Raw genomic sequence first — 288,358 nt, 5'->3', positions numbered from 1 at the left:
CTAATGCAAGTAGAGACAGAGAGTGGGGAAAGAAACCCAAACCGAGTAAGGATTCCCCCCAGCCAAAGGAGAGCTACAGGGGACTAGGACCAGGGTATGTGAGCACACTCATGCATGACTCCCCTAGTGACTCCAGCATTCAAGGACACCAGAGTAAGATTGTAGTTCCAATATTGGTTCGTGGAGTGAGGTGCAATGCATTGCTGGACACAGGGGCTACATACACCCTGCTGCAAGAGTCTCTCTGGACACACATAAAGAAACCTCAGGAATCCTTGACATCAAGTCCAGAGCAATCATTCCTCCTGGCAGACGGAAAAGTTCATCCTGCTTGGGGGCGGGCTAAACTTTGTTTTGAGTTGCATGAGGACTTATGGCTGATGGATGCCTACGTTATGAGCAAAGAACACTTGGCCTTCCCAGTTGTGTTAGGCCTTGACTTCCTGTTTAAGACGGGAATCCAACTTGACTTTAAGTCGGGGACATATGGGATTAGGCATGGAGGGAAACTCCAGTTCCATCGCTTTCTTCAAGAGGAGGTAGGATGGGAGGGTCACTGGGATGAAAAGAGGAAGCCCTTGGTGGGGCTGTACTTAGCAGCAACCCCTGTAGCCCAGCAAGAAGTCAATCTCCAAGTACTTGTCAGCAAGGCTGACGTGGATCAGTCCACCAAGGAAGCCCTACATCACCTTCTACTCCAGTGGCCAAAGGTCTGTTCAGAGCAGCTTGGGCAAACAGAGGTGGTGACACACACCATCCAAACGACAGATGAGCAGCCAGTTCGAAAAAAGGCATATCGGGTCTCACCGAAGATAAAGGCTGTGGTGGATAGGGAAGTGAAGTCCATGCTGGAAAAAGGCATTATCCAACCTTCCAAGTCTCCTTGGGCTGCGCCTATGGTAATCGTTAAGAAAAAGGATGGAGGCGATCGCCCCTGTGTGGACTATAGGGGTCTCAACTCCAAGACCCCTCTTGATGCCTACCCTATGCCAAACATTCATGAAATCTTGGAATCGCTGAATGGTGCAAAGGTGTTCAGCACCTTAGACCTCAAAAGTGGCTACTGGCAGGTGAGGATGGATCCAGCCAGTAGGCAGAAAACTGCCTTTGTGACCCATGCCGGACTCTTTGAATTTAGAGTCATGCCTTTTGGCTTGAAGAATGCTGCTGCTACGTTTCAGCGCTTAATGGAAGTGGTGCTAGCCGATCTTAAGGGAGTCACGTGCTTTGTTTACATAGATGACATTATAGTCTATTCAAAATCTGAAGCACAGCACCTTCAGGATCTGGCTGATGTTTTTCTCCACCTGCAGAAGGCAAACCTCATCTTGAACCTCAAGAAGTGCAACTTAATGCAACACCGCTTGCAGTTCCTTGGACACATTGTGACTACCGAGGGAATTGTCACCGACAACCAAAAGGTTGAGGCAGTCCAGGCCTTTCCTACTCCCAGGACACTACCGGAGGTCGCACGTTTTCTGGGAATGGTGGGCTGGTACCATAGGTTCATTCCTAGGTTTGCAGAACGGTCTGCAGCCCTTAATGCCCTGAAAAAGAAAGATGTAAAATGGCAATGGACACCAGAGTGCCAAGGCGCATTCGAGGACCTCAAGGCAGCACTCCAGTCAGCTCCTATCTTGCAACAGCCAGACTACAGCCTGCCATTCACACTGCAGACCGATGCTAGTGGGATTGGCTTGGGAGCCGTACTGACCCAGCAGAGAGACGGACAGGACCATGTTCTTGCTTTTGCCTCAAGATTGTTGAAGCCAGCTGAAATCAACTATTCTGTCGCAGAGCGAGAATGTCTTGCTGTTGTATGGGCCGTGGAGAAGTGGCGGGCCTTGATCGAGGGTCAACGGTTTGAAGTAATTACCGACCACGCTGCCCTTGTTTGGGCTTTCAACAACCCCAAACCCACATCAAGGCTCATCAGGTGGACCATTCGGCTTCAGGATTTCCAATTCCAGGTGGTATACCGGAAGGGCAAATTGAACGTGGTACCTGATGCTTTGTCACGGGCATTCACAACCCCAGACTCCATCGCTGCGGCCTGTGTGACCAAGCAGAACAAAAGTGATCCTTCGGGATGCGATCTACCAACGGATTGGGCAGAGATTGCTGACGCCCAAGCTGCTGACGCAGAATCCCAAGCGTTGATGGAGGAGATAGGAAAAGGAAATCCTAAAGCAAGTCGGATAGTCTATGTTCTTGAAAATGGAATCCTGTTCAGACAAATACCTGGTCAAACTCTAGGCCACAAGTTACAGCTTTTCGTGCCTAGATCACTAAGGGAGTCCTTTCTGAAGTATTATCATGACAACCCGCTTAGTGGTCACATGGGAAGGCTGAAGACACTGTTGCGACTGCTGGAGGTAGCCTACTGGCCTCAAGTCAGGAATGATGTGTGGGCCTATACAAAGAACTGTCTCATATGCCAGCAGTACAAACCTGGGTGTCAGAAACCGGCGGGTTTCCTTCAGTCCACCACGGTCAGCGAACCAGGGGAGATGTTGGGGATTGACTTGATGGGTCCTTTCCCCAGAAGTAAGAAGGGGAATCAGTATCTTCTGGTTATAGTAGACTACTGTTCTAAGTGGGTGGAACACTTCCCTTTACGAGACTCCAAAACACCAAAGATAATACATATCCTCAGACAGGAGATCTTCCTTCGTTGGGGAACCCCAAAGTACCTCTTATCTGACAGGGGTCCACAGTTCACCAGCCATCTCTTAAAAGAACTCTGTCGCCAGTGGGGTGTAGTAAAAAAACTGACCACAAGCTACCACCCCCAAACTAACTTGACCGAGAGAGTCAACAGAAACCTGAAGACCATGGTGGCCTCTTACGTCAAAGATCAGCATCAGGATTGGGATCTGTGGTTGGGCGAGTTCCGCTTTGCCATCAACACCGCCTACCATGAGAGTACTAGGTTCACTCCTGCAGAGATTGCGCTGGGAAGAAAATTGAAAGGACCTCTGGAGCGACTTCTATATCAGCCTCCCAAGCCGGACCAAAAGGCCTACTCCATGTTAGAAAGGCAACAGCAAATCCTGCAACAAGTTCAGCAAAATGTGGCTCAGGCCCAGGAGCATCAAGCTCGAAGCTACAATAGAAGGAGGTCTCCTGTCACATACCAAGTAGGAGAGAAGGTATGGGTTAAGCTGCACCCACAGTCTGATGCCAAGGTCATGTTTATGGCAAAACTTGCTCCAAAGTGGAGAGGGCCAGCCACAGTTCTCAGACATTTAGGGTCAGTGAACTACAGAGTAGCCATGGATAGCAGTCCCACCACCCATGAAACCTTGCATGTTGAGAACATGAAGATGTTTTATGGCGGTGGTACTACGCTTGGTGGGGGGGATGTGTAACATGCGTTACTTTATGAAGAAGATGTCAATGTGTTGATAAGTAGATCACCAATATTTCCCATATAGACTTCCTTTACAAACTGTAGTCTGATGGCTTGATGTATTTTGTTATTGTATTTTCGTTTTATTATATATTCTTACTGTCATTGATTGTTTTCTCTATACCAGAAATCGTATGGCATGGGGTGCCTACTTCGGTGTCTGTGTAGGCCTGCTTGTGTGTGTTTGTTTGTTCAGAGGGGGGGGGGGGGGGGGGGGGGATTTTATTTTATATTTTATATCTTGATATAATGTAATTTTGCTTCCTGGTGAATGCCACATGCAAGCCCCTTGAGGGTTTTTAGGCAATTCTCCTACACATCCCTTGTGGACTATATTGTATTATATATGTAACTGTTTTTATATGTGTAAATAAACAAACAAACAAACAAACAAACAATGTGTTGATAAGTGAAGTGTGGGCCCAATATGTTAGGATGTGCCAATGTCAGCATATTTGGGTCACTTGACCTTTAAGATTCCAGGTATGGGTGTGGTTAGGGGCGGTCCCAACCATCAGGGGGGCCATCTTGGATTGGAATCATGGCCTCATGGAGTTTTGTTTGCTACTGCTATTGTGAGAGGAAGGAGGAATTTTGCCAGGCCTCCTAAAAGATTCTTCAGTAACCAAGGACAGGTCAGCTGCAGTGGTGCTTCCCAGTGGATTACTATTTTTGCCTTTCCTTTTTCTAAGATGTGGATCAACCCAGGACTTATCACCTTTTGGACACTCAAAGGTTTGAGTGTTGCTGGACAATACTAGCTCTACCATGCAGGCTGCATGGTCGGGTAGGCCTGAACATTATAACATGGTTGCATTAGACATGGTAACATTAACATGGTTACATTAGACATGGTAACATTAACATGGTTACATTAGACATGGTAACATTATAACATGGTTGCATTAGACATGGTAACATTAACATGGTTACATTAGACTAACATGGTTGCATTAGACATGGTAACATTAACATGGTTACATTAGACATGGTAACATTATAACATGGTTGCATTAGACATGGTAACATTATAACATGGTTGCATTAGACATGGTAACATTAACATGGTTACATTAGACATGGTAACATTATAACATGGTTGCATTAGACATGGTAACATTAACATGGTTACATTAGACATGGTAACATAATAACATGGTTGCATTAGACATGGTAACATTAACATGGTTACATTAGACATGGTAACATTATAACATGGTTGCATTAGACATGGTAACATTAACATGGTTACATTAGACATGGTAACATTATAACATGGTTGCATTAGACATGGTAACATTAACATGGTTACATTAGACATGGTAACATTATAACATGGTTGCATTAGACATGGTAACATTAACATGGTTACATTAGACATGGTAACATACGGTACATTAGACATGGTAAACATTTATGTTGGGTCTAATGGACTGTAAAGCTGACGGGACCGTTCTTATTGGTTTGAGATGATTTTTGTTGTACCATACGTTGCTATGGGGTGCCCCATTTATTTTGATCTTCTTTTTGGTTAATACAACACTTTGAATTTAACACTGTTCCAGTACTCTCATTCTTTATAGCTGAACAGGTTTGTTTATTATTATCAAGCTTGTTACAGTAAGTGTTCCTAGTGTTTATTTTGTTTGTTCCTCCCTTCGTTGTTTTTCGTGGAATGTTCATTTTGTTTGTTAGGGTTTTAATTTGTAGTCAGTTGTTCATGTTTTTCCTAGCCTGCCTTGCAGTGTTTTGTTGGTGCCTTTTGGACTTGCTCTCTTTATGAGATTATTATTTGTTTTTCGTATTTAGCCCTCTGCCAGTTCTTCAGCTGTGCTATTCTTTGTTTTTGTATTTTTGCTGCTGCCTTTGGACGTATTTTTGTAAATATCTTTGTTGCTGCCCTCTGTTTAAATTGGATTATTTTGTCACACTTCACCCCTGGCTCGAAGTGTTCAAGATTAAAGGAGCAGTGCTCACTTTTTGACAATCCATATCTACCTCTCCCTCGTATCTGTTTGCGCCTGGGCCCTCTGCTAACACATCCGTAACAATAATAATATAAATAACACGTACTAGACAAAACTGTAGACTCTAACACACATGACGCACAACTAAGACGACGGGGAATATGGGGAAAAACATTCAGAGACCTGACCGGGAGCTCTGGAACTGTACTATCATATGAAAGATAAAAATTCAAAGAAAATGTTGGACAATAATAGGGACATTGGAGAATCCCCATTGGGGAATCTCCGTCGTTATAGGAGGGGCCCTCTCCAGGAGAGCCTTACCCCTCCAGCCCGCCAACGGGGGTTAAACAGGGTTAAAAAATTATTACCTGGGAAGTGCCAATTGTCTTTAGTTTTTGAGTTATGTTAGAATAGCAGTTGCTTTGAATGTGCACATGGACAATTGTGAAGGACAAGAATTCAAAATGTTGGACATGAAGAGAGGCTTGGAGAATCTCCTTTGGGAGATATCTCCGTCTCTAGGGGGGGGGCTTCTTCAACAGGAGAGCTGATTCCCCTCCAAACCGCCAACGGGGGAAAGAGTACGGGGAGACCATTGTTTTGACCCGGAGAGTGGGGTCTTGTGTGTTGTGGAGTCATGGTGCGGAGGGTGGGGTTCTTTGGGACATGGGAGGTAATGGACTTGGCTCGGTGGGGGGGAGCCCCCTGCACTCTCCTCTACTGGGCCAGGCCCAATCAATTCAAGGGACCCGTGTCGCTGGGGCCCGGCTCCGTGTATAGAGGTCCTGGGATATGGGGGAGCCCTATCTCTCGGGGTGGACGGCGGTGCAGGGGTAAGGCTAAGAGAATCATCAAGGACTCCAGCCACCCGAACAACTGCCTCTTTGAACTGCTGCGGTCAGGCAAGCGATACCGGAGTCTCAAGGCGAGCACAGAGACTCAGAAGAAGCTTCTATCCCCAGGCCATCAGGCTGCTCAACGAACAATAAACACTATGCAACAACCATCAAATGCACACAGCACACACATCCACACGCACACACTCACTTTAAACAAACAACACACTGCAGCACCCACTCTCCACACTTTAGATCACCTAAACACACTTTATATTTATTGGTAAAGGATTTGCACTACAACTCGTACACCTTACTGTAAATTGTACCTAAATTGTACCTCATCCCATTTCTGCTTTGCACTATATAGTATTGTATATTAGTACATTGCATAGTATATTGTATATTGTATGGTAACTCAGATACTTCTATTCTGCATCGAACATTGTACATATGTCTATACTGAACACTGTGACCTCTATTTTTACTTCTATTTTACATGCTATACTATTTTATTTCATACTTATCTTGTCTAGCACAGTCTCTGGAGCGTAACAGTAAGAAGCATTTTGTATAAAAGTATTCTGTACTTCTGTATGACAACTATTAAAGAAACTTGAAACTTGAAACTTGAGGGGGGGATATTTCTTTATTATTTCTGTTATTTGAATGTATTGTCTGATATATGTTTGTAAACTCAAATTAAAACTGCAAATACAAATTTAAGTTTAAAAAAAATGAAATAAGACATACAATCTGTGTAAAACAAGCAGCAAGAGCAAAGCATAAAGTGGGATAAAATAATGCAGATATATTAATCAAATCATATCAGAACCTCATGTTCCAATAGGCTTGCTCCTGACTCATGGAGCATCCTTCAATTCACTTTAAAGATCAATACTCTTCCAACTATATGCACAGTTCAAAACCACAATCACCAACCACTGTGTGTATCAGTCTGTAAAATATTTTAGCTGATTCTCTTAGTTTTTATCTTAATTTGTATCTTGTATTTGAGGTGGTTTCCCCTGTTTTTATTTTATTTTTTATTTTGTTGTGTTACTACTTTAATTCTGTCTTATTTATTTGACCCACAACAAAAAGAACAATTCACTGTTTAAGAAGCCCGTCTGATTTGCCCCAAACTTGGGGGTCATTTGAGTCCATCCAAAAATAACTCTGGCACCAGTGTTTGTATTTTAAATAGAAGTTCTTAGCATTTGTTAGCAATGCTAGTGGCTTCCTTAGTTTCCTTTTTGTAAATTGTGTAATCTACTTGTTATTACTAGTAACATAACGTAAGGTTATCCTATAACCCTAGTTATGTGAATACTGGCTGAGCGTCTCGCTCTGCCTACTGAGATACATCACTATTTCCAGCACCTAGTGTGCTCTGGGAAACAAAACAAATGCACCCACTTGCACGTGACCACGCCACTCCCATGCATCCTCTATATTACGCCGGAAGTGGTCACGCCTCACCCTTCCCAGTTCGATTTCCATAAGCGGAAAACATCCAAGGGACCTCAGGGCGCTAAAGAGTGAGACGCAGTATTCATATAACTAGGGTTATAGGATAACCTTACGTTATATATCATCTGGCTTTGCATCTCGCTCTGTCTACTGAGATAAAGGGCAGAGCGGACGCGTGGCCCCGACAAATGCACCCCCTGAGGGCCCGTAAGCCCCAGCCAGGGAGGAGGGGAGTCCCGTCCACCCTCCCGTCCTAACGAAAGGGGGGGAGGCAGTCAACTCCACCAAAGTGCGAAAAAAAGGGGAAGCAGGCACGAGTGGAGTGCGCCCTGATGACCCCGGGGGAACCTGTCCAGCCAACGTGTAGCAAAGGGCAATGCCCTCGCACAACCAATGTTGCTTGGACAGCGCCTTACCCGTGCGAGGGCCACCGTAACAAACAAACAGTTGATCGGAAGCCCTGAGATCCTGCGTGCGACTAAGGTAAACCCTCAGTGCACGGACAGGACACGACAGGTGAAGGCTTGCCTCCAACCCACTAGCGTGAGGAGGATGATGAAACGCCTGAATCACAATATCCCTGGAGCGAAAAGAGCTCCAGATATCTCAGAAGGCAGAGCGAGACGCGATGCCAGTAATGAAATATAACTTACGTTATCCTATAACCCTAGTTATATGAATACTGGCTGAGCGTCTCGCTCTTCAGCGCCCTGAGGTCCCTTGGATGTTTTCCGCGTTTGGAATTCGAACTTGGAAGGGTGAGGGCGTGACCACTTCCTGCTTGTTGTAGGGGCACGCAGGGGAGTGGCGTGGTCACGTGTAAGTGGGTGCATGTGTTTTGGTTTCCGTGGCACAGTAGGTGCTGGAGATAATGATATCACAGAAGGCAGAGCGAGACGCTCAGCCAGTATTCATATAACTAGGGTTATAGGATAACCTTAAGTTATGATGAATTGAAAATGGGGGACCCTGATGTAAACAAGACGAAAGTCTTTCTCTGGTCTGCATCCCCTTAACAATTGTGTGTATTGAGCTGTAGGCTACTGTATTGTACCCATTCTGCAATCTGTTAATTCAAGTTTTCAATCAATCAATCAATCATGTAAGGGGCCGTCCCCATAACGAATACCCTTGAGACAAAGAAAGGACACAAGTCTGTTTTGACATCAGTCCAAATTACTTGGAACGTGAGTGTGATGCGTCATTTGAAAGTACTCAACCTCTCCCAGCTTTAATAAGAATGTACCCAGCACTCCAACTCACCTTCTTTAGATGATTCGTTTTGTCTGGTAGCAAGGCATACATTAGTTTAAAAAAAAATAAACAAAAAATAAAGGAGAGAGAGAAGCGACAGCATGAGCTAGTACTCACTCCTCCACACAGTCACAGGGCAATTGACAATTTGGCAGACTGAGCCACTAGGATATACATACATGTTCCTAATCAGATGTTCATTTTTAATTTTTAATTTTTGTCACGAATCGCACAATAAGATGTTGGAGGAGAAGGTATTTGCAGGAATGTTTAAGCTTTTCCTATTAATATAGGAACAGTACACCTTGAGCAATGGCAAATATATACTGACGCCGGGCGTCTAGTAGATAGCATACAGAGAGAGAATAATAGAGACGATCAGGAACAGGAACGTCCAAGTCCAGAGGTACCGCCGTGTACCGCGCTGGAGGTAAAGTGAAGAACCGACGACTAGAACACAGGAAGACAGGGGTTACATAGGTTCACATTCCAAGCATACCACACGCACCACAGTGACAACGAATCAGGAAACCCAGACAATTAGTAACAGGGGAGACAAGTGACAAGTGTCAGAATCAGGGGCGGAGCTAGGGGGTGGCTACCTGGGCTCAAGCCCCGGATGTATTCTGAAAAGCCCCGAATCTATTTAAAAAAAAAATAAAAATAAAAATAAAATAAAAAGATTTTTTTTTTTTTTTTTTTTTACAATTCATCATTGTTACATGAAAATATGTTTGCACCAGATTTAGCAGAAGCTAATTTCCATCTGTGGTCTATCCAGCTGCTAACTGTATTTGAGTGAGTTAAGTCTTGGTGTTATGGTAGACTCAGACCTAAGCTTTAAATCACAATCAACAAGTTGACAAAAACTTAATTCTTCCACCTTAGAAACATAGCTAAAGTACGGCCATTTATAAATCAAAAGGACGCTGAAAACCAGATCCATGCCTTTATCTCAAGCCAACTCGACTACTGTAATGCACTCCTTACCGGCCTCCCGAAAAAATACGATGATAACTATTTTATTGCAATGCACTATTGCATTATTTTATTCTATTTGACTAACTATTTTATTGCACTGCACTATTTTACTTTGTATCAGTGAATCATAGACGCCTGGCCATAAGAGCATTCGGAGCATCTCTGCTCTCCCACTATTGAACTTGGGGGAGCAAAGGTATGATCTTGCTCCACCACTTTTTGATTATATGAAAAATATGATATATCCCCCCCCAATATATAAATCTAACCATAACTACGTTATGGTTAACTGAGTTTTACAGTGAAAAGAGCAGCTTTATTGGTCAAGATTGAAGGCTCTATATTGCAGGAAATTGCACGTACAGGTTCATTAAATTCAAAAAAAATCTGTCGTGGAGGGGGTTGTGCCGGACCTCCTCCAAACCACCCATTGCCTGCCCAATAAAATAAAAAAAATAAAAAATAAAAGAAAATAAATAAAAAAAAAAAAAAAGGAAGGGGGGCCCATCTGGGCTAAGCCCCGGATCTCCTACAATCCTAAATCCGCCCCTGGTCAGAATGGTGAGCGGTTCTCAGGCAGCCGCCGGAGAACCCAGAGTGTTACACCTCCCATTTAGGACTAGGGATTTCTTTCGTCCCAATGTTGCATATTTTACATTGTATATGAAACGACAATATAAAACAAAAGGAAAAAAATAAATAATAACACACACAAAAAGGGGAGGGGGAATTTAGCATTACTCTTAATTGTCACTCATCTCATCAGCTGACACAATACACATGTGGAATGTGTATTATGTGGAAGCATAATCTTGCATTCTCATAAAAAAAAAATATATATATATATATATTGTGGCTGTCTGATGGCAACTTCTATGGATGTAGGATATATCAGCGACCATAACAATATCAATGTCCAATATTTGTGATAATTTAATTCATGGCGATGAGTAAAACTAGACAGATGCAAATAACCGATAACTACCTCCGGGCCATTGGATACATCCTTAGCCACGATGCTCTCTCTGATCTCCTGAGTCCTAAGCATTTAAACTTAGCATCTCTCCTGCGTCTGCAAATCCATGTCTGCCAAGATTTGCTGGCTCATACTTTTTTATTCAGTTTGATTTTCAAAGCAGAACAGTTGTCAGATTTGGAGCTCAGTTGCCTTCTCTTTAGAAATCCCTTGACTGCATTTTTGTGGCCGGGGAGTATTTTGGATCACTTTATACTGTACATCCTGTTAGATCCTGATCAAACTGGCCAGTATCACGTCTGTTTGGCTCTCCATCCAATTCCTCTGCGTTGTGTCATTTTAATGGTCCTGACGTCTCCGATACCGGTTGATAAGATCCTTATCTCTCCCCGTTAGTACAATCCGCAAACCATAATAATTCTCCACCTCCGTAAGAATTCGACACTTCGACAGCGTGAAATACCTTACAAGGAAAAGCGTGGTTTTATTTGATAAACAGAAACCTCAGCTCAGATGTTAACAGATTGTATTGTCCTTGAAGAGTCTATTCTAATGATCTTTCGGTGTGTTCTATTGTCCCTTTGCTGTTATGTCCAATAGTGGTCAGGCCTGGTCGTTAGCCTGAACCCTCCTCGTGTTAGCCGAAGCTAATGATGATGTGGCATTCTTCCTCCCCCCCCCCCCCCCCCCCCCCCCTCTCTATGAGAGGAGAGTCTCTCAGTCCTAGTCAGATTGTAGTCTGCCCTTAGCCGCTCTTGGTCTGCCTTACATCCGGAACCACTGTTCGACTTATAGATCTTCGTCGTAGCAACGACGGCCCCGCCTTCTGGTTGTCATGCGACGTGCTGATAACCTTTCACACATTAAAATGCAGTTTTCTACTGTTTAATTAAGATGAACCCCTCTCCCTCGCTCTCGCTATCAGTTTGTTCTTACAAGGAATTCAAAACATTCTCTCGCTGGCAGTGTGCCTCACAACAATCACCCTGCTCTACTGAACCACCGTCTCCTGCTTCCATGCACATTTCGATCTCCCCGTTTTAGCTGTGGTCCTCTCCCCCCCAATCTATACATCACATACATTGAAAAAGCACCCCAAATCCTGAAGCACTCTGTTATGAATGGGGCTTTTAAGCCCTGTGCTAATTATGTCGTTTCACTTTGTCAGCTCCCTCTTAGTTGACACATGGGTTGTTAGGGTCTTGTTTTTAGCTGCAACTCCGTTGGTGTGTTCCCAAAAATGTCCTCACCCTATGGCGGCCACAATTTTCACCATAGGAAGCTGAAATGTGCTCAAGTGTGAAGGTGTGTGTGTGTTCATGGCAATGGCAGAGTTCCACAAAATCACAAAAAGGCATTTTAATTTCATTTAACCATTATTTAGATTCTGGGAAACTATTGAGGGCAGGTTTTCTATGATGCCGAGATTACAATAGGCAGAAAGAAAATAAAAAGAACAAACAAAGATAAGTCAAGAAATAACACAAAACACAACATGTTAACATCGGTTAAAACAATTCCTAACAATTCAAAAATATTATTTAAAAAATCCATATTTTCCAGAACACAAAATCCAAAAGCAGTCTTTCCAAGTTTGGAATTGAAACTTCCAAATGGATTCATAGACTTTACCAACCTTTCCACAAGTTCTTGTGCATGACCCAAAGGAGAGCTATATGCCAATTGGCCAAAAAGGGGTGTGGGAGTTTTTAGCTGCGACCAGCAGCTCTAGCTCGCTCTGCTAGTTGGTTGGTTGGTCCACAAAAGTGTCTCCACCCTCTAGAGGCCACAGTTTTTTAATTTGGTTAAAGGAGTGTGTGAATGAATGCCTAAATGAATGACTGGATGCATGGATGCGTGCACGTACATGGCCCCAGTTATTGTGGACTCACGCTTGTTTTGTCTATTAGCTTGGAGAGTGGATGTGTCACTTCGGTGTAGGGACTTATAATGTTGAGCCATCGGATATTTCCTTATAATTCATTTTGAATTGTCTCATATTTGGACATTGCTTTAGCACCACATTCAGACTGTTCCACAGACCACAGTTTCACTCCACATATTGAAATGCAGTGTCTTCTCCTGGTAGTGCGTACACTAAGAACTTTTAAATTTAGTTATATATCGTATTTGCTTATCGCGTCCCGCTCTGAGCCTTATGAGATACCCCTTATCTCCTATGATACCTACTGTATCCCCAACGAACAACTACATGCACCCACACCTGTATGGGGCCCCGCCCCTATGGAGGCGTAGCCCATATAACCATGACTCTGGTCACCAAACACCCTTCCTCTATTTTCATTCCAGCGTACTGGCTGCGTGCACCATACGTAACTAGCAGGATGAAAAAGATCAGAGTCATAATGTTGAAAGCTTACCGGAGGTTGCTGGCCCCTGGCATCTTCGACGCATGTTTTCGGCGACACGACGGGCCTATGTTGATGTTGCTCGTCTGATGACAGCAGATCGAGGTTCAGCTGTACAAGCTTGGCTGTCGGGCCAGCTTGTACCCAGGTAGGCCCTGTGTCTTCAGGCATGGGTATTAGTGTTAGTAATGCTGGTTTGTTTTGTTACACAACCATGTTGTGTGTTGGCGCCGGGGGCAGGATGGTTTGGTGAACGTTCACTGCAGGGAACGGTTTCCAAGCTGTCTTGGGCGTGCTACTAAACATCTAATGCTATGCTACATGCTATCGCTAATGCCACATGCTACCACTACTGCTAACTGCTACGCTGTTCTAATGTCTCCGCCGTGAGATGTTGTCACTTCTCCCTCCTCTTGCCCGGTTCATCAATGAAGGTCAGTCGGTAGCTGTTGTGGGTTTTTTTGCTGAGTCCTATTTACCTTTTTTCGGGTAAATGGGTTGACAACAGGGTAGGCCGTGGCTAGGTTGCCTAGCCAGGTATGTTACCTTGTGTTCCGGCGGGGTCTATGGAACGGTGTCCCCATCTGGGGCGATGCGTGAGCTCGGCGGTGTAGCAGTAGAGCTATATTACTGCAGGATGGGACTTAACGGTGGGTTATGGCTCAGCTGGCTAGTTCCTATCCACATTGGCGTCGGGTAGTGGGGCTATGGGTCCAGCCGACATGGTAAACATGTTGCGTGTCTGTGCGCAGGCGGTTGTTGATCTGGGTCCCACATCGCCTCACGCTAGGCTGTATTAGTATAGGGGCAGGGCCGCCTGGGAGAAATGTGAGGCCCTGTGCGAATTTAAACGCGAGGCCCCCCACCCCCTGAGGCGGCCCTGTGTAGTGGGCTATTGTTTCGTTCGTCACTCTGCTATGAGAAGGTCTGTCTTGCTACAGTTTTCTCTCCTCTCAACCATTTATACTGGGGGAGTAGTGCGGGGGGGGGCTTTGTTTACCTTTTTTGGTAAATGGGCTAAGCTAGGGCTGGTGTGCTGTTGTGAATATTTTGAATGAAGGCGGGACTAGTTCGCTCTGGTCCGCCTCCCCTTAACGTTGTGTGTATGGGTTTGCTCATTCTACAGTATTTTGTGGTTTAGTTCTTTTATTCATTTAACCCTTTCATGGTGCACACCACAGTGGAGGTTGCTGTTTGCAACCACCACTGGTGCTCCGTGTTAACATCAGTCCTTTGTTTTTGACATATTGAAACAGTGCCCCGCCCGGCCGACGCCATAGGTGGGTCGGCCTGGCGAGTGGCTGGTGGGCTGTTAAAGCTTGTACCGCCACGGTATGGAATTGGCAACGATTAGAACTGTGTTCGAATTGCTGTTTTTTTCTATTAAAAAAATGGTGTCTGGTGGCGGGGCCTTGAGGGCCAGCCGACGTCGACACATCGCGCAAGGTTGTTGACGTTATTAGCTTTGACCCAGCCGCAAGCTATAACCGCTCAGGGTTCCCCTCTCCGCAGGGGATTTTGGTCTTCTGCTGGAGCGCAGGCGGTATTGTCCTAGGCCCTACACCGCCTCACACCGCCCAGCCAGAAGAAGAGAGAGCACGTTCGGCCATGTAGGATGGGTTCGGCTTGAACAAACAAGCCGTCACCGTCCTGCCGCGAGCAGCCCGCTCTCCGATCACTCCCTTCCCCAACACCAGCGGAAAAAGTGGGCTCTGATTGTTTCCTTTGGCTGCGGGCCGCGCGCCTTCGTTGATGCGCGGGCGGCCCCCCTTTCGCTTCTCATGGGGACAGGGGCTGACACCCAGTTGATGGCTGAGCCTGGGTCTGTCCGTGAGAATGTTGTGCTGTCAAGCGGCTCCCACACCTTGAGCTGTGTTGGTTGAGCCTGGTGTTACGTCTGTCAACTTAAGTGTTGTCAGCAGGGGGGCTCGAAACCTTTTGAGGCACACAGTGCGGGCTTCCCCGGCCTCGCCTTCGCCAGGCCAGGTATCATGTTGGTGCCTCCCACTCCTGAAATATTGGCAAGTGGTCGCAGGCACACGTGATTTGGGGTGGTAGTAATATCACTGCAGGGCTACGGTGTGTAGGAACCCATGGGGGCCTTACACCTTGCATGTCCGGCTGCAGAACAACTCCTCAGCATGTTCTGGAGGGGTGTTCAGTGGGGGGGCTTTTTTCATCGGAAGCCCCCCGTATCAGACCGGCCCTTTCTGTCGGGGTTCCCCCTTGGGTGCGATTGCCTCGTGGGTGGTGTCAGGGTCAGATGTTTCGACACGGAACACGCTGCTCGCACGGTTCCAGGGTTGGCTACGCACAGCGGGGGGACCGGGCCAACTATCTACAGTTCCTGGCGGACCTGCGCCACGTGACGGCGGGTGCATTGGGAGTGTCGTCACATATGACTACGGCAGTACCATATGTCGAGGTGGATGGAGAGAACGCTGAGGCGGGGACTTGTGTTTACACAACCCCACCCGTTTTCAGGTTTGGTACAGACCCTATTGTCAGGGTCTCCAGCAGTGACGGCTCTGGTCAACGAGATCCAATCTCTGTGGACGAAGCAAGCCATCGTCGTGGCGTTCTCCTCCCGGTGTTCTCTGCCTGAGAAGTCGGGAGGGAGGGGTGTAAGACCCAGGCTGGACCTGTCCCATGGGAAGGTTCAGCATTTTTTGGATCGTCTCCTACCTGTTGAACACTGTCAGGTGGGGGTCTGGTTCTCCTCCATAGACCTGTAGGATGCGTATGCGCATCTCCGATCTTCCATCCTAGGGCTTACCTACGCTTCCTTTGCAGGGTTAGCATATGAGTACCAGAGGCTGCCGTTCGGTTTTCTCTGGCTCCCTGCATCTTCACCAAGTGCGTGGAGGCCACACTGGGGCCTCTGCGTCGTCAGGGGTTACGGAGTGTTCTGCCCTGATGACGTTCTGGTCCTTCGCGGTCAAGGTGGATCGTCAGGTCTCGTACCAGGCAGGTCTCTACCAGCCTGGGGTTGCTGTAGACTGGATGTAGAGTACTCCTCTTCCCAGTCAACGGTTGGAGGGCTATGGGCATCCATCTCAGAGCGTGTTGTCAACATGCTCGGGAGGTTCCGTCCTAGGACGGTTACGGCGCTGTCTCACGTCGCGTTTTCACCGACGCCTCCCTCGCTGGTGACGCGTCGGGCCAACGCAGTAGGGGGCAGCTGGCAAACCATGCTGCCCGGTCTGCGCTACGTAAATGGTGTTGATCAGGACGGACGATACGACGTCAGTGTCGTGTATCGACAGACAGGGAGGAGTACGCTCCCCCTGTCTGCACCAGGCGGCGGGCGGCTGGCTATGGGCGTCCTCCATCTGCGCGGCCTGAGGGCTCCCCACATCCCCGGCAGGGAGAATGTGGGTGCAGGTGTACTGTCGCGGGGCGGTCCTCATCCTGACGGGTGAGGATTACGTCTGGACATGGCCAGGCAGGTCTGGGACCGATGCCGTGCCGCCAGGGATTCTTCCCCATACATCTGTTAGGTCAGTTGTTGGGACGGGTACGTTGAGGGGCGCAGGTTCTTGATCCTGATGGTGTTACCATCTGGAATGCGCATGCTCCCTCCACTGTCGCGCTTACGTGGGCAGATGACATATGTTCCAAGTGTGGTGTAAGGCGGGGGGCCGGGACTCAGTCTCCTGCCCCCTGGATGCTGTCCTTAGTTACCTCCAGTCTCTCCTTGATAGACTGTCGGCTTCGACGGTGAGGGTATATGCAGCAGCTATATCCTCCTATCATGAGGGGTTTGAGGGGATGTCTTGTTCAGCCACCCTCTTGTGAAGCGTTTCCTGCTTGGCGCTCGACGCGTTAAGCCGGTGCAACGCTCCTTGGCTCCGACTTGGGATCTTCAATTGGTCCTCGGTCGGTTGTCCTTGGCCCCGTTTGAGCCGCTCGAGCAGGCGCCGTTGGGACAGCTGTCCTTCAAGACCGCGTTCCTACTGGCTGTCACTTCCGCTAAACGCGTAGGTGAGCTCTGTGCTCTCTCGGTACGTCCAGAGTGCCTGTCTTTTCGGACCGATTGCGGTGCCACTCTGCGACCTAATCCTGCTTTCGTGCCTAAGAATATCCGGAGTTCCTTCCGCTCCCGGGATATTGTGGTTCGTCCTCCTCCTCACACTAGTGAGTTAGATGCGGGCCTTCACCTGTCATGTCCAGTCCGTGCTTTGGGGATTTACCTCAGCCGTACTCAGGACTTCAGGGTTACCGACCAGCTTTTTGTCTGTTACGGTGGGGCTCGTGCTGGTAAGGCACTGTCGAAGCAGCGCCTGTCCCATTGGTTGTGCGAGGGCATTACCCTCTGCTACACGTTGGCTGGGCAGGATCCCCCTGGGGGCATCAGGGCGCACTCCACTCGTGGGGTGGCTGCTTCTGCCGCTCTCCTGGGTGGGGCCTCGGTGGAGGACATCTGTGCTGCAGCTTCATGGTCCTCCCCGGGTCCCTTTGTAAGGTTTTACCTCATGGACATGACCGGGGGTTCTGTCTCCCAGGCGGTTCTGGGGTCTGTGGCCTTTCCTGCTTCCCGTCCTTGGTCGGGTAGCAGGAGTGTATGGGTATGGGCCACAGTGTGTTGAGTCACACGTGGTTCCGCCTGTACGGTGTGTTCAAGGGGTTCTGGTTCCCTCTTGTTCGCATTCAGGTGGAGTTGACTGCGCCCCCCCTTCATTAGGAAGGATGGGGTGACAGGGCTCCCCGCACCCCTTGATGTGGGCTTACGGGTCCTCAGGGGGTACATCTGTCGGGTCTCGCGTCCGCTCTTCCCCATATCTCATAAGGCTCAGAGCGGGACGTTCTCCCCTCAGATTATAACCCCCCTCTCTATCAAAGAACAGTTCTTGAATGTTTCCTGGAAGTACATTACCTTTTGCTTTATACATTAATTGTGCTGTTTTAAATTCCACAAGATCATTTAACTTGAATGTTTTTGAAATAATATGTTTGTGTGATCACGATAACCTGCAATGTGAACTATCCTTATGGCTCTCACTCCTCCTCACTCCTCCTCATCACTCCTCCTCAGCATGCTGGCAGACAAGCTCAACATGACTCCCGAGGAGGCCGAGAGGTGGATCGTCAATCTGATTCGTAACGCCAGATTATATGACAAGATCGTAGGCCTGCCGCGATAAGCAATAAATCGATTAATTGCCGCGATAATTAAAATGAATGCAATGATTTTGACGGGCGCGATTAATTGCTATTTGCGCGTTTGTTTTAATGAGGCGGACCCAGTGCCCCTTGTCAGTCACTGTCCGTGTTGGGAGGCGGGCCGCTGGCTTTACTACAGAGCACAGCACAGGAGTAATCAATCAATAACAACATTAACGAGGCCCTCGTTGTGTCTATTCTGCTAACGCTAACGTTACCTCTCATTGTGTCTATTCTACAAGCGTTAACGTTAGCTAGGCTGTCTATGCTAACGTTAACGAGCATTAGGCTAACAAGCTGTAACGTTACCAGTCGCGTCTATTTGCTAACGTTAGCATTAGGTAATAACCGGTTTAAAATGGATGGTGATTACCTCACGTTGTGTCTATTCTACTAGCATTAACGTTACTCATACAAACAATCAATAGCGAGTTATATTGATCACGATATGTACGATAGCCATGCTAAAACGCTAGCACAACATTAGCACCTAACCTAACAACAAGCCTTAACAAGTCAGCGATCTTTTTGCGAGACTAAACTCTCCGCTCGGTGGCAAATTGTGTTGATGTCGGTTTTGTTTAATCAATAAATGAGGCAGAATACACAGTGACTGTATCCTTTGTTTATTGCACTTGTGCCTGCTGCAAACATAATGATTATGAAATCCTAGAGACGCGTCTCTATTCAGTGGTCTGCAGTGTTTCACGTGACTTTTCTGGTACCCAAAAAGTACCTGATATTATCACAACAATACTTCCGGTCCGGTCGGTGGGCTTCAAAATAAAAGTCTTAAACACCGGAAAAGACGGAGCGGTGGGCTTCAAAATAAAAGTTTTGGGAAATAAATTTCTCCAAAAAAAAAAAATTCTCTAACCGGTCGCAATAATATCGCTTATCGCGATATTTTCGGGGGCAATTAATCGCCCAGCAAAATGTGTTATCGTGGCAGGCCTACAAGATCGACTCGAAACTGGTGAGGGACTCCGTCCACGCACGCACGCGCACACACACACACACACACACACACACACACACACACACACACACACACACACACACACACACACACACACACCTACACACCTACACACCTACACACCTACACACACCTACACACACCTACACACACACACACTCACACACACACACACACACACACACACACACGCACACACACACACACGCACACGCACGCACACACACACACACACACACATTGATGTTGACCCTCCACAGATCATTCAGATTCGAATGGCTCAGCCCAGCGTACCCCGGGGTCTAGCCACAGCAGTTTGGGACCAACACAAAGATTTTGATAATAAGGTTTCGGCGCTGGATAATTATTTTCACAATTTCTCTAGCTCAACATTGCAAATATATGGTAATCACTTCCCAAACATTCCACGCAAGGCAAAGACATAGCACACTCAAACTTACAAGAAGTTTGCAGTATAGGCGGCTGGGTAGCGCAGCGGACATTGCACTCGTCACCAACGCAAGAGACACCGGTCTCGAATCCGGCTGTCAGCGTTGCCTCCGGCTTGGGCCGGCCGTCATACTGACTCAATTGGCAGAGTTAGCGGGAGGGGAGTCGAAGGGTGGTAGTCTGGTCGTTGTAAACAGCGACTCCTACAGGTCGGTCAGGGCGCCTGCACAGCAAAGACAGGAAAATGGCGGGGGCAGTGTGAGCCTCCTACACGTTACTCCTCGCCAATGAGAGTCCGCGCTGGCAGATGAAAAGATGTGACTGGCTGCCTCCACATGTATCGGAGGGGACTTGTGATGGGCTTCTATCCTCCCTACGACCGGCCAGTGGGGGGCACATGCGAGCAACGATCAGGACAGGGGAGGGAGAATTGGCACGAGAGGAAAATTGGGATGGGAGAAAAATCTCAGAAAAAGGGGGAGCAAAAGTAGATAAAAAAAAAAGTTTGCAGTATCTGCTTGTATTCTTCAAAGTGAATACTGTGTAAAGACACATCAAATGCCAAAACAAACATGTACCTTTGACTCTTGACACCAGGGAGGAATGGTGGTGTTGACAGCAGACAACAGGGAGTGCAGTGGTTGCTAGCTTACTAATAGATGACTTTCCATAGATGTAAGACTGCTGAAACGTCACTAAACGTCACTAAACTAAACTTTACTACAGTGTAAGATCCCTTTTATAGCACACTCAGCAGGAAGCAGGGAGAACAACACTTTCCAAAGGCAGACCCCCCTCCACAGTGCAACTGGTAATTGGGCTATTGCAAACCTGTTCCAAAACAACAAGCTGAGTGGGAACAAAAGTTCCTCTAAGTTAAGGTGTTCTCTCACTGTGATGTGATATTAGTGGATGAAGAATATCAAACTTAAAGGATTGATTGATTGATTGATTGAACATTTTATTAACAAATTGCAGAATGGGTACAATACAGTACAGCTCAATACACAATTGTTAAGGGGATGCAGACCAGAGAAAGACTTTCGTCTTGTTTACATCAGGGTCCCCCATTTTCAATTAATCATAAATAAACAGGAACACGCCAACGTTTTGGGAAATTAGCTTACCGTCTTCTCCAGAGAGAGACAAGAAGATAGATACCAGTTTCCTCTCAGTAGAAAGCTATCTGGCTGCATGTTAGCCTAGCTTAGCACAATGAATGGAAGCGGACATGGCCGGTTAGCCTAGGCATTGTCCAACTAACACCTCTCCCGAAGGCTAACCGTGCATGTCCGCTTCCATTCATTGTGCTAAGATAGGCTAATATGCAGCCAGATAGCTTTCTACTGAACGCACATCTTCTTGTCTCTCTCTGGAGAAGACAATAAGCTAATTTCACAAAATGGTGGCATGTTCTTTTAAATTTAGTTAGTTGGAAAGTATCGATTTGCTGGTGTGTCTCTCTGCATGCAGGCATGAATGATCCCCAGAGACAGCGAACAGATTACACAGCAGGGAGTCTCTCTGTTGTGCTGGTGTGACAGAAATAGAAAAAGAGGGAGAGAGATAGACTGAATATAAATAAAGTGAACAAAAATCAAGCTTGATCTTCCTTGTGTCACACTACATACATCAGTTACATTTTGGCAATGAATGCCATTATTCTGATATGGAAAAGCCAAACGAGGTCACTGCACTTAAATGGAGGGAGGACACCGCTTACATACTCCTCTATGCAGTGGCGGACTGGGACACAAATTCAGCCCGGGACATTCAGACGCACCAGCCCACACACCGGCCCACGCACCGGCCCCGAAACCGGCCCACACAACGGGCGCTATGAAACACTTGTCCAGTATTAAACAACCCAAGGCTGTGGCTAAGGAGTCAACATCAGGGAGACCAAATCTACACACCGCCCCTAGATGTGCACTCATGCACAGTGCACACACACACACACACAGACACACACATACATATACCGTTACTTCCTGTCATTGGCATATGTTTTTTTTTACTAACATCTTAGTGCCTCATTAGCCTAGGGATTAAGGATACATGAAGTATTAACTACACCATAATAATATTGAGGTTTTGATCCATAGAAAGTAGGGATGTCCGATAATATCGGCCTACCGATATTATCGGCCGATATCGGCATTAAAATGTGATATCGAAAAATATCGGTATCGGTTTTAAAGAAATAATATTTTATTTACATTTCTATAACCTTTATTTACCCAGGCAAGCAAGTAAGAACCAATTCTGATTTTATTTATTGTCAAAAGTATGCATAATGTTGTGTTAATTCCACAACAAGAGATATGTAATGTTAATTACCTGAAATTATTCCATTTCTTGGGGCGGGAAACCCTGCATATATCGGTATCGGTTGATATCGGTTGATATCGGTATCGGAAATTAAGAGTTGGACAATATCGGTATCGGTAAAAAAGCCAATATCGAGCATCCCTAATAGAAAGGTCTGTGCTACACAATTTCAGTTAGATTGGATTTATTGTCCTTTAATTTGGCACTCATGACATTAGTTGCTTGCCGTTTAATCAACATTGAAAGACCCCCCACTTCGTCCCAGACACCCATTCCAAGAGCCTGTTTTCTCTCTCTCTCTCTCTCTCTCTCTCTCTCTCTCTCTCTCTCTCTCTCTCTCTCTCTCTCTCTCTCTCTCTCTCTCTCTCTCTCTCTCTCTCTCTCTCTCTCTCTCTCTCTCTCTCTCTCTCTCTCTCTCTCTCTCTCTCTCTCTCTCTCTCTCTCTCTCTCTCTATGTATGTGTCTCTCTGTGTGTGTGTCTCTCTCTCTCTCTGTGTCTCTCTCTCTGTGTGTCTGTCTGTCTGTCTGTCTGTCTGTCTGTCTGTCTGTCTGTCTGGACTGGGCTCTCTCTCTCCCCTCAGGGTCAGCTGTGCTGGACTGGGCGCTCTCTCTCCCCTCAGGGTCAGCTGTGCTGGATTGGGCGCTCTCTCTTTCCTCAGAGTCAACTGCATAAGAAGAACATCAGCAATCAATAATAATGGCTTGAATTCATACAGCGTTTTTCAGCCTTTTGAAAACACCCAAAGTAGTAGTAGTAGTAGTAGTAGTAGTTTATTCAGTCATCATCTCACACAATACAATATACCCCATCATTTAACAATATTTGATTTTACAGTGACTGAAAAGGTACAGACTGAAGCATAATGCTTATATATGCCTGTCCTATATTCTTAACAAATATTTAAAAAATTGGCGGCTACGTGGCGTAGTGGGCAAGGCGCTCACCACAAATACTGGAGACGCTGGGCTCGCCTGTTCGAGCCCAGCGCTCCACATTGCTTTCAGTTTAGCTGGTCGTTCATACTAATACACATTGGCCGTATTAGGGGGTGGGAAACTGATGGGTGGGGATTGGGCGTTGTGGACAGCGACTCCTACAGGTCGGTTGGTGTGCCTGCGCAGTAGAATCAGGAAGTGTCGGGGGCAGCGTGAGCCTCCCACGCGTTACTCCTCGCCACTGAGAGATCGAGCTGCGCAGGTGAAAAGATGCGACTGCTGTTACCTCAAGTACCGGAGGGGACTTGTGCTATGTATGACTTAGTCCACATTGCAGCCGGCTTGTGGGAGGCAAGAAACAGCGTTCGTGACAGGGGAGGGTTGAATTGGATGATACGAAATTGGGATGGGAGAAAATGTCGAAAATGGGAGAAAAAGTGGATAAAAAAAAACAAAAATAAAAAAAATTAAGACTCCAAAACAGTATTCTAAAAGAAAATAGCAAAAGAAAACAGTATTATTCACCCCTGTAGTTTTCAAAAATAGCTTTACAAATTTTTCTTAAAAACCAAAAGCGAATTACTCATTCTTAACTGTATATCAGCATTGTTCCACAAAGCGCTTCACAGAAACCATCAAGCATTCACACTCACACAGTCATACACTACTGGTGGTTGTGAGCAGCATCAGCAAACACAGCTGCCCTGTGGCAGACTGAAGGAATCATGTCTGCTAATCAGCGCCAACCACCATCAACAACCTTCATAAATACATTCAACATTAATGGAATAGGCTAACTACCAACTTAGCTGTAGCAGTTAGCTGTTATATGCAATCACATATGTTTAACTACGGGGTAGTAGTTGACCTAGTTGTTAGCTTAAGCTAGTTAGCTGTGGTTATTTACAAACATGTAGATGAGACTAATCATATACAGATCGAGAACATGGCTAACAGTTGGGAATTCTAAGGTACATCTTATTTAAGCATGTAAAATGGCAACTAATCAATTCAATCAATTAGATTACCAATATTATATCAACATGAAAATTTGGAAGGGAACATAATAGTATTTTATTTTAGTATTTACTATTATAATATTAGTAGCCGATTAATTTGCAGCCCGTCCTAGGTTCTGATTGGCTCTCTAGGTTAGCACTTTAGCTTCTGATGCTGTGGTGGGCACTAGTCCTAACATTGCTAACTAAACTTTTAGTCAGAGAAAAAACGTCACGAGTCACAACTATTTACGTCCACGTGCTGTAAGGAATCAGGAATACGGAAAGCACATTGTCTTGTAATAGAATGACTGAAATCACTGCAAGAGCTAGTATAGGCTAGCTAGCCCTCATGAACCGGCAGACACCAACAGTAGAATATGCACTAGGCTACTGCATGCATCTGTCATGTTACTGTTGGTTCCTTCCACTTGAACTTCATCATCATTAGCAGCAGCAGCGGGTAAACATGTCTGTAATTTTAGAACATTGTTCTGCGTCTTTTACTAGCAATTTTTGTTTTTTAATTCTAGCTTTTTCAGCTCCACCCTTTCTTTTTTTGCATTCTCCATTTCTGCGCTTCTAGGCCTACTCGCGGTTGGGAGGAAACGTGAATCTCATTCACTGATGTCTCATGTCTCATTCAAGACTGGCTAACAAAAGCATGTCTTTCACTTAACACCAAGAAAACAGTGTGTATGATGTTCACAAAGTCACCAGTAGAGGTCACTCACTCTAATGTGTTTCTGGGAGAGGCGGAGCTGGACATTGTACATTAATTCAAGTATCTTGGGGTCACATTGGACTCTACATTGACCTTCAAAAAGTCATGTGAAGAAAGTGACAAACAGTCAAGTTTAACATCGAAAACTTCAGGCAGATCAGGCCCTGCCTGCCAGTTAATGCTGCAAGGATGTTTCTGCATTCAATGATTTTATCACACATCGAGTAGGCCTACTGTTTTATCAACTGGTCTCTTTTATATGTCACTACTCTTACACCAATATAATTACTCTACAAAAAAGCCATAAAAGTATTTGATAGGAAACCAATTTCATTTCATCACTGTAATGTTTTAGAAAAACATAACATGCTAATTTTCGAGAATTTCCAAGTTTTCAAATATACTTGCTTCATGTACAAGGTTCTGCATGGACTTGCCCCTCCCCCATTGAATGAGTTCATCCAACAGAAAGCAGACACTGGCATTACCACCAGGGCCATCAGTAGAGGGGACTGTAAGGTGCCTTTTCGTTACATATTCCATGTTCAAGACCCATCTTAAACTGCATCTTAAGGCAAAACAGAACTGTGATAATTTTTAATCTGATTTAGTTTATGCAACTTGTTTATTGTTTTATTGCCGGCCCACACACTGGCCCACACACCGGCCCACATAATGGCCCACACACCGGCCCACATATGGCCCACACACTGGCCCACACACTACACCGGCCCACACACTACACCGGCCCACACACCGGCCCACATTAGTGGCCCACACACTGGCCCACACACTGGCCCACACACCGGCCCACACACTGGCCCACATACTGGCCCACACACCGGCCCACACACCGGCCCACATACTGGCCCACACACTGGCCCACATTAGTGGCCCACACACCGACTCACACACTGGCCCACACACCGGCCCACACACCGGCCCACATACTGGCCCACACACCGGCCCACACACTGGCCCACACACTGGCCCACATTAGTGGCCCACACACCGACTCACACACTGGCCCACACACCGGCCCACACACTGGCCCACATTAGTGGCCCACACACCGACTCATACACTGGCCCACACACTGGCCCACACACTGGCCCACACATCGGCCCACATTAGTGGCCCACACACTGGCCCACACACTGGCCCAAAAAAAAAAGTTAAAAAGTTAAAAAAAAAAAAAGTAAAAAAAAAAAAAAAAAAAAAAATCTTTTTTTTTTTTTTTTTTTTTTTGGACCAGCCCACTTTGGTCCCGGCCCATCGGGATTCGTCCCGAACGTCCCGATGGCCAGTCCGCCACTGCCTCTATGTACTGTTATCAATCATATGGACTTTGCCCTCACATATGTGCAGTTTAAAGCCTAACGTTTAGTTTAGTTTAGTTTATTAGGATCCCCAATTAGCTACAGCATTGCAGTAGCTATTCTTCCTGGGGTCCACAAAAAAACTTACATTGTGCAATATAATACTTACATCATAACATGACATTACAAGTAAACAGGACAAAGGACTAATACACACACACACACACACACACACACACACACACACACACACACACACACACACACACACACACACACACACAAGACGAGCTCCAATATACAATAATCCAATATACAATAATCAACTATTTGAGATAACTAAGAATTACTTAACTGTACACACTATATGCTCACACATTTGTTCATACACGGCTAATTTAACATCAAACTAAATTGATGTTGATACATAATGATGTTGCAATGAATAGTCCCAATACAGAGTATTTTATCTCCTCCCACCTCTTGCAGAGACAAGTTGCATTTCTTTCCTCTCTCCCTAGGCCTTCAAGGCCGTTCCTACCGCCGCCTCTACTGCTCCATGGAGCCCGACGCTGCTATGCTCTGCTTCGTGCCGGTGGCCGGACTATACTCAAATCAACTCTAAATGGATCTAATCAGTGGATTGCATATTTTCTTCAAGAAGCAGAATAAGGCTAACCCTCTCTGCCTATTGGGACATCATAATCGGGCTACCAACTTGAAGACGTGGTCATTTTTGGATTATCGAAGCTTTTGGACTGCAATAAGAAGATTTTGGATCTGTTTACCGCGCACAGGATCTACCAAAATGAACTGATAAGACACTTGGACACTTGGACTAATAATGCATTCAGTCATTTGGACGGAGTTGTTAAAACTCACTCCACTCAAATCAATAGAGTTATATTTCACTCTATTCAAATTAAATTTAAAGTGACGTGGCTGGGATAAATGGGCCAGTCAGTCAGCCAAAACAAATTCCTGGACCAAGGTCGAAACAGGGAGATGCTGGAGTCGAAGGCCCTCTGGGAGATAAGAGTGGCGAGCGGCTTCCCCACCCGCAATCCCTACCTCCCCCACCCAGGACTTGGCTTGTGCACTCCCCCCCACCTCCCCCCCCCCCCCCCCCTTCCTCTGCATTGGCGCTGCACTGTCGGCTGCCTCGTGTGAGGGATCACTCCCCCCCCCCCCCTACAGCCCTGTAACAACCCCAACCCACTCCCCCCTCCTTCCGTAAATGGCGCTGCCTATGACGGCTGCCAGTCTGTTTGCGGTGGTGAATATGCATATGTTTGTCTCAAGGCTCTGTACCATTATTACTATCTAAAATGTAATAATTGTGGAATATTACTGTAATGAGCTGTATGTGTATGACCCAAGCGTCCTATGATCCTCATAGGAGCATAACAGAAAAAAGCATTCCATGTGAAGATATTCTGTATCTTTGCATGTCAACTAATAAAGAAACTTGAAACTTGAAACTTGATCTCATAATTGAAACTCACTTTTACAATCACATTTGAAAAGCATAAAAAACTACTTTCATACATGTCAATTGTTTCTACATCTGCAAATATCCCTTGTCAAAAGATACTGTTTTAATACAAATTGAAATTGTATTTTACTGTTTTCTTGTGTGATATGTCTATGGAGTGAATTCTTGTGAATTCGTAGGTTAGGAAAGCTGGCTCAGTGGGACCAGAAGGTCGCCTATTCAAATATTTTAGATACTTTCGGTGTCTTCCAACGTTGCAATGTCTCTTTCTCTATCGCTTACAGGGCAGAATGCCATTAAAAATGCAATGGTGTGATGAGTATTTTTTGTCTCTATCTGAATAAGGCCCTGGAGAATAAGGAAAAGGTTATGGTAGAGCTTGTTGACATTTCTTCAAAAATAAATAAATAAACAAGCTAATTATTCCAATAAGCTTGACGTAAATCAGACGACTTGGATCCACATGTTTATTATGTGCAGGAGAGAAAGACATTGAGTGGGTGGATTTATTTTAGTATAACTCTAGATACCTATAGTTTGCAATAACTGTGCTAGATAAGACATATGGAAGGGGGCGGAGTGAGATGTGATCATTTGCATTACAATGGATTTAAAGGCAGAAACCTGGGAATAGATAAGGTCTGTGGGGGAAACAAAAGTATTTTTAGCATGTTTTTTTTTACATCATGGTCTCAGGCACCATGTCGAAGCCTGCATGTTTAGACTGTTCGAGATGATGGCTTGTGAGCTGTCTAGCTTTGATCTCATTTGTATGACAGGTGGTGTCATAATTCACCAAAATAACTATGTTACATGCATAAAAATGAGGAACATCTAAAAAAATAAATAAAAATAATAATAATAATAATAATAATAATAATAATAATAATAATAATAATAATAATAATAATAATAATAATAATAATAATAATAATAATAATAATAATAATAATAATAATAATAATAATAATAATAATAATAATAATAATAATAATAATAATAATAATAAACACACTTATCCAGCCCTCTTCATGAAATGAGCCCCACGATTCTGCCTCTCGGATTAGCTATATACTATGAAACTGTAATGAATGGAACACCAATCACTATAATTCCTTGCGGGCACTGTGTACCACACTATCATTAATTATAGATGCTGTTTGGTATTTACTTTTTCCCACCTTTCTTGGTTGGAGCCACCAAGGAGTGCATGAAAATAAAATAATAAATCATGACTTTCTTCTAATATTTAATCGTTGAGGGCTATACTAGAACATAGGCAATCAATGATTATGGAAGAACGCTAAGTGCCTGATGCTGAATCAGAGTGCGGTTGATCGATTCAGTAAAAATAAAGTCTGTGACAGTTGTACGCCCTCCTAAGGTTTGTTTCAGCTCCCACCAAGCAGCTAGTATAAGTCGCTTGTCCGTCCCAAAAATGTAAAAAAATGTAATAAAATTGTTTGCCACAACAAAGACATTTTGGGAAAACATGTTACTTGTGAAGTGTTACTTGTGAATGCTTTGTCTGACTTGCACCAAACTTCACACGTGTTTCCTCCATGAGGTGTTGCAAAGTGTCATTCAGCCATGTGGTGGCACTATTTTACAGAAATCACATAAGATAGAGACATGGACAGATATTGGTGGGCCAATGCCTCACACCAAATTTCACACCGGTTGGCCAAATAGTGGCACTACAATCAAAGGTTGAAATATACAGCTTTGAAAAGCCATTACGTGTACTCTGTATGTCAACAACACTTTGTACACATATCCAGCTATCCTTAGTCTACAACTCTGGTCTTTGTCACTAGATAATTGCATAGAGATAATGGATACAGTGCTCAGATCAAAGCACATATCCAGGCAGCAAGACGCAGTACAAATGAGGGATTTCCTTTTTTTCCAGGTCTGTTATGTACCAGAATACTCTTAGTAAAGTCACAGGCAGTGAGCTGCTGGAGGAACCCTGCATGTTCAGTTTTAGTCTTTTGGGAAACATTAACATAATTAATATTCAGTGGAAACTTACTTTCTTTCTTTCTTTTTTTTATGTTCCTGTATAGGTATCAGCTCAGCAGTGAGCTGGCATGAGAAACAATTGCAGCATAAATCAACAGGTAAGCAAAGCTGTCCTGTTGTGAGATTCATTCTACCTACCCCTGCCAACCCCTACCCCTGCCACACCCCACCCCTGCCACACCCAACCCCCCACCCACCAACTAAAATGATCCATTTCCCAGACTTATAAAGTGAGCGAGTACATGATTATTTTCTCTGATGCATTTTGCTTGCACCCCCTTTGTTGGGAGTCTCATCTCGATGGCTCTGCAGTTTTTCAATGACACTGAAAGGAGCAATCCATGCGACAAAAGCTTAACCCTTTCAGGTGTACGTTAGAAGCTTAGAATGTTACCACTCAATACCTTTTTAATGGCCAGTAGCCATAGTAATATCATCATTAGAATGTTCAAGTCCCCAAATTCGCAAAAATCCTATAAGTCCACCATTACACATGTTGTCTCTCCTCCTTGTATTCAGAGCAACCCTATCAAGAACCAAACGTGTGCTTTAATCAATTATTTAAAGTGATAGTTTGGTATCTTGGTTGAACATTTACAGTTTTCTTCACATGCGGTAATGTTCATTAATATGAATTCATGAATAGTCCATCACTGACAGCAGTAGTCCTGGGGGCTCACTCTCTATTCACTTGTATTCATTTTGAAAAACCTAATCTTTAAACAATTATTTGTGTGCAGGGTCATAGGTGGCTGTAATAACATCAGCACAATATCTGTAGCTGGTGGACACGGCCTGTTTGCAAACTATGAAGTGCCAATATGGTCACTTATTCATATAGCGCAAGATTACAGGAGTGGGTGCTCTACAACCTGCCATTGGGGTGTACCACAATCATTTCTATTCATCCACTATGTTACGATTAGGCATGACAGTGGTGGACAGAGAAGAACCCAAGCGCAGACCAGCAGAGGATAGACAGGAGGCAGGTGTCGAGTCTTGAAATATGAGCACTGCTCCTTTAATGTTGGTATGAGTAGCTCAAAAAACAAAGAGAGAGGGCAAGTCTCCAAACGTGCTACTTGCCCTACAAAACAAACACTTATAAATAATACTATCCTCCGTGACAATGAGCGATAGATACTTCGACAAGAACAGTTATGCTAATTACAAACAGTGTTCAGCGAATGGCTGACAAACAAACGAGCACAACACACGACAGGAACCAGGGAACACAGAGTAATGACGCGACAGGGAAGACAGGAAGTAACAGGCATATATACAGACACTGATTGACACAGGAGGGTAATTAGGTGATTAGACTCAGCTGGGGAAACAGAGTGACACATAACATTACCAAGTTGAAATATAAATACACACAAACACAACACTGACCAGATCACAAAACCAACACAGATAGGGAAGACATTTAGACCAGGGAGTGTAATAACATCACAGATAAGACAGACATCAAATGTACAGACAACAGATTGATAAGGACCACATGAAACACATTAATAAATAAACACAAGAGCTGCGCCACCTGAATTAGTCCACAGGATGGCGCAGCAACCTGTGGGGTGTTACACACATATATCGGTAGTTTATATATATGAGAAGCGTGTTTTGTTTGTAAATGTAAGCAAATGAAGGGACAGCGGGAATAAAAGGAATACTATGAAATGATGATAATCCCCATGAGCAGCTGACGTCTGCTCTGCTCACTGAAGGTTCATGAACATGAAGGTTCACACAAAAGGGATTTTTCCTTTACTTTTTATAGTATTCCATGGAGGCGAGCCATAGTCGTTACGTTTTAACGGAGTGGAGGTCTGCATAGAGAGACCATCCCCTGCATCTCATAGGCACATAGGCACTCTTTCTTGTCCTCACTGTTCCTATAGTTTTGTTTTTAATTAGTGACTGATGATTTTATCTAAATTCTTTTATTCTACTTTTTTTATCTGGTTTCACTGTTTTTTTTTAAACTGCTGTCTGTTGTTGTTGTAATTTATTTCTGTTTTTGTTTTTGTTTTTATATACTAAGCTGTAGTGTAAAGCACCCTGTGCATGCGTGCTGTGAAGGGTGCTATATAAATAAAAGTCATTCATTCATTCATCTCGTTCTCTGAGGCTGCATAAAGGACAATGTCACACAGCAGGCACATATTCCACCAGTGGATCACTGTGTGCAGTGCCAAGCTGCTTGATCACTGTGTGCAGTGCCAAGCTGCTTGATCACTGTGTGCAGTGCCAAGCTGCTTGATCACTGTGTGCAGTGCCAAGCTGCTTGATCACTGTGTGCAGTGCCAAGCTGCTTGATCACTGTGTGCAGTGCCAAGCTGCTTGATCACTGTGTGCAGTGCCAAGCTGCTTGATCACTGTGTGCAGTGCCAAGCTGCTTGATCACTGTGTGCAGTGCAAAGGCCTTCACATACACACCGTGGCTACCATTGCAAGGGGGAAAACAAGTCATATCTTCCTTCCATGTTCAGAGACCCTTCGCCGTGGTGCACAGAGTGCTCCTTAGCAACAATGTGACCCTGTTTCTATGGTTATGGCGACCTCTCTATACTTCTCCCTGGACAGACATGGCATGAAGGGACCAGGTTATGTGGGCGCCGCCATTCAGCCAACAACAGCTGGTTCTCTTAATCACTACAGACTGAGTGATACCCGGCCACAGCAGAACGTGGAGGAAGGGAAAGGATCAGTGATATTGGCTATTCTCCTCCTGAGGCTACTGACTGAGGATGCACAGCCCGTCAACTTTATCAGAGATGATGCAGACTCAGACTTTATTCTGACAGAGAAGATAACAGAGGGGTTTTTAGATGAGACCAAGATGATTTGCAATGGCCGTGGTCTAAAACGTCACCCGCTGATTGGACGAAGCGCATTCATACGATGTGGATGATTATGCCTCTTTTGTCTTAGCCTAAGATCTCTTTTGTCACTTCTTTCTTGGCCTGCAGCGGCGTGTGCCTGCCGTTGCTATGCAACAAACTCTGAGTAACGAGAATCATTATCGAATAAGCCATTAACTTAAGGCAATGACTCCAGAGATGTATTTTTTAAAACTGCAACACAACCTTACCTCAGACTCATCATGCCAACATAACTAAGTATTCAAGACTTTTATATTAGCATTATTGTTACATGTCTATTACTTGAGCACTTGATACTATTGGCTAAGATCCCAGGCTTTCTCCTGCTCTGTGCCGTGCTGTGCTTCCCAGGTTAAGGCTACTTACTGTATGGTGTGGAGTCTGTCATTGATGTGTGATGATGACAGCTGGTGATTACTGGTTGCCAGACAGTGGCATAACGCATCTTCACCATGCGTCTCTCCACTTCCTGGTCCCCAGTGTCCACCAGCCACACCCCAGCTCTTAACCCTATGTGACCCCTGCAGCAATCCAATTCCATTTCCTGCTGCCATCTGCCCTGACTGATTACTCTGAGTGACTCCATTCACGTTGGGTGGGGAGTGGGGGGGGAATGGGTGTGTGTATGTATGTGCGTGCGTACATATGAGAGAGTGGGGTGAGTGACTGTGTGTTTGTGTGTGTGTGTGTGTGTGTGTGTGTGTGTGTGTGTGTGTGTGTGTGTGTGTGTGTGTCTGTCTGTCTGTCTGTCTGTCTGTCTGTCTGTCTGTCTGTCTGTCTGTCTGTCTGTCTGTCTGTCTGTCTGTCTGTCTGTCTGTCTGTCTGTCTGTCTGTCTGTCTGTCTGTCTGTCTGTCTGTCTGTCTGTCTGTCTGTCTGTCTGTCTGTCTGTCTGTCTGTCTGTCTGTCTGTCTGTCTGTCTGTCTGTCTGTCTGTCTGTCTGTCTGTCTGTCTGTCTGTCTGTCTGTCTGTCTGTCTGTCTGTCTGTCTGTCTGTCTGTCTGTCTGTCTGTCTGTCTGTCTGTCTGTCTGTCTGTCTGTCTGTCTGTCTGTCTGTCTGTCTGTCTGTCTGTCTGTCTGTCTGTCTGTCTGTCTGTCTGTCTGTCTGTCTGTCTGTCTGTCTGTCTGTCTGTCTGTCTGTCTGTCTGTCTGTCTGTCTGTCTGTCTGTCTGTCTGTCTGTCTGTCTGTCTGTCTGTCTGTCTGTCTGTCTGTCTGTCTGTCTGTCTGTCTGTCTGTCTGTCTGTCTGTCTGTCTGTCTGTCTGTCTGTCTGTCTGTCTGTCTGTCTGTCTGTCTGTCTGTCTGTCTGTCTGTCTGTCTGTCTGTCTGTCTGTCTGTCTGTCTGTCTGTCTGTCTGTCTGTCTGTCTGTCTGTCTGTCTGTCTGTCTGTCTGTCTGTCTGTCTGTCTGTCTGTCTGTCTGTCTGTCTGTCTGTCTGTCTGTCTGTCTGTCTGTCTGTCTGTCTGTCTGTCTGTCTGTCTGTCTGTCTCTCTCTTTTCTGTCTGTGTGTCTGTCTGTCTGTGTGTCTGTCTGTCTGCGTGCGTGCATTTGTGCATGTTTCATGTTTTATTACAATTTAGATTTTATATTTGAGCAAGCCCCCTGGCAAAACAAACATATAGACACCAATTAAGTTGCTGCTGTTTCCCAGCCTCTATGACTAATAATCTCCTTTAGGGGAGAGGGGGGAAATGGCCCCCTGATGTTAGTAAAAAAAGTGTCAAATGAGCAGACTATAAGTAGAAGGCAGATTGATACGTGAGAAGAGCCACATATTTAGTGAATTTAATGGGTAAGAGTGAGCAGAGGTAATGTAGAGGTCCTGCAGGCCGTATAAGCACTTCCAGTCACAAAAGCCACACTGCACAGTAGCAGGGGATACGATTATTCACTCAGCCCTTTCACTGCAAAGTGGCAGATCACTACATTGACTCTCGCTCCAAACCGTATTTCAAATACAACCGGTTCGTGTTTGAAACTAACTATAAATGTGCTCATGAAACAGTCTAGAAAATGCATGGCCTTTTTATTGATGAGTGTGCTTCGCAGGTCTCCTATGAGCAATTAACTAACAGCAATGTCTACAGGGCCGTTCCCAGGGGCTTTTGTTGATTTGTTTGCGTACTCTCTCTGTGTGTGTGTGTGTGTGTGTGCGTGTGCATGTTTGTGTGAGCTATTGAACATCTGCTGTTAAACCTCAAGAGAATATGCATGTCGTAAGCCGAGCTTCCCAGAAGTCATGCTCGAAACCACAAAATATGATTACCTTTCATATGCTGCCTATTACTAGATGTATTTTGCACACACAGACACAGGCCTACATGTTTCAACACATTAAATACAAGTCTTTCATGTCACAATTCAATTAAACATAATTTCTTTGGAGTTCAACGGTGATCATGCAACATTTGTTTTAAACTTGATCATTACACCATACATATTTACACTTCATGACAAAGCCTGTGTTGGTTTGACAAGATTGTAAATGTCTGCGAAATGCACTGCCACGACAAAGATGTTTAGAACGATGCCACACCCATGTTCCATTTAGCTTTTCCACCACAGGCCACAGCTATACATAATATACAGCCTGCTGGGTTGAATTAGAATGTTTAGCAGGTTAATTCGCACAAGTAGCAGCAGTATTTACCATCATTATAAAGACACTGTTGGCAGGATTTAAAGAGGAGCCTCTGAGTCTCTTCACAGTTGCCTTGTACATAAATGTCAACCGAGCACTTCTAAATCCTCGTCACCAATCTGCATGTGTGATGAGGGTGCTCGGCTTGGGCTTGAGCCAGCTCTTAAATTGATGGAGCCATATAACTTTGTTGAGTGTTTGGAATAGGCAAAGGCTCTTCTCCGGACCATCTCCCCTTTCCACATGGAGACCATCAGCATGGTGGAGAGTAACACACCTCCCAGGGTGAGAAGACATAGCCCCGCTATTACGCACTGGTCCAAATGGGAACCCACCCTTGCTTTCTCCCTCTCCAGTCTTTCCATCTCCCGGGCTGACACGGTGTCGGGGTCCACTTTGACGTCCCTCGGGACCGTGTAGGATATGGCGACTAACGAAATGCCAGTCACCAGGCAAGAGACGGCAATTATGAAACCGTAATCCACCGACTTTCCCGAGGCTTCGGACGTGAACTCGTCGTCGGACAACATAGGGAGTTCCGGGTGGTCCTCGTGGAGTTCGCTCGAGGAGCTCTGACTCAAGCTTCCACTCTCAGTTCTAACAGAATGTTGAGGGCTTGTCTGTGCCAGATGGACATGGCCGTGTTCGTGATTACAAGTGAACGAAGTTTCTAATTCGTCCTCCCAGAGCGCCCCTGATCCGTCCTCCAGTCTCCGGGCATTTGCTGCACTTAGCTGCAAGGCGCGCCGAGTCGCTGTCCATGGTGCTGAATCCTCGCACGCCGAGTCCTCACTATCGTACCGCGGCTCGTTGGAAAATGAGTTTTCGCTGGAATAACTCTTCTCACTGATGCTTCGGTAATTTGAAGCCAGGCTGTTATTTGGATGTGGCTCGTTGCCGAGTTGATCAAAGTACATTAGTTCAAGATCAGCCATTAGAACATGTGTGCTCAGAGCCTCAGACAGTGCTGGGTACTCGTCCCATAGACCCGTCCCTTAATCAAGCCGCTATAAAATGAAAGAAAATAAATCAGGGTAACTCATGCTCAAATCAATTCAACTTTTCTCATTGCCCTACATTAGACTATGCAATGTTAACGTTGAGTCCCTTTTTTATACTGAAAGAAAGGTCGTTTTGCCTACAGCATAATTGCTCAAGGCAGACTTATCATATTGCTCTCAACATGTTGAGTGCGATGCAAGCATTTTTTAAAAGAGCTCAACTACCCTTACTTTAATTGCATTTGCATACAATTGAGGCTACAGATTCAAGATTATTTATTCGTATACACTGCTATTCGGTTGACTAAGACATTTTCTTTGGCTGCTGCAACCTTTCAACATGCTTTTACAAAACAATTTAATGTTATTCGTTTCAGAAGTTCTCTCTAAAATAATACGTGTAAGACAGCGAATACATGTTAAGTTATCCTTATTATCGGTGGTCAAATAAGAAAACATTTGGTTTACCATGTCCACGGTCTGTCTGTGTGGCTGCTGCTGCATTCCCGGCTTCTGCTGCTCCTTGGATAATTAGCGGGAAAGCTTCAGTAAACCCCTCCCACGCGCTGCGCTCAGAGGCAGGCCGCCTCGCTCTTATTACTCAATCAAGTTATGTATTCCATCCTCAGCACATTTACAACAATCTGATAAGAAACCAGTGTTCTCTAAAATTGTAAGCTACCAAACTACTAACTACTTCACAATGAACATAAGTTCAGCTACTAGTTAAAGGGGCACCTCACCAAAAAAAAAAAAAAAAACAATGCTGATACATTTTGCACATAATCTTAATTAAACACATCCAAAACCTCTAAACAATTGTGCACACATTCATTTAGATATTTTGCTTACACTGTTTATCTGTCATACTGTACATGGGTTACATCATATGCTATAACCATTTGGAGCAATAGCAATAGAAAAGTAAGTGAAAGTAATCAGAATTCATCAATTGTGTTTGATTGATCCACCATTGCGTTATTCATTACAATTTTAAGAAGGCAATCCGTAATCAATTTATAATAATAACCGTTCTAATCATAAAGGGCCACATCATCACAAAAAAAACTATTTATTTAGCATAATCTCAAACACATCCAAATACTCTGAACAGTTTTTCACACATTAATTATTGAGAGTAAATTAGTTTGAATCTGACCACCAGTGATGTCTTTGGGGACATTTAATCATTGTGATGTGTTATTGAACTACATGTTGTTAACAACACTTTAGGAGACACAGCATTGTGGGAAACTGACAGGAGACACAGCATTGTGGGAAACTGACATTTACATTTAATAATTTAATAATTTAGCTGATGCTTTTATCCAAAGCAACTTACACATTATGTACAACAAGTCAGCACCTCTGGCGGCTGAGGGTAAGTGGTATTGTTCATCTAAATTTAGTAGTGCCAAACTTGAGTGTTACACTCTGAGTGCATTGTAGTATAGACATATTTGCATAGTAGATAGTAGAATAAGCATAGTCGCATAGCACATGGTGTGTTGTCCATGATCTTTTACAACTATTACGCTGTTGTTTGGTGAGATAAAGAGGCCCAGATAAGCCATAGGCATATCAGAGCATGTTTAACGTAGTTCCTCCTACTAACATTTACATTTAGTCATTTAGCTGACGCTTTTATCCAAAGCGACTTACATATTCTGTATGACAAGCCATCAGGAAGGGCACAACTCTATCAGCTGAGTAACAATGTACTAAGAGCTTGTAAAATGCATAGCCTAATGATATTTAGCCTAATATATTATATAGCTATAGACTATCTCTGATACTACAATAAGTCAGAAACTGAGTTAGTTGATGAAGAAGCCATAGCATTTATTAGAGTGGAGTGAAAACTGTTTCCTAAATGGCCCAACGCACCAAACCTGGTGGAAGAAAACTAACATTATTTTAATATTCAATACCATCCATGATAAGCCCTATATAGTCTATCTATGGTGTAGGGGGTGGCCGTATTGCAAAAGTCCCTTATAGAAATCCCTCCAGTCAAATTGTCTACACTGCATATCTCAGAGCACTCAAGCATGCATGTAGGCTATAGGTAGCCAAAGGTCATAATTACAAAACGCTTCAATGCTCTCAACCACCACTCAAGTTCAAGTTAAGTGTTTTTTTTATATCCCAAGTCCCCTGAAGCTCATGGGTAATATGTGCGCTCTGCCAGCTGTACATTTGGTGGCCAAGACCTTTGGAGATGGAAATGAAAAAGTGAAGGCAACATGCCGGAGGCTGTTTTCAACATTTGTGACACAGAGGATGTGGAAAGAGACATATGGCTGCGTGATGAGGCGATATGGTGGGTTCATGCAATGCAACAGATAACACAGCTACAACAAGTGTGTGAAGCTCTCTTGCAATGCACACCTATATCACAGTCAGAATTTGACATCCAGATGTGGGTGTACAGGCCTAACTCTGGTCCATATTGGTCTAATGAGAACAACGCTGTCACATGAAACCTTCCACAGCTTTTGGCTGGCCTCTCCATTGCACCCTATTATGCACAAATGCCAATGCCATGTCAGGAGGACTCTAGCGTGTTGATAACACACATATGCTCGCAAAATAGAGCATGGGGGCCTCTGGCATCATGTGTAGAGAATGGCGCATGGCATCTTCCACTTGCCCAAATGGGTTTTCAAAAACAATAGAGGCCTCTCACAGAATGTTAAGAATCCCATTTTTCCTCCATGTTGGAAGAGACAATGGTTGCTATGTGCAAAGGAATGGTTGCTATGTGTTTATATATATGTGAAATATATATTTTATTATATAATTTATATGAAATGTACTTCTTATTGGATATTGTAAACAAGTCACAGTGGAACAGTAATATCCAGTGTTTTACCTACTCTACCACTGCACAGAAATTAGGGATTTTCTTTTGAAAGTGGTTACCAATGATTACAGGCAGCCATGTTGGAAGAGAGAGAACTACACAAACATTCCATACAAGGCCTCTATTCTGAAAGATGATATCTGAGTGACAATATAACTGCTGTGATAGTTATAACAAATGTAGAACACCTGGGCCATTTCAAGCACCGTCATTTGTCCCAATACTTCCGCTGTCTTGAGATTTTGAGACATGACACATTACATTTTATATATAGCCTATTCATAAAAGCAACCTGAAATAAACATTATGAACTTTTACCTGATAATCATAATTCGATTTGAAACACAATTTGAGCAGAATAAAAGTAACCAACCCTCAAATGTCCTGTTGCTTAAATGTCAGTTTCTTTTTTTTATCCACTTTTTCTCCTCTTTTTCTATTTTTCTCCCATCCCAATTCCACTGTGCCAATTCTACCCTCCCCTGTCTTGAACGTTGCTCGCATATGCCCCCCACTGGCCGGTTGTAGGGAGAATAGAAGCCTTGCATCACGTGTCCCCTCCGATACACGAGGAGGCAGCCTGTCACATCTTTTCACCTGCCAGCGCGGACTCTCATTGGCGAGGTGTAACGTGTGGGAGGCTCACACTACCCGCACCATTTCCTGTCTCTGCTGTGCAGGCGTCCCCAACCGACCTGTAGGAGTCGCTGTCCACAACGTCCAGATTACCACCCATCGACTTCCACCCGCTAACTCTGCCAATTGAGTTAGTATGACGGCTGGCCCAAGCCGGAGGCAACGCAGACAGCCGGAGTCGAACCTGGTGTCTCTTGCGTTGGTGACGAGTGCAATGTCCGCTGTGCCACCCAGCCGCCCTTAAATGTCAGTTTCTCAAATGTTTTGTCACTCTCAACGGTCTGTCACTCTAATGTCTTATCACTCAAATGTCCATTTCTCAAATGTCAGATTGTACAATATCCTTTTTTTTAATAACTTTCTTTATTGGAAGAGTTTTCAAAATTATGCAGACAGTTATACATATTATACATCTTCCATTTTTTTCTTCCCCCCCCCCCCCATTCCCTTTCCTATCCCCTAACCCCACCCCACCCCCCCCCCACGAAGAGCGACAACAAACATACATATAATACACGAAAATACAAAATAAAAATATGTGACAGAAAAATAAAAATAAGTGAAAAAACAGGGGGGGGGGGACAACCAGGCAGGGATGTCAAGGCTTCTATGTGCTTTAAAAGGGGTCTCCAAGTCTTCTCAAAGTATTCAGGGAGCCAGTAGGGCCTTTGAGGGAGAATCTGAGCTTTTCAAGATTAATAGATAATAGTAGTTCCTCCACCTATTGTGAGATGGAGGTTGAGTATGTTTCCACTTAAAAAGAACAAGTCGCCTGGCCAATAAAGTGGAGAAGGCAAGAACAGGATGTGATATTTTGGAGGGTAGAGGCTGCAGAGGAACACCGAACAAGGCCACGAGAGGATCAGGGGTGATAGTAAGGTTGTAGGCTGTGCTGATAGTTTCAAAAATGTCAGACCAGAATGTGGCAAGGCTGGGGCAGGACCAGAACATGTGGGTGTGATCGGCAGGGGATTGTTTGCATCTATTACATGTGTCAGAGATGTTGGGGTACATTCGAGAGAGTCTCGAGTTTGTATAGTGGACTTTGTGTATAACCTTGCACTGTGTGAGGCTGTGTCTCGCACAGATGGAAGATGAGTGGACAGAGTCCAATGCCCAACTCCAATACTCATCAGACAATTAAATTCCCAGCTCCCGCTCCCACGAGTTCTTAGGGCCGGTTCCTGGGGTATCTGTAGCGGAGCTAATCAGGTTGTAGATGTTGGAGATTAGCCGTTTTATTTTCCGGGTTGAGAACCATTAGTGAATCTATAAGGGTTTCAGGGGGCCGACTAGGGAATTTGGGGTTCTGGTTCTGTGTGAAGTGCCTAATTTGGAAGAAACTAAACAGGTGGGATTTGGGAAGGTCGAATTTCTTTACGAGGACTGGAAAAGATCATTAAAAGTGGTTATCCCTTTGTCAAACTTGAAAGGAAGAATCAGTGCAAGAGGGCAGGAATAAACGATTGTTAAAAGTGGGGGAGAGGTCAGAGTCGACCACCATTGGGTTTGCAGAGACCGACATAGGGAGTTGGGAGCACAGCAGAGAGCGAAGAGAGTATCTTAAATTTTTTACATTTACATTTAGTCATTTAGCTGACGCTTTTATCCAAAGCGACTTACATGTTCTGTACGACAAGCCATCAGGAAGGGCACAACTCTATCAGCTGAGCAACAATGTTCATCAAAGTGTTGAGTGCTTCAGATAATGGTTGAAGAAGTGCGTCTTTAGTTGACGGCGAAAGATTGGACGTGTTTCGGCTGTCCTAACTGGGGTGGGTAGTTCATTCCACCATTGTGGGGCAAGGACTGAAAATAGGCGACTTCTCTTTGATGACCCTCCCGGAGCTTGGATAGGTCTGAGGCGGCCAGAAGATGCAGAGCGTAGGGGTCTTGAGGGTGTGTAGTTAGAGACCATTGACCGGAGGTAGGCGGGAGCGGTTCCCTTTGCCGCACGGTATGCTAGGTCGAGGGCCTTGAAGCGGATTCGTGCAGCAATGGGGAGCCAGTGCAGGTCCCTAAGAAGTGGGGTGACATGGGCCGACTTCGGTAGGTTTGAGATCAGTATCTAGAGGAAGAGAGTTCCTGTCGACCCACACCGGGCCTAAGTTGTGTGTCGTGCCCCTCATCCAATATAAAAATGTGTGTATGTTACACGCCCAGTAGTAGTGCTGGAAGTTAGGCAGTGCCAGTCCCCCTAGCTCTTTGGGGAGTTGTAGTATTGATCTCCTCATCCGTGGGATCTTATTGCCCCAGAGGAAGGAGCTTATTAAACGATCGAGTGTCTTAAATAACGACTTCTTAATGAGGACTGGGATATGGGTGAAGAGATATAAAAACTTTGGTAGTACTACCATTTTAATTAAATTGACTCTGCCCACTAGAGACAGTGGAAGACATGTCCACCTGTTGAACAATATCTTCTAGCTCAAATGGCCTGTTGCTCACATTTCTTTCACTCAAATGTCCACCTTTAAAATGTCCCATGGCTCCATTATTCAAATGTTTGGTGCTCAAATGTCCCATCAGTCAAATGTCCGGTTGCTCAAACCTCGATCTGTTGCTCAAATATCCCATTGCTATAATGGGATATCCCGTAGCTATAATTTCTGGAACCTTAGTTTATTGATTTTAATGGGAATTTACAGACAATAGTAAACATCTGGACACAAAAGTGGTGGTATCCGTCAAATTCCGTGCACACCTAGTGGGAAGAACCCACTTTCAATGATTCAATGTGCACCTCCCCCTACACATATATATATTTGGGTCCACTGGACCTGAAATTGTGGAAATTGTAGGTGAAAACATGTAGATATTAAACAAAAAGTTTCACTGTGTACCTTTGCTATCTGCCTCTTGTTTCATTCATATTTTTCAAGATAAACATGATTTATTCCATTACATTTTACCACAAGAAACAAATAGCACTTGTATTGATAAATGTGATCTACTGGTAGCAGAGGTCAATTACAAATATTAACCATATATACTGTCTATATTGTTTGCAATTGAGATAAAAACATCTGTTAAAGGAACACGCCAACATTTGGGGAAATTAGCTTATCGTCTTCTCCAGGGAGAAGATAGATAGCTTTCTACTGAACGCACAGAGAGGAAACTGGTATCTAACTTCTTGTCTTTCTCTGGAGAAGACGGTAAGCTAATTTCCTGAAATGTCGGTGTGTTCCTAAGTATTTGACCTGAATTGTTATGGCTTTATTGTCCACCAGACCCGTGGACGATGGGTGAGTAACAACAATGAAAAACATTGTTTTATTGGAGAGGGAAGTTAAACACACAAAGGAATGAAAGTATGTGTATAATTCTCCCATAAAAGGAGTTGCTATCTGAAGTAACTGACACTTTGCCCCTCTCCTTTAATGCCAAACTCTCCCATTCCATCAAGGAAATGTGTTCTGCAGAGTATTTCCGCAACGCATGTGTCTAGCACTACTGCTTTAACATTATGAAATAAAGTGATTAATCATGTTTCCCAGTGAGGCTCCAAACTGGCAAGCCGTGTATTTTATATACACCACTCTTTGAAGTATGGCATTTTGCACCGATGGATCTGCTGTGAAATACGAGCACCACTGAAGCTAAGAATAGCTAATAGGAACCCAGCAGCAGCAAAGATGCCAGGGCAAGTTTAGCCTATAGGACAGAAGAATTGTGCTCCAACCATGGCTAAACACAGAGGACAGACACTACTGAGTCAGATGGTCTTTTAGTACATGTACTGTAGGACGTCTCTGGCACGCTCAGCAATGGATGCACTCATCCGATGGGTGGCATGTCACTACTTCTGCCTGGTCAGCCCACAGTTCCCAGCCTGCTATTGCCAGAGGCACGCTGCAATGAAAACGAACTCAAAGATAGATGATAACCTGGCCTGAGTTGTGCTCTCTCTCTGTCTCTATTTCTCTCTCTATCTCTCCCACTCTCTCTCTCCTCTCTCACTTTGTCTCTCTCTCTATCTCTCTCACTCACTATGTCTCTCTCTCTCTCTTTCTCTCTCCTCTATCACTCTCTCTCTCCCTCTCTCTCTCTCTCTCTCTCTCCTCTATCACTCTCTCTCTCCCTCTCTCTCTCTCTCTCTCTCTCTCTCTCTCTCTCTCTCTCTATCTCTCCCACTCTCTCTCTCCTCTCTCACTTTGTCTCTCTCTCTATCTCTCTCACTCACTCTGTCTCTCTCTCTTTTTCTCTCTCCTCTATCACTCTCTCTCTCCCTCTCTCTCTCTCTCTCTCTCTCTCTCTCTCTCTCTCTCTCTCTCTCTCTCTCTCTCTCTCTCTCTCTCTCTCTCTCTCTCTCTCTCTCTCTCTCTCTCTCTCTCTCTCTCTCTCTCTCTCTCTCTCTCTCTCTCTCTCTCTCCCTCTCCCCCCTCGGTCCTCCCATGATAACAGACTTAGAAGCCAGCCATGCAGGGAAATTAAATAGTACATTTAGCCACAGATGCTGCTTTGCTGAGTGGCATGGATGTGTCCTGACAAGAGGTGGTACCACTGTGCCTTGCAGTAACACAAACAGCCCAGGCTGAGCAGGCCAGCAGGCAGCGGGTGACAGTGATAGAGTAGTGAGTTAGAACCAGGAGTGATGCTCTCTGTCACTGGGGTTATGGACTCCGGCCCACAGTGTGTGAAGGGTCAGGGTGAGAACACAGGCGAGGTTCTTTATTGCTGACCTTGAGTCATGGGCCTGCAGGTGTTGAGGTAGTGTGTGTGTGTGTGTGTGTGTGTGTGTGTGTGTGTGTGTGTGTGTGTGTGTGTGTGTGTGTGTGTGTGTGTGTGTGTGTGTGTGTGTGTGTGTGTGTGTGTGTGTGTGTGTGTAGGTGTGTGTGTGTGTAGGTGTGTGTGTGTGTGTGTGTGTGTGTGTGTGTGTGTGTGTGTGTGTAGGTGTAGGTGTGTGTGTGTGTGTGTGTGTGTGTGTGTGTGTGTGTGTGTGTGTGTGTGTGTGTGTGTGTGTGTGTGTGTGTGTGTGTGTGTGTGTGTGTGTGTGTGTGTGTGTGTGTGTGTGTGTGTGTGTGTGTGTGTGTGTGTGTGTGTGTGTGTGTGTGTGTGTGTGTGTGTGTGTGTGTGTGTGTGTGTGTGTGTGTGTGTGTGTGTGTGTGTGTGTGTGTGTGTGTGTGTGTGTGTGTGTGTGCGTGCGTGCGTGCGTGCGTGCGTATTGGTTGTCCTGGACTAATTCGTTCTGAAATGACCTGCCACAGTGTCTATAAATCAGAATAGCCAAGGGTTATTTTACATGATAAACTTCTGATGTGACATACTTGAGTTATTATAGGCACACAGCTGGCCAAATGTTATTGGTAAAGACAAAGCAAAAATAATTATTTTGACCTGCCATACAATTATAGCTTTTGAAAGGAATTATAGTAGAGACTTTATAATGGTAGTAATAACTCACAGGAATGGCCATATTGTATGGTTTATCATGGTTCTTTAGGAATGGATACAAACACGATACATCAAAAGCATACATGCAGTAACACACCATTAAGCCTATAGTCTATCCATATTCATGAGGCATATAATAGCATAGAATGTTACACACTGTATCCCCAGTCTACCAGGTGTCACATACTATTTCATTATATTATGCTATGCTATGCACTCTTAAAGGTGACATGTACTATAAATGTCATTTTTCAGTCTCTAGCATTGTATTATAGTAATAGGAGTTCGTATCAATGTGTTTTAGTGTCTAAATACCATATTGGCGGATTGCTCTGATTCAGCTCAGCCCCTTTCCTCCTCCAGTAAATCAGGCCATTTTGATTTGAACGCCTGAGTCACGTCATTCGGACGCTGGGTAGCGCACAGTGATGCGATTGGCTCTGTGGTTGGAGCTAATGCCCGCCCCCATTCTACCTAGACTAGACGCGTCTCTACATTTCGTAGCTCCATTTCTGCAGACCCCTCTCTGATTGGTTGAACTCCATTTCTGCAGACCCCTCTCTGATTGGTTGAGCGAAGCCCCTCTCTGATTGGTTGAGCGAAGCCCCTCTCTAAGGTATGCGAGGGAGGTGCGTGTAAGGTTATCGAGGTCGACGACTAGCTCAACTGGTTCGCCGCCTTGCTGTGGATCCTGCGGTGCGTTGGTGACAAGTTCGATTCCCTTAATTTTTTCTCTTTTTTTTTTTTTAAACGTGCATTCTTTCGCCGGTTAAGTTTAGGCATGTTAAGTTTAGGCATTGTTTCGGAGTTGGTTAAGGTTAGGGTTAAGGTTAGGCATTGTTTCGGAGTTGGTTAAGGTTAGAAGGGTTAAGTTTAGGCGCTGTTTCAGAGTTGGTTAAGGTTAGAGTTTGTCTTAGAGCATGGCAATATTCTTTCGGAGTTGGTTAAGGTTATGGTTAAGTTTAGGCATTGTTTCGGAGTTGGTTAAGGTTAGGGTTAAGGTTAGGCATTGTTTCGGAGTTGGTTAAGGTTAGAAGGGTTAAGTTTAGGCGCTGTTTCGGAGTTGGTTAAGGTTAGAGTTTGTCTTAGAGCATGGCAATATTCTTTCGGAGTTGGTTAAGGTTATGGTTAAGTTTAGGCATTGTTTCGGAGTTGGTTAAGGTTAGAAGGGTTAAGTTTAGGCGCTGTTTCGGAGTTGGTTAAGGTTAGAGTTTGTCGCAGAGAATGGCAATAGAATGCAGCCTATTTCCGCACTGCAGCTCTCTCGCGCTGCCGCGGTCACATGGGTGTAGTGGCCAATCAGAGAGGGGTCTGCAGAAATGGAGTTCAACCAATCAGAGAGGGGTCTGCAGAAATGGAGCTACTAAATGTAGAGACGCAGACTAGACAGCGAGTGGAAGCCACTTCCTCATGCTGCGAGGCGGAGTGGGGCCCGACGCCTCTGCGTGCGCTCTGGAGGGAGAGAGGGAGAGAGAGATGAGAGAGAGGCAGCACTTGGGGGGGGGGGGGGACCTGCTGCGCGGCACACGGGAGAGGGGAGGAAGGGAGGCCCACAAGCTGCCGCGTGGCGGGTCCCCCCCCCTCCCTCTCTCTCTGTCTCTCTCTCTCTCTCTCTCCCTCCGGAGTGTGTGCAGAGGTGTCGGGTTTCGCTCTGGAAGAAGCTCTCTCTCTCTCTCTCTCTCTCTCTCTCTCTCTCTCTCTCTCTCCACCCCCCCCTCTCTCTCTCTCTCTCTCTCTCTCTCTCTCTCTCTCTCTCTCTCTCTCTCTCCCACCCCCCCTCGCTCTCTCTCTCTCTCTCTCTCTCTTTCTATCTCTCTTTGTCTACCAGTCGCAGACTGTGTGGGCTGACTGTCACTCAAAGTGTTTATGGGCGGAGCCAGGCCATAACAGCCTGAAATCTTGAAGCTGGAAAATGATGGTTTTGAGTACTTGATTAGAAATATAAAACAATGCATTTTTTTTTTTTTAAACGTACAGATGTCTTCAATAGACTAACAGGAATTGTGTAAAGTTGCCCAAATAGTGCTAGGAATAGCAGTACATGTCCCCTTTAAGTAATCCACTTTAAAGGGACAGTTCACCAAAAATGAAAATAAACAAACATGTTTTTCCTCTTACCCAGAGTGCTATCTATCCATCCAGTTTTGGATAATCCATAGACTTGGTTTTGATTTGATTTGTGTCTGTGTCTGATATGGATATATTATTAGAATATTGTATAATTGGTTGATATGAACATAGATAATGTATGTAAAAGCTAAATAGTATATTATGCTGTATTGTATTATGAATTAATTATGAGTAGGTATTGTTGTATTGTATTATGAATTGATTAGGAGTATGTATTGTATTATGAATTTGATAAGGAGTATTTATTGTTGTTTTAATTGTCTGTATGCCATGTGAATGGTGTGAGTGTATAAAGTCTGTAACTGTATTTTACGTGTTATGGACCCCAGGAAGAATAGCCACAGCACTGCTGTGACTAATGGGGATCCAAATAAACTTAAACTTAAACTTAAACTCACAATCATTCACACACCGGCGGCGGAGGCGACCATGCAAGGTTGCTGACCTGCTCATCGGGAACAGTTAGGGGTTAAGTGCCTTGCTCAAGGACACTTCGACACGCTGCCCGGGAGGAGCGGGAATTGAACCGGGAACCTTCCGATTACAGATTGCTCTACCTCCTGAGCCACAGTCGGGGTAAGAGGACAAATATGTCTTTTTATTTAGGGTGAACTGCCCCTTTAAGACCTAATGCACATATTCCTAACCTTTGATAGTTGACTCTGTATTTGTGTGCATGACCCAGCCTCTCCCAAAGCCAGAGCAATACTCTACTGTCTGTGATAGCATCATCAACCCACACCATTCAGCTTCTGCTTCATTGGAAATCAATAGGAGGCTGACATTGTGCCCAAGGTGATTTCCCAGGGATATGGGTTTTATGGTTTAGAGCGGTTTGCAATACAACATAATAAAACATGTTCATGAGTTCAACAAAAAAAAGCGGACCACTGAATTTAGCCAATCACCCGTCAGTGAGAGTGAATAGCAAATAACGTCCCCACTGACATAAATCAGTTGTCCTGTCTGAAGTGAACGCTCCCTTTCAAACCAAGAGGCTCTCAACATAGGAAAATAATACCTTGATGGAAATGTATGTAAAAAATATATATATATATAAATAAAATAATTATTAAAACAAATCTTTTTTTTTATTAGAAAATGCATGAAGAGTATTCTAAATCTTCTTTTGACTAGACTTGTAAGAATCTCTAGACAGAGCTTCTGTAGTGGTAAGGTTTGTCCACAGGGTGACAGTGAAACTCTTTCAGTGATTTATACATCTTTATCTCTTCCCTTTCATCTGCCGGTTGCTATGGCCGTTGTGGAGTCAGAATAGTGGTTTTCAAACTATGGGTCGTGACCCACTGGGGAGTCTCGGCAGGGAGACAAGTGGGCCTGGGGGTGAAGGCATAAGAGGGGGGTTGAAGGTTACATGAGCTGAGTTACTTTCTTTATTTGTCAATGAACTATACAATGCATTGTTTTCAATTGCCATATAGGAGTTTAGAGCTAAGACACTGATCTCTCTCTCTCTCTCAAATCAAATCAAATTTATTTGTAAGGCCCAACAACACACGTTAATGTCGCCATGGGCCGTACATGTCTTCTTTAAACAAGTCAAGAAGAAACATAACAATAAGTCAAGAACAGAACAAGAACACCATAAAGTCCAACAAATTTAAAATAAATGCAAATAAATGAAAGAGTGCAAGCACTCCCAGACATACCCCACGCGAAGGTAAGGAAAAACTCACTAAAACCTAACAATAGGGAAAAAATGCTCCACAGGCAGTGTGGAGGAGAGAAACCTTAGAAGGGCCATTCAAGGGGGGATCTCCCTTCTTAGATGTCTAGTAGTGTTGCAGACTAACAGTTGGTAAGCATGCACTCAAGTGTGTAGTGAAACACAGATGAGTGCATGCAATAGCAACTGAACATTTTGAAAGATTAAAGATAGAGCTGATAGCAACTGAACATTTTGAAAGATTAAAGATAGAGCTGATAGCGAATCTATTTGAGGCACAGGGGCGTCTCTCTCTCTCTCTCTCTCTCTCTCTCTCTCTCTCTCACACATGACACATAACCTTCACTCATATATCTCTCCCGCTCTCTCATTCTATCACATGCACACACACACATCTCAAAGTTGAGTTTAAGAGCATCAGCTAACCCTCTACCATGCCAACAGTAAGAAAGTGCAAACTGACTGATCTTCTCTGTCAATGTATGACTTCAATGTATTTCAGTCTCAGAAAGCTTTCTTTATTTCCAACAGTAATTTCCCATAGTAGTCATACAAGTCAATAGGTAAATTAATATTAGAGATGGTGAAAGGAAAGTTTGGAAAAGCTTGGTCTGCAGAATGGTGGATAATAGCCAAAGATTATCATCAGACTCAAGTAATTTACACCTGAATATTGAATAGCCTATTATTAATAGTAATAATAACATTCACACATGCACAATAATCAACATTTATAACAACATATATAATTTATAACTCAACTTTGTAACATTATTTAAAAATAAAAGATAACCCATGTTCAATTATCGAATGCAGTTTTGGGATACGTGTAACACCACATGCATAATAAATCAGCATTGTTTTTAGAATAGAATATCTAAACACGGGAAGAACATGCAAACTCCACACCTTCTTGCTGTGAGGCAACAGAGATAATCATTGCGGCACCGTGCCGCAGAGAAATGCGGTGATGTGCTTCTATAGCAATTACATAGTACCACTGTACCTCCATATCCTATAGAGCCATTAATGTGTGAACGAGCAAGCAGTCTATTATTTCCTGTGGACTATGACAAACGTTCCCATAGATATCAGCCAACAGAAAAACAAGTTCCCGAGTACTATTATGTAATATTCAATGTGTTTCCACTTCCCAGCTGATTTGATTCCTCCAGTTATTAAATATACAATAGGCCTGTATAGCCTATTGGTCTGTCTGTATGCATTTAATTATATATAATGAGTTTGTGTGCGGTGTATAGGGTTGTGTTTGTATGTGTCATTTTAGTATGAATCTTGCTAGAAAGAAATCTGGACTTCACTCATTTCTAAACCCTGGGTAACGGCCATGGCCTAGACCTCAGCTCCTCTACTTGAAGTATGCAATTCAGTGTAGTAAATAGGACTTTTCAAAGAGGAAATCGTGGGGGGGGGGTTTCAAGGCGAATTTGAAGCATCTTTATTGTTAGGGTTTGAAACCGACCTCAAACGCACGGCACAGACAGGTAGTTCAGAGTTAGCCAAATACTAGGGCATATTTATTTACAGAGTCAAAAAAGGAGTCAAGTAACAATTTCGAAACAAAAAGGGAGACTGCCTTCGGCAGAGTTATCTGCGGCTCTGCAGATCCTCTTGGTGTTGGAGGTGGGGAATTGGTGTTGACGCCGTAGCGGCTCTGCAGATACTCCCCGCTTCAACTCGAGGTGGAAAAGGAGAGAGAGAGAGAGAGAGAGAGATCAATAACAGTCCCACATAACACAGAGGCAGTGCGGTTTCCTCCTCCCTTAGCTGAGTCCAGAACAAACAAAACGATATCTTCAGTGTTCTCCACAACACACAATTTAGCTGAGGGTCAGTGCAAAACAAAAACGATAATCTTCAGTGTCTCTTCTAAACACACACTTCAGCTGAGTCCAGTGCAAGCAAAAATGATAATCTTCAGTGTCTCCTTTAACACACAATTTAGCTGAGTCTAGTGCAAGCAAAAATGGAACTCTTCAGTGTTCTTTAAAACACACAAAACAGAATAGTCCAAAAAAAAAGGGGTTTGGTTCCAACTCACCAAAGCGCAAAGCGTAAAGCGGGTAAACGAGGCGCAGCTCCAAACGGGGGGACAAGGTTTTCACCAGCGGCAATCCACAGATGTCCTGGAGGGAAAGTAGACGAGGCACAGCAACGGGGGGACACAGGCAGAAGCAGAAGTATTCAAAGCAGTAGTACTCAAAACGACCCGACATCGAATGACAGAAGGTCCGAGTATATGAAGCCTCTGGAGCGCTGATTAGAACACACATCAGGTGCGTGATGGTAATTGATACTTGACCTAGAAGTGTGCGTTCGGCAACGGGCCAATCCTCACATTTATCCCCAGAGTGAGTGGAGATGACAGACATTTTATAACATGTTTCCAGTCATTCTGCAAGCAAATTGAGTTGAAAATGGCATTCGTGTGAGGACATTTTTAAAGAAATATCCTATACTCCTGTTGTGTACCGGTAATTAATCTAATTCCAAAAAGCTATACATGTTGGATAGAGAATCGTTTGGCCTACTTCCTGTTCGTTGCTCAATCTTTCCAAACTACACACGATTGTTCCGTCTAAAAATATTTAATAACAATAACTTACTGTACGCTATAAACAATGGTCCTTAGATGACAAATACGATTTATAACAGTGTATTTTAGCTACTGTTTGATGTCTTGACATCATTGTGTAACAGTAGGCCTATGTCACATATTTGTAAATTACCCAATTACGTTACATCTCGAAATTAAACTCTTTAAATGTCGATTGTTCAGTCAAGATTTCGTGAACCTGAGGCGTTCATGAATAATATGGTGTAAACTTCAGTCCAGATGGTGGAGGTAAACGGTACACTACCCCCCCCCCCCCCCATACCTGGGGTCCATCCTAGAGGCAAATCTTTCCTGTGACAAAATGGCAACCAATGTAATAAAAAAAAGTCAACCAACAAACAAGATTCTTGTACCGGATCTCCTCTCTGGTAAACAAGAATACCCTGAAGTGAAGACTCTAGCAGGAGCACTCATTCAAAGGTACTACGAGTCTACGACTATGCTTGCACCTCATGGTACCAAAGCACCTCAAAGGCACTAAAAACAAGATTACAAACATCACAAAACAAACTGGTCAGACTACTGCTTGACCTTACTCCTAAAACCCACCTCACCCCTGCCCATTTTAACAACCTAGGATGGCTTAGAGTAGACGACCGACAGAGTACAGCAAATTGCAATGGGCCTGGTCTACAAGATACACTACACCACTAAGGTACCCATGTACATGTCGAGGTACTTCCCAAAGGTCAGTGAATACCACGACCACAACACCAGAGGGAGTTCCACAAATCATGTGCAACCCAGATTCAGCTCAAACAAGGGACTAAACACGTTTCACAATTATGCCACATCAATGTGGAACGCCCTACCCACAGCCGTAAACAAATGTGAATCCCTACCCACCTTCAAAACCGCTCTCAAAGAGCACCTACGGGAGGCTGCAATTCGAAACTGGCCCCCGTAAATGTCCAAACCCCCCCCCACCCCCTCCTAATGTACAGTTTCCTCCCCCTCGTATGTATATATTTTCTGTTAGGATCTCTGTTTAACAGTACTGTGTATTTGCATATCGTGTATGTCACAAATGTATCAGTACTCCCTGGAAGAAGATATCTTGTATCTCAATGGGACATTCCTGGATAAATAAAGGATAAATAAAATAAAATACTGTATATCTGTATGTCATGTATGTCATAAATGTCATTATGAATTGAAAATGGGGGACCCCGATGTAAACAAGACGAAAGTCTTTCTCTGGTCTGCATCCCCTGACCTGTACTGTATTGTACCCATTCTGCAATCTGTTAATAAAGTTTTCAATCAAATTCAATCAATCAATCAATCAATCCATTACAAACCATGGTAAACCATGGTGTTATCATATTCCACAGGAAGGATAGTAGGATAAAACTAACTGTGTCTTAACACATGATTTGTCATTGTTTAAAGGGGGGCATGGTGGGAGAGGGAGAGAGAAAGGGGGCGTCGTTGTTACATAATTCCCTGTCGTCCTGGTCCACCTGTTACTCGGAATGGGCGGCTGACAACTTCCACAACGCCTTTCAGAACAAAGGCATTTAGTGAGGGGGAGGAGAGGAGTGTTCACCGCATCCTCCGCAGTGTTGCTGTGTGTGAAGAACGAGTAGCCTATACTGTCAAGTCCCCGATGCACCAAGCAATGCCTGAAGCTAAGGAAAGAGACACTCCACTCGTTTTAATAGGTCTTTCTGATTTCGTGCAAATTGGGAGTTATTTCAGTTCGTCCACAAAGCACTTACACCAGGTTGTTTTCGTTTTACATGTAGCACCTTCCCAATAGCTTTACAACAGAGTGAACAATATAGATGATGACTTACATGGGACTTTTCAGATAAATGGTTAAACACCTCATTGACTTTGACTTACTTGACTTAGGCTATGGTTAGACTAGTGTATTCCTGGCGTTTTTTTATACGTTTTTGACGACGTTTGATGTCCTATCTACACAGAAATGCGTTTTTTGGCGTTTTTTTGTGGATACGGCTGAAACGCAAAATTGTGTTTGCGTTTGGAGATACGCAAAAAAAACGAGTCGACAACAGCGTGTAGTCAGCACGGAGCAGTTGTTGCGAAAACGCCCATGCGCAGTAGATACCATCTGCGTGCCCTTCCGGTGACAACAGTGTGTGTGTTTGGGACAGAGCTCCGTGTCCCAAATAGCTTCAGCTACCATGTGTTGTCAAGTTATTGTTATAAGGACCCCAGTCCAAGCTACAACAGTCTGCATTCCCTTAACAATTGTTTGTATTGAGCCGTATTGTATTGTACCCATATGCAATATGTTAAATAAAGTTTACATCCATTCATTCTGCTAGCATTACCGATTGCATGAGCAGCTGGCTAACGTGAGCTATCAGGATTCAGACCCTGTTAGCTCAGAGTTCCTCTTTCAACTTAACAAGCATTAAACAAAATGGCCCAGTCATCTATTCACCTTTGTTTAATACACACAGCGTTGTCTCTAATGTTATCTAACTACTGATAGCTCGCGATATCAGTTTTGGTGCTGGCTAAGTAGCGTGAGCTAACGTTAGCTTCTAGCCACAATGCTATATTGTTATAATGGCATACTCCATTGACGTTAGCATGCAGCTAACAATGCTACCGATCGTTTTTTAGACTAAACTATCCGCTCTTGGTGGTCACTTGTGTTGATGTTAGTTTTGTTTCATCAACAAATGACAGGCAGAACACACAGTGAATGTATCCGTTTTGTTTATTGCACTTTTATTAGGCTTTGCTGAAAAAAGAATTGCTGCATTGAGTAAATAGCCGCAAGATGGTGGCGCGGCATAGGCGCCTGCCTTATTGACATTTTCTTTGCTGGAGCTTCCAGGAAGTGTATTGGCACATTCGTTCTGATTGGTTGAAATTGCCTTCATGTTTGCCACCTACTGCCACCTACTGCTTTGGCAGTGTACTACATCAGTGTGCTCTGGTGACAAAAACGAAAAAAAAACGAAAGTGTGACTCGAGGCGCATGACGTCGCGGCGATACGCGGCGATACGTATAAGAAAACAATACGAAGATGATACAAAGGTGTAACCGCAGCCTTAAACCCTTTTGCTCTTTGGGGAGCATAGGTTGTTCTGAAGGTCCAGATTAACACTGAAAGTCTGCGTTTATTATTTTGTATAACTTGTATATTGTTTATATATATAAGATATATATCTTTACGCCATCCGTTTGCATAATAGTATTCTTCGCTCGCCTCATTGGGTCCCGCCCTTGACATTGGAGGCGCCAGTGACGAGCCCCCCAGACATGGTTCTAAGACATGTTCAGACAAGTTCAGACTTGCCCATAGCAGGCGTATTGATTCCGGACAGGTAAATCGGCTGAGCCCTATAGGGATCGGTTGAGTATATATATTGTAGATGTGCAAGCAGCCGCGAGTCGGCAGTATCAGAACAGGAGAAGCAGCAGAGCGAGAGCGTGATACGTCCGGTACAGTTGTACACAGACCTACAAGCGGTGTATCGTTACAGATAGCTAGTAGCTACTTAGATACGACTATAATATTGTAGAGCCATTATTGGCGCAGTATAGTGACTTGTGTAAGCGAAGTAACGTGGAGAAACGTATAGTTAAACCCAGCGGCGTTTGGATCTAACTACTCATTGAAGACCGTCTGTGGGTTAGCTTCCAGTACAAACGAAGCTAGCTAGCTACCATCTATGCCAACGGGCTTTTGGATTAATAGCTATTAACCCTGCCATCGGGTGCTAGTATTACAAGGACCGGTTCCGTACGAGACCCCTTTTCTTCCAGCGACGACAGGATTATCCGACCAGTCTACCATTCCTCCGGAGCTTGGAGCTCCAGAGGGAAACCATTGTCTCCAGCTACCCTTGCTTTTCCCCGTATCGCCTTGTTTCTTCTCACTCCCTGCAGAGCTCCGGTCGAGTATCCATAACCTAGGAACTATTCATTACCGCTGACTTTGATACTCTGACATTCTATTATTAAAGGAGAACCGTGATAATTCAGATGTATGTTGCTATGACGATTAAAATGCTTATAAACCAGGTATCCTTGTCCCCGTGCCGTCAATTGAGTGTCCGCCATTTTGTCTAACTATACTGTCTGGCTATTAATATTCTTTAGTAGTGGTTTAATCTAAACAATCTTTAATACAGTCCGGGTTGTGTAGCCCCTTAGCTACATAGGTCATTCATGAAATCTCTCCAGCTGGTTCGGTGTTGGGCGATTTTCTCTGCTTCCTTCCATGATGTTCTTTCTTCCTTGAGATCCGCCTCGACAGACCTTCTCCAGCTGTTTCTGGGTCTTCCTGGCTTTCTCTTCCCCTGTGGGTTCCAGGTTAAGGCCTGCCTGGTTGTGTTGGAGGATGGTTTTCTCAGGGTGTGTCCAATCCAACCCCATTTCCTGCGTTTGATTAGGGTTTCAAGTGGTTCTTGTTGAGTGGTTTGCCAGAGCTGTTCGTTTGTGATGGTGTTTGGCCAGTAGATACCCAGGATGTGTCGTAAACATCTGTTTATGAAGGTTTGCAGTTTGTTTGAGGTTGCTTTTGTGGTTATCCATGTTTCTGCTCCGTATAATAGAACGAAAGGTTATGTATATAACCTAGTTATATGAGTACTGGCTGAGCGTCTCGCTCTTCGCCATATTGAGATATACCTCATCTCCAGTACCTACTGTACTTCATTAACGAAAACAATGCACCCATGCACTTGACCAGGCCCCGCCCCAGTGTCCCCCTATAAGACACCGGGCATTGGTCACACTCGCCCTTCCTCGGGAAAAAGTTTTCCACCAAGAAAAACTCCACCAAGGGACCTCAGGGCGCACTAAGAGCCAGTAGTCATATAACTAGGTTATATACATAACCTTTCGTTATATATTCGTACTGGCAATCGCGTCTCGCTCTTCGCCATATTGAGATATGGGGCAGAGCAGACGCGTGGCGCGACAAATGTACCCCCTGAGGACACGCAAGCCCTACCACCAGGGGGGAGGGGAGTCCCATCACCCCCCCTTCCTAGTAAAGAGGCTGCGGCAGTCAACTCCACCAAAGTGCGAAAAAGAGGGAACTAGAGACCCCTAAAAACGCACAGCACAGGCGGGACCACGTGTGACACATCACCTCGTGGCACACACCCCTGCTAACCCACCGAAAGGCGGGACGCAGGGGAGGTCCCAGATCCCAGAATTGCCTGGGAGACAGAACCCCCAGTCATGTCCATGAGGTAAAACCTAACGAAGGGACCCGGGGAGGACCAGGAGGCCGCAGCACAGATGTCCTCCACCGAGGCCCCCCCTAACAAGGCGGCAGAGGCCGCCACCCCACGAGTGGAGTGCGCCCTGACACCCCCAGGGGGGGGGCAGCCCAGCCAACGTGTAGCAAAGGGCAATGCCCTCGCACAACCAATGTGACAGGCGCTGTTTTGACAGTGCCTTACCAGCGCGAGAGCCACCGTAACAAACAAAGAGCTGATCGGTAGCCCTGAGGTCCTGAGTCTGGCTGAGGTAAACCCCAAAAGCCCGGACTGGACACGACAGGTGAAGGCTCGCCTCTAACTCACCAGCGTGAGGAGGCGGATGAAACGCCTGAACCACAATATCCCTGGAGTGAAAAGAGCTCCGGATATTTCTTGGCACGAAGACTGGATTAGGCCTCAGAGTCGCACCGCTATTGACACGAATAGACAAGCACTCAGGCCGCACAGAGAGAGCACAAAGCTCACCCACGCGCTTAGCGGAGGTGATGGCCAGCAGGAATGCAGTCTTGAAGACAGCTGTTCCAAAGACGCCTGCTCAAGAGGCTCAAACGGGGCCTCAGACAACCGGCCGAGGACCAGTTGGAGGTCCCAACTCGGAGACAGAGAACGTTTCACCGGCTTAAGGCGCCGAGCGCCAAGCAGGAAACGCTTCACAAGAGGGTGGCTGAACAGCGTAACGCCCTCAAACCCCACATGACAAGAGGATATAGCCGCGGCATATACCCTCACCGTCGAAGCCGACAGTCTATCCAAAATAGACTGAAGGAAGGAAAGGACAGCGTCCAGGGGGCAGGACACCGGGTCCAAGCCCCCCATTCTACACCACTCTTGGAAAATACGCCACCTACCCGCGTAACCCGCGATAGTGGAGGGAGCATGCACGTTCCGGTTGGTGTCGACCACAGAAGGGTCTATCCCCTCCAGACTCACCCTCTCAACAGCCAAACCATCAGCGGCTGGCCCAGCACAGGGAACTGCCACAGAGATCCGTGCGCCTGAGAGAGGGCCCGCGACGACCAAGGAACAGGCCACGGCGGGGCTATCAAGAGTTGGATCATTCAGGACCGGGAACCACACAGCTGTGCCCCGGTCTGGCGCGATCAGGACCAAGGTCCTGCTCTCCCGACGTATCCACACCAACAACTGACCTATCAGATGTATGGGGGGAAAAACGTACAGAATCCCGGGCGGCCACGGAATCGGTCCCAGACCTGCCCGACTATGTCCGGACGTAATCCCCACTTGTCAGGGTGAGGACCGCCCCACGACATCACACCTGCACCCACATTCACCCTGCCGGGGATGTGGAGAGCCCTCAGGCTGCGCAGATGGAGAACGCCCATAGCCAGCCGACCGCCGCCCGGTGCAGACGGGGGGAGCGTACTCCTCCCTGTCTGTCGATATACGACGCTGACGTCGTATTGTCCGTCCTGATCAAAACACTGTTTGAGGACCAGAAGGACTGCCTTCAATTCCAACACATTGAATGTAGCGCAGACCGGGCAGCATGGTCTTGCCAGCTGCCCCCTACTGCGTTGGCCCGACGTGTCCCCCCCCCAGTGAGGGAGGCGTCACTAGAATAAGCCCAAGTACTCCACCCATTGACTGGGAAGAGGAGTACTCTACTTCCAGTCTACAGCAAACCCCAGGCTGGTGAGGAATTCCACCACCTGCTTGGTATGAGACCTGACGATCTACCTTGACCGCTAAGGACCAGAACGTCGTCAGGGCAGAATACACTTCGTAACCCCTGACGACGCAGAGGCCCCAGTGCGGCCTCCACGCACTTGGTGAAGATGTGGGGAGCCAGAGAATAGCCGAACGGCAGCTTCTGGTACTCATACGCTAAACCCTGCAAAGGAAGCGTAGGTAAGCCCTAGGATGGAAGATCGGGGATGCGAAACGCATCCTACAGGTCTATGGAGGAGAACCAGGCCCCCACCTGACAGTGTTCAACAGGTGGGAGACGGTCCAAAATGCTGAACCTTCCATGGGACAGGTCCAGCATGGGTCTGACACCCCCCCCTCCCGATTTCTCGGGCACCAGAGAATACCGGGAGGAAACGCCACGACGATGGCTTGCTTCGCCCACAGAGATTGGATCTCGTTGACCAGAGCTGTCACTGCTGGTGACCCTGACAATAGGATCTGTACCAAACCTGAAAACGGGTGGGGTTGTGTAATCACAAATCCCCGCCTCAGCGTTCTCTCCATCCACCTCGACATATGGTACTGCTGTAGCCATATGTGATGATACTCCCAAAACGCACCCGCCGCCATTTGGCGCTGGTCCGCTAGGAACTGTAGATAGGCGGCCCGGTCCCATCCGCTGTGCGTAGCCAACCCTGGACCCGCTAACCGTGCGAGCAGAGCGTTCCGTGGAGTCGGGACATCGGACCCTGACACTACCCACGAGGCAATCGCACCCAAGAGGGGACCCCGACAGAAAGGGCCGGTTTGATACGGGGGAAGCTGACATCATACTAGGTGACAAAAGCTCCCCCACTGAACACCCCTCCAGCATGGACAGCTGAGGAGTTGTTCTACAGCTGGACATGCAAGGTGTGAGGCCCCCATGGGTTCCTACACACCGTAGCCCTGCAGTGATATTACTACCACCCAAATCACGCGTGCCTGCCAGACCACTGCCAGGCTCTCCGGAGTGGGAGGCATCAACGTAATATCTGGCCTGGCGAAGGCGAGGTCGGGGGAACCCGCACTGTTTGCCTCAAGAGGTCTTGAGCCCCCCTGCTGACAACCTTTGTAGTTGACAGACGTAACACCAGGCTCAACCAAACACAGACGCAGAACGTGTGGCGTGGGAGCCGCTTGACAGCACAACATTCTCACGGACAGACCCAGTCTCAGCCATCAACTGGGTGTCAGCCCCTGTCCCCATGAGAAGCGAAACGTGGGGCCGCTTGCGCTTCATTGAAGACACGCGGGCTGCAGCCAAAGGAAACAAATCAGAGCCCTTATCCCGCTGGTGTTGGGGGGGGGGGAGTGACCGGAGAGCGAGCTGCACACAGCTAGACGGCGATGGTTTTTTAGGGCGTGCTCATCTAATGTAGCCGATCCCTCGACCGCCAAGGCTGTCGGCCTTGCGGTCACCTGTTGACGTTGTGATCCAACCAAGATGTCTGTAAACAAGCGGTGACAGCATCCTAGCCCTCCCTGCGGTTATAGCTTGCAGCTAGGTCAAAGCTAATAACGTCAAAACCTCGCGCGATGTTTCGACGTCGGCTGGCCTTCATGGCCCCGCCACCCAACACCATTTTTGACAGAAAAAACAGCAATTCAAACAAAGTTACTAATCGCTGCTAATTCTATACCGTGGCGGTATAGGCTTAACAGCCCACCAGCCACCCGCCGGGCCGACTCACCTCATGGCGTCGGCCGGGCGGGGCACTGTTCCAACATGCCAGAGGCAAAGGACTGATGCCACCTGCTTCACAAGCACGGAGCACCAGTGGTGGTTGCAACCAGCAACCTCCACTGTGGTATGCACCCATGAAGGGGTTAATGAATAAATGAACTAAAACACCACCAACACACTGCAGAATGGGCTAGCCCATACACACAACGTTAAGGGGATGCAGACCAGAGAACACCAGTCCCGCATACCATTCATAATATTCACAAAAAGCACACCAGCCCTAGGCCTCAGCCCATTCACCCATGAAAAAGGTAAACAAGCCCCTGTCAATACTCCCAACAATAGACACCGATTGACCGTCAGCATGAATGGTTAAGAGGAGGGAAGACCTTTTTTAAAAAGACAGCCCTCAGCGGGGAATCAAACAGAACAGTAACCCAGCATCATAGCATAGCGTTAGCCGCGCGCTCCAGGATAACCGGGAAAACGACAACATTTACCCAGATATCCTGCCCCTTGCGCCAATACACAACACGTCCATGATGGAAAACGAAAAAGAGGAAGGGCGAGTGTGACCAATGCCCGGTGTCGTATAGGGGGACACTGGGGCGGGGCCTGGTCAAGTGCATGGGTGCATTGTTTTCGTTAATGAAGTACAGTAGGTACTGGAGATGAGGTATATCTCAATATGGCGAAGAGCGAGACGCGATTGCCAGTACGAATATATAACTGATTTGACATTGGTGTTGAAGATGCAGAGTTTGGTCTTTGTGGAGATGTGGTTTGAATTCCATGTTTGCTTCAGTATTAAAAATGCTGTTCTTGCCTTCCCTATTCTTGCTTTGATGTCTTTGTCGCTGCCTCCGTCCTTCCCCACGATGCTTCCCAGGTATGTGAAGGTGTCCACCTCGTCCAGTGCTTCTCCGTCCAGTTGTACGACCTCTTCTAAATTGTGGATCATCTTCATCTCCTTTGTTTTTGCTTTATTGATGTGTAGTCCTGTGGTAGCTGCAATTGTGGCAAGTTTTGTGAGTTTGGTCTGCATTTGGTCATTGACTTTGACAATTGACAATCATTTCTAGTTCCAATATATCAAAACAACAAAGAATATCTAAAAAAATAAAAACAAGAAGAAGAAAATAACAGTAGTGCAAGTGATTCGGACAACTCTCAGTTTGTGTATCAGGAAATGTGTGTTGAGTAAAAATCAAGCTGCTCAGATCTGTCAAGAAAACCTTCATGGAGGTAAACCATGCTGAATGGTGGTTTGGCTAGAAGACATAGCCATAATGTAAGCTACTAAATAGTTATTACCACAAAAAAATCTAAATAAATCTGTGACAACTAATATTAACCTCTTAATTATTTTCATTGTCTTGATTACTGCTCATGATGCAAATAATATCTTATCCCCTCATATAATATTCCATAATTATGACCCAAAGCCCAGTCCCAACCTGACCTCCCTCCCTAACCTCAGTTTTCTTCTTTTATCCATCAGTGATTAGCTGATAACTGAATAATAATAATAATAATAATAATAATAATAATAATAATAATAATAATAATAATAATAATAATAATAATAATAATAATAATAATAATAATAATAATAATAATAATAATAATAATAATAATAATAATAATAATAATGATGTTATTGAACTGAACAGAACACACAGGCCTACAAACAGTGTAGTACCCTCTAATAGGCAAAAATAATTTAATAGATATCACTATGAAACTTTCCCAGTTTGTTATATAAACTAAGAAAAAATATATTGCAAGTTTTCTGAATTTTATGTTTATATGCAAATTAGGCACTTCTCCATTAAAATGTGCACATTTATGGATGCAATCAGGCAAAATGAAGTCAAATAAACAACTAAATGTGTGTTATTGACATTGTATTGCCACTAGTTTCATAGAAGACATGTTTAGGAAGCAAAATATAACAAAATCTCAATATCGTCGAAAAAAAGCAAAAGGGCAATTTTGGGGGTGCTGTCTGGCCTTAGAGGTATAAAGTGCCAGACAGCACAGCAAAAAGTCCCCATAAAGGCATACATTATTTATGTTATAACTCGTTTATTTACAGGTTTCATTTAAATAACTGTACTGTAGATGACTATGTTAACATACTGTAGAACTAACATTAATTCACCGTAACCGGTTATGATTAATACATTGATAAATATAAAGTTGTATTTACAATCATTTGAGTTGGACAAAACAATTATCCCTGACCCTCGTCGAAATAAAGAATGAAAACGAGCATCTTCCACGATCATTTCCTGTTCTTTCTCTCTCTCTATCTCTTTCTCTCTCTCTCTCTCTCTCTCTCTCTCTCTCTCTCTCTCTCTCTCTCTCTCTCTCTCTCTCTCTCTCTCTCTCTCTCTCTCTCTCTCTCTCTCTCTCTCTCTCTCTCTCTCTCTCTCTCGCTCTCCTCTGTGCGCTCTCTGATCCACTCTGGATGAAAAGGAGGACCAAACCCGGCGACACTTTCACTTTTACGCACCGTATGACAAGGAATTATTAGGGTATCGCATTGGCGCGCGAGGAGCTCGTTGTCATTTTGTTCAAGTTTAATTCTGCTAAACGTCTGGATGCAATTGTTAAGGCGTTTGGCAGCCACACTGAAACTTCAAGACCTGTAGAGTTGATTCAGCCACCGCTGATGTTAAGCGCTTAATTAAAACCTTGTTGAAATGCCGGGGCGCTAAGTAGACAGTAGACCATCACTCGTTGTTCTGCACGGACACCTTTCGAATAAACCGAAATGGAAAACTTGACTGAAGACCAAGAACTGAATAAGACCTTAGGGATTTGGATGGACCACAGCATCGGATACAAAGTGATAAGTAGTTTACTGGTTTTCGTAATATGCGTCCTGGGGGTCGTTGGTAACATCATGGTGATCTTGGTGGTGCTTACCACTAAACACATGAGGACACCCACCAACTGCTATCTTGTGAGTTTGGCCATGGCAGACCTGATGGTGCTGACAGCGGCAGGGTTACCGAGTATAACAGACAGCATATTTGGATCTTGGGTATTTGGGCGCTATGGTTGCCTTTGCATCACTTACTTTCAATACCTTGGAATCAATGCCTCGTCTTGCTCCATAACCGCTTTCACCATAGAAAGATACATTGCCATTTGTCATCCTATAAAAGCTCAGTTTATGTGTACCCTCTCAAGAGCGAAGAAGATCATATTGTTCGTGTGGGTTTTCACTTCGCTGTACTGCTTAATGTGGTTCTACCTGTCAGATATTCAAGAGTTGGTTTATGAAAACATCACCGTCGTCACCTGCGGCTATAAAGTCTCGCGACACTTCTATCTGCCCGTTTACTTTTTTGATTTTGGAATCTTTTTTGTTGTGCCACTTCTGGTCTCCGCGATCCTATACGGACTAATTGCGAGAATCCTCTTCTTGAACCCCTTGCCGTCTGACCCCAAAGAGAAAAGTAAGAACGGAGACGGCAACGCGGTTAAGACGACGAGCTGTAAAAACTCCCGCCACTCCAACTCCACAGCAACCTCGCGCAGACAGGTGAGTTGAAGATACACTGACTTGGCGCGTCATCATTCGTGGGCATTATTTCTGATCCTATACGTTTTATGATTTTTGTTTGTGTTACACTCATGGCCTACAGATGTGTTACATATGTTTTTATTCCTCAACCATCATGACTTCTATTCAATTTTTTTTAAATGTAAACTACTATAATCTTGAGATGGATGACACCTGAGATAGCAAATTTCAAACCCCCCTTATCATAACAACCAGACCCATTCTGGATTCCTATATGAATTCAAAATAATGGACAGTAATAACTGTAATGCATGTATGTTGGAACGCCTTTATATTACAAGCCCCCATAAACCGCACATAAGCCTATGTATTTATTCATGAGATCCATTGTTGACGTATTGCCACGAGAGCCCCTGTCGGCTACAGTAGTTCACATATCTCCCTCCCCTGGGGTCTTCTGTATATAGGTGACCAAGATGCTGGCCGTGGTGGTGATCCTGTTTGCGGTGCTGTGGATGCCGTACCGCACCTTAGTGGTGGTCAACTCCTTCCTGGACACGGCCTACCTGGACACTTGGTTCCTCTTGTTCTGCCGCAGCTGCGTCTACCTCAACAGCGCCATCAACCCCGTCATCTACAACGCCATGTCGCAGAAGTTCCGAGCCGCGTTCCGCAAGCTGTGCCGCTGCGGGCGGAAGGGCTCGGAGAAGCCTGCAACCGCCTACAGCGTGGCTCTCACCTACAGCGCCGGCAAGGACACATCTATGGTGGAAACCACGGAGCGCTTCACCACGGAGATGGAGGAGCTCACTGTCACGGACGAGTTGCTGCCTGATAAGAAAATAGTGTACCAAGATAACTGTGTGTATGGCAAGGTGACCTTCAGCAATGCCTGAGTGCTACTTCACAGGGTGCAGGTGCTAATGAAATGGACCTTAACAATTGTTCTGGTGTGAACTAATGGGAGTTTGCAGCTGTTGCTTTCTGGAGTGGGTGAAGTGGAAGAATGCTGCTTCTTATTGGACCTTTCCTGGTCAAGCTGCTGCCCTTGAGAGATGTGAACACAGTGCTTGAGAGATGTGAACACAGTGCTTGAGAGACGTGAACACAGTGCTTAAGAGACGTGAACACAGTGCTTGAGAGATGTGAACACAGTGCTTGAGAGACGTGAACACAGTGCTTAAGAGACGTGAACACAGTGCTTAAGAGACGTGAACACAGTGACGTGAACACAGTGCTTGAGAGACGTGAACACAGTGCTTGAGAGATGAACACAGTGCTTGAGAGATGAACACAGTGCTTGAGAGATGAACACAGTGCTTGAGAGACATGAACACAGTGCTTGAGAGATGTGAACACAGTGATTGCTTGCTTGAGTCATGATGTTTGCCAATTGTAATGATCCAGGACATTGAATAAAATATACAAACAACGACGACGGCAAAGGGGCCGGATGGAGCCTCAACAAAATCAGCCTGAATCAGTCTCATAAACGGTCTATGTCCTCTCTGAGGGAGATGTAAGATCTGGAGTACAATGTGAAGGCTGTGGGTAGAGACACAGACACCTCACACAGTGTGTGTTTTCCAGAGACAGGGACTATACTTTATACAGTGTTTTGATTATGTAGAGATTATTATTCACTCTTGCTGAAAGCTATACTGACAGACTGTGCATGCGTCCAACAATCGTCTGTGTGAGTGACCACAGTTTACCATGCATGCACCATGGGGGAAAATTAAGAATGAACACTTCATAGTTGGCAACGTGAACTTTGGGAGAAAAAGACAGGTGTGTTAAGTGTTGATTATAGGTAGGACTGTCTGGTCTATAGCCATCTAGCACTGTGGGTGTCTGCACGGTTTTGTGCTTGTTTTAATCTATGGGCATTTTGGCAAACCTCATTATTTCACAATATGAAAGACTGAATCTCTTAAGTCTTACACGTAATCGTGAATGTAACCTATTAACCATCTTTATGAAACAGGGTAGGACATTTGTGAACAGTTAATCTGGGCTTGTTTTTGGCCATAGCAATTGATTTTGTGAATTTTGTGTTTTTGGGGCAATTCCATCAAAACCTGTGTTTAATAAATAGTTAAAATCCTAATTATTGTGAGAATTATGACACTCTGTTGGTGTGCAAGCTATACTTATATTTTCCTTTTTTCCTTCCTCAATCAAGGGTATTTTATCAGCTCTGTAATCCTAATTTCAGGGGTATCTTCTGAACTTTGAGAATTATTTTGAGTCCCCATAGACCACCAGGTGCCATAACAACACAAACTCAATTCAAGCACTTTGGTGTTTAATTCTCATGATGTGAGCAGTCATACAGTTGTTATATAAATATACAGTGTGTGCTGTTGTGCATTTATCAACACATTGTTTGCTTGTCTGCTTTAGTTGTGCACAATTTAGTGAAATGTGAATGAGGCCAACAAATGTGGCTGAACAGCGCTTCTGTGTTTAGATATTATGCTGATTTCTTTACTGCTCATGAATCTCAGAGCGTTGATGACCACACGACCAAACACCACTGGGAAGGATCCATAACCAGGGAGAATAAATCGTTTTCTTTGTCATAATAAGCAAACTGTACTTTGCCAGAGGCTTTTGTTTGACTGTTTGAATGTGGAATTATATTTACATTTTCTGTTTGCATTTCTGTGATTGTACACCAATGTATACCTTTGACCATTGATTTGTGAATTGCTAGATGTGAGTACACTGCAGGTACGGTACATACAAGTATTGGTAATGTAATTGTTTTGTGTCTGATTTTAAATAGAGAGGCTAATTTATATATTTCTTTTTCTGCAAAATATCAACAATCTAGTAGTTTTGTATGATTGCCTGTGAGAACAATATAAAGACTATAGCCTACTTGTGTCCTGCTATCTTGCAAATGTCACTTTAGTCTTGCGTTTTCAATGAATGTGGTGATGTGAACTCATTTGATGAAAAAAAAAAAAGGTGTACATTTACCATTATGATCCAAATAAAGTTTATTCTGAAATTACAGTAACCTATGACATTTAGTAATTTTGAGGATGGTGCAAGCATGCACATTTAGAGAGTGTCAGGACATCTTATGGTTTGGCTGAAACCAAAAAGGGAGTTTTTTCTATCGTATTTTACATAATGCATTACAAACCCAGATCGACTTGAATCAGATGTTCAGCTGATCCGTTGCACTTACTCTCCATTCTGCTTCCCTACCACAACCCCCAACCCTCTCCATTCTGCTTCCCTACCACAATCCCAAACCCTCTCCATTCTGCTTCCCTACCACAACCCACCATCCCCCAACCCGCTCCATTCAGCTTCCCTACCACAACCCCCCACCCCTCTCCATTCTGCTTCCCTACAACAACTGCCACATCCCCCAACCAGGCTGCTGTGCAATCAATGTAATAATGTCAAATCAAACTGACAAATCCTGTATTCCTGAAATAAAATATCTTTCTGTGACATTCTGAGGATGAAAAAAACCCATGATGAAAAGTTATCAATAATTTGAAATACACATAATGTAAGGCCTAGAGAGGGGAGGGGGAGGGGGAAGTGGAGGAATGAGGTATCCTTGACCTTGGGAAGGCCAGAATCAAGTGTTGTTTTAAAGTGTTGGTAGGGGTCCTTATCCACAGCTTGACTCTTGACCAATGGCAGCCCATTTCTGGCAGCCCACAATGAGTGGTTAAGGTGTAAATGCTTGTGTTGTATTTGGTCCGGTTCCAATATAGTTTTAAACCAACCTACAACATCACACAGTACTTGGCTTTTAAGAAGGGTACAACTGCACCCCTGGGCTAAGCTTTCAAGATAAAAGCTTGCTAGGTTACTGGTTGCATGGCAACTAGGCATCTTGCGAGTCGCGTATGACGCACAATATTAAATTAAAACACAGTGTTAAATTTGTTCTTGGACAGCCCTCAATCCAATGTTGGGTCCCTAAATTGGCCCCTCAGTCATTAAAACCTTGAGAACCCCTGCATTAGATCATCATCTAAACCAGACAGTCAAAATGCATTCAGGGTCTCTTATGTTAATTGGAGCCTTCATCATGCCAGGAGATTACTGTAAATTTGATCATCATAATAAGATAAGGACTATGAAGCAAGCACAGTGGAACTGAAGCCACCTGATTTTGTGAAGATTCCCAACCGTTTCTAGGGATCTCAAATAATATTAGCATCCATATCTTTACGATTGTGTCCTTTTGGATACACTTGGGAATATATTTTCCTGGTCATAGCACATGCATCATTTACATTTACATTTATGATGTATAAACTATGATACTGGTGATTCTGAATATGATTCACTGGTGCAGAATATTGGTTCTGGCAATGGCACTGCAGTTTGTTGAAAACGTTTTCAGACATGTAAACTGTGTAGGATGACAGAATTTATGTAAAGTAAACCTGTAAACCCTGTAAATGAACTCATTTATATACCATAGCCAGTAGCCATCACAGCTGTGGTTAACATTTACATACTAAATGCCATATATTTGCATACAAGGAAAGTGGTCGGTGAGCTGGCCAGTTGTTCAATTCAACTCATTTTAATAAGAATTATATTGATTTAACCAGATTGTGAAAGCCACCGCATGTGAATGTCAACTACCACATTACCACGTTCCTAGATCATATAGTGTGGTAGCTGACACTCACATGCGGTGGATTTCACAATGTGGTTAAATCAATATAATTCGTACTAAAATAAATAAATGTGTTAACCACAGCTGTCATCGGTAGACATTAAACGGTGGTGGCTATGGCATACTGTATATACATGAGTTAATTACAGGTTTTACAGGTTTGCATACATACATTCTGTCATCATACACCGCTTACATAACCTGTCTGAAAAAAACCTTTTCATCTAAACGCAGTGTCATTGCCAGAACCAAGATTCTGTGACTGCAATCAGAAATGCATCCGTAGAATCTCTCTGGAGTGTGAATAATGCTTTTGATGTTAGCCTTTCCTCCTGCACTGCACCCACACCTCAATCAACAGGTAGTGATCTGCCATGGGCTCAAGGCTCAGAGGTGAGGATGGATGAGAACATCTTTGGGAGACAGACAGGAGAAGCATTAAAGGAACACTGCGACATTTTGAAACATTAGCTTATTTGCCGCCTTCCCCAGAGTCAGATTAGAAGATAGATACCCTTCTCATCTCTGCGTGTGCAGTAGAGAGAGAGAGACCCACAGCGCACTAGCTAGTTTACACAAAGACTGGAAGTGGATACGGACCATTAGGGAGGTTTGCCCTGAGTGGGAGGTTCGAAGGGTCAAAGTGGGTATAAAACAGGAGGGAAGACCAAACAGAGAAGGTAAAGACGACTTTGAACTGTTGAACAGTAATCCAGAACTATTTTATAAACAAGGTGGCCTGTTGGGATGTTAGATCCTAATGTGAAAAACTGTGATTTTATATGTCTGCACTTTATGTGCTCATTTTATGCCTGTCTTTTTTCTGTTGTGAAGCACTTTGAGCTGCAGTTTCTGTAAAGGTGCTATACAAATAAAGTGTATTATTATTATTATTAGCCTACTGTCAAAAGTAACAAAATACACTTTCCAACAACTCCAAAACTGTCTTATTTACATGTTGTGACTTGTAACGTGTATACACGTGACATGTATTTACCACGTGTAGAAATAACAATGTAAAATGAGACATTGTAATTTCCGAAGCAGATAGACAATAGTCTGAACTATTTTCTTGACGAACAACTGCCAGCTGGGCGCAGTGATTGCCGCAGCACACCCTGTTGTGACTAGCTAACCTACAGAAGAACCACTGCTAATCATGGACAACTTTGAAAGAAATGAAGGTGATGATGTATTCTGGACAAACCAAGATCCAGGCCCCCCATCTATTTGAACTACAGGTTCTGGAAGCGAAGCAGGGAGGCTGAGGCGGTGGAACAGGCTGAGGCTGTTATTTCTATGCATGGTAAATATGCAAGTCACAACATGTAAATTTATGAGACCATTTTGTAGTTGTTGGTAGGCTAATGGTCCATATACACTTCCAGTCCTTGTGTAAGCTAGCTCACAGAGATGAAAAGGGTATCTATCTTCTTGTCTGACTCTGGGGAAGACGGCAAAAGTTTCCCAAAAAGTTGGCGTGTTCCTTTAACCTCAAGGCTTCATCTGCTTTCCTACCACAACCCCACCATACCCCAACCCTCTCCATTCTGCTTCCATACCACAACCCCCCCCCAACCAGGCTGTTGTGCATAACTGTAATCAATGATAATTTGGTAGCCATTTTGTGGTGATTCATCACTTCCATTGATTTCCAGTGTATCTCTGAAAATGTGTATGAAATGGAACACCCATGTCAAAAGTAGAGGGGAGTCATTCTTCAAAAACAAGAGCTGAAATATTATGGATGCTGGGCACGACCCAAAGATATAGCCTATATATTTTCATTCAGCTCTCACATAATGACTCACAACCCTACAAATGTGTGCCCATGATGACATCAATCAAAGCCACTGTGTTTTTCCAAGGGACTTGAAATGATCTGATACTTGCACGTCCAGACTGTGATATTGATCTCGGTCCTGTTGTGCGTCTTGACAGCAAAGGCCATTGAGGTACCAGAGGAGACACCACCAACAGCATCGCACTGCATGTTGGTATCATGGGACCTTTTCTATATTCATCAATGACCTTTCTTCCATTTGCTCTATATGCTGATGACACAGTCATATATACATCCTACTCACAGGTATTGCATATCACATCAGCTTGATTTCAACATAGTAATTCAACATAAAATTGTCTGTTTGCTAATAAATTATTACTTAACAGAAATAAATCTTATGTTTTGCTTTTGGGGACAAGGCAATGTCTTATTCGGACAGTCTGTCCATTATTTGTGATGATGGTTCTCCACTTGTTAATGTTATTGTGGATAGATTCTGAACTGTCGTTTAAACCTCACATTGAATATGTCATCAAGAAAATAGATTTCAGCCTTGGTGTGCTGTATCATTCTAAAAACGTTTACTTTTGATGTTAAGAAAAAATCTTTATGCACAATTATGAATGCCTATTTTGGACTATGTTGATATCTATCAGAACACCACAATGTTCTACAATAGCCTGTGTAGATCTACTCTAGGATGTCCTTATCTTACTCACTGTGTTACGTTATGCACTCGACTGGTCTTCCCTATATACTAGGAGACACTTCCATTGGCTTCAATTAATATTTAGGTGTATTTACTGTACTTCAATTACCCCTGTTATATGAACCATATCAGTCAACATACACTCTCAGACATTCTGACCATCTTTTATTTTCTGTTCCAAAAGTTTCCTCAGAAATGGGTAAAAGGGCATTTATTTGTAGGGCTCCTTCCGATTGGAATAATTTACCAAATAATTTAATAACTAACTTAATTTGGTATATTTAAACCTACTTCCCATCTTAAAACTAGCTGTTCATGCTTATACATTTTCTTCATTTCTTTTAGTATTTTTTTGGGTGATCCATTGTTTTTTATTTCGTTTTTGTCAGCAGTCATGTTGTGTTAAGTGTTCTTGTGGTGGTGGTGCTTAGGGTTAGAGTTTATTGTTGTCTTGTTTGATAATGAGATGCTACAGAACATCTCAAGGGATTCATCCTGCTAAGCAAATAAATCATTTCCACATGTTAAACTGCCATCATGGTAATTTCCGACCAACTTAACTCATATAAGGAGTGACAGGGGTTCATCTTTCTAGCTAATAGCTGGGTTCTGGTTGCAGCCCAGATGGAGGTGCAATGAAGGGTCAACTGTTCTCAAATTAACATACAGCAATTAACTATACAGGCAAGATGATGCAACAAGCCAGCAGAGGAGCCCCATGTGAGACACATCAACCATGTTCACATCAATAGAAAACATCCCAAGCTATTAGTTACACTGACAAATAGACCATATTCACACGGTGGTGTCATGCTCAGGTTGGGATTCCTTTACACCCTTTCTTCTGTGAAATAGTGTATCCATCTCTACAAAGTGATATACATTCATAATGATTGAAATTCATAGTATTGATTGTAGTAAGTAGTATCAGATGGATGCAATATACCGGTCGTTTTTTTTTTTTTTTTTTGGAAATAATTTATTGGCATTGCTGTCTGTGATCATTGACTGGTCTTTATATTTTCATTGACTTCACCTTTTATTCGACCACTGCATCACTGGTATAAGTGTTATCCACGCCAAAGGTGTGTAGCTTAATCCCAGCGGAAGAGTCGCAGAACGCTTCCGCATTCTTCGCCGCACGCCAGTACGGTAATGCGCATTTCCTTTTCCTTCGCAGGCGAATGAGATCCCCGCTTGGTTCGCCGCTTTGGTTCATATTAATCACATATTAACACGCTTTGGTTCATATTAATCACATATTAACACGCTTTGGTTCATACTAACGCGCCATATTAGCACACATATATACACGCAATAGACGCAGCAGGCGATCATATTAATCACATATTAACACGCTTTGGTTCATATTAATCACATATTAACGCTAACGCGCCATATTAGCACACATATATACACGCGATGGACGCAGGCGATCACTGCTACTGTTATTCAGCCGCGCCGAGGTACATGATTGATTGATATGTACTTTACATATTATCCAAACGAGGACACTTTACATATTATGGAATACATGTATATTATCGCGACGCGATTCACTCGCTGTCAACTGTACTTTACATATTATCCAAACGAGGACAACGCAGCTGTCAACTGTACTTTACATATTATGGAATACATGTATATTATCGCGACGCGATTCACTCGCAATGCCATAATGTTATTTCCCTGTACATTGTAACGATAACACAACGCAGCTGTCAACTTTACTTTGTAACATTGTTTTTTCGGTCATTCATAAAATTGATTGAATGAAATTGATTGAATGAAAATAACAGATTGCAGAATGGGTACAATACAGTACGGCTCAATACACACAATTGTTAAGGGGATGCAGACCAGAGAAGTGAATTTCCTGTGAAAAAACATTTATTTTTTACAGTACGTTACACATACAAATGCTACATTATGACAAATTTTACAAAGAAAGTATATTTAGATTCAAAGACTATTTTAATAGCTTTCTTTGAATACACGGTTTCTCTCCTGTGATGTACAAATGCATGTACCTCGGCGCGGCTGAATAACAGTAGCAGTGATCGCCTGCTGCGTCCATCGCGTGTATGTGATTAATATGATTAATATGAACCAAAGAATATGAACCAAAGCGTGATTAATATGAACCAAAGCGTGTGTAATATGTGTCGAACCAAGCGGGGATCTCATGCGCATGCGCGCGCGAGCACCTCGCGGGCACCTCGCGAGCACCTGGGCGAAGGAAAAGGAAATGCGCATTACCGTACTGGCGTGCGGCGAAGAATGCGGAAGCGTTCTGCGACTCTTCCGCTGGGATTAAGCTACACGCATCCCAAAGTGAACACATGGGCACAGCTAGAAGCTGGAGCAACAGAAGCAAAGACAATACAAAGAAAATAAAAAGAAGTTTCTGGCTCATTAACTCATTAACTTCAGATTTAATGTGTTTTTCAAACCCCTCTTTTTGTTCCGTCATAATGGAAATGTAACGCTCATTATGGCGGAGATGGTTAGAGGTGGCAACAAAGATCAACAGACTGTAATTACAGCTTGCCTACTACAAGGGAACATCATCAGCGTTTTCTATTTACAAGAGTAATTATGCGTTGGAGGAATATGTACAATGTCAGGTGGCTGTCAACAGAGAAATGACATTGTCATTATGAGTGGAGTTCGAGGTCGGAGTTTGAAATCTGGCAATCTGTGTTTCTCTCCAGCTTCACAGCGATTGGCTCTTTTCTCCGACATCTGGATATGAACACGGTTTCTACAATGACACTGTGTGCTTTGAGATGATCTCTGATTGCAGACTAGTCTTTTTCTTTGCTTTAAAGTGGTATTTTACTTTGATCTACAGAACATTTTCACGTTTCAGTGTACATACCGTATATATGTAACAGAGGCAACTCGCCCCTGCCACGAATTCGACCATGCCTTGAGTGGGAGTCGAACCCCAGGCGTCCGCACTGCGGGCGACATAACAAACCGCTGCGCCAAGAAAGGAATTCCCTTCTAAGCGCTCAGTTTGTATGCCTCTGGGGAGTGAGTTTTACACCCGTTACATTCACCCCCCCTAAACTCACACCACCCAAGGCATCCGGGTCACGGCACCAGTGTAACAGAGGCAACTCGCCCCTGCCACGAATTCGACCATGCCTTGAGTGGGAGTCGAACCCCAGGCGTCCGCACTGCGGGCGACATAACAAACCGCTGCGCCAAGAAAGGAATTCCCTTCTAAGCGCTCAGTTTGTATGCCTCTGGGGAGTGAGTTTTACACCCGTTACATATAGACGGTTTCAACTCAACACCATACACATTCTAAATGGACCAGAGTTTACTTCCTGTTGCAGTTTTTCTGATATAAATAACTGACAGGAAATAGACATGGGTCCAAGCGGTTCCCTGGCAACACAATTCCAATGAAACCATCAATAGGAGGTGATGTGAATAACCAACTGCCAACACTGGTGGTTCTGGCAGAGAAATTGTCATTAATCTCTGACTTTGGTTTGAAATATATAAAATAAAGTCTAAAAATCATGCTTCCAACACATAACAATATGTCAAATTAGACCCAGGTAGTATGTTTCCATTAGGCCTCAAGGGTCCAGGGTCCCACATTTCAAGATTTTATTTTGCAGTGAGATATTGAGAGCCTGCATGTGTGTAGTGAGAGCAGATGGTCAGGGCAGCTAATGTTGGAGCTTGACTCATCCTGAGCTCCTATATAGACTTCTTCAGATGTATTCTGTTGCTATTCTGTTGCTAGGGGAACAGCTTTGGCCCCTATTTCTTTCCTCTCAGCAACCAAGGAAACTATAAAGGAAGAAAGAGTCATCACGTCAGAATACCAGCGCTCTATGATCTGTTTGGTGCCAGTTCTATTGAAGTAAAATACAAGTCTTTGGTGTGTTTTCCTTCCCAGTCCTTAGTTTATCAAGTTTATAAGTCAACTGTGCTTGAAGAGCTTTACTCTTTAATGTTACTATGGTTACAGGTTGGGTAGCGGATGAATTTAGAATGGTGATTAAACTTGACTACATGTGCATTAAAGGTTTTCAGAAAAGAGTATTCACCCAGACCACGGTATAATTGAGAAATAATTACTGTTGCTTACAGCAGTGGTTCCCAATTGGTGTGCTTTGTGATTTAGCTCAAATGTACAGAAAGTTAATGTCAAACAGAACTGTTACATTTTCCTCATTAACATATAACTAAAGGGGCACAAAAAACAATGCTGTTTTATTTTGCACATAATCTCACACATCCCAAAACTCTGCACACATTAATTTAGTTATTGTGAGTAAATTAGTTTGAATATGACCACCAGTGATGTCATTAGGGACACTGAATCCTTGTGTTGCGTTAATTACAGCTCCATGAAATTATGTAAATGAAAAATAGCAATACCCTGTTTTATAGGGACTGCTACCTTATAATTTCATGGAGCTGCAATTAACACAACACAAGGATTAAATGTCAAGACATCACTGGTGGCAATATCCAAACTAATTTACTCTCAATAACCCTCAATAGTTTTTGGATATGTGTGAGATTATGTGCAAAATAAATATGCAGTTTTCTTTTGGTGAAGTGCCCCTTTAAGTAAGCCTATGAAAATTATTTCCCCAATCAGATCGATGTGAATACATTTAGCTCATTCTTGGTGGCCACCAGCTGCTCATATTTTGCAATCTCCTCATGTTTTACATGATATTCCCCAGAAATCCACCTTGGAATTTCCATTCTTGTATAAGTGTGTCGCAGCAACAGATGGGGTGAGAGCCACTGGCTTACAGTAAGTATCTTGATGGCACATGTTTTACCTTGCCATGCATGCCTTATCTTAACAATCCCCAATTAAAGTTTGGGTTAGAGTTCATGTATGGTAGGCCTACACTTACCGCCAATTCTCATCCCAGTTAAGAGTATACAAGTGGCCAATAGCAAAGCCCCAACCAGCCACATAAGAAGGCTTGAGAAATACAAAACCCATTAAGCAATAACAATTCTCCTTGATACAAATGTCTGCACTGTGACAGTGTTGTGTGTGGTGTGTGTTTGAGGAAACAGGAGAGCTAGTCCTTGGAGACATTAAGGGGATCCGACAGAACCCCTGCCAACTGATGTAGAGATTCTGGCAGCTAATAAAAACAAGCTGCAGGCTAATTCAATTGCGCACCAATAATTAAATAAGAACTGAGTGCAAAACTAGATTTTCCGTTGCAAAACAATGAACAGTGATTACCACAAGAAAGCAAATTACCCCTGAGATGCTCAGAGGGAAAGCTGGGGTCCGCTGAGAACATGAATTGAAGACAAAATTGGACCACTTAGGAGAACATGGAAAAGACAAATTCATCAAACTCCCAAATGACTTCAGCAATTTTCCTGTTTATGACTTATCTAGGTTTTAAATTATATACCATATGGTACACCAATAATGTACCATAACACAGTACGGTGCTGATAATAATATTGGACATTTAACACATTGGGTGCCACGCGCCTTTGCCCAGTTAAAGATGAAATTGACAAAGAGTTTAGAGAATATATTTTGGACTGACCAATAGGGCTGGGTAAAAAAAAAAGATCCCAGAGAAAATACATACATACAAACTGCTGTAGTGTGTTGGTCATGTTAAATAAAAAGTACATTACTATAACTGCTTTGTGGTCAATTGTTAATGTAAAAATGAATATTTTTAATAACGCACCAGGTTAAAACTGGTATTGTAACTGAAATATTCCTAACCGAATCCATATTGAATCGGAAATCAAATCAAGAGCTTGTGAATGGGAATCGAATCCATTAATGTGATACCCAGCCCTACTGCCCAACACGACAGAAATGCATTATGTCTGAGAGAGAGACCATCTTAAGAAGTCCTTCAGTACATCTATAGGACCTTTTAAACCCTTTTCCACTCTGGGTGAGTTGGAAAGAGACATGACGCAAACATCATTGTTGAATAAGCAAGGTAGCACTGTCAACAACAAATGGATATTATATAACTGAGACCTGTGATTCTCACATTTGATGCTATAACAAACAAGGAGGTTTACAACTTCAACGCTTTAACATACTTTGACAGACTATTAAAGATATAATCCATTCATAGTACCATATAGTACAAGCACTGGTACTTTGCTCTGCCATTTCATTTTAAACTTCATTCATTCCATTATGCCAAACATGCAAGTATAAAGTAAATTAAGCTACGCACGACTTATATTTTAATCAGCCTAGGTCTTAAATTAAACACCTGTGTGTCTGCATGGTCTGGAATGTCCTTGTTTAATTACATGGAAATTCATTCATTTTCATGCTACAATCATGATTATAAAAATGTGTTGGGGGGGGGGGGGGGGTTCTCTCTCCCCACTGACCATCTGATGCGAGCCCCGTCCGACCAATCAGCAACGAGCATGAGCTTATAATATATTACATCCAGGTTGATAATATTATGGGGGTTTAGTCGATTTGCTTAAGTAAACAACTCACAGACTGTCATGGGACCGGTTTTCTACGATGGGACCAGTAGAACTGCTTGGTCTAAAATTCTAGAATAGAATTCCGGTCCCAAGATTACTAAACTTCAGCACTGTCGTCAAGGAACCGTAATGAGTTTGTCATCATGTCTAGGCCTGATTTCCTAAGGACCTTGCTGTAAAATAATAGTGTCTATAAAAGCTATTTGAAGTGTTGAATTAAGTGATTTATGCAAATATCTTCTGCAAAACTGGTTTTATTTGAGACTTCATATTTTTATTAGTCAGATTTCCTGAGAAAAGTTTGCACAAATGAACAATGATCATCAGTCGGTCAAATACAGTTTCTTACTTGGTGTCCCCAAAAATAGCAATGTAAGAGTAGAGTAATGTAACAATACTTGTATACCAAAGTGCAGAAAAACAAAGTCTCTGCTTTGATTTCTGACATGATACACAAGGCTCTTGGTATAGGATTGTAGTATTGGGAGTAATTCTCCTGATACCGATACCCTGATTTAGGATGGTGTCGGCCCAATATCTAATACCAGTATGGGTGCATCCCCAATATGTACTTTACCTGTACATATTAATCACGAGACAGAAGTGAGAACACGAGGCAAATGCAAATACACGCAATTCAACTGCTAACACTGCATTAATCATTACAACAAGGGGAAGTCCTATTCAGTTGTTCCAGACAGTATATCCTCATTTTGGAATGGTTCAAACTCTTTGGCAGGGGTAGAGAAGAGATAGAAATCTCAAACCCCAAACAAATCTAATTATTATTGACTTTTAGAACAAAGAGCTTGCTGGAGGTCAGGACGAACAGTCTCTCGTTGGAGGCTCGGAAGCCCAGGATTGGCTCGTTGGACTCCAGGCTGGCTACCTGTTGCTTAGCGACCTGGCCCACCTGGCGACCCTGCTTCCTGTTGAAGAGGACGGTGTCGACCGGAGCCGGCTGTCTGTAGATGAACACTCTGCGAAGACACTCCCCCAAGGTCGCATAGGAGAAGTTTGGGGCGCAGGTGGCAAACTTCTTTTCGCGTTTCGATGCCTGGACATAGCCTGAAAAGTGAAGGGAGGTGGGTTTGAGGGAAAGGGGAAAATAAAGATGAAATTAGACTTTGCCGTTTCCGACAATACTCGGGTAAATAAGCGTTTGAAACATGGTTGTGCCGGAATTAGTTCCTTTGTTGTTATCAGGTTTTCCATCAACACTCACTAAATCATGTGCAAATGGGTTACTGGCTGCAATCATATGACACTGTATTCAATTGTATTGCACCTAGACAAGGTTGACATGAATGTTATTATTTGTGCATGTTTTGAGCTTAATCTTGGGGCCACAGTGGCACGGGCACACAGACACCCAGGAATATCCCTTGAGAGCTATATCACTCGAGAGCTATCTATATCTCAAACCTGCATAATGTATTGCACATGTAATAGGATTGAAGGGTAGAAACTCTGTCAAGTAACAAGAGCAAGTCAATTGCTGTCAGAAGGGAGAATTTAACTTGGGGAATTATGTCAGTCTTCTCCTGCTGCTCAATTTACCCAGTATAACTACCTCATGGTAACCTTGCCTAATGCACTCCACGGACAGTTCCCTCTACACCTGCCACTAGTGGTGGGGGAAAATATCGATACGTCGCTAGTATTTTTCTAAATGTCTTTTTTTTTGTATAAGGAAATTGCATTGTTCATTTCAATACCTGTAATAGTACAATAGTCCACACACACGCACACGTGGGCATTCAGTTAAGTTGGAATATGACTGTAATACAAACAGTTCAGTTTGTCAGGTACATGCAACACAGATTACAGTGTTTACATCTGTCTGCTTGAGAAAATACCATGTTCTGCAATAAAAATTATTGAAGTGAGATGAACAGACTGAACTTTATTTTATTAGATAAAACATGTTGACAGTTTTACTTTGAAGTTGAAAAAAGGTAATAAATCGCAATATATCGCAATATTAATATCGCAATACTCAGCATATCGCAATATATTTAGTATCACAATACTATCGTATCGTGACTCAAGTAACGTGATAGTATCGTATCGTGAGGCCTCTGGTGATTCCCACCCCTACCTGCCACCATACTGTATGCCGTGGATTTGGTGAATAAACTCTTTCCCATTCCAAAATTGGACTCCCCACTGGCACACGGTGTCCAGATGGAGAGTTCTTGATGGAGATAACCGTTCAGCAGAGACATGACCTTTAGGTGTTAGATTAACACCACTGACGTCAGCCTCACAAAGCACCCGGCACGTTCTTACCCAGGGCGTTGAAAGTGGCGATGTGCTCCCACATATTGCCAGGTTGGTCGGGCCGGGGCTGCCACACCAGGGCGTCGACATCGTGCCGGAGGCAGAGGCAGGGCATTTCTGACGGGCTCGCGTCCACCGTGAACAGGTACTGGTGGCTCCCCAGATTCACCTGGAGGGGAGACGCAGTTTAGAAAGACCAAACCGCTTTCTCCATCAAATCAGTTGGAAACTGGAATACAAAAGCTCTGGCTTAAAGGAACACGCCAACTTTATGGGAAATGCGCTTACCCTCTTCTCCAAAGTGAGACAAGAAGATAGATAATATATCTGTGTGTTCAGTAGAAAGCTATCCGTCTGCAAGGGTTAGGGTTAGGGCATTATCTTTTATCGTGCTCTTAAATGTTCACGGAATTGCCATTTGTCACCTATAGGTTGTATTCTTGTACTGTTTTGTAGTGTACTGTATTGATTGCATGTTAACTGTACCCCCATGTCCAAGAAATATATCAAGTCCCCAGGAACTATAGATGCAAATGAGCCTGGTGCATTTAAAAAGTCATGTCGGATCCCAGTCCTATTATATAGACAATAAACAAAAATAAACCAACCATCAATGTAATTTCCTCTGAGCCCTCCACCATTATGAGAGCCCAAGTAAACTGTAATGCTTGAGTGAGTGCTGCTATGGGAGGCCGACTGTGCATAATTCTTAGACTATATTAAGTTGATTGAGTAGCAAACGGCATACATAAAACACCCAGAAAACCCACTCCGAATCAATGATCTATTAAGAGTAGGAGAAGAACAACATCCATCAGCTGAGACAGAAAATCAAGCGCGTCTAATTAGCAGTTGAGCCTTGAACCAGGAAGTGAGCGCAATATCCCAGAATGCAACCGTATCACAATTTTCCCCTCCCACTGGTTATCGTTAAGAGAAACCCCAGAGAGATTTACATTTCAGTGTGGCAGGTCTTTATCCTAAAGCTCAATGCGACATGACAAGTAATTGGTGGAACACCTTTATCGAATAATGATTACTAGTAAGAGCTGTGAAAGTCCCCCCCCATATTTCTTTAGTGGTACATCTCGTTCTGACGACTGACGCAGCCATATTTCTTGGCAGCCCTGTACTATTCCAACCTGCCTGAAAGCGGAAGAATGCCCACAGTAATGACACATTCACACTCCAGCAAGCACCAAACGTACTTGGCGTCAACACAGCCTGTGCGAATCCGCTGCAAACACTTTACATGGGCCGACAGATAGGCAGGCACGTTAGCAAGTCGTCACTCCTCCTCTTCAAAACTCATTTTCTTGCCATCTTTTCATTCACCGGCGATACATGACATCATCCACTGATCCTTATATGGAGCCTGCATGTGTGAATGGACTGACACAACACTACAGCCAAATACCCAACGCACTGAAGACAGGCAGCAATGATTATTCTTGGAAAGATCAATGACATAGAAGGCTTGAACAAAAATAAAGAGTTGACGTGTGAACCCCCCCTAAAGTGCTCTGGTGGTACGAAACAGAAATTGGGGCTGTACGGTTTCTCTGGCCGACGATGGGGATTTGACATTCAATTCAAACATTTATTCATTCTCGAAAAGGACAATTGAGGTCACCCTCATTTTCAATGTCAAGACTTAGACATTTCAATGCATACATTTTTTACAATATAATAATAAAAAATAATAATACCTCTATCTATATAGCACCTTTCACACATGGACCGCAGGCCAAAGTGCCCCACAGCAAATACCATAAAAGTAACAGGCATAAAATTAGCATACAGACACAAAAGTAGCTAACCTCCCACCTAACCAATGCTGCTGATAACAGTAATCCAACACCTCTGACCCTGGCCCGCTAAATCAATGCACCAACGTCTCTAGACCACAGCTTCTGCCTGAAAAGCAAATGGGACCAGAGAGAGAGAATGACATATCAAAACATATATCTTACAAGAACATAGACGTTCTTGTAAAGTAAATCATTATGTAAATCAGTACGTCTCATACCAATTTCTGTCAGACATGGTGATTGCCCATGACACTATGGGTTATTAACTAATTAACTCATTAACTAATAACTAATTAACTCATTTCAGATTCATGACAAAGCTAGTATTGAAGCAGATTCTGCATTGAGCTTGTTATACCCCTACGCAGAATACTTTCATGAATGAATGAAGAGTGCAGAAGCAGGAACCACAAACGGATATGTAGTATTGATCAATTACGGTATTCATTTTGACAGTATATGAACAATATCAGTATAGAACTGATAAGGCGAGATGTTTTTAACCTCAACTGTTTGACCTTGAAGGTGGTGTTTTACTGGTTCTATTATATGTTGTGATTATTAACGTGACCTTTATAGAACCAAGAAGTCCCATTGAGATGCAATATCTCTGGAAAAGGAGTATATTCAAAACAACATACATTAGGGCTGCTGGGTGGCGCAGCGGACATTGCGCTCGTCACCAACGCAAGAGACACAGGGTTGGACTCCGGCTGTCGGCGTTGCCTCCGGCTTGGGCCGGCCGTCATACTAACTCAATTGGCAGAGTTAGCGGGTGGAAATCAATGGGTGGTAAACTGGACGTTGTGGACAGCGACTCCTACAGGTCGGTTGGGGGACGCAGAGCACAGCAGAGACAGGAAAATGGCGGGGGTAGTGTGAGCCTCCCATACGTTACACCTCGCCAATGAGAGTCCGCGCTGGCAGGTGAAAAGATGCGACAGGCTGCCTCCACATGTATCGGAGGGGACATGTGATGCAAGGCTTCTAACCTCCCTACAACGGGCCAGTGGGGGGCATATGCAAGCAACATTCAAGACAGGGGAGGGGAGAATTGGCACAGCGAAATTGAGATGGGAGAAAAATAGAAAAAGGAGAAAGTGGATAAAAAAAAACATACCGGTACATTAATACATACAGTGGAGATTACTTATCTACCTGCGGTCCCAAATTCTACACAGGGAGGTAACATTTATTAATTAATCAATTAGTGCTCTACACACTGAAATAGGATCTGCATAAAAAGGATTATATCTTTTTTATTTATTAAAAATAAATATAATTCTATTATTCTTTATTTCAATCAGGAAAACTTCACACAAGTTTCAAATAAAAACGACAACACAACATTAATTAACAGCCATGAATAAAAGCAATGCATGTAATAACTGAAATCAAAACTAAAAATGTCAATAGAGTCCCCCACACATGTCCCTCAGGCTGTCACAATGAGGGGGGTAGGAGGACTTTTAAACAAACACTCACCTTATTAACACTCACTTTAGACACACTAACACTACATTATATTTATCTATTTAGAGATTTGCACTACATTCCTACCTCATTTGCACCTTACCTTAAAGTTTTGTACCTCATTGTCTGCATTTTTACTCACTGTACTCAGATTGTACTTAGGCTATACTTTAGATTGTATTGTATATTCCTGTATAAAGCACACTCTCAGGGGCTCATACAGAATCAAGCATTTCACCGTAAAGTACATGTATTTTATTGTGACAAATAATAAACAAACTTGAAACTTGACTTTCAATGTGACGACTGCTCTACTTCCTGAGCCACGGTCGCCCCCGTAACCCAAACTCCCCCTACAATAAGTAGTGTTTTGGAATGACACCGTTAAATATTCTGCAGTGTACATTTTCTCTTCCTACTTTATGGCTCTCCCAGTAATGCTCCAGATCTTATGATACAGGCTTGATAATGAAACACCTCAGAGAGAGTCTCTCTCTCTCTCTCTGAAAATAATGTTTCCATGTAGGCCATGTCTATGGCATAAAGGATATAATGACATCACATCCTGTGCATTGGCAAATAATGTTGTGCCTGTGCGCCCCCCCCCCCCTTCTCATGACTAGGCATGAATAAATTAACTATGCTCATTCAGATTCATCACATAGCTAGTATTGAATGGTAGGATAAAATGTAAATGCCATAATCTGTGGCAAGATAATCTAGATTCCACTCACGATTTTTCCTGGGTTTTTATTTCTTTTATAAAATGTATTCATTTCCCCCATAATGTGGGAACAGTTGGACAATACAACAAGTATGGTTACTTCAATTCTTCCTGCATTCAGATTTTAATTTCAGTGATGAAAAAGAACTAAACACCCACCCTTATCACATGTTGCCTCCCCCGACTCCAGCTCTAAATTCAGCACCTAAAGTGCCTGCTGGTTCTTATCAGCTGGTGTGAAGACCCACGGCTTGAGGCAAAAGGAAGGAGGGAAGGGAAGAAAGGAGGGAGGAGGTGGAGGAGTAAACACAAAAGCAGTGGTACATGGCGACCAGATGTCAATACAGACAAACTGAAACAGAAGCTCTCCACCTGCCTTCGTGTCGTCACTCCTCCTCGTTTACCTCTGTAGGCCTTTTCATTTCATTCTGCCAAGTGGCCGCCTGGTGTCCAGAGACCACGCTTGGTTTTATTTTATTCTTGAAAGAACCATTGGAGGTTTTCCGATACTGAGATTACAAGCAAGTTAGAACACAGAACAAATTAAAACAAGGGGGAATCCGTTTAGACAGTCAGACATTGAATAGATTGAGTATTTTAGATAAAAACACAGATTGAGATAGATTTTTTGCGTGACTTGAAGATCATTCCAAGAAGCTGGGGCATTAAAACAAAAGGCTCACTTTCCAAACTCAGTCTGTACTTGGGGAATCTTAATCATAAGTCATTTGAGCGTGTCAGATGGGGTTCATAATCACAATCTAGCATTTTTGTGATACAAAGGTGGTACATTTCCCAGCAATGGCCTTAAAGATAAACAGATATGAATACCAATGTTTATTTCGCCTCTCTGCCAGAGAAGACCAAGCCATTTGATCATAGAGGACACGTAGAGGCAAGTACTATATCTATCAGCAGTAATACATCTGAGGGCAGAATGATATAATGTGTCTAGGGGTTTAAGAGTGGAAGGAGCAGCATTTGTATTACATCGACATAATCCAACACTGATAGGAAAACTGCTTCAACAGTCATTTTCCTGCTAAACATAGGGAAGCAGGTTCTGTAAAAATAACCCAATTTGTGTTGCAGTTTGCTGGCAGGATTGTCTATGGTATTTAAATGTAAATGTATCATTCATTCAATCTTTATTTCAACTTGAGAAATTCATCGAGGGCAAGCCATCATTTTTTATCACGTTGAGCATACATACATAATACATAAATATTATAATAAATATACAATAAATGCAAAACATAATAGAGTATGTACAGTCAATTAAAACAACTGCAGATTATGGTGGTATGGCTGATAATTAAGGATTTAAACTGACCAAAGGATACCAAAATATTGAGTTTTAGAGTTTGTATGATGTTCCACATGTCAGGAGCAGAGATGCTAAAAGTAGATTTCCCAAGTACAAACTCTAGGTGCTTTAAGTGTGAGCCAATCATTGGATCATGTACCATAGTTTCCAATAGTGAAGTGAGATAATTTTAGATGAAATAGAAACAACTAAGTCTACTATAAAGGTCACAATGGTGAGTATCATAACCAGAACCTGTGATAAATCGAATGGCTGAATGATATATGGAATATAAGGGCAAGAGTGGAAGCCGCTGCATGTCTGTAAATTACATCTCCAACACAGACATTAAAACAGCTTCAACGGCTCTCTTTCGGCTAATCATCAGGAAGCTGGCTCTATTCCGATATAAGAAACCAATCTTTTGCTGCAATTTACTGGCAGGAAGGCCCACATTATATTTGAATGTATTCTCTCTCAATATCAGACCCATTCACAGTAGATATATGCAAATCATTGTAAACAATATATTTAGTCTTATTAGCATTAAGCACCAGTTTGTGACTAATAAGTGCATCTTGCAAACCATAAAAAGGGTCAATGGCCAGTTTCACAGAATCTGTGATACAATACACAATAGTGTCATCTGCATAAAGATGAACTTGGCAATCACTCTTAGATGAGACAATATTATCAATATAGATGTTAAATAAGACAGGGCCCAGGATTGATCCATGCAGGACACCTTTCGTAATAGGTAGAAACTCTGACAGTGCAATTAGATTTTACACATTGAAGTGTCTCACATAAGTAGCTTTTGAACCAACTCAAATAATATGTGATCTTTGCAAAATAAGTGAATGGTCAACTGTGTCGAATGCCTTTGACAGATCTACAAACAGGGCAGCACAGTGTTTTCTTTTATCAAGGGCGATTACTATAAAATGTATAACTAAAGTAGTGGCTGGAATTGTGCTAAGCTTTTCTCTAAAACCCGACTAACAGAATATTTTGAGATAAATGCTTTAAGTTCGTTATTTACCAATGATTCCAGGATTTTTGCTATGTACGATAACTTGAAAATTGGTCGATAGTTATTTAGGTCACTTCTATCTCCACCTTAGGCAATAGGGAATATACTTGTTAACAAAGAGAATAAATATGTGTGTTTCTAGTTAATCTGAGGAAAAAGGGATCAAATTCATCATCTCCAGTTGATTTCCTGGTATCAATGGATTGTAGTGCTTCCAGTAAAACACCATTAGGGAAGGGCGGAAGATGGAATTGAGGATCATGTTAATTTCCACCATAATTGTTTTCGAATAAAGACCAGCGTTTGAAAAATTTATATTAAAGGCTTGGTGTATCTCCTTCTGTTCAGATATTAAGCAATCATTACATTTAAAGGGGAACTATCTTATAAATGGTATTTTCCAGTGTTTAGCATTGTTTTCTAGCAATGTGGGGTTGTACCAACACTGTCTATGTCTCAAATCTCATTTTGGCGCATTCTTCCAGTTCAGAGACGACAAGATCCTCCCCCACTGAACCAAGCCATTCTGAATTTTGGTCCCGTGACGGAAGCAGAATTATTTGCATAATGATATGCGTACCTCCGCCCCTTCTGTGGTTTAGTTCCACCACTCACAATCAACAATTCGCTCAACAACAGAGCGAGTGGGAATAATGCAGAAGTGGTTTCCCTGTCACTGACACTTCCTCAAAAGAGAGCAAAAGAGAGAGAGACAGACAGACAGATAGATAGAGAGAGAGAGAGAGAGAGAGAGAGAGAGGGGCTCTCATACGGTGTGACTCGTCTCGGAGCGATCTCTCCTCCGTCTCTCCCCCTGCATTTACACAGTCGCGAGTCTCTCCTTCGTCTCTCCCCCTGCATTTACTCTCTCTCTCTCTCTCTCTCTCTCTCCCCAAAGTTATCTGCCAGTGCAGGTGGGTGAGTGACCGTCACTCAAAGCGCATTGAGAGTATGGGCAAAGCCCAGCCAAAAACAGCTTGGAATCTGGAAGTGCAGAAACTGCTGCTCTACAGTACTCTATTAGAAATACAAAACAATGCATTTTTTTTAAAGAAACCTTACAGATGTGTTCCATAGACTCACAGGAACTGTGTAAAATTGCCCAAATAGTGAAAGAAATAGTAAGATAGTTCCCCTTTAAGATGTGTGGGAAAAGAGATTGTGGTCTTGCTTTTATCAGTATTTACTGATTTCCAGAACTTTGATGGATCCGAGTAGGAGCTGGTGACCAAATCTAATAAATAATTTGTTTTGGCAACTTTCACTGCAGATGTACATTTATCTCTAATTTGTTTGAATAAAGCCCAATAGGAGGGATCACCCGAGCGTCTAGCATGGAGTGTGTTTATTTGCAAGACATTTTCTTTCCGAAGAAATCTAAAGCTAGGGATTTCTGAAGTAAAATAAACGTCACTATGATCAGCTAGAAAGGCTTGGCCAAGTCTTTGTTACATTTCTTTTGATGATAGCATTGGATTATGTTTTCTTTAGATGGGTATTTCTGATGCAGACTGTAAGACAATGGTCACTAATTCCTAGGTAAAAAACACTGCAGGTGAGAATTCTATCACTCTTATTAGAAAGAAAAGAAGTAGATCAAGGTGGACTTTTTGAGCTATTTTTTAGATTCAGCAGAGTGGGTTCCATGACCAACTGCGACAGGTTGAGGTTACCACGAACCTCCGGAGAGGTGTTAGTTGGACAATGCCTAGGCTAACCGGCACTGTCCACTTCCATTCATTGTGCTAAGCTAGGCTAACGTGCAGCCAGATAGCTTTCTACTGAACGCACAGAGAGGAAACTGGTATCTACGGTATCTTATTGTCTCTCTCTGGAGAAGACGGTAAGCTAATTTCGCAAAATGTTGGCGTGTTCCTTTAAGATAATTACAGTTAGTATTCAGCCAATCAAAATTGAAGTCCCCATCACACTCATCTCGGTATTAGAACACTGAGAAGGTAATTTGCTTTTAGCAATTGAGCTACAATCAACAGATGGGGGTCTGTAAATCCCAATCAGATGGAAAGAATTATTTGGCCCCAAAATAACCTTTAATTTAAGAAATTCAAAACATTTTGGAATCGTAACAGATTTCAGTAACAGAGAGAGAAGATTAGAAGAATATTTATATAATTATACAGTAGTAGATAGCAACTCCACCACCCCTTCCAACTCCATCTGTTCTAATTACATTATACTGGTCCAAGGCTATGGATGAATCACTATGACTAGACTTTTTCAACCAAAATTCAGACAGCACCAAGATATCAGGGTCTGCCTGAGATTTTTTAAACGATCCAATTTCTGGTGTTGAAGCAGACTTCTTATGATAAACTGGATCAGACCAAGACCCTTTCTTTCTTTAAAGGTATATGGTTATTGAAGTGAATTGGGGTGGGTTTGAACTCAGATGGCAGAGAAATAGAGTGTGTAGGAGGTTGTAAGGTGATGTGAATAAAACTGCGTTTAAGGCAGGTGGGCTGAACATGGACTGATGACAGCGATATTATATGAAAATGACAAATACTATGTGAAGACAAATCATTTCATGACTATAAATGTAAAACGTAATTTTTAATGATACAAATAGTGTCGTATTTATTATTATTTATTAGAATCAATGTGAACACAATCACTAATGATTTATCCTAAATGAAGCCTTAAGAACACAGGCGCACAACAGTCTGTCCTTTTTTTCATTTTTGCATTTTAGTTTTGTATATTGTTTGGTCCTTTTATGAAAAACAAGGAGTTAGTAATTAGGTCTGAATAATTATTTAATTTGGCCTTTCTCACAGCTGAAGTACATTATTTCTAAGTTGTCTAAATTATAGCCAGCATAAAGGAGTGTCTTGCACAAGATCAGGTACTGTTCTTTTCATTAAGAAAAGCTGTGTGAGAATCATGTTTATGTAATGACCTGATGAACTTTAGCTCATCAAAAAATAAATAAATAACTAAAGCAGCCAAATGTTTTGTTTTGAGGGTAAAGAAACCTCTTGCAGCCAGACGACATTCTGTGGTCGGGAATGACGTCCGCTTGGCAGTCAGTGTACTCTGCACAATGTACTCTGCAGTGTACTCTGCATAATGACAGAATGTATGAATAAACATTGTGATTAACACTTTCTCTGCCAAGAGGGCGGCTACGTGGCGTAGTGGGCAAGGCGCTCTCCACGAAATCTGGAGACGCTGGGCTTGCCTGTTCGAGCCCAGCGCTCCACATTTGCTTTCAGTTTAGCTGGTCGTCCGTACTAATACACATTGGCCGTATTAGGGGGTGGGAAACTGATGGGTGGGGATCGGGCGTTGTGGACAGCGACTCCTACAGGTCGGTTGGTGCGCCTGCGCAGTAGAATCAGGAAGTGTCGGGGGCAGCGTGAGCCTCCCACGCGTTACTCCTCGCCACTGAGAGATCGAGCTGCGCAGGTGAAAAGATGCGACTGCTGTTACCTCAAGTACCGGAGGGGACTTGTGCTATGTATGACTTAGTCCACATTGCAGCCGGCTTGTGGGAGGCAAGAAACAGCGTTCGTGACAGGGAAGGGTTGAATTGGATGATACGAAATTGGGATGGGAGAAAATATAGAAAAATGGGAGAAAAAGTGGATAAAAAAAAAAAAAAACGTTCTCTGCCAAGGACGCCTAAACTCGTCATTCCCCGCCATGCTCATTCTACCAATGACGCCGTAACACGTCATTGAGATCAATATTTCAAAAATCTGTGATCGCAATCATATTTCTCCCCCGGAGACTTGAGATCTACTGTTGATCCCCTCTCAACTCTCCAACGGTTCAAGAGCGCCATCTGGTGGCCGATCGGCGGATCGCCCAAACCGGAAACGGAAACTGGTGCTCATCCAAATTCGGTCCCATCACTCGCTATAGGTCCCGGGACTCGAGCACGACACAATGGATAGTGATCCGTTACCAATAACTCGATAAGCAACATGATTTGGACGTATATACTATTATACAACCTGGAGATGGATCGCATATTTCAACATCCCATAATAGTGTTCGATACAAACTGCTCTAATGATCATATCACCCACACTAGATGAATCATCTAACGTTGGCCACGGAATTATAAACGACCCCCCCCCCCCCCCATCCGGTCAACATCAGATGATAAGTAGTAACTTCTAGAAGCACGTCCATTTGAAATGTTTTAACTCGCGCAGATCGCTATCAAACTGTATTTGATCATCAATATAATGCATTTAGGGCTATAAATCACGTTCTGGAGAATGCTGCAGAAAACGATAAAAACATATTTATACTTTAGACCGTATTTGAGTATGAATATGTGAATGAAAAAGTATAACGTTCCTATGTCCTGAACGATAGATAATTGACGTTGAATGGGCCATAGTAATGTCAATTTATCAATACAATTTAAAAAGTTATAGCCCTGCAAAGAAGGGGAACTTCTCCATAGACAAATAGAGCTGGCAGAGGATGGTATAATGATGTACATAAGCCTGGCGAAGAAAGTGTTAAATTATTTGCTCTCTCTGTATTTACAATTAGATTGAGCAAAGGGGACCGGCCTGTTGTACAGAGTACCACACACATCTAGAATGGAATCAAATAATGTGTACATCTAAAAAAGAAATATGGACCCAGTCAGTCTTGCTTTTGTGGAAGAACATAGAAGCCTACAATGACTAATGTACAGACTCAATTTCTAAAGGAACATCAGGAGAGGATTCTAAAGGATTCTTAATTTTTTTTTTTATTAACTACATTATTGTTATTGTGTTCTACTCTAACATTTTTATTATTATACCTGGATTTCCCCAAGGGGATTAATAAAGGAACACTTGACTTGACTTGAGGCCAGCCTATATAGATGGTGATCTACCTGCAGCCTCCACACGACGGTCCAAGGAGCAGATCAACTCAAGTGCCAGAGTGACCAGGTCAAAACAAAGGTCAGAAATAGCCCTGCAGGCAGGCAGGCAGGCAGGTAACTGATGCACAGGGATGGAGAGAATAGAGGTGGGAGGTATAGAGCAGGAGGATCAGACTGGATGAGGTACAAACAAACACAGTGGACACGCACACATGCAAACAAGACAAGATCCAGGGTGCCATTCTGGTTAATGCCACTTGAAGAGTGGCTAGTTAGCCCGACTGTACTAGGAAGGAAAGGGACACACACACACACACACACCCAGCAGGCCTTTCATTCAGGACTGGTCAGATACACAGTATTTCTCCTTGCTACTGTATAAGGTTGTGTGTGAATAGGATTTCTCTCTTAGCATGCACATTAGTAAACATTTTTGTCAATGAATCTTTGACACTGAATGGAGATGATCAATTATGGGGGGGAGGTCAAGTGGGGGTTGCCGCCGCAAAGTGCATTATTTTGCACTAACCACACACCTGAGAGTGTATTATTCCACTTATACCATGGCCACTTGCCAAAGACAAAAGACATGTGCCATTTATTAATATTTTCAACATTAGATAATAAAGAAATATGTTGTTTTTGCTTTGCTCACCGCTGACTCTCATTATAGTCCCTCTGCAGTACCTTAGCAACTGCTTGATAGCCACCTGTCACTTGAATGATGTCAGTGATAATGACCCAGAAAGCTAACTTTATTCTAGCATTAGCAAGCCTTTCTGTCACAGTCTTCTCGTTAACCATCAAACAGAAATGCTCTAAAATATTAGAAAAATTGCAAAAATGGAACACAGTTGGAGAAAGGCCTAAAACGAGTGTGAAAAGCAGGTTACGTTATGTCCTTTACCGTTAACATAATGGGTCCTCCTCCCGACTCCAAATTCACCAAGTTTCAAGGACCCTCTCAAAACTCTTCGCTAAATTCACCAGGTTTCAAGGACCCTCTCAAAACTCTTCGCTAAATTCACCAGGTTTCAAGGAGCCTCTGACAACTCTTAGCTAAATTCACCAGGTTTCAAGGACCCTCTGACAACTCTTAGCTAAATTCACCAGGTTTCAAGGACCCTCTCAAAACTCGTCGCTAAATTCACCATGTTTCAAGGACCCTCTGACAACTCTTCGCTAAATTCACCAGGTTTCAAGGAGCCTCTGACAACGCTTAGCTAAATTCACCAGGTTTCAAGGACCCTCTGACAACTCTTAGCTAAATTCACCAGGTTTCAAGGACCCTCTGACAACTCTTAGCTAAATTCACCAGGTTTCAAGGAGCCTCTGACAACACTTAGCTAAATTCACCAGGTTTCAAGGAGCCTCTGACAACTCTCCGCTTGCTTTGAGACATTCTTGAGTGTCTGTGTTTTCACATCGGGTTCATATCAGCTACTTGCCGCTTTCACATAAGACCAACAAGTAATGCAATGTGCTAGACAAGATTTTCTGATTACTATAAAGAGTTGTGTAGTAGTGGCAATATCATAGCTATTATTTAGTGGGCATACAGACAATTCTAGTGGGCATATGGCGTATACCTGTGTATCACATATTACACCATTGCTTGAGACAATCATGCATCATTCCAGTGTCCCTGCTGGGAGCGTTGATATATTTACCTTCTCTTCAAATCACATCTGAACTTATTGTTTTCTCAGCTTATGAAACAAATCCCTGTTTCAAAGAAAGACTGGGAAAGGATTGAAGGCCACAATTCACTTTCATAGACCACTTTCATATTTCAGAATCACATATCCCCAACTGGGTTCATGAACAGTTGACTGCCCAGGCATTGTTGCATATATTGTTGGAGGTTTACAATCCATGGATTCGAGGTATGACAGTCAAATAATGAAGGAAAATGTAACCTTGCAGAAGACCCTTTGTTACCGGCAAAAACTCAGACTGGGCATTTCCTGACTTCACATGACCCCTCTCTCAAACAAATACTTCTGAAACCAATCAAAAGGATCTTTGCTAAGCAGGGTAGTTTGGAGATTGGGGCGGTAATTATTATTTAAATCATCTCTATCACCACCTTTATTGCCAATTTCCAAACACTAGCAAATCTGCCCATTGGGATAGAAATACTAAATATTATGTGTTAATTGCTCAGTGATAATTGGAGCAGACAGCTTTTGAAAATAATGAGAAAATCTATCTTCTCCAGTGGAATCAATGGCTTGCAATGCTTCAAGTACATCATTATGGGAGAAGGGATGAAAGGTAAACTGAGAAGTATGGTGCACACACAATCATCATCAATAAGATGCCCTTTTCAAATAGATGCCCAGCTTCAGTAATTGAAGGCTAAGCAAATCTCATTATGTTCAGAAATCAAACAATCACCATATGTACTATGTGTAGGTAGGGAATTAGTGTTTTTGTTTTTGTTTGATTTGACTGCTTTCCAAAATGTTGACGGGTTTGAGTAGGAGCTAGTTAATTAGGTGTAAATAATAATTCAATTATTATTAAAGCTGAAGTAGATTTCGTAAATTATACAAAATTATAGCCAGTGTAAAGGATCTCATGAGTGTCTGGCACGAGATCAGGTACTGTTCTTTAAGCAAAGCTGACAACTTGTGTGAGAATTGTGTTTATGTAATGACTTGATGAACTTTAAAAATATATAAATAAATAACTAACTAAAAAAAACAGCAAAATGTTTTGTTTTGAGGGTAAAGAAACCTATTGCAGCCAGACATTCTGTGGTCTGGAATGTTGTTCGTTTGGCAGTCAGTGTAGTACTCTGCATAATGACAATGTATGAATAATGATTGTGATTTACAAATGTGCTCTCTCTCTCTTTGTATTTGGAATTAGATTGAGCAAAGGGGACCGGCCTGTTGTACAGAGTACCACACACATCTAGAGTGGTATCAAATAATGTGTAAATCTAAAAGAATATGGCCCAAGGAGCAGATCAACATTATAATTCTGCTGTATATATTTAGCATGATGTGTTTTTAACCTGTTCTTAATTAACTGTATGCCATATATGTTATGCTTTCTTTTTTAGCAGCTTTTTAAACACCAGGCCCAGGGACAACAGTCAAAGATTTGCTTTGGCTAACACTGTCTTACACATTTACATTTATGTTCATTAATGTGTGCTGTCCCTGTTCAAATAAAGTTTAAACTAAACAAAATTAACAGAGTGCCTGAGTGACAATAGGTGCCCCAATTTTAAGCCGCATGGTTTTAGAAACAAAGGTCAGAAATAGCCCCGCAGGCAGGTAACTGATGCACAGGGATGGAGATAATAGAGGTGTGAGGTATAGAGCAGGAGGATCAGACTGGATGAGGTACAAACAAACACAGCGTACACGTGCATCGACAAAGGCTTCCAGTAAAAAGACCCGGGGTGCCATTCTGGTTAATGTCACTTACAGACTGTACTATTTACAGAGTAAAGGGAAGGAAAGGGGGGAAAACAGTCCAGGTGCTTTTACACCCAGCAGGCCTTTCATTCAGGCCTGGTTGGATACACGGTACATCATCATTAAGATGTCATCATGCGACGGGAAGAAAATACATTTCTCCTTGCTAAGAGGTTTTGTGTGAATAGGATTTCTCTCTTAGAATGCACACAGAAACATTTTGTAGTAAACATTCTCGTCAATGAATCTTGGAATCTTTTGACAGAATGGAGAGCATCAACAGCGGTTATTGCGAGAGGAAATTAAATCAGGAATAGTTTATAGAGCCAATCAAGACATGCACACTGTGAAGGGGCAAACCAAATAAGAATAAATATAACTCTTATAAAAATAATTGCATTTTTATATATATCCAAAGCGCTTTACAATTTGTTCCTCACATTTTACCCACTCACTCACACATTCACACACCGATGGCAGAGGCAACCATGAAAGGTGCCAACCTGCACATCGGGAGTAATTAGGGGTTAAGTGTCTTGCTCAAGGACACTTCGACACGCTGCCCGGGAGGAGAGGGAATCAAACTGGGAACCTCCGGATTACCAGACGACTGCTCTACCTCCTGAGCCACTGTCGCCCCAAAGTGGGTAAAGTCAGCAAACCTGTCGTAGAAAATGTGCTCCCATAGAAAATGTGCTCACATAACGCAACCGAGCATCATCAACCAACAGGGCACCTGAGCGGACTGAAAGATGAAAAGGGCGATGCACTGAATATCTCATAACTTCTAAGGGCTTCAGATCGGATAATTGAGAAAAACAAATGGAGAGGGGGGGGGGAGAGAGAGAGAGAGAGAGAGAGAGAGAGAGAGAGAGAGAGAGAGATTTATCTGTCTCACCACATGAGTGGGCTTCAGTGAGTCTCCATCGAAGTGTGTGAGGCTGGAGCCGTCCTCCGGGAAGCCGTCACAATCCTCCAGCTCTTGAGAGTTGCAGGGAGGCTTGTCCGGGTCGGTGTTGGCATTCTGGATGATAAGAGGGGAGAGAGTGAGAGGGAGAGAAGAGTCGAGACGCTGAGAAGAATTCATGGACTATAACCGCCTTGATTTGGAAAGAGACTCCTCTCCTTGTGCCCCAGTGAGATGACACTAATGAAATGTGAGGGTTTAGATGCCAAGTGGGTGAGAATATATACACAGCTTAAAGGAACATGCCAACATTTGTAGCTTACTGTCTTCTCCAGAGAGAGACAATAAGATGGATACCAGTTTCCTCTCTGTGCATTCAGTAGAAAGCTATCTGGCTTAGCCTAGCTTAGCACAATGAATGGAAGCGGACATGGCTGGTTAGCCTAGGCATTGTCCAACTATGTGAATTGCCAGATAGCTTTCTACTGAACGCACAGAGAGGAAACTGGTATCCATCTTCTTGTCTCTCTCTGGAGAAGACGGTAAGCTAAACATGTTGGCATGTTCCTTTAAGTCTGGGACAGAAGAGGAGAGAGCCTCAGGGTGACTAGAAGCATGATGATTTGGGTGAGAAGAAGAGGATGAAGGCTCAACTAAGAAAGCCGGAGGGGGGGGGGGGGGGGGGGAGAGAAAAATAGACGAGACAGAGAGAGAGAGAACCTTATTTAACCAGGCGAAAGGTGATTAACTTACACTAATAGCTTACTCTAACTTACATTAAGAACGAACACCAACTTACACTAAGAACTTACACTAAGAAGGACATTAAGACGTATAACCCTCCGTTTGGTGCGTGGCCACGTAGGGTAGGGTGTCCCGATTCTTTTGTGGGTCTAGGGGAAGTGATCATCTAGCCCTCCAACTGGCCCTCCAACAGAGTGTTTTCAGATGCTGACTTGAAACAGAGGGGTAGAAGGGAGAAGGTACTTAGGTTTTGGTTTCTCTTTGAGGAAATACGCTGAATTGCGTTTTTTTTCTATCTCGCACTATTCCAAAGATGATTACAACCATTTCCACTGTTCTAAATCACAAAGAAATTAATTAATTTAAGTATCTTTTGATGGCGGACATGATGATTACGGTATGTCAATTTAACAATCAGATACGGCAAAACTGCTCAACTGGAGGAACCAAGCAGTAACGGTTCTCATTTCGGATTAGTTTTTTCTGCAGCTGGTGTCGTAGAATGCCAGGCAGTAACGTAGAAGAAACCTGTCCGGTTAGAGAGAATGGGTGGTGTAAAACGCAGGTGACAGATATTGAGGAAATAAATGCTGAATTGTATGGCTTTTTCTCTCCAGATGCACAGCATTCCAAAGATTTCAGTTCCACTACAAATACGTTTTTTTTTTTTTTTTTATTATTGTAGGCACACAATTAACGTGCTATAAATAAAGAGTATATTTTAGGGCTGTCAGTTTACCGCGTTAATTAGATTAATTAATTACACAGCAAATTATCGAGTTATGAAAATTAATTAATATTTTTTTTTTTTTTTTTTATCTCATTCATTCCATAAGAACGTAGAATACACATTTACAGACCTTTTTTTAATATGGTCCATTTGCATGTTCTTGGTATCTAATTCTAGGGACATCTAAGGATCTCAGGGAATGTATTCCCAGTGTCAGAAATACTGTGTCTGTTACTAGGCTTGAGTAAATTGTAATGAACCAAATGAGAATATCAATTAAAAATTTTTTTATCTTGGACTGTGAATAACACCATGCTAAAATTGACCAGACCTGAAAAATCTAAGCAAATTAATAAATGGAAGATGATTAAACAGAAGGTTTTGTAGATACAGTACTGAATTCTGCCATCTGGACACATGCCATTTGAAATATGATTATAGAATATCAGGCCTAAAATGGTTATGAGATTAAAATGCGATTAATTAATTAGATACATCTTTTTAATCGCCTGACAGCACTAGTATATTTGTGTTTGATACATAGAATAAATACATAGGCCTATCCTTATTATATGTAACTATACTCTAGGTTAAGTTTCTAGGCCCTGCAAAAAACAAATAAGCTGATATGCAAGTAATTTACATTATTTCATGATGAAACAAGGGGTGTCCCATTTCCTAGAAAAAGATTTCAACCCCTACCCCTTGTAGCTTTGTTTTGAAGGGCCACTACCTAGTCAAGGGCACTCCAAAACGAGAGGTAGGACCAAGGGAAGGGAATTGGGATGGGGCCCTTGCCGTGTTTCCTTCCCCTGCTCGCTTCTCCAACCATCGGGCTAAAGCAAATGTATCTGTGCGTGTACGAATGGTACAACTGAGGGAGAATTCCAGTAGAGACCTGGGACGTATTGTGGTAGAGATGGGAAACTGGAGCCTCGAATATAGACCCTGTCCATACGACCCACCAAGCAAGACCTCCCTAGCAAGACCTCCCTAACAAGACCTCCGTAGCAACATACTAGTTCATCTCTAGGGTCACTGGTGTCTATCTAGCAAGCTGGAATTGATCTCCAACCCGGTCCTCTTTTCTTGATCCTCCAATCACAACTTCTTTTTTTAAATGAACTGCCCTCCCCAACATTTAATATTATTTTATCCGAGCCCTCCCTCTGCCTCTAGAAAATCTGGAAAATGCAAACTGAAATTAGCAACATGAACAGGTCCATAATGCTTCACAGCCTTATCAAGAAATGTATCAAATGGACTAAAGCCAAATGTGAGTTGTGCTTGCTGAATCTGTGATCTCTCCAAACACTGAATCACCCCCCCCCCCCCCTCACCTGCCCACCCCCCACCAATTATCAAACAGTCTCTAAACCAGACTAGTGTGCACATCTTTTTTTCTTTGTCTGGTAGAAGGTCCAGGCTATTGTCCATAAGCGCAACAGCTCCAGCTAGCAGGCAGAGTGAGGGAGTCTCACCAGGTCCTGGGAGGTGAGGTGGGTCAGTCTCTGGTGGATGAGTGCCGCCTGCTCCTCATTCACCACGTACTCTCCTCTCCTGTCCCCCAGCACCAGCTCCGGCCAACTGGGCCCCTCCTCGCGCTTCTGGAGGGTCACCTCCAAGCTGGAACACACGCATACAGAAGAGAGGGTAATGACTAGGGCTGTCCTGTTTTAGTTGATTAGGCGACTTAATTATTTAGTTTTGAATTTAGTCACATTTTATGTTTGGTTTTTCATGTGGTGAAAAATTATAAGCACATAGTCTGACACGACAATAACAACACGTCACAAAATACAGCTTGGCCTTGGTATAATAAATAACAAAAGGACAATAATACGGTCTTACAGAATTGTCCGTTCAATCAACACCTTGATTACTCCACAATTTAGTCCACGGAGGCTTCCTTTCGTCGACTGATCTGCAGAACATGGACTACGGCGACCGCATCATGCGGAAGCCAATTATCGATCAGTGTCACCGTTCGAACTGAGAGGAAGTCAACAGAGGAATACGGCTCATCCACATGGGTCCGCGGCAGTGGCGGTAGATAAGCACAGGGGAAATATAATGGTACTACATTATGGATAATAAGCAAACACTCCTCTATTATATTGACAATGGAATGAAGACGATGAAAGGGACAGGACCGCATGGCCACTTTATTCAGACAAAAGGGGAGACGGGAACAGTGGTGCTCTGCGGTCTCTTTCTCGGAGACAGAGGTTCAATGAGGTAGTAGCGAGCGGTTCCCTGTGGAAAAGATACAAGCAGTGGAGGAGATGTGTGGATCTTTGATATTCACCATGGGGAATACAAGCCATCTGAACATAAATAGCAGCTTATTCGTGGGCATTATTACTGTGATGCTAGTGATGTGTTTTCCACGATAGGAAAAACTAAATACGACTTATTGAATAAAGAAATGGGCAAATAGGCAGATAGTGTGTATTAATCATTCATGTTTAGCTACGTGAGTTGAAGGACAATGTGCACAGTTCTCACAGGGTGGGCTAAATATATGTTTGTATATAGATAACACATATGTTTGTATAGATAGATGAAATATATTTTTGTATAGATAGTTTATAAACATATTTGTACGCACTATGGTTATTGTTCTATTTTGTCGTCATTTTGTTTCTCTTTCTTCCCCCTCATTTTATTGTTACTTTTGTTTATTATTAATCCAGAATTGAAGAAACAAAACTCTGGAGTACTCTGAATCAAATCATGGGTAGAGACAAAATGGGTAAAATGCCATAATTTATTGAATCGGGGATGGTTTCATCACTAAGCCCTTGGATATTGCAAATTATTTCAATAACTATTTCACAAATAAAGTAAATACTATAAGAAACATCATGCCACCTGTAAATGGTAACTTATAAGATTCAATTATAAAAAGTCAGATCATGAAGGACAAAGAATGTGAATTTGAATTTTTGGTCACAAATCTTTCAGAAATTGAAAAGATATTGTCTGAATTAAAATGTGACAAACCCTCTGGTCACGACAATCTGGACAGTAGACTTTTAAAGCCATCAGCTGGAAGTATTGCTGGTCCAATATGTCATATATTCAATTTGAGTCTCAACACTTCCGGCAGGACTTATTTGCGAGTGCTTAAAATATATCAAATATAATAGCAATAGATCTAAATAACACAGTGATCGTCAGTGAGTTGCTTCCAGTCAACATGCATGAAACAGATAATTTTTCCATACATACATTTCCGTTTTATACCGTGATGAATATGAATATATTTCTAGAGCGTTCCGTCTCATCTCAATAAACTCCAGCAAATCGAGCTTCAATGTATTTAGTTAGAAATCGTGCCATTTGTCGCTTGATTTAGCTGTTTTCAAATAAATGCTAGATTATCGATATTATATGTGTCATCATGGACGAACAGAAGCGGGGTCTGAAAAATCGATTCTCCGTACTTTGGTCGGCGCGAACCTCACAAGCACACACGCTCCGATGGCGGTGAAAGGAACATCTGATTAACCCAAGATTGGTAACATAGATTCCTTACCTCACATCTGATGTAGTGCAAAAAGATGAATCCAATTCCTGATCGCCATTCGAAATATTGATCGTGTTTATTGATCCAACGTTCTATGTCCAAAACACATAATCCACGCTGCTCCGAGTGTCCCCAGTCAATGTGTCATAACGATACTGCATGCCCGAGAAGGAAAACCTGGACCGGACTTCTTAGATTGATGCACAGCCCCAGCCAGAAGGATTCCAATGATGTGCAATACCATCCGGGAGACGTTAGGCGGCGGTATTTGCCCTTTGCGAGCTCAGACCCATTCCCAATGATAACGCCAGGCTGGATGGATGAAAAATGAATAGATATAGCGAATAAAAGAAATATCGATTAAAACCTGGGATTTCTCAGGTTTGGCGCCCAGAGCATGGCGAGTTAACCCGAATTATCTCGGGTTTGGCCTCCAAAGGGTTATTAAGGAAGGAATTTATTATTTATTTTAAATATGGAAGGTAGCTAAGGTCACTCCTCTACCAAAAAAATAGAAAATAATCATTCACTGGACCAAATAGTAGGCCAATCAGTATTTTACCTGTTTTAGGTATACTTATGGAAATAATTGCATTTAAACAAATTCAAAAGTACTTCTCCCTGGCATAAATTCTGACTTTCAACATGCTTATAAACCTGGCTATTGAACATGCACAGCACTTACACAATTGGCTGATGATTGGCTAAGAAATATTGACTGTAAATTATTAGTTGGTACAGTACTGTTAGATTTTAGCGCAGCTTTTGATCTCATTGATCATGAACTGCTGCTTACAAAACTAGCTGATTATGGTTTCAAACACTCAGCTACTAACTGGATGAAAAGATACTTATTCATGAGACAACAATGTGTCCTGTTTAATGGAACTTTATCAAGCGTTAAAACGCTACAATGTGGCATTCCTCAAGGAAGTTGCCTTGGACCATTATTATATTCCATATTTGTAAATTATATGCCACATAGTTAGTGCAGATGACACTACAATATATGCTTCAGCAAGCAATGCCAAATACCTCAGCAGTCTTCTTCAAAGTGAGTTAATGCAGATTTCTGAATGGGTCACAGTAAATAAGCTGAAACTAAATGCATCCAAAACAAAATGTCTAATTATTTGTTCAAAGCATGCTCAGAGAGAGAAATAATATATGAAATACTCTCTTGGTCAACTCACATTAGCAATATTGTAACAAATTAGCAGAAGTATTTCAATTATTAGACAGAATGCCTATTTTTTAACTGATACAGCTACCAAGCAAGTCATACAATCGTGGTCACATCTGGACTACTTTCCAGCAATCTGGTCAAATGCATCTAAACAAGACTTAAATAAAATACAGATAGAGCTTAGTCAAAAAATGCACAAGGAACTGTCGTGGATGAGAGTCAATGAGAGACTAGTGTGTAGTCTTATTTTGTTTATGAGAAATATTTATACTTTACATAAACCTGTGTGCCTCTTTTCACAGCTGGTGCTTAGTGATGGCCATGGCTATGGCACTAGACAAGCCTTGAGAGGTCGGTTCGCCCTGCCGAGACCCAGCACTGAAGCCTTAAAGAAAACTGTATTGTACAGGGCAATGGCCTACTGGAATAGACTTCCACAGTATTTGGTTTAAATTACCAGTAAGGTGGGATTCAAGAGGAGACTAAGAGGGGCTGTAATGCAAAAAGAGATTGATTTTGGTTGGGTCTAATCTGTGTCTAATGAATGGGTTCTTGTGTTGGGTTATTTTGGAATGTATTTGTCTAGTGGTTATGAGGAGTATTAAGAGTATTAGTGTATGGAATGTCATGCTGTTTTTGAGCACGTTTTAGTTTTCTCCGTTTGTTGTTTTATTGATATTTGTTGTTTTATTGATATTTGATTTGTTCTAAATGTTTGTATATTTGTTATTGTTCTACATTTGTTTGTATATTTTATTGGTGTTTTATTGATATTTGTTTTGTTTTTATGTTGTTTTATTGATTATTCTTGTTTGATTTTTATATGTTTGTATCCAGACCCCAGGAAGAATAGTCGCTGCTGAGGCAGTGACTAATGGGGATCTGAAATAAATAAAGAAAGAAAGCGGTGACGGCCTTTAAGAGCATCGAGTTGCATGGAAAGGTGGAAGTGTAAAACAGGATATGTATCATCTTTATATAACAAATGGAGCTTTAGCCTGATGGTGTGACAGAAAGAAGAAACAGGAAGCAGAGAAGTTCAAGGTGGAGTAAAAAGAATGGAAGTGGCCTTCTGATGAATACATGACATATTGAGTCATCCTTGCTTCTTGTACTGGTGAATGAAAGCAGTCCACCGTCACCAGGATGGTGACTCAGCTGTAGGCCTGAAAATCTATGTGCTTTGCCACAAAAAGGACCCAGGATTCACAAGGTCCACCTTTTATTCATTACTGGTAACAATTATGGCACTCATCGCTCATCATCCTATATCCATATTTGTCTGAATATACCCAATTATAACCCTTCTATATACTTGCTTGTACACCCGCATATAACCCATAGCTCTATATGAGTGGTTCTCAAACTACTATTTATATTTATTAAAAAACTATTTAAACACTAACTACATACATTAACTCTTTCACGGCCATACCCGAGTATAGTCGGGTTATCTCGCCAACGGTTGATCAATTCCTTTGATCCGCGTTCTATAGTCACCCGGAGCTCTATTATGTTTCATCATGAATGCATGAAAGGGGGGGGGGGTCGTTTTTCTTTGTGCTTTGATCGCCACCAACGGAACACATATACACACACACGCTCCGATCGCAATGAAGGAATTTCATTTCCAATGTACGCACCCCTGTCCGGCGCTGAAAGTGTTAAACAGACAACATAACATATCAAAGTGCTTGACTTAAAAGTCTCTTGTAAAATACAAAATAACTCAAGTCAGAATCTATCATTAAAAAAAGTTAAGTAAACAAATAAAAAAATTATTATTTTTTTTTTTTAAATAGTCATAATTTAGAAATGAGATTGCATAGGTCTATGAATCGAGATCGCGATTTTATTTCAATTAATCACCCAGCCCTAGCGTGTAGCGTGCAACAAACTAGTGTGTAGAAATGAGCTGATTAGTCAGTAATGGACTATGAACAATGCCTGTAAAATGAGCCATACTATTGTCTCCATAGCTATAATACAGAACACACGATGAGTCTGCAAACATAGCTAAAATGGTCATTAACACATTCAGCGCCATAAACTGTCCCCATCTCTGCCGCTTCAAAGCCAGCTTAAAATAGTCATATTCACGGTGTTTCACGATGTTTGCAGAGCTGTGCGTGTTCTGTATTATAGCTGTGGAGACAATGGTGTGGCTCATTTGACAGAGACTACTTGTAGTCCAACATGGAAAAAAGTTTGTTTCTAGACAATGTAGTTTGTAGTTTATTACACGCTAAACATCACGCATTTCCAAAATAATCCAGTCTTTTTCCATAGATCGCAAGATAATGCGCAATAAGCCCAAACCGTTCTGGTTGATCCCCTGAAATCCGAAAATAAAAAAGGTATATACCATGTACACATGTACCGTCACAAAATCATCAAGGGGGGGTCATTTGCGGCGGCTGGGTGGCGCAGCGGACATTGCGCTCGTCACCAACGCAAGAGACACCGGGTTCGACTCCGGCTGTCGGCGTTGCCTTCGGCTTGGCCCGGCCGTCATACTAACTCAATTGGCAGAGTTAGCGGGTGGAAGTTGATGGGTGGTAATCTGGACGTTGTGGACAGCGACTCCTACAGGTCGGTTGGGGGATGCCTGCACAGCAGAGACAGGAAATGGCAGGGGTAGTGTGAGCCTCCCACACGTTACACCTCGCCAATGAGAGTCCGCGCTGGCAGGTGAAAAGATGCGACAGGCTGCCTCCACATGTATCGGAGGGGACATGTGATGCAAGGTTTCCATCCTCCCTACAACCGGCCAGTGGGGGGCATATGCGACAGGGGAGGGAAAAAGAATTGGCACAGCGAAATTGGGATGAGAGAAAAATTTAAAAAGGAGAAAAGGTGGATAAAAAAAAAGGGGGGGGGGGGTCATTTTAACTGAAAACAGTGATCGTGTTTGTCGAGCATGTTTTATGTCCGGTAAAACACAAAATTGTGATCGTTAGAAAAACATGTTTCAGGTTCGGGTAAAATAGACATAGAATATACCTTACCTTAGCCAGAAGGTATTCCAAAAAGAATAATTCCAAGTGATCGCATCGCCATCGCGATTACCAGTGTATATGTCTATACACGTTTCAATGGGAAAATACACTTCAGCAATGGAATTTTGAGGCGATCGATGTGAATCTCTGTTCAAGCAGGAGCAGGAGCCCTTACCAAAAACGTGTATCCACGCCAAGCCATTCCAGTTCAAAGGTAGGCGATACTGCCACCTGGTGATATTCGATCGGCATTGCAATTACATAGTATACAAAAGAGCCAGGGATGGCTAGAATGATCCGGATGATGATTTAGAACGGGGATCAGATGAAAAATATCAAAGGATCAAAACCCGACTATACTCGGGTATGGCGCTCAACCGCTGGCGAGATAACCCCACTATACTCTGGCATGGCACTGAATGTGTTAACACTGGCCCCAAACAGCGCAGATGGCGAAAGCTAGTGGCCGTGAATGAGTTAAGTGTGGGGTCCCCAAAAAATATCCTAAATAAAATGGGGTCACGGACCCACGGTATGAAAAAGTTTGAGAACCCCTGCTCTATATGATAGCATGCACAATAATGATGTACAGTATATACCATATATTATTCTCACCACATACATACTTACCCACACCTGCCTGTACTTACCTGCATAGTCCTTTACTATATCTGTACATATCCTACTCTTACTAGTTACGTTGCTGGCCAGTATGACTACTTCTACTACCATACTGTCCTCATACCTGTATCACTGTACATATTATATTACAACTCTGTACGTACATCTGATTAGCATTACACCCAGTAGTACTAATTTGTATATTTTGTACCCAGTTTAATCACCTGTACATTGTATATTTCTGTTGCACTTTACTCCTACATTTGCACTCTGGTTGGATGCCAAACTTATTTTCGTTGTAATAATAATAATAATACATCTATTTTATATAGCGCTTTTCCAGGTGCTCAAAGACGCTTTACATGGGCAGGAGAGACAAACTATGGCAAAACAAAAAACAGAACAAAAATAATACATGACAAAATAAAATAAAATAACACCGACAGAATTAGAGGTCAAAAGCAAGATTGAAAAGGTGAGTTTTGAGGGCTGATTTAAAAGATGTCAGGGTGTTTGCATCACGGATATGGCTGGGGAGGGCATTCCAGAGGGAGGGGGCAGCAGCAGCAAAGGCCCTGTCGCCCCAGGTCCGGAGCCTGGTCGTGGGAGGTGTTAGGAGGTTGGCATCTGCAGACCTAAGGCGACGGGTGGGCGTGTGACGGTGGAGGAGGTCGGACAGGTAGGGAGGGGCAAGGTTGTTGAGGGCTTTAAATGTGATGAGTAGTATTTTAAAATGTATCCTGTATTTGATTGGAAGCCAGTGGAGGTCGTGGAGGACAGGGGTGATGTGATCAGAGCGACGGGTGGAGGTGAGCATGCGGGCAGCAGAGTTTTGGACATATTGGAGTTTATTGAGGATAGTGTTTGGTGAGCCGTAGAGGATGCTGTTGCAGTAATCTAGTCTTGATGATATGAATGCATGAACCAGTGTTTCAGCAGCGGAGAGTGATAGGGAGGGGCGGAGACGAGCAATGTTCCGGAGGTGGTAGAAGGCCGATTTGGTTATGTGGTTCACATGGCGGAGGAAAGAAAGGGTGGGGTCCAGGATGATGCCAAGGTTACGGACGTGAGTGGAGGGGGTGACAATGGTACCATCAATATTTAGGGTGAAATCCTGGGTGTGGCTGGTGAGGGATTTTGGACCGATAATGATGATTTCTGATTTATTGCAGTTTAGTTTAAGAAAGTTATTTTGCATCCATGTTTTGATGTCTGTGAGGCAGGTGCTGAGGGTGGAGAGAGTGGCTGGAGTGATAGTCTTGGTGGAGAGGTAGAGCTGAGTGTCGTCTGCATAACAGTGAAAACGCAGGCCATGTTGGCGGAGAATCAGACCGAGTGGAAGGATGTAGAGGATGAAGAGCAGGGGACCAAGTACTGAGCCTTGGGGGACACCATGAGTGATGGGGGCAGTGGGGGATTTGCAGTTGTTGATAGAGATGAATTGGTGCCTGTGTGAGAGGTATGATTGGAGCAAGGTGAGGGGGATTCCGGAGATGCCAACGGAGGACTGGAGACGAGTGATGAGGATGGGGTGACTGATGGTGTCAAAAGCAGCGCTGAGGTCTAGGAGAATGAGGATGGAGAGGGAACCAGAGTCGGCAGAGAGGAGTATGTCGTTGGTGACCTTTAGAAGAGCAGTTTCGGTGCTGTGTTTGGTGCGGAATCCGGATTGAAATGTATCATAAAGGTTATTGTTGTCGAGGTAGGATTTTAATTGGGAGGCAATGGCTCGCTCAATTATTTTTGAGAGGAAGGGGAGGTTGGAAATGGGGCGGAAATTATCAAGGGTTTCAGGGTTGAGACCGGGTTTTTTTAGTAGGGGGGTGACAGAAGCAATTTTGAGGGCGGGGGGAAATAGGCCAGTGGTCAGAGAGGTGTTTACGATGGAGGTGATTAGGGGAGAAAGGGCAGGGAGACAAGCCTTGACTAGGATGGAGGGGATAGGGTCCAGGATGCAGGTAGAAGTTTTCATTGTAGAGAGAATGGAGGATAGGTCCGATGCAGTGATTTCAGTGAAGGATGTAAAAGGTGGGTTGGGCGGTGGAGAGGGGGTTGAATCCGGAGGGGAGATAGTGTTGGCGGAGGCAATTGTTAGTTGGGTGTGGATTTTGTCAATTTTTGTTTGGAGATGTGACAGATAGGAGACACATTTACTGACAGTGAAGGAACAGGAGATTGTGTCAGAGGGTTTAAGAAGTGTGTTGATGGTGGAAAACAGAGTCCTGGGGTTGTTTCTGCCAGACTGTATGATAGCGGAGTAGTGGGAGGAGCGTGCAGAGTTGAGGGCGTCTTTGTAGAGCTGTTGATGTTGTCTGTAGGCCTCTTTATGGACAGTGAGACCGGTTTTATTGGATAGCCGTTCGAGCTGGCGGCCCTTGGATTTAAGGTGGTGTAGGTGATCGGTGTACCAGGGGGCGGAGTTAGTGAAGGAGACAGACTTGGTTTTGATTGGGGCGAGCTGATTGAGACAGGAGGAGAGAGTGTTGTTGTAGATGTTGACCAGGTCTGTAGAGGAGCCATTGTACTGTACTTGTACTGTATAATGACAATACATTTGAATCTAATCTAATATGATAATGTGGGTTGGTCTACTACTCTATCAAGAGAGGTAAAATAGGCATTAGTATCCGTTTATCTTTAACACATTGAACGCCAGAGGGCACTACAGTCATTGGGCCGTTGTCTGCCATCGCTTTGTTCAATGGAGAGAATGCCGTGTTTGCAAGTGTTTAAACTATATGAAATATTATAGCTATGGATCTAATAACGCTGTCGATTGTCAGTGAGTTTCTTCTGGTCAACATGCAAAAAACAGATTTTTTTCATCCGTACATTTCCGTTTTATACCGTGGTGAATATGAGTATAGTTTGGGTGATTCTGAGTAATCACAGGAAAAGACGCAAAAATAGCCCTTTAGTGAAATCCAGTTATCAACTTATCACGTTGTCATTTTTCACCCGATTATCGAATCTCCCTGAAATCAACGCTAGATTATCGTTATTATGTCTCCTCATGCACCCATGAGGCTTGGGGCTTGGAGCGGGGCCAACGGTAAACAGCACACACAGAGTCCACACAGACAGCTTCGATCGTGGGAGAAAATATCAGACCAATGCAAGATTGGATATAGTGTCCTTACCTTGTCTCTGATGTAATGCAAAAAAAACTATCCAATTATCTGATCGCCATTCCAAGTACTGGTCGCGGAGGTCCGTCCCACGTTATCCGGCATTGCATATGAATGAGGGGGCGGGGCAACCTAGTTGATGCATCGTTGTAAGCACTTGTCCTGCCGGAGTATTTAAACCCCGCCGGCATGGCTCAGCTCGGCCCAGAAAACAAACTACATCGTTTCAAATGGAGTACAATAGTGGCCGAAGGCGTTAGAGGGCGGTATTGACCGTCTGCCAGCTCAGACACATTCAGAACAGCATGCACAGGCTGCCCAGATGAATTATGAATGGCAATAGCGAATAAAAGAAAAACGGATCCAATAAGGAGTATACTCGTGGTTGGCGCTCCACGGTTGGACGGCAATAACGAGTACCGTATATTCGCTTTTGGCGCAGAACCAGTTAAGGCCATTGATGGAGATTTACCACTATATATGACAATGATGCTAAATTGGAATTATGGACCTTATCTGACCTGCTTAAACAATTGGTTTACACTTATGGTCCCACGAGTTCAAGTGCACTTGGTAAGTCTGCCTTTTGTTTTGATGCACCAGCTTCCGGAATGATCTTCAACTTACTCTCAAAATCAATACCCCACTATCACAAACCTCCCTACCTCAGTAGGTAAATTTTTTTTTATTTAAGAACATGATCACAAACCTCCCAACCTCAGTGTGCAACTGTTTTTAATTTGATCTCTCTTTTTAGTTATCTTTTCACCTATTTATGCAAATGTTTTGATCCTAGTTTATACGTATTCTGAACTGTTTGAATCTCGATGGCCTTGCAAATGAGGGTAAAACCTCAATGTCCCTTTTCGAGAATAAATAAAGGTTTCAAATCTAATCAAATCCGCAGCAGTGTTTCAACATGTCTGCCAAACAGCCCACAGTTCGGGAGTCCTGTGTCTGTGAAAAAACACAATGATAGGTGTTGTGAAGGGCCAGATTAAAGCTGAGAATCTACGTTTTTTATTGTTTTATATACCTTGTATATTATTTATATATATATATAAGCTATATCCCTTTAAGCCTGCGTTTGAATCCTAGTAATATTCACGTTCCTCATTGGATAATGCCCTTGACGTTCTCGGCGCCAGGCAACGCGCCCCTGAAGTCAGGTTCAAAGGCGAGTCTGGGCATGTTGGAACATGCCTGGTGCCGACGCATTGATTCGAGACGAGAGCGGAGGCTTGGCACTAGAAAGCCACTTAAGTATATATATATCGTGGAAGGCGCAGCAGCAGTAGTGTGATTCTAATGTAGTGTGAAGTAGTTCGTCTAAACAGAGTGTTGTGAACCTAACGTGCGAAGTGAATAGTAAAAGTGTCAGAGTTAATGCAGTAACGTCAAGTTCGACTTAGCTTAATGTGAAGTAAAGAGTCGTCATTTAGTGTGAATCGTGTTACAGCAGTTCGTTCGGTATGTAGCATTACAAGCAGTTCGTTCGTTTAGTAACTAGTGAAACCTTAGCAAGTGTGCGTGGACTTAGTAATTAGTGCCAGTACACGAGGAGGGCCTAGTCGTGGAACTACTGGACATGTGCATATTGGAACCTACGGCGGCGATTGCAGAACCAGTATTGGTTGGATTATAGTGATTGTGGGACGTACTACCGTGGAGAAGAGCCTCGTTAATACCCACTGCCGTTTGGATTTAACCACCTTGAAGATCTTACCTCGGGCTAGCTTCGAGGACCGAAGCTAGCTGGCTATCGTCATTGCTATCGAGCAATTGGATTACAGCTATTGCTTTGCTGCTGAGCATTTGGATTATAAGGACTGGATTCCGTACGAGAACCCCCTTTCTTCAAGTGAACAGACTGAGTATCCGAACATTCTTCCTTCCTCCAGAGCTTACATCTCTGGGAGGACACCCCGTCTCCAGCGGTACCATCGTTTGCCCACTATAGTGCCATCCTACGCCAGGCGGCGTTTAGTCTAGTATCCCAGCTTAGGAATTATTCATTCCAACTGACTTTGCTACTGACTGACTTTATTCATATTCTTCGCCATACAAGCGCAACCCTTAATTCCCATTCTGTACAATTACTGCATAATAATAAATACTAGGGATGTCCGATATTATCGGCCGACCGATATTATCGGCCGATATCGGCAGTAAAATGTGATATCGGAAAATATCGGTATCGGTTTAAAAAAAATAAAAAACAATAACAATATTTGTTATATATATATCCAGTGAAATGATTAGTTACCTGAAATTATTCAGTTTTTTGGACAGGGAAACCCTGCATATATCGGTATCGGTTGATATCGGTTGATATCGGTATCGGAAATTAAGAGTTGGACAATATCGGAATATCGGTATCGGTAAAAAAGCTAATATCGAGCATCCCTAATAAATACTATAAATTATATTTCTTTGTCACCGTGCCGTCTTATTCTGAGTGTCTGCCATATTATAACTGTACTTTCTGGCAAGTAATAATAATAATAATTAGCAGTGGTTTAATCTATCACAATCTTTAATACAGTCAGGGTTTTGTAACCCCTCAGTTACAATAGGAAAAGCAACCAGATTAGATCTATAAACAGCGCAACCCTATCGACCCATGTTGTATATTTAATGTACTGTGAGTTTTTCCTGTCGTCTCGTCTTCTGACAGATACTCAGTTGAAAAGTACAAACGACTCAGAGCTGTAGACCCTTAGGCCGGGATGGAGGAGGACGCTAACCTTTTGTCATCTTTGATGATCCAGGCGCTGGCCTCGGGGTCTATGGGAGCATGCAGCTGGCCCTCCAGCAGGGGAGGGAACCCCTGGACTCCCACGCTCAGGCGGTCAGCGCTCAGTCTGTAATGCACCCCGTCCTTGGTGATGCCCTCTGGCATGCGCACCGATACAGTCAGGTCCTCCGCCGTCTGCTGCCAGAAGTAAATTGGTTCTGAATGGGAGAAACAAAATGAGAGAAAAAGGTACAGTATTGTTAATGACGGCTACAAATGACAGAATTGGGAGGGGAGGAGGGATGGTTATTTATGTTAAATCAGGTTTCTCTATGACAATTCTCAACGCCATCACCATGCCAAGATGTTTTGAATTTCTTGCAATGCAGGTACAGTTAGGGTTGCCTAACGCAATAATTGTGGTAGGGGTCTATAGAGCAGATCTGCTGATGCTCATTGATGCATTGAGTTGATTGTTTTGGGTGACTTTAATCTGAACCGTCCGAATGATAATCAGATTATCTCAAGGAGGTTAGTGGAAGCCTCAATTTATCCCTTGAGGCTACTGTAACAGAACCCACTGAGCCACTTGAGATTTATCTAGGCCTATCCTAATTAATCTTATCTTTTCCAATAGGGTTGACAATAGAGCTGTGAATCTTCACTGGCCTCACGATTAGATTACGATTCAGCTGTCCACGATTCGATTCTACGATGCATCTCAATAATATATTACATCCTCAATTTTATAATCTGTATTACTGCACATGGCTACTTTTTCATCAATTAATACAAGCAGTCAGATAAATTTACTTTTATTTAGAAAGTTCTTAAATCAGAATGTCAAAATAAATGTCTTTACTAGTGTTGCTGATACAGATACTAGAAAGGTATCTCAATACCCAGCTGTTAAACTATTCAATACTCTTTATTAGTATTAGTATCAATACTATTAGAATAGCCTGATGCTGTATTTTCTATGAGTTGAGTGGATGCATGGCCAGAGCACCAGCTTTAATAATACAATAATAATATATTTGATTTTTAGGGCGCTTTATAGTTGTGGAGCAAATCCCAAAGCACTACATTGTAAAAGAACATAAAAGCTAGCAAAAGATTTAAATAAAGAAAACTCACTGCATCGATGCTGAATCGTCAACGTCTGCATCGCGATGCATCTTAGAATAGAGAAATGTCCACACCCCTAGTTGACAACATTATTGCCTGTGGTGTCTCTTTCTTTCAGTCATTAACAAACACGCACCGTTCAAAAAGCTTAGAGCAGATAATTTGGGTGGAAACTCTTTTTATTCTATTCAAGAAGACTGGACCTTCTGGAGATCCACCACATTGGACATCATTTAGAGTAGACAACTTAAAAATAAATGCACTTTCATCTGTGAGAAAAGCCAAATCCAATTATTATTATATACATTATTACTAACTCCTATTCAAACCCTGCAATATGTTGGAAAGCAGTAAACAAACGGAAACAAAACCAAATTCTCCACCTACATATTAAATATGGGGGCTCTTTGATATTCACAAGTATGTCAGCTGAAGCTCCAGCCCTGAATAATAGGACACCCCAAAAACACACTCTTTCACTCAACACCATTACAGTGCATCAACAGTAGCCAACAGTCCGCTTTTAAATGTGTTGCCATCATTAGCTGCATTCTGTGACTGCTGGTATTGTCGGTCTACTGATGGTACACTGGACTGAATCATACTGCACACTGTTTACCATCTACTGACAGTACACTGGATTTAACCATACTGCACAGTGCACACTATTTACCATCTACTGACGGTACACTGGACTGAATCATACTGCACACTGTTTACCATCTACTGACAGTACACTGGATTTAACCATACTGCACCCTGTTTACCATCTACTGACAGTACACTGGATTTAAATCATACTGCACACCGTTTACCATCTACTGACAGTACACTGGATTTAACCATACTGCACACTGTTTACCATCTACTGACAGTACACTGGATTTAACCATACTGCACACCGTTTACCATCTACTGACAGTACACTGGATTTAACCATACTGCACACAGTTTACCATCTACTGACGGTACACTGGACTGAATTCATACTGCACACCGTTTACCATCTACTGACAGTACACTGGACTGAATTCATACTGCACACTGTTTACCATCTACTGACAGTACACTGGATTTAACCATACTGCACACTGTTTACCATCTACTGACAGTACACTGGATTTAATCAAACTGCACACTGTTTACCATCTACTGACAGTACACTGGATTTAATCAAACTGCACACTGTTTACCATCTACTGACAGTACACTGGATTTAATCAAACTGCACACTGTTTACCATCTACTGACAGTACACTGGATTTAACCATACTGCACACTGTTTACCATCTACTGACAGTACACTGGATTTAACCATACTGCACACTGTTTACCATCTACTGACCGTACACTGGATTTAACCATACTGCACACTGTTTACCATCTACTGATGGTACACTGGATTTAACCATACTGCACACTGTTTACCATCTACTGACAGTACACTGGATTTAACCATACTGCACACTGTTTACCATCTACTGACAGTACACTGGATTTAATCAAACTGCACACTGTTTACCATCTACTGACAGTACACTGGATTTAATCAAACTGCACACTGTTTACCATCTACTGACAGTACACTGGATTTAATCAAACTGCACACTGTTTACCATCTACTGACAGTACACTGGATTTAATCAAACTGCACACTGTTTACCATCTACTGACAGTACACTGGATTTAACCATACTGCACACTGTTTACCATCTACTGACAGTACACTGGATTTAACCATACTGCACACTGTTTACCATCTACTGACAGTACACTGGATTTAACCATACTACACACTGTTTACCATCTACTGACAGTACACTGGATTTAATCAAACTGCACACTGTTTACCATCTACTGACAGTACACTGGACTGAATCATACTGCACAGTGTTTACCATCTACTGACAGTACACTGGACTGAATCATACTGCACAGTGTTTACTAGCTAATCCAACTTTTGAGGTTGTTATCATTGGTAAATGGAGAATGAATGTCTACATTAAACAAATGTTCAGAAAGATTTAATAAAAAATGTATCGTTCCTGAATGGTATTCGTAGCCCATGTGCACATGCAACATATTCCGTTGGGTTCTCTTCTCTGCAGTGAGTCGTTTGTGTGTCACGTAATTTTTCAGCTGCTGCAGCTTTTTCATATAAAATGTTGCCACAGGAAAATCACCCATTTCAATGTGTTGTGGAAGCATCTTCTCACAGTGAGTTTAGCAGTCCTAATTCAGACTCCGGTTAGATCAAGTCTTGTGGTTCAAAGAAAGAGATCATTGTCTAGCACTCAACCTCTTATTTTTGTCAAACGACAGCTTACCTGCGGTGTCTAAACTCATCTCGCATTAGCAGCTTTCAATTTTGTCTTAATCATGCCTTCAGCAATCGCCTGTAATTGTTAATGCCAATCAAAATTCCAATTCAAGCAGTTAGGCTTCTTGTAGGCATATGATTAGCCTGGGCAGGCTTAATGCACGTGGTTCCCATATATACAGCCCATTAACTCAACATTCTCACGTGGACCGTTTCTCTATGCTTGCAAACTGCATTACCATACAGTATGTCATTTTGATGATCTTCAACACACTAAAAATCAATTTACTACTAACTTATGGGCAATTAAAAACCTCCCTGCCACAATTTGTAACTGTGTCAACTGATTATTTGTGTTTTGCATGGATTTTATTGTTTTTATTATCTTTTATTGCTAACCAATATAATCTCGGGCATCATTTAAAATGAGGGATACCCTCAATGTATTTCCCAAGAATTAAATAAAGGCTGAATAAATGAATGTAGATTCCCCATCTGTTGACGAGAAATACATAAAACATGAAATACAATGTGCGATTTGGAAAGGAGTGGCTGTTGAATATGTAGTAACACGACAGACGAAAGAATATTGGAAAATGTGCATATTTCAGTGTGTGGCCTAATGCACAACAGAGGCTATGTCATTACTCCTCCCCTGAAGTGGTTGGCTCAGCTGTACTGAACTTCAGGTGTTCCCAAGCCATAACCAGCATCCCATTAGACAGCCATGAAGGCCGGGTGGGAAGGCCACAACGGAGGGGGCAACAGATGTTAGTGAACCACGCCTAGGACTAATAATAATAATGAATTGCATTTATATAGCACTTTTCTAGACACTCAAAGCACTTTACAATGTAGGGTGGAAATTGCCTCCTTCACCACCACTGGTAGCACCCAACCTTGGGCTACGCAGGCTCAATGGCTGCCATACACTGGCACCCGGCACACATCACACTACACAATGGCTGAACGGCTCAAGAGACAGGGATTGATAGTCAAGACAGGGATTGATAGTCAATTAACACTTTGCAGTCAACATTGTCTAAATGGATTTTTTATTTTTTTAAATCGGTTCATTTCCATTTATAGCATTTTGAAAAGCCCTCGTTTTTCAGGAAAATATATAGATTCCGTGATAAACGGCATTTATTGGAATATTCTGGCATACACAAAAACTGTCATTTTTCGGCCTATTTATGAATCAGCGCGCACACACACACACACACACACACACACACACATAGGGGACACGTTGATATATCTGTGAAAAAAGCTCTGATTATCCCAAGACTGGTAAAATAGATTCCTTACCTCAGATCAGATGTTATCCAAAAAGATTATTCCAATTCCTGATCGCCATTCCAAATATCGATCGCGTTTATTGATTCAGCGTTGGGTACTGTAAATATATATTCCACGAGTTTTCCGGGCCGGCGATCAACTTGAGTCTCTTCAGTTGGCTTGACGGAAAAGTTACATGAGGAAACTGCCCCCCCCCCCCCTTCATCAGTCTAAACTAATGGGGTGCAGTTACACAGGGAGAGACGATAGGGGGCGGTATCTTCCCAATTAAGCTCAGAGAGACTCTGCAACACTAGCGTGAGGCTCGATTGATGAAATATGAATTCAAATCGCCAATAAAAAAAAATACGACAAACAAACGCTATATGTCGTTGGTGGCATTCAAAGGTCGGCATGAACTAGCGACAAAACGCGTCGCTGGCACTCAAAGTGTTAAGGGACTGCTCGATTATGGCAGAAATCATAGTCACGATTATTTTTGACCAATATTGAAATCACGATTATTAAAACACGATAAAGATAATTAAACCCACAAAAAACACCTGCACTAGCCAGACGAGACACATCCTGAGCCACGGAGTGGTGGAGTTACAACACAGGACGACTCCGTGGCATCTCTCATCAGGCAAAGATAAAAAGATTAAAGTCTTTGTGAGCTTGCATTCAATTGCCAGCCCAGTGTAAGGTTGCACGGTGTATATTAACGTAAACTGTAGCACATTGTGAATGTATTTCAGCACAAGTCTGAAAATGCAGTTGATATGTCCAATATTATGCTTTCAAAAATGCATGTTTTGATTGTCGTTTGGGATATTTCAATAACACTTGTAATGTAATGTAATTATCATCATCATCATTAACATCTAACAGCTATAATATATGGCCACCTAAACTATAATAAAATTATGTGATATACTGTATCTAGAAAAATATGTATAACAAATTAGAATAATTTGATAAAAAAAAGTCCACACACACACACACTCCTGGCTCCTAACATACTGGACGTGAGAGACGTTCCTTTCTCTTTAATACCAAAATAACTGCCCACAGAGATTGATCTGGAGAGGCCACTGGGCCTGCCTTTCCGACACCCAGCCTAGTTATTTACTGGACTTCACCAACACACATTCTGCTCGGCCAGGTGCTGTGTGGCTTTGGGAACAGGTCATCACCATCATCCCTCCTTTCTGTTGTTGACTGACCAGAGATAATGAGGAGGAGTGAACTGCCCCCACAACTCCCAACCCCCTTTCATCCAACTCTAAAGGTGTGTTGGATAAACTGTTCATCCGACAGACTTCACGCTCAATGGGTGCAGAGGACCCAGTGCAGTGTTGAAATTGGTGCCGTTTGGCCAGATGGTGGCGCTATAACAACAGACTTTACGTTTGGCAGGTGTATTGCTGAGGACCCAAGGGAGTGCAGTGTTGACTGTGAAGTCGATCAGATGAGCGCTCCTGGAGAATGCTGCAGGCAGCCAGACCGCGGGTCTCTCACTTCCAGGGGCCAAGCAATTGGTCTGCTCCAAATGGACGGGCACTGTTCTAGTTCTCTCAATTTCAATAAAAATTCAAATATATCTTATTTGCATAACTGTCAGAATACAATGAATATAGACTACATACAGTATCACACAGTCTATATCGGTATCACCCATATGACCATTGACAACCACTCCATCCCCCTCTCCTCACTTGGCACCAGCCTGGGTGTAAAGTTGGACTCATCACTGTCCTTCGATGCACACAAAAAAAACTGTCTGTCAAACCTCCTGAGGAACATCTCTAAACATAAGTTAAGTTTCTTTAATAGTTGTCATACAGAAGTACAGAATACTTTTATATAAAATGCTTCTTACTGTTACGCTCCAGAGACTGTGCAAGACAAGATAAGTATGAAATAAAATAACATAGTATAGCATGTAAATTAGAAGTAAAAAAAAATGAGGTCAGTGTTCAATATAGACATATGTACAATGTTCGATGCAGAGTAGACGTAACCGAGTTACCATATAATATACAATACTGTGTAGTGTACTAATATACAATACTATATAGTGCAAGGCAGAAATAGGATGAGGTGCAATTTAGGTACAATTTACAGTAGGTGTACGAGTTGTAGTGCAAATCCTTTATCAATAAATATAAAGTGTGTTTGTGTGATCTAAAGTGTGGAGAGTGGGTGCTGCAGTGTGTTGTTTGTTTAAGTGAGTGTGTGCGTGTGGGTGTGTGTGCTGTGTGCATTTGATGGTTGTTGCATAGTGTTTATTGTTCGTTTAGCAGCCTGATGGCCTGGGGATAGAAGCTTCTTCTGAGTCTCTGTGCTCGCCTTAAGACTCCGGTATCGCTTGCCTGACCGCAGCAGTTCAAAGAGGCAGTTGTTCGGGTGGCTCGAGTCCTTAATAATTCTCTTAGCCTTCCCCTTGCACCGCTTGTTGTAAATGTTCTGGAGGGTGGGAAGCCCCCCTCCAATTGTGCGTTCGGCTGAACGTGTCACTCTTTGTAGTCTGCTACGGTCTTGTGCAGTGCTATTCCCAAACCAGGAGGTGATGTTGCCAGTCAGGATGCTCTCTATTGTACATGAGTAGAAGTTCCTAAGGATCTTCTGACTGACTTGGAACTTCCTTAGGCGCCTGAGGCGTTGTCGTGCCTTCTTCACAACACTGTCAATGTGTGTGGTCCATGTCAAATCCTCAGATATGTGGGCTCCGAGGTACTTGAAACTGTTCACTCTCTCAACCGGTGCCCCGTCGATGCTGAGGGGGCTGTAGTCCTTGACCACCGACCTCCTGAAGTCCACAATCATCTCTTTTGTTTTGCTGACGTTCAGGGAGAGGCAGTTCTCCTGACACCACTGTGACAGGTTCTCTACCTCTTCCAGGTAGGCCCTTTCGTCGTTGGCAGAGATCAGGCCCACCACTACTGTGTCATCAGCAAATTTGATGATGGTGTTGTTGTTCCGCTGTGCTACGCAGTCATGTGTGTACAGGGAGTAGAGGAGGGGGCTCAGAACACAGCCCTGGGGGGCCCCTATGTTGAGCGTGATGGATGAGGAGGTGCAGTTGCCAGTTGCCTGCATAGACCCTCACTTGCCCAGTCTGATGCCGAAAAACTGGTCCACGCCTTTGTCAGTTCCTGCATAGACTACTGTAACTCTCTGCTGGCAGGCCTTCCCTCCAAAACCATCCAGAGGTTACAGTACGACCAGAACAGTGTCCTCACCAAAACCCGGAAAACCCAACAAATCACCCCAGTCCTCCACTCCATTCACTGGCTGCCAATAAACCAGCAGATAACCTTCAAGGTTCTCCTGCTGGTCTACAAGGCCATTAATCACTCCGGCCCAACCTAGCTCCAAGACCTCCTCTCCCCTCAACCTGCATCCATCACTTAGGTCTGGCAGCCAAAACCTCCTCGCCATCCCACGCACCAGGCTGTCAAACCATGGGGCACCATGCTTTTTCCGCCTGTGGAATCAGCTGCGAGGATCCGTCAAGGCCTCAGACTCCCTTGCTGCCTTAAAACTCATGTATGTTACTCTGCCTTCCATTAGGGCCTGTTTTTACTGCTCCTACAGTATGTTTATTTTCCCTTTTGCCATGAAGCACCTTGAGATCCCGTTGAGTTTAAAGTGTGCTATATAAATTAAATTTATTATTATTATATAGCTAGCCTAACGTAAAATGTCTCGATATCGCACCGTACAAAGTTGACACATTATAAGATCAAAGTGTGAAATAAAGCAATAAAAATGGGAACTTTCGTTGAGATATTATAACCTAACTTCTCGTGCTCCCTCTTTGATCCCGTCTGTGTGCGCTCTCTTTTCTCTCTGTGTCTAAACAGTCTGTGGTATCATGCTAGCATGGGGTTGCCGTGATCCCTCTTGCTCACGCTGACCCCCGACTACCACTGACGCGTCATAACGCTCTTCAAAAACACCCCTTACTGTGCTGCTCTTTTATAGATGTGTGTGATCTACATGTATTGACATCTAATGCAGTCTCTCTTCCTAGGAGGACAAACAAAGAGTAGTGATAAAAGGATTAGGTTGCAAAGCCGACATTACTATTCAACCTCCTCTGTACCTTCAAGACGTGTTTGTTATCTTTTTCTGGTCTGAATCCGTTAAGTGGACCGTTGTCCACATGTTATTAATTCAATGACGTTGAGCATACATACATATAAATACATAAAGGGATGTCCGATATTATCGGCCTACCGATATTGCCATTAAAATGTGATATCGGAAAATATCGGTATCGGTTTTTTACATTTCTATAACCTTTATTTACCCAGGCAAGCAAGTAAGAACAAATTCTGATTTTATTTATCGTCAAAAGTATGCATAATGTTGTGTTAATTCCACAACAAGAGATATGTAATGTTAATTACCTGAAATTATTCCGTTTTTTGGGGGGGGAAACCCTGCATATATCGGTATCGGTTGATATCGGTATCGGCAATTAAGAGTTGGACAATATCGGTATATCGGTATCGGTAAAAAAGCCGATATCGAGCATCCCTAACATAATACAATACATATACTGACCAAGGCACATGGAAGACATCCTTCCCTCCTTTCTTACATCCTGTTCCTTCGCCTATTGGGCAAACTGGCAGCTTGGCTGTGTGGCAATAAAAAGGAACTTGAACTTCCTAAACAGTTGTCCCCCTGGGCTTACTGTCTGGATGTCAAGTGGCACAGGCACAAGACGCTGATGGAGGGAGAGGTCCTGTATGACGGGGGGCGTCCCCATGGGCTCCGTCCCATCAGATGCTTGTCCCTCAGGATGGGGTGCAGTGTGGCAGAACAGAACAGTTCGGGGACAGTGGTCGGCGGGGGACTGCGCAGAGCACATCAATGTACTGGAGTTATCACAAGCCTCCAACAAGGGAGCAGTGACTTCAGCAACTCAAAAGTTGTGCAGCTGGAACTTCTTTGGCAGGGCAGACGTGGATCTCGCTTCCTCAGAAGCATCAGAAGCAGCCGCCTCTGGTTCTCCTTGATGGAGGGGACCAGCCCTCTGGGTCAGGACACTCACGGCTGGCCATGTCTTCTTTACCCCTTCCTGCTAATTCCTACGTTTCAGAAAGTTCTTCAGCAAGGCCACAGGCTTCTGCTGGTGGCCCCCTTCTGGCCAGTGAGGACATGGTTTCCTCTACTGCATAGGCTGTTCCAAAGCCCACCGTGGCACCTCCCAGACAGGAAAGACCTCCTGCCCCAGACAGGAAGCGTGGAGCCTGTCAAGAAGACTATTCTGAATGCCTGAATAAATACTTGACCTAAATGCTCAATTCAGTGCTTAAAGCACCGCCTCTGGCAGTCATCCAGGATTCTTAGAACTGTAGTTACATACGTAACTGTCGATTTCCCAAGTAGAAAACTCAAGCGTATGCCAACCATTGGATCGTGTACCATAGATGTCCACTCAAATAGAGAAGTGATATATGATCGTTTTGGTAATCTCCAATTATGGCTTCATATAGAAACGGATGCCAATGCAGCTCTCGCCTCTCTGCAAGGGAGGACCATTCATACAAGTCACAACTACTACTAGGGATGTTCAATATTGGCTTTTTTACCGATATCCGATATTGTCCAACTCTTAATTTCCAATACCGATATCAACCGATACCGATATATGCAGGGTTTCCCCCCCAAAAAAACTGAATAATTTCAGGTAATTAACATTACATATCTGTTGTCGTGGAATTAACACAACATTATGCATACGTTTGACAATACATAAAATCAGAATTTGTTCTTACTTGCTTGCCTGGGTAAATAAAGTTTAAATAAATGTCAAAAAAATAATAATAATTTGAAAACCGATACAGATATTACATTTTAATATCGGTAGGCCAATAATATCGGACATCCCTAGTCACAAAGGTGAGTACCATAACCATCACCGGTGATACATCTAATGGCTGAGTGATATACAGAGTCTAAGGGCTTAAGAGTGGAAGCCGCCGAATGTCTATAAATTACATCCAGCACAGACAGGAAAACTGCTTCAACAACTCTCTTTGTGCTAATCATAGGGAAGCTGGCTCTATTCCTATACAAAAAGTAAATCGTTTGCCACAGTTTACTGGCAAGAACGCCCACATGATATTAAAATGTAAATTCTTCTTCTAGCCAGATACCCAGGTATTTATATTCTGAGACTCTCAATATCAGACCCATTCACAGTATATATGCAAGTTATTGTGAATGTAAGAAAGGGTTGGTGAATGGTAGGACATTTCCTTTTTCCACTTTAACTGATTTGGGGGGGGTTTATGAGAGTAATTTCAATGACAATTAGGACACTGATTTGGTAGAAAACATGATTTAGTTATATTCCATTTTCTATTATGTTTTTCTGGGAGGCACTTTTTGCACCTGTAATCCCAATTTAATATTTTGTATATATAAACTTACAAGGGCATTTTTTGCCCAGTGGTGCAGTTACTGGTAAATTCTTAACCTGAGTTTGTGAGGAAAGGGAAATGTAACAGTGGGAGGACATTTAGTTTTTTTGTAAGCAGTATGAAATCGATGAGGTAGAGCAGCTGTCAGCCCTGTGCAAAAATAACAACCTGCAGCTGAATAAGCTAAAAACCCAGGAGATGATCGTAGACTACAGGAGGAAGAAGACCGACATACAGCCCCTGTACATCGACGGGGGATGCATGGAGAGAGTCTCGGTCATTAAATTCCTGGGCGTCCACCTGGAGGATGACCTGACCCGGAGAACCAACACCAAGGCGATCGTGAAGAAGGCACAACAGAGACTCTACTTCCTGAGAATCAGGGGAGGAAACTAACTTTTTGGCTTACCAGCCAACTGGCGAGTATCTTGATTTTTTTTACCAGACAAACAGATTTTTTACCAGCCAAAAAAAATCGCTAATTGTGATAATTACTTCTTTGTATGTCTTCGTCTAAATTGATTTTCAATCATAGTAATAATCACACCGTGTCTCTACTCTTTAAAATATTTATTAGCATAAAACATTAATAACAGTCTCTACTCTTCACAATATTAGCATAACACATATTAACATGAAAGAGGGATCTATTCTGGACTGGGTTGGGCAGTGAAAGAAAAAAACCGAAGTATGTTGTGAAGTGTATAGATAGATAGATGTGAAATGTATAGATGTAGCAGTACTGTCTATCTGTATGTCGTGTATGTCATATGTTATGATGAATTGAAAATGGGGGACCCTGATGTAAACAAGACGAAAGTCTTTCTCTGGTCTGCATCCCCTTAACAATTGTGTGTATTGAGCCGTACTGTATTGTACCCATTCTGCAATCTGTTAATAAAGTTTTCAATCAGTCAATCAAGTTAACTTTGAACCTCGGTTGTCAAGCCACGTCAATGTTGTGTATGCATCCGAGTGTTCACTGTGCCTTTAAGACGGCACGGTGGCCTTACGACAGTGCTGTGAAGTACCGTCAGCGTCAAGTGTTGTGGTAACGTTAGTTGGGTTGGTCTGCTGTTGTGCACTGGTTGAGCTAGCCCCTTTCGTGACTGCGATGTGCAAGCCAGGGGCTTTTGAGCATGAAATAAAATGTCTAACCTTACGTCGTAGTCCGGTGCGCAATAGACTAACATACACCTCTGTAATTTAAATGTGTCCTTGCCTTGGACTCGAGAGTTGTACTAGGGTTGGATGCAGTTCCCCGTTGCTCAGTCTGTCTGTTTTCCATCTTCTGTGTTTAACGTTATCTGTTTGCGAGTGCTTCCTTGACTGATGGCCAGTACCACGGGACTTTTATTCAACATTCTATATTTCCGCGGTTGGCCAGTACTGCAGGAACTTTTATTAAACATTATATATGTCCGAGGGTTGGCCAGTAATGCGGGAACTTTTACTAAACATTATATATGTCCGCGGGTTGGCCAGTACTGCGGGAACTTTTATTAAACATTATATATGTCCGCGGGTCTTGTGCAGTGCTCTCGTGGCACTGTCAACTCGCCAGACTGGCGAGTGGTCTTCATGAATCACTCGCCAAACGTAAAAAATACTCGCATTTGGCGAGTAAAGTGGCCTAATTTCCTCCCCTGCTGAGAATACTCAGGAATTACCACCTCAGACAAGACCTGCTTATGTCCTTTTACCGCTGCTCTGGGGAAAGCATCCTCACCTACTGCATCAACGTGTGGTTCCTCAGCTGCACAGCCGCAGAGAGGAAGGCGCTCCAGAGGGTCGTCAATTCGGCCCAGAAAATCATTGGATGCCCTCTCCCCTCACTGGAAGAACTATACAACTCCCGCTGTCTTAACACTTTGGATGCCAGCCACGTGTTTTGTCGTTAGTTCATGCCGACCGTTGAGTGCCCGCCAACGCTATATAGCGTTTGTTTGTCTTTTTTTTTTTTATTGGCGATTTGAATTCATATTTCATCAATCGAGCCTCAGGTTAGTGTTGCAGACTCTCTCTGAGCTAAATTGGGAAGGGGGGGGGGGGCAGTTTCCTCATTTTACTTTTCCATCGAGCCACCTGAAGAATCCATTGTGATCGCCGGCCCGGAAAACGCATGGATTATGTATTTACAGTACCCAATGCTGAATCAATAAACGCAATCGATATTTGGAATGGCGATCAGGAATTGGAATAATCTTGTTGGATAACATCTGATCTGAGGTAAGGAATCTATTTTACTTCTTGGGATAATCAGAGCTATTTTCACAGAGATATCAGCGTTTTCCCTATGCGTGTGTGTGTGTGTGTGAGCGATCAGGAAATGAGATAATCGATATTTCAGCCCGCTTCTATAGCGTGCATAAGTACACATATACTATCGATAATCTAGCGTTTATTTGAAAACTATTCATACCGTAATTCCTCTAATAGTAACCCCGGCTTGTATTTGTTTCAACTGTAGCGGGTACCAGGCTTGTATTAGGAGGAGGCCTGTATAAGAGGGAGGCCGATATTTCAAATTTTCAAACGGATCATAATGAATAAATCAACATTTTGTGTCAGTTTGAACCCAGTAAAATGTACTGGGTTCATTTATTGAAACCAAGTACTGTATGAAATAGTAAACCGTGCAATTACAGGTGGTCACTGGTCATTTCAACGTTTTCAAAGTGAAATTAAGTAACTAGCTCTGTTACGAAGGATCAGATTAAACCGAATATATATATTTATTACTTGATATATATTGCATAGTATTTGTATATCGTCTGATATCCCTTGTGTATTCTTTGTACATATACACGGAATATCCCTTTTACCTAGTACAGACCATAATATTTCGTTCTCCTATTGGACAGCGATCCACTAGGCGCCATGGCCATACCCCCAATGTCTAGTTCAAAGTCACCGCCAAGACATGCCTGGACATGCCCGGTTCTGCGCAAGAATACGAGACAGAAATAAGGCTGGTACTAGTTTGTTCACCTAACGTATAAATACGGCGCAGGTGAATACAGAAGTATGTTACCCAATAAGTTGAAGCCTCACACCACGATACAACGTGCTGTGAAGTGGGCCCGTTTTGCCCCAAAATAGAGCCTTGAGACCGCGTGCGAATTGATAGCTGAAGTGTCAGAGTTTAACGCTGTACCGTCGAGTTCGACCTATTCTATTATTCAGTAATAGTCTATTTATGTATAGTGTATCGTGCGGCTACCGTTCTACAGTGACCAGCATTACCAACGCTTCCTCGTACCTAGCTAGTGTGCTTATCCAGGCTGGGCGGCTTAACCTGGTACCGTCATCCGAGGAGCCCTAGACGAGGACCGTGTGGATATGTACACTGGATAACCTACCCGACGACTACAGAGCCCTTTTCGGCTGGATTATATTTGCTTTGGTCCTGTATCTGATGGAGCGGAGAATCGTCTACACCCACAACTGTGTGGGATTTACCCTGTGAGGAGCATCGTCGAGCCCGCCTCTAGGACGCCTGAGGCTGGCTAGCTTTCCTCCATGCTGCACTGCATACCGGAGAATAGCTGTTGTTCGTCTGCGGATCAAGAGATTATTGCACTGTCTCCTGTACCTGGAGTCTCCTTATTCTTCGTTGACCCAGACTTTCGTTACCGACAAATCCTCTCCCCTGCTGGCCTACAACCGGAGGGACCCTACTAGTATCTCCCGCTGCCCTACTAGTGTACCATAGATATAATTCCTATGATACAGGTGGTATTCATTATCTCCTGCGTAATATTCTAATGGACTTACGCTCTTGACCTATTCATGCACATTCTTCGCCTTACAAGCGCGACTCTAATTCTCAAGTAATGTAAGATAATCTTCGTGCTGCTAATAAATATTATTCTAACCCATATTTGTTGTGGAACCGTGTCATTGTGGAGGTGTTCATCTCATATACCTGTGTACTGTATGGCCAGTAGTAATGTACATAAGGCAGTAGTGGTTTAATGATACCATACTTATTCAATACAGTCAGGGAATTGTACCCCTCAGTTACAAGCTCAGTATGCAGCTCAGTATATTAGTAACCCGGCTTGTATTAGGAGGCCGGCTTATAATTGCTTAGCTCAAGAGCGCACCCGGCCATTAATAGAGACCCGGCTTGTATTTGAGACCCGGTTACTATTAGAGGAATTACGGTAAATAGGCCGAAAAATTACAACGTTTTTGTGTATTCCAGAATATTCCAGAAAATGCCTTTTATCACGTAATCTTTATATTTTACTTGAAAACTAGGGCTTTTCAAAATGCTATAAAACGGAAATGAAGCGATTAAAAAACAATCCCGTCTCGACAATGTTGACTGCAAACAAGACATTGATAAACGACGGGCAGATTAGACACATAATTTAAGACATAATTTAAGACATAGATTATGCGTTCACAGCGCTATCATTGAAGTGGGTGCTGGCATTTAACCACGTTTTACCATGTTAACCAGTGGCACTGGAAGTGTTAAGAAGGCAGTCAAAATACTGAAGGACCCACACCACCCGGGCAACAAACACCTCATACGGCTGCACTCGGGCAGGCGGTTCAGCGTCATGCCCACCTGGACTAACAGACTGAAGTTTAGTTTTTATGTGCACTAAACCAGCTAAAATTTTAAACAACAATCTCCCCTGCACCCCCCCCCCACACACAACACTAAGGGATAGTGCAATTATCTTTTATACCCCCCTGTCTATGTTTATGTTATGTCTATTATGCCTTACTCTTGTTTTTATATTTAATACTGTGTTTAGGACTGTGTTTTTTATGATCTAGGACTGTGTGACGGCTAGCACCTAGGGCTGCATTTAAAATTTCGTTGCAACACTAACACTGACAATAAAGATCATTCTATTCTATTTTATCTGTTATTGAAAGTGCTGTTACTTTAATTTGCATGTATATAATAGCAAGGACTGAATAAGGTCCTCCAAGTCACGATTCTCACCACTCAACACTAATTTAAAGTCAGTGCATAGAGCGAATAAGAATCTGGAGTTATAAGAGGTCTGCATAAAACATATTCCTCCACATCCGTGTCCAGTAGACCAGAGCTTTTATCTGCTAATGAGTGTTGATCCTCTAAAACAGAATAATTGATAAGTGAAGCCATTTTAAAAGAAAAACGTGAATAATGCTAGGGGGCGTGATACGACGTGATGAAAATAACAGGAATTTAAAAGTGTGAAATAATCCAAACTTTCTAACGTTCTAGTCTACATGCCATTGTATTTTGGCTTTCAATCTTTTTTAAGAAAGAAAGAAAGAAAGAAAGAAAGAAAGAAAGAAAGAAAGAAAGAAAGAAAGAAAGAAAGAAAGAAAGAAAGAAAGAAAGAAAGAAAGAAAGATCCCTTGTAGGGGCATTGTTCACCATCTCAGGATAAATACCCCCATGGGGGAACAGAAATCAACATGCTGGAAGGATATACTATGTAGCACACAGATAACCAAGTCTGAGCAAAACAGTGCTCTATTTGGAGATATTGTGTTTGTAATAGGCTGCTCGTTGTTTCTATGGCTACAACCCAGGCAGCCAGTCAGCTCGTGTGTCCTCCACCTAAAGCTCTCGAGGGGAGATGAACAAAGTGACTGAATGTCCCTTGACAACAAATGACACCAACTTCGAGTTCATGAATCTCATTACAGCAACAAGCTGAGAAGGGAATCAGTAAAGAGGCTCTGGCCATTATTATTAAGTATTTCACGGAGGGAACGGCCGAGAACTTCAGGTCCCAGAGCCGAGGTCACGCTTGTATTTCACACTGTTTCCACATCAAAGCCCCTTGGCTGCACAAATTCTTAACCTGAGTTTGTGAGGAAAGGGAAATGTAACAGTGGGAGGACATTTAATTTTTTTGTAAGCAGTGTGAAATCTGTTATTGAAAGTGCTGTTACTTTAATTTGCATGTATATAATAGCAAGGACTGAATAAGGTCACCACTCAACACTCATTTAAAGTCAGTGCATAGAGCGAATAAGAATCTGGAGTTATAAGAGGTCTGCATAAAACATATGGCATTCCTCCACATCCGTGTCCAGTAGACCAGAGCTTTTATCTGCTAATGAGTGTCGATCCTCTATTCCTCTAAAACGACGTGATACAACGTTTTACCTGGCTGCGTTTCATCCAGGTTTTAAAACATGAGGGTAATGTAAGATATTGAGACATGCTAAGATAAAATAGTCAGTCACTTGATATTTACCAGGGTTGAGGAGTCAGATACTAAAATACTATAATCAGATGACTATTTTAATAAAATTAAGGATTAGGTATTAAATCAAATGTATTTATTTATAGGGCCCGACAACACACGTTAATGTCCCCATGGGCCGTACAGATCTTCTTTAAACAAGTCAAGAAGAAAACATAACAATAAGTCAAGAACAGAACAAGAACACCATAAGGTCCAAACATTTTTAGATGAATGCAAATAAATGAAAGAATGCAAGCACTCCCAGACATACCCCACGCGAAGGTAAGGAAAAACTCACTAAAACCTAACAATAGGGAAAAAAGCTCCACAGGCAGTGTGGAGGAGAGAAACCTTAGAAGGGCCATTCAAGGGGGGATCTCCCTTCTTAGATGTTGGTGATAGTAGTGTTGCAGACGGACAGTTGGTAAGCATGCACTCATGTGTGTAGTGGAACACAGATGAGTGCATGCAATAGCAACTGTACATTTTGAAAAATTAAAGATAGAGCTAATAGCGATAGCAACTGAACATTTTGAAAGATTAAAGATAGAGCTGATAGCGAATCTATTTGAGGCACAGGGGCGGCGCAAAGAGGGTCACGTCCTCCCCGTCTTAGTCAAGGGACATTAGGTGTGATTATTTTTCAGAAGCATAATTCAAGGGGGGGGGGGGGGGGGGGGGGGGGGAGTATTAATCTGTAATACACTGCATGGGTTACATTTAGGGATGTCCGATATTATCGGCCAATATTGGCATACAAATAGGAAAATAGGAAAATATCGGTATCGGTTTAAATTTTTTTTTTTTTTACATTTATTTAACCTTTATTTACCCAGGCAAGCAAGTAAGAACAAATTATAATTTTATTTATTGTCAAAGTATGAATAATGTGTTAATTACACGACAAGAGATATGTAATGTTATTAATTACCTGAAATTATTCCGTTTTTTTGGGGGGGGAAACCCTGCATACATCGGTATGGGAAATTAAGAGTTGGACAATATCGGTATAGGTAAAAAAGCCAATATCGAGCATCCCTAGTTACATTATATTATATAACTATATTCAGAATTCATCATTGTGATTGATTGATTCATTACAATTATATGAAGGCAATCATTCATCTGTAATAAACTCCATTTTGAATCTACCGTAATCTAGGTTCCAACCTCTAGGCATTTAGATAAATGATTAAAATCATAAAAGGGGCACTTCACCAAAAAACAATGCTGATTTATTTTGCACATAATCTCACACACATCCAAATGCTCTCAACAGTTTTGCACATATTAATTTAGTTTGACAGTTATTGAGAGTAAATGAGTTTGAATATGGCCACCACCAGTGATGTCATCGGGGACATTGAATCCTTGTGTTGTGTTAATTACAGAATCCCGAAATGATGTACCGGTAGATGAAAAAAATAGCTATTCTTTGTTTTATAGGGATTGCTACCTTATTTAACTGAGCTGTAATCCGTTTAGAGATTTTGGATGTGTGTGAAATTATGTGCAAAATACATCAGCATTGTTTTTTGGTGAAGTGCCCTTTTGAGTCTTTGGATTCAGCATTTATATATAAAGCCGTCATTGGAAAGCTGTATATTACAACTAGGGATGCACCGATCCAATATTGATATCGGCCCCGATATGACTAAAATAGCTGGATCGGGTATCGGTAATTTAAAAAAAAAAAAATATATATAGCGGATATATTTTTTGTTTTGTTATTTTATTATAATAGATAAAATAATAAATAACAATTCAGTACATTTATATCTGTGTTAATTTGTTACATTTTGTTTCACTAAGTTAGGAAAGTAATGTTTTAAGTCATGCCTGATGTTGCCTTGCACAAGAGAATGATCTCAGTCTCTTCGACACAGTGAGGCATACAGTTTATTAATTGAACAATGGGTATCGGATCGGTACTCGGTATTGGCCGATACCCAAAGCCCAGGTATCGGTATCGGGACTGAAAAAGTCGGATCGGTGCATCCCTAATTACAACACTGTTAATCTGGTCTGTTGGGCTCCATCAAACCTGTTCTTAAGACTGGTTATTGCTGCAAGTACCTGCACAGACTGAATTGGGAAGGACTGCTTTTATTGTTGGTGCATCGGACTCACGGAACAATTCACAACGCCTCCTCTCACAGTCCGCGGCCCTTTGCCTTTTATAGTCTAGGCGTACCAGCACTTTGATCCACCAATCACTGTTCACCAGTGCGCATGCTGCCGAGACATATTGTACATAAACACTAGGTACGCTCTGACAGAAGAATTGAGCGGTGTGTGGACGTGCCTATGTGGACGTGTTCTGAGGTCCACTATTGAATCATTTTAGTCCCTGCAGATCTCAGCAGAGTCCAGTCTATGTATGGTACGTCTGGACAATGGCTGAGCCTTTAAAGATCAAATACGCTATCTTTTAGGTGGTTCACCTTGCCGCCCTATATTCTGTGTTAGAACTTGCATGTGTGGACCCACTAGTCCACACAATATCAACACTTTAACTTTTTTTTTTACTACCGTCCGATACAGTACCCGCCTGAAAACGCTCGCATTGATGAGTCCTGGCTTTAGGCAGAATCATAGACAGACAATGTGGAAAATAGCTTGTGTGTGTTCAGCTGACACTGTTGACATGCCCACTACACAACATACACACACACACACACCTCCAGTCAAGCATCCACTCAACTCGTAGAAAATACGGCATCAGTCTATTATTCTAAAAGTATCGATACTAATAAAATGGAGTATTGACTGGTTTTTATTAGATTTATTTTCGGGCTTTCTGTATTTTTCACCCATCCCAATTTAGTCGTTATGCCAATTCCCTTCCTGGTCGTTGCGCGCATTGCCCCACTGTCGGCCTGGGGAGGGTGAAGAACTACTAGTTTGCCAACCACTTATTTTCACCCGACAGCGAGGAGTTTCACTGGGGGAACGTAACGCATGCGGAGGTTCACGCTATTTCCCCCAGATCCTCTCCCTGCTGAACAGGCGCCCCGACTGACCAGTAGGAGTCACAGCACTGCGCCACCCAGCCGCACCGTATTGGATGGTTTTTGACGGATGGGTATCGCAATGCTTTTCTAGTATGCGTGTATGGTGCCTAACCCTAAAGCCCTTCCCATAGTCGAGCGGACCGTACACGGAGCAGACTCCCGCGGGCTCAAAGCTGACCCAAAGGGTACTCAAAGCAGACCCAATGCAGAGTCCAAGTGCGAAGCTCCTATTTTCTGACACACGGACATCCGCGGCACCCACTTGGTGTCACACAAACTGGCGCGAGGTGTAAACTGTCGCGAGACATGTAGGATATTGGTCCGCGGAGATCCGCTCGACTATGAAAGCTCAAAGAGTCCAGTGGACCTCCGCAGAGTCCAGTCCGTGTACAGTCCGCTCGACTATGGGAGCACCTTAAGACCCACCTGTCTTCTCCACCTCCATGGCCTCTGGCTCCACCACAGGCTGTCCGTCCACGTGTGTGAGGACGAAGGGCTTCTCCGAGGCCACCATCAGCCCCTTCCCCTGGGGCTCCACCGCCGCGTAGTGGGGCACCGACTTCCCCATCAGGACCCTCCTCTTCTTCACCTCGTACCTCTTCTCCTGGTCTGAGGGTTGGACACCATAGCATAGAAACATTTAGACATCCTTCAGATGAAGAACCACGTAAATCTGTTTTAAAAGGTCTCAAATATTGTTCTTTTTGTATGTGTTGTGCCTACTCTTGGTAAGGATTGGGCAGTCTGAAATGTTATTTAGGTACGCAATTAGGGCTGTTACCTGAAGAGAGTCTCAAGGTCTTAAGATTAACAAGCTTATTTGAAAGTATTTCCCTTTGTGATGTTGTACCATGGACAGGTATAAGTTGAAGTGTAGCATACATTCATAATTAACTTTGAGAGAACTTTCATGTGAACAAGTGCAAATAACAATTTAAAGAAATGTATAAATAAAGTGAAAATCTGGCTTGGCTTATTAACACGGACAGACAATATCTGGTCTTAGTCTGGTCTCTTGAGTCACTAAGCCAGACGACAAAAGCATAAGCAGTGGCTGGCAAGCCATCAAGCGACTGGATCTAGAAAAGTCATTAAATGAGGAAGGAGGAATTCTCAAACGGCTGCATAGATTTCCTCTCAATCTCCCTTTCTAATCATGAGTCAGGGGTAGTTTTTCATTCAGCGCAAATGCAAAGAGAACTTTCATATAAAATCCCCCCCCCGGCCAAGGATTGCGTCGGGGCAAATTTAACACCACGTGCGACTGAATAGTGAAACTCAATTATGAGCACTTTAACTTCCCAGCATGCCCTTTAATCAACATGGATTCCTCTCTCGGGTACAGGATTATGGACGCACTAATTGCAGAAATGCACATGACTGGGAAATAACAAGATTGATATTGAGATCTTAATTAAAAGCTGAATTTATAACTAGATGTCCATCTGAATTTATTACATACCCAATTGACCTATCTCAAGCCTGGTCTCTTTTTTTGATCCTCCTGTACAAACAGAAAAAATTAAATAAAAAAAGATGATAGGGTCAGTACACCACACACCCTGTCCTGCAGTGTTGGTAACAGTGATCCACTCCAGAGCCACAGAGTAGCCGCTTCCCCTGCCGTCGTCGTCGTCGCCCGAGTCCTTCTGGATGCGGAGTAAGAGGACCTCCAGGTTGTGGACCCCGGCCTGGACGTGCGACAGGCTGTGGAGGACGGTGAAGGGCTGCTGCCCCAGCTCCTCGCTGAACAGCAGCTGGAAGACACAGGATAGCTTAGCACAATGAATGGAAGCGGACATGACCGGTTAGCCTAGGCGTTGTCCAACTAACACCTCTCCCGAAGGCTAACAGGTCACGTCCGCTTCCATTCATTGTGCTAAGCTAGGCTAACATGCAGCCAGATAGCTTTCTACTGAACGCACAGAGAGGAAACTGGTATATATCTTCTTGTATCTCTCTCTCTCTCTCTCTCTGGAGAAGACGATAAGCTAATTTCCCAAAATGTTGGCGTGTTCCTTTTAACTAACTGTTGAAATAGCCAATGAAAAATATAATAGTGAGGCACTGATATTGATGATATAGATAAGGGGTTACATTTAGTCATTTAGCTGACGCTTTTATCCAAAGTGACTTACAAGTTCTCATCAGGAAGGGCACAACTCTATCAGCTGAGTAACAATGTTCATCAAAGTGTTGAGTGCTACAGTGTAGGTTAGTTTATTAGGACAAGTGCATGACAGTAAGGTTCACTTTTTTTAATTTAATTAAACGAAAGTCTCTCTGGTCTGCATCCCCTTAACAATCTGTTAATACAAATTTCATTCAATCAATCACTGCGCAGGTGATTGATTGAAAATTGTATTAACAGATTGCAGAATGGGTACAATATTATTATTATTATTGAGAGAATCCTTCATTACAGATCAATATAATCATGAGACTCTTTTAAAAAAGCTACGGTTCAGACAGCCATTTGGCTAGTTTTATCTTGGTTTTACTTTGTATTATACTTTCTAGTTGGTGTGTTTGACTGGTTCTATGTATTGCTGATGATGTTTGTTTTTTTGACTGGAAAGCACTTTGTGATCCTGTATCTTGAAAGGTTCTATATAAATAAAATGGACTTACTTACTTACATAGTCTGCTCTAAATTGTAGGAGTTGCTCTGCTCTGGCTCAAAAACCCTCATTGGTAAGTCAAACCAGACATTTCCAGTGTTTCGCATTATTCACCTACCAGACTATAAGGAGCCTACACACGACACTGGAGAATGTAGTAGAATGACGAATACAACAAGCGACTGCAAGAACACAACAATTTGGGGCGTAGGTGGTACAGTATGCACAAAAGACAAAAGCAAAAGCTGCAGACCCAAGCTGCCATTCGTACAGTACCTCCCACTTGAAGTGGGAGCTCTCTCCTCTCTGGCTGGTGCGGAGGAGGTACAGTCTGCCGGCGCCGTCGGAGAGCGCCGCCCAGGTGGCCGAGGTGAGGCTGAGAGAGGCACAGAGGCGATCCTCACTCTGGCCAGGGTCCGGGGTCATACGGTACACCTCCATAGGCTTCCCTATGGCTGTGTCCTACATTCATGAAAACAACAGTCTTGTCAGTCAATGTAATGGCTGGATGGATAGACAATAGGCACAGGACGACGACGTGATGTGTAACAAACACCCCCAACACCCGTATCACCTCACCTGCTGCATCACATTTACATTTAGTCATTTAGCTGACGCTTTTATCCAAAGCGACTTACAAGTTTTGTACGACAAGTCAGCAGGAAGGGTACAACTCTATCAGCTGAGTAACAATGTTCATCAAAGTGTTGAGTGCTACAGTGTAGGTTAGTATATTAGGACAAGTGCATGACAGTAAGGTTAACTTTATTATAATTTTTTTAAATTTCAGATATTGATTGAAAAAGTGTGTCTTTAGTCGACGGCATCACGTGAGGTGACCATATCAAGACATCATAAAAAAGATGCCCTTCTTCATTCAATTAATTTCATTAAAACAGTAATGTGTTGCCATTGCAACCCGGTACAGACTCATTAAAACAAGTCCCAGCCCAGCTCTCCTCATTCTGATCTGCCCCGCAGGTCCAATAGAACCCCCCCTGTGACGCCGGCAGACACACTGCTCACATTCTAACGGACTGTCTGTCCAAATGACGACCGACACTCTGGTTGATCCCGGTGCGGGTCAAACGTCTCTCTAGTTTTTAAGCAAACTTCTATTGCACCGATAGACTTCTCCATCTCCCTTTACCGCATAGGTAAAGTTTCATAATTGATTATTCAACCTCTTGAGGAGCCACAGCTATGCCCCCTTGAGCACGATGAAACTGAATAAATTATTTCTTCTTGTTTTCAAAAGGAGCTGTGTTTCCAGGTTAGAACTGGAGTCTTTTGAGCAGCTACACTACCCAGCATGACTTGCGCTGTGGCCTTGAGCAAAGGGTGTGTGCTTAGACATGGAAACCAAATTAGTGACTGAGATAGGACTGGGCGATATGCCCAAAATATCATATCAGGATATTTGTCTGAGTACGGTATAGTGTTCCAGTACAAATTACATCACCATCTTTTTTTTTAGGTCTTTATCTTGTAATACTTTACTAACTAATACTAATTGTCACAGTCCTATTTCATTCAAAATTTTCCATTTTATTTTACTTTTTAATACTGCGGCAAGGGATTTATTTGTATTAACTTAAAAATATACAGTATGTATGTAGGTATATATTTCCTTACGATATGTATATATATCGTGGACGAGAATATAGTAAAAATGCATACCGTTGCATGGATCCATGACATTATACCTTCATATTCAGTATACCTTCCAGCCCTACTCTCGAGACTGACTGTGTTGAAAGGGGAAAAAACAGTCATGACCAGCTTTAATAAAACCATTTTAGATACAATATCCCCCTCTCATCATTTAATGACGTCATGTATGTCATATGTTATGATTAATTGAAAATGGGGGACCCTGATGTAAACAAGATGAAAGTATTTCTCTGGTCTGCATCCCCTTAACAATTGTGTGTATTGAGCTGTACTGTACCCATTCTGTAATCTGTTAATACAAATTTCAATCAATCAAAACTCTCCCTCCTCTACCCACTGTGGTCTTTAAATGTTGAAGCTATGACTGGAAAATATGCAAATATGAAGTAAAAGCTATTTCAGGAAGAGAGACTTGTAAATGAAGCATTGTGAAGGTTGTTTTGTGGCTCTCTGCAGACTGAGCTAACGGTAGGTATTGAAATCACAATTACTCATTGATTTGATGAGAATCATATTTGATCATATGGCAATGAATTAGTTTGACCTTTCTTCTCAACCAAAGGCTGCCTTGCCTTCTCATTAATCTTCTACAAGTCACTAAAGACGTTTCCAGTGGAGAAACATGGCTCTCTCCTCCCTCTGCATGCGGAACATTCATCATTTTATCTGATTATCTTGTTTTCATGATCGTGGGAAGACAATTGATCATTAGGGTGTTTTCACACCTGTAGTTCGTTTGCTTTGTTCCGATTCAGGGAGACACAGGGACTATAATGATACAATGTTGCACTTGTCCCTTAGTTCGTTTGTGTTCACACGGCTGTGTTAACAGCGGACCAAAACAAATGCACGTGCGAGCAAACTGTCACTCATTGGTCGATTTAGGACTAAAGTGTTATTGGTGCAGTACCAATATGGGAACCATCCACCTTTGATCAACCATTAGCTAGGGCTGGGAGATGAATTGAGTTAAGGGCATTTTCACACCTAGCTCATTTGGAGCTGTTGTTCCGAAACCTGGAGCGTTTACCCCCTATTTCGGTTCAGTTGGGCATATGTGAACACAGCAATCTCATTCTGTTGCGGAACAAAACAAGCGAGAGAGGGTGGTCTCGGCGCACTTCCAACCGAACCCGACGCGACTCGTAAGCTGTGAGAATGCAATCGACTTAACAAACCGACACAACTCACTTGCCGTAGCATATGAATGAATGTGGATGAGAGCCGTGATGTAAGTGGTTGCAGATACGGCTGTGGGGGTGCTAGAGACATGATCGAATAGTCTTTTATGCGCCTCAATCTCCTGAACACGGCGCAAGCCATTCCTAAATCGATCAGAACTAAATCGGCAGCGAAAAAGCCCATTTTAAAGCACCTATTCCCCATGCACATGCGCAGATTGCCCACGGAGTCTGGACGACGCGAGATGACGCACAAATGAATGTGGACTGTTCCATCGGGGAGCTTCGGTGGTAATGTGAGTGGCTACAGACCGCTGTACTTAAATATAAACATTAGTCTACCTGGAGACTCAATGAGGTAATTGTAGATGTCGCCATAAGACGCGTCTGGCCATTTAGTGGGATCATTTTTTCATTATCCTGTTCGGCTGAAAGCCCCCCGATGGAACAGTCCACATTCATTTGTGCGTCATCTTGAGTCTCGTATCGTGACTCAAGTATCGTGATAGTATCGTATCTTGAGGCCTCTGGTGATTCCCACCCCTAATGAACACCATGGTCATGTTCAACCTCCTCAAATCCAGCTTAGACAGAAACATCTGATCTGATCCATTACTTTTACTGAATGAATTTTGGGACTGGACAAAGATTATTTAAGATATTATTTTTCTAGATCGAACAGGCTTCTGTGTGCCTAAAACATAGAAAACCAAGTCCCTTTGCTTCAATCCCTCACATCTGGTGTCAGATTTTTGTTTTATCACACTACTCTAGATAGATACCCTGCTTTTGCCTGGTAGCAGCCTGGTATGCAATACCAGTAAATTACAAGACTTACACAAATAGACACAATCAAAACAAAGGACTTAATGAAGGCAGTCTAAAGACAACTGAAGATGAAAAAGATCAATGCCTCAGTATGCCTCTGATCTCAGAAAAGAAAAAGATTCAGCTAATGACATCTCAAGTGCAAACTCAAGGTACGAACTTCATATGCAGCACTGCACTCATTATCCGAGCCACAGCAAGGTTCCTTAAATCAATGACGATCGTCCGTCAACGAGACCCCGCCCCCCCCCAGGCTCCCATGTGACTGACCTCTACATTGAGAGCTGGTGTTTCCGCAAAATGTTCTCTCAGAGCCCCATTAGCTAAACAGAAGGGGAGGTATGACACCATATGAGCATCAATTACTCACAAAGTAACAAGAGACTCAAAAGGACTGGGCAGCAACAGGCCTTCGGTTGCCATGGTGCGGGATACTGCGTAAGTGCGTATTGTATGGAAGCGCATAATGCACAGTGTTCACATAATTTTCTCCAGTATATGTGCCGCTAATGACATGGGCGGATGGTGCAAAACGGTCTGTGAGCAAACCCCCCCCCCCCCCCCCCCCATCAACACATCCATTGAAATGTACACAAAGGACTTGCCAGGGAAGATAATTATCATATGATGATTGTAATTAGACTGCGAACAAACATTACCCTAAAAGAGTTATATAATGAGGCTACAAAAAGCCACAAATTCTGTCTGTTAGGATTACAGTCTGAGGAAATCTATGATACAGAGGGAAGCAAATGGCAACGAGACCATGACAATTAACCTTAACTCTTTCTCTGTCAACAACGATTAAACTCGTTATTGGCCGCCAATTGTTGAATGCCAACGAGTATACTCGTTATTTGATCGTCATTTCTTTTATTCGATATTTCCATTCATTATCCATCCAGGGAGCCTGGTGTTATCATGGGGCTGAGTCTGAGATTGCGAAAGTGCAATACTGGCCGCATCGTACCATGCGGCGGTATCGAGTACCATTTGAAACCTTGTGTATTGGGCTGTGCGTTGATGAAATGCCTCCGGGCGCTCTTTTCTACTAACCTGAACCTAGAGCTTCACCCGATCGCATTTAATCGTTTTCGGGACCCCCGATTCATTATGCTGTGGTGGGTTATGTCGTGGGCCAAATGGACATACGATCTACCAGATGGCAATCAAATAATTGGAATACTCGTTTTGGAATCGCACCAGCCACAGGTAAAAGCAATTTAACATCAATTTGAGCTTGATTGTGCCTTGTTTTCATAGTCATCGCCATGGGCCCTGTTCCTCGTACCTGGCTAACTGAGTTAGCCGGATAATTTTCAGGATAACTTGACACAAGCCAGATCTTTCGGTTCCCCGACGTGCGATTGTCTAAATCACTATGGCAACAGATCAGAAAGTTTGAACCTGCTCCAGCGCAGGGTTACGTTCAGTTCGCTGGATAACCTGGCCACGCTCTCGCAAAGAAATGCCAGCTCTCTTCACAGATCCCATTATACCATTCTGAATTATGTTTTTGTGCTTCGTTTTTCTAGAGGGGGCTTTTGAAATGTAAAATAATAGACCTAAAATTCTGATAATAAAATCATATTCAGCCTATGGATTTACTTTGTTAAATTATTCCTAAATAATGCACGTCAGTTATACGGATACGTCACTCGCGAGTCGCGCCACACACTGTGGTTATTTTAATAACGGAGCATTGCAAATGTGAATCCTGCAGGGATATTTTTAATGAATGAAATGATGTATTTGCTTAACGGAGCGCCCAAATTGTGTTTCATTCAAGCATAAATTGAAGCGTCTTTATGCGTGGATTGTGGATATGAATTACGAGGAATCTGAATCTGTGGATTGTTGAATTGTATCACCATCACTCACACGTTGTTGTGGTATTGTAACTGGGATTAAAATGTCTGAGGAGATACGCTGTTTGATGGATTTGATGACGTGACTTGAGAAATTGAATGAGCATTTGATGTTTTGATGAATGAATTTGAGAAAATGCATTTATCTGTTCAAGCACTGTTATCTGATGATGAACATGAGGTGTCACTGTTATAAACCAAAGGTTAATCAATTCAATGCATGTATGGATGATGTCCGAAACAGATTAAAACCTGATTAATAGTGAAACTGTATAGCCTACCTCCAAGCCTCTCTGACACGTTATTTCGGGGGTCGCGCCTTGAAAACTTTGGGAACCATGTATTTATATATAAAGTACATGATACCTTTTTGCCCGCCATGCGTTGAACGCCAACAACGGCGTACGCCATTTTTGGGATCTATATTTAATTTTTTCACCATGGCATTCATAATTCATCCAGCCAACCTCCGGACTCCAGCGGGACCCTCTATGAGATTGCAACGCCTCAATACCGCCGCCTGGTGGATGGTCGGGCGAGTTACACTCTCGCCAAAACCGGAAGTGCCGATCGGTGCGTCGAGGAAATCCCTCCGGCAGTCACATCTTGTTACGGGACTCCAGACAAACACTATAGTGCATTTGGATCGCTTTCTAAACGTAATAATCGATATGATTTCGGCGTTTATTGCGCCATACAAACCGGAAATGGATGTAGGAGATCGGCGTCAAATAATTGGAGTCTTTCTCCTCCAGTCTCATCGGCACACGGTAAGAGGACACTAACGTTATTTTCAGCCTGATTGTTCATTCATTTCACTGCAAACCATCTGATCAATATATCAACCCATACTAAATAAAGCCGTTACTGACGATCAAGGAATTATTCCTTCACGCATGATGAAGCATAATGTATACCGATCATATACATTTAAATTTTTTAATATAGCGTGTATAGGAAAGAAACGCCAATCGATAATCTATATTATGCTTCAGGGCCTATAACTACCGTTTTTGGAATTACAGCAGAAAAGATTAAAAACACTTATATTCTCGACGCTAGTAACACAACAATGCATGAATGAAAAATATAACGTTCCCACATCCTGAAACGATAGATAATCGATGTTGAATGGGCCATAGTAATGTCAATATAGCAATCAAATTTTAAAAGTTATAGCCCTGCAAAGAAGGTAAACATCTCCATAGGCGTTCAACGGCGGCAGACTGGCTATATTGATGGATATAACCCATGGCGCCCAATGTGTTAAGCCTACTGCCAGCAGGCACAAGAAATATAATCTGATTGATTGGGGTAATGGACTTAAAATTTGCCTATAGATAAGCATTTAACTTGTCGGCAAGGCTATTGAGCCGTACTGTATTGTACCCATTCTGCAATCTGTTATAAAGTTTTCAATCAATTAATGCAGTTAGAAAATCAGGATTTCTGCGATCGACACCTGCTGTCTTTTCAGGTGAGGCGGCCGCGCGCAATTATCAAGTATCAAGTCTGGTTCGAATTAACGAGAGTGAAACCACCTTCGAGGAACAGGGAAAGCCTGGATTTATTCATCAGGTTAATTGAATCTGGCTAATGGGACTTTTGATCGACTTAGTTGAACCAGGTACGGGGAATAGGGCCCTGATCAGCGTATGTTGTTGAAATAACGAATGCCGTTATTGACAATCAATTCATCAGAAACGAACCCCCCCCCCCCCCCCCCCCCCTTTCATGCATTCATGATGGAACAGAATACCTTCATCATATGCATTTGATTTTTTAATTGTAGCGTGTGTTGGGACGAAATGCCAATGGATTTAGTATAATACACATTGCGGGCTATTACTAGCCTCCCAGGAATGACCCTAGAGCGCTCTAAAATCATACTTATATTCACCACGGTATAAAACGGGAATGTATGGATGGAAAAATTATTTATTTTTCACATATTGAACGATAGATACTCGATATCAAATTTATGGGCCATAGTATTGCATCCATAGCTAGAATATAGAATATAGTTATAGCCCTGCAAACAAGGTGACTGACTCCATTAGTTTAATGCGTGGCAGCGCATAGCCGTATCCCGGAAACAATGTGGCAGCCAATGAGTTAATCATGTTCTTTGCTTGTTTTTTTTCACACTTTTTTTTTATTACACTTAAAGAAGGTCTCTGTTGAGAAGGTGATCGTCACAGTTTTTTCTCCTTGTTTTCATGTCTTTGTATTGGGGAACTGAATCATCAGAAGGTTTATTTGGGGGCGACAGTGGTTCAGGAGGTAGAGCAGTCACCTGGTAATCGGAAGGTTTGCGGATCGATTCCGGCTCCTCCCGGCAGTGTGTCAAAGTATTCTTGAGCAAGACACTTGCATGGTTGCCGCCGCCGTCAAGTGTGTGAATGTCTGAGTGAATGGGTGAATGTGAAGCATGAGTTGTAAAGCGCTTTGGATAAAAGCGCTATATAAATGCAGTCCAGTCCATTATAAACTCTTTTTTAAATTACGTTTTATTTTATTTTTTAGATTTTTATTGTTTTTACTACCGGGCAGTCAGAGAGAGAGAGAGAGAGAGAGAGAGAGGAAGAACGGGAGACAGAGCGGGGGGGAAGACATTCGGCAAAGGACGCCGGTAGGGATGGGTACCTTTCACATTTGAACCGATACCGGTACCCAACGGTACCTTTTTTCGGTACTTTAGTCTCAAATTTTTATTTACCTACCTCAGTCGTGAAAAAAATTATCCAAACTTCAAATAACTACAATTTCGACCGTTTCCGGCTTGCCATTGCTCCGACTGCTTTGTTGTTTAATCAAGTCAAATCCTAGGTAAGCATATATTGTGCGTGTGAACGTTGACATGAAAAGAAAAAAGCAAAAAAAAAAATATATATATATTTTTTTGGTATCTCACTTGAATCGATACTCTGTAGTACAGACGTGTTTCGGTTCGGTACCTCAAAAGTACCGAATTCGGTATCCATCCCTAGACGCCGGGCCCAGGAATCGAACCCGGGTTGGCCACTTTGTGATGCAGCGCGTTACATGGTTCGCCACTTGGGCGCCCCATTATAAACTTTTTTACCCAGATCAACATGACCTGACTGTTTCCAAATCTGTATCAGTGTTGTTAGACATAGATGAATTTGGTAAGGAGGAGGCTGATAATCGTATAGTACAGTAGTGTGACAACCCTCCCCCATTGTCGTTTGTCCATTTCTGTTCTATTTTGTGTTATTCTAGGTTGTTTCTGTTCATTTCTGTTCTATTTTGTGTTGTTCTAGGTTGTTTCTGTTCTATGTTGTGTTATTCTAGGTTGTTTCTGTTAATCTCTGTTCTATTTTGTGTTATTCTAGGTTGTTTGTTCATTTCTGTTCTATTTTGTGTTATTCGAGGTTGTTTCTGTTAATTTCTGTTCCATTTTGGTTGTTTAGTTTCAACATGCACAACGCCTACACTCAGTGTCACCAACACTACTGATTCCACTGACATGCATGCATTTAACTCGTTTTATGTAGTTTATTTCATTATTTATGTTGGACTATTTAATGGTTTAATGTGTCCCCCATCCTTTGTTGCACCATGAGAGGCAGGTGTTGAAAGAGTAGGGTGTGAGTGATCTTGGCAGTGCTGTTTTTGTTTTTGTGGGTGGGTGGGTGGGTGTGTGGTGGTGGGTGTGTAGATCACAGATACCAGAACCTACTGCGGAACCATTCTGGGAGTGTTGGGGGTTAAGCTCAACAAAATAACTGATGGGAGGAGCCCACTTGATAACTTCAATAATGGTCCACACTACTGGCCACAGTGGCCAGTGGCCACCCATAACCTTTTACATCTATACTGTTTCTATATGTAGGCTATGCCTACGGCATAAAAGGATAATGACATCACATCCTGTGTATTGGTAAATAATGCCAACCCTATGAGTGTGATTCTCCATGCAGCTCAATGCCATGAACATGATTAATAATTGTCGTCTTAAAGGGGAACTCCAACATTTGGGGAAATTAGCTTATTTAACATCTTCCCTGGAGTTAGACAAGAAGATACATACCTTTTTTGTCTCTGTGCGTGCATTTTAGCTTTGGGAATAGACGCTCCGTTAGCATAGCTTAGCTTCATCACTGGAAGTGAGGCATGACAGTAGCCTTACAGTGCCTTACAGTGTATTGCAAGGTCTGACATTGACCAAACTTGATATGCATGACCTTGGTGGGCTCTAGGTCAACTCCTGAAAAGGGGGTCAATGTCAGACTTTGCAATCAAAAGTTAGGGGGCTAATAACCCTTGCCATAATTTCAGTGCGCCCCCTAACTTTTGATTGCAAGGTCTGACATTGACCCCCTTTTCAGGAGTTGACCTAGAGCCCACCAAGGTCATGCATATCAAATTTGGTCAATGTCAGACCTTGCAATACACTGTAAGGCACTGTAAGGCTACTGTCCTGCCTCACTTCCAGTGATGAAGCTAAGCTATGCTAACGGAGCGTCTATTCCCAAAGCTAAAATGCACGCACAGAGACAAAAAAGGTATGTATCTTCTTGTCTAACTCCAGGGAAGATGTTAAATAAGCTAATTTCCCAAAATGTTGGAGTTCCCCTTTAAAGTATCACTCACCCCCTACACTGGAGCCAATCACTGTCTCTCATTAAGATCTTGTAATAACGGGGAAATACTTCTGCACCAGGGTTAACATTTCCGACCAGGCAAAAAAAAAAAACACCCTTTATATAACTCTCCCAGTTTGTTCTGTAGCAAAAACTGTGACTGATGGGGTACCAGTGAAGACCAGCCAAGGTGGACATGCCAGACCAATGCTGCTGCAACCACTGAGGCATTCGTTTGCCATCTACTGGTGTACTAGGTGCATTACAACACAAACAATTCAACATCATAGCAAAGTCTTACCAGAGTGACCGTGAGATTGAGAACCCGTCCTTTGCAGTCCACAAAGTAAACACTGTCTTCATACCAGGGGTCTAAGTGCAGATAGTTGTACATGCCAAAAGCACGCACATGCTCCAACGTGTACTGGCTGTCTTTCAGCTTCACCTCCTCCACCGCTGGAGCAGGATGGAGAAGACAGGGAAGTGTTAGGGAATGTGGCCTGGAAATGAGCCTGTTTTCTAAGTGTTTTTCCTTTTCCCAAACAGTCAACTTGCTGCCGTCAGGAGAAGTATTGAATAGCAGTAGAATAGAGTATAAATAATAGTACATTATTTGACCTACACAGTCAACATGGTGCAGTCAGGAGAAGTATTGAATAGCAGTAGAAGAGAGAATAGTAGTGCATTATTTGACCTACAGTAAGCATGCTGTAGTCCGAGGTATTGAATACAGTAGTTAGAACAGAGTATACTACACTGTCTGGATTCTTGTTCTCAGCAGGACTCTGTGATGGATGAACTTGTACAAATTACTCTGACTGAGTTGTTGTAAATAAAGCTAAAGAAGTCATTCTTGAATATCAGCAAGCTAAAGTAATGTGCAGCTCCAGAGTAACTATTCGTAAGACACATCGTACAGTTTGCTATTTGGTGCCTGACTGCCTGGTGGTAACTAGTAGTGACAGGCAGCATCAGTGTGTGGCTAGCCAGCTAGCTAACTCACCTGCATCCAGCTCAACGGTGTAAATGGGTGTAGGGTCCAGAGACAATCTGTAGCTTTCAAAGTTTGGATCCAAGAGCTGTCTGTTGACATTTAATGAATAATTTGCAGCCATGTCTTGATAAGTATAACTGGCTTGTGTAAGTGAAAATCAGCTTTTATAGCAAGATGATGATGTGGACAAGGCATGTGCTTCCTGTTTGTAGCACACGGGACACTTTTGGAACGGACATGAGGTGGCGTTATGGGAAATTGAGTTTTAATTAATTTCCCTCTTCGTCGGTTTATTAACTCCAAGTAATTTTTTTGTTTCCGTTTGTTTGACACAAATATTCCTCGAAATATCAAATACATTACAATGCTGCATGTTTACAACATTGATGTTGCGACTGGCTGGCAAAGGGCTACGCAAGCGGAACGTTCGGCTTACATGTGTTTTGTTTTAGGGCATCGGGGGATGGTTATGTACAGGGACCGTGTGTTCAACCAGCTGAGCCGATCCATCCATCCTGCTATAAGCTATAAGGTAACGTTTAGCCCATTTCTTTATTGTTTAGCTTCTCGCGTCCTGGTTTTTTCGAGCTTCACCATATCTGTGCGAACTGGCACTGCTGTCGTTTTGGTTTCAGGTGATAGACCATGAGCAAAGATTCACAAATGAGGGCTGCAATAAATCAGAAGTTGATAGAGATGGGAGAACGGGAACGGTACGTTTCGCTATCAATGATCATTTAATGTGAGGATGATGAATCCGCGGACACATAGAGCACTCACATACAAGCACGCGTCTGTCATACCACATCATTGTACACGTTTCCCTCCAGGTTGAAAGACTTGCTCAGGGCAAAGCTGGTGGAATGCGGGTGGAAGGATCAACTGAAAGCACACTGCAAAGGTGTGTGTGTGTTTTGATTGATTGATTGACAACTTTATTAACAGATTGCAGAATGGGTACAATACAGTACAGCTCAATACACACAATTGTTAAGGGGATGCAGATCAGAGAAAGACTTTCGTCTTGTTTACATCAGGGACCGGTCCCCCATTTTCAAGTGTGTGTGTGTGTGTGTGTGTGTGTGTGTGTGTGTGTGTGTGTGTGTGTGTGTGTGTGTGTGTGTGTGTGTGTGTTTGCGTGAGTGATCCCAAACAATACACTTGTAACGGAGAGAGGAAGAGACCCCTTGGAACAACGCAGTGTGCAATTTGTGTAGACTGAATCTCCTGACAGTGATATGCTCTATTTAGATGTGATCCGAGAAAAGGGCCTGGAGCATGTCACAGTGGAGGACCTGGTTGCAGAAGTCACTCCAAAAGGCAGAGGTATTGTACAGTACACCGGACAATACAGTAAACTAGTGATATGATATATCACAAGCCAAAATATGTGTATAGACAGGGTTCACTTCACACACAGTCATGGTAATCCTGGAAACGTTTGAAAATGTGTTTTTCCAGACCAATGTTTTAGATACATTTTAAAACCCATAAACATTTGGAAAAGTCATCAATTTTAAGTCATGGCCATACGTTATCAACTCAACGTTACCCCGAACAAGTTATGTACATTTCTAAATATAAATGACTAGAGTTGTAAAGTGAAAATAGGTCAGAGATATTATGGACCAGTTGCAATTATTATTATTATTATTATTATTATTATTATTATTATTATTATTATTATTATTATTATTATTATTATTATTATATATTTATTTATTTATTTTTGCGTGATTCCAACCTAGCCACAGTAAAGCTTTCATAAGGACTTCACAATGTTGTCAATCATAGCAGCTAAATGTTTGTTCATCACAGGGCAGCAATACAGTCTTGAAAACGTGGTATAAAGTTATGGAAAAGTCATAGAAATGCTTTAAAAGGGATTTGGAACCCTGGAAATATAAGTAAAACTGTTGTTTTCTTCTTTCACATTCCAATCAACTCGTAAAGGGTCAGTTCAGAATTCCACACCCCTAGCCCTATTTCCTACTCATCAATGATGTTGCCGAAGGGTATAGTCCTTTCTCAACACAATCCATATGTGCTTCATACTGGATACCCACACAGTAAATTTTACTCAAACTGAGTCCATTTGAGCCCAAGTGAGTACAATTTTACTCAGTTTGAGTCAAATTTACTCAGCGAAATTTACTGTGCAGTTTCTCCATAGTTAGCCTCAAAACTAATATAAAGTTAATGGGGCCACTGTAAAAAGCACACTGTGGACTGTGGAGTAGATTCCAGTGTTTATTTCAGGGCTTACAGACTGGAGTGTGGCCCCATTAACTTTACATTTTGTGGCTAACTAACCCAAGCTGTGGATATCCAATATGAAGCAACAGCATGGATTGATCTGAAAAAGCACTCTTATCGAACATCATTAATTGGTAAGTAGGAAATGGGACCAAGGGTACAAAATTGTGAACACTTACCCTTTAAGATATCGCAATAAAACATGTAATCAACTATATTCTCTTAGACCATAATTTGCACTGCATGATATGTTGTGATTAGTGTAAAATGTTATTTTTCTCTTTTTCTTTTTGCAGCACTTGTACCCGATAGCGTGAAGAAAGAACTATTACAGAGAATTAGAGCATTTCTAGCTCAACACGCAACGTTGTGAATGATTGTCCCAGTCCAGTAGAGCTGTCCCCGAAGCCTGTTTTTGGGATTCGAACTTCGCCAGGGTTTTTCGAACGGACGTTCGAACCATCGTTTTTAATCATGCAAAAAATTTGCTTCTAAATAATTTTTCTGGTTCAGTACTGTCGAGAATATGTTGCGCAATAACTTTCCTCGCTGTGTGAAAAAAAACTACAGTTGTGTCTGATATATGAGGGGAGTGGAGTCTGAGGGGAGTGGCTACTCACACAGAAATGAGAGGAGAGGAGAAATCCATTCCCAGACAACGGGCCCAGTACTTTGTTGGCGGTGTGAAAATATGCTGAGAAACATTATATCTTTGGAACCGTTTGTGTTAAATTGTATCTGAATCGGGAGATGATCTACTCTCCATCACAATTGAAATTGTATTTCTCCGTCGCACAAAAGTTGGCATCTACTCCAGTACGCGCTCCAAAAGTCTGTAAACTTGTGCATAACGGAGTATAGAGGGAAGGCTCTATATCAGAGGTCCTCAACCATCAGGTCGCGGACCGGTACCTGGCCGTGGATCATTTAGTACCGGGCGCAAAGAAAGAATAAAGTTGTTTAAAAGGAAATGCATTTAATTTATTAGTCTTCCGGGTATTTTACTTTGAAAAATTGCCACTTCCGCCCTCGCCTCACTCTTTTTTCGTAAAATAAGTCCCCTGCCATAATGCTCCCATTTGCGTAATTCACTCACAGCGTGCGCTGTGGCAGAGACATGATTACAGGTTTTTATGCACCTGAGTCTCCCGAACACATAGAGACAGCGTACATAAATAAATAAAAAAGGAAACATTTTAAATTAAATAAAAAAAGGGGGGGGAAAGCGGTGGTTCAAACGAACCCATTAACTAAGATTCGAGTGCCAACGTAACGAACAAAGGGCAGAGCCTTTGAACATTTAGGCTCAGCCCTACAGTCCAGTCACTCATTAAAATCAAGTGGGAGATATTTGTTCTCATTGTGAGAAATGCTCAAGTGTTATTTTTATCATCAGTTTTGATATTGATTTAGTTTATTGTTATGCAACAATTTTGGAAAAATAAAGCCATGACTATTTTGGGTGATTGAGTGCTGTCGTTCTTTTGTTTGTTTTCTTTTTATTAACTCATTCAACGCCAGCCACGAGAAAAGTCGGGTTAACTCGCCAACCGTTCAGGTTCAGCACCAATCACGAGAAAACTCGTGTTTTAATCGTTATTTCTTTTATTAGCTATATCCATTCATTTTCATCCATCCAGCCTGATGTTATCATTGGGAATGGGTCTGAGCTCGCAAAAGGGCAAATACCGCCGCCTACGCCTTCCAGCAGGTATTGCACTCTATTAGAAATGGTGTAGTTTCGGGGCGGTCAGGTGGCGTAACGGAGATTGCGTTCGTCACCAACCCCGTAGACGCTGGATTCGCCTGTTCGAATCCAGCTCCCAGCTCCGGGGTTGTCACCAGCTTGGCTGGCCGTTCACACTAATACAATTGGCAGTATTAGCGGGTGGGAGAAGCTGGCGGGGTGGGTCCGGGTCGTTGTAAACAGCGACTCCTACAGTTCGGTCGGGGCGCATGCTAAGCGTGGATAGGATCTAAGGGCGGTAGTGTGATCCTTCCACACGTTACACGCTCTCAGTGAGAGTCCGCGCTGCCAGGTGAAAAGAAGCGGTTGATTGGCTAGACATGTGTCGGAGGAAGCACGTGATAGCCTCCACTCTCCCAGACCGACTGTGGGGGGTAAGTGCGCAGCGACCAGGAAGGGGATTGGGAATTGGCATAACGACTAACATTGGGATGGGAGAAAAATCTGAGGAAAAAGGAGGGGGAAAAAGATCAATAAAAAAAATAAAAAGAAGAAATGGTGTAGTTTCTTTTCAGGGCCGAGCTGAGCCGTGTGGGCGGGGTTTAAATACTCAGACGAGGCAGGCCTCTACAACGATGGCATGGTACACTAACCCCGCCCGCCCGTTCATGTGTAATGCTCGTAATGTGGGACGGACCTCCACGAGCAGTATTTGGAATGGCGATCAGATAATTGGATTATTTCTTTTGCATTACGTCAGAGACGAGGTAAGAACACTATATATAAAATCTTGCATTGATCTGATATTTCTTTCTACCGCGATCAAAGCTATCTGTGTGTGTGTGTGGCTGTTTACAGTTGAGTGGGAGGAGGTGACGGGGGAGCGCCGCGCTACGAGGGCCAATTCATTCTTGCATGAGGAAAGATAATAATGATAATCTAGTGTTGATTTCAGGAAGATTCGATAATCAGGCGAAAAATGACAACGTGTTTAGTGTATTCCACTAAAGGGCTATTATCGCGTCTTTTCCTGGGATTACTAAGAATCATCAAAACTATTCAAATCTTTCGCCGTCGACTAAAGACTCACTTCTTCAACCATTATCTGAATAAAAAAAAAAAAAAAAAATCTAACCCCAACTAACCATACTGTCATGCACTTGTCCTAATAAACTAACCTACACTGTAGCACTCAACACTTTGATGAACATTGTTACTCAGCTGATAGAGTTGTGCCCTTCCTGATGGCTTGTCGTACAGAACTTGTAAGTCGCTTTGGATAAAAGCGTCAGCTAAATGACTAAATGTAAATGTAAATGTATATTAAAAACGGTATAAAACGGAAATACATGCTGACTGGAAGCAACTCACTGACAATCGACGGGTGTATTAGACCCATAGCTATAATATAAGATATATTTTAAGCACTCGGAAATCTCGCAGTCCCCCCATTGATTAAAGCGATGACGTACTAGCGCCCTCTGGCGCATTAAGTGATGGCGCAGAATGAGTTAAAGGACAATTGGCTTAAATGGCGGAAAATACTTTTTTATTTTGTGGGTGATGGGTTAGTGACTTAAGCTTTAAAGCCCCAATCTGTTTTTTTTACCATATCAATGTGGGGTATGTTCACACACCACAGATTTATGTAGATGGCAATCCAATGTACAGTATGGAACTTTAACTCATTGTAAATCAGTTGTATTCTAGTGTTTACAAACATTGCCAACGTAAACAAATGTTTTCCAGCCACAAAATACAGAAAATATAATTAAAAAGCTCATATTTACCAGTTGTGTAGTGTTAGTCCTTGTATCAAGCGCACAGCCAATCAACCAGAGAATAAAAACATGTCATAAATTGCTATTTATAATCTTTGGTGCATGGTGAGGCTACCGGTTTGGATCAATGATTGGTTCTTTAACACTGGTGGACTCAGGGGGGGCGACCGCGCCCCTGGTGCCCCCACGGTTGAAAAATGTTGCACTAAAGTGCCCTTTTGAGTGGAGAAAATTAGAGGATGTGCCCTATTGGTGCCCCTCCAATGGTTAAACTTGACCATGTGCCCCCACAGTTAACACATTGACCGCCAGCAGCAGGGGGCGCTGATACCCCATTCATCGCCAGGTCTTTATTCAATGGATATAGTTTTAGACTGACATTTGCGAGTGCTTAAAATATATCTTATATTATATCTATGGGTTTAATAACGCCGTCGAGTCTTAGTGAGTTGCTTTTAGTCAACATGCCAGAGACATTGTTTTTTCATCCGTACATTTCCGTTTTATACCGCTTTGAATACATTTACATTTAGTCATTTAGCTGACGCTTTTATCCAAAGCGACTTACAAGTTCTGTACGACAAGTCATCAGGAAGGGCACAACTCTATCAGCTGAGTAACAATGTTCATCAAAGTGTTGAGTGCTACAGTGTATGTTAGTTTATTAGGATAAGTGCATGACAGTAAGGTTAGTTAGGGTTAGATATCTTATTTTTATTTCAGATAATGGTTGAAGAAGTGCGTCTTTAGTCGACGGCGAAAGATTGGACAGGTTTCGGCTGTTCTAACTGGGGTGAATAGTTCATTCCACCATTGTGGGGCAAGGACTGAGAATAGGCGGCTTCTCCTTGATGACCCTCCCGGAGCTCGGATAGGAGTAGGTCTGAGGCGGCCAGAAGATGCAGAGCGTAGGGGTCTTGAGGGTGTGTAGTTGGAGACCATTGACCGGAGGTAGGCGGGAGCGGTTCCCTTTGCCGCACGGTATGCTAGGTCGAGGGCCTTGAAGCGGATTCGTGCAGCAATGGGGAGCCAGTGCAGGTCCCTAAGAAGTGGGGTGACATGGGCCGACTTCGGTAGGTTTGAGATCAGGCGGGCCGCTGCGTTCTGAATGAGTTGAAGAGGCTTGGTGGCAGTGGCCGGGAGGCCAGCGAGCAGTGTGTTGCAGTAGTCGAGGCGGGAGATGACTGTTGATTGGACGAGGAATTGGGTGGCTTCTTTTATCAGGAAGGGGCGGATCCTTCTGACGTTGCTCAGGAGGAATCTGCAGGTTCTGGTTGTCGCTGCGATGTGAGCAGAGAAGTTCAACTGGTCGTCGAGGACAACATCAAGGTTCTTGACGGTCGGGGACGCGGTCACAGCTGCATTCTCGATTGTGATGGAAAGGTCGGTCAGGGGGGAGGATTTGGCCGGCAGGTGGAGCAATTCTGTTTTGCTTAGGTTCAGTTTGAGGTGGTTGGTCGTCATCCAGGCGGAGATGTCAGACAGACAGGCCGAGATCTGCTCAGAGACGTGGATATCTGAGGGAGGGAAGGAGAGGAAGAGTTGAGTATCGTCGGCATAACAATGATACGAGAAGCCATGAGACGTGATAATGTTACCCAGTGATTTAGTGTAGAGGGAGAAGAGAAGGGGTCCTAGGACCGAGCCCTGGGGGACACCCGTCCACAGGGGGCGGGTGGCCGACAGGGTCCCTCTCATTGACACTTGGTAGGAGCAGTCATTGAGGTATGATGTCAGCCATGTCAGCGCAGAGCCAGCCACTCCCATTCCTGCGAGGGCCGCGAGGATCTGATGGTTCTGTGTCGAAGGCTGCAGATAGATCTAGGAGAATCAGGACAGAGGAGAGGCCTCTGTGACCGCAATGAGGGCCGTTTCTGTGGAGTGGCCAATCCGGAAGCCAGACTGATTAGGGTCTAGGAGGTAAGAGATAAGAAGAGATAAGCAGTAAGTTGGTTGGATACAGCACGTTCAAGTGTTTTAGAAAGGAAGGAGAGAAGAGAGACGGGACGATGGATGCCTATGACGGTGGGGTTCAGGGTTGGTTTTTTAATGAGCGGCATGACTCTGGCTTGTTTTAGGGAGGTGGGGACCACCCCCGAGTTGAGTGAGGAGTTGATGGTTGCAGTTAGGAATGGGAGGATGTCTGGTGCTATGGTCTGGAGGAGGAGTGGGGAGGGTAGCTGGTCCAGCTGGCATGTAGTCGGACGGTTCCACGTTACCAGTGTCAGGGTCTCGGGTGTTTTTCAGTAATTCCAGGAAAAAGACGAGAAAAAGGCATTTTACTGTAATCCAGTCATCACGTTGTAATTTTTCGGCTGATTATCTAATCATCCTGAAATCAACGCTAGAATATCATTATTATTTCTCCTCGTCCATACATGAAATGACCGTCGTAGCGGGGCAGTTTGACTTTATTTAAATTTTATTGACCGCCTGGATAATTATTCTCAACAGAAAGTTACCACTGGGTTATAATAAAAACAACAACAAACTGCTGGATAACACACACACTCACTTGTTTGTATGGCAAGTTTACTACTGAATTCACACACTAGCTCCCCTAAGTAACTAGCTAGTTAGCTAGTTTTCTTCCACAACAGGATCACTCTGTGTAACTCCTTCCAAGCACTGCAGACACAAGTGGTTTCCTTTCGACGGGTTTATTAAAGGCTTGGTCCTCCAATCCACCGTGAAAACTTAAACAGAAACATACGTTGCGTCAGGTCAACACAAACAATAATATACACGGTATGAAAACAACACATCAGAAAAGCAAAATACAAACAAACATTAAATACCTCGTTGGCTGCATGCTACATAAAAAGGGGTCTTATTCTTCTGTTCTTGGTAACAGTCTTGATAGTGGTACACTACACATAGTGGTACACTCTTAGAGTTTAGAGAGCCTGTACAACTCGTCTCGGACCATTCCTGCCGCTTGCTCGCAGGTGTCTTAATCAGTCCCAGTCTCAGACCATCCCTGCCGCTTGCTCGCAGGTGTCTTAATCAGTCCCACAGGTAAAAACGCGACAGCAGCCTAACGGGACACCATATATGACCAGATGTCAAAATGAATATATTATAAATTGTAGCAAATTAAATAATAAAGAAAATAAGAAATGAAACATAAATACATTCTCAAATATTACACTTACAAACTGAAATATCATATAAATGATGAAACCATATAATGGCCACAGTTACACTCTGTGCTATTGTCATAGAGTTAAAGAGGTTTGAAAACTGAAATAAATGTTTTTTTTTATTATAATTTTTTTATTATTATTTTACAAACTGATGTTATTAGCTGAAAGCACTGCTGGGGCCATAGCCTGTTGCCTAGAACACGTCCAAAGTTGATAACAATATCACCAAAAATTAGTGTTTTACACATCTTTATGTAATGGTATGTTTAGGTATTTTTCCAAAAGTGTGTGAGATGAGTCAACACAGGCTCAGTCCCCTCTCCCCCTCCTCCACTAATCTCTTGTCACATACACCACCCTCACCCCTTCTCACACAACAACAGATTAGCGCAATTTGCACTCTGGAGAGACAGGCGCACATTCATTCTCTGGCGTACGGTACGCTTTTACCACTTCTCGGCCTCAGAAAACCAACTCAAGTAAGATGTCATTATTTTCAGAATTTCATTGGCTACACAAACAGTCAATCATTTTCAGCGTCAGTGGTGATATGTCCGGTCATTGAGAGGCGAAACCGGAGGTTGTCACTTTTTTTCAAAACTGACGCTCGTTGCGGTCAGGTGGCGTAGCAGAGATTGCGTTCGTCACCAAACGCCGGAGACGCTGGATTCGCCTGTTCGAATCCAGCTCACAGCTCCGGCGTTGTCACCAGCTTGGCTGGCCGTTCACACTAATACAATTGGCAGTATTAGAGGGTGGGAAAGCTGGCGGGGTGGGTCCGGGTCGTTGTAAACAGCGACTCCTACAGTTCGGTCGGGGCGCCTGCTCAGCGCGGATAGGATCTAAGGGGGGTAGTGTGATCCTTCCACACGTGACACCCTCTCAGTGAGAGTCCGCTCTGCCAGGTGAAAAGAAGTGGTTGATTGGCTAGACGTGTGTCGGAGGAAGCACGTGATAGCCTCCACTCTCCCAGACCGACTGTGGGGGGTAAGTGCGCAGCGACCAGGAAGGGGATTGGGAATTGGCATAACAACTAACATTGGGATGGGAGAAAATCGGAGGAAAAAGGAGGGGGAAAAAGATAAAAAAAAGTAAAAAAAACTGACGCTCGTTGGCCGTTTGGTCTCGTAATAGGTCAAGCGGATAGTGGTTAATCTTAATCAATGATGAAGACTATTTCACCGTACATGACACATCATAGGTTTTTGCTCACTGATGGGTTCCCATGTTGTGCAGTAGGTGCCCTTTTTTTCTTTTCGCCCCTGCCCTTCAAACAGCCTGAGTCCACCACTGGTCTTTAACACCACCACCATCATCTTTTTATCAGTGACTGTCATTCCAGTGTTCTAATGGTCGGTAGTCAAAATAAGTGGAAACAATGGAAACAAAGGGATGTCAGACCTAACTTGTTTGTCTTGCTTTAAAACATCTTAATTTAAAGAGTTGAGTAACCGTCTATAAGTGCAGTGGGTTGTCTATGTTGTACAGTGTTGCTTAAAGGGGCACTTCACCAAAAAAACAATACTGATTTATTTTGGCCATAATCTCTCACACATCCAAAAATGAGTTTGAATATGGCCACCAGTGATATCATCAGGGATATTGACTCCTGTGTTGTGTTAATTACAGCTCAATGAAATTATAAGGTAGCACTCCCTTTAAGACAAGGTGTTGCTATTTTTTCAACATCCGCAATGACATGCTAGCCATATTGAAACTAATTTGCTCTCAATAACTGTCAAGATAAATTAATGTGTGCAAAACTGTTTAGAAATGTTGGATGTGTGGGAGATTATGTGCAAAATAAATCAGCATAGTTTTTTTGGTAAAGTGCCCCTTTAAGAACACGTGTTACTATGTGGATCAAATACAGCAACATGGTCACCTTTCTTAAGAACACGTGTTACTTGCAAAGGTCACAAAATGAGGCACTTTACTGCACCCTCGTGCATCAATATCTTTTACTTGTTGTCTAATGTGTACTTGTTTTTATTTACTTATACTTATGTTATTGGACATACCACAGACAGTTTATTGTATATAAATGCCTGCTTTTTTATTCTGTTAATTGTTGCTTTTTATTCATTTATGTTGTGGAGCAAACAGAGTAAGAATGCTCTTGCAGAGCTCCCTATGCGTTTGGGTTTAAACATGGGGTGGCATAGTCTTCTGCCATGTTACACACAGAAAATATAAACACGAGGGTGGATTTCAACCATTTAAAAAACAACAACCATGTTTTATAGACTGTACTAAAATGCTGACTTAAAAAATTGGTTTTTAATTTATTTGTTAGTAAACTTTTTGGCGTTGCAGTTACAACTCTCCGCCAACGGGTGGGGGTGCTGCAGCACCCTCCCTTCCTGTGTCCCTGCAGAAGCATTTAAAAATAACTGGATCCCTCCTCCATCTCAACACAAGCTGAAACTACTGTTTGGGGGGAGTGGTGGAGCGCACTGCTGTGAAGGAAGGGTGCGCTGCATTTACAACACAAAACAAAATGAGCAACACAGCACAACAATTGTTCTATCTTGATCATCTTGTTTACATGATCTTGGGAAGCCATTATCTTAATTGAAACGTGATTAATCGCCCCACCCTAATTTGTTCATTGTGCAATTCCTTACATGCAAAATACTAAAAACGACAATCAATACACTGAGCAGTGCCTTGCTCAAGGGCACTTAGGCAGAGATGGTGGGCACTGTAGATGTAATACCAGCCACCCATCAGTCACCAGCTCACAGCTGGAATACACCCTCCTGTCGGTGCCAGGGATTGAACCAACAACCTTTCGGTTACTGGCCGGCCTCTTTACCTCTAGGCCACCCTGCCTCCGATGTTAATACTGATACTTAGCATGTCTTTGTTGTATGCAATGATAAAGATTTCCATTTGGTGAAATGGTTGTACTTATTGTTTAACAGAGTGTTTTAAGCTGTAGGAATATTTCGCCTAAAGGTAATGCCTAAGTAAATGGAAGATTGCTCCACTTCTGCAAGGTCAATTTGCATGTTCTTGGTATGTAGGAACATCTAGGGACCTGGGGGTATATTTCCAGTGTCAGAAATATTGTCTCTGTTACTAGGCTGAGTAAATTGTAATGAAGAAAAGGAGAATATAAATTATGATTTATGATTTTTGCATCTTTGATCATGTTAAATCTGCGGGGTACGAGAAAATGCTCACTGAGCTCATTCACCACCTTATTGAGATCTAAGCAAATGAATAAAAGTAAGATGATTAAACAGAAGGATTTGTAGATACAGTAATGAATGATAATCGTTTTATTTTAATTATAAATTCATATTTGACCTTGAAATTGACCTTATTATGGCCAAAGCATACATCTATGGATAGGGAAAATGCTCCTCTTTCCAATGGCAGGGTTGAATCAGGATTTAGTCATTTCCTTGCAGTTTTTACGATAATTAGCATTTTCCGATAAATTCGTATTTCCGATAAATCGTATAAAACATCCGTAAAAATGAAAATATACTCTTTGACTACTGTTTTGGTTTGAACCAAGGACCTTCTTTCTGTGAGGCAACAGTGCCACCCACCAAAGTGCAACAACTTACTGAAACTGAACAGCAGGGAGCACTGTGAATGTACAACACTTGAGTAGTTGCATACAATACAGAGTAGAACCAACACCGGTGGAGGCTGGGGTGCTGGTGGATGAAAGCCTTACTTGCAGGTTACAGCAGCAGCTACGCCACCTTAGAGTTCATGGTGTCGATCAAAGATTTATGTTACTTTTTACCAGTCTGTATTAGACGGTCTCATCAGATACGGTATTACAGCTTGGTTTGGTAACCTGTCTGTACAACTAAAGTCCAAACTGGTCCGTCTAATGCAGACTGCATGGAAGGTCATAGGGGTGAAAGGTCACTCATAGCTGCAGTCTATTTTTGAACGGGCTACTCTAAGGCAAGCCAATATAATTGTCTCGGACCCCTCCTGATTGATTGATTGAACATTTTATTAACAGATTGCAGAATGGATACAATACAGTACAGCTCAATACACACAATTGTTAAGGGGATGCAGACCAGAGAAAGACTTTCGTCTTGTTTACATCAGGGTCCCCCATTTTCAATTCATCATAACATATTATGACATACAGGTAGACAGTACTGTTACATCTAGACATTTATGACATACCAGATCTACAAATATACAGTACTGTTTATGAGTACAAAAATAGTCTAAAAAGAGAGTATATACATTTGAGGGGGAATAAACTGTACATTGGAGGAGGTTGGGTAGGTGGGGGGGGATAAACTGTACATTGGAGGAGGTTGGGTAGGTGGGGTGGGGGGGACTGTACATTGGAGGGGGTTGGGTAGGCGGGGAACTGTACATTGGAGGGGGTTGGGTTTGGACATTTACAGGGGCCAGTTTCGAATTGCAGTCTCCCATAGGTGCTCTTTGAGAGTGGTTTTGAAGGTGGGTAGAGATTCACATTCCTTTACAGCTGTGGGTAGGGCGTTCCACATTGATGTGGCATAATTGCAAAACGTGTTTAGTCCCTTGTTTGAGCCTAATCTGGGTTTAACATGATTTGTGGAGCTCCCTTTGGTGTTGTGGTCGTGGTATTCACTGATCTTTGGGAAGTATTTTGACATGTACATGGGTACCTTAGTGGTGTAGTGTATCTTGTAGACCAGGCCCATTGCAAGTTGCTGTACTCTGTCGTCTACTCTAAGCCATCCTAGGTTGTCAAAGTGGGCAGGGGTGAGGTGGGTTTTAGGAGTAAGGTCAAGCAGTAGTCTGACCAGTTTGTTTTGAGATGTTTGTAATTTTGTTTTTAGCGCCTTTGAGGTGCTTTGGTACCATGAGGTGCAAGCATAGTCGTAGTACCCTTGAATGAGTGCTCCTGCCAGAGTCTTCAGGGTATTCTTGTTTACCAGAGAGGAGATCCGGTACAAGAATCTAGTTCTTTGGTTGACTTTTTTTTATTACATTGGATGCCATTTTGTCACAGGAAAGATTTGCCTCTAGGATGGAACCCAGGTATGTAATTTCGTCTTTCCTGTAATCCACTGTAACTGAGAAGCCGTCGGTCTTGCTGAGTTTGTTATTTGAACCGAAGAGAATGGACTCTGTTTTACCCAGGTGTAATGATAGTTTGTTATCAGCGAGCCAGGTGCAGATTCTGCCGAGTTCTGAGCTGAGGGTTTTCCCCATGTTTTACATGCAGAGTACTGGCAACTGCCCTCTGGGAGGAGGTTTAAAGTTCCACACTCTAGAGTAGACTAAACAGGTTTAAAAATTCCTTTATTCCGCGGCTACGTGGCGCAGTGGGCAAGGCGCTCGCAACGAATGCTGGAGACTAGGCTCGAACAGGATGCCTCAAGAAGCGACGGGGGCGGGGCCCCTCCAAAGCCCAGACCCCCGACGCTGAAAGATCGAGCCACGCAGGTGAAAAGATGCGACGGCTGTTACCTCGAGTACCGGAGGGGACTCGTGCTATGTATGACTTAGTCCACATTGCAGCCGGCTTGTGGGAGGCAAGAAACAACGTTCGAAGACAGGGGAGGGTTGAATTGGACGATATGAAAATTGGGATCGGAGAAAAATAGAAAAATGGGAGAAAAGGTGGATAAAAAAAAATTCCTTTATTCCGGGCGTCCAAGTGGCGAACCATGTAACGCGCTCCGTCGCCAACCCGTGTTCGATTCCCGAATGTCTTCCCCCCCCCGCTCTGTCTCCCGTTCTTCCTCTACAAAAATCAACTTTTAACTTTTAAATAGTGCCAGATAAATAGCCGGCAATTATAGAATAATCTATATTTGGTCATACTATGTGGTGTTGCCAGACATAATCTTTTGTATCTTTTATATTGTTTATCTTCTTTGTTTGGAGTCAGTTGCGTCATGTCTGTATGTATGCGTTTGTGGCTGCAGTGTGGGTGTAAGCCCAAGACAAATTTCCCAGCTGATGGGACAATAAAGTGACTCTTGACTATTGACTCTTGATAAAATCAGCGAACAGAGTGTGTGTGAAAGGGAAGGTCTTTAAATAGACCGCTAAATCAGCTAGGTGAGACAATGGCGCATCAGCCAAGCTGCCACAGTTCCAAACATAACTTAGAGTGTCCTGCCAGAACTCGCTTTGCCCATTTGTTTGATTGATTGATTGATTGATTGATTGAAGGCCTTTGGTGAGAAAAACCTGCCACTAAAGCACTTCAGGCTCCACACTGCCAGCAGCGGAAATCCATTCATGCCTCACACCTGAAGGAGCACAACCAGCACTCCCAGCGGCAGCCACCAGCCAGCCAGGTCTGTGTGGTTTGATGAGTCCCTCTTCCAGGCTCCTATCATCATCACCAACTGCCAGACGTGTAAGAACTGCAGCAGGAGGGAGAAGATCATGAAGTCAAATATTGTCTGTTCCATCTGCAAGGTCCACCTTTGCCTCAAACTTGAGCGCAACTGCTTCGTCAACTTCCACAAGCCAGTTGCCTATATAATACAGCAATACATGTTTTAGATTGGAGAGAGTTCCATACCTCCCCATAATGTTTACAGCATCATTGGATAGAGTTCCATAGCCTCCTGTATGTTTATAGCTGTGTAATGAATGAATGTGTTGAAATAAGATAATGCCCCAGAGGAGAAAAAGGCTGCTGATAATCAATAAATAATTTTTATTCTGTCATAGACTCAGTCTACTTTTTTCAGTTTACTTTCTAAAATGTTCTAAATAAACGAAAACTAAAGTTATATAGTTTTGTTTACTTTCTAAAATGTTCTAAATAAACGAAAACTAAAGTTATATAGTTTTGTCCGCTATTCTTCTTTGGGCCTTTATCGGTTACTGTTGCCACCGCAACGCAAATTCAAGAAAACTTTTTTTTATGTTATGAATCAGCCTGCCAAGTTTAATAGATATGCCCCCTAAGGAAAAATATGCCCTATAGCCCCCACATTTCCAGGGTACCGGTCGAGGACCTGTTCACGGACACTTTGGTTAACCTTAATTTACAGGGAAAAATCTATTTTTTTTTCTTTTTTCAAAATTGTAGATCACTTGTGAAATAGCACCAAAATAATATTCTAGAGTTGAAATTGTGAATTTCCATGTATTTCAAGAAGTGACCGGTAAAGGGTTAAGATTTGGGATACTTCCGAGATGTTAAAGCAACATTTAAACAATTGACGACGATGAGGAGGAGTATAGAGCCCTGGTGGAAAGCTTTGTGGGGTGGACCGACGGCAACCACCTCCAACTCCACACCAGTAAGACCAAGGAGCTGGTGGTGGACTTCCGGAGGGGCAAGAAGAGCCCCCCCCCCCCCCCCCCCCGATTCCCATCACCATCCGAGGGGATGAGGTGGAGGTGGTGGAGTCATATAAGTTCCTTGTGGTACACCTGAACAATAAACTGGACTGGTCGGACAACACAGAGGCCCTCTACAGCAGTGGCGTCGTTAGCCCTGGGCTTCCGGGGCTTCAGCCCCGGATGTTTTTCTCCTAGCCCCGGACCTTAAAAAAAAAAAAAAAAAAAAATTGTTTACATTTTTTTTTTTTTTTTTTTTTTACTTTTTTTTTTTTTTTTTTTATGTCAGCATCCCCATTGTCTGTGCTGAATGTTTGTTAGTGTTTGGTATTTTTTGTTGGTTTTTAGTACTTTTAATCCATTTTTAGTAAGTAGTTTTCATTTGATCCTATCATTCTTTCATTCACCGATTTGTGGACTTGAAGATGTGCACTTTAACACAGCAGCACCTGGAGCCATCCATACCCATGTCCAGTGTCCACTGACAAAGACATGCTCATGATACTGTGCTAAACTATAATAAGCTTTAATCGAACCCTGGTTCATTTCCTCGGATAGTCCGGTTGGTTTGGGGTGGTGTGAAAGCTCATTCACTCTTGCAAGTGAACCCTGCTACAGTTCATTTGAGATGTGAATGCAAAGCGGACCAAAGGCAGGAAAAGACCCAAAAATCGAATATTTCTTTTATGAGAAGACTGAAACATAATTATAATGAAACACACAATAGTTTTTTTTCGATTGCTTAAGCATGATTTTGAAAACAGGGCCCGGTGTTTCAAAACACACAATTAGCACAACCACACACACAATTATCAGAACACCTCAGATCCTTTGCTAAATTAAACACTTGTCAAAACCATACACTAATTTATAAAAACTACATTTTGTTACCATATGAAACACACGTTTCATATGACTCAATTCTGTTTGAACCAGTTACACACACTGCTGTGCTTAACCTAAAACACATTTAGCAATTCTACTTCTCAGTGATTAGAGTACTGTAAGTGAAGTATGCAGAGAATGTGCAAATATACAATAAATTCACCAAACACTACACAAGACCAATGCTGTAGAGTAGACTGATGAAAATATAATTTATTTATCTACATATACCCAAATCAATGATGCAGACTGCTAAAAAAAACATTTTCTCTCCATATACCCAAATCAATGATGCAGACTGATGAAAATATAAATGTTCTCTCCATATAACCAAATCAGTCAACATTTCAACATGGAGAATCACAACAAAACATGTCCCAGTTTTCATGCTACTATGTGCATAACACTGTAAGCTCAGCAAATATCAGACAAACATAAAATACTGTATCCAGTACAGGTTAAAATTACAGTAAAACAAAAACAATTTTGAAAAAATGTAAATAGAGTACAGAAAATACTAGACATTATCTCTTTGCCTATGGATCTGGCAAGATCATTTTTTTTTGTGATTCTCCATGTTGACATGTTGACGGATTTGGGAAAATGGGAGAAAATGTATATTTTCATCAGTCTGCATCATTGGTTGTCTTGTGTAGTGTTTGGTGAATGTATTGTATATTTTCACGTTCTCTGTGTACAGTACTTCACTCTCTTTCCATTTTGGTTGAAGACAGGTGAACTCACCTGCTGCATTTTTATAGTGCTTAAACCTGATTGGTGTATCTACAATTAAGCAATGGTGTGTTTGTGCATCTGATGGCTGTGTTTAACCAATTGGCTCATATGTGTGGTAATTTGACATTCTGTGTCTAATGTAATGGAAGTGTGTTTAGTGTTTTGCAAATCACTGTGTGTATTGTTTTGCAAAAAGTGTGAGGCTGACATTGTGCTTATTGGGGTGCAAATCTGGGCCTACGTTTTGCTCCTTGAGTGTAAGGTTTTGATAATTGTGTAATACTTTTGATTTGAGTGTTTATGCAATTGAAGAAAACTGTAAAGACTAGAGATGAACTGTTTATTTCTTTTGTACATAGGCTGTGCATAATGTCTGTTTGTTTGTTTGTTTATTTGCTTATGTGTATGATTCTTAACTGTTTTTATTTTGTTATTGGTGTATATGTGTGTATGTATAGTATATGTATATATATTATATATATATATATGTATATATATGTGTATATATGTATATTTGTACTCCTGTTGGGGCCTCTTGGACCAGATCAATGTTTTATCTGGCAAAATAAAGGTTAAATAAATAAATAAGAAACTGATGATTTGGTCCTGTTAACTTTGAATTTTCTATGGGAACTGCCCAGATCCCTCTCATGGACATGGACCTCACTTTGAAAACCTCTAATGATTCGAGTTCTTCAATATTCATCTCTAATTACTCTAAAATTGCGTATTTCTGTGTTTAAAAAAAAAAAAAAACAAAAAAAAGGGGGGGGGGGGGAGCCCCCCTCCACCCCCCCGGGCTGAAGCCCCCAATGTTTTCTAACCCTAAAAACGCCCCTGCTCTACAGGAAGGGACAGAGCAGGCTGTTCTTCCTGAGGAGACTCGGGTCCTTCAATGTTTGCAATAGACTGTTACTGGTCATTCTACCAGTAATAGTGGCCAGCGTCCCCTTCTATGATGTGACATCAACTCGAGGGACACCAACAAACTTAACAAGCTGCCGCTGGTGAGGAAGGCTAGCTCCGTGGTGGGAGTCGAGCTGGTCAGACTGCGTGAATATTAAAGGCAACCACCTTGTGTTCAGCGTTTCTCTGATTGGCCATGTGACCGCGCAGCAGAGAGTTGCGCCGCCCGCGGAATGGACCTGTCTCAAAACCCTGCCCTCTTTTCTTGATCCTCCAATCACAGCTGTCGCTTACCTCTGACTTCCTCGTTTGTACGAGGAAGTCCGAGGTAAGCGACAGCTGTGATTGGAGGATCAAGAAAAGGGGCAGGGTTTGAGACAGGTTACATCAGGGTGAACGCTATTGTATTCGCAAATATGAGAGCCAGCAATACGCAGCTCCAGTTAACCTAATTTATACCGTAATGAATCATTAAAAAAATATACCGTTAACTGGAATATGTTGTTTCTTTACACATATGTTGGGATTATGTAATTGGTTTGTCATGACAAAACAATAAAAATCGCTACTTTACATCAGGGTGAACGCTGTTAGTAACGCTGCCACCACCCACTTCAATGACAGAGCTCTCATATTTGCGAATGCATAAACTATATCTTAAATTATGGCTATGTGTCTAATATGGCTGTCGCGAAGTCATTGATAAGCGACAGCCATATTAGACACATAGCCATAATTTAAGATATAGTTTATGCATTCGCAAAATATGAGAGCTCTGTCATTGAAGGGCTTCTACAACGGAGCGCGGCCGCTGCTGCTGCTGGAGCTGGACCGAGTCAAGCCGGCGGCGGCGCACGGAAGCCGGGGACAAACCACCGCATCGCCCCGCTGGCGCTTCAGCAGCCTCCACGGATGTACAGTGACAAGTGAATCTGGTAGTTGGTTTATGACGTTAAAAACGCGAAATAATAACATTACAGCGTACAGTTCCACACTGATGTACAGTGACACCCAGAGTTTCTAGTTACAGTAGTGACGCGTGAATCGAGATAGTCCTAACAGTGTTTATTATTAAGAGTCAGATAGTCCTAACAGTGTTTATAGTCCTAACAGTGTTTATTATTAAGAGTCAGATAGTCCTAACAGTGTTTATTATTAAGAGTCCTAACAGTGTTTATTATTAATTAACGTCATAAACCAACTACCAGATTTATTTTGCACCAGGGAACTTGAAGGTTCCTGCCGCGATCACGGCAAAAGGGGGCGGGCTAGCGGCGTGGGGTTGTGGCCAATCAGAGAAAAGCTGAACACAAGTTGGTTGCCTTTAATATTCACGCGGTCAGCGTAGAGGTGATGGCAGAGAGGGGGATGATAAGGAAGCTGGCTGCTATCCTGGAGAATCCCTCCCACCCCCTCTACGACGAGCTAGTCAAGATGAGAAGCTCGTTCAGCCACAGACTCATACCCCCCCCCCCCGACACTCAACTAACCGCCTCGGCCAGTCCTTCATACCAGCGATCAGGCTCCACAACAGTGGGCAGGGACTGCTGCCAGACATCCAACTACAACTACTAAGAACCTAAAAATGACAATAACACTACCTTGTGCATACTGCACCTTATGTGAATACTGTATATTTCAGATAGTTAGTTAGTTAGTTAATTATATTGATTTGTTATATTGTTTACACACTGCTTGTTTTTACTACCTGTATACATCCCCTCCCCTACCCCATGCTGCTATGATGCCTGAATTTCCCCAAGGGGATCAATAAAGGAATATCTTATCTTATCTTAACAAGGATCTACGTTTACAGTATACAGACTCTAAAGGCAACAGTGATTTTTGGCTCACAGAGCATCCTCGTGAGTCGTGACAATGTGACAATGAGAAAACCTACAAAAGTCAATTGGAAAAATACTAGTAATGGTAACAATATCGGAGCAGAGATGTGAGTGTGTTCAGATAATGTTATTTTATTAACCAACTCCTTGCGACTACATTTAGGACACAATTGATTAAAGCTAACGTTTGAAGCTGTTAAAAGCACACACTTCTATAAAGTAATTGGCATTAGAAATGGCACAACGCTTAAAAAATGTTGACAGCGTGAGAAATGGGTGTGGCGTGAGAATGTGTGAAGAGGCTAAGGAGCGGGATTTTTGGACCACTGCACTTCCGTGTTACATGGAGCTTGTGAGGGGATGGGCACGGGGGGAATACAAATAAATTAAGGAATGTTGATTATTAGAGCCTTGGCGAAAGTGGTTGTAGCTATGGCTGTGGGGGTGAATGAATGAAAACTTTATTTAACAGATTGCAGAATGGGTACAATACAGTACGGCTCAATACACACAATTGTTAAGGGGATGCAGACCAGAGAAAGACGTTTGTCTTGTTTACATCAGGGTCCCCCATTTTCAATTCATAGTGACATTTATGACATACACAACATACATGACATTTATGGCATAGGGACATACATGACATACAGGTATTTAGTACTGTTACATTTGTGACATACGATATTAAAATATGCAGTACTGTTACCCATAGATCCTGACAGAGTATATACATATGATGGGGAGGGGACTACATTAGGAGGGGGTGGGTGGGTGGGAGAGAAATATACATACGGTGGGGAGGAGACTGTACATTAGGAGGGGGTGGGTGGGAGAGAAATATACATACGGTGGGGAGGAGACTGTACATTAGGAGGGGGTGGGGGGGTTTGGACATTTCCGGTGGCCAGTTTCGAATTGCAGCCTCCTGTAGGTGCTCTTTAAGGAAAGATTTGCCTCTAGAATGGAACCTAGGTATGTAATTTCATCTTTTTTTGTGACAATATTGTCACCCACTGTAACTGAGAAGCCGTCGGTCTTGCTGAGTTTGTTATTTGATCCGAAGAGAATGGACTCTGTTTTACCCAGGTGTAATGATAGTTTGTTATCAGCGAGCCAGGTGCAGATTCTGCCGAGTTCAGAGCTGAGGGTTTTTTCAACCTGTAACTTGTTCTTGTCAGAGACCAGCAGGGCTGAGTCGTCCGCGAACAAGAACAAGTTGCAGTCACAAGCTGACGACATGTAATTTGCATAAATTAGGAACAGTAGCGGTCCTAGTATGCTTCCTTGTGGAACACCACAGCTCACTGTGAGGGGGGGGGGGGATAGAGTACCGTTTACCTCCACCATCTGTTCTCTCCCCTCCAGGTAGGATTGTATCCAGCTCACTTATCAAAACCAATTACTTTTAGCTTGTCAATCAGAATGGAGTGATTGACAGTGTCGAAGGCCTTTTGTAGGTCCAGCATTACCATGCCACAGTATTTGCCCGCGTCCACCTCTTGTTTGATGTGGTCGTTCAAATAGAGAAGGCATGTGTCAGTGGAGTGGGATGTTCTGAAGCCAGATTGGAATTCGTAGATTAGATTTTTTTCCGCCAGGTACTTTTCGACCTGTTCGTAGACTATTTTCTCCATGACTTTAGCGATGGAGGTAAGAATAGAAACAGGGCGGTAGTTGCCTGGGTCTAATTTGCTGCCCTTTTTGTGCAGAGGGGTCACTCTCACAATTTTGAAGTCCTTGGGGACGTGTCCCTGTTTTATGGAGAGGTTTATTATGTGTGTGATGACTGGGGTAATGGCGGCTGCTGAGTCTCTGAGGAATTTGGAGGGGATGTTGTCATGGCCAGTGGCCTTGTTAGGTTGGAGGGCGCTCAGTTTTTTGAGTACCTCATCGGTTGTTACCATTTCTAGTTTGAAGTCGTCTTTGCGGACCCCTAGGTTTTTGTAGTATGCTACTATGTGTTCTACCCCATAATGCCCTGAGTGGGAGGGTAGTTTGTTTACCAGTGTTGTGGCTATGTTTGTGAAGAAGATGTCTGTGATGAGCGTGTTGTCCGTCTTTATGTTTATGTTTGAGAATCTGGTTTTAAGTTTTTTACTGCAGCCTATGATTATTGAGTAATTTCCAAAGTTCACATGGTTTGTTTTTGTTTTCCTCAGTTTTGTCTGCTGGAGACATAATATGAACCCATTATAAAAAAAATGTATACGCCTGAGTCTCCTGATCGGCACTTTCTCGGCCGAGCTAATAGTCACTTTTCCGCACCTACTTCACACTCTGACACTCCACAGCCACCTCGCAGTGCGTCTATCCAATCACCTGACCTGTTCGCAGTGTTTCCGTGTTTGTCAGCTTGTTTGAAAAATCATTACATGATAAAATCGTTTATAGTTCATGGAAGAAATGCCGATAACAGCTGTCTCTGGGTTTCCCAACCTTTACAACGCATCTTTAAAATAGTTGTATCGCCCAACACAAAATGGGGGACCCTTGTACCAATGTACAGTCCCCCCCCCCCCACCACGCCTACCCAACCCACCCCACCCAACCACCTCCAATGTACAGTCCCCCCCCCACCCCACCAACCCAACCTCCTCCAATGTACAGTTTCTTCCCCCTCAAATGTATATACTCTCTTTTTAGACTATTTTTTGTACTCGCAAACAGTACTGTATATTTGTAGATTTGGTATGTCATAAATGTCTAGATGTAACAGTACTGTCTATCTGTATGTCATATATGTTATGATGATGAATAAAAAATGGGGGACCCTGATGTAAACAAGACGAAAGTCTTTCTCTGGTCTGCATCTCCTTAACAATTGTGTGTATTGAGCTGTACTGTATTGTACCCATTCTGCAATCTGTTAATACAAATTTCAATAAATCAATCAATCAACCCTGATGTAAACAAGAAGAAAGTCTTTCTCTGGTCTGCATCCCCTTAACAATTGTGTGTATTGAGCTGTACTGTATACTTTACATCTGCAATCTGTTAATTAAAGTTTTCAATCAATCAATCAATCTCTGCCATTTTACAGGGACAACTTGCCTGAGAAACAATGTCATGGTGAGATATTGCTGACATTGTTGGACTTTAATAAGATGGATCATTATTGTTGGGACATTTTGTGTTTTAGCACAGGAGAGGGAGGGGGGTTCTGATGGCTTTGATCATATGTTAGATAAATAATATATATTATAATGGAATTGTTTGTCACTCTCCCAAAACAAGCTGTATTTATTTGTTTGCTGTTTTATTAATTAAACTAATATTGTTTATAGCTTAACATGCAATGGATATGTTTATGATATTATTTGGTATACTTGGATACAAGGAACAAGTTACAACTAGGATGTGGGGGCATCATACCTATCCAACGGAACCTGCTTACAACATTACTTCAGTGAACGCCCACCAAGCAGCCACACACACACATATACACACACACGCACATACACAAACACAAACCAGTTTCAGGTGAGTCACACCGTATCCTATAAAGTTCCAGTGCACTCTCTCTTGTAGTAGCTCTTGTACTCTGGCTCAATATAGCTCGTGTACAGTGTAGCTCTCCGGACACCTGGGCAAACAGGTATGCACTGATTTATTTTCCTCTTAATTAACTGGAGTTATCTAGCTTGCAATATTGTCTACTTAGGCTTAATTAATAGTTTTTAGCGTCCAATAGAATCCGTTTGAAATGACAAGAGAGCGATACAAAGGGAACTCGCTTATATATTGCGGTCTTTACTAAGTTAATATGCACTCGTTTTTAAGTTGACTTTGTTTTATGATAGCCTACAAATACATCCCTTGTACACTTGTGTCAGAACTGGGTCCTGGCTGTAAGTAACCGGTAGACAGGAACACAGCAGACAGCGCGCCAGGCCGTTGGACATCTCGGAGGATGGGGAGCGCGCCGCGGAGGCATCCACCTGCTGCTTTCTTCCTCGCACTTTGGTGTTGCTATAGTAAGTGCTGCAACGGTGGTATTATACTCGATATACAGTTTTTACAATGCTTAAATGATGGAATGGTCTCTCAACATGTACCACAAAACCAAGCTCATATTCTATTGCATCCTTTCAGACGCCCAAAGAATCGATCATGTGATTCCAAGAACAGGGAGCACGAATGGAGCAACACGACTTACAATTGAGGGACATGGTAAGAGATGAGAAATGAACTCTCAGGAAAGATGTAACGTTATAGCTTAAGCCTATACCATGTGTGCGTATACACAAATATGACAAAATGCTAATTCATAACCTAAAATGTTTGCTACAATTAATATAATAGCATCCAAAACAAATTTAACTGCAAAAAAAGTTTCACATTTCAACTGTTTGTTTTCATCCAAACTGTCTTGTCATCCAAAATGAATTACTATGGATTGCCTGATTCCAAAGTAGGCTATCCCTTCCATCAGTTTAGGATTCTGCCCTTTTTAATAGTCCAACAGGATTGTCTGTCTGATTCCAGAAAGTGAAATATATATATATATATATATATTTTTTATTATCTTAAAGGGATATTTCACTTTAGTTGATCTTGTCAAGTTTCAGCAGTCTTACTTCTATCTAATTACTAAGTAAGCTAGCGACCGCTGTTTGTCCACTGTCAACTCCACCCTTACCAGGCTCCTCATTCACTTCCATGTTCTACTAAAGTGACACTGTATCCATTTAAGGACTTTTAACAATCCTTTTTGACAGTTCAATGGGATATCTAAAATACTTTAATCATTTTTGTGCATGACAGGTTTTGCCCAAGAAAAACAGTTCCAGTTGAATGCACAGGATGACCAGTTTGGCAACCGCGTGATCCTGGTGTCAGATACTCTGTCAGTCCCATGTGACGTGGAGAGAGACTCCACGCATGGCGACCAGATCTTGTGTTACACCAGGTAGCCCCATCTTTCCCAAGTGGGGTCCCTCTCATATGAAATGGGGGTCCCTATGACAAATTCCTAATAAAAATGAAAATGTCTTAATCATTTTAGGTCATTATTTTAAAGGTATCCAACAGAGTTTTCTTGTAAACTGCTTTTGTTTATATTCACATTTACACCCAAATAGAGTTGTTGTTCTATAGTCTACAAGCTGAATATTATTTCCTACCTCTTATAACCTTTGCAAATCCATTTTCACAGTTTTATTTGCTCTTGCAATGTTTAAGCAATGCCACGGTTTATATCCCATCTGATGTTTGACCTTCGGTTTTGGCAAAGTCAGACCTCCTTTGATTTTGAGGAAGATTGTATAGACCAATCAAATTTTTACATGCTTCCATGGCACTCTTTTTGTTTCCGATGTGGCCCCCAAGCTCGTGGCGTGCATGTGGGTCCTCGTGCGCATGCTGGAGAAACACATGATACACAATTATGCAACTAGTAGTAAAAAAAACTCTGAATACCTTTAACATAAGGATACCTTTGCCAAGTTGCACAAAGAGCCAACGTGAAAGCCATGCAGCTTGGCCACAAACAGATGTTTTTGCACTCAATTTAAAAGTAAACTTCAGTAGCCTATATAATGTGACCTGGATTTTACTCGATTCAGTAAATACACATGCTTGTATTGTTTTGTCTCACAGAGCCATGCCGCAAGACCGGTATGTGGTCCATGTCAGTATAGATGGAGTCCCTATTCCTGACAAGGCTATATGCAGGGGCCATCATTACCACTGCAGCTTGTATGTAAGTGTCAAGATTATTTCCCCACAACAAAACAACACAACACAAGGCACAAACCCTCACTTACAAATAAACATGGTTTCTGACTAATAAACTCTCTCTCTCTCTCTCTCTACTCTCTCTACTCTCTCTACTCTCTCTACTCTATACTCTCTCTCTCTCTCTCATGCTGTGATGTCGCTCGTTCGGTTGGTTTATATAACAATGTTTTATTTTTGTTCCCAATGTTACCGTTCTTAGAGCCGCTGGTATCGTACCCCCACCATCACCACCCTAAGTCCAGTCAGCGGCACACCAGGTACAGTTGTCATTTTACCATAATTATACAAGCATAGATTTGAAATCTATACCAACGACTTAACACTGGAAGAAGTTGAACTACAGCAAAGCTACCCTCAACAGAAATGTTGTTTTGTTCATTTAAGTTACTTACAGTAGTTGAAACATCATATTCACATATGCAAATATAATCTAAAAGGAAGTCACATGACTGCGTAATATACCACTCAATTGAGTTTATTGCAAAAGCTATCAATGTCATGTCAATGACATCACGTCATTTTAATTGCTGCCTGATCCAACACTAAATACCTATATCTAATCTGGTTTCTTCACAGAAAAAAGTGTGAGAAGTGTTCATTTTTATTGTATGTGCCTTGCATAATCATAACAGTTAAAACAAAATGTTTATATGAAATTGTATATGTATTCCGAATAGTATAGTGAGAGAGACGTAATTTCTGGCCAGAGAAGCTGTCTTGTTTCGCCAAATAGTGAACATTGGAAATACATTGGAAATATAGGAGGTAGAGTGGTCGTCTGGTAATCGATCGAAAGATCGAATCGAAAGATTCCGGGTTTTATTCCGGCTCCTCTTGGCAGCGCATCGAAGTGTCCTTGAGCAAGACACGTAACCCCTAACTGCTCCCGGTGAGCAGGTTGGCACCTCGCATGGTCGCCTCCGCCGTCGGTGTGTGAATGTGTGAGTGAATGGGTGAATGTGAGGCACAAGTTGTAAACCAAGTAGTTTGCGAGAATTCATTGCTGTGGACACATGAATACACACACGGACAGATACACACACGGACAGATACACACACGGACAGATACACACACGGACAGATACACACACGGACAGATACACACACGGACAGATACACACACGGACAGATACACACACGGACAGATACACACACGGACAGATATACACACACGTACACACACGGACAGATACACACACGGACATATACACACGGACAGATACACAAGCTTCCGCCTGGTAAAGATAACAACTACAATAACCTTTAAAATATGAAATTAGTTGAACTTGAGTTGATCAAGCTACTGCAAAATGTAGCTAAACTACTAGTTTAATTACATGTAATGAAGCTACTCCTCAACACTGCATATTAATACTGTATATGTATATGAACAATAACAATCTACCTGCAGGGTATTAGGGCTGAGCCCAAACGTTCGAACGTTCGGACCTTCGTTCGTACGTTGGCATATATTTTTGTATGTGTTTTTCTTCACAGTTGCAGATAAAGATTAGGCTACACTAATATTATAGTATTAAAAAAACTGATGAGTTATATTCATTAAAGAAAGTTGATTTAATAAAAAAAAATACAAATTTTATCAGATTAATCACTTTATTCAAATTGAGGATTTAGTTTGAGGATATTTATTTAAATCTTTTTTTATTTTTTATTAAAAACGATGGTTCGAACGTCCGTTAAAAAAAACCTGACGAAGTTCGAATCCCAAAAACAGGCTTCGGGGACAGGGTATACTGGACATACTTGCTGTTAATATTTCACATACTGAATGCCAGTTCAGATTCTTAAAACATTTTAAATACATACTGTAGGTACCTTGGTGACCATCCAGGGACGAATATACAGCGATGTGTATGGAAGCAACACTGCAACAAGCTCTAATGGCTTGAATGTCAGATTTCTAAGGTAAACTAAAAACAATAACAAACAAAGCAATTATAAAACAACAAGAACTTGTAGGTACCTGTATCACATCCAATCTGCTCATAAAGAGTTTAATTTAGCCAAGTCCATTGTAGGGAATTTTTAAAAGTTACAAACTGCTGTGTTCATTGCAGAGCCTACATGGGAGGAATGCCTTGTGAGCTTCTGAAGTCAAACTCAGATGAACTGTAAGTAGTTGTGTCTATAGATTAATTACAGTGTATGCTCCTGTATATCCTGAGTATTTTCATGTACACTCAAATGTTTTCCAAAGCTATCGCCTGGAATTGAACAGTGAACGGAGTCACAACGGATACATGAGTTGCAAAATGACGGGGACATATGTTGGTAAGACACATTGCTTCATTGATTATGTAGCTGTTCATTCTTTGAGAGAGAATTGTCTTTCGGTCATTTGTCTTTTAACATAAAATGTGTGTTTTTGCTTACAACAGGACATCACAACCTAAGTTACATTCTGGACGACCAGTATGGAAGGTAAAGGGATGGACACTATGTTATCTTTTAAATAGCAAGAAGCGTTGTAATCAGGGGTGGATTACTTTGTATGTAGCGCACTTCCTCTATAGCGTAAAGAAATTAGCAATATTGAACATTTTAACGTGTGCTCTTGTAGGCATAATTCCATTTTAAAAAGATGAACGGGGGCCCCCATATAATGTGGTTGTCCCTGGACCCCTAGTTAGGTCCATTTGCTCATGATTGTCATCCTATTTAAATCTATATCTTATTTTTTTAGGAGCGATACAACGAAGAGCTTGTACAGGGTATCATCTCTGGACAAGCTCTCTATGTTTCAGACCTTTGCAGGTACGGTACAGTAGACAGCAAGAGTAACCTCTGCAGTATTTGTACTCATTGTAATGGTATTAATGACGATGTTTCTTGTGATAATCTCTTTCAGAGGTGACGGGAGTCTCTCCATCAGAGGGAAGTGTATTAGGTGGAACGCTTGTCACAATCCACGGCCGCTTCTTTGACCAAACAGATCGTCCAGCACGCGTCATCGTAGGAGGTAATAATCGCTGTGAACATATAATATTGATATGACTATTATATTAGAATCTGTAATGCCACCATTAAACAGCGACCTATAGGCAAAAGTACATCTTGGTGCTGCACTTTGTTTATATCTTTTGCTTTGGTCTGATTTGTGGGTTGGAGGTTGGGGGGTGGGTTACTATTTATGGTCACACCTCATGTTTTGCCAAGGAGAAACTCACAGTATAATAAGTTACTACATCATCATCATCATCAACCTTTATTTATTCTCGAAATTACAATTGAGGTCACCCTCATTTTCAATGTAGTCGAGACTTGACAGACATTTCAATGCACACATTTCTACAATATAACAATAATAAATATTAATAACTATATACATAGTACTCTCAGTCCAGAGTGCACCACAGCAATTAGTATAAAAATTAACATAGGCATAAAATCAGCACACAAATTGACAAAATAAAAAATTGCATACATTTCAGACATAAGAATAGGTATAAAAGTCAATAAAAGTAGTGCAATGTAAACGTGCAGATTTAAGTTTAGGCATAGTCGCTAGAAGGAATGTGAACCCCCCCGGAACAGTCAGTCCCCCGAACACCTCACACATCAATCCCTCCCACATCCCCATCCAAGACACACCCCCTGATAAAGCACGCCATGACCGAAGAAAAACACAAATAGCCCGCGCGCCACTCACACCGCCATGCACGGCGATGGGAATGCCAACCCTGCGGGCCGCTCCATCTACCCCGGCCCCGGCGCCCCCGTCACCACGAGGAAAACCAGCGAACACCACGCCCCCACCCCCAAACTCCACAGAGCAATGACAGGCCACGCGCCCCAGGACCCGCAGCCACACCAAAGGAGACACGACTCCAAACACTCAAGCAGACAGACACAACAGCGGCCAAATGAGAAGACATGCAGGATCGAGACGGTCCGAGACGACACCGGGACCCCCGGGACACCCCAGAACACCCCGGAACACAGCAGAAGCCACAGCGAGCCCCCCATGCAAGGAACCCCAAAACCAGTCAGCGAACCGAGGGAGCCCAACGATGAAGACCAACCAAAAATCCACCAAAGCACACGCAAGAGACCAATACCCAACTCCGGGGAAGGTCCAGGAAAGGTCCAGTCGAAGCCACAGGGGCCATAGGCTCCAATCAAACCCCCCCAGACCTCCCCAGAGTCGAACACCAGCCCCCCGCATGCGCCCCGAAGGACCCCGGCCAGCCCCCATCGCTAAACTCCCCAAACCCACCATAACCCCCACAGTACCCCAAAGTGCTCCAAAGGTCCCAGAGCCATCCCAGACCAACCACAACGCCACACGGCCCCTCATCCAACCACCACCATGTCCATCTACCCGAACATCCAGAATCACCGCCCCCTTCGGCACGGCTACAGGCCATGGGGCACACGACCCGCCACCCCCCCACAGAATCTGAAAACAAAAACATAGAATCCACCGATCCCCCCGCACTGACAAGGCCACCAGGACCAGAGGCAACAAAGCAGCCCACAGAAACGACACCCCCACCACTACACACAAACAATCCAAGTACACTCAAACTACCCGTGTCCCCTTCCAGCCACGACACGCCCCACCGGAAACTGTGTCCCAAATGACGACAACAAAGACCAATGTGCGAAACACCTGAAAGACTATATACTGCCATAAACTAATATAAGTAGGCTAAGAAAAACAGTTACAGACTGTTGCAGGCAGGCCTGCAAGTAAACCTCTAAAGTCTATTCAACAGAAGAGAATGATCAACCGTATCAAATGCTTTGGATAAATCTATAAATAGGGCAGCACAATGTTTCTTTTTGTCCAATGCAGAAACAATATAATTTATAAAGTGGTGGCTGAGATTGTACTATGGTTGGCTCTGAAACCAGATTGATGGGGGCTTAGAATAGAGTTATTAAAGAGAAATGTTTTGAGTTGGTTATTCACTAGTGATTCCAGAACATAGCTATATACTGTATTATGTTATTGTTATATATATGTGTGTGTATCTATAGTAACTATAGTAACTATTATGAAAGTATGTACATGGTATAAGCACAGCTAAGTACAGATTCAACTATACAACCTATTTCAATCCAAGCTTGGTGAAGTTTGAAAAAAGTAGAGGTTTCAGGAATAACACTTTTCTATGTGCCTTAAGAGCAGCTCATGCCGGTTGTGTGACTGTACTGTATGTCTACAGGCAGGCCTTGTGAAATCCAGAGCGTGTCTAATGAGATAATTATGTGTAAGACCCTGGAGTACCAGATGAACAACATGACAGTCTTCCCCGGTGAGCGCGCGCACACACACACACACACACACACACACACACACACACACACACACACACACACACACACACACACACACACACACACACACACACACACACACACACACACACACACACACACACACACACACACACACACACACACACACACACACACACACACACACACACACACACACACACACATACACACACACACACACACACAAAGAGATGATGTGATGTAACCCATGTTTGCTCCATCCATCCCATTGTTATGTTTTGCCTCATTATCTACCCACAAATTGACAGGTGCAAGGAATTTTGAGGCCTCTCTTTTCTTTTTTCTTATCACAGATAAAGATAACTTATCACACAGTTCATCGGCAGTCAAACCCCCATATGCGTCTTTGATGTTCTGTCCATCAGGGACAAGATAATGTGCTGTGAAAGAGTGCTTATTTTGAAGAATGTGTTATGTGAAAGACAGCTTAGCGTAACGGTGTGGTCAACGCCCTGTGATTCTGCTACTGAGGTTTGGTGCGCCACTGTTTTTGTATCAACCTACAAAGGAAATGGGCTTCTGGGTAATGTAGAGGTAAAAGCACTTGCCTACCACCGCAGAGACCTGGTTCAATTCCCAGTAGAGGTACTTCCAGCTTGGTCAGACGTTCCAACGAACACAATTGGCAGTGTTCGCGGATGGGAGTCCTGGTCGGTGCACTAGCGACTCACACTGGTCGGCTGGGTCGCCTGTGGGGAGGGGTGGGGGAGCTGGAGGAGATAGCGTGAACCTCAGTGCGTGTTACGCTCTCCCAGTGAAGCTCAGAGCTGTCAGGTGAAAATAAGCAGCTGGCAACTCCACATGTATCGGAGGAGGCATGTGATAGGCTACACCAGGGGCGGATTTAGGAGGAGATCCGGGGCTTAGCCCGCAAATTCTTTTTGCGTTACCTTTAGCGTAACCACCACCTTAAAGCGGACAAAAGGCACTAGAGAACGCTTAAATTAACACCCTTTAATGAAGCAAACGAATAACTTAACTCACTCAAATACAAAACTTAAATAACTTAACAAATACAAAAGTCAGCATCTGGTTGAAGTCACTTCAGATAATCCAGGGAACATGCCTCGCATCCACTGAAAAGAAAATATAAAACAAAAGTGGTATTAGGATTGACCATATAATTAATATGTAAAACAATAAAATAAAATGCATCTTATTCTCTTATAGTACATGTGATGTGCTGTACATGTGTAAAAAAACAAGCAAACATGAAATGCATCTTATTCTCTTACATGTGGTGCTGTCTTTACTGCTCGTCTTCACTCCCTTCTTCTCACTCCGTTTTCATCTCTTGTGTCACTCACTTCCTCTGCTTTTCTGCACAAGTTTTATGATTAATTTCCAATCCTCCATTATTTTCCTCACTTTGTTCTCTCTTCCTCACTTCCTATACAGACATTCTCTTCTGTCCACCAATGCTCCTCCTGGCTTCTCATACATTGTTCTTCTCTCTCCTTCTCATAATTATGATGTCTTGTTTTCACATATTTTTTCTTGATCCTCCTAAATTTTCTTCACATTCTCCTTTATTCCCCTTCAGGGCTGTCCCTAACGATTCTTTTTATAATCAATTAATCAGGACAGCTCTATTCCCATTTATTTGTATCCCTCTCCCACTAGAAATTGACAAACTTGGGAAATGGCTGAAGGGGTACTGGGGGCACACCTGCTTAGGGCCATGTTCTTGTGTGCCTAAATCAGCAAACAATCCTGCTGCCCCTTGCTGCTCTTCCCTACATGTAGCTGACTCATCTGTGTGAACATAAAAATGTATTTATATAGCTCAAATTCACAACAAAGGTTATCTGATGACACTTTTAATACAGAGCTGGTCTAGAACCATACTCTCAAATATAAAAGAAAATTACACCTGTAGATTCACAAACCTGAAACATCTTTTGTTGGTGGACAGGCTGATGCAGCTGTATTGGTTAGCAGCAGCTGACCTGTATTACAAAATACAGTAAACACACACACACACACGTCATTCACCATCATTTATATTTGTATAAAACGACATAATTGATGGGCTGAGGCTAGTCATGTTGTGTGATATATCAGGGCAGACTGTGCTCACCATTTAGCCTATATCACCATTTAACTTACATTAACATTACATCTTAGTTAGGATATATTTTGAGCCATGTTCTGTATACGTATACATACATACATACATACATACATACATACATACATACATACATACATACATACATACATACATACTTAGTGTGGTTACTTAGAATCCATGTTTACAAGCTATCACTCTTTTTCAAACACCATCAGCCTGTTATTCACTTTACAATTGTATTTTCTTTATTTACACATATAAAAACAAGTATATAATACAATATAATCCACAAAGAAATGTGAAGGAGAATTGCCTAAACACCCTCTTGCATGTGGCATTCTCCAAGAAGCAAAATTATAGACACATTACATCAATATATAAACCCCCCCATAAATTATTGACATTGACATTGACAGATATGCCCATAATACATACAAGCAGCTCTACTCAAATTTGTGGCTTGTTTGGATTCTTACCGTGTAAGGTAACATTACATTTGTAATCTTTCGTTTTTATTGTAACGGATAGCATAGCTAAGTTAAGATAACATTAGCAGCAGCAATGTCAGCAGTCACCTTCCTTTCAGTTTCAAATATAAGATTCACAAACCTGAAGCATCATCCGTTTCATCATTGGTGGTGATGTTGTTGTCTGCAGCAGTTAGTGGCGCCTGCTTTGATGAAAAAAACATTCTAATATCCATCACGTTTGGTAGGTTTTCCTAATCGCGCCTCGAATTGAATAAACTCTTCCTCTTCAGGGCAGGCTATGCAGTATGCAGGCTGCTTTCCAGCCGCTGCTGCCTCTCTGTTGGACTTCGGTACTGCACGTTACTCACAACATGTAATCTTTTATTTATTTTTTTGAAGGTAAAGCATTATCAGACGCGGGGCGCGTCTATTCTGAAAAGCGCAGAATGCGTGAATACTTTCCCCAAGGCAGTTGTCCTTCCGCGTTCAGTTTGCGCGGCCTGATTGGCCACTGACGCTTCTCTCAGCGCCCAATCGCGTTGCGCCTAGCTTTCAGTTCCACAGCCCAAGTCCTCGCCCATTTCCTCGTATTGTTTTCATCTCTCTATATTAACGTAACGCGCTATTCATATCAATCGACATCACATCAATATAAATAACGTCTCTCTATATTAACGTAACATGCTATTCATATCAATCGACATCACATCAATATAAATAACGTATTGTTTTCATCTCTCTATATTAACACTTTCAGTGCCCAGCAGGGGGCGCACATTTAGTGCTTGAATGCCCACCATCCACTTCAATGTTAGTGTTAATATCGCCTAATCTATGTTTTAAATTATGGCTATGTGTCTAATCTGCCCGTCGCTTATCAATGACTCATTTTCCAGTCAACATTGTCGAAGCGGATTGTTTTTTTATTGGTTCATTTCCGTTTTATAGCATTTTGAAAAAGCCCTCGTTTTCAAGGGGGAAAAAAAGATTCTGTGATAAACGCCCTGTACTGGAATATTCTAGAACGTTGTCATTTTTCGGCCTATTTATGAATCGTTTTCAAATAAAGGCTAGATTATCGATAGTATATGTGTACGTATGCACGCTGGTGCCGCGAGCTGAAAATCGATTATCTTAGTTCCTGATCGCTCGCACAGCCAAACAGCCATATCACACATATGGGAAAAGCTTATATCTCCGTGAAAACAGGTCTGATTATCCTAAGACTGGTAAAATAGATTCCTTACCTGAGATCAGATGGTATCCAAAAAGATTATTCCAATTCCTGATCGCCATTCCAAAAATCGATCCTTTTATTGATCCAATGCAACGTACTGTAAACATATTCCACGCATTCCTGAGGCAGGCTCCACAATGACTGGGATCATCTCCGGTTACATGCGTGAGAAGTAAAATGTGGATTCCGGAGTTTTTCTTTCTCATCCATTTTCATTGAGTCCATTCCAAAAGGGTGCATTACCATCTGGGAGACGATAGGGGGCGCTTTTTTCACATCTGAGATCCTGGTGGGGCTGGTTTCCCAACGGTAGACTCGGTTGATGAAATATGAATTCAGATCGCTAATAAAAAGAAATTCACGCTAATTGTCGTGGTGGGCATTCAGGGGGCGGACTGCTAACACGTGTTATGTCGTTCGTGGCATCCAAAGTGTTAACGTAACGCGCTATTCATATCAATCGGCATAACATCAATATAAATAACGTATTGTTTTCATCTCTCTATATTAACGTTAGGCGCTATTCATATCAATCGGCATCACATCAATATAAATAACATATTGTTTTCATCTCTCTATATTAACGTTGGGCTGTAAAAATCTGTTCTATAGGCTATTTAGTCTAGTTTATTAGACATAAAGCATTTAAAAATACTTTGATGGTGGTAGCTAGAGTTAGGCGATAGTTAGTTTTAGTTTTAGTATATTGTGCACGGCGGTAGCAAGTTGAGTGATAGTGAGTTGAGTGATAGTTAGTTTGTAGCGAGTTGAGTGATAGTAGTATATTGAGCGAGTAGTGCGGCGTTAGTAGGGCTAACGCGATTTAGCGCTGAGAGAAGAGTCAGTGGCCAATCAGGCCGCGCAAACCGAACGCGGAAGGACAACTGCCTTTGGGAAAGTATTCACGCATCCGGCGTTTGAGCCCAAGTAGCCACCCCCTAGCCCCGCCCCTGGGCTACACCCTCCCCAGACGCAGCGACTAGGACTGTGATACACACAGGGAGTTGGCATAATGACTGGGGGTGAAAATGGAAATGGAAACATACAAAGGAAATAACATTGAGAATAATTTTGTTGTAGTTATATATGTGGAAACACACACACACACACACACACACACACACACACACACACACACACACACACACACACACACACACACACACACACACACACACACACACAATAAGGTAAGCTTTCTGTGTCACTTTTGAAAAACCTTTCCTTCAGCTCCAGTCATTTGAATCAGAAGTTGAACCCTCAAAAAAATGTCATGCCCCATCCCAATTCCCTCTACATCCCACCCTACCTACATTTTGATTGACACATTGACGCACTTTATCTCTATCTCTCCAGTCGGCAGAGGCTTGAAGATGGAGGTGTGGAACAACTCGAGGCCCTCAAACATGGAGGACATAATGACCTACAACGAGAACACGACGGGGTACTGGTCGGCGTGGGTCGACAGCATGCCTCACACGTTTCCCTCCAGACTTGACAGGTGCACCGCACGACTCAGAGGCTTCTTTGTGCCCCAGACAACCGACAAATACACTCTGTACATCAGGGGCGACGACGTCAACTCCCTCTACCTCAGCCACACCGGCCGACCGGAAGATAAGGTACTTACGATCGAACATCCTCATTACTGAAGTAATAAGATGTATATTACGTATTTGCTGCATGTGGTGTAATTATCTCATAATCAGACGTGTGTACAAGTGTAAAAGTCTTGTCCACTTAGGAGACAGGAACTGTTCCATTTTCATCCCATTGGCGCTGGATTTAATTGATGAACTTTCTTATAGTCAGTATCTTTGTCATAATTCGGTTGTACTTGAATAATAATAATTAAAAAAAAACGAATATTGAGGGGGATGTTCTAGTGTTCCATTACTCTGTAGGACCCATGAAGCAATGGGAATGGGAACAATGTTCTTAATTCTTGAAAAGCTGACTTTTTTGAGCATCGACTTCTCTGCCTCGAGTTGTTTTTGCTGTGAAAATCTTTTTGATGCCCGACTATGTAACATCCTATATTTCAGGTTAAAATTGCACACCACACTTCTTACTCGCCGTCCTACTACAATCAACGAACACAAAGGTCTGAAGTCATGACTCTGACAGAAGGAACTCCGTAAGTAGATGGCACTGTTCCATTCAGTACCGCAAAATGATGACCTGTTCAACCCCAGAAAGCTACACTACATGCACACATCACCTTTAACATATCATTGAAACCGTGGGCGGCTACGTGGCGCAGTGGGCAAGGCGCTCGCAACGAATGCTGGAGACTAGGCTCGAACAGGACGCCTCCTGTTCGAGCCCCACTCTCCACATTGCTTTCAGTTTAGCTGGTCGTCCACGGTAATACACATTGGCTGTATTACGGGGAGGGAAACTGAAGGGTGGGGATCGGGCGTTGTGGACAGCGATTCCTATAGGTCGGTTGGTGCGCCTGCGCAGTAGAATCAAGAAGCGACGGGGGCGGGGCCCCTCCAAAGCCCAGACCCCCGACGCTGAATGATCGAGCCGCGCAGGTGAAAAGATGCGACGGCTGTTACCTCGAGTATCGGAGGGGACTCGTGCTATGTATGACTTAGTCCACATTGCAGCCGGCTTGTGGGAGGCAAGAAACAATGTTCAAAAGACAGGGGAGGGTTGAATTGGACGATATGAAAATTGGGATGGGAGAAAAATAGAAAATGGGAGAAAAAGTGGATAAAAAAAAACATATCATTGAAACCAATCAATACCCTGTTTTACCCCCCACAGCTACTACATTGAAATCCTGTTCAAAGAGTATGGGGGGGGTGCTTTTATTGATGTTGGCTTCTTCAAGGAGAAAAGCATTTTTACAGCAGACCAGACACATGATGCGGTCAACGAGCAACAGTACATTGTGTTGCAGTATGATGTGACTGATGAGAAACAGGTATACAGAGACTATACCGATCAACTATTACAGAAATAAGTCTCCGTTTTGGTTGGGGGGGATATATTTTTTTAAATCATTCTCTATTATTTCCCTGATGTTCAGGTTGTTCGCTTTGACTCCTGGTCCCGCACTGATACCCCAGTCAAAGAGGTTCAAAGGGTGACTGTCAACAGCGATTGTGCCAGCCACCTCTGTGGAAGCACATTCTACAGCCTCCGCTATGGCAAAGCAATGACCGGTAAGGCTACTAGTGTCGGCACTGCATTAGTCCTTTCATGGTAACACCAGAGGAACATAATTCAATCGCTTTTTTCCAGTTATTTTCTTATTCCTGATTTTTTTTCAAAGCAACGATTGCCAGTCTTGAGTAGGTTATACATTTGACGATTAGAAGATAGTTTGTTGAAAGGCCTTTTCTTCTGTGTTCCACAGGACCGATCGCAGTCAGTGCCTCAGCAGACATGGTGGAGGAGGCCCTGAATGGCCTCTGGTCCCTTCAACCCGACACGGTCCAGGTTACAAGAACGAGCCACAGCCAAGGCGCTCACTATGATGTCACATTCAATTCTGACAGGGGTAAGAGACAGCAGATGACCAGCAGAGTATGCCTCGGGGAAATACTCATGTAGCAAAAGTTCAATAACTTCACAGATTACCTTCAGCCGTTGACTTCCTGCAGCCAAACTCAAGGATGTATTTCCTTTGACTGCAGGTGACTTTGAGCTCCTTCACTACGAGGTTGCGGGTCCTGGCGTCAATATCACCGTGACGGAGCTCACCAAAGGAAGGGGCACAATGGAGACCTTCACTCTGCTTTGGGGAGGAATACCCACCGGTCCCATCCTCTTCAATGCATCCGGGTCAGAGGTCCGTTCTCTCAACACACTTTAGAAAACCTCCAACTCTTTAACAACTGTTGATCCTTTGAACTTCCACAGCTATCAACGATTTCCCCCCACGAGTCTCATTGCTTTTTGACCTTGACCAGGTCGATATTCGTCAACATTTGGCAATTTGATTCAAGTGTACATAGAATTGTAATGTATGTAAGAGCATCCCAATCGCTATATTACACATATCTCTTTGAGATACACATACATGTAGGCATTTCACCAGAGATATGTGTGTTCAGAGCATGGGGTCAGCCATTCTACAGCACCCATGGAGCAGGATTCAGTGTCTTGTTCAAAGACGAGTTTGACTGGGATGAGCACATTGGCTGTCTTGGGGCATCAAACCTGTGACCTTCCAGTTCCTGAACACAGTCTCTCCAACCACCAGGCTTCTTGTTGTTACTATATATATACGTATATTTCTTTCTTATATTTTTATATAGTTTATCTTAACTATCTTTTTATGTAAAGTGTCCTTGAGTCCGAGAAATGCCCTTCTCCCTTTAAATCAAATGTATTATTATTATTATTATTATTATTATTATTATTATTATTATTATTATTATTATTATTATTATTATTATTATTATTATTATTATTATTATTATTATTATTATTATTATTATTAATTTATTATTATTATTATTATTATTATTATTATTATTATTATTATTATTATTATTATTATTATTATTATTATTATTATTATTATTATTATTATTATTATTATAATAATATATAATATAATATAATATAATAATATAATTATAATGACTGGCAGACCCCAGGTGGTGAGAGCAGGCAACTGCACCTCCTCATCCATCACCCTCAACATAGGGGCCCCCCAGGGCTGTGTTCTGAGTCCCCTCCTCTACTCCCTGTACACACACGACTGTGTGGCTCAGCGGAGTAGCAATACAATCGTCAAATTTGCTGACGACACAGTGGTGGTGGGCCTGATCTCTGCCAACGACGAGAGGGCCTACCTGGAAGAGGTCAAGGTCCTGGCGGGATGGTGCCAGGAAAACAGCCTCTCCCTGAACGTCAGCAAAACAAAGGAGATGATTGTGGACTTCAGGAGGTCGGGGGTCAAGGACTACAGCCCCCTCAGCATCGACGGGGCACCGGTTGAGAGAGTCAACAGCTTTAAGTACCTCGGAGCCTACATATCCGAGGACTTGACATGGACCACACACATTAACAGTGTGGTGAAGAAGGCACGACAACGCCTCTACTTCCTCAGGCGCCTAAGGAAGTTCCAAGTCAGCCAGAAGATCCTTAAGAACTTCTACTCATGTACAATAGAGAGCATCTTGACCGGCAACATCACCTCCTGGTTTGGGAATAACACTGCACAAGACCGAAGCAGACTACAAAGAGTGACACGTTCAGCCGAACGCACAATTGGAGGGGGGCTCCCCACCCTCCAGAACATTTACTACAAGCGTTGCAAGGGCAAGGCTAAGAGAATCATTAAAGACTCCAGTCACCCGAACAACTGCCTCTTTGAACTGCTGCGGTCAGGCAAGCGATACCGGAGTCTCAAGGCGAGCACAGAAAGACTCAGAAGTAGCTTCTATCCCCAGGCCATCAGGCTGCTAAACGAACAATGAATGAACACTACACAACAACAACCACCAAACGCACATAGCACACACATCCACACGCACACACTCACTTTAAACAAACACACTGTAGCACCCACTCCACACACTTTATAGCACACACCCACTTTAAACAAACACACTGTAGCACCCACTCCCCACACTTTATATTTATGGATGAAGGATTGCACTACAACTCGTACACCTTACTGTAAATTGTACCTAAAATTGTACCTCATCCCATTTCTGCTTTGCACTAGATAGTACTGTACATTAGTACACTGCATAGTATTGTGTATTGTATATTATATGGTAACTCAGAACATTGTACATATGTCTATACCGAACACTGTGACCTCATTTTCTTCTTCTAAATTCATGCTATATTATGTTATTATGTTATTTGATACTATCTTGTCTAGCACAGTCTCTGGAGCGTAACAGTAAGAAGCATTTTGTATGAAAGTATTCTGTACTTCTGTATGACAACTATTAAAGAACTTGAACTTGAACTTGATTATTATTATTATTATTATTATTATTATTATTATTATTATTATTATTATTACCAGGTCACCCTCTCACCTGGGTCACTTTAGGGTGTATACATAGAAAAAGCAGTGAAAACACCAGTAATTGTTTGAACAGGTGCAGTCGGCTCTGGAGGCCATGTTGATGGCTGAGTGTCCCAGTGAGATTCTGACGGAGGAGGGCCCGAATGTGAAATACGTCAGGGACTTTGAAGGAGACAGATCTCAGGTGAGTGCTGGGGATATAAGTACATAGCAACGTGTTTTGGCGTAACACGTTTTCTTTAATGAAACACGTTTTTTTTATATAAATGCTAAGTGGTTACATATTTTACTCTCATGAATAAGACAGTATATCTTTTTGGGGAATTTTGTAGGCTTTGCTTCCTAACTATGTTCTGACGTATTCTATCTAGTATAATGGTGATACAAGAGGGATGCCGGTGAGGGACACTGAGGCCTTCTGTGGTCTCTGGTCGCTGAAGAACCCAGAGGTTGTCTTCAAGGACGACTATCCCAAGGAATCTGGTGGCAAATATGGGTCGATTTCATTACAGCCGTTCAACATGGTACAGTACAACACCTATACCTGCTTTACTTAGGTCGGTTCAGTCTGTTACTTTGCTAACATTGTGATAGAGCATTAATTATGTAAAATCAAAGAATGGACACAATGAGAAAAAAAAACATTATATGTAAATAATACACAGTTAAATGTTGTGAAACATTGTCCCACCCCCTCTTCCAGCTCTGCTTCGCATACAAAGGACACTTGCGAGATGAAATTGGAATCAAGTTCACTTACCGTATGACTTCAGGCCAAACCAAGACGGAGACGACCAGAATCCAAGTTATTTTCAACAAGGGGCCCAAGTATGGAACAACCACAGCATATTTTTGATTGGTCAATAATTATTTAAGAATATATATTTCAAACCGGCCCTATAATGATTATTTATAATGTATGTTTTAAACCGGTGCTATGTAACCTTTAGCTATCTAAAACACTAAAACCCTCTCATCAGCGAACCCAGTAGAATTGCTGAGCCCCTAGTGGTGCAAAATCTTCTCTGCAAACAGGAAATACGCAATTTACTTATTAGAACGACGTAAAAGGGCTACAGTCCCACTTCTAGAGCATGAATGTGAACTAGATGAATGAAAAACAGTCTCCAAAGCTATTTAAATATGTCCCTGTCCTCCATGTTTGTCTCTGTGCAAAAATATTCATTAATTACCTCTCATGGCCACAGGGTGCAGCTTTAATTATTCAAACAAAGTACAAATAAGTGTATTTATTTGCCTACAGTTGGAGTTACAAGTGTGTGGACCTGCTGAGTTCTCTCCAGACAGAATTCTTCGGAAGCAGATACCAAATGTTGCACCTTTATCTGTACAAAGACTCTTCTGGGGAAGATTTCTATGTGGATGCCATTCACTTGGGAAAGACTGTCACAACACACGATGCAAATGGTACACAATTCTTCTAAGCTATATATACGTATACATATATACAGTATATCACCCAAATGTCCTCTTAGATATCAAAGCTAAATGTACATTCTCATATTTCAAATGTACTGCACCAGATAAATGAATGTTAAACCATAAAAATAAAAGTGTTATGTTACACAATGTATTCCCTTGCTTGACACTATGGTGTTTCTCATAGCTGTTGTCAATAAGAGAAGACCTGCGCCCTTTGCGAGCTCTGGACGATTCTTTGAGGAGATCGCTGTGAACAAAGTAGAGGCAGGCACTTCAAGGGTGGGCTATGAGATTACAGCCACACCCCTAGACTGTGCCTATGGTTTCCCTCTGATGGAAGTTGCTTTCCTACAGGTAAGATGAGTTTGTGGAAACATTGGAATCGATGCCTTTATGTATTTTAATCTATGTTGTTGTCCTTGTTTTTTTTTTTTTATTATTGTTTTGTATATATGCGTAATATGGACCTTGAGTCTGGAATAACGTCTTCATCATCATCAACGTCCTCAGAGTCAATCACCTGTAGTAGTGTGTCGCAACAGTGGAGATGAGTACAAAACAATAGCTGTGTTTACAAGACATTGCCATGTAGTAAATGGACTGCATTTATGTAATGCTTTTGTCAGAAGCGATTTACAACTATTCACCCATTCACGCACCAAGGTGCCAACCTGCTTATTGGTAGCCGTTAGGGGTTAAGTGTCTTGCTCAAGGACACACTGCCGGGAGGAGCCGGAATCTACCTGCTGAGCCACCGTCACCTCTACTGGAGCCATACGGATAAATGAGTGTCTGACTCACACCTTGTGTCCGCGTGTCGGTTGATCAGGTATTTGCCTATAAGCAAATGACAGTGGTAACACGGTCTCAGTGAAAGAACAGACTTCAGACAGAGGAACATCTGACTGCAGGGCATTGTGTCTGTGTGCCAGCTTTAATATCCTCTGCTATCAACCCCTCAGCTTGTGTTGTTCCACTTATATGGGAGAGAGAGAGATACATTGGAGGAGAAAATAGGGTTGACTCTGTAATAGTACAGTGGTGGAAAGTAACTAAGTATTTCTACTCAAGTCTATACTTAAGTAAAATGGTTAGGTACTTGTACTTTACTTTCAGGGAATGTTGTACAAGCATTTGAGTACACAAACGTCAGATAGAATGTGTACTTTTACTTTTATTACTTAAAGGAACACACCAACATTATGGGCAATTCGCATACCGTCTTCTCCAGAGTGAGACAAGAAGATACCAGTTTCCTTTCTTTGCATTGAGTAGACAGCTATCCAGCTGTACATTAGCCTAACTTAGCACAATGAATGGAAGTGGATGCATAGCGGTTGGCCAACTAACACCTCTCTCTGAATTTTAGCTAGGCTAGCTACTACACATCAGCTTCTATTCATTGTGTAGCTAGGCTAGCCTGCAGCCGGATAGCTTTCTACTGACCGCACAGAGAGGAAACTGGTATCTATCTTTTAGTCTCACTAAGAGTACATTCAATATCAAATACTTCTCTACTTTTACTTAAGTAGAATTCTGAATGGATGACTTTTACTTTTACCAGAGCACTATTGTATCTGGGTATTTCTTCTTTTACTTAAGTAAAGAACTGTGTAGCCTACTTCTTCAACCACTGGTACTCAGGATTCTAACCCATCTGTCCATCTGTGTACTATAGAGGACCAACGGCACAGAGGACTGGGCTCAGTTTGTAGCAGGAGCAGCCAATGTCACCATCACCTGGCCTCTCAGGGCCAGTCCTCCTCTGGATGGCACCTTCGCTGTGGAGATTTATGGAAGCCGCGTTGAAGGTAGATGGTTTGCATTTTGAGAATCCCTTGCAATGTGTTTGTCTGTCTGCAACTTATCTCTATGCGTTGTGTTCCACATTTAGAATCGACTACCAAGGCTAAGCAACTTGTAACCCAAGCTGGACCCTTGCTTATATGTTTTTCTGTGAGGTTTTACTTTGATATGACAATATGAAGTTATTGAAGTTAAATACTTTGTTCTACCCCAAACGCAATCATTTACAGAAGACGGTATCCATCAAAAAACATCTGTGCTTTTATTGTTGATTTTTTTGTCAAAAGCTTTTGCAAAGACATTACATGAGTTGTATGACACACTCACTTGTGCGGAATTAATGCCACATGACTATAACTAAGTGTGTTAGCTAGATTGGTTGACACTATACTGTATGATGCCTTCTACCAGATCTGTCGGTGGACATCGGTGAACATGACCTTAAGTATGTTCTGGAGGGTATCCCCGGAATGGGTGTGTTGGATGTGTACAGTATAGGAAGCTGCAAAAAACCCAAGTGGAGGGTCGAATGGCTCACTAAGCCTGGCAACCAGCCTCTCATGCAGGTCAGATACATGATCACACAAACTGGATATGTACCATTTCATATTTCACATTTCCCTACACACCCTCACGGTGTCTTCTATTCTGCTGTTGAACATGTCTGTGGGTGAGAAGAGGACTCAGTAATGTGTACTCAGACACTGGTTGTCTAATGAGAGATTGCTAACGATTAGGCATTGTTTTCTCACAATAGGTTGACAGCTCATCCGTCGTGGGCAACAACCCTATGGCACAAGTGATCGAGAGGAGAAAGGGGGGCTTGTTTGTGCGAAGCTTGACAGGAGACTTTCTGCGTGGCTGGGACAGCAAACCCCAGGTACACTCTTGTGATGCTCATTCAGCTCCTCTTCCAGTTAGTTGGGTCAACACCTGTATCTGTTTGTCTGCTGTCTGCTGCAGCCGTTACTGATCATTCGATGTCTGCTGAGTTGACCGTAAGTCATTGAACAGTAAGGCTACTTTGATTGCGTAACCATATTTGTATATTGCACACCTCCAGGGCAGGATTTAATCCACACGTTTGCATTTACTGCTTTGTCTCGCTGCCGATCCCGTCACAGAGTTCTCCATTTCACATCTGTCTTTCCCACGCTTTGCATTACAAAGTATTTTCCTTAAACTATTTGCAGGTTGAGGTTTACATCAATGGCATCCCATCTAATTGCTCAGGGGCCTGTGGCTTTGCGTGGACAGAGGACAAGACACCAGTTGTAACTGGAATCAGCCCATCTCAAGGTGCCAGATTAAGACTTTTTGATCCAGACAACACATATTGCAGAATATTATTGGTTACTAATTCACTTTGTGATACATACATAATAAAAGTCCTTAAAGGGGCACTTCACCAAAAAACTATGCTGATTTATTTTGCACATAATCTCACACACAACAGTTTTTCACACATTCATTTAGTTTGACAGTTATTGAGAGTAAATTAGTTTGAATATGGTCACCAGTGATGTCATCGGGGACATTGAATCGTTGTGTTGTGTTAATTTCAGCTCAATGTAATGATGTAAATGGAAAAATAGCAATACCTTGTCTTATAGGGACTGCCACCTTATCATTTAATTGAGCTGTAATTAACACAGCACAAGGATTAAATGTCCACAATAAATATATTGACTATATTGTTGTATCAATGTCACTTACTGATATGGTTTCCAGGATCCAATGGTCTGGGCACTCTTCTGACGGTCACTGGGACTGGCTTTGGCAGTGAAAACGCTTCCATCATGGTGGGATATGCCAGATGCCAAGTTGAACAAGTTACCTGTAAGTAAAATACCATAGGCCTAGAATAGCCTAAACAAACCATTTCCCTATGGAGTCTAAGGTTTTTTTGGGGGGGAGTTGTGGATACGGTTGCCATGTTATGCGGCTATATTGATCCGCTGTGTCTGTCCGTCTACGTCTGTTTTTAATAAATTTTCAATGGCGAGTATCCATTTGGTGGACAGACAGAGTTGAAGTTGGGTTCTAATTTAAAGATAAATCAATGGACAGTAATACCGTCTGTACATTTTCTATCCATTCATTAATGGATCAATGTTTGTTTGTTATGTTGCATATTTGAAATAAACTTCAATCAATCAATCAATCAATGTAGCTTTAGCCTTAATTAGTGCAATCGTGCAAACATACTGTTGCTGGTTGGACTGGTCCTCTCAGCTTCTCTCCAGTTGAACCTTTGCTGCTGTGCGGTTTAGATCCAAAATATTTCTAAATTCTCCACCATCGTTGTCTCTAGAGCCTTTCTCTCCTTCATGTGAAGTTAAAACTACTCTAAAAGTGAAAGGGAAAGCTACTCTGTCTACTACAACTCTGTTGTACAGACCTAAAGATAGATCTGCTGTCCTCGCAGACTGGTGCAGACACTTTCACTTTATACTGTTGTCCGTATTGATAACACGCTTATTTGACTAATTATATATATATATGTTTTACTAATGTAGGCACTGATGTGCGACAATGAAAAGTGGGTTTTATATATAAAAAAATATATAATAATAATAATAAAATAAACCAGCATACAGTGGGCAAGTAATGTATTCGGTGGATGCCGGAAAACTGAGTAACACCGGTACCACAGACTACCGCAGCAAGCCTAGTATTGAGACGGGCTTGAGGTCAACAGTATAGGTGCCACACACAAGTGCCATGCACCGTTAGAAAGCGGAGACCCTAAGGAATGCATTTGAGATGCAGCTCAGCATTGTATGTCTATCATTTCTATCTGTTAATATGGAATAAAATCTCCCATATTAGAATTCTTAATGTAGAGGGCCTTGGGACATTATGTAATTTACCTACCGGTAAAATTCCCATTTGCGGGTGGCCGGGTAGCGCAGTGGACTAAGCACTCGCCTACCACCGCAGAGACTCTGGGATCGAATCCAGCTGTCAGCGGTACCTCCGGCATGGTCAGTCGTCCCTACTAACACAATTGGCAGTGTTAGCAGGTGGGAAGCCGTTGGGGTATGTGTCCTGGTCGTTGTAAACTGTGACTCCTACTGGTCGATCGGGGCGCCTGTTGCCCCCAGTGAAACTCCCCGCTGTCAGGTGAAAAGAAGCGGCTGGCGCCTCCACATGTATCAGAGGAGGCATGTGGTAGTTCTACACCCTCCCCAGGCCGACAGTGGGGCAATGCGCACAACGACCGGGAAGGGAATCTGCATAACGACTAAATTGGGATGGGTGAAAATTACATTAAGCCCAAAAATAAATAAGAACATTGGGTCATTTAGGCCAGCCCTTCGGGTCCGGCAAAAAGAAAAGAGATTGCATTTCTTTTGTGTTTTGTTGATGAGAGTGTGACTTGTGTTTCAGCCACCACCCAGGTGTGCAGACTGGGCAGTGCCAGCGCTGGAACCTACCCCGTGTCTGTTACCTTCCCGTCTCTGGGCCATGCCCGCTACACGGGGGACAATGTCCTCAAGTTCACCTACCAGCTGTTCCTGTCCTCCATCTCCCCGCTCTCTGGCAGTGTGGCAGGTATGTTGGTGTACTGCACTTTATATAAAACAGTTTAGATTAGTACTTCAGTTTAGTTTAGTTTAGTTTCATTTTTACTTGACTGAGACCATGTTTACATTTTACATTTACATTTAGTCATTTAGCTGACGGTTTTATCCAAAGCAACTTACAAATTGTGAAACACAAGTCCGTAGGAGGGGTACATCTCTGGCAGCTAAGGGTCAGTGGCGTTGTTCGTCAAATAGTATCGAACTTGTGAGTATAGACATATTAACATGATAGGTAGTAGTATAAGTATAGTAGCATAGTAGTAAAAAGTCAAAACAAATTTAATAATAATAATTTCAGATATTGTTTTGAAGAGGTGGGTTTTTAGTCGATAGCGGAAAATTTACTGGGTTTCAGCTGTTCTGACTGTGGTGGGAAGTTTGTTCCACCATTGTGGAGCGAGGACTGAGGCCTGCTTCACTTTGATGACCCTCCCGGAGCTCGGATAGGAGTGGGTCTGAGGCGGCCAGAAGATGCAGAGCGTAGGGGTCTTGAGGATGTGTAGTTAGAGAACATTGCCCGGAGGTAGGATGGAGCTGTTCCCTTGCTGCACAGTATGCCAGATCAAGGACCTTGAAGTGGATTTGTGTGGCAATGGGAAGCCAGTGCAGCTCTCTAAGAAGTGGAGTGACGTGGGCTGACTTTGGTAGATTGGAGATCAGCCAGGCCACTGCGTTCTGTATGAGTTGAAGTGACTTGGTGGCAGTAGCCGGTAAACGGCGAGACATGACTGTTGATTGCAGGATGAGTTGGGTGGCTTCTTTTGTTAGGAAGGGGTGGGTCCTTCTGACGTTGCTCTGGAAGAATCTGCAGGTTCTGGTTGTTGAGACGATGTGAGCAGAGAAGTTCAGCCGGTCGTCAAGGACCACACCTAGGTTCTTGACGGTCGGGGACGGAGCCACGGCTATATTCTCCACCGTGATTTAAAGGTCGGTCAGCGGGGAGGATTGTGGAGGTGAAGTAGCTCCACAATAGCTTTCACTATGAATTGAAAATGGGGGACCCTGATGTAAACAAGACAAACGTCTTTCTCTGGTCTGCATCCCCTTAACAATTGTGTGTATTGAGCCGTACTGTATTGTACCCATTCTGCAATCTGTTAAATAAAGTTTTCATTCATTCATTCCATTTTGCTTAGGTTCAGTTTGAGGTGATTGGTCGTCATCCAGGCGATAATGTCGGACAGGCAGGCCGAGATTCACTCTGAGACTTGGGTGTCTGAGGAAAGGAGAGGAAGAGTTGAGTGTCATCAGCATAGCAGTGATATGAGAAGGCATGAGACGTGATAATGTTACCCAGAGATTTGGTGTAGAGAGAGAAGAGGAGGGGTCCAAGGACAGAGCCCTGGGGAACACCCGTTTGTAGGTGGCAGGGGGCAGACAGGGTGCCTCTCCATGAAACTTGGTAGGAGTGGTTGTTCAGGTAGGATGACAGCCATGCCAGCGCAGAGCCTACAACTCTCATTCCTGCAGGAGATGTGAGGAGTATCTGATGGTTGATTGTATCGAAGGCTGCTGACCGGTCCAGGAGAATCAGGACAGAGAAGAGGCCTTTCACTCTTGCTAAGGGAAGAGCCTCTGTTACTACTATGAAGGCCGTTCTCTGTGGAGTGACCAGTCCTGAAGTCTGACTGATTTGGGTCTAGGAGGTCGTTCTGTAATAGATAATCAGTGAGTTGGTTGGCTACAGCACGTTCAAGTGATTTAGAGAGGAAAGAGAGAAGGGAGACAGGGTGATAGTTATCTATGACGGTGGGGTTCAGGGTTGGTTTTATGATGAGCAGTGTGACTCTAGCTTGTTTTAGAGAGGTGGGAACCACCCCGGAGTTGATGGTTGCTGTTAAGAATGAGAGGATGTCTGCAATGGTCTGGAGGAGTGGGGGGTATCGGGTCCAGCTGGCATGTAGTGGAGATGGTTCAATTTGGTTATTTACCATTTAGGATTTTTTCCCCTGTCCCGACTCCTAGGCTATGGAAGCCTGAACTGATGACAATTGATCTGTGCAAATGTTTGTCATAAAATGACCATCTCTCTCTATCATGTATGCTCTTGCGTTGTATCCTCACAGGAGGCACACTGCTGACGGTGACAGGGTTTGGCTTCAGCCGGCACACCAAGCTTATGGTCGGCAGTGATGATTGCGTAGTGGTTGGCGCGAGTGACACCGAGCTGAAATGCAGAACTCCGGCCGTAAGTATAGGACACACTATATCCAGTTGTGGGCCATCAAGCATGGAACTGTGAATCATGGAATTTAAATGATCAATTTATCAACCATGAATATTATATAGTAATTTTAATATTTTTTCTTCTGTGCTTTGTTTCAGGGAACAGGAATCCAGCCAATCATAGTGATGATGGGGGACATGAATCTGACAGCGAGCAGCTTATTCCTTTACAACGCCGTGATCACACCCCTTATCACCAGCATGAGTCCTCCCACCACCACTGTGATTGGTCAGTTTGAGAAACACTTTTTTTTTTATAGAGTGCCATTTTTAACTGTGATTTGTCAGTTTGAGAAGCTACTTTTTTAAATATGCAATTCTGAACTGTGATTGGTCAGTTTGAGACTTGCTCATGCTATTCACAACAGAGGTTCTGTAACCTGCACCCAGTCTGTTGATAGCCATTCAAATCAGTTTATCATTATTAATTATAATAGTAATGTAATATTGATCAAATTGACCAAAATCCTTTTGTTTGAGAAAATATAATGGCTTGGATTATATATTTTGGTTTGGTTAAACGGGCTATAGCCTAATGTCGCAGGACGGCTCTCGTACTGTACAGTACCTAAAGGTCGAAAGAAATCCTATGAATTTGGCACTTTAAAATCCATTGCCTGCTTGACATACTGTGGTCTCAGAAAAATAATAGGACACACTGCTCATTGTGTTTTAAAACCCTATGATAACCCCCCCCCCCTTTTTTTTTAACCACAAAACAAACAACGTGTGCCTGTAAACTAGTACTGTATCAATACAGTGAATTCTTACTGTGAAACCCCATTGTTAAAACAGTGCTTTTACAGGCAATACCAGCACAACCATTTCCTGCTGTTGTAAAAAACAAACCATTTAAAACAAGCTGCGGAGGACCTCTTCATGACTTGAATACCAGCTCAGGGTTAATGACCTGATCCCAAACCATACCTGTGTAATGACATGATTAAAATAACCCCTTCGTGTAACACTGGCATTATCACCCACGTTGCCTGTCAGTCAAAAGGGTAAAGAATGTAGAATAATGGGTAATCTAGGGTAATTACTAGGGAAGTTACTAATAACATTACAGGGATTAGCATGCACAGTGCAGACGGACTACATTACTGCTTCCACTTTGTGTTTGTTCCTTTGTTCCAATTTGGCACCTGTCAGCCAGCGCCCTGAGGGGACATGAAAAGCTTTTGTGTTTTTGTCTGTGTCTTCCCTCCATTGGGTTTTTGCTACGCAATGTCGACACACAGGTTTTCTGTTTGTGCCAAACGTACAGCTGGCGAGGAGACACATGCGTGCACACACGCCAACCTGTTCTTTTTTTAGAGGAGACACATCCACAACTATCATTGTTGTTGAGTCTAGTCGGCACCGCTTGTTGCCCAACGCTCATTGTGAAAGCCTTTGAATAGAGCTCATTGTCTCTCAACATCTTAATGACATGACCACATACTGTACCAGTACATAGAAACCCAGTGCGTTGTTGTCATTGACAACATCCTTTTCTTCTTCTGTGGTACTGCGTAGGTGACAGAGTTCTCACCATCCAGGGGACGAACTTCGGTGACCACGGCAACGACAGCACGGTGATGGTTGGCAAGATGCCGTGTGTTGTTGTGCAGTGGATGGACACTAACATCACCTGTCTCCTCCCTGTGCTTCCTCCTGGCCTGTACGCGGTGGACGTGCAGGTGGGAAACATCGGCTATCCCAGACCAAGGTACCAGCACTGTCACTCTCACCGCCGTTCCCTCAAACATGGTTAGATTTGGTTCTGTATTTCCCGTATTTGTTCAGGAGAATGGTATTTGGTCCTCATACAAATCAAATCAAATTAAATCTATTTGTAAGGCCCGACAACACACGTTAATGTCCCCATGGGCCGGACACGTCTTCTTTAAACAAGTCAAGAAGAAACATCACAATAAATCAAGAACAAAGCAAAAACACCATGAAATCCAAAATTAAATAAATAAATGAATGCAACACTTCCAGACATACCCCACGCGAAGGTAAGGAAAAACTCAACTTTCAACAGCCATCTATAGAACCTTTTCAGTGGAATTCTGTTGCTAGGGAACAGCTTGTGCCCACATGTATTTATTGTCAGTTATTGCATTAGCAAACACTACAACAGGAAATACACTTTAGAATGTTCATGTTGTCATGTTTGAAAAGGTCTGATACTATTTACCAGGAATTTGTCACGGTGGATTGGCGCCTACCTTCATTCAGCAACAATACAATTAGAATAAGACACATATTGACACATTAGAAAAAAAAACTTTAGAAATAGAAGAAATAGAAACCCTTATATATATGGAATGTTCACTTCAAATCAGTGTGTCTGCCTTCATACACAAGTTGTAGGAGATACAATAGAAGATAATTGCGTGTTTTCTTGCATGAGTTAGTCTTTACATTTAACTGCAATGAAACTTTTCCTAGTGATGGAGTGAACGCCACCATCAAATACATCCTGGAGATCCACAGTGTGTCTCCCACCCTGGGCTCCCTGCTGGGAGGAACCAGGCTGACTGTCACCGGTTCTGGCTTCAGCACAGACCCATCCCATAATGAAGTCTCCGTGGGTAAGCAGCTTTCATGCACAATAAATGTTCTGACATTATTCAACGTATTATGTCCAATTAACACATGTCCTCCTCACAACAAAACCATAGGAATTAAGTAAAAATCTGGCAACTCTTTAAAGTTGATGCATGCAAACACCCATGTCCCATTTATAATAGAGTTAATGAATATGTTATTTCCATGGTCTAAGACAGTTCATATTTGCGAACATGAGCTACTCTCTCCCAAAGCCAGAAACTAGAGAAGTAAGAATCAAACTTGTGATGTCATCAAATATAAAGTCTGGAGCTGCTCCGTTGACAATGAATGAAGAATGATTTTGTGGACACACAGAACGTTTGTTTTCTTTATTATATCAGAACATTCCCATGGCTGTCTCAGTGTCATCTATAAAATCTTTCCCAATTAAATGTCTATGGAGCAGCTTCAGACTTTATACTTGATGACATCACAGGTTTGGGTTTTAGCACTCTAGTTTTTGGATTTGGGAGAGAGTTGCTCACTTTTTATTATTATTTTTATACGGTCTTAGAACTGTCTTACTGTCTTAAAGGAATAACACGTATGAATTATACAAATGGGCATAGTTCCCCTTTAAGCTCAAATCCTGACTATGTAGCTGGGATGTACTGACATTAGCGAGACCACCAGGCGTCATATCTCATTTGCTGTTGGGTAATATTCACAATATTCCATTTACTCACATATACAGTACAGGGATACTGGTGTCCATAATATTAATCTGCCTGTAAACACACTCATCGTCAACAGTTATACAACACAAGAGATATCATGTATTCGGCATGTAACTGCCATAGGTTGCCTGCATGATCTCATGTTGGGGTGGGTGTGGTACTGTATCCAACAGGAGGATCTGCGTGTGAGGTGATGACAGCCACAGCGAACGAGCTGCAGTGTGTCATACAGGCGGAGGCGCAGACCTACACCGTCACCAACCGGGGTTCCCATCGCGGTAGGCTCCCTATTCACCTGCTAAATGCCAATTCTCAGTAGCCGAGAACAATGGCGAGAGGATTATCTTACGGAGACATCTGCCCTGAGCGGAGGAGCTGTCAATCGTAACTGCTCACACAACAATAGAGCCGCTTGGAAATGTTCTAAGGCTTTGAAAAGACTCCCTCATTTAAATTCTACATGCCAGTGTTCACATAACACATTGGAATTGTAGGTATTCACTCATGCTGTACAGTACACCCACACATGATGATATCTTTTATTTGATGTACCAGTATCTATTCTTGTCTGTCTGTCTGTCTGTCTGTCTGTCTGTCTGTCTGTCTGTCTGTCTGTCTGTCTGTCTGTCTGTCTGTCTGTCTGTCTGTCTGTCTGTCTGTCTGTCTGTCTGTCTGTCTGTCTGTCTGTCTGTCTGTCTGTCTGTCTGTCTGTCTGTCTGTCTGTCTGTCTGTCTGTGTTGTGTCCAGATTATGGCGAGGGCTATGCATGGAGCCCTGCCACCCTGGAGGTGTCTGTCGGGGACACGGTGGTCTGGCGGTGGGAGGCCCCGGCCTTCCAGAAGGTGGGCTACAGGGTCTTCAGCGTGACCAGCCCCAGCGGCACCACATATGAAGGAGGTGCCTTCACCAGCGGAGACACCAAGACCGCTAAAGGTAGGGTGTCACCATCCTGCTATAGGCTAGTAGTCAATAGCTTCATGTGATATTTTTCCTGGTGCCAAAGAATATACATGTTTCAACATTGATTGATTACATTGATCGCGGACTGAGCGGTTCAGGCTGTCCTTTGTCCCCACAGCCATCAGACTGTTCAACACCATATGACCCCCCCTCTCTCTCTCTCTCTCTCTCTCTCTCTCTCTCTCTCTCTCTCTCTCTCTCTCTCTCTCTCTCTCTCTCTCTCTCTCTCTCTCTCTCTCTCTCTCTCTCTCTCTTAAATTTGTATACTGTATGTGGGCGGCTACGTCGTGCAGTGGGCAAGGCGCTCACCACGAAATACTGGAGACGCTGGGTTCGCCTGTTCGAGCCCAGCGCTCCACATTGCTTTCAGTTTAGCTGGTCGTCCGTACTAATACACATTGGCAGTATTAGGGGGTGGGAAACTGATGGGTGGGGATCGGGCGTTGTGGACAGCGACTCATACAGGTCGGTTGGTGCGCCTGCGCAGTAGAATCAGGAAGCGATGGGGGCGGCGCCCCTCCAAAGCGCAGACCCCTGACGCTGAAAGATCGCGCCGCGCAGGTGAAAAGATGCGACTGCTGTTACCTCGAGTATCGGAGGGGACTCGTGCTATGTATGACTTAGTCCACATTGCAGCCGGCTTGTGGGAGGCAAGAAACAGCGTTCGAGACAGGGGAGGGTTGAATTGGATGATACGAAATTGGGATGGGAGAAAAATAGAAAATGGGAGAAAAAGTGGATCAAAAAAAATTTGTATACTGTAATTTTATATAGCAATTTGATTTGACTTAACACTGCAATAGTGCGCACCATTTATTTATTTAATTCATTGTAACTTTGTACCTCAGCGCTGACCTTCATTGTTTGTTTGTTTGTTGTATTGGTTGTCCTTTTTTATCGCTCTCTATTTAAGCATTACATCACGCGCAGGAGTGGTTTGTGAACAATAAACCATGCCTAGGGGTGGTTGTTAGGCCCGAGGCGCAGCCGAGGGTCGTTAGACCCCCCTAGGCATGGTTTATTGTTCACAAATCACGACTGCAAGTGGTGTAAAGCTTTTATACAACTGCCACATTCATCCAACCTTATTGCTATACAATAAACACACATTAATCGAAGATTTATTGAAAAAACCATCCGCCAGAAAAAGTAGTTCCCACAACTACAAAAAAGACAATTTGCCTCCATGTGGAAGCAGATCGGAAGTGCATCCAACCAACTAACACATCCAACTGTGTATTATTGGAATGATTGAGAGAAGTTGCCTCATGTGGAAGCAGCTTGAAGTGCATCCAACCAACTAACACATCCAACTGTGTATTATTGGAATGATTGATTGAAAATTTTATTACCAGATGCAGAATGGGTACAATACAGTACGGCTCAATACACACAATTGTTAAGGGGATGCAGACCTACTTTCTATAGAACTTCATTCTTAGATGCTTCTATAGAAAGTAGGTAAAACAAATTAAAAGGTTTTCTTTGCCCTATAGGAAAAAAACGTTTTCTTCGCCCTATTTTTTTATTTATTTTTTTAAACCTACTGTAGAGGGCCTAAACTTAACCAGTTGGAAACCAAGCGTACAGTAATAAAATTAGCAATCAATCAATCAATCAACTCAATAGGCCATGCTCACTTAGAACAGCGCAGCACCCAGCTCTCTCTCAGTCCCCCGCGTTGCAGACAGGAGTGTGTGTGTGTGTGTGTGTGTGTGTGTGTGTGTGTGTGTGTGTGTGTGTGTGTGTGTGTGTGTGTGTGTGTGTGTGTGTGTGTGTGTGTGTGTGTGTGTGTGTGTGTGTGTGTGTGTGTGTGTGTGTGTGTGTGTGTGTGTGTGTGTGTGTGTGTGTGTGTGTGTGTGTGTGTGTGAGAAATTCGAGAAATTTGCATGCCGTTGTATAATGTCTGTTAACTGCCTGAGCTGCTACTACCAAGGGGATTAATAAAGTATCTATCTATCTATCTATCTATCTATCTATCTATCTATCTATCTATCTATCTATCTATCTATCTATCTATCTATCTATCTATCTATCTATCTATCTATCTATCTATCTATCTATCTATCTATCTATCTATCTATCTATCTATCTATCTATCTATCTATCTATCTATCCATTTAGAAATGTAACATGTATTTTTCTGAAAATGTCCTAGAATGAATGACAGAATTTTGTTTTCGAACAAGTATAACAACTAAAATATATATGTTCATTTGACATATACAAACGATAATAAAAAAATTAAACAAAAAGAGAAACGGATAAACAAATCATAGTTTACCCTGTTTGAAAAAGGAGTAGGAAGAAGTATACACCTTTTTTAATTCCTACCCCTTTTTAACTCAAATTATATAATTTAATTATATTGTTAATTGTGTATAAACGCTGTATCTCTATACAATCCAATACATGTATGTATAAATATACATATAAATATATAATATATATACTAAATAAATACCATATGATATACATCATTTCTTCAATCTTTTATTTACATCTTACACATACTCCCAATCAACACACTTCCTCTTCCAGATACCCATTTAAGAAAGATTTTCTGTACATCTTTTTAAACTGATTTATGTTTGTACTCTGTTTTAGCTCTAACTCCAGACTGTTCCACAAGTCCACCCCACTGACACTGAGTTTTTTTTATTTAAATTTAGCTCTCCTCTCAGATTATAGCCACCTTCTCTTTCCCTGAAGATTCTTACAAATCCATCTAAATAGACTATCTATGGAATGTTGTGGAGGCCCAAACATAGTCTTGTGAAGGGAGGGGCCAACCTACCTACTCGCTACTGTAGAGTTCCCCCTTATCTACTGCATGACAATGTCCAATTTGACATGAGTATCATTTAAACTGCACCATACCAGACATACCAGACAGTGAGTCAGCATGACAGGTACAGTGTGTGTGTGTGTGTGTGTGTGTGTGTGTGTGTGTGTGTGTGTGTGTGTGTGTGTGTGTGTGTGTGTGTGTGTGTGTGTGTGTGTGTGTGTGTGTGTGTGTGTGTGTGTGTGTGTGTGTGTGTGTGTGTGTGTGTGTGTGTGTGTGTGTGTGTGTGTGTGTGTGTGTGTGTGTGTGTGTGTGTGTGTGTGTGTGTGTGTGTGTGTGTGTGTGTGTGTGTGTTTATACTCGGGAGTCATTGAGGGAAACCCTTATTTTCAATGGTGCCGATTGTACATTACATGTAACAGGACACACACAATCAATTTAAAATGATAGATCAATCATAAATACATAGTCAGAAATCAAATAAAATAAATAATAATAATACAGTTCATAAGCAAAAGCAATTAGCAGAAACAACTACATGTTGATGGTGGACGGTTATTGATTAAACATGCTTAGTTCTAGGTCACATGGTAATAGATTCCATGATTCCACTGCACTAATACAGAAAGCAGTTTGCCAAGATTAGTTCTAGCTCTGGGAACCTGAAGAATAGAATAGAATATAATAGTCTTTATTGTCATTATAGAAGTACAACGAGATTAGGCACTAGACAATCACTGGAGCATGTTACGCGTGGCATAGGTGAGAGATAAGATGGCGATTTACCAAGTAGGGCTTTATAAATAAACAAATACCAATGATTAATTAATTTGTCTGCCAGATGTGTTGCTGTGACCAGTAATAAACCTTATCACAAAGAACACAGTGGTGAGTGTTGCAGCATCACCAGTAATAAACCTTATGATAAAGAACACAGTGGTGAGTGTTGCAGCATCACCAGTAATAAACCTTATGATAAAGAACACAGTGGTGAGTGTTGCAGCATCACCAGTAATAAACCTTATCATAAATAACACAGTGGTGAGTGTTGTAGCATCACCAGTAATAAACCTTATCATAAAGAACACAGTGGTGAGTGTTGTAGCATCACCAGTAATAAATATCAGGGCTGAGTGGTAAACAGAGTCTAAAGCCTGAGTGTGGAGGCTGCAGCATGTCTGTATGTTACATCCCCATAGTCCAAAACTGCCATGAAGGTTGATTCAACTATCCTTTTCCTACATGTCAATGGGAAACAGGCTTTGTTTCTGTGCAATTTGCCTGCAAGATTCCCGATTTGGGGCTAGATCCACAAAGAATGGATTGCACTGAGCAAGTTGCACCCTTACTTACTAAAATTCTTAAGTAAACCCTTACTTACTTAAATTCTGCAATTTGTTAATAAAACTTTCATTCAATCAATCAATCTGCACGGTGATTGATTGAATGGAAATTTTATTAACAGATTGCAGAATGGGTACAATACAGTACGGCTCAATACACACAATTGTTAAGGGGATGCAGACCAGAGAAAGACTTTCGTCTTGTTTACATCAGGGTCCCCCATTTTCAATTCATAATGAATTGTAAGTAAGGGTGCAACTTGCTCCGTGCAATCCATTCTTTGTGGATCTAGGTTTAAGTTAAATGTGAATTTTTCATCAACCCTGATTCCAAGATATTTATATTCTGTGACCATTTCGATATTTTAACCATTTATAGTAGAAATATGCACATTTCTATAGTCTATCTTTGGGGATTTCGAGAAAACCATGAATTTTGTTTTATTTGCATTTAGAATTTGAGATCAATAGGGGCTTTTTGGAGGGGGTTAAATGAAAGCTGCAGGTTCTCCATCGCCAGGTGAATAGAGTCTGATATCTGATACAATACATGATATCTGACAGTTCAGAACAGCAAACAACTGACCAATGGCTGAGTATGTTACTAATATCCCCCTCTATGCGTTCTATCCACTCAGGGTTCTTCGGCTACCAGTTCACAGTGCCTGGTCTCTACTACTACAGCAGTGGCTACATAGACTGGAACAAGAAGTTTCTGCAGGGCGTGGTGAGGGTCAGCCCTCTGGAGGACAGCAGCGGTCAGGTCTCCGTCAGGGTGGGAGGTCTGGAGGCCAGACACATGGCAGGAGGTACATCATGCATCTGCTCTCAAACAGCAAATCATTGTGGGAAGGATAATAACTTAGTCCGTCTTTGTGTTCAGTATAATTAATTTGTTGGCTACTTTTGTAGCTACTTTTTCTCAGGCTACTGGGTAGTGGGTACTGTCCTAATTTGATTTACATGCTATGTTGGTTGATTTATTGATTGAAAACTTTATTAACAGATTGCAGAATGGGTACAATACAGTACAGCTCAATACTAACAACTGCTAGTAAGAGGATGAAGACCAGAAAAATACTTTCATCTTGTTTACATAAGGGTCATCCATTTACAATTCATCAAGACATTTATGACATACAAGACATACAAATATACAGTACTGTCTAAGAAAAAGCTATCATAAAAAAATATATACATCCGAAGGGGAAGAAACTGTACATTGGAGGGGGGTGGGGGGGGGGGGGATTTTGACATTTACCGGGGCCAGTTTCTAATTGCAGCCACCCGTAGATGCTCTTTGAGAGCTGTTTTGAAGGATGATACAAGAATTTGAGCTCATTCTGTTGTTGTAGTGTTGAGTGCCTGCTAAATGCATAAATGGGAACATAAATGTACGATTACGGCATCAAGAGGCTTAATGAGGTTCTCGTCAGTTCCGGCCATTGATCATAAATCATTTATGATGATCGATGTGTCAACTCGAAATATAATATGACTCCGGTGACATCCCCCCCTTTCAGTGTTCCAACTAAATATAACTGATCTTTACCCGGTGTAGGTGTGCATCGTACCAGCAGGTCTGCCCCGGAGTGTGTCTCCTCTCTGCCCAGCTGCCCCCAGTCCAACCAGACCTCAGACCAGCTCTCCTTGGGCTTCTCAGCCTGCACCACCCCCATGGTCCACTCCATTTCCCCCCTCCACGGCACCACCCACCAGGTCATCAACATCCAGGGCATGGCTTTCAGCACCACAACCTGCGCCAATGAGGTTAGCGGTTCATTAATGGTCCATTCAAATAGGATTTAGCTGTTCAAAGGCAATCAAATATTTATCTCTGAAACCAAATATTTTAAGATTTTTTTTTAAAGTATGTCCCTCAAGTATGAATTGTTGTGAAAATCTAGGAATATTTAAGATTATTTCTTTTTAAATTATTTATAGATTTTTTAAAAAGATGTAGAGAAGTGCCATTATACATGTGAACTCTCATAATTGTCTCTGTAATTTCTATTTTACTGATCCAAATAGGTGACAGTCGGAGGTCTGCCTTGCTCCGTGATCAACAGCACTCAGACTGAGATCAACTGTAGGCTCAGCCCAGATAGCGGAGCACCCGTTGGCGTTGCCCACCCCGTGGCTCTCAGAATCAACAACCTGGGTGACGCTGTTGTCGCCGTGCTGGACGAGTACGCCCGCCGCTTCGTGGTTCTCCCCGTCATCGACTCAGTCCAGCCTCCTATCGGCAGCCCTACTGGCCAAACCAGGCTCCACATCCGTGGATCAGGCTTCACAGAGGGTATAGTGACCGTAGCCAACGTGCCCTGCTCCATCGTGTCCGTCAACTATACTCACATCGTCTGCGACACCTCCAGCTCTCAACCGCGTGCCGGCGACGTTGTCTTCCGGGCGGGCGCCATTTCAAGCTCCTGTCACTCAAACTGCCCCTTCGAGTACTCCTCCTCTGTCACGCCCACAATTACCGGCGTTTCCCCCGACACCGTCGACGGCGCAGACACCGCGGTGATCGTGTCTGGGGCGATGTTTGGCAACCAAGTGGACGACGTGAAGGTCTTCGCCAGCTCCCTGGAGCTGGAAGTCACTGCAGTAAACGACAGCCACATCAACCTGAGAGTTGGCGCTCTGCCTGCCGGGGACCACCGGCTCCAGGTGATTGTCAGAAGACGAGGCCGGGCGTCCGGCCATGCCGCCACCCTGAACAGTCGTCCCCAAGCAACCCTCAGTCCCGAGATGGGCAGCGTGGCCGGAGGCACCACTCTGGTTCTCAGTGGAAACGGCTTTGCCCCGGGGAACACCAGCGTGGCGGTGGGCGACTCGCCCTGTGTGATTCAGGAGGCGAGCCCGGGGATGCTGCGCTGCCTGACCCCGCCGCGGGGTGAGGGCCTGGTGACGGTGACGGTCCGGGTCTTCTGGGTCGAGTACCCTCCTCTTAACTTCACCTACTCCATGGCACACACCCCTGTTATCACTTCCATCAGCCCCTCCACTGGTAAGCTGCAGTAGCCACAGTCTTTTTTCATTTGTGTTATAAAACATGTTGCAAAAGTACCTGGGAGACGTCAGCGTGCAACGCTTCATTTCTCCTGAATGAACAGAGGGAACAACATGGGATCATATCACATACTAATATACATGTCAATGTCATCCTGTCCAATCTGTCTCTCACTCATCGACCCCGTCTCCTTACTTCTGTTCAATTCATGTCTCATAGGAGGGCATACCACCAGCGCTACCGTGATCACAGTGACAGGAACAGGGTTTGGTAACGACTTGCAGCACGTCAGTGTGACCATCAACGACGTACCCTGCAATGTGTCCACGGTCAGCGACACAGAGGTTCAGTGCACGGCAGGGCAGAACCCAGGCGGGACGTACCCAATCAAGCTCCATCACCACATCAAGGGTTACGCCCAATCAGATGCTGTCTACACCTATGTACTGGTCCTCACCAGCGTTCAGCCTAATGAGGGTAAGCCGTGGGAAAAACCTCACTACTTAAAGGGATAATCCGCTGTATTTTTTATTTTTATTTTTTAGAAGAAGTACCTGCTTCATCACAAACTGGGAGTCCTTTCAGTCCATCCATAAAGCACCAGTTTATTTTTGTTTGTTTGATTTATGAGATGTTGCAAGGAGACATCTTTAACATGTGTTAGCCATGCTAGTGGATGTCAATGGAGGCTTCAAGCATGTAGAGATTCCATGCTTCATGCCGCTCATTGACTATCATTGCTAACAATTCTTAGAAATATGAACCCTTATTATTGCCTTTATTTTAGCTTGAGTCACTCAAGCAAATACTATTAATGCTCTTATCTGAGGTAGAACGTTATTAGTACTCAATACATTCTCTCTCTCTCTCTCTCTCTCTCTCTCTCTCTCTCTCTCTCTCTCTCTCTCTCTCTCTCTCTCTCTCTCTCTCTCTCTCTCTCTCTCTCTCTCTCATTTAGGCAGCTTTGGTGGCGGCACCCTGTTGACTGTCCACGGTCACGGGTTCGACCCCGAAGCCTCCACTGTGCTGATCTGCGGGAAGCAGTGTGAGATAGACACACAAACATCAACATCAAACCTCCTCTACTGCCGAGCTCCTTTCAACAATGGTGAGTGCATTTCCAATGTGTAACACAAGTCACAGATAACACATATACGATCTGTCACAGTGGTAGTTCTTCCAGTGGCGAATCCTTGTGGAAGCCAACGGAAGCCATGCCTCCCTATAAATTTCATATCAAATTATGAAATATGAAATATGAAAAGAAAAAAAAAATTAAAATATAATTTTTTTTTTAATATAGTTTACATTCATTTTCATCTGTGCATCTGTGTTTTTTTTTTTTTTTTTTTTAATGTTTCCCTCTTCTCCTTCTCACTCCCTCTAACACACTGTCAGACTGTGCTCACTACTGCAGCTAGTATAGGAGAGAAGCAGTGGGTAGGTCTCTTTCTCCAGGCTTCCAGCATTATAGAGTGAGTCCAAACTCCAAATCCGATCCTAGCCAATCAGATTCGAGCTGACTGCCACTGGCCACACCCTAAAAGTTTAAAACGGAGCTGGGAGGAAGACGTTCAGCATAATATTCCACCTGGAGGCGGGGCAGGTGCCATATTTTCCCCTCTGCACTCTGAACATTGTATTAACCCGTAACTGTTCCCACGGGCCGAATATTGCCCCGATCCTCGCGAGATTAAATCCACGGGGACCTCTCGGCGTGCCGAAGCTTTTCCTAAATCACTTCCATCATCGAAAACGAGGGGAAAAGGTCGGCTCGCGACCCTGAAAATGTCGCGTGATTTTAAAAACGCTGTATTAAGTGAGCCTATTATGGGATCCACGCGAGCTTTCTATCGTGGAAACATCTGGGCGTCCCGCAACTTTTACTGATTCACATGTAGCCCCTAAAATGCTTAGAAAAGGAAAACAGAAAGCGTGGAATAAACTCGCCGAAACGGAAAAGTGTCCCACGGGCGCGCCGTGATTCCGATCCGCGTGAAAATATTCACGGCCATAGAGGAGACCGTGGGACACCTTTTTGCAACCGAATATGTGTCTCGAATTTGCTCCCACGCGGCGCGCAAAATCGCGCAAGGAAAAATCGGACCAAAAATTAACCAATGCTCCAGCAGTATTAATGACCCTGATGTAAACAAGACAAACGTCTTTCTCTGGTCTGCATCCCCTTATACAATTGTGTGTGAATGAATGAAAACTTTATTAACAGATTGCAGAATGGGTACAGTACAGTACAGCTCAATACATACAATTGTTAAGGGGATGCAGACCAGAGAAAGACTTTCATCTTGTTTACATCAGGGTCCCCCATTTTCAATTCATCGTAAATGTGTATTGAGCCGTACTGTATTGTACCCATTCTGCAATCTGTTAAATAAATAAAAATAACGTTTGACTGGCCGCCGAGCCATACTGTAGTGTACATGGTGACTGCTTGACTTAAAAAAAAAAAAAAAAAAAAAAAAATATTGAATAATTTTTTTTTTAATAATTTTTTTTTGGCTTCCCCTGTTATTTTACCCACGCGACGCCACTGGTATCTTCATGATCTCACGTCATTGAAGATTTTAACCCAACCGGTTAAGTGTGTTGAGGGAGAGTTCCTTATTCTGTGCGAAGTTCCCTGCTTTTATGGCACGGCACACAATAACAAGACATGCGAGATAAGACACAGGCCTGTCACAGATGGAACCTCTAAGGCACCTTGTTTTCCTCATTTTGACTCTTTCTTTTCTGGTGGTCTTGTGTGTCTGGTGTCTTCTCCACCTCCAGGCTCGGCGTCTGAAGTGAGCTGCATGGTGGAGGTCGTCAATTGGCTGAACTCCACAAACCTAGGCAATGGTTTCACCTACAAGTCCCAGCTCACTCCGGTGATCACCGAGGTGGCTCCCCGCCGAGGCGGCACGGCCGGGGGCACCAGTCTCACAATCACCGGCTCTGGTTTCAGGTACGGAGCGGAGGAGAGTCACCACGGAGATGATCACATATTGTGCCAAGAGCACAATGGTTATACCACACCTAGATTAACGGCTATTAGCTCCTCCGTAAGCACTCGACTTACACAAACACACAATAGATTTGGTTTTCTAACCTCAGGTCTATTTTTTATCTTTGTATTGAGATTTATTTTTATTTGACAACCGCTGTAATTTTATATTTACATTTACATTCAAGGCGTTCAGCAGATGCTCTTACCCAGAGCAACCGACAACAAGTGTAACGATAGAATGAGTTCAGCTATTTGTGTCACCAACATAGCAAGTAGCCAAATTGAGGGATATGATAAAACTCAATGACTATTTTTGTTTTTAATTTACTTTAACATAAGTAGGTTAAAAACCTTTTCTGTGAGGGTGGCCTGATGAGAAAATAACAACATCAACGCAAATAATACAATGAATACAAAAATATATATAATATATTATATATACAGGTGCATCTCAATACATTTGAATATTGAGGAAATATATCGCTTGCCTCCGCGCCACGCCGCATTGATTCATGCAAAAGGAGCCCCGACCGAAGTATTGAGTGCATATACTTTTCAGCAGACCGACATTTCTGTAATATATATATATTTTTGTATTGGTCTTATGTAATATTCAAATTTTCTCAGATACAGACTTTTGGGGTTTCATTAGCTGTAAGCCATAATCATCAACATTTTAAGAAATAAATGCTTGAAATATTTCACTCTGTGTGTAATGAATCTATATAATATATGATTTTCACTTTTTGAATTGAATTACTGAAATAAATGAACTTTTCCTCGATATTCAAATTTATTGAGATGCACATGTACTACATATAATGAATGAACACAAAATAAGATACATGTACAGTAACAGCACCTTTTTATTCTGTTTTGTTATTCATTAGTGTACGTTATTCATTCTCTCTCTATAAAGCTCCAACATCAATGAGATCAATGTGACCATCGCGGGATCTGTCTGCGACGTCCAGTCTGCCAACAACACACACATCATCTGTGTGACCAACGCTCAGCGCCGCTCCCAGGAAACCAAGGTCCGGGTCAGCATCGGAAACCGAGGCATCGCCATGATGGTAAGGAAGGAGAGAGAGAGAGAGTTTTCAACAATTGTGTCCTCTTAACTTCATTATAATTAGACTGACCTTTTTTGTATGTACAATCCCCTCATTTTAGGGTTCACAAAGTATTTGGACAGATTAAGATTATATTCAATGAAGTAGTCGTTTTTTGTATTTTTTACATAATTTATTTAAATTAGTTTTTACTGTGTAATAACTTAAGTTTAGAACATTATAGCTTAATTTCACATTGTTTATTAAATGATCTGACTGCTATCTTAGTAAACAATGTAGAAAGGTATGCCACTATGTTTCACAGTATGCTTTTCTTAATGCTTTTTAGGACAATGCCGATTTCTTCTACATTGACGTGTGGTCGTCCAGGTACACCTGGGGAGGGCTGTCTCCTCCAGAGAAGGGCACATTTGCTGTCATCACTGAAGGCCAGACCATTCTGCTGGACACCAGTACCCCTGTGCTCAAAATGCTCCTCATTAAAGGTAGCAAAACTTAAATAAAATTAAATAAAATTAAATCTAATTTATTTGTAAGGCCCGACAACACACGTTAATGTCCCCATGGGCCGGACACGTCTTCTTTAAACAAGTCAAGAAGAAACATCATAATAAATCAAGAAGAAAACAAAAACACCATGAAGTCCACAAATTTTTTTTATAAATAAATGAATAAATTAATGCAACACTCCCAGACATACCCCACGCGAAGGTAAGGAAAAACTCACAAAAAACCTAGCAATAGGAAAAAAGCACCACAGGCAATGTGGAGGGGAGAAACCTTAGAAGGGCCGTTCAAGGGGGCATCTCCCTTCTTAGATGTCGGTGATAGTAGTGTTGCTATAAAACAGGTGAAACAGTTGGTAAGCATGTTAAAATCGTCAATAATTATTTTCAGACCGCATTTTTCACATTTTCAAAATGTATCATGACCACCAGCTATCAGAAGGTGTGGTCGAGTCATGGTGTCTTCAACTCAATCAACCCTTCACCATCAGCGGCCAGTCTGCTGTTAACCCTTTCACTACCACATTACCAATGGTTAACCCTTTCACTACCACACTACAGAAGGTTAACCATTTCACTACCACACTACAGACGATTAACCGTCTGTAGTGTGGTAGTGAAAGGGTTAATTTATTCATAATTTATTTATTTAGTTAATAATAATAATAATAATAATAATAATAATAATAATAATAATAATAATAATAATAATAATAATAATAATAATAATAAATTGTATTTGTATTGCACTTTTCGTTCACTAGGATCCCAAAGTGCTACAGGGTTAAAACATAGTTAATTTTTTTTAATAATTATTAATACTAATAGAATAAAATACAGAATAATTTTTTTTAAATAGAACATAGGTAAAAACATAGTATAAACAGAAAATTAAAGACTCTTATATCACTTATAGCACTCTTATATTTGATAAACCTGTGCATTAAAATATATATTTTGTTTCAGCGAATCTCTTTATTATATCAATATTGTGCTGTCAGAACAGTATTATGTTTGTAAGCTAAGTATTTAATTAGCCATTGTCACCTTGTTTAACAACCAGGAAATGTCCAAGAGAAAGTCTTCACAGACAGAGAGGCAGTGTTATATTTATATGTGATGTATTTATAATGATCATTATTTGGCAACAAGTCTTTAGAGAGAGGGTGAGCTGTGACTTTAACATGTCTCCTTGCTGCCCTCTAGTGGTCAGAAAACAATTATTGCAGCTTTAAGTCCTCTGTCAATGTTTGCTGCAATAGGATTACCTTACTATATGTTGTGTCTTTAGGTGTTTTGTGTTGTTTTCTTGTGCTCAGGAGGAACGCTGGTGTTTGATGAGGCTGATATCGAGCTCCAGGCAGAAAACATCCTGATCACAAATGGAGGACATCTCCAGATCGGCCAAGAGGGTGCGCCGTTCCAGCACAAAGCTATCATCACTCTGCATGGAAATCTCCGCTCCAAAGAGCTTCCTGTCTATGGAACCAAGACACTGGGTGTCAGAGAGGGGGTGCTGGACCTGCATGGTATGGGTCTAAGTCTAAACGTATCATTATTAACCTCATTAAGTCATTTTACCTCATTGTGTTATTTCCAACGTAAAGTACTGTAAGTGAGCGGGTGTGGTGCCAACACATCAAATGTGTTGAAATAATTACAGATCTCACTGTATAATTACAACCAACTACTGTAGAAACCAATAATAGTGTGGATTCACTTATAATTTGAATTAGGTAATAGAGCCAAAGTAGTCATGAGTCATGACTACATCTTCTAATCCCCCTGCTAACATGTCATTACGTCACATACTAAAGTAATTTGAGGTCTAGGTCCCGCAGGAATCTTAGTATTAGTAATCCTCACGCTAAGGTGCTAGTCATTGTTTTGTGAAACCTGTTTCTCCAGGTATTCCCATCCCTGTACCCTGGACCCACCTGGCCCAGACGGCCTCCAATGGCTCTGCCACGCTGCACCTGATGAAGCAGGTCACATGGAAGGCCGGGGAGGAGATCGTCATCGCCTCCACAGGCCACAGGTACACAATGATCTCACATACTGTATGTACCACTCACACAACTCTATAGGTTTCAATGACCGGCAGCGATTGTTACATAATCATTAGAATGCTCAGTTCCCCAGAGATCATACACCTGAGGGGTTATGTAATGGATATACCGGCTGGATCGTCGCCGGCCAACCACTGGATATCCGTCCACAAACTAATCCTCACGGAGGGGGGGGGGGGGGGGGGGGACGACGACAAGAAAGCAGCCGGGGAGCTGCCAGAGTGACACACCAAAACTACATGGGGAAAGAGAAAACACGAGGCGTACGAAACTTACAAAAACTACCGGTGCACAAAAGTTCACCAAAATTACAGAAGGTTCACACTGGGTACTCTACTGACGAGACGGAATTATCTGGCACTGGAGTGGAGATGAAACCAGGGTTTTATTGTCTGGGAGTTTGGATGAGATGAGTGGAAGCCGGTGTGCCACCTCGTCAGCCACGCCCCCTGTCATGCTGTAGGAGAGGAGCTAACAGAGAAGGAGGGGGGAAAGCCGGGGAAAAGAAACACACACTACACACTATACAATAAAACACAAAGGAACAAAACTACAATACACATTTACTTTGTTTAAACCTTGCCACTTTTACTACATTTTTAAAGGAGCACTACACCCAAAAATCAATTACTCACCCCGTGATACCTTGGATTCATGGCCGTTTTTCTCCATGGTGAACGTAGAATCCCAAATAACTAGAAATATTTGCTGAATTGAAGTTAAAGCAGATTTGGTTTAACAGCCAAACTATATCAAACAGACGTTTACAAACTCTCTCACAACCTGTGCAGTATAATCCAAGTCGTATGCTCAGTACTTCATAAACAAATGCATTTTCGCTAAACCCTTCCAAAGAAAACATTTTTGGGCACTTCAAAAGTGCACCCTGGAAAGGAATCCCAACCTGAACATGACATTAGAGCAAAATGGCCGTCGTGTGAATATGGTCAATTAACTCCTGAGTGTGTGTCTTGTAGGCACAGCCAGAGAGAGAACGAGGTGAGAACAGTCGCCTCCGTGTCGAACGAGGGTAGGACCCTCACCCTGACCGAGCCGCTGGAGTACACTCACCTCGGGGTGTCCGTCACGCTGCCCGACGGGACGGTGTTTGAGGGCCGGGCCGAGGTGGGCCTCCTCACCAGGAACATTGTGGTGCGGGGCTCCACCCATCAAGAGTGGAACGACAAGATAGAGGCCTGCCCTGACGGCTTCAACACAGGTACTGGATACGCTTCAGTGATGGTTTTTTAAATGACAATAACCATATTGTTTGTCTCTCAGCAAATATGCACATTATCCTTTATAATTCACGTAATATAATAAGTGATGGTGGAGGGGTAACTGTTTTTCCTGTGTGCTGTAGGAGAGTTTGCCACCCAGACCTGTTTCCAGGGCAGGTTTGGTGAGGAGGTGGGCAGCGACCAGTTTGGAGGCTGCATCATGTTCCACGCACCCAGACCCAACGAGAACCTTGCTATTGGAAGACTGGAATATGTTGAGGTGATTAAGGATCCTTGCCCTGCCAAGACTTCCTGGCATGTATTTATGAGCCATAATCTCAAGGTTAGAGTATGTATGAAATGTATCACTATTATCCTAACTAATCCATGCATCTCATAGGTTTTCCATGCAGGGCAGGCCTTCAAGCTTGGCCGGTACCCCATCCACTGGCATCTGATGGGAGACATTAACTTCAAGTCGTATGTGAGGGGCTGCGCCATCCACCAGACCTTCAACAGGGCCGTGACCATCCACAACACCCACCGGCTGCTGGTGGAGCACAACGTCATCTACAACATCATGGGCGGGGCCTTCTTCATCGAGGACGGCATCGAGACGGGCAACGTCCTGCAGTACAACCTGGCTGTGTTTGTCAAACAGAGCACCAGCCTGCTGAACGATGACGTCACTCCCGCCGCCTACTGGGTCACCAATCCTAACAACATCATCCGCCACAACGCCGCCGCTGGCGGCACCCACTTTGGCTTCTGGTACCGCATGCATGAGCACCCCGACGGCCCATCCTACGACCGCAACATCTGCCAGAAGAGGGTCCCCCTGGGGGAGTTCTCCAACAACACGGTCCACTCTCAGGGCTGGTTCGGTATCTGGATCTTCAAAGACTACTTCCCCATGCAGGAGGGCAAATGCAACTCCCGCACTCCCGAGCCCGCCGTCTTCAACACCCTCACCACCTGGAACTGCGAGAAGGGCGCAGAGTGGGTGAACGTGGGCGCTGTGCAGTTCAACGGCTTCGTCATGGTCAACAACGAGAAGGCCGGCATAGAGGCCAAGCGCATCATGCCGCGGGAGGTGAGCGGCTTTGGGGCGGAGGGAGGGGCCATGGTGTCCAACAGCACCATCGTGGGTCACGTGGACGAGCTGGGGCTGGGAGGCGACTACTGCACTCACCGAGGCATCATCACGCCTTTCGCCGACGGCATGAGCGTCCTCAATACCAAGTTTGTCAACTTTGACCGTGACTCCTGCGCGGCGATCGGGGTGACAAAGATCGACGGGACGTGTGTGCACGGCTGTGGCGGCTGGGCGGTCCGGTTCAGCGGTATCCAGTACTTCACCTCCACTAACAAGGCAGCCTTCAGGTGGGAGCACGAGGTTCAGCTGGTGGACGAGGACGGATCCCTCACAGGTGATTACACTGATATAGTGTCATAGGTTTAGTTTGGTTTAACAGATTGTGCAGGTTAAACACTAACACTAAAGATATTTAAAACAAAGAAACAAAGAAAGAAAAAATCAAGATGGTAAACAGAAAGGCAACTGATTTAGATGATAAAAACTGAATGATGATGACGATACTATGAATGCATACATTCTTAGCATAAGTGGCTCCAATGGCAATCGAACCCCTATAAGGCAAGGCAAGTTGATTTATATAGCACAATTTATACAGAGGGAATCCAAAGTGCTTTACATAAAATAGATTAAAAGTATGTAAAAAAATTTAAAAATACATAACCTTAGCATTGTGAGTACTATGCTCGACCCATTGAGCTAAACAAGACCACTGTTTACTCTTTTTAATGCACACCTGAAACCTCTGCAGCAGTATCCAAAAGCATGCCAACAAATGGTTCATATTTCATTCCTTTTACTGCATATTGCAACTATTTTTTTTTGTGATCAAATTTCTTATTATTATATATTCTTTTCACATACCACATAACAGGGTTTTTCTGTTATGAATTGAAAATGGGGGACTGTGATGTAAACAAGACGAAAGTCTTTCTCTGGTCTGCATCCCCTTAACAATTGTGTGTATTGAGCTGTACTGTATTGTACCCATTCTGCAATCTGTTAATAAAATGTTCAATCAATCAATCAATCAATCAGACAACACAATACAGTAATAATAATAAAGACATCACAGGGCCCCGTTCCCCGTACCTGGTTCAACTAAGTCGATAAAAAGTCCAATTAACCCGATGATTGAAGTAAGGCTCATTCGGGCTCAAACAATCTCGTTAATTCGAACCAGACTTCAGTAATCAGGATAATTGCGCATGGCCGATTTACCTGAAAATGGGGACGTGTCGATCACCGAAATCCTGATTTTCTAACGGAATAATGGCAACTCCAGTCAAAGCAAGAGCGTCTTTTTTTCAACGCTGACGAGCAGGAGATGATAATGAACGCTTATGAGGAATATAAGACACCACCACGAGAAGCATGGCAAAATATCGCCAAACAAGTTAAATGAGTAAGTGTTGGGCAAATGTATATTATTTCTTATTTCAACTCTTTCAGAATAAGTAGATAAAAACAAGCCCAAAGAGTATCTAATTGATACAAATTAATAGATACTTATGAGGATATTAGGTATCATGTACTATACATGTATGTGTAGATCAGGGGTTCCCAAAGTTTTCATGCCGCCACCCCCGAAATAACGGTGTCAGAGAGCAGCGAACCCCACTATTATAGGAGGTGGTTGAAACATGCAAACGTTCGGACACACTAATACACACTAATAAGGCTAGTAACAGTTTCACTATTAATCAGATTTTAATCTGTTTCGGACATTGTCCATAAATGCATTGAATTGATTAACCATTGGTTTATACCAGTCATGTTCATCACCCTCTTTTTCATCATCAGATAACAGTGCTTGAACAGATTGATGCATTTTCTGAAATTCATTAATCAAAACATCAAAGGCTTGCAATTGCTCATTCATCTTTCCCACGTCCACGTCATCAAGTCCGTTAAACAGCGCATCTCCTCATCAGACATTTAAATCCCAGTTACAATATCACAATAACGTGTGACAGTGATACAATAAAAAAATCCACAGATTCAAATTCCTCGTAATTCACATCCACAATCCACGCGTAAAGACGCTTCAATTTATGCTTGAATGAAACACAATCCGTGCGCTCCGGTTAACCAAATGCATCCGCAGTGGAGAATATGAAACGGATCAGAGCCAAACGCCCAGTAGGCCTTCCACAATAACCTCGGATCCAAGTTTCATTCATTCAAAATATCCCAGCGGAATTTTCATTTGCAATGCTCCGTTATTAAAATAACCACAGTGTGTGTCGCATGCACCATAGCTATAACGTGCATTATTTAGGACAAAGTAAATCCATGATTTATTATCAGCATTTTAGGTATATTATTTTACATTTCAAAAGCATTTCTTTTACCAGTTTAATGTATTTTAATTGTATTTAATTATAGGCCTATTTCACACATTCTATGAAATCAATACATTCTGGAAATCTTCTCACGACCCCCCCACGGCTGCTTGCGACCTCTCTAGAAAAACTAAGCACAAAAACATTATTCAGAATGATATAATGGGATCTCTGAGGAAGGGAGCTGCTATTTTTTTGCGAGGGAAAGGCCACCTTATCCAACTAACTCAAGTAAACATGCTCTGGAGCAGGTTACATTTTCTCGATCTGTTGCCATAGTGATTTAGCCAAACCTGCTTTGTGGAACTGAAAAGCTTGACTTATGTCAAGTTATCCTGCCACGTACAAGGAACAGGGCCTTGGACAGTACTTCAACAATAATAATAACAAAAATAACAAGATAATTAAATCAAATTAAATTAATCAGTAAAGCAGTATAAATAATATAAAATAAGGAATATATTGCAACCTTATTATGTATTATCTCAGGGTCTGTACAGTCGAGCTATACTGTCATTATACCGGTAATAAACTCCACATTAACCCACGTTCTTTCCTTGGCCATAGGAAATGTGGGCTACAAGGTGGTTCCCATGAGCCCCCTGCTGGACCCGGCCCACTGCTCCAGGAGTGATGAGTGGAGTTTGGGTTTCCCCGGCGCTGTGTGTGACGACACTGTGGACTTCCACCGTCTCTCCTTCAATCAGCCCTCACCGTCCTCCCTGGATGCCAAGGATGTCATTTTGACCAACTCACATGGTATGGAGAAAAAAAACAACAACCACAGATTTATCACTGTACATCCCATATAATGTTTGGGTATTTTTACATGTAGTAATTAAAGGGTAATAATAATCACTTGTAATCCAATAATAATAATACACCCTAAAATGAAGGTTATCCTATAACCCTAGTTTATATGAGTACTGGCAAGCGTCTTGCTCGCCTTATTGGACTAGCTTGTTTATGCCTATTACATTACAATCTATCCAGCCACGCCCACTTCCGGCTATGCATATAACCCCATGGCGTGGTTGTGCTCTCCCTTCAGAGTCTGAGTTTCATTCGAAAGGGGTCCTCAGGGGCGCAAAGCAAGACGCTTGCCAGTACTCATATAACTATATTATATTTCGATTTTTTTTTTTTTTAACAAATGTTTTTTATTTTCCCTTTTTTTACACAAAACTAGACAAACAATACATTAATAGTAGAAATCTATGATAAATCACAGGACAATGACGACATAATAATAACAATAATGACAGTCCAGTAATTAAATCAAAATAAATGTAGATTGAAAGACATAAATACAATACAATACAATACATATGCTCTTGCTCGCTCTTCATCACTCTTTCCATCCCCTTCCCTCCCCCTCCACCCCCCCCCCCCCCCCCTCAGGACCCCCTTTTGGACTATACATCCACTATTCCGATTAACATCAGGGATTACAAGTTCATATGCTACCCTTTATCTTCTCCACCACATCTACCAGATTGCTATGCTGGCTTCATTAACACCTAAAATCCATGCGGTAGATATCTCTAGATAAATCACATCGAGATAGGCTATGGCTATGCGTCTTGCTCGCCTTATTGGACTAATGGGCGGAGCAAGGCACGTAGGCCCGATAAATGTACCCCCTGAGGTGCCCTTTATGACCATAAAAAAATTGGGAGGGTCCTGACCCTCACACTCGTCCTAGCAAGGAGTGGAGGGATAGAACACCGACTGTGCGAAAAAAGGATGCAGTACCCAAAAAACGCACAAAGTGAGTAGACCGCGTGAAAAAAACCTGCATCTACCTCACCACGCATCCCGCCCGTTACCTAGCGACGGGATGCAGAGGCGGTTCCAGCCCCATGGACCGCACAAGAAACGGGGCTCTCTGTCAGGTCCATGAGCCAAAGGGACCTGGTGAGGACAACGAAGCTGCGGCATACGTGTCCTCCCCAGGCATTGTCTGTGACACCACCTCCCCTTCGTCACGACCACTGAGTTCCACGTTGACTGGTAGGTGGGGGTTCAGGATGAGTCCTGAGTCTCTGACGCAGCCGCACCTCCATAACTGGTGTACCAGGCGGGGGGGGGGGGGTGGGGGACGTCCGGTACGCCGTGTGACCACTGGCATACCGGGGAGACATCCACTCCTTGAAGAGGATGGCTCCTTTAACCCAGACAAGTTCCTTAGCGAGAGCAGGGCTCCACAGTGCTTGGAGGAGACGTGCTGCTCCTTTGACCATGAGCCACACAGGGGCGCCGTGACGTCAGGTGTGCCCCGTTATTTCCTCCCGGAAATGCACAGGGCCTTCAGGCTGACAGGTTCCTTAGTAAGAGCAGAGCTCGACCGCCGCCTGGCGGACACCGGGCTAGACCGATCCGGTCCGGCGCAACCAGAACCGCCGGGTGGGAAACCCCCCTGTGACATTCGATCTGCCCCGTCATTTCCACCTGGAAATGTAGGGGGCCCCAAGCTGGCAGATTCCTTAGCAAGAGCAGAGCTCGACTGCCACCTGGCAGAGACGTACTCCCGCCTGTCTGACCACACAGGCGGCCACACAGGCGTTTTAGCCCGGTCCCGCAACCTCCATCTCCTGCCGCCTCGTGAGGTGCGCTCTCCTTGGTGTCGGGGTCGTACAGCCTCGATGTGCTGCACGACGCCTCGTGGACTGCGCTGAGCCAAACAATGTTATGATGAATTGAAAAAAGGGGGACCCTGATGCAAACAAGACAAAAGTCTTTCTCCGGTCCGCCCGCAACAATTGTGTGTACTGAGCCGCACTGCATTGTTAATACAATTTTCAATCAATCAATCAATCAAAACTCGGAGAGGCAAGCAGTATTATTATCACATTGACTGCCACGTACAAGTTCCGCGGACCGCGGGGCAGGGGGGTTTAACCAGAGCGTGCCAAGTGGAATATAATACAGTCTGTCCGGTGCTCATGCCTACCGCTTAAACGGTGAGATGGGCGACAGTGACAGCCTCAAATGCCGTGTGCCACCGTGCCAGGCCTCACCTGAGCTCGGCTCGCCACCGCACGTTGTCACTCTTCAGCCATCTTCCAGAGGGATCGCTGGTCTGAAGAAACTCTGTGACGCGCGGCAAGCACCAGCACTTTCCTTGCTTTCCTTTAGTCCGTCTGGGGAAGAGGGAACAAAGCTTGGACTGCCGTCTCTCTTCCTCCAGAGTTGCGTCTCGTGGGGTCGGGGCTTGCTAGGCCCAACACACCAGCGAGGAATCGGATGGTGGCCCTATGAAGACGCAGCCGCCAGGCTGAACTCCGCGGGGACACCAGGGCCGGGGGTCCTCCTCATACGAGAGGGGCCCACCACGGCCTCCGGGCGGCTCAAAATCCCCACCACACGCAGGGCTCACCTGACTGCCATGACAGTCGGTCCAGGGAACCCCCGCGATGAGCGGTGGAGGCCAAGTGGTGGAAGCGCTGGTGGCGTTGCCATCTCCAAACTAAAAACACACTAATAACTATCTCTAACTCTCAAAACTGCAGAGATGCTACTGAGCAAAAAACTTTCGAATGAAAGAACGAGAAGGGGGAGCACAGCCACGCCACAGGGTTATAATATGTAGCCGGAAGTGGGCGTGGCTGGATAGATGTAAGGTGCATGAGAAATACTTTCAATGTACCGTAATTTTCACACTATAAGCCGCACCTGAATATAAGCCGCAGCAGCTAAATTGAATGATGTGTACATATAATAAGCCGCACTGGACTATAAGCCGCAGGTGTTTTAATGTTTAATTACCATAATGTAATTAGCATTGGGACACAATACTGTCGGACAAATAACAAGAATTAACTCATTTACAAGTTGTATTAAGTTTAGCAAATAAGGGAACAGATAAATAACATTTCAATGCAGTCAAAAAAGCAATATTTCGATTTTTACATTTTCGGGTTTGGTCACGTAAGTCATATAAGCCGCAGAGTCGAAAAATGGGGAAAAAAGGCGCGGCTTATAGTCCGAAAATTTCGGTATACAATAGGTATAAACGAGCTAGTCCAATAAGGCGAGTAAGACGCGTAGCCAGTATCGAAATATATCCAAATCGACATGTTGTTTTTTATTATCTTAGATTGTTGAATCAATATTTTCAGACATAAGCAACACTCTCCCAAAAATTAAACCATTTAATCTGTGATGTTATCATAAGGATAAAGAAATGTCTTGCTCCATTGACAATGATTTGAGATGGAGATAAAAAAAATTACTTTTAGTGTCCAAGATAAATATGTGTTATCTGTTATTAGGGTGGTTTTCCTTTTAAACTTGTCAAACTGTTATAGAAAATATTTGACTACTGCCGGTTTTGTGACAATGAAAACATGAACTTAAAGGGGAACTATTTTACTATTTCTTTCACTATTTGGGCACTTTTACACAATTCCTGTGAGTCTATGGAACACCTCTGTAATATATATATATTTTTTTATTCATTGTTTTGTATTTCTAATCAAGTCCTCAAAAACAGCATTTTTCTACCTCAAGATCTCGAGCCGTTTTGAGCTAATGTGGACTGGGGTGCAGGGGCCTGTGTGCAGCTGTTCTTGTATCTGAACATTAACATGCAGCGGTGTCTTTCTGACATCACATATCGCGCACATTTTCAAATTACTCAGTTCAGTGAGGGTGAATATTGTGAGAGGAGAATTGGAAGAATGCGCCAATATGAGAATTTTGAGACATAGATCATATTAATATAAGTTCACATAGCTAGGAAACAATGCTAAACACTCAAAAAGGCCATTTATAAGATAGTTCCCCTTTAAAATGTTTAATATTATTATTATTATAATTTTTATTTAGGCAGCAGTGTGGTTCCATATCTGAAGAAGAGGATGACCCACCCTCTTGGTTGGATGGCCATGCTGCCTTCACGCAAGACCTACAACTGGTACTTTGATGATGTGGACCACGTTACAAACATCAGCTACAGTGCTAAGTTCTATGGCTTCAAGGTACCCACCAGGAATACAGGTCCTTCTATAACAAAGCAAACTAGAAGTAATATTATTTAAATTATATTCAACATTTAACTTTTAGAGGTACGCAGGTAGAAAAAGGAGGTCTGAGAGTAAAATGGACAGAATGTTACTGAATGTGTCATTGGGAAGCAAATGTGTATTCAAGTGTGTTAATCTTTACTACATACAGTAGGTACTTAATCATTATCACTTTGCCTCTTTGCCTCCTAAAGTAGAGTGTTACCAATAATCCAATAATCCGAGGTAGTAATAGGAACTCATTATATCTAAATCGATTATATCTTTACAATTTCAGATGGAATATTTTATCTATTAAATTATTAATTTCCAAAGAAATAACTCCAAAATGTTTGATTCACACAAATGTTTTGCATGCATGTCCCCCCCCCCCCTCCTCTACACACACCGTGTCCAGCCGCAAGATTATGTGATCATCAACCACAACTTCACCCAGAGCCCAGACAGGTTCCGGATCGTGGATGTGAGGAACGGCTCTGTGGCTCCTCTCAGCTACAGCAACAACCAGAACGGGGACTGGTTCTTTAATGAGGCCAGCAATAACCTCTACTACATGGGTTAGTTAAGACGCTCAATATACAGGAACACTGATCCTCCTCCGATGGTTGAGGGTAATAACCTGCTACGGCAGCAATTCCCCAACGTTTGTTCCTGAATTCCTTTGACTCCTAGCCCCTTTCGGGACTGTGATGCACCGAGTGAATACACCGTCCCTTATACGACCATTGAAAAATCCTACAATTAAGTATGTCTCGCTTTTCTCTATCAAAACGCTTGTCATACAGGTGTCGCAAAGAAATTTCAAAGGTGCTCACAGTTGCATGAGGGTTTCGGACAGACAAGGGCTAGGGTTTGAAAGCTCGGCGTTGCTAATAAACATTTGAAATAATTTTATAAACTGGTCAACACGGCTCAAAAACGGCTTTGGGTGCCTGATGCGCCTGCACTGTGATCACCGGAATCACTGGAAATAAAGCCATGTTGCCCAGTTTATAAAATTTGTTTAAATGTTTATTAGCAACGCCAAGCTTTCAAACCCTAGCGTTTGTCTGTCCGAAACCCTCGTGCAACTGTGAGTACCTTTGAAATGTCTTTGCGACACCTGTACGACAAGCGTTTTGATAAAGAAAAGCGAGACAGACTTAATTGTAGGATTTTTCAATGATCGTATAATGATCAGTGTATTCACTCGGTGCATCACAGTCCCGAAAGGGGCTATTTGACTCCCAACATTGAAATCATAGAAATATGTGTCTTTCATTTAACAGGCTACTGATGTTTACTTACGCAAGCCGAACGGATTTCATAGTTACATCTGAGAAAAAAATCTGTAGGCAGTAGTCCAGTGTCATTTTAATTTGATTAGGATTTTTATATCGGAGGACCCCACTTTGATTGATTGATTGATTGAAAACTTTATTAACAGATTGCAGAATGGGTACAATACAGTACAGCTCAATACACACAATTGTTAAGGGGATGCAGACCAGAGAAATACTTTCGTCTTGTTTACATCAGGGTCCCCCATTTTCAATTCATCAGGACATATATGACATACATGACATACAGATAGTCAGTACTGCTACATCTATACATTTATGACATACCAGATTTGCAAATACAGTACTGTTTGTGAGTATTATCATAATATACAGGTATTAATTATTAACCCCACTTAACAATAAGTGGATTAGTGATTATATCCCTGAAATATACACAATATATTTACCACTCACTGTCGTTTTTACATCTATTTCTTAGTGGCTGGGAACAAAATGTCGCGCAGGCGTCGTGCCAGTGTAGACCCCTCCATGGTCGACGTGGCCGTGAACTTCCAGGTGTTCCGCTGTTTCTTCCCCAACTGTCTGCCGCCCACGCCTCCTCCCCCGGCCACCCTCGCCCCCTTGCCCAGCGGCAGACCTGCAGACTTCGTGTATGCTTGCTGACCCACTCTCACTCATCATCACTCACTTATCAAATGCATTGAAACCCACCAGCTATCCTGCATTTCCTAAGGGGATCATTAAAGGAATATCTTATCTCATTGGTTTTACATTGTGTGTTGATTTGAGGTAGTTTAACAGTTAGTTAACATGTCTTTAATATGTGATTCTCTCTGCAGCCTCTGGTCCAATGCCTCTTTCTGGAGAAACTCGGCAGAGAATAACTACACTGCACCAGCAGAGGGCGCTGATGTGGTCATCCCCACAGGTAATGACCTCAATGTTTCCAAACTGTCATCTTGGTTCACATAACAGTCGGGATAACTAATAGGGGGATTGTTGATTTGTTCAATGTCTTTACATTTTCCACCCATGTAACATCTCATGTATTGTATTGTGCACATCAGTAATTTAAGATAAGATGGATCTTTATTAATCCCTGTGGGGAAATTTGAGTGTCATAGTGGCAACAGGAGAGGGAGGAGAGAGGTACAGGCAGGATAATAAGAATAAAATACAAGAATAGAATATAGTAAGAAAAGGTTGATACAGTATGTCCAGTTGCACCCCTTGTTACATCATCAGTAGTAAAATAATGTAAAAGACTTAACTTACATATTATTTCTGTAGTGATATGTATTTTGTACGTATCAGCTTATTTGGTTTTTGCAGGGCCTATAAACGTAACCTAGAGTGTAGTTTAACATATACTGTAATAATGATAGGCATAAGGCCAAGTATTAATTGGTCGGCCGATTTAATAATCATATCCCCCTACCACTGTTTTTAAATAATGCGCTAAATAAATAAACTAAACTAAACTAATCCGCCTATTATTGGCTTATCACAGACATACCGGTATCGTGCAGAGAAAAATGCTTGCTGTAATTTAGAAATGGTGTCATCACAGTTTGTCCAGCAGAGTGTGGTTAGACTCCATTGTTTACATAAATCAGTCATAATACTCAGTCACTGTTTACAATATTCAGCAGCTGTCTGCATGAATCTCATAGTTAGCTTGATAGAGTAGAGAAACACTCTTTACGTAGTAAAAAAAAATAGGGCTGTCAAAGTTAATGCTTTAATTTGAGATTAATTTTAATTATTTAAAGCGTTAAAAAATTAATCTAGATGAATCTATGGAGTGAAACATTTTCAACGTTCTGAACTTTCAGCAGTATCGTTGCTTGTTCTTTTTTTGCATTGACTCATTCACCTTTTTGAAAATCATCTGACATGAAGATGGAACACATTTCTGTGTTTTTTGTGCGATTAATTAGTAAAAAAAAAATCTATTGACTGCACACACAAAAAGATAAAACTAGTTTGGTTCCAGCTCAAATATAATTCAGTTATTGTCTCACACTTTTACAGATGGCTGAGGGTGGAAGATGTAATTACCATTTAAATAAACGTTTTGCTACGTTTTGTCAGGGCTGAACACATCCAAGTGTATCCTCTCCAAAAAGGAAATTACATCATTGTAACAGCTCTATCAACCTCCAGGCAGCTCAGATGTTGTGTTATGTTACATGATACTATCCTCATCTTGAGGGATAATAGAGTGTGGGGGTTGCGTAGAGAATGCTTAACAACACGTTATCATGTTCTACTTAAACAACCTCTTTGAATCTCTCCACCAGGGACATGGGTTGTGCTGGACAGCGACACTCCTCCCCTTAACAAGCTGAAGGTCATCGGAGTCCTGGAGATCCCGGACACCATGAACGATACCTCACCCCAATATAGGACGGTGGTGCTGGACGCCATTTACATCTCCATCCAGGTCAGTCCTCTGGTGGCTGGTTACCCTGAGATCACCCTGAGATCCTCGGACAGGACCCTATTGGTCATCCCACTGTCTACACTGGCGACTATAGGGCTGTTTCCATAAGGGCCCCTAGGCTCTGGAACTGCTTGTCTGAGGAGATCAAATAGTTTTTTTTTAAATGTAATTCTGGATAGTTTTATCTGTATATTACTTTGTTCCTCTTTCTCAGCATGGTTTGTGACTTCTGGTGTTCTCTCCATTGCTCTATTATATATATTATATGTCTTATCATGTGTAAAGCACTTTGACTTTTTCAGTTTGTTATTGTTATTATTGTTGTTGTTATCATTACCCAGATATGAAACAAGATGTGATGTAATGTGATATATGAGTTGGTCTATGATTAGATGATATGAAATTGAGATATTATACGTTGTGATATACAATACAATATGACACAATTGTTGCTTAAAGGCTCCAACTGCTTTGGATTTTAAGAATTCTATCTCCCCTGTTTTGACAGTTCCATAAGGTATCCGTCTCTGGTTGTTTCCCCACAGGGTGGCAGGTTGATAGCAGGCTCGGATAACAAGCCGTTCAGAGGAGAGCTTCACATAACGCTGAGGGGGAACCACCGCACCCCTGACTGGCCTCTGCCCAGTGGGCCCAACCAGGGATCCAAGGTCCTGGGTAAGGGAACCATATCAGGTTCAAACAGTTTACACGTTAGGTGGCATAAATAAAGACTGAATACCTAATGAGAAAATGTAAGACCAAATAGGAACAAATATTATTTAACTGATAAGTTAACCTCATAGAATTGAAGGTAAGCAGGTATAAAATAGGGATCCGAGAGTCAAATGGATAGTTATTTGCTGAACACATCAATGGGAAGTGAAACAAGCCATTCTGAAAGGTTTGGTAACATAATACTATAGTCCCTCATTAGTTCCTAGGTACTTACCGATAATCACCATTATTGTGGTGGACAGAAGTCTTTGGTATAGCAGACCCTGAAGAGTAAGGTTATGAATCCTTAGAATAATTCATGCCAGCCCTGTGTGTTGATGTAATAGTTATTAACAGTGACATTGGCATAAACATCAACACCATGTTAATATCAACATCAATATATTTGATCACTGTGTGTGTTATAGGTGTGTTTGGTACACTGGAACTCTATGGCCTGCCGCACAGTGTGTACCACACCAAACTAACCAGAACTGCCATTGCCGGCTCCAACACACTCACCCTGGCTAAACCTGTAGACTGGCAGGTATGTGTGCGTGTGTGCGTGTGCGTGTGCGCGCGCGCGCGTGTGTGTGTCTCTGTGTCTGTCTGTCTACATTCTGAGTGATCATATTTTCTCCATTCCTTTATTTATTCTGTTTGTTTTGTGTGCAGGTTGGAGACGAGGTAGTCATTTCTACCACTAGTTACAACGCATGGGAGACAGAGACCCATCGGATCTCTGCTGTGTCTGCAAACAAAACCATGCTGACCCTGAATCAGTCTCTGGTACACACTCATGTCGGTCAGTAGAACATCTACTCTACTAGGGTCAGCAAACATCGCCAGAATTCCAACATTCTGCATGAACTGCGTCCAAAATATGATGTAGATATATAAAGAAATCAACTACATGCATGTTATATTAGATACAAAAACTGAAAATCTAGCTGAACCTTGATGCTATCTTTTGGTCTGTTTCAGTGTTCCGTTACTGACTTAGCTTTCCTCTCTCTCTCTCTCTCTCTCTCCTCTCTCCTCTCTCTCTCTCTCTCATCTCTCTCTCTCTCTCTCTCTCTCTCTCTCTCTCTCTCTCTCTCTCTCTCTCTCTCTCTCTCTCTCTCTCTCTCTCACTCTCTCTCTTCTCTCTCACTCTCTCTCTCTCTCTCTCTCTCTCTCTCTCTCTCTCCTCTCTCTCTCTCTCTCTCTCTCTCTCTCTCTCTCTCTCTTCTCTTTGCAGGTGAGAATCATTTTCTAACACAAACACAGAGATACAAACTGCAAGCTGACGTTGGTCTCCTGACCAGGAACATCAAGATCATTGGTCAACACTACCCAGCCAGTTGGAGGAGTCGTTTGGAGCCAGGGTGGTGGTGGGCACCTTCTCATGGGCTGGCATCGACTACAAAGGTAGGTAGACCAATGTACCACCAAACTCTTATCTGAGGTTACTCTTTTTTTGCTTTTGAAAGTGTTACGATGTTCTTGATATACAAGCAAATCTAGTATTTTAGTTTTCTTTATTGAGGGCGAGTAGGGGAAACGCACTCTACACAAGCCACAGTGTATATTTGAATCTGTAAGGGTAGATTTGAAACTTTGGACCCAAATACACACACAGAGATGGTGTTAAATATAGGCCAACAGGGGTACATGTTCATTCATTCAAACCTTTATTTATTCTCGAAAAGACAATTGAGGTCACCCTCATTTTCAATGTCGTCGAGACTTTACAGACATTTCAATGCACACATTTCTACAATATAACAATAATAAATATGAATAACTATCTATATAGTACTTTTTTTCCACACATGGACCGCAGTCCAGAGTGCCCCACAGCAATTAGTATAAAATGAACATAGGCATAAAATCAGCACACAATTGACAGAAACGTGCAGACTTAAGAATAGGCATAAAATATGTGGCTCTAGGGGCAGGGCTGTTAACCACTACTACCATTTCTGTGCACGATACATCTGAATATTTGAACAGTAGTAATATGGGCATGCATATCTGATAACACTCAGCAGCAGGACTATCATAGTGTAGTTACTCAATATGCATTTGCACCTTTTCTTAATAAACCAATGTTATTTTTCCCATAATTGTTGTCCCCAAAAGGTAAAGCCCAGATCAGGAATGTGGAGTTCTACCGCTCCGGTCAGTTGGGCTGGCCAGACTTCAACGACCCTCGCTACTCTGTGGCCTTCCTCAATCTGGAAGAGGTAACACAACTCACTCACATTAATCACATGTCAATGTTTAGTTTAGAGTTCATCACATGACTCTCAAGGACTGAACACTGATTTACTGACCAGATTTACATTAATACTCCTGCCTATGATTCACGTCAAAATACAGTATTTGCACCTTGACACAGCTGAAGAAAATTTACTTCAGTATATATTATAGATATATACGACCAATGTTGTGTTTTGTGCGTCTGAAAGGTTGAGGAGGACGAGTCCTACGTTCAGGGCTGTGCTTTCCACCACGGCTTCTCTCCCGCCATTGGAGTCTTCGGCACCTCCGGGATGAACGTCGACGACAACGTCATCTTCTACACCGTTGGAGAAGGTAGTCTGAAGAGAAGTCACTTGAATGCCTTAGGCTCTCGACCATATTGCGCTCCACACGGTGTGAAATGTAAATGTGTGTGGTCGTCAGCAGTGTGGGAGTCTTAACGATGCGTTACCACCTCCAGGTATCAGAGTGTGGGGCAGCAGGATTGCGGTTCGCAGGAACTTGGTGACCATGAGCTTGTGGCCAGGATCCTACCAGGACAGAGAGGAGGACTTCAACTTTGAATGGAACGCTGCCATTGAGGTCCGTCTCATACTAGATGAAGAACACCTCATACTAGATGAAGAACACCTCATACTAGATGAAGAACACCTCATACTAGATGAAGAACACCTTTTACAAGAGATGTTTCACATTTTTGTTCAAATTAACATTTCAGCAAACCACCTTTGATTTTTTTCCTGTTCAATTTCAAATGCAATTTTCAGGTCAATGAGGGGATGAACGTGGTGCTGCAGGAGAACATCGTAGCGGGCTATGAGAGGGTTGCATATCGCATTGATGGTGAACCATGCTTAGGTAAAAAAAATATTATGTTTTATAGATGCATGAATGCCTAGTGAGTGGATGTACAGAATATGTTTTAAACTGTTTTATATTAGCTTTAATGTCCTTCTATTTTTCTGTTTCTGTCTCGCTTAAACATCTAGCCCAGGGACTACAACTGAAAACTAGCAACCCTGCTAATGTTGGCATATTTACTGTATTCATTTATAAATGTATAACTGTTGATTGATATGCACTGTCCCTGATCAAATAAACCGAGTAAACTACAAACGAATGCAAGAGGACAGGGTGTGGTGATATGAAATAAACATGGCGATAGTGGATAATGGGGAAGAAGTCTTCCAGGAACAAGGTTCCCCCTCACATGAGTGTTGTATGTGCAGGTGTTCAGAACGAGAACGAGAAGTGGCGTGACAACGAGGCTCACGGCGGTCTATATGGCGTTTACATGAATAAAGATGGCCTCCCGGGCTGCTCTCTCATTCGAGGCTTCTACATCTGGAGGAGCTTCGACTACGGCATCTACTTCCAGGTAAGAGGGGAGGAAACAGGTGCTTACTGGGTCTTTTGTTCCGTCTAGATGTAGTGCGGCTGATACAAAGTGATATTATATACTGTATGAGCTACTACGATATATACCACGTATACTATTATTATTTTTATAAATTGAATTCTGCCATTCCACTACTATTACTATGTTCTATTCTATTATTATCTTTACAGCCTGTACCCACCATCCCCCGTGCTGCTATGACGCTACCAAGGGGAACAATAAAGGAACACCTGACTTGAAAATACAACGTATCCTCTTCCTTCACTTACTCCTCTCTCCTTCTATCCTCACAGACATGGACGGATCATGTGATAGTTGACAATGTGACCCTGGTGGACAACGGAATGGGCATCATGCCTCTCATCTACGGCCCTCCCTCTCTTTCCCACCAATACTCTGATAAGACCGTCAAGATCCAGGTGAGAGGGGACAGTCTCAACTAGTCTCTCGTCATCATCACCTCTCCTTTTTCCGGTTGTGCTTTTACCATATATACAGTATGTTGTACGTTAAGAGTAACCTTTCCTCTCTGTCTCCAGAATGCCCTGATTGTAGGCACCAGTCCCCACCTCGACTGCTCAGCGGGCGTCCCCTTGAGCGATTTTAACATCCAGGGCAGTGGTTCACATCGTGCCCCCAGAGCTCCTAATGGTACTGACCCTTCCTTTGAATACACTGTACAAAGCATGATGCAGCTTATTGTATACACTAGATTCTAGAAAAGAAAAGAAAACGATTCTTCAATAAAAACAAAGAAAATCTGCCAAATTAGTGAAGTATTTTCCCTTAGTCAATACAATTGAAAAAAAATATATGATATATATACATGTGTATATATATTAATATATATCTCCATACATGTCACAATATCTTCGAATTAGGTAGAGGACTCTACTTGTTGCACGGTAATACGGCCCCCTTTTCTTGATCCTCCAATTACAGCTGTTGCTTCCGAGGAAAGGGGGGAGGGAAATAATCTCAATTGGTTTGCAGTGTAAATGAGATAACAATCAGTTCTACAAAACAGTCCATCCTTATAGCCTCCTCTCCATCTCCATCTCCCCCTCTCTCTCTCTCCATCTCCACCTCTCTCTCCCTCCATCTCCCCCTCTCTCTCTCTCTCTCTCTCTCTCCATCTCCCCCTCTATCTCCCCCCCTCTCCCTCTCCATCTCCCTCTCTCTCTCCCCCTCTCTCCCTCTCTCTCCATCTCCCTCTCTCTCCATCTCCCCCCTCTCTCTCTCTCTCTCCCCCTCTCTCTCTCCCTCTCTCTCTCCATCTCCCTCTCTCTCCATCTCCCCCTCTCTCTCCATCTCCCTCTCTCTGTCTCTCCCCCTCTCTCTCTTTCTCTCTCTTTCTCCCTCTCTCCCAGGCGGACGCTCAGGGATCTGCTGGCCGAACTTCAACTCCGGGCACAACAGCGCCCCAAAAAAGCCCCATAATAAAAACATGAACTACAACGCCATCAGCGGGCTGATGAGAGTCATCGGTGAGTTCCTCTCTCTTTTTTTTTTAATGATCTTTTCCCCCCTTCTTTTTCCGTTTTTCTCCCCTCCCAATGTTAGTCGTTATGCCAATTCCCAATCCCCTTCCTGGTCGTTGCGCACTCTACCCCCTACCGTCGGTCTGGGAGGGCAGAGACTATCACATGCTTCCTCCGACACATGTGTACCCTGCCCACCGCTTCTTTTCACCTGGCAGCGCGGACTCTCACTGAGAGAGTGTAACGTGTGGAAGGTCACACTACCTCTCTTAGATCCTTCCCTCGCTGTGCAGGCGCCCCGACCGAACTGTAGGAGTCGCTGTCCACAACGACCCAGACCCACCCACCGGCTTCCCTCCCGCTGCCTCTGCCAATCGAGCCAGTATGACGGCTGGCCAAGCCGGAAGCAACGCTGACAGCTGGATTTGATACCAGTGTCTCTTGCTTTGGTGACGAGCACCTTGTCCACTGCGCCACCCAGCCGCGAGTTCCTCTCTTTGTGTTAGTATTCACAGAATGAAAATAATAGAAAATCAAACGTTTACCTTTGAACAGAGGCACGTGCACATGCTCGACTCGGTCAACTGTTCGCTGGGTAATAATGATGATAATAATAATAATAATAATAATAATAATAATAATAATAATAATAATAATAATAATAATAATAATAATAATAATAATAATAATAATGATGATGATGATGATGATGATGATGATGATGATGATGATGATGATGATGATGATAATAAACGTTATTTGTATAGCACCTTTCATACAAGAATTGCAGCCCAAAGTGTTTCACAGCAGTACAAGTTCAGACATACATTTCTATAAAAATAGACATAAAACTAGCATAGCTCTCATTTACAGTAAAATAATCGGTGTGGATGGAAGGAATGAGTCTAAGTTTAATACATATTCAGAAAAACCAACTAACTTTTCGAGAAGATTAATTAGGATATCATGGTCAATTGTGTGCTGTGCTTAGGTCTAAGAGGACAAGAATTGCATCCGAGTTTAGTCTGAGGTCACTAATTATTTTTGTAAGAGCAGTTTGTGCTGTGGTATGTTCTGAAGTGGAGGAGTACATTCCATGACAGTTTTATAGAGCTCAGTTGATGTAATACAAGTACATTTTCCCATGGTTACATCTTTTCTGCAGGCTTTACTGTTTTTGCATCAGGGGTAATGCTGGATCTAATTGTTGTTATTTTGTTATTAATAATAATAATAATAATAATAATAATAATAATAATAATAATAATAATAATAATAATAATAATAATAATAATAATAATAATAATAATAATAATAATAATAGATAAAATTTATATAGCGCCTTTCATAGAACCCAAGGTCGCTTCACAATCAGGGAAAAAAATAGGGCTAGGGAAATAGGGGGGGGGGGGGAAGGGGGATGAGGAAGAAAAGCATTATTGAAGAATAATGCAAGTTTTCTTTAAATGCAGATATGACTGACTGCAGAGGGGTGGGGGCAGTGTTGAGTTCAATGGCATAGAATAATATTCTAGATATTCCAGCATTCTCTGCGATAACCTTAGAAAAGTAGTCCTTCCTAGCTTTGTTATAGGTAGTCTGTGAGGTGAACTGAGCTTAGTTTCCCTCCATTTCTGTTCCGTAGCCCTACAGATTCTCTTAGTCTGACCAACACTGCTATTGTTTAACCATGGGGAGATTTTGTAGTTGACTTCTTTTTAACCTTCAGTGGAGCGACAACATCCAGAGTAAATGATAAGGTGTTGTTGAGATTTTCAACCATGTAGTTTAAAGAACAGTCCAAGCTGCATATACTTGAAGAGGACATGTGACTATTAAAAGGGTAACCTTACCCAAACCTATTGAGTCCATCAAGTTCCTAATTTCCGCTCTTTGAGAGATTCCAGAAACCTTTCCTCACCTCTATGTTCTGTTCCATATCTAGACTCAACGTTTGCTAGATTTCAAACTGTCTGTGATCAGTCAAGTGTGATGTTCATGACCAACCCCGCCAATGAGGATCTGCAGCACCCAGTCCACGTCCAGGGTCTAGAGATGGTAACGGTCTCAGAGGAATCCAAGGTCTTCATCCACAGAGCTGATCTGGGGTATGCATGCATACATACACACATGGTTCTACGATGGACACTATCATCATGACTGCAAATTCTCCAAGAAGCATTGGGTGAAAAGTGTTATATTATGTCCATTTTAATTGGTCTGCAGTTGCTCAGTTAACTACTGTATATCACTTGAAGTGTGAGTGATATGAATTCCCTGAAAGTACACAACCTTTTCCTTCTTTTTGTGGCTATGAATGTAGACAACACTCCTACTTCATCAGATAATGAGGTGTGAATATATCTGTCATCTCACAACTTAAAATGGACTTGTGTGGCTTTGAATTTACACTATAAATGTGATTATCTGCAGTTTGTCACTTTCAGCATCCTGAGATTAAAGGATATCCCACTCTCTGTATATCCCTGTCGAGGAAGGAATAAGACCTAATGAAGTTGCTCATGGGGATGTATTTTGTGTTTTGTTCATAATCTCAGTAAGGTGAACCCAGCGGACTGTGTGGACATGGAATGCGATGCGAAGAAGAAGAGCATGCTGAAGGACCTGGACGGCTCCTTCCTGGGTGCCGTGGGGGCCGTGCTGCCCCACTCTGAGTTTGCGTGGGGAGGGGACCCCAGTAGGGGGCTGGGCGACTACCGCATCCCCAAAGTCATGCTCACCTACCCCAACAGCAGCAGGATCCCCGTGGACCAGATCGCTCCACACAAAGGTAGCTAAACATCCCGTTAGTTTCACTACACTTGTGAGGTTGGTGGTACCACCTTGGGATCAAGTGTGTTGTTGGGTGAACCTGCTGTGGCTACTAGGTCCAAATAATTTAAACCAGCAGATTCCAGACCTTGAGTAAGTAGGATCAGGATCAGGATCAATGTTGGGTGACATTTCTGTCCGAAACTGTGTTGAGTTAAAGACAGAAGGACAAAAATACAACACATACAATTTACATTAAAAGGACAGAAGGACAAAGATACAACATAATACAATTTGCATTAAATAAATTTGACACCAAGGGCGTCAAGTGTCTTGCTCAAGGACAGTTCGACACGCTGCCCGGGGGTAGCAGGAATCGAACCAGGAACCTCCGGATTACCAGACGAATGCTCTACCTCCCGAGCCACTGTCGCCCCATTTAATTGCAATGTACTCTGGGATTAACGGCTCACTAGTTCTGCCTCTACTAACAGCCTGCATTATCCAATTCATATCAATCCTCTCTATATTAACGTGATTCCATCAACACAACATAAATGTTCAAAACACGACAAGACCGTTTGCATCACTTCCCACGGTTCTCTGCACTTATTCTACCGGTAGTGCGGTAGTTGTTGCCACGGTCGGTATTGGGTCTTTGGGTGAATACTTCATTGGCGGGGAAGAAGAACACTGATAGCGGGGTGTGGAACGTCCCGCGAGCCCCAGACCACCGCCCCGCGAGCCCCAGACCACCGCCCCACGAGCCCCAGACTCTGGAGGTGGTCTGGGGCTCGCGGGACGGTGGTCTGGGGCTCGCGGGACGGTCCACACCCCGGTATCGGTGTTCTTCTTCCCCGCCAATGAAGTATTCACCCAAAGACCCAATACCGTGGCAACAACTACCGCACTACCGGTAGAATAAGTGCCGAGAACCGTGGGAAGTAATGCAAACTGTCTTGTCGTGTTTTGAACATTTATGTTGTGTTGATGGAATCACGTTAATATAGAGAGGATTGATATGAATTGGATAATGCAGGCTGTTAGTAGAGGCAGAACTAGCGAGCCGTTAATATAGCGAGATACGTTATTTCGATTGATATGAATTGGATAATGCAGGCTGTTAGTAGAGGCAGAACTAGCGAGCCGTTAATATAGAGAGATGAAAACAATAAGTTATTTCGATTGATATGAATTGGATAATGCAGGCTGTTAGTAGAGGCAGGACTAGCGAGCAGGCTGCAGGCTGTTAGTAGAGTTGGGCGTGCAGAACTGGCGTAGATAAGGGGGGCGTAATACCGTAGGTCAGTGGCCAATCAGAGCGCAAAACTCGAACGCGGAAGCAGGAGTTGTTTGGGCTTCGAATAGACGCGTCCTATCCCAATAAAGCATAAATGCCCTAAAAACACATCTTTAAAAAAAGATTTGACACCAATATGATATTCATATTTGAATAAATGTTTAGTCATTTGGTGAGAACATTGGAAGCATTGTCATATTTGCAAGCTTTAGACATTGTGCAGGATCTTCTCCTTCTACTCTAATATGTTGGCAAACGCTTTCGCTTTCTGAAACAGAAATCCTACACATAAATGTGGTATCCTACATTCTACATACTGTACACTAATTAAATGCTGCTTGATAAAAATTACGCAGATTTGATCTCGTGCACATCCTGAATGACAGCCGACTGTTGTCTCTCCAGGTGTGATCAGGGACAACTGCACCTACATGCCGGCCTGGCAGAGCTACAAGTGCTTTGGGCTGAACTACAGGATGCTGGTGATCGAGAGTCTCGACTCGGACACAGAGACCAGGCGCCTGTCCCCCGTGGCTGTGCTCAGTGATCACTACCTGGATCTTCTTAACGGTAAGATGATTTGGTTAACTGTAACTCTGTTTCCTTGAATCTATGCATAATAGCAAAGCCCAGGATTAAAGGAACACATCAACATTTTGGGAAATTAGCTCCAGAGAGAGACAATAAGATAGATACCAGTTTCCTCTCTGTGCGTTCAGTAGAAATCGATCTGGCTGCATGTTAGCCTAGCTTAGCACAATTAATGGAAGCGGACATGTCCAGTTATCCTTTGGGATAGTTGTTAGTTGGACAATGCCTAGGCTAACCGGTCATGTCTGCTTCCATTCATTGTGCTAAGCTATGCTAACGTGCAGCCAGATAGCATTCTACGTGTTCCTTTAAGCTCAGGATGTGGGTGTGTCCAGGGGCGTAGCTGGGGGGGGGTAGCTTAGGATGATTCCAAGGGCCCAGCACTGGGGGGCCCCCCAAAAAAAAAAAAAAAAAAAAAAAATTTTTACTAGACATCACTCAGGTGTATTATTGATGCTCTCATTGATACTATCATGTTTGTTTCTGAAGTGTGTGTGTGTGTGTGTGTGTGTGTGTGTGTATGTGTGTGTGTGTGTGAGATATATAGAGAGAGAGGGGGGGGCTTTGGTAGACTATTGCATTGGTCCATTCATTGAAGATGAACGCAATGCGACATCCTTTACTAGGCTCACCCACCAACAGTGCAGGTGCTGAACTGCTGATCCGAATGTATAGGTAAAAACCATATTATGCGTTTTCATCAATAAAAAAATGGCACAAAAAAATTACGCGCGCTCGCATTCACTGGGGGCCTACAAATACATTCTTTCAGGGGGCCCAGAATCTGGAGCTACACCCCTGGGTGTGTCACAACTTATTATTTGGTAATTTGGTGAACAGAGATGCAAGCACGTCCCTGGCACAGCACACTCCTAGAAATGTTAACAGTCAGAGGAATACATCATTTGCAGGTGGGATTGAATGGCATAGAATGTGTAGAAGCTGGGTCTAAATGGAAAAAGGCATTCACCATTCTGTGTTCTTACCAGTGACTTCAAAAATGAGAGAAAAACATAGATATGTATGACAGATTCTTACTGTAGATACGGATGACTCTCATTCAAAGCAATAGGGAGGTGTAATCTGACGTCACTTTAGTTTCCCGCGGGTTCCACCCCTTATTTACATCAGGGTCCCCCATTTTCAATTCATCATAACATATGACATACATGACATACAGATAGAAAATACTGCTACATCTATACATTTATGACATACCAGATTTACAAATACAGTATTGTTTGTGATACAAAAAAAAAATAGTCTAAATAAGAGAGTATATACATTTGACGAAGAAACTGTACATTGGAGGAGGTGGGGTGGGGGGGGGGGGGGAACTGTACATTGGAGATGGTGGGGGAGGGGGTAACTGTACATTGGATTATCGACGAAACCTTACTTGGTCCAAAGAAGAGGGTCTTGTGTATTATTGGGTTAGGACATTTTCTGTACATTGGAGGGGGTTTGGTTAGGACATTTACAGGGGCCAGTTTCGAATTGCAGTCTCCCGTATGTGCTCTTTGAGAGTGGTTTTGAAAGTGGGTAGTGATTTACATTCCTTTACAGCTGTGGGTAGGGCGTTCCACATTGATGTGGCATAATTGCAAAACGTGTTTAGTCCCTTGTTTGAGCCGAATCTGGGTTTAACATGATTTGTGGAGCTCCCTCTGGTGTTGTGGTCGTGGTATTCACTGACCTTTTGGGAAGTATTTTGACATGTACATGGGTACCTTAGTCGTGTAGTGTATCTTGTAGACCAGGCCCATTGCAAGTTGCTTTACTCTGTCGTCTACTCTAAGCCATCCTAGGTTGTCAAAGTGGGCAGGGGTGAGGTGGGTTCTAGGAGTAAGGTCGAGCAGTAGTCTAACCAGTTTGTTTTGTGATGTTTGTAATTTCGTTTTTAGCGCCTTTGAGGTGCTTTGGTACCATGAGGTGCAAGCATAGTCATAGTACCCTTGAATGAGTGCTCCTGCCAGAGTCTTCAGGGTATTCTTGTTTACCAGAGAGGAGATCCGGTACAAGAATCTAGTTCGTTGGTTGACTTTTTTTATTACATTGTATGCCATTTTGTCACAGGAAAGATTTCCCTCTAGGATGGAACCTAGGTATGTAATTTCATCTTTCCTTGTGACAATATTGTCACCCACTGTAACTGAGAAGCTGTCGGTCTTGCTGAGTTTGTTATTTGAACCGAAGAGAATGGACTCTGTTTTACCCAGGTGTAATGATAGTTTGTTATCAGCGAGCCAGGTGCAGATTCTATAGGGATTTATCATTGGGAAAATGTATTATCGGCTATTGTAATAATTATGCCTCATGAACATTGGCAAGCTTTCCATTTTTGCACAAAATTAGTTCCCTTCTATCACTAACATTATTGTTTACGCATTTCTGGTTGAAATAAAATTATACATAATTATTTTACTATTAATTGCAAATAGTTTCATGTTTGAGCTATAGATTGTCGATGAATACCCACAGAAAGGTACACCATGCCAATGTTAATGCTTTATTTGTTTTAAACGAGATGATTTAGAAATGTGTCCATTGGAAATACATTGCAATTTCAAGCGAGGTGGACCGGCCGGAAACGACAACGACGTAACCACTACACCTCCCTATAGGGGTGAGGTCTTGTTAGTTCCCATTATCAAGATGGCGACAAGACTTCTCTAAACAGACTTCAGTAATATCGTACTCTCATCATGTCTGTTGTTGTGCTGTGCGTAGGCCCTCAGGACCATGGCTGGTGTTCTGGCTACACCTGTCAGAAGAGAGTGTCTCTGTTCCACAGCATCGTGGCTACTGGCCACGCGCTTGACGTCTTCTTCACCAGCGTCACCCCTCAGAAACTACGCCTCATGATGCTCAACGCAAAAGCCACTGAGGTCAGCACACCTTTTAGCTCCGTCCCGAACAATACTTACAATAAACTGTATATAATACATAAATTACATTATTAGGAAGATTTAGGTTTTTACAAGGGAACTTCTATCTTGCAGAGTGTGCGGGTCGCTATCTTCTACTCCAATCCCCAACGGCTGGACGTGTACGTTGACAACAACTTGGTTGCTCCAACCAACGCTGAATGGAACCAAGACAACACCGACTATATCCTGAGAGAGCCAACCTTCTCAGGTAGAAAGTGTTCTCAGTAGGGATGCACTGATAAACCTAACCCTAACCTTCTCAGGTAGAAAGCGTTCTCAGTAGGGATGCACTGATAAACCTAACCCTAACCTTCTCAGGTAGAAAGCGTTCTCAGTAGGGATGCACTGATAAACCTAACCCAGCCTTCTCGGGTAGGTGCCAAAAAAGTCTGTTTTGATTTTAGACATGGCATCACATTTTAATATTGATTATTAATATTATTTATTCATTCATAATTGTATTAATATTATTTAAACCTGGTATCCATTCTATCCAATAAGACAGTATAAGCATCTGTGCTTCCCTAATTCTCAGTAGCGTAACATGACTCACAAACACCATCACCATAGACTTTCTATTTCCTCAGCTGTTTTGTCTATCTTTTGTCATCCCACAGGGCAATATGTTCCCAGGCTGAACTCCTCGTTGGGCACAAACTACTTCGACCAGGACTACAAGATGCTGTCTGTCCTGGTGAGAGGCTCCACGCCGGTTGAGATCCGCACCTCGCCAGTCCTCATCATCTCCTTCCAGCTGCCCGCCATGAGCGTGGAGGACTTCTACGGAGACGAGCTGATCCGGAACCTGGCCTTGTTCCTCAAGGTCCCGCGCAACATGATCCGCATCACCAAGATCGTCAGGGAGGACGGAGGAGGCGCGCGGCGGCGCAAGAGGAGCGCCACTGGCATGACGGTGGAGATGGAGATCAAGACGCCTCCCGTCCAACAGACCACCAACACCACCAGCGGTGAGAGCGGACCAGAGACTCTGCAGAGAGTTGTTTTGGGTTGCCAGGCATTTTCTAGCTGTTTATTATCTCAAAGTAGGACTGCTGATCTGCGGTTGGTTTTCGTTTTTCTCTAGAATGAGGTTAAAGAACCTGGTCAGCGACCGTCCCTAGATCAGCTCTCCAAATGCTACTTGATGAATGCATACTTAAGACAGAGAAACGTCTACATTCATTTCATAGTTTCTGATGAGGGACGTCTCCAAATCTTATTTCCTGAAGACTGAGTGTTATGTCTGTTCATAATTAAAGACAGCAGATGTTGTGTACTTTTAGGTCATGTAGAACATTTACACTCCTAATGATTTGGACCGACTAGTGTTTATATGGTATTTGTAATTATGTTGGCACTTCAAAACATTTAAAAATGGACTTACAGTACACGGTTCTTTGTCTGAAGGTTCCAAATATGGGCCATTGTATTGTGTATAATATGGTTTCCTTGCTAATGCTACAATAACCTTTATCACAATCGACATTGTAAAGTAAGATAATTGATGACAACATAAAGACTTAACCTTAAGACAAAGGTTTCTAATACCGGTTTCAATTTGACAACATGAACATTATAAATGGACTACTACATTTGATTTCCTGTCAGCTATTGATATTAGCAAACAAGTCCAAGCTGTTCCTCAACGCAATAGACCTCAAACCCTCCCCTCTTTTCTCAAACCTCTAATCTCAACTGTTGCTTCTCGAGGAAAGCTGATTGGAGGATTAAGAAAGAGGGCAGAGCTTGAGATAGGTAAATTCCACTGAAACTGTCTACAAAGTCACTCAATTCCCTGTGACTCCCCAGATGAGGAGGACTTCGCTGTCCTGAAGAACATCGCTAATGACCTGGGTCAGGCAGCAGTTACAGGCAACCTGAGTCGGTCTATCGGCTTCAATGTCTCCACTATGGGTGTCATCCCTCCATCTCCTCCACCCACTGACCCCAGCTGGAAGGAGGTGAGACACCCCTCTCAAGTCTGAATCACATGGTGATCTCTTCCCTCTATACCACCAAAACACTATCGACTATAACAGGTGTTCCCAAATATTCTCCTATCCTGGGCCCCTATACTGATACCCTTTAGGCCACAGACCCCCAGGTTGATGTGAATTTGTCCCAGGGACGCTCGCATGAGAAATGTGTTGTTGTTAGATATGATTTAGTCCAGTACTTCCTAACTTCCTGCCTATCCTGTAGGTGGGGAGATAAGTGGAGAATGAAGCTTAAGATCAAGATATCATTCTTGTGATAATTTTTTGTAAATGAAATATGGGTAATGGCAAAATTAAACTATTCCTCGTTTTGCTGGGGACCTTCTGAAACTTTCTAATGACCCTCTCTGTGTCCCCGGACCCTACTTAGCACATAGGAACGGACGTCTCTCAAGACATTCTCTGTTTCTCCTCTGTACCCCAGGTGGCCACCACAGAGGTGACGAGGAAGGAGCCTGTAGTGAGCTTTCTGTCCACCGTATCCAGCCTGCTGCTGATGGGGGAGCCCATCGCCGGGGAATACGTGGGGCCTCTCTACCAGCAGCCCAGTCTCATGGCGGTCGATGAGGCGGTGAGGCCTCATGACAGATAATAATAACACAGTCACTTCATCAGTACACAGTACATTTCGCAGAGTAAATTTTACTCAAACTGAGTACATTTTACTCAAACAGTTTGAGTAAGATTTACTCTGCGAAATGTACTGTGTAGTCACACTTTACTTCACACTTTACTACTTGTCAGTGTTTTGAGATTAGCAGTGAGTTCAAATAGAATTGATAGAATTTAATAAAAGAAAATGATGGAAAGGTATAGACCTTTTCTAACTTGACAACATACAATTTTTTTTTTTGTATTGATCTTTTTCCCCCTCCATTTTTCCTCCGATTTTCTCCCATCCCAATGTTAGTCGTATGCCAATTCCCAATCCCCTTCCTGGTCGCTGCGCACTTACCCCCCACAGTCAGATCATCTGGGAGAGTGGAGGCTATCACATGCTTCCTCCGACACACGTCCAGCCAATCAACCGCTTCTTTTCACCTGGCAGCGCGGATCCTCCCTGAGAGGGCGTAGCGTGTGGAAGGATCACACTATCCCACTCAGGTCCTATCCGCGCTTAGCAGGCGCCCCGACCGAACTGTAGGAGTCGCTGTTTACAACGACCCGGACCCACCCCGCCAGCTTCTCCCACCCTCTAATACAGCCAATTGTATTAGTGTGAACGGCCAGCCAAGCTGGTGACAACCCCGGAGCTGTGAGCTGGATTCGAACAGGCGAATCCAGCTCACAGCTCCGGGGTTGGTGACGAACGCAATCTCCGCTACGCCACCTAACCGCCGACAACATACACATTCTAAATAGGCCCCTTTGTATTTCCTGTTGCAATGTTTGTTCAAAGCTGTTGCCCTAGCAACGGAATGGCTATGCACAGTCTGGGGTGGGGTCGTGCAGGGAAAGCATTTCACAGCAATGTATGTACGTTTGTATGTTGCTGATTCCTGGCTGTATATGTACCACTATGCTTTGCTCGCTTCATATCGAAGCAAGCAAAGTGTAGCAGTATATATAACGATATATAGCCAGGAACCACCACATTTGCATGTAACAAATAAACTTGAAAAAAGGTCCTGGGCTGAGTGAATCTCAGTAGAGACAAGAGTAAAGCCTGCAAACCCCAGGTGTACACCTTTATTAGACAAGAGTAGAGCCTCCATGCTATAAACTCCAGGCGTAGAACTATCTAGTATAGTGTTTCTGTCGACATCAGTGTGGTGACAGGTCACTGACTGTGATCTCTTGTCTTCTCCAGGGTGAATGTGTGGCTGTAGGAGTGACGTCGTTCACGGCCACTGCCACCCTGGTGGACTCCAGCAATGGCACAGTGTCTGGGCTGGCAGGAAACACCACCATCCACTTCCAAAGCTGCTGGGCCAACTACACTGACCTGGCTATCCTCAACCCCGGTATGTCAGTGACTTAAACATGCATTTAAATGGGGGCTTTATTTCAAACTGCTAAAAGGCTGAAAATGCAGGGCTTACAGATGAAGATGAATTAAAGCTAACTGAAATATTGAGTAACAAACATTAACTGACGTTAGTTATACTAATCGCAATTAGCACTATGAAAACATTGTTCTGTTTCTGTGGATATCAAAGCGATATGGCAGCTAGAAAGCTTATTTAATGTTTATCACAATAGATAAAATCATGGTTAGTTTTGTCTACTCATTTGTCTCCTACTCATCGAGGTTAGCAACGGGCTAAACCTGCTTGATGTAGCTAGGGCACTAACCAATTTCTTATCACTTCTCATATTCATTTGCACACAAAGTAAAAGACTATACAGTGAATTATTGTATTGTCAGTATTACATCCTTACAGTAGACACATTGTAGGAACGGGGAGGGACATATTGTAAGTGCTGTGAAATAGATGTTGACTTTATAGAAAGGCCCATTTGATTGCTGGCTGGCTACGTTGCTGTTAAGACTGTTAGTCTTGTTTTTTTTTTTTTTAAAGCAAAAGTCTTAATAAGGTTAAACTCTTTGAGGTTACATACATTTTACATGAATGTAAAAATGAATGTACTTTACATTAATGTCAGCAATTATTTGGCTATATCAGGCTGCCACATTCTTTCAAACAGTGGGTGTGTAATTAAGTGTAATTATACTGTATCATTTGATTATTCTTCCTGAAACATATCTAAGTACCTTGGTTATGAGCTCAGTTCAGTACCTTCACACCAAATGATTCCCCTTTCCTTTGTAGGTGAGAATCTGGTCATGGTCTTTACTCTGAATGAATGGGGCACTCGGTCTAGAAGATTCGCTGTCAAGGCTACTCCAACCACCATCTACACTACCACCACCCCAACCCAAAACACTACCCCAACCCCAAACACTACCACTACCACGACCCCAGAGCCGCCCACCACAGACGACCCCGGGAGTATCTTTGACTCCAGTGCTGGTCTTTCCTCCAGTGCTCTCTGTCTGGTTAGCATTGTCTATACACTGAGCCTTCTGTTTCTAGGGCTTTAAAAGTAGTTTGTTCCCACCATGAAATTTGCACAACTGTGAGGCTTTTATGAAGGATTTATATATGCTTGAGGTGGCAAAGTCTACGAAATGAAAATAATTAAATTAAAAACCTTAATGTATTCCTTTGAATTATATGCAATTAATGGGATACAATTGAAAGTTGTCTTGTTCTACTGTATGCTTCATCTTCTGTTCTTTCCTGGTTTTCTATTTGGTTCTTAAAGTATGAGTGCTTATGATATTAGTACAGATAAAGGTGTGATGGTGTGTGTGGTTTTTACATCACTTCTCTGGTTTTACTACCTCTTTTTGTGCAATAATGAACTGTCATGGACAAGCAGGGCTGTTTTGAAATCCGAATTGTGCAGTAGTATAACTACTATTATATCTTTAATAAATTGTATTTTTCTCTAATAAATCAAATATTCCTTTGTTTTCTTTAGATGAATTCAGTTAGAAGTAAACACCATTGATTGGTTATAATAATGTTGTGTTTTTCCTCAGTTGCTTGCAACAGCATGTTGAAACCCCACACCATTAACTCATTTTCCCAGAACACAATATCAAAGATTTCTACAATTGACACAAAAATCAATTAAGACTTGCTACAGTATACAGGATTATATTGTTTTCTTGTTCACAATGCATTCATACTAGGGATAAAAACAGATGAACAGATAATTATAAACTATGGACAATCATGTGATTAATCACAATTAAATATTTGATTGACAGTCCTAATTCATACATTGTTCATTGTGCAAATCACGGTTTCTACTAGAATAAATGTATGCCGGGAGGTCCACGTGTCTAGGAAGATTTTAATGTCCCGGAAAAATATGATCTGTGTTTATTAATCTTATTGCAGTAACGTTATACCTGATGTTTAATACTTATTGTCAAATCAGAAAAGTCAGTTACCATTTCTAATAATTAACGTTACATTACCTCCACTCCAGTGGCGGCTGTTGACCACATTTTTTGGTGAAGCACAAATTATTATATTATATTATATGTTAAATTATATTTTTAAAACATCCCCCAATGTGTGTGTGAGTAAAAAATATTGGGGAGGACGGGAGAGATGAAAAAAATGTAATAAAGAAGTACAGACACACACACAGTGTGGTTATGAAGACAGCAGACAGACACTACAGTTAAAGACAACAGGTACTAGTAATAAATACCTTGGAGTAACTCTTGACACACACGCCTCACTTACAAACATCACATCAATAGCTTAGTCGAGAAGGCAAATCAAAAACTATTTGTTTACAGCCAGATCATTTGTTTCTCACCCTCACTGTTTCAAACACATATCTACATGCAATTTTTCTTTCACCAATATCTTACTGTCTCCCAATCTGGTCCCTCACAACAAAGGAAATTATATGGGTAGGTGGGGTGGGGGAAACTGTACAACTGTACAAGCAAAACTGTACATTGGAATATCGACGAAACCATACTTGGTAGAAGAGGTTCTCGGGTATTCTTGGGTTAGGTAATTTACTGTACATTGGAGGGGGTTGGGTTAGGACATTCACATGCACATCACTCAGCACTATAGGAAATCAACACACACTCACATGCGCCGCCAACACACGCCGCATGTCGCCAACCCACACAGCTACTAAATATTTAAAAAAAGAATCACTCACCATTGAGACGTTACTTCTTACTTCTCCACCCTGGGCCTGGTAGCTGCGGTGGTAGCCCTCCGGTAAGCCCTCTTGGACAGGTAACAAAACACTCTACCCTGGGCCTGGTAGCTGCGGTGGTAGCCCTCCGGTAAGCCCTCTTGGGCAGGTAACAAAACACTCCACCCTGGGCCTGGTAGCTGCGGTGGTAGCCCTCCGGTAAGTCCTCTTGGGCAGGTAACAAAACACTCCACCCTGGTAGCTGCGGTGGTAGCACTTTAGCTATGTTAGCTACAACGAGTTAGCTTACAGACAGTCCAAGACGGCACGTTCACGTCAACTACACTACTTCAACTGAGATAAAAAAATATATATCATCAAACGATGCAGTGCACAATAAGTTGATGAAGTTCAACAATTGAATAAAGATCTTAAAATATGAATTATTATATTAGACAAATGAATATCTTTTCTATGTCAGACCTTTCAAGGCAAATTGCACACAGTCAACAATAGGGTCCAGCTGCAGCGCCGGCTCATTAGCTGGCACCATTCTCTGATTGGATCTTAAGTTTGTCAACACAATGTGGCACGGCGTGAACGCCAATCAATCAAGTGCGCTGAACCTCACTACCCGCCTTTTTTAAACTCAAATACCCTATTTTAATTGGATAATTATATTCTTAAGCCAAACCCGTGCAATCTTTTTGCAGTGACTGATTGACAGCTGGCCATTATGTGTTACTGTTATGGGATCAGGCCAGGTCAGAGAGCTCAGAGCTGTCACTTGGACATTTTTGAAGAAAAGAAAATGTCACTGGCATTGTTTTTTTCACAGAGGAAAACATTTCTAATATATATATATATTTTATAATAATAAGAAAAAAAAATATATGTATATTAATAATAATATATATATTTTTTTTGTCTGTATATTACTAGTGAAGTACTGCCTCACTAGTTGTCATGCAATAACCTCCACTGCTCCACTCTGTCTGCACTGTTTGGGTACAGCCAGGAGTGTTTGGCTCCATGTAGCACAACTCAGACATAACTTCAGTGTGTCTGTCCTTAGTAATAATTAGTAATAATTATAAGATAAGATAATATATTCCTTTATTGATCCCCTTGGGGAAATTCAGGTATCATAGCAGGAGGGGGGAGGGGAGGTACAGGTAGTAGAAGACATACAGGTACAGGTCACAGAATTATAGCAGTGGAGAAGTAAAAATAAAAATAGAATAAAAAGGCAGTGCAAACAATATACAATATAATTAACTCTGGACATGCGCATATGGGCAACAAGGCGCGAGATGAGGATATGTAGCCCTCTCAGTTATTTTGCCCTACAATAATAGTTACAATATATAATCTAATAATCTAAATCTAATCTAATATATAATCTAAAAAAATGAAATGCTAAATATATGCAATCTAATAATGCAATAGTCTAATATTGCAATAGTCTAATATTGCAATAGTCTAAATATGCAATCTAATAATCCAATAGTCTAAATCTAATCTAATATATATATAATCAAAAAATGCTGAATGCTTAAATGTTAAATATATGCTCTGATGAAGTATACAGTATTCACATATGGTATGTATATTGTCCTTTTAGGTGGGAGTCAGCTACTAGGTTCCTATAGTTGGATGTCTGGCAGCAGTCCCTGCCCACTGTTGTGGAGCCATTGGTATGAAGTAATTATTATGAAAAATTATTGACGCTACATTACCCCCACTCTGTCTGCACTGTAACAGCTCTCTCTCCACTAATTGAATGGCAGATTTGTTTTGGTATTTGGGTCCATGTAGTACAACAGCTAGCCACAATTTCTAAAATCTACTGAATGTGAATATTGCACCAGGCTCGGTGAGGACCTGATGAGTCTCAGGTGTGTAGGTTGACCCAGGTAGACAGCGTGGGGATGAAGAGACAGGAAGCTGCCCATATAAGGGCGTGGAGACCTGCTGCCAGACAGGAGAGAGAGATGCCCTGGCTGTGGTTGTAACACATAGTTAATGATTAAAGGACATAGGTACTGCCAGTTTCAAAGTTTGTAGCCTGTGTAAATAAAACACCTATATTTTTAGGTTTTAGAAAATAAGATAGTGTCTTGAGAAGGTAGCAGGTGGTAAAGCCCAAGGGCCAACGTACAATAGCAGCAGCATCAAGACTTCTTGAAAGGAAATCTCCAACCAGATTCCTCCCTGTTAGACAATATCCTGGTTTTGTAATCTAATGCCATAATCAAAGAATTTCAGTCACCAGCCAACTGGATGGTCAGTAATAATAGTATTCTAAAGACTAAATAGAGACAAATCAATATATTCCCTAAAGATACTTATTAAAAGTCACATTGAGGATTATTTGATTTAGAACCTGAATTATGTTATATTGATATAATAATGTCATGTTTTTTCTCAAACTTGAACAAATGTAAAATACACTGTTAGGGGTTAGACTAGAGTATGACATTTTATTATGTATGGCAGCCCCTTATGAGTCATTTTAACATACAGCGTCTGCCTCCCAGTTAACCCCAGTATATACCTTCCAGTGGAGGTTTCTCTATGACAACACGTGAAACACAAATTCACTCATAATTCATAATTATTATTCATTTACATATATATATACATTTATTTGATTTATATATATATAAAAAAAATCTTTTTTTTAATTATTATTATTTTATATTTTTTTATTAGAAAAGTTTTCCTCTGTAAAAAAAATGCCAGTGAATTCTTTCTTTTTTTAAAATGGCCAAAATTGACAGCTCTGAGCAGGCCTGCACTGCAGTAATGACTGCAGTAATTATTCGTGAAGAAAACTTCACAGGTGTGACCCAATGTTATATAAATAATAAATAACAGCCAATCGAAATAGGCTATTAACTTCGTCTAAGCACGGTCTGTGCAGTTAAACTCTTGCCATTGAATGGAGGATTGAATGATTGACAGCCCTTGCCATCCAATACATGGAGGTTGAATATGATTGGCAGCCTTGCAAATCCAATCAGAGATTGCTGCATTGCAAAGTCAAAACGGGTCCATCTGCAGGTTAGGTTTAGCTCTGGCCAATCTCAAGTTTCTCAAGTTTCTTTATTAGTTGTCATACAGAAGTACAGAATACTTTTATACAAAATGTAACAGAAATAAGCATTTTGTATAAAAGTATTCTGTACTTCTGTATGACAACTAATAAAGAAACTTGAGAAACTTGAGATTGGCCAGAGCTAAACCTAACCTCCGACCCTGCAGATGGACCCATTTTGACTGTTTGAAAGAGCAAGGAAGTAGTTTAGTTGTTGTTTAGTAGAAGTAAGCTGTACAGCTATATCAAGTAAAGTCAGGCTAAATTAAACTTTGCGCCAACATTAGGACCGAAGTATAAACCAGCAACTGAGCAACATGAAGAAGTGGACTTATGCATCTGGATCAGAAAAAACGTTGTGGATGAAAAAGTAAGTAGGCTAGTGTTTGTAAAAGCTTGTATGCTAACAGTAGCTAGCCAGCTTAGCCTACATCACAATGATAATCACCAAGCTAACTTACTGTACACACTGTAGGGCTGGGCAATTAATCAAAACAGAATCGCGATATCGATTCATAGACCCATGCAATCTCATTTCTAAGTTATGACTAATTATTTTTATTAATTTTTTTTTTTTTTTTTTTTTTTTACTTTTTAAAATTTTTTATCTGGGTTGAACATGATTTGTGGAACTCCCTCTGGTGTTGTGGTCGTGGTATTCACTGACCTTTGGGAAGTATTTCGACATGCACATGGGTATCTTAGTGGTGTAGTGTATCTTGTAGACCAGGCCCATTGCAAGTTGCTGTACTCTGTTGTCTACTCTAAGCCATCCTAGGTTGTCAAAGTGGGCAGGGGTGAGGTGGGTTTTAGGAGTAAGGTCAAGCAGTAGTCTGACCAGTTTGTTTTGTGATGTTTGTAATCTTGTTTTTAGTGCCTTTGAGGTGCTTTGGTACCATGAGGTGCAAGCATAGTCGTAGTACCCTTGAATGAGTGCTCCTGTTAGAGTCTTCAAGGTATTCTTGTTTACCAGAGAGGAGATCCGGTACAGGAATCTAGTTCGTTGGTTGACTTAGTTTTATTACATTGGATCCCATTTTGTCACAGGAATGATTTGCCTCTATAGGATGGAACCCAGGTAGGGAATTTCATCTTTCCTTTTAAGATAAGATAAGATATTCCTTCATTGATCCCCTTGGGGAAATTCAGGCATCATAGCAGCATGGGGGAAGGGGGGGGGGTACAGGTAGTGAAAACAACACAAGCAGTGTAAACAAATAGGTCAATATAATTTACTATCTAACTAACTGAAATATATTTTCACAGTGTCACATAAGGTGCAGTATGCATAAGGTAGTGTTATAATTTACTATCTAACTAACTGAAATATACATTATTCATTATTCACAGTATCACAGTATCCACATAAGGTGCAGTATGCCTAAGGTAGTGTAAGTTGTCCTCCTTGGGTTCCTATAAGTCCCAGGTCGATGTCTGGCAGCAGTTGCTGCCCACTGTTGTGGAGCCTGATGGCCACTGGTATGAAGGACTGTCCGAGGCGGTTAGTTGAGTGTCGGGGGGGTATGAGTCTGTGGCTTCCTTGTCACCTTCACCTAATATGTTTTGATCTGGTCAGGTGCGCTGTCACCTAAAATGTTTTGATCTGATCAGGTGCGCTGTCACCTAAAATGTTTTGATCTGATCAGGTGCGCTGTCACCTAATATGTTTTGATCTGGTCAGGTGGGCTGTCACCTAATATGATTTCATCTGGTCAGGTGCGCTGTCACCTAATATGATTTCATCTGGTCAGGTGCGCTGTCACCTAATATGATTTCATCTGGTCAGGTGCGCTGTCACCTAATGTTAATATGTTTTCATCTGTGTCCACTGACCACTGACACACAGTGGGGGATGTTTTAAAAATATAATTTAATATATAATATAATATAATAATTTGTGCTTCACCTAAAAATTTTGTCAGCAGCCTCCACTGATACCTTCTCAGGGACAGTCTCGTCTATTAGGTCTCTTCTTCTCACGCAACCTGAACTACTGCATCTACTAGGTCTCTTCTTCTCACGCAACCTGAACTACTGCATCTATAGGTCTCTTCTTCTCACGAACCTGAACTACTGCATCTACTAGGTCTCTTCTTCTCATGTAAGCTGAACTGCTGCATCTACTAGGTCTCTTCTCATGTAAGCTGAACTGTTGTATCTACCAGGTCTCTCCTTTTCGTGTGAGCTGACCTGTATCTAATAGGTCTCTCCTTCTCATGTAAACTGACCTACTGTATCTAATAGGTCTCTCCTTACTGACATACTGTATCTATTGGAGCTCTCCTCTACCTGACGAGCAGGGATTATTGGTTGATTGGGAGGGGCTCTGTTTATTTATTTGTATTATTATCATTTATTTAATTATTGTATGAATGAATGAATGAATGAATGAAAACTTTTATTTTTGGACATGTTATTCTCCATATTTCTCCAAACAACTCACGATATCTTGTTCCGTCAAACCAAACAATCATAGCAACAAATAAAAAAAACACTAAAAGAAAAATTAGAAAAAAGAAAAAAATAAGGAATTATAAACAAAAGGTCAAGAACAATGTGTTTGGTTAGCAGACATGTCCAAAAAAGGAGTAGAGGGAAGATAAGCTTATTGATCCCTACCCCCTTACATTTATATTTGTTCTTCCATTAATTTTACTAGATATAACATAATTTAGTGTATTACAATATAGAATATACATTTACTTATATTAAAAGATTACAAGAAAAAAAAAACTTGATTCACTTGACAGCAGTGAATATAGTACAGCACTACATACACAATATAACATAACTTTGTTTATCCTCATTGTATCTGTATGTACCTTAAATATGTTACATTTATTTAAAGTCTTATGTTTGTTTATATTTTTAGTCTGTCACAGAGAAGTAAGCCTTGGGCCTCTACATTGTACATCTGCCTGTTTGATTTAGCTTTTATTATTAGGGGAAAAAAAATGTATGTCTTTTTTGTGTGAAAATGGAAAATGTTAATAAAATTATCTTTAAAAAATATAATATATTCTTTGAATTTCTTTAATTTGCAGTGATTTTATTTTTCATGTTTTGATGTGTTGTAAATTGTGCACGGTCCCTGGATTTTCCCCAGCTAATTGATGTATCTGTCACAGGTGTGCTGATGAACACTGTGTGTACATGTATATAAGCCCTCACCTCATGGCAACAGCAGAGCAGTTGGAATGAATGAAAACTTTATTCAACAGATTGCAGAATGGGTACAATACAGTACGGCTCAATACACACAATTGTTAAGGGGATGCAGACCAGAGAAAGTCGTTTGTCTTGTTTACATCAGGGTCCCCCATTTTCAATTCAGATTGACATTTATGACATACACAACATACATGACATCATGACATTTATGGCATAGGGACATACATGACATACAGGTATATAGTACTGTTACATTTGTGACATTTCTATCATTTCTGCTTTCTTCCCTCCATTTAAACAAACCTGTATGCACTGTGGCTAACCTGAATGAATGAATGAATGAAAACTTTATTAACAGATTGCAGAATGGGTACAGTGCAGTACAGCTCAATACATACAATTGTTAAGGGGATGCAGACCAGAGAAAGACTTTCGTCTTGTTTACATCAGGGTCCCCCATTTTCAATTCATCGTAACATATATGACATACATGACATACAGATAGACAGTACTGCTACATCTATACATTTATGACATACCAGATTTGCAATTACAGTACTGTATTTGTGATACAAAAAGAGTCCAGAAAGAAAAGAGTATATACATTAGGCGTAGAAACTGTACATTGGATTGGGTAGGTGGGGGGGGGACTGTACATTGGAGGTGGTTGGTTGGGGGGGGGGGGGGGGTTGGGTAGGAGGGGTGGGTGGGGACTGTACATTGGAGGTGGTTGGGTGGGTGGGGGGGGGGGGGGTAGGAGGGGTGGGTGGGTAGGAGGGGTGGGGGACACTGTACAACTGTACAAACAACACTGTACATTGGATTATTGACAAGACCATACTTGGTAATTTACTGTACATTGGAGGGGGTTGTGTTCGGACATTTACAGGGGCCAGTTTCGAGTTGCAGTCTCCCTTAGGTGTTTTTTGAGAGTGTTTTTGAAAGTGGGTAGTGATTCACATTCCTTTACAGCTTTGGGTAGGGCGTTCCACATTGATGTGGCATAATTGCGAAACGTGTTTAGTCCCTTGTTTGAGCCGAATCTGGGTTTAACATGATTTGTGGAGCTCCCTCTGGTGTTGTGATCGTGGTATTCACTGACCTTTGGGAAGTATTTAGTCATGTACATGGGTACCTTGGTCGTGTAGTGTATCTTGTAGACCAGGCCCATTGCAAGTTGCTGTACTCTGTCGTCTACTCTAAGCCATCCTAGGTTGTCAAAGTGGGCAGGGGTGAGGTGGGTTCTAGGAGTAAGGTCAAGCAGTAGTCTGACCAGTTTGTTTTGAGATGTTTGTAATTTTGTTTTTAGCGCCTTTGAGGTGCTTTGGTACCATGAGGTGCAAGCATAGTCGTAGTACCCTTGAATGAGTGCTCCTGCTAGAGTCTTCAGGGTATTCTTGTTTACCAGTGAGGAGATCCGGTACAAGAAACGAGTTCGTTGGTTGACTTTTTTTATTACATTGGATGCCATTTTGTCACAGGAAAGATTTGCCTCTAGGATGGAACCCAGGTAGGTAATATCTTCTTTCCTTGTGACAATATTGTCCCCCACTGTAACTGAGAAGCCGTCGGTCTTGCTGAGTTTGTTATTTGAACCGAAGAGAATGGACTCTGTTTTGCCCATGTGTAATGATAGTTTGTTATCAGCGAGCCATATGCAGATTTTGCTTAGTTCTGAGCTGAGGGTTTTTTCAACCTGTAACTTGTTCTTGTCAGAGACCAGCAGGGCTGAGTCGTCCGCAAACAGGAACAAGTTGCAGTCACAAGCTGACGACATGTCATTTGCATAAATTAGGAACAGTAGCGGACCTAGTATGCTTCCTTGTGGAACACCACAGTTTACTGTGAGGGGGGGGGATAGGGTACCGTTTACCTCCACCATCTGCTCTCTCCCCTCCAGGTAGGATTGCATCCAGCTCACTGATAGACTATCAAAACCAATTGCTTTTAGCTTGTCAATCAGAATGGTGTGATTGACAGTGTCGAAGGCCTTTTGTAGGTCCAGCATGACCATGCCGCAGTATTTGCCCGCGTCCACCTCTTGTTTGATGTGGTCGTTTAAATAGAGAAGGCATGTGTCAGTGGAGTGGGATGTTCTGAAGCCAGATTGGAATTCGTAGATTAGTTTTTTTTCCGCAAGGTATTTTTCAACCTGTTCGTATACAATTTTTTCCATGACTTTCGAGATGGAGGTAAGGATAGAAACAGGGCGGTAGTTGCCTGGGTCTAATTTACTGCCTTTTTTGTGCAGAGGGGTCACTCTCGCAATTTTGAAGTCCTTGGGGACGTGTCCCTGTTTTATAGAGAGGTTTATTATGTGTGTGATGACTGGGGTGATGGCGGCTGCTGAGTCTCTGAGGAATTTGGAGGGGATGTTGTCATGGCCAGTGGCCTTGTTAGGTTGGAGGGCGCTCAGTTTTTTGAGTACCTCATCTGTTGTTACCATTTCCAGTTTGAAGTCGTCTTTGTGGACCCCTAGGTTTTTGTAGTAAGCTACTATGTGTTCTACCCCATAATGCCCTGAGTGGGAGGGTAGTTTGTTTACCAGTGTTGTGGCTATGTTTGTGAAGAAACTATTTAAGTAATTGGCTACATCCAGCTTTTCTGTGATGAGCGTGTTGTCCGTCTTTATGTTTATGTTTGAGAATCTGGTTTTAAGTTAATGTATTGACTTAAGATACGACAAAGTGGTGCTTCGTGACCCGTTCTGCGCTGCTCCCAAAAGGTGTGCAGTGGGGTTTGGTGTGGCCAGCTGCTCAGCGCCGCACGGCCCCTGCGCATTGGGGGCATGCAGGATAAAGCCGGGGTTGGTACGTTCGTTACAAGGGGTTTACAGTGCAGAGTTTGCTGTCTCGATGGGGGAACGAGGAATGAATGAAAGTTGGTTGTGTAGCCACGAGTGGGGCCCAGGGTGAATATGGTTTTTGCATGCAGGGATGGTGGAGCGGTGTTAGAATAGGCTATCCAAGGTGAAGGGGCGCTCTTGTTGTCCCGCAGATGCACAGCGGTGAGCTTTAACGGCTGTGTGACTGTGCAGAGGCAGGAGGCCGCATTCGGCCTCCTTGTTTGGGGTAAAAGGCGGTAAATACGGGCAGCGTGTTTATGCCTGCCTAAGCAAGGAGGGGGGTAGAAGAAAAGAGATTTTTTTGTTAAGAGGTGGCGGCCCGACGGTTGTTATTGGTCATATTTAGGGACAGCTAGGGCAGACGTTAGAGGCGCTATATGGATGGTGACAGAGTTTCACAGTTAGGGGGTTATGTCGGCGAACAAGAACCGGAGGTGAGGGACATTTGAATGAATGGTGAATGACATAGCTAGGTGAATCCCAGCACATAACTTAGGGACAGGTAAAATTTCATTGGGGATGTTGATGGAAATTGTGGCGTGGAGCGGTACGTAGTCTAAATCTTACAGGAAAAGATTAGGGTTAAGTAATGGTGTGTAGATGAATATGTGTTGAGTGTGAGAGTGGGATACTATACCCGGCTAGTGGGTCTCGATTTTATTATTAAGTATATGACTGGGTCTGCCGCTATGAGACCTGTGTTATGCCGCGGTAAGTTAGGAGAAATAAGGGGGTTTTGGCTTAAGGACACTAGAGGATGTTCGGGACACAAATTTGGGATACTGGCGGTTCTATATCCCCCGGGGTAGAATACGTTACGGAACTTACGGTCTATTGTTGGGAAGGACGGTCAGTATATGCATGAAGAAGTCGGCGGACACGGGATCTTGTAGGTTATAAGTGTTAGCGCCATATGTAATCAACGCCTCGCGCGGGGGGTTGTTTGTTTGTGTATGAATGTAATAATAGCGAGCTTGGCCGGCTGTGTTATGATGTTAAGTATGGATGTAACAGTGTATGGGTCTGTTTTTACCGACGCGGTTAGCGGGTATGCTTTTTTCAACCCAGTTGTGTTGCCGGTTAGCTGTGGAGGTAGCCACGTTAATCTATGGACGTTACGGCGGCGATGTTAAAGGTTTGACGAAAGGTGGTCTGAGGTATGGGTATCGAGAGGCTAGTCGAGTGGTGCGCTGATGTAATTATGGCTGTATTAATGTTTATATTTAATGCAGTGATAATTGTGTACAGTATTGTCGTGGAGCGAGAGTCGCCGGTTGATGACGTGGTTGGGTTGGAGGAGCGTTTGATATATAGGCACTACGGGGCCAGGGGGGCGGAGAACGGGTAAAAACAATGGTTTATGATTCGTGTGGACGGCACTTATTAAATAAGGAGGTTTGATGTTGTTTAATAGTTTGTGTCAGGAGGGACCTTGATAGGGTATGCACTTTAAGTGTTTGTTGTTTAGATGGGTGAGTAGTTTAGAAGTAAATTTGATATGGTGCTGAGCGGACTGAACGAAAGGGTCGAATCCCGGAGCGCATAGGACCATCACATTATGCGCTGATCCCGGTGCGTGTGATGAACCCTCACATCATGGGCGGAATAATGCTGGCTAGCTGCTTAGCTGGTATGTGCGATTGTTGGGTAGCGCCGTGATAAGGGCTTGTGCAATGTTATAATCAGAGCGGCGTGGTGTGGTTAGGTAGGCGATATTGGTGAAACGATTGTTGAATGGTGACGTTGATTAAGAGTTATTTGCAAAAGTAGGACGCCTCTGACGTAATGTTGTGGGAGCTCGGTGTGGGAGACTCGCGGTGCACCTCTGGGTAAAATGCAAGGCTGGCTAGGTGTCACATACCAGTCTAATGTCTATATAGAATATAAGCTGGAGCGGGCTGTATGTGAAAACCAGCCCCTCCAGTAGTGCATTAAGCACAGTCCTGGGCAGGTAAGAAACGTACACAAGGCGCTTTTCCAAAATAGTAAATTATATTTATTGTATAGGGTAGGAATTCAAACCTCCACTGATTTATTATTCTAAGGAGGGGAAGTAATCCCACAAACATGTAAACAAATAGGGAAAAAGGTAATTAGAGAACAGACAAGGTAAGGTATAGGAGAATACTAATAATATGTATATAATATAATATAATACAATATGATATGATATAATATAATATATAGTATATAACTTAGCACCAGAGCAATACCGATAGATATATATATATATATATATATATATATATATATATATATATATATATATATATAGATACTTACTTCCAAGCAGGAAGGCATATGGCTCTAAGGCCCACAACAACAATATATATATATATCCTGCTACTGGTAAGTCCACACACAGTGGCAAACAAAGCAAAAGGTATCCACACACAGTGGTCAATCAATGGCAACCTCCCAATACTCTGATCACTGGCAACTGACAGAGAGAGGCGCCAGGATGTGTGTCATCTCCCACCCTATATCCACTCATCTCAACTGACTGTCTGAAGGTGCACCAACCAGGTGCAACCAATCCAATCAAGGAGATGAGTGGCATCTGCGAAACAGAAACAGGAGGTTAGGAGATGACACAACATCACACAAACAAAACAACACATTAAATATACTAACCTGATGTTACATGGTGTTAAAATATATGGCAATAATGATAATGAACAACCCACGTACGTGACACTAGGGTCATTAGCTTGCATGCTGCTGTTCTATGATTTACATGCGGCGTGTATGTGTGGCGGAGTTTTGGAAATGATGATTAGAGGTGTTTAGAGTGTGCGGTGGACGTTGTTGCAATGTATTAGGACCAAAGGAAGTATTTTGTGGTAATAGTTAGTACATTGTAGCGGGATACATCGTTTGCTCTGGTGCGCATGCGCGTTGATACAAAGTGTATTCTGGGGTCGGGACGCTGTTTCATTCACTCGCTCAGGGGACTATGGTGAGTTATATTTTTGCTGTGTTGTAACAGTATTTTGGAAGTGGTTCTGTTTGTTTGTTTGTTGTTACTACAAGTTTGTAACAAGGGGGGAATGGGTACATATGTGATATTACATTATGGGAGGATAGTCGAAGTTGGGGACACAGTTATGATGGGAGGAGAAATTAAAGAGGGTTATACTGCAAACAATGCAGTGAGTCTATCAGTGGGTAATGATTTTGTTTGCTTGTATCCAGTTAAACACACAATTTGACTGCTATGGGTAAATGTATCATTAACAAGAGGAACAATATATATACATTGAATCTGTCAAGTAAGCAATGTTGTTTTACTCAAGTATATGTCCTTAACAGAGGGGGCAGTTGAGAGTAGCTTGGAAAGCGCTCTACACTAAGATGACATGTTGCTTGAGGTTTAGATGTGTTAGAGGGATAATGCAATATTGGGGAATTTTATAAGAATGAATGGAAAGCCGAGCGTTTGTAGATAAGGGGGGACTCTTGGAGAATGAAAAATTTGGCTATTTGATTCGTTTAGTTCTAGTTGCTATATAGGCGGGAATTAGGACCGAGAGGCAACTGGAGCTGCGAGTTGATTAGCTTGAAGATTGTTGTCCAAGTCTGGAAGCGATCTGTGTGTGTTTATTTGCTTTTGTTAGTCACAGAAAGGTGGGAAGGTGGTGACTGTGAGTGAAATCTATAAATAGCAGGTTAACTAAGCATGGGTCATGGACCAGTGTCTGTCAAAGTGGGGTAATGAGTGGGACGTACATTCCTTAGAGTTCTTTAATAATGCATTATATGACTTAATACAACTGCAGTAAATCATTATATCACATGTGTACGTAGGAAGGAGACATACAGATGTTTTTGATTAAGTGTGCCTCTAATTAGGTTGCAATAGTGTTATCAGGCCTGCTACAATGGGCATAGTGGATCATTCCCAGGAAGACCTGGCTTACAACACTTGAGTCTTGGTGTGTAAATTAATTACTTGATTAATGTTGTGTTAAATCGTATTTTTTTTTAAATGTTTAGATAAATGATGTTGTGTTTATGCTTGTATAGAATACATTGGAGTGAGATTGTTAATTTTTAATACACTGTTGATACAAGCCTCTGAGTCATAGGGAATGATAATTTATTGATGGAGGCTTGCTGTGTTGGAATACAATTTGATTGCTGTAATGACAATTTTTTTAATGATTAAGGAAATCTGTTTGCAATAATTGTGATAATTTGATAAGTGTGGGATTGCTTTCATTCCATAGTTTCACTGTGTTGGAGAAAATGATATTGTCTGTGACTTGAATAACAGGTAAATGTATGTTAATTTGGCTCTGGGGGGGGTTAGACTTCCCCTGGAGGGGTAGGAATGTGTGATATCTGACCCTCTGGTGATTTACAGGAGGGCCTGCGTTTGCCAAGGGACCATAGGGGGTTCAAAGGCTTGCACCAAGTTACTGTGCCAGAAGGCTGGGGGACAGGGCCTCAGGGGAGACTGTATGCATAGGTCACAAGGGGGGGATGGTGAACAGATGCAGTTTATGACGGTATGCAGAGAAGCAGAGAGTAGAATAGGTTTTATGCCCAACGGGGGATGGTGTAATCCTGTTGTTTATGGTGGCAGTTACAGCCAAATGGGGGGACCAGAGGTGAAGAGTGGAGAGAGCAGTTGGAGAAAGATAACAATAGGGCTATTTACAACGGGGACGTGAAACATGATCAAAGGCAGCGTGCAGGGGTGGCAGGAGGTGAGATGTTTGGGGCTAATTCAGGAAACAGCTGAGAGGTGTGAGCAAGAAAAATCAATAGGATGATCATTCAATTGGATTATGACTTTTGAATGATGACTGGTTGATGAGGGAATAATTTGAAGCTGTCAGTGCACTAGAAGGCATTGATATGTTTTAAATTGAGAAGGAGGTTCTAGTCCTCTTCTGAGAGTAGGAGTACAGTAAGGAGACTGTAGTAGTCAATATGAGTGTAGACTGGATTAGCCTGAGTTGAGAGCAGATAAGGGAGTGGGGAGGAAGAAGGACTAACATTGTTTGTTAAGGATGTTGGTTCACTAATGAGTTGTGTGAGAAAGAATTTGAAAGTATTTGTTTATGATGTGTGTAATGTATGTTGGAGGACATGGTATATGCAGAGGAAAATGTTGAATGAACAGAGTGAGTGAAGGTGTTGGTTGTCGTCTGTGTTGTCTGTTTTTGTCTGTGTGTCTTTTAATTTCAGTGAGTGATTGAGGCTGTGTGTGGGATTAGAATGGAAGTTTTGATTTGTTTCATTTTCTTTAAAGGGTATGTGAGATTTTGATTTGATTTCTTTCAAATGTTTTTAAAGTTAAAATCACTACCTGGGAACTTCATTTACAGGTGGATGTTTTAATGGTTTGGTTATTTTTCTTTCTACTTTTTGATTTGTGAGAGTTGAATGTGTTTGGATGGAGCCTGTGGGGGAAGACTGTGCTTACTTAGAGGTGTCAGGTCACAAAGACATGAATGGAACAGTTTGTGTGATGATGATGTGTGTGAAACGAGTGCATGTGGGTCACCACAGAGGTGAGAGAGCGGTGTGCATGTGAGTTTAATTTAATTTCTTTTTATTCCTTTAATGTTTTTTAGTGTGCATGGAGATTTCACAAGTGGGGATGCCACACTACTGGTTGGAGTGTGTGGTTACTGAAATGTTTGGTTTTGATTATTTGTCTTTTTCTTTTTGTTCCCAATAATTTTTTTCATGGTCTGGGTGAGAGGAGACATGTGCCATGAGAGTGGGAGCTGGGAAGACATCAGGACAGGATGTCTAAGAAGCTACGTGGCTCATTACACATTTGTATGGATTTGTCAATGGTGTTTCTCTTACAAGTTGTTAAATTGATGTGTACTCAGAATATGCATTTCTGCTTTTGTCTCCACAGCTCAGTGGGGGGGAGAATGCGGAACAACACATGTACAGGATGGGTATGAATACATTGCATTAGAGTATGACACGGTAGAAGTGAAATTGTTCAGTTATTTCCTGTTCTTTTCGATCCAAGGGTGAGAAATTATTAGATTATGGAAAGAGGTCGCTTGTGGACACTAGCCCCTCCTTCATCATAACCCCGGGAAAAGAGGCCAGATTGGACTTGTGAAAACAGATGTGGTACGAAGGTTTGGAAAACATCCGGACTGAGAGAGCCGTCTGTATATCCGAGGACGGACAGTCATAGGTCAGAATATGACAGGATCACAGTCATGAGGTCTGCAACAATTGCTACGGCTGAGGCTGGCTAGCACGGAGAGGGGGAAGGGGGAGGCAAGGCCGGTCTGAGACTGAGCAGGATGTGTAAGCGAGGTCCTCTGGCGAATGTGAGATTTGGTTGGGGTGTGGAGAACGGGGTGGTGACTGAACAATAAGCATACTGATGGTCTCTGTTTGTGCACATTTGATTTGGTAGGACGCACAGGCAGGGGCGGATAGATTAAGACACAACGCAGGAATAGTTAATAACGTACACATAAATTAGGGAAGTTGGACGGTAGGACAGATGGTGTGAAAAAAAAAATTTTGGGGTGTGTTCCGTCATTCTCTGCCCGGTTGAGCTGGGACAAGGTAAAGGTGTGAAGACACGGTGTAAGTATGACCATTGCATGGTCATAGGGGGGAAGGTGATAGGAATGAGGAACCAATTGATTAATTATGCAAATGTGATTGAGCTATCATAAGAGAAAATGAGCAGGAAGAAAAATATTATTTCAGAGAACAAATGTATTAAGTGAAAATATTATGAAACTAATGTATGTTTTCCCAGATCATCTAAGAGTGTTGGAACATCTTTTCTATAGATTAAGAATACTGGTTTTAAGGTGTGTTTTTTAGATTCAATTTATTTTTAATTGTTTTTTAGCATATTCAAAGTGTTTGTTGGATAAAATAGGCCTCTGGCTGTGAGCCCTGAGGATCAAAGCCCAGTGATGATATGTGGCAAAACACAGAATCACAAAGGCAGGATAAGTTAATCAGGGGGCTGATAAACGGGTTATTAGCCTCCCCGGGAGGGGCCATAGTCAGGGGAAGGTGGGGGAAAAATGAAGAGAACAAGAAGAAAGAAGATTTGATGATATGTACAAAGAATGAGAAAAATTTAAAATTGAGAAAAAGAAGAAATTTATGATTTTTATTTTAATGTTAAATTGAATGGTTAGTATGTATAGGAATCAAGTCAATGTACTTGTTTATGACATTATTAAATGTCAAAGGGAGGAATTATGGTATATTGACTTGAGCAGACTGTTAGATCAACACTGAAACTGCAAATATCTGTTATAATAGTTAATTCAAATAATGCTTTACATAGAGGATACTAGAATGATTAGATCCCTCCACGCTAGTGTGGGAATCTGTTGACTGTAAACTCTCAGGGTAACAACACAATGAAGATGCAAATGTGGTCAGCGTTAGAACAAAGGGAGTAAAATGTCACACCCAACTGTTAGCAAATTTCAGCAGACACTTGCGAGAAGAGCAGATACTGGCTCTGATAGGATAAAACAGGAGTAAAGATCATTAATCAATAGGACATGGTTCAAATTGGAATGAAAAAGCATGATAGTTGATTGGCTTTGATTGGATTGACAACTCTATAAAGAAACCAAGAAAAACATCTATATAGATAATTAGACTAAAAAATCCGGGTATATTTATCACAGTTATATAACAAAGGTTCAGTCTGGTAAATACACGTATCATGATATCCTTAATCACTGTTTGGTATCAAAATGTAAGCAAAGAGTAAAACTGTGATAATACTAGAAATGTGTAACTCATATACACTGGAGATACATCTTTTAAATGTTTATTGTGACATGCCTCTGTGGAGGACTGACTTGCACAAAGGGGGCCACAGGCAGACCCCCCTCTGTGCTGCATGAGAAGAAGATCACCTGATTGGAACCCAAGAACAGAAGAATGCCTGTTTTTAGAATCAAGACAACGGATTGGAAAACTCCATATTTAGAGATACTTGTGAACCAGTGGTTGGTTGAACCAGTTTAAAAATAATGATGTCATATAGCCTATAAATATTGGATCGGTAAGGTTAGTTGATAGGCCAGAATTCTACCCCAGATTCTGAGCCTCCATCGCCCTGCCAGAGAAAATGCTGTTGCCATACATGTGAGTAAAATCATGGAACCCACTGTTGGTGTTGTTTAGTGTAAAATGTAAAGATCCCTATCTTTGACCAGGTTTAACCATGTATATGGCTCAGTACATTCTCTTTCCATTGACACAAACATGACTACTAATTTGTGTACAGACTTGTTTGATGTGTAAACATCAATAACCAATTGTACATTATGTTTGATGTAATATGAAATAATCCCTGTATGTAAATGACCTGCTTTTCTCCACCTTTGGGCCCAGAGGCAATAAATATATGAGTTTGAATTAGAACTCTTGTTGTCTGACTACACCGTTATTCTCTGCTGGCTATTTGGAGTCAGATTGTGAGGTTTTGTCCGCTGCTCACCTACTCGCTCTGTTCCTTTAAGCCTACTCGCTCTGTTCCTTTAAGCCTACTCGCTCTGTTCCTTTAGTTTTCTGGTTAATCAATTGCATTCTCCTCACCTCACTAGCCCCCACCCTCGCGTTCGTTTGCTCTCAGCAGCCACACCCTTGGACTACCTGTCATTATGTGTTTGATTGGTCTTGTGCCGAACACACACTTCTAGTTTCAAGTATCAATTACCTTCACGCACCTGAGGTGCATTCTAATTAGTTCCCCTGTGGGCTTTAAGTACCTCGCTCTCCCCTCAGTTCCTGTCGGGTCGTCCCGTTATCATTCCGTATCATATCTCTATCACCTAACTCCTTCGGGAGTTACTCTGTCTATAGGCTCCTACGGGAGTTCTGGTTCTGTCTGCTGTTTTATCTCCGGCGTGAGACGGGGTGCAAGCCTTGGCCACCTGTCGCCGTTTGCCTGGATGGAGACATTGTTACTACGCTCTCTAATCCTCTACGGGAGGTATTCCAGTGTTCCACTTCAGACCTCCGCGCAGCAGACGTCCAGACGCGCATCCAGACCTCCGCGCAGCAGACGCCCAGACGCGCATTCAGACCTCCGCGCAGCAGACGCCCAGACGCGCATCCAGACCTCCGCGCAGCAGACGCGCTCTTCACTCCAGACGCGCATCGCTTCCTAATACTCTACGGGAGGATGCGTCTCTCCGAGCCGGCGCGCTCTTCCGCGCAGACGCGCTCTTCACTCCAGACGCGCATTCAGACGCACTCCAGATGCGTCCTCCGTACCGGCGCGTACTCCAAGCAGACGCGCACCACTCAGACCTCCGCGCCAGATGCGCCCTCCGTACCGGCGCGTACTCCAAGCAGTCGCGCACCACTCAGACCTCCGCTTGGACACCCCGTTCCCCGTGGCGACGCGCTCGCCCCGTTTTGATCCTACTCTCTTTACGCACAGCGCCTGGGTGAGTTTTTATGACTGTCTTTGATCCTATTCGTTTTTCGTGTGTTTAATGACACTGAAGATTCCTGCTTTTTGTCAGACTGTCACTCACCCAGCGTTCTGCTTTTGGATTGTTCATTGGGATAATATTTGGCCTTAACATCGCTCACTGTGTGTTTACACACCGAAGATATTATCACTTGGATTTGTATTTGGGACTTCGCTCACAGTGTTTATTTACACCGAAGATTCAGTCACTTGGATTACTCTGTTTTTGGGATAAGTCACCTCCCCTGTCACCTGCTCTGTTCCCAACTGTACTCTGAGCTAACCCGCTCCCTCTCTCCCTCTCGGTCCCGTTTACCACCTCGGAGATCTGCCGAGAGAAGTCTGCAGAGCGGCTCTGACGTCACCATCTGCCTCCCCAGACTAACCATCCCGGGAGAAGCTGCAGAGCAGCAACATTCATTAATGCTTGTATCCCAGGCGTTGTCTGTTTTCTCTGTCCCTGTAAGCAGCTCCAGCCCTCGCCCTGTTCCAAGGCCTTACCCTGTTTTCCTAGTCCTCCCTGTCCCCAGCCCGCCTCCGCGGGCCTCTGTCCCTGTTTCCCCACTCTAGTCCTCCTAGTCCTCCCTGTCCCCAGCCCGCCTCCGCGGGCCTCTGTCCCTGTTTCCCCACTCTAGTCCTCCTAGTCCTCCCTGTCCCCAGCCCGCCTCCGCGGGCCTCTGTCCCTGTTTTCTCCTCCTAGACCTCCTAGTCCTCCCTGTCCAGTCCTCCTAGTCCTCCCTGTTCCTGCCTTGTCCCTTGCCCCGGCCCTGTTCCGTTAGCCTTCCCTTAGCCTTCCCCTTGGCCAGCTCGCCTCTTAAAGGCACTGTGCCTATTTTCCCCTTTCTTGTTTTCTAGTATTTTGTGTTCTCCCTTAAAGGGACAGTGCCGTTTTCTGTGTGTTTCAATAAATGCCCAGTTCTTGGCTTACTCTCATACCTGTCTTGTGTTGTGCGATTGGGGTCGGTTACAAACCATAACACAGATGAGGACCTTTTCTATCATTTCTGCTTTCTTCCCTCCATTTAAACAAACCTGTATGCACTGTGGCTAACCTAATGTATTGACTTAAGATACGACATCAGTTTGTCTGTGATGAGAGTGTTTTCTGTCTTTATGTTTATGTTTGTAAATCTGGTTTTTAGTTTTTTGCTGCAGCCTAGTTGGTTGTTGGGTAATTTCCAAAGTTTGCAGGGTTTGTTTTTGTTTTCCTCCATTTTGTCATTGATGAAATTTTTTTTCTTCGGTTTTGATCATGGTGTTTACGTCATTTGTTAGTCTGTTTCTTTACATTTTTTGTTTAACCACGTGGGCTTGGAGTTCACTGCTTTTGGTAAGCTTTGTCTGACTTTTATGAAGTTCGGAGCATTTTTTGTCTCTGGTTTTCATAGCGGTCAGTATTTCAGTGTGCATCCATGGCTCAGCGCGATTTTTAACCCTGGTGGTTCTTAGGATGTTGGTCCAGTACAGGAGGACACCTTATTGTCTTGTTGTTTGAGTCCTGTGTTAATTTGAATGTATGGTTGACCTTTTATTTGTGTATTTTGGTTTGTGTTTGTGTTCCTTCCTGTGCTGGACCAACAAGGTATTGTGGTATAATATAATGTCCTCATGTAAATATACTCCCCTCCCCTGTGTCCCCCTTACCTGTGCCCCCCCCCCTCTCTGTGGAATAAGACATTCCCCTCCCCTTTCTCCCCAAACCTGTACCCCCCCCCCATTTGACCTATCAAATGGGACCACACACCCCCCCTTGTTGAACTATATAGGGCTCCTCCCGACCACAATCGAGGTCTTCTTACCTGGGTCATTTCAGCTGATCACCTGGGGGAAGCCCTCAGCCATTCTCTCTATGTACTTACTATCTGTTTGGTTAATAAACCTTTGTTATTATCCAAACCTCGGTTGACTGAGAACATTCTTCATCAGGATATCCACAAATATCCCACAATTGGCGTCTAAAATGATGATGATGATGATGATGAGAATCGTTACCAGGGCGCGCGTGCACCTGGGTCCTTATCAGGCGGTTCTGAGAGGATGGGTTATATGTGCTATTCCCAAAAGTTTAGGCACAAAGGTTGAAGTGCTATTCCAGGTCGAGTTGGAGCCGACCAAAAGCTAAGGCACACAAATTAAGGTTGTTGGATTGCTAACCCAAGTCTAGCTGATGCAGACTAAAATATAGGCAACAAGGCAAGAAACGTGGGCTTATTAGATGTGATATCCTTGAAAACGCTACTCTGTTAAAAACGTTCTGTGATTCCTTTGCAAAGAGGCGGGAAGTTAGGACCGAGTAGCGTCCGAGTAGCGTCATAATATTCATTGTTTCAACCTCAAACTAAGCCCACAATCTCTTCCATTCCTGAAAACGATGTATTTGGATTAAATTAACCAATTGATCATACAGATAAGCGGGACGCTGATTACGCGATGTCCCGGTGTAGTACGCCATACTACACTAAACGGGACATTAGTCGCGAGTTGAAGAGACCGAGAGTATGATTAAACGGTATATTCACATCTAATATATCGCTGGTAAATTTCGAAGTCAGGTTCGGTCGTTATGACTTTAATAACGATGTATAGTTATGTTAAGGGATAAATGCCTTGTCGCAGCAGATGCTGGTCGACTAAACGAACAGCGATCCAATACAGTCAGATATACACACACGTTAACTTATATGTATTAATGTTTGTTTGTCTGTTTAAAGTCTCGTTTGTATGCGCACAATATGCCGACTGATATCGCGCCGAGCATTGAGAGACGAGTACCGTTATACAGAGAATAACATTGAGGTACAATTCACGCGACAAACTAGGATAGTAATTTCCGGAACCAACAAAACCGGCCCACGGGAACGACCATTTGGGGAAGTATAGTTTTATCGTTTCAGTTTGTTTACGTTTTCACATATGCACAGGCGCGTTCATTCGGTAACAAAACGCTGGGTTTAGGTAAATTCCAGACTATTGAGAGCTCGCGGAACTAGTATGCAGGATTGCAAAGCGTTATTTCCGAGGCGAATGAGAACGCACGAACGTCGCTTGGAGCGATGACGTCACGCTATGCGCGCCGTGGAGTTATGGTTTTGTTGTGAGCCTATCCATAGGCGAACGTAAAGTTTAATATGCCCGAGGGCGAGGGTATATGAAATCCACGTGTAGTATATGTTTTATTTGTATATGTATGTGCACGCTGCTATTGGAAAGTGTTGAGTTGCTGTGGCGAGATGCAGAAGAGTGTTTCCAGGAACGCATTGTCCCAGACAACCAAGAGAAACGAGCCGAGCATTGCATTGACGACACGTAACGTGCTACAGCCTCAGGAACCACTATTCGATTAAAGATACACATGGGCACAAAAGGGGGTAAGTTAATATGGTTATTCAATAACTGAACTGAACTGTGAGGATCCAACGTGAACACAGCAGCTTTTTCCGGTGAGTATGAAATCATAATTTAGCTGCATGACATAACTATCTTCTCATTCGCAGTGACTTATAGCTATCCCATATCGCTTGAGTGATTGGTTTTCATTACTGTACACGTTATAAGTCACATAAAGCTAATTACAATGTCTGTTTCAGAATTATAATTTATAATACATCTGTGGGCATACCGGTCATACTGACCAATACGGGGAGCTAAACAAACACTTCCGGTTTCCGGTATATGGCAGTACAGGAATTGTAGTCCACATAAACAGCGTTAGATTAGACTTTATAAGCTTTTAATGTTGAAAACTTGGGCACAAACAACATAGATTATGTTTAAAAGTAAGATGTTTAGGTTAACAAATAGGTTATATTCACTTGAGTTAATGTGTTTATCTAAAGAACCAATGAAAGATAACTAGCCCTTTCCATTGTAAGACATTTTTAAACATGATTCAAAATGTGTGGTTCCATATTCTTATGAGTGCTTGTGTACATATGCGATATGATTGATAAATGATAACACTATCATTACATCCTAGGATGGGATGGATGAGAACTAGCTGATGTTTTTGTTAAGCTCACAGACAATCAAGGAGAACACACTCAAAAATTGTCTTAGGAGTGGAAAATTAACATGTGTTTTTAGTTTCAGTCAGGCTCTGAGGCGAGATGCAGAGACCTACACCCAAATTGTATCACAAAAGACTGAAACTCCAACAATTTGCATGCCAACATGTGTGGAGCTGAAAGACAATCGATTGACCAGTTAAAACAAATCTGCATCCAAACACCCACATGTAAATTGTGTTTACAGGAAGCAAACAGACAATCAAGAGACAAAAAGGGACTGAGTTAATCTACATTAGAACAAAGCTAAAGGGAAATCAATTGTGAGACGATAGCAGACAAAATTCAGGATGGGCACTTGAAACCCACAGGTGATGGAGAAGAGAGACAAAGCAATGCAAATGCCTGCATCTGACCACAGACTTGGTGGACCAACAGAGAACCACTTAGTTAACATGAATCAGACACGGGTGAAGAATTTGCAGTCATGAAAGACACCATATTTCCCATACTAACAAAATAACATAACTTGCATGCTATCCCCTCCTTCTATTCTCTGCTTATAACCAATAACATGCATGATTCTTTTAACAAACTAATACATTTCCATGACTGCAAAATATCAACCACCAAAATTGAAGCACAATTATCTAAATGTACAAGGTATACACGTACATTGATCATTTAGCTGACACTTTTATCCAAAAGCGACTCACAGGTTCTGTATGACAGGACATCAAAAAGGGCACAACTCTATCAGCTGAGTAACAATGGTCATCAAAGTGTTGAGTGCTACAGTGTATGTTAGTTTATTAGAACAAATGCATGACAGTAAGGTTAGCTAGGGTTAGAATTATTTGTATCAGTTGAAAGCAGGATAATCATTTACACAATGATTATCAAAATGCACAAGGTATATTAGAGGTAATTAAATTAATACTACTTAAGAGTAGACGAGAAAATGAATGATTGTTTTTCATGCAAAATTAACTGGCTGCCTAGATTTTATGTTTTCCCCATGCTAAATTATGACGAGCCACACTGAGACGTGAAGAACAACCGAGAAGTCGTGACGAGGTAAGTATCCTGAGGCGCACGCATCCTGAGGTAAGATCAACTTCAATTTGACATCACAGATTATAAAGATAAAAAAGAAATGTTCTGATTCCATGCAAAGATCGGATCCAAACGATATCAAATGCATGATGGTATTACACAATGAATTGAATTAACCCTAAATGATTTTCCTCTTTAGCAGAAAGGCGTTGAATCATTTATGTGAGGAGGTTTTCTAAGGCAGTTTTTTATCATCCTCAGATCATAAATTGGTGAGAGGACAGGACGAGTGAGACGACGCGTGACCTGAACCACGAACGACGGCGCGACCAGGCAAGGAGGAACACAACCCAGAGACCAGAGCGACCCACAACAGCATAGGACCACCAGAGATGCCGCCAAGGAGCTGCGGACACAACCAGGACGACAACAGCAACCGTGGGAGAGCCGCCATCCAACCCAGCCACACAACACAGACGTCCCTAAAAGAAGGGGAGCAGAGACAGAAAGAACGACATGCAGCCTCACCCCGGCGGCCCGCGGCAGACCCGATGACAAGATTGCCATCCGTGTGAGAGAGAGCGTCCTACCGACTAGCCACTACACCGGCGGGCCCTCGCCCTCCATCAAGTGGTACCAAATGTGACCAGGTATGGACTTCAGGGTCATGTTGAGGGATCTTCATTTTTTACATGTAGTGTGGTAGTGAAAGACACAACAACTAGGTTAACCTTCTGTAGTCTGGTAGTGAAAGGTTAACCTTCTGTAGTGTGGTAGTGAAAGGGTTAACCTTCTGTAGTGTGGTAGTGAAAGGTTAACCTTCTGTAGTGTGGTAGTGAAAGGTTAACCTTCTGTAGTGTGGTAGTGAAAGGTTAACCTTCTGTAGTGTGGTAGTGAAAGGTTAACCTTCTGTAGTGTGGTAGTGAAAGGGTTAACCTTCTGTAGTGTGGTAGTGAAAGGGACCCTGATAATAAACAAGAGACAAAATCAAGTTTCAAGATTTTATTAGCATTTAAAATAACACGAGATAAAAATAGACATGCTAAAGTCAATGTTCAATGTTCTGATGGCCTCTCCAGAAGCATTTAGATGTAAATACATGTAGTGTGGTAGTGAAAGACACAACAACTAGGTTAACCTTCTGTAGTCTGGTAGTGAAAGGTTAACCTTCTGTAGTGTGGTAGTGAAAGGGTTAACCTTCTGTAGTGTGGTAGTGAAAGGTTAACCTTCTGTAGTGTGGTAGTGAAAGGTTAACCTTCTGTAGTGTGGTAGTGAAAGGTTAACCTTCTGTAGTGTGGTAGTGAAAGGTTAACCTTCTGTAGTGTGGTAGTGAAAGGGTTAACCTTCTGTAGTGTGGTAGTGAAAGGGACCCTGATAATAAACAAGAGACAAAATCAAGTTTCAAGATTTTATTAGCATTTAAAATAACACGAGATAAAAATAGACATGCTAAAGTCAATGTTCAATGTTCTGATGGCCTCTCCAGATGATCACCGTGGTCTTTTTGAACCGCCGCTGGATATTTTGGCTGGTGGTGCCGGGCATGTTACGTCCTGGGCTTCCTCATCACAGAACTCTCTGATCTTGTGGAACAGATAGTGTTGTCTTGCAGAGTCCAGTCCCGGTGGTGGCAGCACAGGAAGTCCATCTATAGGCGGCAGGACACGGACGCCACGGAGCAGCTGGAATCTGGTTTCAGCGCCATCAATAGACATCTTTGCCACAACCACACCAGGTTCCTTGGAATCAAAGCTGCAATAATAAAGTGAAACGTTAGTACAGGGCACATAACAATATCAATGCATTTGTATCATTTGCCAATGACATTCTTTGCACTAAAGTGTGAATAATTAATTACAGTAAATACACAACACACAGTGACCACACCCACCTAAAGTGCTGGTACTGCTTGATCTGTGGCAGTGGCTTGAAGTAAGGCCCCAGATGTTCCTGCCAGTTGTAGGACTGCACGATTACAGTGCCATCTTCCTTTCCCACTAGCTGTGGTATGTTGATTCCAGCCACTGAGCTGTCCCTTACGACTGCTGCAATCTCATCAAGAGTGTTCACCTTGGTCTTTCTGAAACGCTGCTTGAGAAGCCCAAAGAAACAGTCCGGGGAAAACTTTGTGTGGCCTACAATCAGCAGGTGGAGATTGACACGATGGTGAAGACCATGTAGCGCTCGCCACGCTAAGTACCACAACATGTACTTGTTCTTGTTTTGGCCACTGCAGTTGTCACAGTGAAGGTCAACATCTGTCTCCCCAAGACTATGGTCTTTGAAGAAGTGGTGCAGGTAGCTTATGACGGCGTTGCTACCTTTGCTGGACTCCATCCCCTCATCCACCAAATAGTTGACTTGCCGTGGAATCGCCTCACAGCAAACACCGAATATGCTGCACTTGCGTGGAGCCAAGAAGTACATGGGCCCTGGCTGAAGGGGGTCTGATGGGTAGTGCACCTGCAATAAATGAATAAGGATTTTAGAAAGAAAAAAAAGGGAGCAATGCAGTAGTTATAACAATTATAACATGATGTTGTGAAAGAGGGCTTGGTATGTAGTCACCTTTTGAGCGTAGTCGAAACTGTAATGCATTGTCAAGGGCTTGCTTGCCGGTGGCACATGACCACCCAGAGAAAGAACATCACCGATCTCCTTGGCGGCTTTAAGCATGCCCTTGTAGGCAGCCCGCTCGGAGGTTACATGCGCCAGATGTTGTTCCTGCTGCTTCAGCTTTGCAGACTTCTCAGCCTCTGGCAGATTGGCACTTTTGAAAATCTGAAAAAAAAAGTTAAGTAAATGATGATTAATATTAATAATAATAAACTGTATTTGTATAACACTTTTCATACAGAAGTTGCAGTTCAAAGTTCATAACACTGTGATGTTCACTAACCAGATAATTGTTCTTCTGACACACCCAGCAAAGATCAGACATTGGTTTGATTGCTGTGATATGACTCAGTAATTGCCTCCAGAGGGACTTAAATGTGGACAGGCCCACTGCTCGCTGGTCTGAAAGATTAATAAGAACACATGTTAGCACAATGTCATTCATTTTCAAGCTTTGTTTTTATTTGACAAAGACCTATTTGACCTATTTCTTTGACAAAGATTTGCTTACACCTACCAACTGGCATTGCCTTGGTATATAAACGCCACACAGATGCCTTCGTGACGAAAGATGGTAACAGCTGACCGGTAAAGTTCTTTTGGTGTGCCTGGCGTCCAGGGAGGTGAACAGCATGATCTTCTGCATAATTCAACACAAATTGAACTACTTTTTCGATATCTTCATATTTTATGCAATGCTTGTTGTTGCGTGGCGATCGCTTCTTTGTGCGAAGACACATGCCATTTTCTGACATGTGTTTGCTTATTGCAATCAAGCGATCCTTACCTATTCTTGGGAGAGAAGAGGGGGGGGGGGGAGACAGAGAGAGAGATAGTTAGATCATCATCATCACAAGTACCGGTACCTGTCTGTACCACACCCAGTCTACATGATTGTGGAGACAGAGACAGAGATAGTTAGATCATCATCATCATCAATCATCATCATCACAAGTACCGGTACCTGTCTGTACCACACCCAGTCTACATGATTGTGGAGACAGAGAGAGATAGTTATTGTAATTGTGGCACAAATCAAAAGACACAAATAGTGTCTTTGGTCTATACTATCTGCTATACTTTATACTATACTATGCTACTATACTCTACTATAATGTACTATAATTAGTTTTAATAAAATGGGGGACCCTGATAATAAACAAGACTAATCAAGTTTCAAGATTTTATTATCATTTAAAAAAAAATAGGCATGATGTACTATATTAGTTTTAAATAGACAATAATAATAACTTACCCGTGGATGAAGAGGAAAGCTTCACGGCAGATTTGTATCGCCCCGAAGAAATAGTTTGTGTAAGCACGTTGTCTTTTTTTGGAAATCGATTTATTTCCGATAGTCCATTCTGACTTTCGACCAAAAGCCTGGAGCTGCGCCATAATAATCAAGTCTTTATGATCCTCTTCGAGAGCCGCTATCTCAAAACGCCTTGTGTAAACTTCATCACGGTCCAATTTTGTGATACATGACCGCCGATTAAGAATGTCATTTTCTTTATCACACTGGACGCATTTACAAGTAAATCGCAAAAGTCTTTCCATTTGGCGTTCGTGGTTCTCGTCAGATTCAACTTCCACAACGCACATTACGTGTTCTACCTTGTCTCCAAATCCGTTAGGTGTGTTGTCACCATCATCAGATTCTGGCTCTGCCTCGTCTTCAAATCCGTTAGTGTTGTCACCATCACCACCATCACCATCATCTGGCTCTGCCTCGTCTTCAAATCCGTTAGTGTTGTCACCATCACCACCATCACCATCATCTGCCTCTAACTCGTCACAATTGTCTTCTTCTTCTGAACCAGAATCTGAGTTTCTTTTTGGATTTTTCTTCTGCACAAAGAAATCCGTGATGAATGTTCCTAAAGCGCGTTCATCTTCAACACAGTGTGCTCCGAAGTGAGCAAACCGGTTTAATGCCTCGGCAAGTGCCCTCGCTGTGGGTTCCATGGTGACTGGCAAACATGCACTGCCCTGCTCTGTTTAATACTCACCCATCAATGGCATCAACTTAATGACGTCACCGCCTGACCAATAAGCATTTAGATGTAAATACATGTAGTGTGGTAGTGAAAGACACAACAACTAGGTTAACCTTCTGTAGTGTGGTAGTGAAAGGTTAACCTTCTGTAGTGTGGTAGTGACGGATAAAAAAACGGATAAATAGTTTTTTTTACCATATTTCTAATATTTATTTTTGATAAATACCAATTAGAAATATCTCGACGAATTACCTCTGAATATGAATAAAAAAAAATATTAAAGATTCGCTCACTAGTTCTACCAGAAACGGAGTTGAGGCGAAGCATTACTAAGCGCTTCTGTAGTGTGGCAGTGAAAGGGTAACCTTCTGTAGTGTGGTAGTGACGGATAAAAAAACGGATAAATAGTTTTTTTTACCATATTTCTAATATTTATTTTTGATAAATACCAATTAGAAATATCTCGACGAATTACCTCTGAATATGAATAAAAAAAAATATTAAAGATTCGCTCACTAGTTCTACCAGAAACGGAGTTGAGACGAAGCATTACTAAGCGCTTCTGTAGTGTGGCAGTGAAAGGGTTAACGCGCGCCTCATCGCGCCCCAGCGCAGTTTACATCAGGGCCCCCACAATAATAAGAATCTCTCGCTCCGATGAAAAAGCCATTTTTTATCACTCCGTTTCCGTATTAAATTAATTAACTTTTAGCCATTAGGTTGGAAAAAATGCACCCTACCGAAATTCGTTCGCTCATAAAATTCGAACTGTGTTTTAATGGTTTTTAATTAAGTTAAAACACGCGTTTTATAACGGCCGTCAAGGCCTCTTTTTTTTTAATCTTTTTTTTAGACACTGCGTTACGTTGCTTATAACTTATATTATAACATTAAGATAGTGTATTAATAGTGTGTTATTCTCTCTCTGAGAAAGGAGAGCTAATGACGTCTGTGTGTTAACACCTATTAAGTACAGTACTTGGCCCCTGTGGACAGGCCCACAGCCCGCGCGTGTAGTTTTTCTCCTCACTTGGAAGAAAATTTGTGGAACTATTATAACAATAATTACCTCATTTACAAGTTGTATTTAAGTTTGCAACTAAGGGCAAATAAGGGAACACATTAATGACAATTCAAATATGTAAAAAAAATCAAGATTTCGATTTTTAGGATTTTCTGAACAGCATTTTCTTCATTTCAGAGCACCTCCCCCTTTGCGGATCAAATCGGGTTTGGTCACGGCGGGTCACAAATGACGAGGGGAGGACAGCGAAACCAGCACAACACATTCAAAAACGCCCGCCCCCTCGCCCCTCTAGTACCGCGATGACAGGGAGCGGGGGACCAACCACCACACAGCACGTTCAAGACCACCCTACCGCCATGTCTCTAGGCCTGATGGGGGCCAAGCGTGAACACAGTGGCGGATGTGTGGTGGTGATGGAGAACAACGCAGGCTCCAGGAAAAGAGTCTGCAAGACCACTATAGTTGACCCTTGACAAGGTACACAGGGAGTGGACGGCGACCTCCTGTAGGCCCCCTCTGAATGATGGAGGAGTGAATGTTCCCGACTGCACCGTCAAGAAGAGAGACATCATTAGAGACCTGTGGACCAAGAGGCATCTGAACGCCACATTGTCCACATTATTATGTATTTATTTAAATTTTACTGTGTTACTGTATTACATCACATTTGAATTACTTAGGTTACAAAATTGTATTGTCAGACAAGAAAGAATCAGTCGGTTTATTCTCTCATAGAAGAGGACATGTAACGTTGTTGTTTTGCACCTGTATGGCGAACAGTTGATAGTATATGCACTAGAATTACATACAGAAGCGATGCATAAGACGTTTTATCTCCTCATTTATAGAGAAGAAATGGAGAAAATTGCCTGATTCTAAGTAAAGACCAACAAAACTGAGGCAATCACAGATGAAAGTGACACTCAAACTCAGGTTAAATACAACTGGATCCTAAGTAATTTCATCAAGAATCATTATAAAATGTGCATATATATATTTTGAACAGTTTCCCATAATCAATCATGTTAGTTTTATTAACCACCAGGTTAACGGTTGTTAAAATGTTTTTGTACACATTAGCCTTATGTGTAAATCCTATTCCTAATAATTATGCACACAATTTTGTTTTTCACCCTGTGCACTCTGACCACACAGAGACAGTGCTCACATGTATGTAATAGTTTTATTACTATTTCTGTATGCACAACCATCACATTAGCTCCCCTGAGTCACGACATGAACGACTGAAGGTATGCCAAGATATTTGCACAGCTATAGCTTCTAATGATTATGTTAATTGTTGTTTGATATCAGAGTTGAGGACCACTCATTGATATAGGTATTTTGAGCGATTAATAAAAGAAAAGGGTGATATCTATTCCCACATCTCTGATATCAAAATAACACAGACCGCAGTCCAGTCGATCATGTCATGAATCATGTATATAAATAATACTATTTTAAACTGTTATGCCAACCAACACATTGGCCAACATTTTCATTATTTTAATTATTTTCTATTTTATTCATTATCTGATAACCGATGGATTACATCGGTCCCCACTTTTACCTGTTCCAAACAACCCTGGTATATTATACATTAATCTCACCCACATTATAACAGAGAAAAGTGAGTATTGTGGTATAATATAATGTCCTCATGTAAATATACTCCCCTCCCCTGTGTCCCCCTTACCTGTGCCCCCCCCCCCCTCTCTGTGGAATAAGACATTCCCCTCCCCTTTCTCCCCAAACCTGTACCCCCCCCCCATTTGACCTATCAAATGGGACCACACACCCCCCCTTGTTGAACTATATAGGGCTCCTCCCGACCACAATCGAGGTCTTCTTACCTGGGTCATTTCAGCTGATCACCTGGGGGAAGCCCTCAGCCATTCTCTCTATGTACTTACTATCTGTTTGGTTAATAAACCTTTGTTATTATCCAAACCTCGGTTGACTGAGAACATTCTTCATCAGGATATCCACAAATATCCCACAGTATGTAACCGTCTCTTTTTTAGTGTTTTTAGTTGTTTTAATAGTTTTAAACACTACTAGAATAAATGTGACACTCTGGGTGTAATGTATAAAAAATTTAATGGTAACTTCGTTTTCCTAGTGTCTGTGGTTTTGCACACTCTTGTCTGGAGACTTATAAAATAACCTCATTTTAAAGTATAATAGTATAGAATACAGCTCTAAACCTAGGGTGGTGTAGTCGTCTGCCATGGTACACATGCGTGGAAAAAAAAAATCAGGTTTTTTTCTCTAGTTACAACAGAATTGTACCAACAAGGTAGGGTTATGTTTATACATGATACAATGATCACTTTGTTGAGACAAAGCTTTTGGAAAAGATCAAACCTGTCATAATTTTGACCTGCATTCCAGCCATGTTGGTCCACCATGTATTTTACTTACTTTCAAGAGCTGATATGATGATGAGCAGTAAGTTTGACTCTGTTCCAGAGCTGAGATCTGTAGGCCCGCTGGGTCGGGTCACATGAGCTGCTTAGTACCTAGGATGCTATTTTGACACACCTCCCCTCTCACAGCAATGCAAAATCAATGTGAGTTTATAATCCAAGACGTGTGCATGGGATTTGATAGCAAATGTATCTTATTTGAGTGTTTCCAACTGAATGGGCTGCAAGAATCTTAAGTGTTATCTGTATTGCAAAAGAAAATGTAGTTTCTGACAAAGATCCACCTATATTGTCTTGACTTTTCAATTATTTCACTTCTGCGACACAAATGGGTCTGACGCATTATTATATGCAAGTATTTACAATATAAGAGTTACCTGTGCTTGGAATTACAACCTAAAATTCGATTTCAGTAGAATAATCCTTTAATAATAAACCATCTGGATCAAAACTTGCTTGGAACTATACATTCAACCAAAACACAATCTTCTCTATTCCAGATACAATTGCTCGCCAACAACAAACCGAAATAATGGCTGAGTCAAGGCCTCACTGCTGTGACCAATGTGGAAGGATTTATTTGCAGAGCGTGCCAAATACATTTACTGTAATTATTCTCTAAACAATTGTTAGGCACTGTGAACCAAACTATTATGTTTGTTGACAAAATTGTGAGGCCTGCCTTTGTAATCAACAGGAATTAAATGGTAACTTTTCAGGAAGCTTTCTAACTTCGGTGTTCCAGGGATCAAATTTCCCCCTGAGGACAGTTTGTTTATTCAGTTATGTAAATATACCATAGAAGTTAATACCTTATCTCTCACAAAATTACATGGTGCACTGTTACGTTCCAGCATGTGGCCGGCCACCATTAGAGTGCGGCATTACTGCCATCTTCTGGAATCCTTCACCTCCATATGTCCATATGTCCATATCCCTTCCCCATCATGAAGTGCAGCTAATGCTGCTCCTCCCTGACTGAGCCCCCCTCTGTGAGACACTCCTTGCCTCCTATGGGCTGACTCTGGGGACCACTACACTAACGTTAGCCTATTAGCTCCGCCGTCCCTGCTACAGTCGGGACCAGTACACTAACGTTAGCCTATTAGCTCCGCCGTCCCTGCTACAGTCGGGACCAGTACACTAACGTTAGCCTATTAGCTCCGCCGTCCCTTCTCGAGGAAAGCACTGCGAGTGTCTCTCGGCCGCGGGCGGCGCCATATAAACTAATACTCGATGTTCGCGATATAGTACAGTACTACATCTTGATTGATTGATTGATTGAAAAGTTTATTAACAGATTGCAGAATGGGTACAGTACAGCTCAATACATACAATTGTTAAGAGGATGCAGACCTGAGAGACTTTCGTCTTGTTTCCATCAGGGTCCCCCATTTTCAATTCATCATATTAGAACAATCCGCGATCCGCGATACATCGAGTATACTCGATATATCGCCCACCCCTAATAGGAGGTAGATAATATATTCCTTACTGAGCTAGTTTTGTTTCACTCAGTTCATTCATTTGGCATCATTCAAGCTCGTTCCCTGTCGCCCCTCTTCCAATGATTAGCCTCAGCATTTTGCCATCTGACTATCAATAAAGTTGACATGCTTTCCCTTGAATCACTGAACTATTTACATGTTGGAGAACTTTAATGTCACCCAATGCACCTCTGCTGGTACAAGATTATTTTGTAACTGACAACGTTTTCAGAGACCAACAATGAGAGACCAACTGAAACTAAAGAAAGGCAGCTGAAAATAGCTGTTAAAACAAATGTATTTTCAGAAAAGGATGACGTCTGACTTAACATTTCAGAAAGAAGGAACTTTAAGCAAGTAGGAATGTGTTTGGCTCTATGGTAATTATTATTATTCACAAACATGTTCACTGATTAGCTTCTTAAAGGAACACTCCACCCACACCTTGAATAATATACACCATGACATCACTTTTTAACTCTACTATAACTATAAATATATATATATATATTTAAAAATGATTAGTACAAAACAGTTTACAGTTCTGTGATATGTGTGAGATTATCAGCATAATTGATGTGCTTTATTTTTTTTACTGGTCAAAAAGTGGTGTCAAAATGTGCTTGATCTGTTATCAATTTATTGGTCTGAAAAGTCCTCACTTGAATTTGATATTCTGTGAACTGTACTGCTGATCAGCTGACCACACAGAATAGTTCAATGGAATCGAAGTCTGGAGGGGGTGTCTATTGTTCTTCTGATTGGCCAATCAGTTACAAGCAGCTAACTGCTTAACTATTGGCTCTCTTGTATAAGAACAGGGCTTTTTTCCAGATTGAAGAACTAATTCAATCAAAAAGACAGGATAGTCTGCTTGTTGATGTAACGGGTGTAAAACTCACTCCCCAGAGGCATCCAAACTGAGCGCTTAGGAGGGAATTCCTTTCTTGGCGCAGCGGTTTGTGATGTCGCCCGCAGTGCGGACGCCTGGGGTTCGACTCCCACTCAAGGCATGGTCGAATTCGTGGCAGGGGCGAGTTGCCTCTGTTACACTGGTGCCGTAGACCCGGATGCCTTGGGTGGTGTGAGTTTAGGGGGGGGTGAATGTAACGGGTGTAAAACTCACTCCCCAGAGGCATCCAAACTGAGCGCTTAGGAGGGAATTCCTTTCTTGGCGCAGCGGTTTGTGATGTCGCCCGCAGTGCGGACGCCTGGGGTTCGACTCCCACTCAAGGCATGGTCGAATTCGTGGCAGGGGCGAGTTGCCTCTGTTACATTGACTTGAACCCCTCTCTGTGGCAGAACACATTATCTACTGGAACCCTCAGGAAACCCTCAGGAAACCTCTAAATAATCCAGCTAATAGTCTAAGGCCATGTCCACACGAATCCAGATCTTTTGCAAAACGCACATTTTCTTCCACGTTTGGGCCTTTTCAGAAACATAAACGGAGATTTTCGAAAACGCATTTTAAAGTGAAGATTTTCCAAAATATCGGTTTAGTGGATCCGTGTAGCCACTGTAAACGCATAGTCTAGATAAACGATGCCGCCACAGCTCACTACGCATGCTCAGACTGTTGTTCTATGGCAATAGGCGCCCGTAGCCTTGAAGCGCATGCAGGTAATAAGATGGACAGCGCCTGGTGCTGAAATGACAGACAGAAATAGCATGTACAGTTTCTTCCCCCTCGAATGTATATATTTTCTTTTATTGATCTCTGCCTCTTAAGCAGTACTGTATATTTGTATATTTGTATATCATAAATGTCTGGATGTAACAGGGCGGCTACGTGGTGCAGTGGGCAAGGCGCTCACCACGAATACTGGAGACGCTTGGTTCGCCTGTCCGAGCCCAGTGCTCCACATTGCTTTCAGTTTAGCTGGTCGTCCGTACTAATACACATTGGCAGTATTAGGGGGTGGGAAACTGATGGGTGGGGATCGGGCGTTGTGGACAGCGACTCCTACAGGTCGGTTGGTGCGCCTGCGCAGTAGAATCAGGAAGCGATGGGGGTGGCGCCCCTCCAAAGCGCAGACCCCTGACGCTGAAAGATCGCGCCGCGCAGGTGAAAAAATGCGACTGCTGTTACCTCGAGTATCGGAGGGGACTCGTGCTATGTATGACTTAGTCCACATTGCAGCCGGCTTGTGGGAGGCAAGAAACAGCGTTCGAGATAGGGGAGGGTTGAATTGGATGATACGAAATTGGGATGGGAGAAAAATAGAAAATGGGAGAAAAAGTGGGAAAAAAAAGAAAATTCTGGATGTAACAGTACTGTATATATCTACTCCAGTGCCGACAGATTCGGCCATCAGGCGCTGTTTGCGTGTAATAGGGATGTATCTGTTATTTAGTTAGGCCTACTGGACATTTTCGTTGACATACCGGTAAGTAGATTTTTTGTTTTTGTTTATTTATTAAAGAAATCAAAAGCGTGTATTTAACAACCTCAAAAACGTTCTAAACACGGTTTATATTAACTTAAGTGGCGAGTGACGTTTTTTTCGTTGTCCGCTTATTTCTCGAGAGATACAATGTCAATGTTGAAATCACTATCCTGATTCCGAAACAAAATAAGGAGTCTTTATCACAAACTGTTGCAAAGATATTTAATGTTTTGCTAAACATGTCTAGTTTTGCGCCCGGCTTCAGTTAAAAGCCAAATTGCATTCTAAATTTAGTTAATAGACGCCAGACAGAAGAGCGTCTGCACCTGATGCGCTCAGATGTTGCGGATAGTTGAGGATGTTGGCATCACGCGTGAGTGGTCCCAGGATGACCTAATAATAGTTACTGTACAGGAATTGCAGGAATCATTTGAATATGTGAGTTACGTGAATATAGCTTGCCCGTGGACACAGACATTCATATGCATTAACAGCTCAGTCTTTTAATACACACTTATATCATACAGTAATGTTAAATAAGATATTGAAAGATGAAGGATGAAGTTACAAATGAAAAGGGGTAAAAGCACTTACTCTTTGACAATTCTACAGCGCACAATGGGTTTTAAAGTGATGTCAAATCGGAGCAAAAAAAGCTGAATCTGCTTCAAGAAGACTCACTACATTAGGTATAATAATTACAACAATTGCATTGTTACTGTTCATGTAGCAGAGTGAAGTGGTTATGCTAGTATCATGGACAGAAACTGGTATCTTTTATCTTAAATATGTGGTTTAAAACAGAAACACTCTTATTTTGAAGGAACAAAAGTGGATCAACGTGGACCGAGTCCATTCTAGGTTGTGGAGGGGTGTCTGGTTTACTACCGTATATTAATTCCCTCACATTGAGTTACCAATTCCACAAACGAAATACCGTTTGGGTCCTTTATAATGGGTTTAGAGAAGATAAGATATCTTTCCATTGAACAATTGTTGTATTGTAAATACGTTCAACTAATGTGTAAAATGGTTTCGCCGGTTTGTCGACGAGAGACACGCCGGTGGGAGGTGCTCGCTCTCTTTGAGTATGTGCAGCATGAGAGCAAGAGGTACGAGCGTTTGTTTATCTAATATGGGATTTAAATGCTTTGTATAACTTGTTTTGCTATTGAAATACCTTGTTGTGCAATGACATTAATTCACCTGTGTAAAACAGCAACAGTACGTTCGTGTACTAAACTCGGCATTCTGTGTGGCAAATATCAGGTGGAGTGCACGCTGATAAATGGACAATAACGCCGTCGTGTCTTACGGGCTGTGCTGTTGTGTTTAACAGGTATGAACCGCTGTTTTTGTATTTATTTTGGTTTTATTAATGTGTACACACTGCTTTTATTTCATATTGTTTCCTATGTTGTTACTGAAGCTACTTTGCACGGAGCTAAATGTATTTACTGGCTGTAACTGTAGACGGCGCGCCGTGTTGAATGTACGCGCGCCGCGCTCTCTTTGAGTATGTGCAGCATGAGAGCAAGAGGTGGAGTGCACGCTGATAAATGGACAATAACGCCGTCGTGTCTTACGGGCTGTGCTGTTGTGTTTAACAGGCAATAAAGATCACCAAACTGGGTACAATTGTCTGCGTGTTGACGTCCACCTCACACCAGACACAACGCAGAATCCATCACGCTACAACTGGTGCCGAGACAACCGGATCAACGGGTCAGCAGAGGCCGACCACCGGTGTAGCTGGGGAGACGTGGAGGCTTCAGGTGCGGCCTAGACGCGTGGTGCTGCTGGCGCGACCTAGCCACGGGGACGCTGCATTCGCCGCCGAGTCCTGAGGTCTGTTCCTGAGGGGGCTGGAGAGCACTGAATCTTTTAAGTCTCTAATCAAGTTTATTTATTTCAAGTGTGTTACCCAGAACACACTGAAGAGTAAAAAGGTGAAAGCACCATTTGAAGATTGAAAATGACTTTGAATGAAGGAAACACTCCTACAAGGGACTTGAATGTGGGGAGAGGGAGAGGGGTTCTCGACTACACACCGGTTATGCAGTCTACCCCGGGGAGTCAAAATGGTTCAGCCTCCTCTAGCCCTGAAAGGAGGAGGGTAGAGGGTCACGGAGAGGGAACTGCCCAACAGTTACTTTTCACGCCGGTTGTTCCCTCAACTAGTGAAATCAACAACACTAGTGTTGAGACATCCCCCAGTCAAATGGCCAATTTGATAAGATCCATTGGGTCCGAAATAGGGGAAGCTATTAGAGTGACGTTAATGCAGAACACAATTACGGGGATTTAGCTTCTCAAAATCTCCGACAGACGTTCCAACCTGACCAATGTGGGAATACTGTGATTGATGCATCCAAAATGAATCTCGTGTTACGTTCAGATGCAAATGCCCCACCCTATTTTAGAGGTGATAGCACAGATAAGTACTCTGTTTTTGAGTGGGAGGAACTCATGAGGACGTATCTCAGAAAGAAAAATAACTGTACTGGAGCTGAACAAGTTGAAGAGGTTATGAACAAGCTAATGGGGAGGGCCCGGGACGTTACCAAAGTATGGCTGCGTAGCAACTCAACTGACAGTGAAGTGGGTGTTATCTTTAGCATTTTGAGACAACATTTTGGTGATATTATTCATTCAGAACTTCCATTAGCTGACTTTTATGCAGTCAAACCATATGCAAGCGAGAATCCTCTTGACTATTGGATTAGGCTTAACAAAGCAGCAGAAGCCACAGAGCAGTGTCTTCTTAGCACGGGGGAATCCCAGACTAGCCTGAGCAAGCATCTAGTTCTCATGTTCATCCGTCACTGCCCCGATAAGGAGCTGTCCTTAGTGTTCAAAAGTAAGCCATCTCGTGAGTGGACAGCAGGTGAGGTGCAGGGACATTTGGATGAATACTTGAGAGAACATAGAGCGAGTCGAGGTCGGTTGACACAACAAGTGGTCGCCATTGAGTCATCACAGGAGAGGGTGGTTGTTAATCACGAACAAAGCGCGCCCCCAGTGGCTGTCAGTAGCCCAGAGCTAGAGCAGCTGACGCCTGTAGCTGAGAATAACACAATGGAGAGGGTGCTGAGAGTGTTAGAAATGGCATTAGGCAACAACACTCAGTCGGTACAAAATGGTCCTTACGTACCAAATGGCCCTTATGTACAAAATGGCCCCCGGAGACAGTTCCCCAGACCCTCTCAACAATGTCAGGTTTGTGGCAGTTCGGAGCACGATACTAGGACGCATTGTAGGACGGACAGGCTGTGTTTCAAGTGTCTGAGTCCAGGGCATATTGGTATCTATTGTGGGCAGACCACTCCTAGACAGCCCCCTGGTCAGAGACAGGCTGGTCCTTCTCAGGAAAACTAGCCGGCCCTCGTTCAAAGGAGGACAATGTGGGCCCCTATGGTTTTTCCTCCAATGGCAATGATGATATCCAGTCTGTATATACGTCTGTTTGTGAAGCAGCACCCAAGGACAAGACAGTAATTATGCAGAATGTGACCAGAACATCCCAAAGTGACAGTTTATTTTTCACCACTGTATTGACGGGAGACAAGGTTGAGTTACAGGGGATGTTAGATAGTGGATCCATGGCTACGTCTCTGCGCGCTGATGTGGTTCCTCGGCTGAGGGAGGCAGGAGTAGTGACGGGTGATCTAATCTCGACTACCAATGTTGTTCTTGTAGGGTGTGGTGGGAAACAAACTAGCCCGGTGGGAACGTGTGAGCTGAAACTTAAGCTTTACGGGTTTGAATACATAGTACCAGTATTGATAGTGGAGGGTCAGGTAGATGAGCTCATTATAGGCACCAATGTAATGAAGCCCTTAATTAGACAATTCAAATCCACGGGAGCCTACTGGCGCATATTGGGAAAAGCTGAGTCACCATGTCCGGACGAAAACAGTCAGTTTATCAGGTTCATGGCCAATCTTGAGAGATGGAGGGGGGAGGAAATTCCTGACAAAGTGGGAACAGTCAAGTTGAAACAGGCCGTAACTCTTGAGCCGATGAGTGAGCATGTAGTGTGGGGTCGTCTCCCACCCAAGACAAAACTGTCTATGGGAAGTACTGTTATTGTTGAGCCCAGCGCCGCTCGTTGTGTACACCGTAACATACTAGTTGGCAGGGTAGTTACACCTCTCTGGGGGGATGGGTGGCTTCCTGTCAAGATTATAAACCCGACTAACAAGGCTATCACCTTGAGAAGAAATGCAAAAGTGGCTGACGTATATCCATGCATTGCATTAGAAGATTTTGACAATGATACGGACACGTCAGTACACCAGAATGCCGGTAGAGTGAGTAGTGACAGCTCTCTCGGCAGTCTGACAGCTAGGAGTTGTGATAGCAACAATGTAGCTAGGGGGAACGATAGACTGGCTAGTCTAGGGCTCCAGAACCTGTCAGTTGATGACTGTCAGGTTTCACCAGTCTGGAAAGATAGACTGACTGATCTGATTGAGAACTATGAAGATGTGTTTTCTAGACACCGGTTGGATTGTGGGGAGGCTGGTGGCTTCTGTCACCGTATCCGACTGACAGACGATCGGCCCTTTCGGTTACCCTACCGGAGGCTCTCCCCCGCCCATTACCAAAAGTTGGGAGAGACTCTGAACGAGATGGAGGACAGGGAGATAATTAGGAAGTCGAGTAGCGAGTATGCATCTCCCCTTGTTCTCTGTTGGAAAAAGAATGGGGAATTGAGACTGTGCACAGATTTCAGGTGGTTAAACGCTCGTACTGTGAAAGATGCACATCTATTACCCCATCAAGCAGATGTACTTGCAGCGCTGGGAGGTAATGCCTTTTTCAGTTCCATGGATTTGACATCCGGGTATTACAATGTCCCACTGCATGAGGATGATAAGAAATACACTGCGTTTTCCTCTCCTCTCGGTTTACATGAATATAACCGTATGCCCCAGGGGCTGTGTAACAGTCCAGCTACGTTCATGAGAATGATGCTCACAATCTTTGGTGATCAGAACTCGCTGAGTCTTCTTTGTTACTTAGATGACCTTCTGGTCTTTGGCAAGTCGGAGGAAGAGAGCTTGCAGAGGCTGGAGATGGTATTCCAGCGTTTACGAGAACACAACCTGAAGTTGTCTCCATCTAAGTGTCAGTTTCTGAGAAAGTCACTGAAGTTTTTGGGACACATTGTTTCTCGGGAGGGGATAGCCACAGACCCCGATAAGGTAATAATAATAATAATAATAATAATGCAGGACCTGTTGCAGAGGTCTTTATTCGGCATGCAACGACACTCAATGTTTTAGTGGTACACACAGCGGTTAGTTTAGCACACACACACCGGAACACACACGCATGCATTGTCTCTTTAGGATCGCAGATGCGATTTGTCTCTGCGATTAACCCATCCCGTCGTCCTTCCCCCCCAAGGGCAGCCGGGAGCAGACAGGCGTCAACGTGAGCCGCGCCAGGGGACCAATCCAAGTGCTCCTGTCCGTCTTCGTCAAGGACGCCACAGTGTTAGCGATCTGTTGTTGTGCATGTTTTTCCATTGGGTTTATCTTATCGGGGGGGAAACCCTTGCGAGCACGGGGAGAACATGCAAACTCCACACAGAAAGGCCTGGGAGATACCCCACCTGGGTACCTGGCATCATGGAAACCTGGTCCCCAAGCGGGAATCGAACCCTGGACCTTCTTGCTGTGAGGCGACAGTGTTAACCACTATACC

General features: G+C 42.8%; 4 protein-coding genes across 5 annotated transcripts; 3 read left to right on the top strand and 1 right to left on the bottom strand.

Annotated features, from left to right (window-relative positions):
- Nucleotides 1-62,948: 62,948 nt before the first annotated feature.
- Nucleotides 62,949-64,622, top strand: trhrb (thyrotropin-releasing hormone receptor b; the record flags this gene model as incomplete). Its single annotated transcript, XM_084312612.1, has 2 exons — nucleotides 62,949-63,725; nucleotides 64,175-64,622. The coding sequence occupies 2 exons, from the start codon at nucleotides 62,949-62,951 to the stop codon at nucleotides 64,601-64,603; spliced, it is 1,206 nt and encodes a 401-aa protein (XP_084168738.1). The 3' UTR covers nucleotides 64,604-64,622.
- Nucleotides 64,623-77,619: 12,997 nt separating this feature from the next.
- Nucleotides 77,620-145,252, bottom strand: nudcd1 (NudC domain containing 1). Its single transcript, XM_084313504.1, has 10 exons — nucleotides 145,050-145,252; nucleotides 144,348-144,502; nucleotides 134,165-134,350; nucleotides 132,829-133,024; nucleotides 131,694-131,876; nucleotides 110,877-111,084; nucleotides 98,145-98,289; nucleotides 95,181-95,306; nucleotides 79,653-79,812; nucleotides 77,620-78,428 (listed from the first exon to the last, which is right to left on the bottom strand). Exons 1-10 carry the CDS (start codon nucleotides 145,159-145,161, stop codon nucleotides 78,139-78,141), a joined length of 1,761 nt encoding a protein of 586 aa, XP_084169630.1. The 5' UTR covers nucleotides 145,162-145,252; the 3' UTR covers nucleotides 77,620-78,138.
- Nucleotides 145,253-145,503: 251 nt separating this feature from the next.
- Nucleotides 145,504-148,762, top strand: LOC311226963 (transcription and mRNA export factor ENY2). Of its 2 annotated transcripts, XM_084312435.1 has the most exons (5): nucleotides 145,504-145,572; nucleotides 145,676-145,753; nucleotides 145,871-145,941; nucleotides 146,292-146,366; nucleotides 147,593-148,762. In XM_084312435.1, exons 2-5 carry the CDS (start codon nucleotides 145,686-145,688, stop codon nucleotides 147,667-147,669), a joined length of 291 nt encoding a protein of 96 aa, XP_084168561.1. In that variant the 5' UTR covers nucleotides 145,504-145,572; nucleotides 145,676-145,685; the 3' UTR covers nucleotides 147,670-148,762. The 2 variants fall into 2 exon arrangements, with proteins under 2 accessions (XP_084168561.1, XP_084168562.1); XM_084312436.1 differs by having other exon boundaries at nucleotides 145,530-145,753.
- A 20,337-nt stretch (nucleotides 148,763-169,099) lies between these two features.
- On the top strand, nucleotides 169,100-245,847 carry pkhd1l1.1 (PKHD1 like 1, tandem duplicate 1). The gene is given in 78 exon segments (XM_084313568.1): nucleotides 169,100-169,165; nucleotides 169,404-169,544; nucleotides 169,663-169,740; nucleotides 170,335-170,479; nucleotides 171,169-171,271; nucleotides 171,509-171,566; nucleotides 173,142-173,235; nucleotides 173,388-173,441; nucleotides 173,528-173,601; nucleotides 173,709-173,751; nucleotides 174,014-174,084; nucleotides 174,179-174,289; nucleotides 176,502-176,591; nucleotides 181,775-182,040; nucleotides 182,464-182,555; nucleotides 183,194-183,353; nucleotides 183,459-183,594; nucleotides 183,789-183,932; nucleotides 184,069-184,223; nucleotides 186,502-186,612; nucleotides 186,800-186,952; nucleotides 187,132-187,256; nucleotides 187,693-187,856; nucleotides 188,056-188,225; nucleotides 189,550-189,682; nucleotides 190,089-190,243; nucleotides 190,435-190,557; nucleotides 190,871-190,976; nucleotides 191,409-191,516; nucleotides 193,071-193,235; nucleotides 195,334-195,455; nucleotides 195,593-195,722; nucleotides 197,012-197,204; nucleotides 197,933-198,075; nucleotides 198,945-199,049; nucleotides 199,519-199,704; nucleotides 204,498-204,668; nucleotides 205,421-205,629; nucleotides 205,891-206,869; nucleotides 207,092-207,349; nucleotides 207,831-207,980; nucleotides 209,663-209,837; nucleotides 210,799-210,955; nucleotides 211,284-211,440; nucleotides 212,781-212,990; nucleotides 213,370-213,499; nucleotides 214,508-214,749; nucleotides 214,894-215,030; nucleotides 215,151-216,180; nucleotides 218,759-218,950; nucleotides 223,022-223,173; nucleotides 223,616-223,775; nucleotides 224,980-225,151; nucleotides 225,341-225,429; nucleotides 226,805-226,947; nucleotides 227,493-227,622; nucleotides 228,090-228,208; nucleotides 228,337-228,466; nucleotides 228,902-228,994; nucleotides 228,997-229,071; nucleotides 229,786-229,889; nucleotides 230,115-230,241; nucleotides 230,369-230,490; nucleotides 230,676-230,766; nucleotides 231,138-231,286; nucleotides 231,601-231,726; nucleotides 231,847-231,958; nucleotides 232,678-232,794; nucleotides 234,734-234,896; nucleotides 235,347-235,579; nucleotides 237,266-237,430; nucleotides 240,182-240,339; nucleotides 240,454-240,589; nucleotides 240,999-241,349; nucleotides 242,191-242,342; nucleotides 242,803-242,949; nucleotides 244,189-244,342; nucleotides 245,153-245,847. Coding segments are annotated over 77 exon segments (12,669 nt in total). The 5' UTR covers nucleotides 169,100-169,165; nucleotides 169,404-169,480; the 3' UTR covers nucleotides 245,425-245,847.
- Nucleotides 245,848-288,358: the final 42,511 nt, after the last annotated feature.

The sequence above is a fragment of the Notolepis coatsorum genome, assembly GCF_963971535.1.
Source record: "Notolepis coatsorum genome assembly, chromosome: 4".
Taxonomy (NCBI): domain Eukaryota; kingdom Metazoa; phylum Chordata; class Actinopteri; order Aulopiformes; family Paralepididae; genus Notolepis; species Notolepis coatsorum.
Note: the sequence above shows the minus strand (reverse complement) of the source record. Positions and strands in the feature narration are given on the sequence as shown.

Bases quoted from the DNA above. Each gene is read 5' to 3' on its own strand.
- nudcd1 (XM_084313504.1), bottom strand. From the start codon at position 145,161: ATGGCTGCAAATTATTCATTAAATGTCAACAGACAGCTCTTGGATCCA. The intron at 144,503-145,049 runs GTGAGTTAGCTA...ATCCTGCTCCAG, and splicing joins CACCGTTGAGCTGGATGCAG to CGGTGGAGGAGGTGAAGCTG. The intron at 131,877-132,828 runs GTGTGTGGTGTA...TCCAACCCTCAG, and splicing joins TACCAACACTGCAGGACAGG to ACCAGGAGAAGAGGTACGAG.
- LOC311226963 (XM_084312435.1), top strand. From the start codon at position 145,686: ATGAGCAAAGATTCACAAATGAGGGCTGCAATAAATCAGAAGTTGATA. The intron at 145,754-145,870 runs GTACGTTTCGCT...GTTTCCCTCCAG, and splicing joins GAGATGGGAGAACGGGAACG to GTTGAAAGACTTGCTCAGGG. The intron at 145,942-146,291 runs GTGTGTGTGTGT...TGCTCTATTTAG, and splicing joins ACTGAAAGCACACTGCAAAG to ATGTGATCCGAGAAAAGGGC.